General features: G+C 40.6%; 22 protein-coding genes across 22 annotated transcripts; 14 read left to right on the forward strand and 8 right to left on the reverse strand.

Moving 5' to 3' along the window:
* Positions 1-4,746: 4,746 nt before the first annotated feature.
* Positions 4,747-19,698, forward strand: LOC310941815 (uncharacterized protein; the record flags this gene model as incomplete). Its single annotated transcript, XM_083907063.1, has 12 exons — positions 4,747-4,979; positions 5,060-5,357; positions 5,507-6,313; positions 6,395-6,622; positions 6,746-6,869; positions 10,381-11,279; positions 14,414-14,631; positions 14,715-15,012; positions 15,136-15,945; positions 16,025-16,252; positions 16,365-16,488; positions 18,785-19,698. The coding sequence occupies 12 exons, from the start codon at positions 4,747-4,749 to the stop codon at positions 19,696-19,698; spliced, it is 5,181 nt and encodes a 1,726-aa protein (XP_083763189.1).
* Positions 19,699-23,748: 4,050 nt separating this feature from the next.
* LOC310941716 (extracellular calcium-sensing receptor-like) lies at positions 23,749-28,384 on the forward strand (the record flags this gene model as incomplete). The annotated part of the gene is made up of 6 exons (XM_083906928.1): positions 23,749-23,981; positions 24,065-24,362; positions 24,508-25,320; positions 25,401-25,628; positions 25,741-25,864; positions 27,477-28,384. The coding sequence occupies 6 exons, from the start codon at positions 23,749-23,751 to the stop codon at positions 28,382-28,384; spliced, it is 2,604 nt and encodes an 867-aa protein (XP_083763054.1).
* A 3,232-nt stretch (positions 28,385-31,616) lies between these two features.
* On the forward strand, positions 31,617-35,359 carry LOC310941816 (extracellular calcium-sensing receptor-like; the record flags this gene model as incomplete). Its single annotated transcript, XM_083907064.1, has 6 exons — positions 31,617-31,726; positions 31,823-32,111; positions 32,307-33,119; positions 33,825-34,052; positions 34,235-34,358; positions 34,446-35,359. The coding sequence occupies exons 2-6, from the start codon at positions 31,857-31,859 to the stop codon at positions 35,357-35,359; spliced, it is 2,334 nt and encodes a 777-aa protein (XP_083763190.1). The 5' UTR covers positions 31,617-31,726; positions 31,823-31,856.
* Positions 35,360-51,044: 15,685 nt separating this feature from the next.
* Positions 51,045-54,571, forward strand: LOC310941817 (extracellular calcium-sensing receptor-like; the record flags this gene model as incomplete). Its single annotated transcript, XM_083907065.1, has 6 exons — positions 51,045-51,163; positions 51,287-51,572; positions 51,911-52,735; positions 52,855-53,076; positions 53,173-53,296; positions 53,652-54,571. 6 exons carry the CDS (start codon positions 51,045-51,047, stop codon positions 54,569-54,571), a joined length of 2,496 nt encoding a protein of 831 aa, XP_083763191.1.
* A 6,023-nt stretch (positions 54,572-60,594) lies between these two features.
* LOC310941818 (extracellular calcium-sensing receptor-like) lies at positions 60,595-64,168 on the forward strand (the record flags this gene model as incomplete). Its single annotated transcript, XM_083907066.1, has 6 exons — positions 60,595-60,713; positions 60,837-61,122; positions 61,372-62,196; positions 62,316-62,537; positions 62,673-62,796; positions 63,240-64,168. The coding sequence occupies 6 exons, from the start codon at positions 60,595-60,597 to the stop codon at positions 64,166-64,168; spliced, it is 2,505 nt and encodes an 834-aa protein (XP_083763192.1).
* Positions 64,169-65,353: 1,185 nt separating this feature from the next.
* LOC310941819 (extracellular calcium-sensing receptor-like) lies at positions 65,354-69,541 on the reverse strand (the record flags this gene model as incomplete). Its single annotated transcript, XM_083907067.1, has 6 exons — positions 65,354-65,776; positions 65,871-66,343; positions 66,434-66,557; positions 67,418-67,639; positions 67,726-68,274; positions 69,224-69,541. The coding sequence occupies 6 exons, from the start codon at positions 69,539-69,541 to the stop codon at positions 65,354-65,356; spliced, it is 2,109 nt and encodes a 702-aa protein (XP_083763193.1).
* A 2,243-nt stretch (positions 69,542-71,784) lies between these two features.
* LOC310941820 (extracellular calcium-sensing receptor-like) lies at positions 71,785-78,445 on the forward strand (the record flags this gene model as incomplete). Its single annotated transcript, XM_083907068.1, has 9 exons — positions 71,785-71,801; positions 72,311-72,517; positions 72,908-73,202; positions 73,284-73,370; positions 73,641-73,832; positions 75,296-75,829; positions 76,406-76,630; positions 77,316-77,439; positions 77,544-78,445. 9 exons carry the CDS (start codon positions 71,785-71,787, stop codon positions 78,443-78,445), a joined length of 2,583 nt encoding a protein of 860 aa, XP_083763194.1.
* A 2,840-nt stretch (positions 78,446-81,285) lies between these two features.
* Positions 81,286-88,838, forward strand: LOC310941821 (extracellular calcium-sensing receptor-like; the record flags this gene model as incomplete). Its single annotated transcript, XM_083907069.1, has 10 exons — positions 81,286-81,430; positions 82,411-82,414; positions 82,466-82,672; positions 82,838-83,126; positions 83,198-83,284; positions 84,085-84,276; positions 85,940-86,473; positions 86,781-87,005; positions 87,709-87,832; positions 87,937-88,838. 10 exons carry the CDS (start codon positions 81,286-81,288, stop codon positions 88,836-88,838), a joined length of 2,709 nt encoding a protein of 902 aa, XP_083763195.1.
* Positions 88,839-89,116: 278 nt separating this feature from the next.
* LOC310941822 (extracellular calcium-sensing receptor-like) lies at positions 89,117-98,104 on the forward strand (the record flags this gene model as incomplete). The annotated part of the gene is made up of 9 exons (XM_083907070.1): positions 89,117-89,130; positions 91,722-91,928; positions 92,094-92,382; positions 92,464-92,550; positions 93,351-93,542; positions 95,206-95,739; positions 96,047-96,271; positions 96,975-97,098; positions 97,203-98,104. The coding sequence occupies 9 exons, from the start codon at positions 89,117-89,119 to the stop codon at positions 98,102-98,104; spliced, it is 2,574 nt and encodes an 857-aa protein (XP_083763196.1).
* A 266-nt stretch (positions 98,105-98,370) lies between these two features.
* Positions 98,371-107,045, forward strand: LOC310941823 (extracellular calcium-sensing receptor-like; the record flags this gene model as incomplete). Its single annotated transcript, XM_083907071.1, has 9 exons — positions 98,371-98,384; positions 100,975-101,181; positions 101,347-101,635; positions 101,720-101,806; positions 102,221-102,412; positions 102,878-103,411; positions 103,791-104,015; positions 105,916-106,039; positions 106,144-107,045. The coding sequence occupies 9 exons, from the start codon at positions 98,371-98,373 to the stop codon at positions 107,043-107,045; spliced, it is 2,574 nt and encodes an 857-aa protein (XP_083763197.1).
* A 1,990-nt stretch (positions 107,046-109,035) lies between these two features.
* On the forward strand, positions 109,036-114,631 carry LOC310941824 (extracellular calcium-sensing receptor-like; the record flags this gene model as incomplete). The annotated part of the gene is made up of 9 exons (XM_083907072.1): positions 109,036-109,051; positions 109,216-109,375; positions 109,529-109,817; positions 109,896-109,982; positions 110,526-110,717; positions 111,677-112,210; positions 112,557-112,781; positions 113,504-113,627; positions 113,730-114,631. The coding sequence occupies 9 exons, from the start codon at positions 109,036-109,038 to the stop codon at positions 114,629-114,631; spliced, it is 2,529 nt and encodes an 842-aa protein (XP_083763198.1).
* Positions 114,632-118,915: 4,284 nt separating this feature from the next.
* LOC310941826 (extracellular calcium-sensing receptor-like) lies at positions 118,916-135,088 on the forward strand (the record flags this gene model as incomplete). The annotated part of the gene is made up of 9 exons (XM_083907074.1): positions 118,916-118,986; positions 119,766-119,951; positions 128,909-129,203; positions 129,282-129,368; positions 129,930-130,121; positions 131,324-131,857; positions 132,727-132,951; positions 133,959-134,082; positions 134,187-135,088. The coding sequence occupies 9 exons, from the start codon at positions 118,916-118,918 to the stop codon at positions 135,086-135,088; spliced, it is 2,616 nt and encodes an 871-aa protein (XP_083763200.1).
* Positions 135,089-136,831: 1,743 nt separating this feature from the next.
* Positions 136,832-145,506, forward strand: LOC310941827 (extracellular calcium-sensing receptor-like; the record flags this gene model as incomplete). The annotated part of the gene is made up of 8 exons (XM_083907075.1): positions 136,832-136,881; positions 137,041-137,335; positions 137,414-137,500; positions 138,063-138,254; positions 139,459-139,992; positions 143,434-143,658; positions 144,377-144,500; positions 144,605-145,506. 8 exons carry the CDS (start codon positions 136,832-136,834, stop codon positions 145,504-145,506), a joined length of 2,409 nt encoding a protein of 802 aa, XP_083763201.1.
* Positions 145,507-149,893: 4,387 nt separating this feature from the next.
* Positions 149,894-155,522, forward strand: LOC310941828 (extracellular calcium-sensing receptor-like; the record flags this gene model as incomplete). The annotated part of the gene is made up of 10 exons (XM_083907076.1): positions 149,894-149,909; positions 149,975-149,978; positions 150,030-150,218; positions 150,356-150,644; positions 150,718-150,804; positions 151,358-151,549; positions 152,499-153,032; positions 153,463-153,687; positions 154,392-154,515; positions 154,621-155,522. 10 exons carry the CDS (start codon positions 149,894-149,896, stop codon positions 155,520-155,522), a joined length of 2,562 nt encoding a protein of 853 aa, XP_083763202.1.
* A 1,420-nt stretch (positions 155,523-156,942) lies between these two features.
* On the reverse strand, positions 156,943-161,042 carry LOC310941829 (extracellular calcium-sensing receptor-like; the record flags this gene model as incomplete). The annotated part of the gene is made up of 11 exons (XM_083907077.1): positions 156,943-157,299; positions 157,442-157,522; positions 157,629-158,094; positions 158,774-158,904; positions 159,009-159,105; positions 159,182-159,312; positions 159,405-159,983; positions 160,074-160,274; positions 160,347-160,499; positions 160,599-160,705; positions 160,823-161,042. 11 exons carry the CDS (start codon positions 161,040-161,042, stop codon positions 156,943-156,945), a joined length of 2,523 nt encoding a protein of 840 aa, XP_083763203.1.
* A 2,980-nt stretch (positions 161,043-164,022) lies between these two features.
* LOC310941729 (extracellular calcium-sensing receptor-like) lies at positions 164,023-168,126 on the reverse strand (the record flags this gene model as incomplete). The annotated part of the gene is made up of 11 exons (XM_083906941.1): positions 167,959-168,126; positions 167,701-167,835; positions 167,453-167,605; positions 167,180-167,380; positions 166,511-167,089; positions 166,291-166,421; positions 166,030-166,126; positions 165,740-165,863; positions 164,752-165,224; positions 164,562-164,642; positions 164,023-164,379 (listed from the first exon to the last, which is right to left on the reverse strand). Exons 1-11 carry the CDS (start codon positions 168,106-168,108, stop codon positions 164,023-164,025), a joined length of 2,481 nt encoding a protein of 826 aa, XP_083763067.1. The 5' UTR covers positions 168,109-168,126.
* A 917-nt stretch (positions 168,127-169,043) lies between these two features.
* LOC310941728 (extracellular calcium-sensing receptor-like) lies at positions 169,044-173,924 on the reverse strand (the record flags this gene model as incomplete). Its single annotated transcript, XM_083906940.1, has 8 exons — positions 173,812-173,924; positions 173,315-173,609; positions 172,928-173,217; positions 172,350-172,645; positions 171,592-171,803; positions 171,270-171,491; positions 171,070-171,193; positions 169,044-169,948 (listed from the first exon to the last, which is right to left on the reverse strand). The coding sequence occupies exons 1-8, from the start codon at positions 173,916-173,918 to the stop codon at positions 169,044-169,046; spliced, it is 2,451 nt and encodes an 816-aa protein (XP_083763066.1). The 5' UTR covers positions 173,919-173,924.
* A 4,093-nt stretch (positions 173,925-178,017) lies between these two features.
* Positions 178,018-181,436, reverse strand: LOC310941724 (extracellular calcium-sensing receptor-like; the record flags this gene model as incomplete). The annotated part of the gene is made up of 7 exons (XM_083906936.1): positions 178,018-178,922; positions 179,194-179,317; positions 179,399-179,620; positions 179,720-179,931; positions 180,320-180,627; positions 180,788-181,077; positions 181,176-181,436. The coding sequence occupies 7 exons, from the start codon at positions 181,434-181,436 to the stop codon at positions 178,018-178,020; spliced, it is 2,322 nt and encodes a 773-aa protein (XP_083763062.1).
* Positions 181,437-188,495: 7,059 nt separating this feature from the next.
* On the reverse strand, positions 188,496-192,022 carry LOC310941723 (extracellular calcium-sensing receptor-like; the record flags this gene model as incomplete). The annotated part of the gene is made up of 7 exons (XM_083906935.1): positions 188,496-189,400; positions 189,671-189,794; positions 189,870-190,091; positions 190,198-190,409; positions 190,984-191,291; positions 191,375-191,664; positions 191,762-192,022. 7 exons carry the CDS (start codon positions 192,020-192,022, stop codon positions 188,496-188,498), a joined length of 2,322 nt encoding a protein of 773 aa, XP_083763061.1.
* Positions 192,023-214,824: 22,802 nt separating this feature from the next.
* Positions 214,825-220,156, reverse strand: LOC310941830 (extracellular calcium-sensing receptor-like; the record flags this gene model as incomplete). The annotated part of the gene is made up of 8 exons (XM_083907078.1): positions 220,044-220,156; positions 219,080-219,374; positions 218,700-218,989; positions 218,147-218,442; positions 217,151-217,362; positions 216,826-217,047; positions 216,621-216,744; positions 214,825-215,738 (listed from the first exon to the last, which is right to left on the reverse strand). Exons 1-8 carry the CDS (start codon positions 220,148-220,150, stop codon positions 214,825-214,827), a joined length of 2,460 nt encoding a protein of 819 aa, XP_083763204.1. The 5' UTR covers positions 220,151-220,156.
* A 3,323-nt stretch (positions 220,157-223,479) lies between these two features.
* LOC310941831 (extracellular calcium-sensing receptor-like) lies at positions 223,480-227,179 on the reverse strand (the record flags this gene model as incomplete). Its single annotated transcript, XM_083907079.1, is given in 8 exon segments — positions 223,480-224,393; positions 224,684-224,807; positions 224,889-225,110; positions 225,214-225,425; positions 225,832-226,048; positions 226,050-226,119; positions 226,540-226,829; positions 226,919-227,179. Coding segments are annotated over 8 exon segments (2,310 nt in total).
* A 4,122-nt stretch (positions 227,180-231,301) lies between these two features.
* Positions 231,302-235,415, forward strand: LOC310941725 (extracellular calcium-sensing receptor-like; the record flags this gene model as incomplete). The annotated part of the gene is made up of 9 exons (XM_083906937.1): positions 231,302-231,444; positions 231,544-231,838; positions 232,096-232,182; positions 232,436-232,705; positions 232,876-233,082; positions 233,160-233,435; positions 233,709-233,936; positions 234,025-234,148; positions 234,508-235,415. The coding sequence occupies exons 1-9, from the start codon at positions 231,335-231,337 to the stop codon at positions 235,413-235,415; spliced, it is 2,505 nt and encodes an 834-aa protein (XP_083763063.1). The 5' UTR covers positions 231,302-231,334.
* Between the last annotated feature and the right edge of the window lie 3,888 nt (positions 235,416-239,303).

The raw sequence follows: 239,303 nt of genomic DNA on the forward strand, positions 1-239,303 counted from the left end.
ATAATATAATATATATTTTTTTAATTTTAATGTTAATTGTTTATATTTAGAGAATATTGTTTGTCATGCACCAACGACACCAGAACAAATTCCTTCTGTGTGTAAAATCACACTTAAAAATAAACGCTTTTCTGATTCTGATTGTGTGGAGCTCTGCGGGTGTCACAGTCTTCTACTGAAGGAGCTTCTCAGGGCCATAACTGTGTGGTGCAGAGGGTGGGAGTGTTGTCCAGTGGGCTGTCCAGGACAGAGTCAGCTCCGCCAACCAGTTTGTTGCACCTCTTCCTCTGTCCCTACTGCCCCCTACCCATCACACCACAACATAGTGGACCACAGAGGCCACCACATTATCTTAAAATGTCTGGAGAAGTGCTTACACTGAAGGCTCTCAGTTGGACTCATTGGACCAGTCCAGAATTAGAAAAATAGAAATAAGGTAAATAAATGAAAGCATTTAACCTCTTCTTCCCTGACCCTCTTTTTAGTCCGTGCTCGAAAATTACATTCCTGAACTAAATAGAGTAAATCTCTGCAGTTACAAGCTCTATGTGGATTATCTTGGCATTAAAATAAAGATAACACTTGTGAGATTCAAGTTTCACTGTAGATGCCACTGTGTCAGAGTAAATGCACATGGAACACAGCATAAATTAAGGATTTTTTTCAGCCTAAAAATATTTAAATATATATATTGCATTTTAAACCAAATATCACCTTTAAAATATGCAGTAGGAGCTTAAAAACACACGGAGGTCATGTAACAACACATGGACATGAGCTGTGCAAAGTCTGATGCTGCTGAAGTGAAGCAGAGTAAAATGACAGAGGTTTTAGTAAAGTGATGTCTAGGCGTTCTCTCTTTTGGCACAGTTTGGCACCATCTGTGCCATGTGATATTTCTTAGGTAACAAATTATTAAAAACCCCTTTAATTTCATTTACATTTCACTATTGATCTAAAAAAAAAGGATGATAACTCGCTGTAATTCGATGCGCCCTGTGCTGTGCGTAATAACAACTCTGTGACTCTGCAGCGTCTTCAGTTACGCAGCGCCATAGCTCTGGCTTACCTTGGTCAATTTGGGTGATTGACAGCTCATTTTAAACCTCTAAACCCATAGAATCAGACCCAGTCTCCAAATGCATGTGAATCACTTCATTAGCGAGTCAAAAGGACATAAATGCATATGGCGCATTTGCCCTTCTCTAATCAGAACGATCTAATGTCCCTGGAATGATCAATCAGACCGGGATTTGCCCCCAAAGCATGATGGAAAGTGTAGTTCTTCATTAAATGTGGTTTGGTTCTGGTGGAAGTAACTTAAAGGTAAGACAACATTTCTGCATGTATTTCTTGAAAGTCAGTTGTTTTGCTCTTATTTTGGGGCTGGATCCGTGAATCTTGGTCGTAGAGTGATAAAAAATGGTACCGCTGAAATCTGTGGTTTCTCCGCTGTCCAGTCGACACATGTTTTTTTGTTTACATAATCACGCTCATGCTCCGGTGCCACTTTTTAATTTGAGCGCTGTAGTGTGTTTTTTTTCCTGCTGGTTTGATCCATTGGTGTTTTAACTGTGTTTCGTCAACATAAGAATGGTTTATATGAGCTTTTAGCTGAGTCTCTGACCTTTATGTGGGTATGCAGCATGTCTGTGTTTGTTAAAGTTAGATATGATTTTATGATGCTTTTGTCGCTGCGTGTGATGCTTCCCCCGGTACCGTGGGCAACCGTGAAGATGAACGACTATAGCTGCACTATATACATTATATAGCCAGAATACATTTTACTAATGTTTTATTTGGCATAATGCTTTTACATGTAATCACAATGATAAGATATAATTGTTTTGACTCATAATTTATAATTTTTCTTTTCATTAATTTGTTCTCACATTTGATAGATCTTATATTTTCAAAACCATAAATAGGACTGCTTGGTTTGGACCGTGTGTAGAATTGACGTTAATAAGACAATATTGGCACACTTCACATTTGTGCCCAGCCATGGAAAAACCAGGAACAAGTAGGCTGAGGGGCATTTGGAGTGTTTACAGATTCTGAAAGTGTGATTTCTAAGCTTTCCATCAATGTCTAACACATGTAACATGAAAATGTTTGAAGAAGATATGGCCATTTGAATGTATTCACTCCACAAACTGCTTTAGGGAGAATTCTAGCCTCAAAGTTTTACTTCTGGGATCCATTTACATAGTCCAACCCCCTCCTGGTCTAGCTGTCAGTGACATCTGATATCTGTTAGCCCATAGGACAAAAACTATTGTAGTAGTTTAAACAATGATTATCAATAACACGTCTACGGACCCCAAGGGTTATGAGGAGGTCGCAGGGGGTTCCCAGAAGAAAATACAGTGAAATATGAACTCCGGTCTCTGTTCTAAGTTCTCTTACAGCAATGCAGTCCTTTTCCACACCAGAAGACACATTCGGTGCCACACAGAATAAAGCAGTGTGGCGGAGAGACCCGACATGAAACCTTGCCTGAAAGAATTTCTTTCCTCACTCTGCAAAATTGACACAAGGATTGGACCATGTGTCAAAACGGGGGATGTTATGTTGGATATGCCATAATTCAACACCAACGTTTTTATTTTTTTCATTTCAGAAGGAAGCATGGGCACTCCAAAAGGGTGGCAAGGTCCATTCCAGGTCCCTTAACCAACAGAGGGATTCAGCTGTCGATCTGAACGGCGCAAGGATGGACGACACCACGACAGACGGCAACCTTCACCTGCACTGTTTATCCCGAAGTTTGGCGATCAGGTCAAATTTGCTCATATTATGCCAAATATGACTGTCTCACCAACCCCTGAGATCACCTCAACTTGAATATCGCTGAGCTGAAAAAGCGGGCATTTGCAAAATACTCGCTGTATCTTGTTAATATGTCCCTGATGAATACAAGAACATCACCAACATCCTACTGCACGTCTGTCCGTCCAGGGAGTGGATCCCTCACCTGTGGTTCTCCCTAAGGTTTCTACCACTTTCTTTTTCCCTGTTACAAGGGTTTCTCCGTGGTAGTTTTTTCCTTATTCTGGTCGAGGGTCTAAGGACAGAGGGTGTTAACCCAGCTCAAACTATGACTCTGATGATGACATTGTATCAATAATGTTTTGTTTTGTTTTTCTCTTATTCTTTTTTCTTTTGCTTCTTCCTCTTGAAACAACTGCATGATGATATATTTTAAATCGCATGTGAATTAATGTGTCTGATAATTAAGTTATGACTATATACTTTATTCTATTTTTTTAGTTTGTTTTATTCTTGTTATGTTGTTTTTAATGTTAGTGATTAATTAATAATCAAAAGGGAGAATTGTAATGGTAAAATTCAGTTTCTCTGTCTCAGAGCTACATTTTCCCATCACCCATACCCGCTGAACACAGAATACCAGGTCCTTTGTGTATAGTGTACTGTATTTTGTAGACAAAGAGGTGTGAAAGCACCATCTGAAGGTCTTTGTCTATTGGAGGAACGTGAAAGGGAAGTTGCTCAGGTATAAATGTGGAGTGCACTGGTCTTTCTCCAGCAAAGATCACTCCTGTGAAGAATGACCTTTTCCTTGAAACAAAAATAAAACCTTGTCAGCCAGCAGAAGTTTCATTTTTCCCCAGCAGCAGATAAATTTCCGCAACACTCCCGTTACAGCTTATAATACAATCATCTGATCGAACTGATGATTTGATGTGCATATCATTTGCATTGTAAATAATACAATACTGAGCTAGCTAATAACAATATAGCCACATAACGTTCTGAAACACACAGTGGATTATTAAAAACAGTTTTTTTAATGCGACTGAATGAAAACTAACGTACCGTAGATTAACAACTTTAATGAAAACGCAAACCATAGGAAGATCGGAGGTGTTTTCTTTTCATCGCACTACGTCTGTTCGCCTCAAGGTGTCCAATTATTCTCATGTCCTGCTGCTCTCTTTTGGCTGCTAAAGAATCCATCTGTTTGTTGTATATAAGCTCTGGAGAAAGTCTGTGACTACATGTTGCAGCTGCTTCTTCCGTGAATCAATAAGTGAGATCGGCGTCGGCATGACCAGAAGCCTCTGTCTTCGTAAAGCAGTACAGCCAAAGATTTGCGCTGGAGCAGCCATGATTTACTTCTTCAGCAATGCATTTTTCCTTGTCCATCTTCTTTCAATGGTGAACACACACAGCTTCTAGAAGTTGTATTAACAGTGAGGAGCCTACAGCAGCGACTGCATATTAAGTAGCCATGTGTTTCCTCTGAGCAGATGATTGTCCACATGGCAGGTGACTTGTGTTGAATTGTACGCCTCACCTCAGCTAGATCTGAATACTTTTCTTCTATAAAACAATGAAGTTTGTGTCGTATTATGTGAAACCAGTGCTTTACGTCCACTTTTCTCTGATACTCAACGATCAAAATGAGTCTATAAGGAAGAAAGGTGGTGACACTGTCAAATATGCAAAAGCTGAAAGAAAGTACAAATATAATGATGTGGATGTGTTCAATTAACCTTACCCGCCTTGATGATTTTCATCATTCTCAAGAGATTAAGCCAGGTCATGACTATCACACCAAACTGTGTGTGTACATCCTTCCTCTCACCCCTCCTTGTAGGTGCAGGGATTTGAAACATCTTCATATTCTAATTTGCAGAAGATGTATAAATACCACAGCAGACTCAGATTTAAACTGAGGTTCATGTGATGCCTCCTTGTGGTTTAATTATCTGTGACACAATGATTTCCATACAGAGGTGGCCAGAACAAGGGTGTACACTTTTACAGTTGCTGTTGGTGGCATCTTTCTCTCAGGCTGAGGAGCTGCTGTGCAGACAGAGAGGAGATCCTGAAAACCCTCAGCTTTTGAAGGATGGGGACATCATGATGGGGGGAATATTCTCTTTCCACAGCAACTGGAAAAACCGATGGGAAAACTACACACAGAAACCATCACCACTGGAATGTACCAGGTATATTATATACTGTGGAATTCTGTTTAAATGTACCATTTTATCTCAGAACAACAACTTTTCATTAATGTTACATTAAGTTTGAATTTCAGGGGGTTCCAGTTTGCCCAAGCTATGCGTTTTGCCGTTGAGGAGATTAATAACTCCACAGAGTTACTGCCTGCCATCTCTCTGGGCTATAAAATTTACGACACCTGTGGCTCCATTGCCAGAGGTGTGAGAGCTGCACTGGCACTGGCAAATGGTAATGAAGTTACTTCTGCTCCCTCCAACACACCATGTATCAAACCTGCACAGGTGCTGGCCATTATGGGAGAACAATCCTCTTCTCCTTGTATGGCCATAGCTACTGTTATCGGGCCATTTCATATCCCAATGGTGGGTGAGTTTAAATGACTACATTAGATTTATAAAAAAAAATAAAACATCGAAAAATAATTCTTCCTGCTGCTTAGAGGAGATATGATAATGTGACTATTTTACCTTTTATATCTTTATCTTTGGAGGTAATTCGTGTTTTCTTTCAGATCAGCTACTTTGCCACCTGTGCTTGTCTCAGTGACAAAACCAAGTACCCGTCCTTTCTCAGAACAATACCCAGTGACTACTACCAGAGCAGAGGCCTGGCCCTTTTAGTCAAGCACTTTGCATGGACTTGGGTGGGAGCAATTAGAAGCAATAATGATTATGGAAATAATGGAATGGCTATATTCACAGAGACTGCAAAGCAGCTGGGAGTCTGTCTGGAATATTCGGTTTCTGTTTTTAGAACAGATCCACCAGAAAAATTACAAAAGATAATTGATATCATCAAGACTTCCACCTCCAAGGTAATAGTTGCTTTCCTCTCTCACATGGATATGGATGTGCTAATGCATGAGTTGACCCACCACAACTTAACTGGATACCAGTGGGTAGGAAGTGAAAGCTGGATCTTTGATTCACAAATTGCGAAACTAGATAAGCATCACATTCTGGATGGTGCCATAGGCCTGTCCATCCCTAAAGCACATGTCAGTGGCATGAGAGAGTTCATACTGGACGTGAAGCCACTCAATTCAACAAGTACTGACTTTTTCACTGAGTTCTGGGAGACATTATTTAGCTGCAAGTTCAAGCAGTCAAAGTCATCATCATCATCATCAACAGGGAATCAGAGAGAATGTACTGGACATGAAGATCTGACTGGAGTCCATAACAGCTTCACTGATATGTCACTCATGCCTATATTTAACAATGTCTACAAAGGAGTGTATGCTGTGGCCCACGCACTACACCGTGTTCTTGGCTGCAATGAAACATGTAACAAAAAGCTGCAGCCAGATCCATTCACAGTGAGTTTTAAACCTAAACATGTTTTTAATTTGAACAAAAAAAGGATGTCAGAAAATTAACTAAATGATCATCTATTTAAGATTTTACAGCACATAAGAAAGATTCACTTCAAAACAAAGGAAGGAGACGAGGTTTACTTCAATGAGGATGGAGACCCAGCAGCAAAGTATGAAATTATCAACTGGCAGCCAACAGAACAGGGTGCTGTGGACTTTGTCACTGTTGGTCTTTATGATGCTTCTTTACCTTCAGAGAAACAGCTGAATCTGCAAAATAAATCTCTGTTTTTTGCACAGAACTCAAAACTGGTAAGTAACCATGTGACCTGTTTTATAGTTGTTTAAATATGACAAAATAATAATTATGACTAAATCAAAAAGTTCAGCAGGAAAATAATAAGACGTGGTGACAAAGACATGTTGTTCATGCAGGTGCCTGTGTCAGTTTGCAGTGAGATGTGTCCCCCAGGAACTCGTAAGGTTCTCCATAAAGGAAAACCTGTCTGCTGCTTTGACTGTATAAGATGTGCAGAAGGAGAAATAAGCAACGTTACAGGTCCAGTAATAATCCATCAAAAGTTTTTCACTTCACTTTAAAAATACATCTGGTTATTTTTAACAATAACAATAATTATTGTTATTTCTTAATCAGAGAACTTTCAGAGAACAATTTCTGTCAGTTAGTCTTTTTTTAAAAATACAAATTTATCAAATAGCTAATATAATCAAGAATTAAATCACTTACCAATATTGTACACACACTGTCAAAATTAAGGTTACACTTCAGACTGAAAAAAAAGTGAAAAATGAAACAATCAAAGTCTGCATCTTGTATTATGTGCTGCTGTCCTAAAATCTGATAATAGTTTTGTATATTTGCTCTCCAGTTTCTTCATCCCAGTTATTTTGTTGGTATGTAGCTAATTGTAAAACAAAAGTATAATCAGTCCTCTTTAAATTCACAGTTTCTTAATTTGTCTCCCATGGGAGAAAGGGGGGCATGCTGCAGTGCAATACAAGACATACAATCATAATTCATACATACATACAGTTAGGCCCATATATATTTGGACATTGACACAGTTCTCTTTATTTTGGCTCTATACACCACTACAATGGATTTGACATGATACGAACAAGATGTGCTCTAACGGTACACTTTCAGCTTTAATTTGAGGGCATTTACATCCAAATCAAGTGAACGGTGTAGGAATTACAACACTTTCTATATGTGCCTCCCACTTTTTAGGGACCAAAAGTAATTGGACAAACTAAACAATCATAAATCAAACTTTCATTGTTTAATACATGGTTGCAAGTGCTTTGCAGTCAATTCCAGCCTGAAGTCTGGAAGGCATAGACATCACCAGACACTGGGTTTCATCCCTGGTGATGCTCTATCAGGCCTCTACTGACACGGTCTTCAGTTCCTGCTTGTTCTTGGGGCATTTTCCCTTCAGTTTGGTCTTCAACAAGTGAAATGCATGCTCAATCAGATTCAGGTCAGGTGATTGACTGATAACATTCCATATTTGCCTTAAAAAAACTCTTTGGTTGCTTTTGCAGTTTGCTTTGGGTCATTGTCCATCTGCACTGTGAAGCGCCGTCCAATGAGTTCTGAAGCATTTGGCTGAATATGAGCAGATAATATTGTTGGAAACACTTCAGAATTCATCCTGCTGCTTTTGTCAGCAGTTACATCATCAATAAACACAAGGGAACCAGTTCCATTGGCAGTCATACATATCCACACCATGACACTACCACCAACATGCTTCACTGATGAGGTGGTATGTTGTGGATCATGAGCAGTTCCTTTCCTTCTCCACACTCTTCTCTTCCCATCACTGTGGTACACGTTGATCTTGGTCTCATCTGTCCAGAGGATGTTCTTCCAGAATGATAACAGCTTTTTTAGGTGTTGTTTGGCAAATTCCAATCTTGTCTTCCTGTTTTTGATGCTCACCAATGGTTTGCATCTTGTGGTGAACCCTCTGTACTCACTCTGGTGAAGTCTTCTTTTGATTGTTGACTTTGAAACACAAACACCTACCTCCTGGAGAGTGTTTCTGAGCTGGCCGACTGTTGTGAAGAGGTTTTTATTCACCAGGGAAATAATTCTTCTGTCGTCCACCACAGTGGTTTGAAGTGGTCTTCCAGGTCCTTTGGTGTTGATGAGCTCACCGGTGAATTATTTATTTTTGTTGCTGTGAATGTTCCAAACAGTTGATTTGGCCACACCTAATGTTTTTGCTATTTCTCTGATGGGTTCGTTTTGATTTTTCAGCCTAATGATGGCTTGCTTCACTGACAGTGACAGCTCCTTGGATCTCATATTGAGAGTTAACAGCAACAGATTCCAAATGCAAATGTCACTCCTGGAATCAACTCCAGAACTTTTACCTGTGTCATTGAAGATGAAATAATGAGGGAATAGCCCACAATTGTCCATGAAATAGCTTTTCAGTCAATTGTCCAATTACTTTTGGTCCCCTAAAAAGTGGGAGGCACATATAGAAAGTGTTGTAATTCCTACACAGTTCACTTGATTTGGATGTAAATATAGTGTGTATGTATATGGTGTATAGAGCCAAAATAAAGAGAACTGTGTCGATGTCCAAATATTTATGGACCTAACTGTACATACACCCATGCATACCCATATACACAAACCCCCAACTGCATACGTACATACACAAATACTGCTGTACATACACTTCTTCATCTTCATCTTCATCTTTGAGATTTGAAGAACAAGCTTACATCCATCAATATGATGGACTGGATACTGTAGATTTCTAACAGCCCTGTTAACCTAAAAAACTAAAACAATATATAACCAATATGATAATGAGTATGTCCAGAATTAGCTTTGAACAGAATGAACATTAGAGCATTATGGAATATAATGTGAGTTTTGTATGTCAGCTCATGACATAATGGGTGGTAGGTGATTTGGGCCATGTAGTTGGAATGTTGGTTGCTCAAAATGAGCATAAAATATGTTAAGGAGGAGGTGTTTTTGTTTGTAAGTGGATGTTTGGGGCTGCTAAAATCAGTGATAATTATGTCTCTGGCCATAGAGCCAGCTACAGAACAGAAACCTTCCAGTACTGTCTGTGTCTGTACTTTGCTAGTACCTTACCTAATTCAAAGGTATTGGGGTAAGAGTGGAGCATGTGTCATCCTGTATTTTAGTTTAGATATGCACATCTGTAGAGTTGGTGGCACAGTGTTAATGCATGTATAGCCATAATCTGTTACACCTGTTGTGTCTGTTAGCTTCCATATGCAGCTTTGAACCTGCCTCACTTGGTGCTATCAAAACAATTGTGTAGTATTAGTTTAGTTTGAGAAGACCATATCATACAAATAGTGCATGTAAGCTGTGTCATGCAGGGCCCATTATTGTCTGTATGATGGTGACATGCCTCAGAGTGAGAGCTACAGCAAGTTAGCATGCAGGGGGTTGGAAACGCACAGCATGAAAACAGAGCTTAACTGACAGGCTAAATCAGGGTGTCAGCACTTCCACAACATGTCCACATCTGCTGAGCGACGCAAGGACACACACCACAAGTTATAAAATAAAGTCAAAGTCAAGTTGCAAGCAAGAGTCAGCTGCACAGTCACCCCAACTCTTTGTGAACAGCAAAGGAAAACAGGTCATGCTTTCAAATTGTTTTTGTAGTCTGACTCTTAGCTTTTCCAGCTTGTTCTCCACTGCACATGTTAGTGAGATGGAGATAGAGCAGCAGTGGTTGAGGTGGTCAGGTGATACATGGTGGAAGAGCCACGGCCTTTGTAACAACTATTGAGGAGAGAGACACCGGAGAGACATCTGTCATGGTGGTCACCATCTTGGCATCATATTATTGTGTAAAAATCTGAAACGTATCCCTTATCTCTTGTTTTATAGAGAACCAGTAAGATATACATTTCAGTGTCATCCTACTCTGTACTCAATAATTAATGAACAGATAATGAACCTTCTATTATCTTGTTATCATGTAGTGTTTTTCTTCAGTGTCTCCATCTCTTACATCTGCTTCATCACTACTTTTCAGATTCTGTCACCTGTGTGCAGTGTCGTCCTGAATTCTGGTCAAATGAGAGAAGAGATACCTGTGTGAAGAAGGAGATAGAGTTTCTATCATATGAAGAAATAATGGGAGCACTTCTCACTGCAGCGTCTCTATTTGGAACATTCATGACTGTTTTCGTGGCTCTAATTTTTTTCATGCACAGAAAATCTCCCATTGTCAGAGCCAACAACTCTGAGCTGAGCTTCCTGCTGCTCTTCTCCTTGACTCTGTGTTTCCTGTGTTCTCTGAGCTTCATTGGCCAGCCGTCAGAGTGGTCCTGCATGCTGCGACACACTGCATTCGGCATCACTTTTGTCCTCTGTATCTCTTGTATCCTGGGGAAAACTATGGTGGTCTTAATGGCCTTCAGGGCCACACTTCCAGGAAGTAATGTGATGAAATGGTTTGGGCCTACACAGCAGAGACTCAGCGTTCTGGCTTTCACTCTCATACAAATTGTCATATGCATCATTTGGTTAACAAGTTCTCCTCCTTTTCCATTCAAGAATATTCAAGAACTCAAGGACAAGATCATCCTGGAGTGTGCTCTGGGCTCAGCTGTAGGCTTTTGGGCTGTACTTGGATATATAGGAATTCTGGCCATACTGTGTTTTATTCTTGCTTTTCTGGCTCGGAAATTGCCTGATAACTTTAATGAAGCTAAATTCATCACTTTCAGCATGTTGATATTCTGTGCAGTCTGGATCACTTTTATCCCAGCCTATGTCAGCTCTCCTGGAAAGTTCAGTGTTGCTGTAGAAATATTTGCTATTCTGGCTTCAAGTTTTGGATTGTTGTTTTGCATTTTTATCCCAAAATGCTACATTATCTTATTAAAACCAGAGAAGAATACAAAGAAGAATATGATGGGGAAGATGACACCAAACTCATTCTGAATGTCATTAGGTAACAAGTGCATTTAAATGCACGTCTACATTTTATGTAAAATTTTGTCAACCAAACTTGTGCTGCACCACTCGAATATGTTATATTGTGTATACGTCATTTGGAACAGAATATGGAGGCAGCAGGATTTAATAATATTAATTACAAATAAAGTCAGAAGCCAAAAGCGCAATAATTACTTACTGAGATTGTGTTTATCACAGTTTCTAAAGAGTAATCACACTACTACACTAAGAAAATGTAGCTGGGAATGATGTCACGTTGTGCGTTTTTAATTGTCTCTTGAACTTGTCTGGAAAATATTGTAGGAGAAAACAACTTTGGGTAACAATAAAACAATAGAAATAACAATACTACAAATATTTGTCTGTGCTTTCAAACATATTTAGATGTCTTCAGGGTGGTGTCCTCATGAAACCTACGATATTTGGTCAAGATTATACATGTACTTGTATTGTATTTTTAATTATATAGCACACACATGTTCATCTCTCCATCCTTTCCTGTTTGTGTCTTTCCATTCAGTTGTGTGTGAGTCCATGTCTGTGTGTCGTGTTTTGCAGTACTAGTGCAGTGCCCGTAGGAAGTATGTATTCCTACAGTGGGAGCTGAAGAAGATTTTTCAGTTACGGTAATGCATGATAAGGAACTATCAGTAAGGACAACATCAAGCTATGCTAATCGAAAAAAGAAATCATTTGCGTAATGCCCAATTAGGTTGCACAGTCTTTGTATCTATCTTCCCGGGGTCCTATGTTCCCGGCTTTCACCCAAAAGGACCCGGGGAACATAGGACCCTACCCCTTACCATAACCCTTACCCTTAAGCCCAATTTATACTTCTGCGTAAAGTGCTCTGCGTAGGCTACGTAGAGACTCTGCGTCGACGCAGAGACTGTCGAAGAGCCTCTGCGTAGTCTCCGTCTGCACGAAATATTTTTTAAGTGTCCGTCACTCCGTCAAGGGACTACGGAGACGGCAAGAGCTGCGATTGGTCCTCAGGACAGGCCGAGCTAAGCTGCTCTGTGCCGGCTCTCAGTGCGCTCCGGGCGTCCTGACAGAGGCGGAGCTGATCCCCGCCGATAACGCCGCTGCCGAACTATAAATACGTCATATCTTAACACACACAGCACATGTTTAGACTCTAAATGGCCAATTTCTCGCCTCAAATTATCTTAAAACTGCGTTCCGTGACACAGAAAAGTGAGAAACGGCCACTTTTTCAACAACAACAGTCTTTCTCTCTCTTTCTTTCTCGGACGCCATTGCTCACTGTAGCCAGAAGCACAACAACCTTGCGCAGCGACCCCTACTGATCGGGCGGGAAATTGCAGCGAGTGTCCGTCACCACGACGCAGAAGTATAAATGCTCGAGGATAACGCATACGCAGTCGGAGAAGTATATTGTGGCCTTTACCCTGACCCCAACCCTTACCCCAACCTTTACCCCAACCCTTACCCTTACCCTTACCCTTACCCTAACCTTTTACCCTGGAGCTCCACACCCAGGCTTCCACAAAGTGGGGAACATAGGACCTTTTTTGGGAAAAACTAACCCTAACCCCCGGCAGACTTTACAGACAATCTGTCGAGGGATGAACGTACAGCATTAAAACAACTTACACATAACCCAAACATTATAATAAAACCAGCCGACAAAGGCTCCAAAATCATAATCACGGACAGACAGCAATACAAGATAGAAGCATACAGACACCTACACAACACACTCTACTACCGGAAACTGGTCACAACCATTCAACCACAGACTCAGACCACCCTCTGGACCATAATTCAGACCCTTTATAATTAAAAAATACATCTCTTCCAAGGAGAGATACTACTTTTTTGGACCAAATAACCCGCAATTTAATTTTTTACTTCCTGCAAACCGACACCCCCCTCCCCTCCAGCGGCGACCCGGCTTCAACTCCAGATCTCCATAGAACAATTTTATTGGATTTTAAATTAACTAACCTGGACCCTGGACTGGACCTCCACCACCAACCGGATCAGTAGGCCAGTGCTACTTACGTTTTATCGTTTTAACTCCTAACCCCAATCCTAACCCTTTACCCTGGAGCTCCACACCCAAGCTTACACAAAGTGGGGAACATAGGACCTTTTTTGGGAAAAACGGGGAGCATCGGACCCGGGGAACATAGGTACGACCCCCTATTATGTTAGCCCTATGCTAATGCTAATCGTAGCCTCGCTAGCTTACTTTTGGAACTGGTTTCCCAAGTGAGCCGCAAAGTAGTAGCATGCTAATGCAAAATAAATATGTGCTCGCGTATTGGTGAATGGACACCTCTTCGTTTCAGTATAACACCATGTTCTGCGGTGTACCGTGTGAAAATGTCTCACCCCACCGTGAGGACGGCCTTTTCACTCCCACCTCCCCACTCCGGACATCGCAGCTACTGCTGATGAGCCTCTGCCTGCCTGGTGTAGCGGTGCAGCTAATGTGCAGCATGAAAAATCACTGAAAATTAAAATTCCTCCAAAAAAAACAAGATTGCACACCACTGGGCCATGCTCAACCCATATCCAAAATCTTAGGTCAATCTGACTAACGGTCAGTGAGATATGCCTTTAGCCTATCTCTGATCTGCAGCCTCACAACGCTGCAGATCAAAAGACCCAGATCACATTTGAAATGTCAATCAATGTCTTGCTTGGGCTTTTTATTGTACATGGTTTTCTGAGTTGAGCTCCCAGTTGGGCTTAGTTCATAAACAGCATATAAAGAGTGAATCCTTCAGCCTCAAATACTGGACATGCCCATCCCGCAAGAAAATGCCCTTTAGAAAAGTCTTTTAACTATGTAGTTTATGAGTGTATTTATTACACTATATACTGTATATATATGTATATATATATATGGAAGGAAATTCTGAGATTAAGCAAAGTTATTGCTATTTCTCCAAATTATTCTGTGCAGGAACCTCCCTCCTCTCACCCCACCTTTCAGGTCCGGAGATATGAAACATGAATATGAATTTATAAGCTCCAAAAATGTATAAATACCAATGCAGACTCAGATTTACACTGAGGTTCATGTGATACAGCCAAGTGGTTAAATTATCTGTCACACAATGTCCATACAGAGGTGCCCAGACAAAGTGTGGACACTTTTACAGCTAATGTTGGTGGCATCTATCTCTCAGGCTGAGGAGCTGCTGTGCAGACAGAGAGGAGATCCTGAAAACCCTCAGCTGTTGAAGGATGGGGACATCATGTTGGGGGGAATATTCTCTTTCCACAGCAGCTGGAAAAACAGATGGGAAAACTATATTGACAAACCATCACCACTGGAATGTACCAGGTAAATGATATACTGTGGAAATATGTTTAAATGTAACATTTTATCTCAGAACAACTGGACTTTTCATTAATGTTTGCATGAAGTTTGAATTTCAGGGGGTTCCAGTTTGCCCAGGCTATGCGTTTTGCTGTTGAGGAGATTAATAACTCCACAGACTTACTGCCTGCCATCTCTCTGGGCTATAGAATGTATGATGCCTGTGGCTCCATTGCCAGAGGTGTGAGAGCTGCACTGGCACTGGCAAATGGTAATGAAGTTACTTCTGCTCCCTCCAACACACCATGTAGCAGACCTGCACAGGTGCTGGCCATTATGGGAGAATCATCCTCTTCTCCTTGTATGGCCATAGCTACTGTCATCGGGCCATTTCATATCCCAATGGTGGGTGAGTTTAAATTACAACATTAGATTCATGAAAAATAAAAAAAAGATCACTAGATATGATAGTGTGACTATTTTCTTTTTATATCTTTATCTTTGGAGGTAATTCATGTTTTCTTTCAGATCAGCCACTTTGCCACCTGTGCTTGTCTCAGTGACAAAACCAAGTACCCGTCCTTTCTCAGAACGATACCCAGTGACTTCTACCAGAGCAGAGGCCTGGCCCTTTTAGTCAAGCACTTTGGTTGGACTTGGGTGGGAGCAATCAGAACCAATGATGATTATGGAAATAATGGAATGGTTACATTCACAGAGACTGCACAACAGCTGGGTATCTGTCTGGAATATTCTGTTTCTGTTTTTAGAACAGATCCACCAGAAAAAATACAAAAGATAATTGATATCATCAAGACTTCCACCTCCAAGGTAATTGTTCTTTTCCTCTCTCCCATGGATATGGATGTGCTGATACCTGTGTTGACCCTTCACAACTTAACTGGATACCAGTGGGTAGGAAGTGAGGGCTGGATCTTTGATTCACAAACTGCGAAACTAGATAGGCATCACATTCTGGATGGTGCCATAGGCCTGTCCATCCCTAAAGCACATGTTAGTGGCATGAGAGAGTTCATACTCGACGTGAAGCCACTCAATTCAACAAGTACTGACTTTTTTACTGAGTTCTGGGAGACATTATTTAGCTGCAAGTTCAAGCAATCAAAGTCGTCATCATCATCATCATCATCAGAGAATCAGAGAGAATGTACTGGACATGAAGATCTGACTGGAGTCCATAACAGCTTCACTGATATGTCACTCATGCCTATATTTAACAATGTCTACAAAGGAGTGTATGCTGTGGCCCACGCACTTCACCGTGTTCTTGGCTGCAATGAAACATGTAACAAAAAGGTGCAGCCACATCCATTCACAGTGAGTTTTAAACCTAAACATGTTTTTAATTTGAACAAAAAAATGATGTCATAATTAAATAAATGATCATCTATTTAAGATTTTACAGCACATAAGAAAGATTCACTTCAAAACAAAGGAAGGAGACGAGGTTTACTTTAATGAGGATGGAGACCCAGCAGCAAAGTATGAAATTATCAACTGGCAGCCAACAGAACATGGTGCTGTGGACTTTGTCACTGTTGGTCTTTATGATGCTTCTTTACCTTCAGAGAAACAGCTGAATCTGCAAAATAAATCTCTAATTTTTACACAGAACTCAAAACTGGTAAGTAACCATGTGACCTGTATTATAGTTGCTTAATCATGACTTAATCAAACTGTTTGGTTTAAGCAGGAAAATACTAAGACATGTTGACAAAGACATGTTGTTCATGCAGGTGCCTGTGTCAGTTTGCAGTGAGATGTGTCCCCCAGGAACTCGTAAGGTTCTCCAAAAAGGAAAACCTGTCTGCTGCTTTGACTGTATAAGATGTGCAGAAGGAGAAATAAGCAACGTTACAGGTCCAGTAATAATCCATCCATCTATTTTCTACCACTGTATCCTCCACATGAGGGTCGCTGGTGCCAATCCCAGTTTGACATAGGGCAAAAGGCAGGGTACATCTTGGACAGGTAACCAGTACATCACGGGGACAGATAGACAAAACAACAACGTCCTCTCTTAGTCACCCCTTAAATACACTGATACCAGAATGGATGTGATGCGCTCTGATCCACAGCTCCACCAGTTTACACTGCTTCCGTCTCACGTACGCCCCTTTCCACATGGGTGAACAGCTGGAGTCGTGAAATGCCTTGCGTTTTTTACCGCCCAGAAATACACTGTAAATGTGTACGTAACCGTTGCGCAACCAGTGCATTTTGGGGTCACACCAATGGTTAATTTAGAGTCTCCAATTTGCCTAATCCCCAAATCAGCATATTTTTGTACTGTGGTAGGAAACCAGAGAACCTGGAGAACCCCCCCCCCCCCCCCACACACACACACACACAAGGAGAACATGCCCAGTAACAATCCATCAAAGTTCACTTTACTGTGACACTTAGCAAAAATATTTAGTTATTTACAAATCACTCCTGGGGAGTGAACTGTATATGTGCTGTGTGGTATTATATAAAAAATCTGTGTTGGGGGTAACAAGTTACAAAGTAACGGATTACAGTTACAGTATTAATTTTTCACGTAACAAAGTTAAGTAACACATTACACAAAAAAATATTGGTAACTACACTACTTGACTACTAACATGCTTTTCTGCGTTACCCATGTCGTGTTTGCCTGTGTGTAAAGTTCTGATCCGTTTAAGTGATGTGTGTGCAGGCGTGTTGCTTTTGTGTGTGCTTGCCTGGGCACTGTTTGATTTGAGTGGCGTAGCTGCTGGTGCAAACGAGGGAAATAGAGATGGATATAGAGACGTCGGGGAACAGGCTTTTAGCCAGTAGGGAGTTAGGGTCTAATAAGAAATTAGAAGCCCTACTTCTAGGCAGGACGTCCTAAAGACGCCTTAGTTTTCCCTCCCGTTTCCCCCAGTAACCACCGAAACTATGGTGTGATGACGCATGCAAAAACTGCGGGCAGCACTCGCCTGTCTATACCTGCTTAGAGTCTGTCCAAGATCAGTTTGGAACAACAATCAAACCATTCCAACCAGATGTGAGTACACTGTGGAACAGCACCTATTAAATGCTGGAAAGCCTCTTTGCGCAAAAGCGAAACTTGGCTGCAAACAGCGCAAATTATGAACTCCCCATGACATAACTCTCTTCTCTCTCTCTTTGAGCAGTTAACTAAAGAGATCAGCTCATCTGATGCATCTGTTATTCCTGTAATTACAGCGATAAAGGTCTTCTACACAAAGATTGAGACCACGGTGTAAAAACAATGAAAAGAGCCCTCTTGAGAATCTGTCACCACGCTTTACTAAGATCTACTCTGATCCCCTGTATTTCATCGCGACTGAACTCGATCCTCATCATAAAAATCATTATGTATGTGTCATATATGGATGTGGGGATAAAACGGCGCATAGAGAAATGTATCAGTCTGCGTTGGATCATATGGTTTTACATGCCATTATGTATACATTATACAATTAACACTATGTGGGCAGGCTAAATGATGTTTGTCCATTTATCTACATGGTAAATTAAGAAACGTGAAAGTAAAGTAATAAGTAGTGAAGTTAATTTTTAAATCCAGTAACTAGTAAAGTAATAAGTAGTGAAGTTACTTTTTAAATCCAGTAACTTGTAAAGTAATAAGTAGTGAAGTTACTTTTTAAATCCAGTAACTAGTAAAGTAATCTCATTACAATTACCGAACTAAATAGTAACATATTACTTTTTTGAGTAACTACCCCATCACTGTTAAAAATTACAATTTAATCAACCATTTATAAAATTTTAAAGAATTTAATGACTTACAGATATCAAGATAAGATTACTTTATCACTCAAGTAGTCCCACAACAGGAGTATTTTCATAAGACAGTCAAGGTAGTGTTACAGATGTAACGTAATGACTGCTGTTATGTATCACTACCTTTGCCTCTTTCTGGTTGTCATCATCCATCACTTCTTCTCCATTATGTCCTTGTTTCAAAACAGTATCCTTACACTTTCAGGGAAGATGTTTTGTTTTCATGAAACACTTTGACGTAACATAAACATGTTGGTTAATTGTTGAAGTGAACTCAATAATGAATGAACATATAAAGAACCTTCTATTATCTTGTTATCGTGCAGTGATTTTCTTCAGTGTCTCCATCTCTTACATCTGCTTCATCACTACTTTTCAGATTCTGTCACCTGTGTGCAGTGTCATCCTGAATTCTGGTCAAATGAGGGAAGAGATGCCTGTGTGAAGAAGGAGATAGAGTTTCTATCATATGAAGAAATAATGGGAGCACTTCTCACTGCAGCATCTCTATTTGGTACATTCATGACTGCTTTTGTGGCTCTAATTTTTTTCATGCACAGAAAATCTCCCATTGTCAGAGCCAACAACTCTGAGCTGAGCTTCCTGCTGCTCTTCTCCTTGACTCTGTGTTTCCTGTGTTCTCTGAGCTTCATTGGCCAGCCGTCAGAGTGGTCCTGCATGCTGCGACACACTGCATTCGGCATCACTTTTGTCCTCTGTATCTCTTGTATCCTGGGGAAAACTATGGTGGTCTTAATGGCCTTCAGGGCCACACTTCCAGGAAGAAATATGATGAAATGGTTTGGGCCTACACAGCAGAGACTCAGCGTTCTGGCTTTCACGCTCGTACAAATTGTCATATGCATCATTTGGTTAACAAGTTCTCCTCCTTTTCCATTCAAGAATATTCAAGAACTCAAGGACAAGATCATCCTGGAGTGTGCTCTGGGCTCAGCTGTAGGCTTTTGGGCTGTACTTGGATATATAGGAATTCTGGCCGTACTATGTTTTATTCTTGCTTTTCTGGCTCGGAAATTGCCTGATAACTTTAATGAAGCTAAATTCATCACTTTCAGCATGTTGATATTCTGTGCAGTCTGGATCACTTTTATCCCAGCCTATGTCAGCTCTCCTGGAAAGTTCAGTGTTGCTGTAGAAATATTTGCTATTCTGGCTTCAAGTTTTGGATTGTTGTTTTGCATTTTTATCCCAAAATGCTGCATTATCTTATTAAAACCAGAGAAGAATACAAAGAAGAATATGATGGGGAAGATGACACCAAATTCATTCTGAATGTCATTAGGTGACAAGTGCATTTTAATGCACGTCTACATTTTATGTAAAATTTTGTCAACCAAACTTGTGCTGTACTATTCTAATATCTTATATATATAATATATATAATTACAAATAAAGTCAGAAGCCTAATGTGCAATAATTACTTACTGAGATTGTGTTTATCACAGTTTGTAAAGAGTAATCACGCTACTACACTAAGAAAATGCAGCTGGGAATGATGTCACCCTGTTGTGCGTTTTTAGGTGTCTCTTGAACTTGTCTGGAAAACAACTGTGGGTAACAATAAAACAATAGAAATAACAATCATACAAATATTTTTTCTGTGCTTCAAAACATTTAGATGTCTTCAGGGTGGTGTCCTCATGAAACCTATGATATTTGGTCAAGATTAGCCATGTACAGCAATGTCTGTCTCAAAGGTCAAAGTTTATTTTAAATTATAGAGCACATGCATGTTCATCTCTCAATCCTTTCCTGTTTGTGTATTTCCATTCAATTGTGTGTGTGTGTGCATGTATCAGTGTGTATCTGTATGAGGGGCCGTGTAGGCCATAATTCCTTTTTCTACCTCTCACATACACAATTTTACCTTACACATTAACAATTTTCCTCTCAGATACATTTGTTTTACCTCTCACATACTCTCTTTTACCTTTCACATACAATTATTTAACCTCTCACATGTAATGTGTAAAAACATTTAATGTGTGAGGTAAAAACATTTAATGTGTGAGGTAAAAACATTTAAACTTGTGAGGTAAAACATTTAATGTGAGCGGTAAAAAACATTTAATGTTTGAGGTAAAAACATTTAATGTGAGCGGTAAAACATGTAATGTGTGAGGTAAAAACATTTAATGTGTGAGGTAAAACATTTAATGTGTTAGGTAAAAAAATTTAATGTGTGAGGTAAAAACATTTATTGTGTGAGGTAAAAACATTTAATGTGTGAGGTAAAAACATTTAATGTGAGCGGTAAAAACATTTAATGTGTGAGGTAAAAACATTTAATGTGTGAGGTAAAAACATTTAATGTGATCGGTAAAAAACATATAATGTGATAGGAAGGCCTTCCGGCCATGTGACGAAAAGCAGGAACTGTGAACAGGTAGCGCATCATGGCAGCGGAGAGAGAAGACTGGAAACTCAGAATTTGCCCAACTGTTCATTTTGGTTTTAACAAGTCAGTGGAATTTCTTCCACATCAGGAAATCAGAGGAAATTAGCATCCGGACTTGGACAATGATATTTTTCAATTTTTGACAAAAAAAACTCCACTGACTTGTTAAAACCAAAATGAACTGTAAAAATTCCGAGTTTCCAGTTGTCCTTGAACCCACCACACGTCTAACGTTATGTTGTCAGTGTCTTCCCGTACAGATTTTCAAGCGGAAGCAACCAGCTATATTTTCATTCAGAATGGGCATTCGAAAATGGCTGAAAAGGCCAGAAACTACACCATTAGTGTCAATGTAACCTGACAAAAGCAGCAGGAGAACCAGAGAAGCAGTGGGCACAAGTTTTCTTATACTATGCCTCACGTCATCATCCACGCCCCCCCCCCATGTCATGACCTCGAGCCGGGACTGCCGCTCAGAAACATAGTGCTGCCTGTCGGTGTTAAATAGCCTACTCTGATTGTCCGTGTTTGAAGATCGCACCCTGATTATTTGATACATTCTGAATGGCTTCTGGTGAAGAAAGCAGATGGTTCAAAAAAGCGGCAGCTTGGCCCAGGAGCTCTCGTTCTCTCCCAGCCACCATGATGAGCTACCTGTTCACAGTTCCTGCTTTTCGTCACATGACCGGAAGGCCTTACTCTCACATTAAAGTTTTTTGCCACTCACATAAAATCAGGGGTCTCAAACTCAATTTGACTGGGGGCCGCATGAGTTAGAGTCTGGGTGAGGCTGGGCCCCCCGCCCCCCCCCCCCCCAAAAAAAATCAAAAAATTGCTGGGTATGCAGAGCTTTTGAAAATTTGAGGTAAAAATGGGGCATTCTGAGGCTTTTTGAATGACCATCATGGTGACTCATGAAGTGAGGGTAACTCAAAATGGAAAAAAACTAAATTAATTGTTATGCTAATTCTGTAACATTGTTTTTTAATCTAATTTTGTTGTTATGGCTGGGACTGTGTGTACTGACATCACTGAAGTCAAGGCATTGCAATTATAGAAGGTGCCCTGCATCTGGTGCGGGCCTTTTTTTCCCCTCCACACCGCCCCTGCTGACTCTGCTCTTCTATCTCTCCTGCATTGTGCGCAGCTACAAGGGGGCTCTGCATATCCAACGCAGAATGGATAATTTTTCTATGCGCAGTTACATCCCCACATCCATATATGACACATACATAATGATGTTTATGATGAGGATCGAGTACAGTCGCGATGAAATACAGGAGATCAGGGTAGATCTTAGTAAAACATCACAACAACACAAGAGCGCGCTTTTCATTGTTTTCACTCCGGTCTCAATCTAGAAGACGCTTTATCGCTGTAATTAAGGAATAACAGATGCATCAGATGAGCTGATCTCTTTAGTTAACTGCTCAAAGAGAGAGAAAGAAGAGAGTTCTGTAGCGGGGAGTTCATAATCTGTCAGCCAAGTTTCGCTTTTGCGCAAAGAGACTTTCCAGCACTTAATAGGTGCTGGCCGCATTTTTTGGGTGCGTCATCACAACATCAAAAACAGGGCGTCTAATTTCTTATTATTTTATTTTAACATTTAAGTAAATTAACTAATGACCTCACTCGCTCAATGAGAGCGCAGACCTCACTCGCTCACTCTCTCTCTCGCCCGCCCCTCACGCTCTCTGCTCACACTGGTTTAAATGAACAACAAACAAATGCTGAGTGCTGATCAAAAGTTTTGTGCAAGTGATTTAAGGTCCTGACTCTTGTCCCAAATATGACAGGCTTCATTCAGTGATTGAAACAAATATATAAACATTAATGAAACTTGAAATGAAATGTTTTTACCGCTCACATTAAATGTTTTTACCTCACACATTAAATGTTTTTACCGCTCACATTAAATGTTTTTAGCTCACACATTAAATGTTTTTACCGCACGCATTAAATGTTTTTACACATTACATGTGAGAGGTAAAACAATTGTATGTGAAAGGTAAAAGAGAGTATGTGAGAGGTAAAACAATTGTATGTGAGAGGTAAAATTGTGAATGTGTGAGGTAAAATTGTGTATGTGAGAGGTAAAAAAAAGGAATTATGGCCTACACGGCCCCTCATATCTGTCTGTGTGTCTTTGTGTTTTGTCTTAACAATCTTTGAACAGGAGAACAGGTTTTGCTTCAAAATTAGCTATATCTTTTGTGTTTGTGGTGAAAGATGTGGGAGTTGAGAGAGAAAAAACCTGGAAAAGGTAAAAAGATAATGTACTTTTGGGTTAGGCCCTCTGTGTTCATTTCGTATGGGAAAAAAATCAGAATACAATCACTATTTCAAGAAGTATTAACTGATATCCTGGATGTTTTCACTTTTCAAATGACACCTTGCAATAGGTCATGCAGGAAACAGTAGTAATCTGACCCAGCTGTAATCAGCTGAGTCAGCTGACTGCAATCTTTTAGGCATGCTCAAATCACAGCCACTCTCACACAAGATGGTCAATTCATCCCTCACTCATTGCTTGCAAAACCAATGCTGGTTTTCTGAATTGTACTCCCAGTTGGGCTTAGTTCATAAACAGCATATGGAGCCTTCAGCCCCAAATGCTGGACATGCACATCCCCCAAGTCCTTTAACTTTGTGAATTTATCTGTATATTTATTACACTATATATATACACACATATATACACATATGTGTATGGAAGGCAATTCTGAGATTAAGCAAAGTTATTGCTATTCCTCCAAACTATTCTGAGCAGGAACCTCCCTCCTCTCACCCCGCCTTTCAGGTCCGGAGATATGAAACATGAATATGAATTTCTAAGCTGCAAAAATGTATAAATACCACTGCAGACTCAGATTAACACTGAGGTTCATGTCATGCCTCCAAGTGGTTTAACTATCTGTAACAAAATGATGTCCATACAGAAGTGTCCAGACCAAGCATGGACACTTTTACAGCTGCTGTTGGTGGCGTCTTTCTCTCAGGCTGAGGAGCTGCTGTGCAGACAGAGAGGAGATCCTGTAAACCCTCAGCTTTTGAAGGATGGGGACATCATGTTGGGGGGAATATTCTCTTTTCACGGCAGATGGAAAAACAGATGGGAAAAATATATTGACAAACCTTCACCACTGGAATGCACTGGGTAAATTATATACTGTGGAAATCTGTTTATATGTACCATTTTATCTGAGAACAACTGGACTTTTCTTTAATGTTTGCATGAAGTTTGAATTTCAGGGGGTTCCAGTTTGCCCAGGCTATGCGTTTTGCCGTTGAGGAGATTAATAACTCCACAGAGTTACTGCCTGCCATCTCTCTGGGCTATAGAATGTATGATGCCTGTGGCTCCATTGCCACAGGTGTGAGAGCTGCACTGGCGCTGGCAAATGGTAATGAAGTTACTTCTGCTCCCTCCAACACACCATGTATCAGACCTGCACAGGTGCTGGCCATTATGGGAGAAACATCCTCTTCTCCTTGTATGGCCATAGCTACTGTCATCGGGCCATTTCATATCCCAATGGTGGGTGAGTTTAAATGACTACATTAGATTCATAAAAATAAAGATAATACACAATAATTATACCTGCTGCTTAGAGGAGATATGATAATGTGACTATTTTCTGTTTGTATCCTTATTTTTGGAGGTAATTCATGTTTTCTTTCAGATCAGCCACTTTGCCACCTGTGCTTGTCTCAGTGACAAAACCAAGTACCCGTCCTTTCTCAGAACAATACCCAGTGACTACTACCAGAGCAGAGGCCTGGCCCTTTTAGTCAAGCACTTTGGATGGACTTGGGTGGGAGCAATTAGAACCAATGATGATTATGGTAATAATGGAATGGGTACATTCACAGAGACTGCACAGCAGCTGGGAGTCTGTCTGGAATATTCAGTTTCTGTTTTTAGAACAGATCCACCAGAAAAAATACAAAAGATAATTGACATCATCAAGGCTTCCACCTCCAAGGTAATTGTTGCTTTCCTCTCTCACATGGATATGGATGTGCTGATACCCGTGTTGACCCTTCACAATTTAACTGGATACCAGTGGGTAGGAAGTGAGGGCTGGATCTTTGATTCACAAACTGGGAAACTAGATAAGCATCACATTCTGGATGGTGCCATAGGCCTGGCCATCCCTAAAGCACATGTTAGTGGCATGAGAGAGTTCATACTGGACGTGAAGCCACTCAATTCAACAAGTACTGACTTTTTTACTGAGTTCTGGGAGACATTATTTAGCTGCAAGTTCAAGCAATCAAAGTCATCATCATCATCATCATCATCATCAGGGAATCAGAGAGAATGTACTGGACATGAAGATCTGAGTGGAGTCCATAACAGCTTCACTGATATGTCACTCATGCCTATATTTAACAATGTCTACAAAGGAGTGTATGCTGTGGCCCACGCACTTCACCGTGTTCTTGGCTGTAATGAAACATGTAACAAAAAGGTGCAGCCAGATCCATTCACAGTGAGTTTTAAACCTAAACATGTTTTTAATTTGAACAAAAAAGTCTGTCAGATAATTAACTAAATGATCATCTATTTAAGATTTTACAGCACATAAGAAAGATTCACTTCAAAACAAAGGAAGGAGACGAGGTGTACTTTAATGAGGATGGAGACCCAGCAGCAAAGTATGAAATTATCAACTGGCAGCCAACAGAACATGGTGCTGTGGACTTTGTCACTGTTGGTCTTTATGATGCTTCTTTACCTTCAGAGAAACAGCTGAATCTGCAAAATAAATCTCTAATTTTTACACAGAACTCAAAACTGGTAAGTAACCATGTGACCTGTATTATAGTTGCTTAATTATGACTTAATCACACTGTTTGGTTTAAGCAGGAAAATACTAAGACATGTTGACAAAGACATGTTGTCCGTGCAGGTGCCTGTGTCAGTTTGCAGTGAGATGTGTCCCCCAGGAACTCGCAAGGTTCTCCAAAAAGGAAAACCTGTCTGCTGCTTTGACTGTATAAGATGTGCAGAAGGAGAAATAAGCAACGTTACAGGTCCAGTAATAATCCATCTATCTATTTTCTACCACTTTATCCTCCACATGAGGGTCGTTGGGGGTCGCTGGTGCCAGTCCCAGTTGACATAGGGCTAAAGGCGGGGTACACCCTGGACAGGTCACCAGTACATCACAGGGACACATAGACAAACAACAACGCTCTCAGTCACCCCTAAATTACACAGTTACCAGAATGGATGTGCTGCGCACTGATCCACAGCTCCGCCATTTTACACTGCTTGCGTCTCACATATGCCCACTTCCCCATGCCTGAACAGCTGGAGTCACGAAACTAGGTTTTCTCCCGGTTCTTCTCGCAAAGAAATACACAGTATGCGTATCAGGTCCAACAGCGGATCAGAGATTTAACATGACCATTCCACAACCAGTGTATTTTGGGGTCACACCAATGGTCAATTTAGTTGTTCTGGAGTTGTTCGGGTCCAGCGCTGAAGAAGACAACTTCCGTGGTTTATTGTACGGCTTATATTCAGGTGGGCTCAATAGTCCGGAAATGACGGTATATATTTAATTTTTCAGTGCAGCTGCGCTGGTAGTGCTGACTCTAGACTCGTCATCTTTTAATTGGCCTAATTATGCAATGACATGGTTCCATGTGCAAGCCTTCAATAAATATAATAAAATTAACAGTTTACACTTGTAAAGGAAATGTGTTTTGTTGGCACCTAGTCTATTATGTTGCATTTCTAATTTATAAATGTAGGCTACTTGCATGGATGGGAAAATGTTGCATTTTTAGAGGGTAACTGTCTCCTGCTTTAGGCTGTAATTGTAGGCCTCATTGTGAGGCTATTTTGGTGCCAATGCAATTCCTTTTTGATGTGTAGGCCTTCATGAATAATTTCAAATCGCCTATTTATCCATTTGTTGAGTCAGTGTTTGGCCTTTTCAGTCCGAAAGTGTAATCCGGCCCCCGATGTCTCACTTGAAAACAATCTGGCCCCCTGTCCAATTTCACCCTGGCATCCCTGATTTGAGTCTCCAATTTGCCAAATCCCCAAATCTGCATGTTTTTGTACTGTGGTAGGAAACCAGAGAGACCCACACACACACGAGGAAAACATGACCAGTAATAATCCATCAACGTTTTTTCACTTCACTTTACTGACACTAAACTAAAATATTTGGTTATTTACAAATCTGAAACGGTTCTCCTGGGGAATAAACTGTATAAGTGCTGTGTGGTATTATATTAAACATTACAATTTTATCATACATTAGTATAATAATAAAGAATTGAATGACTTATACATAGACATATATTTAGATAATATTACTTTATCACTCAAGTAGTCCCACAACAGGAGTATTTTCATTGTTACAGCACCTACAGTCAAGGTAGTGTTACAGATGTAACGTAATGACTGCTGTTATGTATCACTACCTTTGCCTCTTTCTGGTTGTCATCAGCCATCACTTCTTCTCCATTATGTCCGTGTTTCAAAACATTATCCTTACACTTTCAGGAAATATGTTTTTTTTACTCAATAGTGAATGAACATATAATGAACCTTCTATTATCTTGTTATCATATAGTGTTTTTCTTCAGTGTCTCCGTCTCTTACATCTGCTTCATCACTACTTTTCAGATTCTGTCACCTGTGTGCAGTGTCGTCCTGAATTCTGGTCAAATGAGAGAAGAGATACCTGTGTGAAGAAGGAGATAGAGTTTCTATCATATGAAGAAATAATGGGAGCACTTCTCACTGCAGCGTCTCTATTTGGAACGTTTATGACTGCTTTTGTGGCTCTAATTTTTTTCGTGCACAGAAAATCTCCCATTGTCAGAGCCAACAACTCTGAGCTGAGCTTCCTGCTGCTCTTCTCCTTGACTCTGTGTTTCCTGTGTTCTCTGAGCTTCATTGGCCAGCCGTCAGAGTGGTCCTGCATGCTGCGACACACTGCATTCGGCATCACTTTTGTCCTCTGTATCTCTTGTATCCTGGGGAAAACTATGGTGGTCTTAATGGCCTTCAGGGCCACACTTCCAGGAAGTAATGTGATGAAATGGTTTGGGCCTACACAGCAGAGACTCAGCGTTCTGGCTTTCACTCTCATACAAATTGTCATATGCATCATTTGGTTAACAAGTTCTCCTCCTTTTCCATTCAAGAATATTCAAGAACTCAAGGACAAGATCATCCTGGAGTGTGCTCTGGGCTCAGCTGTAGGCTTTTGGGCTGTACTTGGATATATAGGAATTCTGGCCATACTGTGTTTTATTCTTGCTTTTCTGGCTCGGAAATTGCCTGATAACTTTAATGAAGCTAAATTCATCACTTTCAGCATGTTGATATTCTGTGCAGTCTGGATCACTTTTATCCCAGCCTATGTCAGCTCTCCTGGAAAGTTCAGTGTAGCTGTAGAAATATTTGCTATTCTGGCTTCAAGTTTTGGATTGTTGTTTTGCATTTTTATCCCAAAATGCTACATTATTTTATTAAAACCAGAGAAGAATACAAAGAAGAATATGATGGGGAAGATGACACCAAATTAATTCTGAACGTAATTTGGTGGCAACTATTTATTTTTTATTTTTTTTCAAATGTATTATTCTGTTTAACAAAAGTTGTGTTATTCTACTCCAAAATATATCTGGAAATATGAACATATTTAGATGACATCTATTGATAATATGTGAAAGAAGAGTCATATAAGCCTTTCCAAATGATGTAAATGCAAAAGCCTAATACACAATTACTTTCCGATTTCAAATTAATTACAGTTTGTATACTGCACTTAATTTATAAAACCTACAATCTCACAGACAGAAGCATTTGAGGCTTTACTTCTTGTTTTTAAATGCTCCTTGTTTTTAAATGTGTATAAACTCTGCAGAGATGTTGAGCGGGTTGACGTGGCCTGCAGCAGGGCAGAGCTATGCATTTTTTCAGGCTGCTCCTCATGGTTCTGCTCATTGTAGAGGGAGAGTGTGTGTGTGTGTGTGTGTGTGTCAACTCCAGGGCTCACCAAAACCACCTGAACTGGCTCAGGATGGCGACCTCATTATAAGAGCTGCCCTGGCACTGGTGAGTGGAATAAGGGGATACAAGGGATAAATCAGTGATTATGGCTGCACTAATGCTGAGCCCGTACTAGCTACCCTGGGACACTCAGGATCAACACTACCTATTGCATTTGAAAGGGCATTTGAATAAGTACACTGCACATTTGATGTATATCTCATTGCAGATAAGTCATTTTGCGTAGGGTTTCTAGGTTTCTACCTTTTTTGCCTGTTTTTAGGGTTTTTTCCCTGGTAGTTTTTCCTTACCCTGGTCGAAGGTCTTAGGACAGAGGATGTTACCAACCCTGTGAAGTCCTGTGAGACAAACTATGTTTTGTAAACTGTGGGCTATACAAATAAAGATTGATTGATTGATTCTACCTGGAACCAAAAAGAGTTCTCCTATGAGGACAAGCGGAAGAACCTTATGTGGTTCTACTTAGCACTTTTATTTATAAGAGTGTATGTATGTATGTATGTATGTATGTATGCATGTTGTAATAATATAATAAGTTAATAAATTGTGAAAATAGTATTTAATTCTAATCACCACATTTGCAGTTATGGCCAATACGGTCACAAATATTTAGATCAAGATTCAGATGATGAGCTTATTATTTTTCATTGACGTTAGTGACAGAATATTTTGATTTCAATGTTATGTTAACTTCAATGTTGTCCTACATTTCTTGTGTCCAGCTTTGGACCTGTCTGATTGGTCCTGCATGCTGTGACACACTACATTCGACATCACCTTCGTCCTCTGTATCGCTTGTGTTCTGGGGAAAACCATAGTTGTTTTAATGGCCTTTAAAGGGTTAGGGGATTTAATTTGTATCCTGTGGCTGAGGATCAAACCTCCATTTCCCTAAAAAAAATTAAGGGAAATGGTTGCTTTGAAAGAACAGTTGTTGTCCCATCCCCAAAAAATATATTTTTTTAAAAAGTCTACATTCAGTGTGTCCTTATTTGTGCGATTTCAGGCGTCAATTAAAAAAAAAAAAAAGTTCATGTTCAACACCAGTGTTTGTTAACCTACATTCATTTCAGGGGTTACAAGCAACAGGGAAGTGAAAGGGAAATGTACATGCAGTTTTTAATCACTCCATCACACCATCTGTGCAGGCCAGGAATAGGTTAATATGAGGTAAATTAATAAATTGAATAAAATTGTATGGAAGAGTATTAGGGCCACATGTAAATAAATAATTATATAAATTAGTGTTGTTTTTTCTTTCTTTATATATGTTATTTATATATATTAAGTCTTATGATAACACTTCATTTTGTTAAATTACAGAAGAAGCCCTCAAGGCAGACCCAGAGTTCCCCTGACATTTATACTCAAAAAAAGAAAACCTTTTTCAAAAACAAGGGTAGAATTTCAAATAGACAATGATGCAACAACATGTAAATACGTTTTAGATACACAAAAAAACAGCCCCGAGGAAGAACAAAATAATATAAATGAGTACCCATGTGTATAATACTCCTATGGGAAAACCACCACAGGACTCTACGTTCCCATGTTACATTCAGCTTTAGTGGGAACAACAGATGGCATTTGTTCATGAATAACAATAGGACCTTTACTAATTAACTACTCTGTCATAACATGCACATGTTAAACTTAAATTGATTATGGGTTTTGTTTTGATCCCTCTTGACCTTCCCTGTTATTTTGTTCCCATCAATCTCCTCCGGTAAACTGCATCATGTTACTGATTCAAGCAAAATAACATATTTGTTCTGATTATTTATGAGTTAGATCGCTTTGGAAACCACAAAGGCCATAAAACTATCCATAATAATTAAATATAATTGAATCAGGAGTGAATGAAACATTATTTATTACAAAATGTACAAATAAAATGTGATCATTATGGGCCTTTTTTCACACATTTAATCATTCACACTATGACATCTGCATCTGTGGCACATTTGATAAATGAGGGCCAATATCTTGGACTTAGTGAGAAAATAGTGAGAGTGATTGATTCTGGCCTCAGCAGTGACAAAGCGGATCTCCCAGACACTTAAATTTGAAAATAAGACCTTAGTGTCGTACATTGCAAACAAATGATTGACATTATATCACTCATGACACCATAGAAAATCAAAATGAAATGAGTTATCATGACATACATCAGACGTTGTGTTAACAACTTTTTAAAAATGGTCCTAAATTCAGATCTGTTTCCGAATCATCACCAAAATATGATAATTTCTTCCAGGAGCCATAAACTACATCCCCAGATCAATCAAATTCTAAACTTTTTGAGTTTTGCTCACAAACAAAAAGACAAACGAAACATGTCCCAAATACATATTAGAAAATAGTGGTGTAATTAGATCACAGTGAGCAGGGTTAGGGTTATTTATATACAATTAAATGTTTGGTCCTCAGATGCGGCTCATTCTCACATGTATAGAAATGAAAAAATACTACTTTAGATGACACCCTATGATAAAACACAAATCTTTTTTTTTTTCTTTTCTTTTTCCCACAGGACTTTACACTATGAAGTAGCAGATCCGAACATTGACATGAACACAAATCAATGGGCACATGCTAAGTATAAAGAGCACAGTGGAGGACAGAGCTCCAGAAACCATCCTGCAGAGGGAAGCAATGCCACTGTTTAAAGTGTTCATCATGCTTCTCGTGATCAGCGGTGTGACTCCTGTGTGCCGACTGTGGGCAACAGTGCATCCACCTGAGCTGACCAAAGACGCAGACCTCAGCTTAGGCGGCATTTTCACCTTTCGTACAGGTTACAAATTCCGTGTGCCCACATTTGAAAGCGTACCTCATCCTCCAGAATGCTTGAAGTAAGTATTATTTGTAAGTATATATTTTGTATTAGGTGAATTCTTCACGTTTTTGTGCAAATATAATAATAATTCCAAGTACTGTTTTTTTTCTAGCATAAATGCAAGAGAATTTAAATTTGCCCAGACGATGATCTTTGCAATTGAGGAAATAAACCAGAACCCCTCAATTCTTCCTAACCATACACTGGGATACAAGATATACAATCAGTGTGGAACGTCAACCATTATCAAGTCTGCTGTAGATTTAGTCAGTGGTCAGAGGATGATCATAGATGAGAGGAACTGCACAAAGCCTGACACCGTCCTGGCCATAATAGGCCACTCTGGCTCTACACCTACCATGGGATTTGCTCGGATTATGGGACGATTCCAGATACCTGTGGTGAAAATCTTGCTTTTTTTTACTCAGCGATCCTTCTTAAAAGGGTTTTCTAAATCTATATCATTTTGTAATGTTGTGGATTGGTAAATTTAGATTTCAAAGGGCACCTGCATTAGGGGTTAGGGTTAGATTAGATATTTCTTGATGATGTATGAGCAGTAACTAAATATCTATTTTGTTCCAACTTTGGCACAGGTGAGCCACTTTGCAACCTGTGCTTGTCTGAGTGACAGAGATCAGTTTCCATCCTTTTTCCGAACTATTCCCAGTGATCTCCACCAGAGCAGAGCTTTAGCAAAGCTGGTCAAGTTCTTTGGATGGACCTGGGTCGGGGCAATAAGTAATATAAATGACTACGGCATCAACGGAATCACCCAATTTATGCACGCTGCACAAGAAGAGGGAGTGTGCATTGAGTATAACATAGCGTTCGAACAAACGGATCATCTTCGTGAGTTAATGAAAGTGGTTGAAACTGTGAAGTATTCCACGTCGAAAGTCGTTGTGGCCTTCATGTCTCACAGAGAGATTAAAGTACTTGCAGATGAACTGTACAAACAGAATATCACAGGACTGCAGTGGGTTGGCAGTGATGCCTGGATCACAGATCATTCTTTAACTGAAACTGAAGGACACAGCGTTCTTTTGGGCTCGCTGGGCTTCGTTGTAAACCGAGCTCAGATCCCGGGACTGGAGGAGCATCTCAGGCGGCTCCATCCCTCACACTTCCCTCATAGTCAGTTTGTCAGAGACTTCTGGGAGGACATGTTCGACTGCTCACTGAATTTAACTGCAAACACAAGAAGAAAGCCGTGCAGTGGTTCAGAGAGCTTGCAGAATACCGAAACGTTTTTCACAGATGTTTCAGAGCTGAGATTCACTCACAATGTGTACAAGTCGGTTTATGCAGTGGCTCATTCTCTCCACAACTTGGTCACATGTGAAGAGGGGAAAGGCCATTTCTCTGACAGGAGCTGTGCTGATACTGAACACATTCAGCCATGGCAGGTGAGGACGAAAGCAAACCTGTTCTGTCTGGCAAAGCTTTTTATCTTTGTTTCTACCTGTCACTCACACGACACACAAACACTGACAGCAGACATGGCTGTACAATCAGAAAAAAATAATCTGGTGACTGTGATCTGAGAGAGAGAGAGAGAGAGAGAGAGAGAGAGATGGAGAGCTTTTAACAGAAGAAATCTCCGACAGAACCAGAGTTGAACATCTGCAGTATCTGTATCTGCCGGTTTGAAGGGATAAATTATATATATATATATATGTGTGTGTATATATATATATATGTATATATGTGTATATATATATATATGTGTGTATATATATATATGTATATGTATATATACATATATATATATATATATATATACATACATATACATATACATATACATATGTAAATATATACATATTATATAGTATAATTGTACTACTTGTACAAGCAGTAGCATGAATTATAGTACAATAATTCTTATTGATATCAATTGTAATCATAATGTTACCCTGCTGGTGACAGTACTACCATTAATATTAATATATTTGCTGCAGGTACAGAGCAAGTACAAAGCGGTTATAAATAATAATAATAATAATAATAATAACATGAATCTAAACACAGTCCACTCATGTATGGATCACTCTGCATACTAAAAAGCTCATTAATCACACAAATAATGTCCTCTTCCCTCCTCTTTACAGGTGCTTCATTATTTACAACATATCAACTTCACAACACGTCAGGGGGAGAGAGTGATGTTTGACCAAAGTGGGGATTCACCTGCAAGATATGAACTCATGAATTTGCAACATGTAGCTTCAGGGACCATGAATGTTGCCACTGTCGGTTTTTTCGATGCTACTCTGGCTCATGAGCAACAGTTCGTGATGAACGGTGTGAAAATTGTTTGGGGCGGAGGAAGTCGCACGGTACATTTTCAGATTGCTTTGTTCTCACATTTCTGGATTGTCAGTCAAAATGTCTTACTCCATCACATTTGATAATCCAGTGGAATAAATTACAGGGTAAAAATGGATGACATTTTATGTGAACTGTTGTTGAAGTGAACACACTGTAGGTGACACTACTGCTCCACTGATTTATGCACCAGGTGCCTGTGTCAGTGTGCAGTGACAGCTGCCCTCCAGGAAAACACAAAGCCCTGCAGAAAGGAAAACCTGTTTGCTGTTATGACTGCGTACCGTGTCCAGATGGAGAAATTAGCAACATAACAGGTTTGGTTGAATCAAAGATTCAGAAATGTACACATTAGCAGGCTTAGCATATCATCTAACCAACCTCATTATCTCCTTGAAAAACAGACTCTGTGGAATGCATCAAATGTCCCATTGAATTTTGGCCAAATACCAGAGGAGACGCGTGCATCCTGAAGGAAATTGAGTTCCTGTCCTACTCAGAGATCATGGGAATTGTTTTAACAATATTTTGTTTGGTGGGAGTGGTTCTGACTATTTTAATTGCATTAGTGTTCTTTCACTACAGGCATACTCCCATTGTCAGAGCCAACAACTCTGAGCTGAGCTTCCTGCTGCTCTTCTCCTTGACTCTGTGTTTCCTGTGCTCTCTGACCTTCATCGGCCGGCCGTCAGAGTGGTCCTGCATGCTGCGACACACTGCATTCGGCATCACTTTTGTCCTCTGTATCTCTTGTGTTCTGGGGAAAACCATAGTTGTTTTAATGGCCTTTAAAGCGACACTTCCAGGCAGCAATGTGATGAAATGGTTTGGACCTGCACAGCAGAGACTCAGTGTTCTGGCTTTCACTCTCATACAAGTTTTAATTTGTATTCTGTGGCTGACGATCAAACCTCCATTTCCCTTAAAAAATACAGAACACTATAAGGAGAAGATTATACTGGAGTGTGCTCTGGGTTCACCTGTCGGCTTCTGGGCTGTGCTAGGATACATAGGACTCTTAGCTTTGTTATGTTTTGTTCTCGCCTTTTTGGCTCGAAAGTTACCAGATAAATTTAACGAAGCTAAGCTCATCACGTTCAGCATGTTAATATTCTGTGCAGTCTGGATCACATTTATTCCAGCTTATGTCAGCTCACCTGGAAAATTCACTGTGGCTGTGGAGATATTTGCTATTTTAGCCTCTAGTTATGGACTCCTCTTTAGCATTTTTATTCCCAAATGTTACGTCATTTTACTGAGACCAGAGCAAAACACAAAAAAGCATATCATGGGAAAACCAAATGATTTTTACTCATGATTTTACATTGTGGTGATACTTTTATAATGTATTATGTATTAAAAATGGTCATTAATAATTGTATGTATCTGTCAAGGTTCGAAAAATCCCATTTTGTCAAAAGTCATGTAAAAAAAAAAACTACATTTCTCTTTTAGACATGATTCCATACAGTTCTGTTCAGGAATGGTCTGTGTATCATCCATTGGTTCAACTATTTATTTCAGATCATTCAGAACCAAAAAAAAACCAAGTAGAAGTTCCGTTTTTCTGTTTGAGCCAAATATCAGAAAAGGCCATTTGTTTTTCCACCTTCAGTTTGAAACGAAAAATCAAATATGCAAGGAAACAACAACAAAATAACAAAAAAATATTTACGTTGTTCTTTATTGGCTGAGAAAATTAGCGTGAGGATACTACAGAGTGGACCAACTTCTGGTTTTCAAAATAAAATGTGGGTAATTGAAAGGCAATAAAAAGCAATCTGTCAATATGATTCAATATGAGATAATTGCAATTTGTTTTCATTAACTAAAAAAGAGCAGAGTATTAAAATAGAATGACATGTTCCTTAACCAGCCACTGTACTAATATTATCCTGCCTTGATGTTCAGTCATTAGGTCTCATGACCTGGAAGCTATTGCGCTAACATTTACATTAAAACATTAATTAAAAATGTCTGCAGCATTAAAATGCAATACAAATTGCTGTATCTCACCCAGCAACTTTCTAGATAAAAGGAAAAGATGCCAGTACATACATAAATGTATATATTTGCAGGTGTTTACATTCTTTTTAATTTAAAATATAAAGCCTATTGTTAAAAAAAAAAAGGTATTATTATTATTATATAGTAAGGGATAGAGGACCATAGTACTACACTAACTGGTTGAGATACAACCATGTCTGATGCATTTTAATACTCCAGAGAATTTTTTTTAAATGAAATTATGAGTATTAGCGCAATAGCTTCCATGTCATGTGACATTGGTTACTGACTCGTCTCATTTTACAACATTCTTATAACCCACATTTTATTTTGAAAACCGGAAGTTGTGTGTTTTGTTTTTGTTTCCTGGCATATTTGGTTTTTGGAAAAACAAACAGCCTTACCTGATATGGTTCAAACAGTAAAATAAATTAACTTCCCGCTTGTTGTTTTTATTTTTTAGTTTGAGTTTTAGCTGAAATAAATGATTGTATGAACGGATGACACACAGATCTATAAACGTTTCATTGGGTGGTGGTTTAATACATTTGTTAAAGCTCCCATAGAGTGGTCTTATCGCACATACATGTGAGTCATGGAGGTTGCTGTAAATGAGCCGATAGAAATCTCTCCTCACCGAAGCTCTCGCTCTCTGATTCAGACTGAAATCAGACTGCGTTGTCATTGGCCAATACCTGGACGTGATATAATCAGCACATCCACTCTCAGAAGCACAGCTCCCCTCTCTGGAACGGTGGATGCACTGCTACTCATTATCAAAACATTGTTTTAACAATATTTAAAAATAGCTTCTTCACGAATCCCCGCCGCAGTCCCTTTTACACTGTTGACCTGGAGTCGGACACAGAGTCAGAAGACACCGTCACTCCTGAAACACCCCCACAACGGACGTTATTCTGTCTTCTGCGGTTCACATCTGGTTGTATGCAACAGATCCACTGTTCAGCAGAAATGCTGTTTTCAGAAATCTTGTTGAGCCCGAGATTACAAAACAACACAGTGTTCTCAGCAGTGGCTGAACGGTTTGCTTCTAACCTTCAGGGCTTCATAAACGAGGTAATGGCACAGACACACACCAAAAAAACAGCGTTAATTGGTACTTTCGTTCTATGGGAGCTTTAAACACTGGATATGTAAGAGAGCAACACTCCAGTTCCGTGTGGAAGAACATCTGTGCAAACATACTTAGGCCTAAACACAACCTTTTTCATGTTTGTCTTTCCTCATCTTGAGCAAATTTGAATAGTGTGTCAGAAATTTTCTGTGTTTTAACATCGACGTAAGACACATTTTAACAAAACCAAGAGAGAAGTGTAGGAGCAGTGACTCAAGTGAAGAGTAAAATTTGATAAAGCTTGTTTTAAATAAAGCTTGTTTTTATATCATTACAGTGTTTTAGGAGGAGTTGTGCTTACTTTGGCTTGAGTGTGCCACCGAGCCATATTTTTTAAACACAATTAAATAATCCTGAATAAGACTGAAGAGAGCACTACTTCCTACTACTCTAACTAGGGCTGCCCGAGACACACACATGTTCGCCCTGCGGTAACTGAAAAAAATAATTGTTAGATTAATCGTAAAATGAGTCATTAGATTAGTCGACCAATCGAAAATATAATCGCTAGATTAATCGTTTGCAAAATAATAGTTTGGGACAGCTGTACACACAACGCAGCAAATGCCAGGTCAACCAGTTATAGACAATATTTAATAAACCTGTAATATTTAATAAACCAGCACAATTAATTATAAATAGTATCTTAAATTTTCATTTTTACAACGGTGCAGGTGTGGAGCCTGACAGAGCAATTACAGAAATAAATACAGTAATAAAAGTACAGATAAAAGATAAAAGTATTACAGTCAGATGTCTACTTAAGTAAAAGTACTGAAGTACTTGTTTTTAAAAGTACTTGAATATCAAGAGTACAAGAGTACATTTTCTAAATATTGCATTACTACTGCCACAGTTCTTACATGTATGTATAGAAACGTCCTACGTGGAGTTATGAGAAATGTTCATGTTAATACTTTGAAGAATGTAAAAGGAATTGAAAGTAAAATCAAGTCATTTTCATCTATTTACCTGGAGTTTGAATGGATTTTTTTGCATCCACATTTGAACCTGACTGCGTTAAACACACAGCATATACGCAAGCACATCAAAACAAATGCTCAGGTTACATAAATGTGTAATATCACTTGAAGCAAACACTATCATTAACTTGTTCAGAAAATTTAAATAGTCTGGTGAGGTGGGGCCACGTGTTGGTACATTCCCGGGATGGACCTATTGCGTCTTCATCCATGGTTTCTTCTCTCAACTAAATCTAACCATGGAGTTGTTTTTTTGTTTTTTTTAGAAGAAGAAGAAGAAGTCACGGGTACTCATGGTCATGGATAGAAATGTAGTGGAGTAAAGAGTACAATATTTGCCTCTCAAATGTACTTGAGTAAAGTTATGAGTACTCGAGTAAAGTACTGATCCCGCAAAATTGTAATTAAGTACTGTACTCAAGTCAATGTACTCCGTTACTGTCCGGACCTGGAAATAACTTATTCATTGTGTTCATCCTTCACTCTGTCACAATGCTCACAAACTTCGGACTATTCAGCTGTCGACACTCAAGTGACTTCTGTCAAACTACACAGTGTGACTTCACTTCCTGTGTCTACCCACAGGCCATGCATGGTTCAGTCAAATAGGTTGTGATTTTATTTCGACAAGATAGTTTCCTGTTTTCTTCCACAGCGACGAAACAATTTCGCCGATGACTGTGGGTTTTAGTAAATTTGATTTAATACAGAATTATACGATGTTTGATCAAATAGTTTTCAGATTTAATGATTCTGTATGAAATAGTTGTCAAAAATTCTCAAGTGTTTCAACTGTTGTTAGGAATCAGTCCATTATAGTGTTGTGTTGTTTACGAACGAGTCGTTCTGTTCACTTCATGAACTGATTTGTTCCTTTCTCAGTTCAGTTGAGCTCAACAGTGCTCGTGCTGGCTGGGAGTGGAACTGCCGCATTCTGTCACTCACTTGTAAATCTTCGGCGAACGACGCAGCCAGCGTGCAGACGGGGATGGGAGTGGAACTGCCTATTAGCGCTCTGTCACTCACTCTGTTGCTGAGGACGTGATTCATGTTTCGCGCTGTCACTCACTCATGATTCGCGAACCTAGAATATGTGGTATTTTTCAGTATGTCTGTCTAATATCTTCAGAAAACGTACTTTCTCGCAAAAAAAATGAGGTTTTAGTCACAGACTAGGATTTTGTAAATACTGTGCGTCTTGCAAAGTCGTTACATTCAACTTGAATTGTATCTTCCTGTCAGAAAACAGTGAAAGCAGTCATTATTTGAAGTGTATCATTATATTCTGATATCACTACACAAAAAGACAAAAATAAAGGAGCGTCCCTGAGAATGGCCCAGTGAGTTCCCTCCCACAGTTCATAGGCAGGAGAGGAAGCTATAAAACTCGTCGTTCCAACAAATGCGCCAGTGCCAAAGGCGAGGCTGTGAGATGACAACAGTCGCATTCATCTTCTTAACACTGTTGACTTGGATGGTGTTGTCTGGTCAGCTCAGGCTGTACGGCCACGATGATGAGACAAAGAGCTTCAGCTCAAGTGCATCATATAAAAACGCTGTTATTCACACATTGCAACTGACAGTGACATGTGAGAGGTGAGTAGGAATTATTGGTAAATTACTTTACTGCTTGACTTGACTTGCTTTTTCCCCCCCTCTGTTTTTGTCAAGGGTGTAGATGCCCTCGTGTGGTTTCCCACAGATTTGTCAGCAATTAGCTTGTAACTTAATGATTCCTCAGTGAGGAGGCAGCGTAAATCATGGGGTCCTAAAGGCCCCGAACAAGACAATTATAAAATCTCCAGAGGAAATTTGGTGATTGCAATTCAGTCATTTTACTCTAATTATGAACAAAATGAGAGTGTCATAATTTAATGATGATAGATTTGAATGTTGTTAGTGAGCAGATGGGAAAATAATGCAGCATCATAGTAATTAGGTGTAATGGCTATGTTACATGTACACTTTACACTTTAATCATTAACTGTTTTCTGTAACTTTAGATTTCTTGGAATAAGGGACGAGATCACAGAAGGCTGCACTTCCTTTGCTTCTCTGCCCATGGACACGATGTTTTTCAGTGGCTGTGTAAACACTTGTGAACGAGTGCAGGACGCTGTGAGCGAAGAGGAGCAAAACAGAAATATCTGCAAATATGATATTCAGCAGGTGTGGGTGTGTTTCCAGTCAAAGATCAGCTGTCTTTCACATGGAACACAAGTGAGTACATGAGCTGAAGTGTGAATCTAAAGTCAAAACACAACATATCAGTATATTTTAGTGTTTTGTCTGTTATTCCTCACCACAGATAAAGACAGATACAGTTACAACAGGTTAATTTGTGTCTGAAATCTGCAGCTCCCACATCTATTAACAATTAGTAATATGTGCATGAGTCGTCACAGAGTTGAAAGAGACTCCTGTCAGGATTTGCTGTATGCAGGGTTTAACTTTAACTTTTTTACCTTTAATTTGAATTACTCTCTGAATCTGAGCAGTCTGATTTACAGCATTATTAGTGTTCACCATTGGGGCTTTTGTAAAGTCATTTCATATACAGTCACTATATAAGTATTACTTAGGCTTAGAGGTTTAACAAAATATAATATTGTCTTGAGGAGAAACATGAAAAGAGATTGATGTGTTACTGGATAAAATTAGTTGTTTTATTTTTGAACACATTTGTTTGAAAATCTATATTTGTCTATATTTGTCGAATATACTTAATTCATATACATTTTTGTACACCTACATTAAAAACACCCACCTGTATTTGCAGAAATGTGTTTTAACACATGATTATGTCAACAGATAATGTCAAAGGTCAATGCAACACGGTGTTCCATAGAGACATTTCCCACACAAGCAGGTAATGTAAAGACAAGCTCTTTATTTTCAAAAAGAGCAAATACAATATTTCTCAGTGTTTTTATAATAAGCTAAAACCTGTTTTCTGCCGATGTCATCACAGGCAGAGTGAAGCGTGTGCAGCCTTGTGCCAGCAGATGGAAGGTGGAAGCTGGTTTTCTGGCAACTGTGTTACTGTTTGGAACGTACATGAAAAGAATGATACTGTCAGTGAACAGTGTTGCTCCTGTTAGTGACAGTAACTCCACAATGATGATGGTTTTAATCATGACACTGCACCGTTTTTCACCGTCAGTCGTCATGCAGCAGCTTTGTGAGTGGCCCTACATCACTGTGGTCATCCTTTCTTCAGTGTCTCTCTCTTTTGTTTTGATTCGAGCTGCAAACGTGTCCCTGGCCTGCAAAGTTGCCTGTAAGATGATGCAAGTGCTTTGTCTGTTGCGGCAGCGGCTCTGGCCTTTTACTTTGATGTTTCTGTGGTTTACATGTAACTTGCTTTTTCTCAACAAGAACATGAAACAATGGATTGAAGACGGAGATGTTGGCTCGAGATTAAGATACTGGGCTTTGCTGGAACTGCTGGTGACTTTGTATTGTATGTTCATCTTACTTCCCAGTTTGCTGCAGTTTATCCTGATGAAACTGAATTTTTTGAGTGTCCATTTACATGTGCAACTGGTAACATGTCTTCAGAATTCAAGGGTGCCCACAAAGTATGTTCTGGTCATGAAGATTCATAGGTTAATCTGAAGTTACTTTTCTCTCTTTTTTGTGTGCACCATTTTTTATTATTTACTGTTTCTTAATAGCAGACACTGAAGTCAAGGCAGTTGAATATAATACGAATCTGTCACTGTGTGAATTTGTTCGGCAAATGCATTTGTACACATTTAATTGTATTTAAATAAATACCTCAGATGAGTTAATTGATGGAAAAAATGCAAACTAATACAAAACCTCACTTTGAGAACAATTAATTTGTTTGAAAAATCAATATAACTAGATGTTTTTGTGATTGTAAGATATTGATGAATGTACATTATATCAAATAAAAAAAGGGGGTAATATGTACTTGTCTGTCCACTGCTGTGCTGAGAATTGACCTTTAAAACAGCAGCCGGTGCCTCATGTTTTTACAAATGTCACATTTAAAGGGACACTGTGTAGTATTTATGGGTTTATATGACCCAAAATCCACTTTTGTATACATATTATGTGCTCCTGCATTGTCTAGTCGCTGTATAATATTCTTTGTTCATTTTCGTAGTGTTTCAAAAAGTCATGTAAAATAACATGGTCGCGGGCCGCTACTGCATTGCCATGACGCCATGTTTCTACTGGAGCCTGTAAGGACAAACGCGAGAGAACAAATCAAGCGTCGCTTTACTTGTAGCGGAAGTCCCGCCTCCACTCGCTCCGCTTCGTCTGCTAAGGCAGATCTGCTAAGTCTGCTAAGGCAGACGAAGCGGAGCTCACCCTCTCCCTCGCCGGCTTCTGACAGCTCTACCACGGCCACGAAGAGCTGTCCCTCGTCCTCGTCCTTGCCCTCTCCCCCTCCCTCTCGTTGTCTGAATAAATACTAGAACCTCATCATCTCATCAAGACGACGAGGACGACATTTGCCCGGCAGAGGATACCGTAGCGTGACTGTGTGCTCAGGGAAACTCTGTAGTGTTTTTCTGAGCTCAAAGGCTGCCATTTCAGTGAAAAGTTGAAACAAAATTCCTGGGATTTACCAATTGCTGTGGTTGTTATTGGCACTATTTTAGAGAGCTTACTTTTATTTCTTTATTCTTATTAACTCTCGGTTACAAAATGAGGGGGGAAGCAGGATTTGTTTAAACTCAATCAGGCTTTTGTCTGCATACAGGCCTTAGACAAAGAACAATGGATTACAGCCACATACAATTATGGTGGTGCCAAATCCTGCTGGAAAATGAAATGAGCATCTTCAGAAAGCTTGTCAGCAGAAGGAAGCATGAAGTGCTCTAATATGTCTTGGTAAATGGGTGCAGTGACATTGGTTTTCAAAAAACACAGTGGACCGACACCAGCAGACGACATTGCACCCCAAACCTTAACAGACTGTGAAAACTTAACACTGGATTTCAAGCCATTGGGTTATGAGCTTTTTCCTCCCACTCAATTTTCTGTTATCATACTTGGATACAGCACTCCGTGAACAGCCAGCTTCAGAATTTTTATGGCTTACCCTCCTTGTGAAGGGTGTCAATGATTGTCTTCCGGACAACTGTCAGATCAGCAGTCTTCCCCATGATTGTGTAGCCTTGTGAATCAAACTCAAATGCTCAGGAAACCTTTACAGGTGTTTTGAGTTGATAAGCTGATTGGTATGTGACACCATAAAGTTACAATAGTGAACCTTTTTACCATATTCAGATTTTTTGAAATACTCCCTTTTTGGTTCTTGTCAAATGTGAGCCAAAATGAGTTGAATTACTGAAATAAATTAAATTTTCCATTATATTCTAATTTATTGAGATGCACCTGTACATACAATGCAAAAGTTTGGGAACACCTGTAAATGTTCATGATTTTCCTTTATAAATCATTGTTGTTTGGATCAGTTAAATATTTGATGTAGGAGACAAACACAGTGATATTTGAGAAGTGAAATGAAGTTTATATGATTTACAGAAAGTGTGCAAGAATTAAAAAAACAAAATTAGGCATGTGCATAAGTTTTTATTGATTTAAGGAGGCCAATTGTAAGTGTTTCTCCTCTTTGCATCTTCTCTGAAGAGTGACATCATGGGAGCCTCAAAACAACTCTCAAATGACCTGAAAACAATGATTGTTCAACATCATGGTTTAGGGCAGGGATGTCAAACTCATTTTCACTAACGGCCACATCAGCATAATGGTTACCCCCAAAGGGCCAGATGTAATTGTCATACAGAATAAATGTAACTTAATGTAACCAACTGTAAACCAAATGTCAAATAAAGGTAACTACACCGTAACACATTGCATTGCACATATATTGCATACATATATATATATATTTCTGTACTGATGACTTATTCAAGTTACAAATATGCATTATAGATGTAACCTAGTCCGCGATGTTGTTTCTTGACAAACTAACAGTTTTAAAAGTCTGTATCTGGTCCAGGCAGACCTGCTCACACACCTTCAGCATGCACAGCTTCAAAAACTTTGAAGCACGGGCCATTTCTTCAGCCACAATAAAACTAGCTTTCACTGCCACATCGTTTTTGGGTGTGGCTTTTGTGAACGCATTCTGCTGTGATCACAGTCTCAATCAATTTCACTCGTCGGGTGATACATATACAATTATACACTGCGATCTTGTGGCGGGATGCTGTCACTTTGCAGGTAATGCAATCGCCATGCATTATGGGAGATGTAGTTTATGGTTAACGCACACCTTAAAGCAGCATAGACCTATTTTGAAATAGATTTTTAAGACCAATTAACCACTTACGGGCCATATAAAATGACGTGGCGGGCCACATCTGTCCCCCGGGCGTTGAGCTTAACAAATGGGGTTTAGGGGAAGGATACAGAAAGCTATCTCAGATATTTAAGCTCTCAGTTTCCACTGTGAGGAACATTGTGAGGAATTGGAAGACCACAGGCACAATTCTAGTTAAGGTCCCGAAGTGGCAGACCAAGAAAACTCTCAGATAAGCAGAGGTGAAGGATGGTGAGAACAGTCACTGTCAACCCACAGACCAACTCCAAAGACCTACAACACCATCTTGCTGCAGATGGTGTCACTCTGCATTGTTCAACTATTCAGCGCACTTTACACAAGAAGATGCTGTATGGAAGAGTAATGTGGAAAAAGCCTTTGCTCTGCACCCGCCACAAACAAAATCGCGAGGTATGCTAAAGCACATTTGGACAAGCCAGCTAAAATGTAGCTGGCTTGTCCAAATGTGCTTTAGCATACCTCGCGATATAAGTTGCTGTGGACTGATGAAAATAAAATAGAGTTATTTGGGCAAAACAAGGGGCGTTATGCATGGTGGAAAAAGAACACAGCATTCCAAGAAAAACACTTGCTACTTGGTGGTTCCATCATGCTGTGGGGCTGTGGGCCAGTGCAGTGACTGATAATCTTGTTGTTGGGCCCAGCATGACTGTGAGGCCTCACTGTCCTCTTTGGGAAAGCCTGAATGCAGCTGAGACCTAAAATGGCGGTCTGAAAGACCCCAGGAGCCACATGGGGAAGAACAAAGGAAAGGAATCCATCCACCCAAGGCGTCCAGCTGTGATGTACTCATCCTCCACAACCCAATGGGGCAGATGACGTCTACGGCAGGCCGCCGTTCACCCACTGGTGGACACCACGGGATGCCCCGCCCCCGAGGCAAAGGTATCAAAACGGAACGAACTGAAGAGTTCGGCCACTTCGGATTGACTCTTAGCGTGGGTGGACGTCGGTTCTGTTGGAGAGGATCATCACTACTACAAAGAACTCCATTCTTGCTGGCCAAGCTGTGCAGGTTCTTTCTTTGTTCACTCCTACCACATTTTTGGTTTTTCCTTTTTTTGCTTTCTTTTGTTTTTGATCAGAGACTAAACGAATAACTCCCTGCGAGTTATTCCTTACCATTCCTTCAGAAGAGGAGATTGTGGATGCTATACACGCTCCTAAATCACTGTCGACCCGCTGTCCCTATCGTGAGTCGGTTGACCACGCATTACACAGCTCTAGAGCCGCGCACCGAGGCCCTCGCTCTTCCCCCCTATCCCGGCGGAAAACGGCCGACGCATGGAGTAAAATCGCGCGACGCGATCCCAGGACCCTTCCTTACTCGTTGGAAGGCAACTCATAGTAAGCGAAGCTTGTGTCTGGGCAAGTGGCTTGTTTAAAGCTTATTATCAACACGAGAGTGCACCCCGTAGTTTCATTGTGTTTTTATTGTTTATGTGCTTTTTATTTTCTTTCATCGTCACCGTGTCTCACACATGGCTGTAACTTGTTTAGAATAATACCTGCGAGCTAAGCTAGCGGACCGTTTAGCGGAAACACCGCGGCGCCTTCCACCCAGCTGATCGATTGTTTATTATTCTTTGTGCCTTTTTACTCAGCGTTTCCGCTGGTGAAAGACGGAAGAGCGGAGTGAAGAAATCAGAGCACGAGTGCCATCTCGCGTCGTCTCACGGTAACATCGAGTGACGCCATTTTCACGTGATGTAGCGGCCACCTTTTGGTAACCTGGAAGTGGGAGGCACGTCGCCGTGACAAGAGTAACGTCAGAGACCCCTCCTTCTTTTACCCTTTGGCTTTGTTTGTTGCTTCCTGTTTTACTTTGGCTTTGTTTTGTTCACTTCCTGTTACCTGCTGCCAAAGTGACACGCCCCCCTCTTTTTACACACACACACACACACACACACACACACACACACACACACACACACACACACACACACACACACACACACACACACAAGTGACAGACTTTCTGTCATTCTCCTCTCTTTAAGAGGAGTGGTGCCCCGTTTTTTTAAGAAAATTAATAACAAAATTAATTATAAAAACAATTGCTCATTTATATTAATATTTTCTCACCAATTACTAAAGTTGAATCACAACACTTGTTAAAGTTGGGGTCGCATGGATTCCACTCAATATCAGCAGATTCTGGAGAACAATGTCCAGGAATCAGTGACAAAGCTGAAGTTGTGCCGGTGCTGGATTTTTCAACAAGACAGCGACCCTAAACACTGCTCAAAATCTACTTAGGCATTCATGCAGAGGAACCAACACAAAATTCTGGAATGGCCATCTCAGTCCCCAGACCTGAATATTATTGAAAATTTGTTATGTGATTTAAAGCTGTCCATGCTCGGAAACCATCAAACCTGACTGAACTGGAGATGTTTTGTAAAGAAGAATGGTCCAGAATAACTTCCAATAGAATCCAGTCTAATTTTAAGCTATAGGAAGCGTTTAGAGTATGGGTCTCAAACTCAATTTGCCTGGGGCAATTTTTGGTCTTAAAGTCTTAAATCCAATAATTTTTTTAGGCCTTAAAATGTCAGAGAATGCTTAACAAAAGCCTACTGGGAAGCTGAATTGCTTGTATAACATGGGTAAGTGCAAGTTCAACAATTTGTGGCTCCAATTTTCCTTCATGTCTTTTGTACTTTTTTTGCCAGTATGTATTTGAAATATGTCTTAAATTGTATTCATTATGGTCTTAAAAAAGTCTTAAAAAGTCTTTAAGACGTTTTGACTTGTTGAAACCTGCAGATACCCTGATGCAGAAAATTTGGGGTAAAAATGGGGCATTCTGAGGGTTTTAGAAATACCATTATGGTGACTCATGAAGTAAGTGTAAGTGACTCAAAATGGGAAAAAACTAAATTAATTATTATGCCAATTCTCAGAATCATCACATTTACATAGCACAACCCCCTCCTGGTGTTACGTTTCCCTTTAAGGGGAAACGACTGAGAGTGAGAATGGAGGACATTAATGCAGACAAGACAAGGTAAGTATGTAAAATACGATTTTATTAGCCCTGAGGTACAGCGAGCTAGCATGAAACGTAAGTATAGTCAGAGGGAAGTATGTAATAGCTAATGGCTGGATCAGGGGAAGTCAGCGACTCCACGGTGGCACAAAGTTCATCTGTGGTTCCAGAGGGACAAACTCACTCAGGCTGGAAACAGCGTCCAGGATGCATGAGGGGGGCAGGATGGGTCCAGACTCCTGATCTGGAGGGTCGGGCGCGTAGAGGCAGGAAAGGGCGTCTGGTTTAACGTTTCGAGTGCCTGGACGGAAGGTAAGCGTGAACTTGAAGTGACCGAGGAAAAGGGCCCTTGTCTTGAGTTCAGTCTCTTTGCATCTTGCAGGTAAGCCAGGTTCTTGTGGTCTGTCCAGACAATGAAAGGTTGGGCGGTCCCCTCCAGCCAATGCCTCCACTCTTGGAGAGCCAAGACGACAGCCAGGAGCTCCTTATTGCCAACATCGTAGATCTTCTTGGCCAGGGAAAGGCAACGACTAAAGAAGGCGCAGGGATGGAGCTTCTGGTCGTCAAGGTTCCGCTGAGAGAGGACCGCCCCGACCCCAGTGTCCGACGCGTCGACCACCACGAAGAACTGGAGTTCCGGATCAGGGTGAGAGAGGATAGGTGCAGAGGTGAACATCTCTTTTAGCTGCAGGAAGGCAGCTTCGGACTCACTTGACCAGAGGAAAACCTGTTTAGGAGAGGTGAGTTTAGTGAGGGGTTCAGAAATGCGGCTGTAATTTTTGATAAATTACAGCCACATTTTTTGCAGCCGCAAAATTACATTGATATGTAATTTTTGCTTCTGGGTGGTGGGTGGTGGCCAGTCTTTCACAGCGGAAATTTTGCTGGGATCAGGGGAAAGACTGCCTTGCTCTACAATGAATCCCAGGAATGGGATGGACTTTTCTGCTTTCACAAATAATTTATTTTACAAGAGTCGTTGTAGCACCAGGCGGACATGCTGGACATGTTCCTCTTCTCTCAGAGAATATGAGGATGTCATCCAGATAGACAAAGAGGAACCTGTCCAGCATGTCGCGCAGAATGTCATTAGCCAAATGCTGGAAGACGGCAGGGGCGTTGGTGAGGCCAAAAGGCATAACTAAATACTCGAAATGACCCATAGGAGTATTAAAAGCCGTCTTCCACTCGTCTCCCTCCTTAATGCGGACGAGGTGGTAAGTGTTCCGCAGGTCCAGCTTGGAGAAGATGCGTGCCTTGCTAAAGGGGGCTAAAGGCAGCGTCCAGGAGGGGTAGTGCGTATCGGTTTTTAACGGTAATGTCATTGAGTCCTCTGTAGTCTATGCAGGGTTGGAGAGAACCGTCTTTCTTTTCCACGAAGAAAAAACCCGCACGGACTGGAAAAGAGGAGGGGCGGATGAGACCGGCAGCCAAGGACCGATTGATGTAATCCTCCATGCTTTGGCGTTCCGTTCTAGAGAGGTTATAAAGTCTTCTCGAAGGTAAAGTGGCTCCTGGGAGTAGATCAATGCCGCAGTCGTAGCGACGATGAGGCGGCAGGGAGAGCTCACAATCCTTTGAGAAGACTTCAGCCAGATCGTGGTAAACCTCAGGGACGCCGGTGAGGTTCGGAGGTTCAGGAGCGGAGCCAGACTTGCTTGATGGGATAGGGTGAGCGGACCTGAGACAGCGCGAATGGCAGTTCACGCTCCAGCTGGATAACTGACCTGTGGACCAGTTGAATGTTGGATTATGATGTGCCAGCCATGGAAGACCCAAGACAATTGCAGCTGAAGAGGCAGGTATCAGGAACAGTTGGATTTCCTCCTGATGATTGCCGACAGGATGATGGTGAGAGGTATGGTGTGGTGAGTGACTTCAGCCAGGAGGTTGCCGTTCAGATCAGAAATGGTCTTGGGGTGACGTAGGGGAACAGACGGGATCCCAGCCTGTTCAGCCAATCTTCTGTCCATGAAATTATCGTCTGCTCCAGAGTCGACGAGGCAGGAAAGGGAAATTGTCTCTTGCCCCCATCGGACTTGACCCACCAGAGTCACTCACGTTGGTGCAGGACAGGATACAGCTAGGCTTTTGGGCGGCTCGGGCAGGAAGCGATGAGGTGACCAGGTTGTCCACAGTAGATGCAGGAGCCCGACTTAATCCGGCGTTGTCTCTCAGTGGAAGAGAGTCGGGTACGGCCCAGCTGCATGGGTTCTGTGTCGTTCGTGAGATTGATGGGAGGAGGGAATGTCGGTGGGGAGCTAAGGGGAGAACGATGATAGTCGACAGAGCGCGGAGGTGGTGTCATATTTCTCTCAGTCTACAGTCGAGTCGGATAGCGAGTTCAATCAGGGAATAAAGGTTAGGAGAAGCGTCACTAGGAGAAGCGTCACTTTTCTTCACATCTTCACGTCTCTCGATAAATTCAGTTCAAGCTTTCATACGTGTTAGCTGTTTATGGCTCGTAGCAGCGGACAGCAGTCATTTGTATCCACGTTCGTTAGCTTGTTTGCTAACATTGTCGATGTTTGTATCGCTCAGGGTTTAACTGCAGGTTAAACTTCACGCAAATCAGACAATCGGACTGTTTTGTGTAAGAGAGTATTGTAAAATGCATTTAGCAACACATCTAAAGATCCAATTCTGCACTTTCCTTTACACTGAATTGATAAGTTGACTGCACTATCTTGTAATATGTCTGTTGTATGTATCTGGTAAAGGTTGTGAAAGGTCTTGGTCAGTTAATAAATACTTGACTTAATATGCTGCCCCTGTCTTTATGTGGTTGTTGGACACATCTTGTGTCCTGTTTAGCTATTTTACATCATGCATTAGATTAATGTAAATACTATTTGTTTATCAAGTTGCCATCTAGTGGAGACCAGGAGGACTGTTAATCACCTAACAACAAATTGATACTGTCTTGCTTTTTTCACCTATTGAATGGGTCACCTAAATCATTAACAGAAAAAATTGCCCCCCCTGAAATTTTCTTCAGGAGCCGCCACTGAAATATTGCACACTTTCTGTAAATTATATAAACTTTATTTCACTTCTCAAATATCACTGTTTTTGTCTTCTATATGATATATTTAACTGAAATTTCTTATCCAACAACCAATGATTTATAAAGGAAAATCTTGAAAATGTACAGGGGTGCCCGAATTTTTGCATACCACTATATATAGACAAAATTCGATTCTCTCACTAGCTCTGAAGTGACATTTTAAAGTGCTTTAAATCCATTACTTGTGTTGGCAGCATGAGACGTGCGATTGGGAACGTGTCTATATACATCCTGTTTTCCTGCTGTACTTGTCTTACCAATCTAAAATTGCTCATTTATTCTGTGGGGAATAAAACAACTTTGTATGAAGAGAGTATGCTCCCTGCTTTCAGCACAGCTATTATAAAAGCTGGATCCAACACTCCTTAAAAAAAGGATACAGAGCAAATATGCAGAGATCCGTATTCTTGTCTTTACTGATCCTCTACCTGAACGCAGTGTCTGGCTGTGAACGGTTTGGTAGGTTTGATATGCCAAGTTTGTTCAAGAAGGGAGAAATTATGATTGGAGGAATTTTCCCTGTTTTCAACAAAGAGATTGGCAGCACTTATACATTTGAAAGTGAGCCACCAGGGGCAATGTGTGCACGGTAAGTATTACTTCTGTTTTGCATTTTTGTTCCTCTGCTATTGAAAACTCATCAATGTATTAAAATGGAAAAAAAAACAGCAGTTTAATTTGAAACATATTTCAATCCCCAAAACCTTTTTAGTTTCGACCTTCGAGCTTTTCGATGGACCCAAGTGATGATATTTGCAATAGAAGAAATCAACAAAGACCACACACTCCTGCCAAACATAACTCTTGGCTACAGGATCCTGAACTCATGTTCATCTCCCACAAATACTTTACGTGCAGCACTGACACTGGCAAGTGGGCAAGAGGAGAACAATTCAACATCCTTGTGTGCTCCAGCAATATCTGCCCTCATAGCAGAGGCAGGATCATCTCAGTCCTTAGCTGTGGCTGGAATTCTTGGACCATTTCAAGTTGCAGTTGTAAGACATTTGCTTTTTTAAGCGATCTGTGATATTTGATGCTTTTGTAGGTTGACTTGTATTTATTTTCCAAACTTATTTAAATGTAGTGTTAGTTTTCTGTTAGTAGAGGAAGAGAAAGACTGTATATGATGTTTACAACATGTTCCATATGTCATACAGAGACATCCTATAAATATACACAAATAACTTTTTCTTGCCAGTTGATTTATAAAAAATACTGTTGGGAGAATTAGAGGAAGGGAGAGGAGAAAGTACAGATAGATAGTTATTAATTAATATAACATTAACTTTCATCTGCAAAGTTAGGATGATATTATTTTGTTGATATTTTTTAGGTAAGTTACTTCTCAACATGTGCCTGCCTGAGTAACCGAGTTAAATACCCTACATTTTTTCGAACAATCCCCAGCGACTACTTTCAGGCAAAAGCTCTGGCAGCGCTGGTCAAACGTTTTGGCTGGCAGTGGATTGGCACTTTACAGTCTGACAGTGACTATGGCCGGAATGGGATCCTGGCTTTCACAGAAGAGGTTAAGAAGCTTGGGATTTGTATTGCATTTGTTGGAACAGTTCACCGTACATACACTTTAGACAAAATCCTGAATGTTGTGGAAATGATCAAGCAGTCAACAGTCAAAGTCATTCTGGCTTTTGTTCCTGAGGGTGACATTTATCCCCTGATGAAGGAGGTAGTGAAACAGAACATTACCGGAATACAATGGATTGGTAGTGAGGCATGGATAACAGCAACACAGCCCTCCACACCTGAAATCTATCAAGCTTTTGGTGGAGCTCTTGGGTTTGTGATGCAGAAGATGGCTATACCAACTCTAAAACCATTTCTTACAAGCATCAACCCCAATACAGATCCAAGTGCAGCCTTTGTCAGGACGTTCTGGGAGATTATGGTGGGATGCAAACCTGTTTTACGCAGTGAAAACACGGGTACTGATGTGACAAATGACATGTGCACAGGCAATGAGACATTATTGTATTCCCAGGATGCATTCTTTGATGTCACACAGCTCAGAGTATCATATAATGTGTACAAGGCAGTTTATGCCATTGCACATGCCTTACATCAACTGGTATTCTGCCAACCAGCTGGAGGAGAAGCAGCGAGGCAATGTTTGAATATATCAGAAATTCAATCCAAGCAGGTGAGAAATGCAAACAGTAAAATCCATGAACATTCCACTGTTGGCATATAGACAAGAAATGCATACATTTATACTAAATGACCACTATGAAATGTCTAAAAGTGTGTTAATCTTCTCAGGTCACTGCTCAGCTACAAAGGGTACGTTTCCAAAATAAATTTGGTGATACTGTGTTCTTTGATGAGAACGGCAACCCTCCTGCTTCTTATGACATTATTAACTGGCAGCTGAGAGATGGCCAGGTCCAACATGTGACACTGGGTCATTTTGCTTCTTCTGGTAATGGTGATTATAAGCTAAGCATTCGGGAGGAAGAGATTGTGTGGAGAACAGGAAAGCTGGTAAGAATGATATTTTTTATGCAAAAGCTTGTATTTGTGTCACATGCTGAATAAAACATTTGATTATACCTTATTTGTCTGCACTGTTTCCCTCAGGTTCCCTCATCAGTATGCTCTATTGTTTGTCCAGTAGGAACCAGGAAAGCTCAAATTAAAGGAAAGCCCCTTTGCTGCTTTGACTGCATTCCTTGTGCAGATGGAACTATTGCCAACTCAACGGGTAAAGGGGAAAATGAACAGATCTACACAAATTACATATTTTTAGTGTTTGCTTATATTTTACATTTAAAATAAAAGCTTTGATGTGCATGCTTCAAAATAATAATCTTTTACATCTTTTGCATACACAAATGTATTCTTTTTAATGAGGTCAGGGCCAGACATGGGCCAGAGAAGAAGGTCATTCTGGTCTTTCTTGACTAAAAAAGTTTTTACTCTTTATCATCCTGATGATGCTCCAGACATAAAGAGCTTTAGAGAAAATCCCTTTTTTTTTTTTTTTTTTAAATGTAGTTTGTAAAAAACACATCTACCTTCTTCCATGCATATGAACATTCCCTCACTTATTTTTTCAGGTGCAGCAGACTGCACACCATGTCCACAAGAGTACTGGTCCAGTGACAGAAAAGATGAGTGCATTCCCAAATCAGTTGAATACCTGACATATCACGAGCCCATGGGGATAGCTATCACAGCTGTGTCCCTGCTGGGAGCCTTCTTGTCCCTGGCCACAGTGATGGTTTTTATCCAGTACAGAAAAACCCCAGTGATAAAGGCCAGCAACTCTGAGCTCAGCTGTTTCCTGTTGTTTTCTCTTTTCCTGTGTTTTCTCTGCCCACTCACTTTCATTGGCAGACCTACAGTGTGGACATGCATCCTTCGCCACACAGCTTTTGGTGTGACATTTGCACTCTGTATTTCCTGTGTCTTGGGAAAAACTATTGTTGTTGTTACAGCTTTCAAAGCCACAATTCCGGGCAACAAAGTTGCAGGAAGGTTTGGTCCTACACAGCAAAGAATCATTGTTGGCTCCTGCACTTTAATTCAGATTGTAATATGTATCTTGTGGCTTACGTTAAACCCTCCTTTCCCAGACATGGATTTCAAATACAGCAATAGGAAGATTGTGTTAGAATGTAACACAGGGTCTGATGCTGCTTTCTATGCAGTGTTGTGTTATATAGGAATCCTCGCAATCATTTGTCTGGCCCTGGCATTTTTAGGAAGAAAGTTGCCAGATAACTTTAATGAAGCCAAATTCATCACATTCAGCATGTTGATATTCTGTGCTGTGTGGATCACCTTCATTCCAGCATACGTCAGCTCTCCTGGGAAGTTTACTGCAGCTGTGGAAACGTTTGCAATTTTGTCTTCTGCATTTGGCCTGTTAATTTGTATATTTGCCCCTAAATGCTACATAATATTGATTAAACCAGAGAAAAACACAAAGAAAAATGTCATGACAAAGAAAATACAACAAAATGTGACTTCTTAGATTGAGGTGCAAGTTAGACGGAGTATATGTCAAACCATAGTCAAGGAAAGCCATTAGTGTAATGACATTGTCATGTGATACAATCAGTTTTACTCCTTGATGAAGGTTTGAGAGTGAAACACATCAGTGTTCATAGATTCTCATTCATCCAGGTCATTTTTATCAAAACACATCGAGTCAGTAGCAACTAGACATGAAGTTTTCATGGATGTTTTTAAAAGGGTTCAATGTGACCATGCCATTACTTTCTAATCTTTCAAGAGATAATGCCTTTGAGCATGCCATTATGAACTGTAAATTGTATGCGTACAGCTAGATTTATTTCATAATGTCACGCACTACAGTTTCTGGATCTATACAAGTTTATGACTGCTCTGTACAAAATTACACTGTCAAATAAAAGTTGGAGGCAAAAACTGTCATATGAAATAACGTTTACATTTTTAATTTAAATTACCATGTCTTCTTAACACTGTTATTATGTAATTTACCTGAGACTTTTATCCAAATCAACTTACATTGATTAATATACACATCTGTGAAAGGCAAGTAGCATTAAGGGCCTTGCCAAAGGGCTCACATTGGGTATTCGCTGACCTGCCCTGACTGAGATTTGAACCCCAGCCCTCCACACCAAGGTCTGTGGACTATACCACTGGGATGCTTGAAACAATGAATGCAGAGTCAGCAACAGTGACTTTATTGAAGAAACTGAACAGGTACTATTGGCTGTAACCAAAGCAAACAAAACAATAACAACAACGAATCATTAGCTCTCCTCAGAACTTCTGCTCTCACTCCTACAACATACACACAGGCCTCTGCACCTCATACTCGCTCATCCAACCACATACCTGACTTACCCCACACACATTCACTGACACGCAGACCATTACAGAACAGGTACACTTTATAAACAGAAGATTACTGCAGGTAGCTACATTGCCCCTCTTTACAAAGTCCCTCCATCACATAAAAAGTCCCTGAGGTGGCCGGGGGGCCTTCTCCATCTCGGAGGCCAACTTTGGGTGATCAGAGGTGGCTGCGCCTGCAGTCTTGGAACATCTTGTTGATGAGCAGCGGATGAGTTAGGGGGAATGGGCAAATTTGAAGGGTTGGTAGGGTAAACCTTCATTGGCCCTATGGGCATGAGTGTCACATTTGTCTTTAAAGATTTCATGAAACCAGAGCGCTGATGTGAACGTGCATCTCCTCTGTATGGCGCCTACCTGTTGCTGTGGAGGGCCACCTGTCTGCCCCTAGGTGGCAGCTGGACCCTATATACCATCTCACTCAACTTCTCCAACACCTCACAAGGACCCACCCAATGGCAGTCCAACTTAGGGCACCAGCCCTTCTTACTTCTTGGACTACAACAGCCTTGAAGTCCTTCCCTCTGGCACTCATGTCATAATTGTGGCCAGCTATGGCAAAACCGGTCACAAGTATACCGAGGGATATTTTGAGTTATTTACAGATTCTGAAAGTGTGATTTCTAAGCTTTCCAACAATGTCCAACACATGAAAATCGGATAATATTTGATGAAGATATGGCCATTTGAATGTAGGCACTCCTCAAACTGCTTTAGGTAGAATTTTAGCCTCAAAGATTTACACCTTCTGAGAGCCAAGAGACAGAATCATCACATTTACATAAAACAACCCCCTCCTGGTCTAAGCTGTCAGTGAAACCACACCTCTCTGAGAACAGATACTGTTGTTATGAACTACACTTCTACACAGAACAATACATATACAGTACATTAAAAACTGGACATAATTATGTCCAAGAAATGTAACGTTACGTATATAAAAACTCACCCATAAAAATATAGCGCGGTGCTGGCGTCACGTCATCATCGCAGACAACTACTGTGTCTGTCCGGCTCTCTTTCAGCCGCTGAATAATCCATCTGTTTGTTGTTTTTGTGACGATGAAGTCTGCTAACACGTTAGCATAAAGATCGCTAGCTTAAAATGCTCCACACACCAGCAGTCTCTGTGCTTTCTCTGTCCTTGTGAAGAAATTCAGCCACAGACAATAATTATCCTGTTCTCCTTGCCTTCCTTTGTCAAACAAAGCTTTGATGATGACTGCTTTGATGACAATCACGCTTTAATTTCGCACTGCACTGCACACACATGTAACTGCTGGAACTTCCAGACACTCTATCTCTCCCCCTCCCCTCCCTCTCTCTCTCTCTGTACGTGCATATTAATTAGCCATGTGTATTCTCCGTGATCGTCAGCTGATTGGCTGAATGAACAACAAAAGCTCTGGAATGTGAGATCGCCACACCCAAACTAGGAGTTATTCACAGCGATAAAACAACCTTAATTCAAACACAAAGTTTATGGTAATCAATACTGTGATTTGAAGCATGTAGTGGCTTCTTCAAAACTTCAACTTGTGTAATTTTGAAAAAAACGGAAATCCCTAATTTTGAAAAAAATACATTTTTCCTGTTTTTTCTCGTTTTGAATTCATTAATAAATGAACACGATTTTAACTTACTCTGTTTAACGGAAACATGGCTTCAAGTTAAGGATTACACATCTATAAATGAAGCAAGCCCCCCCACCCGCACTATTGACTGGCTTCTATACTGGTCCTGCTGGATCTCAGTGCAGCATTTGACACTATAGACCAAGAGATCCTGCTACACAGACTAGAACAAGATGTCGGGATTAAAGGATCGGGCACTTGTCAAGTCCTATTTATTGGCCAGATTTTAATTTGTTAATATAGACGAGGAATCCTCCATACTCACTAAAGCTAATTACGGAGTTCCTCAGGGTTCCATGCTCGGTCTAATTCTTTTTACCCTGTACATGCTGCCACTAAGCAACATTATCGGGAAACACAACATAAATTTCCGTTTTTATGCACCTAGCTATATACGTATCAGTATGGACTGATGACCCAAACCCCTCAATTAAACTCCAACAGCTGTGGCCTAGTTGTTAGGGCTTCGAGCTTGCGACAGCAAGGTAGCCGGTTCGATCCCCGACCAGTCCGCGGCTGAAGTGCCCCTGAGCAAGGCACCTAACCCCCTCACTGCTCCCCGAGCGCCGCTGAATGCAGGCAGCTCACTGCTCCGGGTTAGTTTGTACTTCACCTCACTGTGTACTGTGTGCTGTGTGTGTTCACTAATTCACGGTTGCAGTAATTGGAATTTACTAATTACTAATAAGGGAATCTTAATAATAATAAACATTATAGATGAACCAGAACTCTCTAATGCTTAACACAGAAAAAAACTGCGGTCATAATGTTATGTATAAACCCACTCAAGTCCCCTGCAGTAAAGTAAGGAACCTGGGTATACAAAATGGCAAAATCCCAAGCCTGAGAACCTGGGAAGCTCCGGGGGAAGTCAGAAGCCGCTCTCTCATCTCCTTTTTTGTAGACGCCCATCAATTCAGAAAGCTGTGGCGGTGAGAGCATCCAGCCCTGTAGTCTGCAAATCCGTTCCAATTACTCTCTGCTGCGAGTGTCCGAAAAGTAATCGAGTAATCAATTACTCTCTGCTTGCCTTGGGTCAGGTTGAAAAGTCCTTGTGCAGCCTCTTGACCGGGAGTGGTGTGGTTGAACACCTTTCTTAGCACCTCAGAGAACGCCAACACTGAAGAACCTAGCATCGACTGCCTTTCCCACTCCGCCTTGCCCCAATCCCAAGCCCGTCCAGTGAGCTGAGTAATCATGAATGCTACTCGGGATCTCTCAGTCGGGTCAGTGAGAGGCTGAAGCTTGAATGTCAATGAACACAAAGTCAAGAAAGATCGGCAGGTACCTGGGGCTCCGGAGAATCGTTCCTGAGCACTGAGGCGAAGTTCGAAACCAGCACCGGAGGAAAATGGTGGGTGGGCTGGTGACGGAACCACCGGTGGTTGCTGGACCTGAAAGAGCTGTTGGAGCTTCCCACTCAGAGCCTCCAGCTGCCAACTGTGATGCTCCGATGATTGCTGGAGTGCTACAGCCATGGCGGAGAGTTTTCGCTCCTGATGTTGGATAGCAGCAGCTTGCGCTGCAGCTTCTCCGTGTCTGCTGGGTTAATTTTTGGCCAGATTGTACTGTCAGGCTTATACAAAATGGCAGGGGTGAACCCAATAGCACGACAGATCAGATGGAGACAGAGCAGTTCAGGTATAGTAGGTGGAGTTTATTCAACAAAGTTCAAACCAGGAAGTAAGTCCGCGTGGCAAACAAATCAGGCAAGGAGAAGACAGGCAGGGATCAAAACCAGGAAATCAGTCCACGAGGCAAACAAATCCGACAAGGGACAGGCAAACGGGAAGGTCAGAGAGACTATAACGCTGGACTACTAGGGTTTGAAGCTAGACAATCTGGCAGAGGACAAGGGAAAATGGGCTGGTATATAAAGGGAGCAGAGTGATTAGCAGATGGGAGACAGGTGTGTGACAGGGGCGGAGCTGATCAGGTGACTGGGAGTGGCAGGTGGAATGACTGACAGGTTCTGGAATGACATGAGAATTAGTAACCAGTATGAGACGGACAATGAAAACGCCTTTATAACTTCTTGGCTGGATTACTGTATCTCCTTAATGTCAGCATGTCCTAATAAATCCCAGAGAAGCCTTCAACTGGTCCAGAATGCAGCAGCACGCATACTGACTGAAACCAGAAGATAAATAATCAAGCCCCTTCTTATATTTGCGATTTAATCACTTTATATCAACCTAATAGACTGCTTCGCTCCCTGAACTCTGGTCTACTAGTTATTCCTAAAATTGATCAAAGTAGGTGGTAGAACATTTAGCCACCAGGCTCCTCTCCTGTGGAACCAACTCCCACTTTCAGTCAGAGAGTCTGACTCTGTCTCTGCCTTTAAGGTGAGACTGAAAACCTACCTTTTTAACATAGCCTAAAGTCGAAGCTAGATCAGGTATGTCCTGATTACAATAGTCTAACTTATGCTCCCATAGGCCTAGACTGCTGGGGGAATTTCCCATCATGCACTTAGAATGAGCACACAGACTTTGCACTAGCTGCACTTTCTCTACCCCGTCCTCGATTTCTCAACCCTCACCACTTACACGATGTAGCCCATAAATCCACATGTAGCACACCTCTAAGTGATTTTTAATCTCTTACAGTTCTGCTGACACCAGTGAACGGGATGAGGTCAGGACAGGAAAGAGGAATCAACAAACCTAGTGATCCAGATGGATCCTGGCATTTAAAGACTTTTTACTTCCTATTCTTTGTCATTGTGTATTGTATGTTTTGGGTATCTACTGCGCGTCTGTCCGTCCAGGGAGTGGATCCCTCACCTGTGGTTCTCCCTAAGGTTCCTACCATTTTTCCCTGGTAGTTTTTCCTTACCCTGGTCGAAGGTCTGACAGAGGATGTTACCAACCCTGTGAAGTCTCATGAGACGAACTATGTTTTGTAAACCGTGGGCTATACAAATACAATTTGATTGATTGATTGAGTTGAAGGCAATATTTCACCAAACAATTTTCTTATGATTGATGATTCATTTTAATATCAATAATTGGAAAAAAATATATATTAAAGCATAATTATTACAATAATAGGTGCTGCTGTCAAACCTGCTACTACGGTTATTAATAATAATTAAAAAATATTAAGTGTCATTGTCTTTAAAATATTTCCACAGACAGAACTCAATAGTGTCACAGATTTGCTTCTGGTGTCTCTTTTGGAACCAACTGTTTTATCTCATAACTTTTTAGATTCTTCAGTTGTTTCTCCAAAATGTAATTCTCATGTATATTATGTGTATATAAAAGTACAAACATCCTCTTTTCCTTATGTAACACTCTTACCAATCTAAGATTGCTAATTTATTCTGTGGGGAATAAAACAACCTTGTATGAAGAGAGTATGCTCCATGCTTTCAGCACAGCTATTATAAAAGCTGGATCCATAACTCCTTAAAAAATACAGAGCAAATATGCAGAAAAAGGTTGTCTTGTCTTTACTCATCTTCTACCTGAATGCAGTGTCTGGCTGTGAACAGTTTGGTAGGTTTGATATGCCAAGTTTGTTCAAGCAGGGAGAAATTATGATTGGAGGAATTTTCCCCGTTTTCAACAAAGAGATTGGCAGCACTTATACATTTGAAATTGAACCACCAGGGGTAAAGTGTGAAGGGTAAGTTTTACTTTTCTGTATTGAATTGTCATTTATCCACTTTTGAAAATGCATCATTGTATTAACATGGACAGCACTAGCCGTTTAATTTTAAACACATTTCAATCCCCAAAACCTTTTTAGTTTTGACCTTCGAGCTTTTCGATGGACCCAAGTGATGATATTTGCAATAGAAGAAATCAACAAAGACCACACACTCCTGCCAAACATAACTCTTGGCTACAGGATCCTGAACTCATGTGCGTCTCCCACAAATACTTTACGTGCAGCACTGACACTGGCAAGTGGGCAAGAGGAGAACAATTCAACATCCTTGTGTGCACCAGCGATATCTGCCCTCATAGCAGAGTCAGGATCATCTCAGTCCTTAGCTGTGGCTGAAATTCTTGGACCATTTCAAGTTCCAGTTGTAAGACATCAGTTTTTACAGCGATCTGTGATAGTTGATGCTTTTGTAGTTTGACTTGTATTATTTGTTTTCCAAAAATATTTAAATATATTGTTAGTTATCTGTTTGTAGAGGAAGAGAAATACTTTATATGATGTGTACAATATGTTCTATATGTGATACAAAGACATACTACAACTAATACATAATTATTTCTTGCCAGCTGATTGTACAAATTACTGTTGATATTATTTTGTTGATATTTTTTAGGTAAGTTACTTCTCAACATGTGCCTGCCTGAGTAACCGAGTTAAATACCCTACATTTTTTCGAACAATCCCCAGCGACTACTTCCAGGCCAAAGCTCTGGCAGCGCTGGTCAAACGTTTTGGCTGGCAGTGGATTGGCACTTTACAGTCTGACAATGATTATGGCCGAAATGGGATCCTGGCTTTCACAGAAGAGGTTAAGAAGCTTGGGATTTGTATTGCATTTGTTGGAACAGTTCTTCGTACATACACTGTAGACAAAATCCTGAATGTTGTGGAAATGATCAAGCAGTCAACAGTCAAAGTCATTCTGGCTTTTGTTCCTGAGGGTGACATTTATCCCCTGATGAAAGAGGTGGTGAAACAGAACATTACTGGAATTCAGTGGATTGCGAGTGAGGCATGGATAACAGCAACAAGGCCCTCCACACCTGAAATCTATCGAGCTTTTGGTGGAGCTCTTGGGTTTGTGATGCAGAAGATGGCTATACCAACTCTAAAACCATTTCTTACAAGCATCAACCCCAATACAGATCCAAGTGCAGCCTTTGTCAGGACGTTCTGGGAGATTATGGTGGGATGCAAACCTGTTTTACGCAGTGAAAACACAGGCACTGATGTGACAAATGACATGTGCACAGGCAATGAGACATTATTGTTTTCCCAGGATGCATTCTTTAATGTCACACAGCTCAGAGTATCATATAATGTGTACAAGGCAGTCTATGCCATTGCACATGCCCTACATCAACTGTTATTCTGCCAACCACCTGGAGGAGAAGTAGCGAGGCAATGTTTGAATATATCAGAAATTCAATCCAAGCAGGTGAGAAATGCAAACAGTAAAATCCATGAACATTCCACTGTTGGCATATAGACCAGAAATGCATACATTTATACTAAATGACCACTATGAAATGTCTAAAAGTGTGTTAATCTTCTCAGGTCACTGCTCAGCTACAAAGGGTACGTTTTCAAAATAAATTTGGTGATACTGTGTTCTTTGATGAGAACGGCAACCCTCCTGCTTCTTATGACATTATTAACTGGCAGCTGAGAGATGGCCAAGTCCAACATGTGACACTGGGTCATTTTGCTTCTTCTGCTAATGGTGATTATAAGCTAAGCATTCGGGAGGAAGAGATTGTGTGGAGAACAGGAAAGCTGGTAAGTATGATATTTTTTATTGATTTATTATTATTATTATTATTATTATAATCATTATTATTATATTTATTTTTTGTGTCACATGCTGAATAAAACATTTGATTATACTGTATATGTCTGCACTGTTTCCCTCAGGTTCCCTCGTCAGTATGCTCTATTGTTTGTCCAGTAGGAACCAGGAAAGCTCAAATTAAAGGAAAGCCCCTTTGCTGCTTTGACTGCATTCCTTGTGCAGATGGAACTATTGCCAACTCAACGGGTAAAGGGGAAAATGAACAGATCTACACAAATTATATATTTTTAGTGTTTGCTTATATTTTACATTTAAAATAAAAGTATTGATGTGCATGCATCACATGAATAGACTTTGTATTGCTTCAAAGGAATAATCTTTTACATCTTTTGCATACAGAAATGCATTCTTTTTAATGAGGTCAGGTGACACACAAGCACAAACAGGAGCTGAAACTTTCTCAACTTTCTTCTAGTGAATCTAGTGAACACTTGCAAAGTGTATTTTCATACATTGGCCAAAGAAGAAGGTCATTCTGGTCTTTCTTGACTCAACAAAAGTTTTCACTCTTTATCATCCTGATGATGCTCCAGACAAAAACGAGCTTTAGAGAAAATCCCTTTTTTTTAATGTAGTACAAGCATGTTCATCTTCCATGCATATGAACATTCCCTCACTTATTTTTTCAGGTGCAGCAGACTGCACACCATGTCCACAAGAGTACTGGTCCAGTGACAGAAAAGATGAGTGCATTCCCAAATCAGTTGAATACCTGACATATCACGAGCCCATGGGGATAGCTATCACTGCTGTGTCCCTGCTGGGAGCCTTCTTGTCCCTGGCCACAGTGATGGTTTTTATCCAGTACAGAAAAACCCCAGTGATAAAGGCCAGCAACTCTGAGCTCAGCTGTTTCCTGTTGTTTTCTCTTTTCCTGTGTTTTCTCTGTCCACTCACTTTCATTGGCAGACCTACAGTGTGGACATGCATCCTTCGCCACACAGCTTTTGGTGTGACATTTGCACTCTGTATTTCCTGTGTCTTGGGAAAAACTATTGTTGTTGTTACAGCTTTCAAAGCCACAATTCCAGGCAACAAAGTTGCAGCAAGGTTTGGCCCTACACAGCAAAGAATCATTGTTGGCTCCTGCACTTTAATTCAGATTGTAATATGTATCTTGTGGCTTAAGTTAAACCCTCCTTTCCCAGACATGGATTTCAAATACAGCAATAGGAAGATTGTGTTAGAATGTAACACAGGGTCTGATGCTGCTTTCTATGCAGTGTTGGGTTATATAGGAATCCTTGCAATCATTTGTCTGGCCCTGGCATTTTTAGCAAGAAAGTTGCCAGATAACTTTAATGAAGCCAAATTCATCACATTCAGCATGTTGATATTCTGTGCTGTCTGGATCACCTTCATTCCAGCATACGTCAGCTCTCCTGGGAAGTTTACAGCAGCTGTGGAAACGTTTGCAATTTTGTCTTCTGCATTTGGCCTGTTAATTTGTATATTTGCCCCTAAATGCTACATAATATTGATCAAACCAGAGAAAAACACCAAGAAAAATGTCATGACAAAGAAAATACTACAACAAAATGTGACTTCTTTGTTTTAAAAACATGATGATACTGTTAAACTGTTATACTGTTGCTGGGGAGGACCTTCCATGAGTCACATCATGTTGGTTTGAGGTGCAGTTTAGAAGGAATGTATGTCAAACTATAGTCAAGGAAAGCCATTAGTGTAATGACATTGTCATGCTCTGCTCTTTGAAATGGTGATACAATCAGTTTGACTCCTTGATGAAGGTTTGAGAGTGAAACACATCAGTGTTTATAGATTCTCATTCATCCAGGTCATTTTTATCAAAACACATCAAGTCAGTAGCAACTCGACTTGAAGTTTTCTTCACCAGTGGATCTTTTTTTAAAAGGTTCAATGTTACCATGCCATTACTTTCTAATCTTTTAAGAGATAATGCCCTTGAGCTTCTCTGACTTTGTTCCTGTAGATGATGTTGCATTCCATTGGTTAATAATGTACTGTAAATTCTATACATATAGTACAGCAACATTTATTTCATCATGTCATGCACTACAGTATCTGGATCTATACAAGTGATGACTGCTCTGTACAAAATTACACTGTCAAATAAAAGTTGGAGGCAAAAACTGTCAAGATATAGTTTATATTTATTTAAAAAATGTAACTAATCTTCATCATGTCCTGGTGTTTCCCACTTTGATTGTGTCCGCCATGCGCGTCAGCTTCATCATTGGTGTAAGTTTGGCAGGGCTTTTTTAATGCTTGTTTGCCTGGCTAACAGCAACCAAAAGTACTGCCTTTTGAGCGGTGGAGGTCGAAGGGTGTGCGTCACCGTCATGTTTTCACATCTTGTGATCAGGGCATCCCCTGGGATAGATTTATGCCCTCCTGGACTTTTTACCAATCACTAATTTCATAATAACTGTGATAAAATAGTATTACTAGTGACTTACCGTGCTAGTTGAGTTTACTACTTAATTTCAACTGCCATGTGTTTTTATATATGTATTTTACCAATCAATATATCAATTGATCAGTGATTCTGGATTGTTTTATGTAGCTGTTTTCATACACATAAATTGTAATACAAAGTGCTTTACACAATTAAGTTAACTCCCCACCTCCCATCCCAACCCCTCATAGACAGAGAGAAAGCATTTTTTTATTGCATTTCCAGCCTAAATATTTTAATTGAATCATTTACAAAAAAGTGCAATTAACATCAATTATTAGTTATTTTCAATGATGTCAGCATTCACCTTTGTATCATGTTGCGTTTGCTGTTTTTGTCTGGTTTCAGAATAATGACATAGCACTTTGGTACAAAAATACAAAACAGAAGTCCAAATGCTGAAGCTAAAATGGCAAAAATATGGACAGCGACTGTGTACTTCCCAGCTGTGCTCACATAAACTGGGATAAAAGTAATCCACACCGCAAAGAATATCAACATGCTGAAGGTGATGAGCTTTGCCTCGTTAAAATTATCCGGGAGTTTACGAGCCAGGAAAGCCATTAGGAAGCACATGCAGGCCAAGATACCGATGTATCCTAGAACACACCAGAAGCCAACGTCTGAGCCAGCAACACATTCAATGATGATTGTAGCACTATGGTAACCTGTGTTGCTGTTCGCATATGGTGGGTTAGTGAGCAGCCAGATAAGACATATTATAACCTGTGCAGAGGGGGAAAGATGGGATTATAACCAATACAGGTAAACATAAATGCATACATACCTGATGTTTAGGAAGATTTATCTTTTTACTTACCTGTACAGTTGTTCCTAAAAGCACACTGGATCTCTGCTGGCATGGTCCAAACCACTTCATGACATTACTTCCTGGCAATGTGGACCTGAAAGCCATCAGGACCACTACTGTTTTTGCAAGGAGGCATGAAATGCAGAGGGCAAAACTGATCCCAAATGCAGGGTACCTGATACGACAAAGCCAATCTGAGGGCTCACCAATAAACAACAAGGCAACAAGGAAACAGATGGCAAGAAACACCAGCAGGAGGAAGCTCAGCTCCATGTTGTTTGCTCGTACCATTGGCGTTTTTTTATATGCGAAGAAAATGGTGATGATAGAGAGGGTTATACAAGCTCCGAGGATAGACACGACACACAGCACTGTACCCATTAACTCGTGGAATGACAGAAACTCTATAGTCTTTGGGACGCAGTGGTCTCTGGCTTTGTTTGGCCATGTGTACTTTGAACAGCGGGAACATTCTAACGAATCTGGAGACAGAGAGGAGAGATTTTTTTGTGGTTAAGAGAATCCACTTTACAATAAACAGTCCAGTATATAAAATGGAAAATCAAACACACCACTATTATTACTAACTTCTCCCTCAGTACACGGGACACAGTCGAAACAGCAGACAGGTTCCCCTTTTCTCCTGGTGATGCGGGAACCTGGTGGACAGCTATCACTGCATACAGATCGGGAAGCCTGAGAGGCAAATTTAAGCAATTCAGAAACACTAATCTCAGTATCACAGTTAGTATCACGGCACACTTTTGTCTCTGATACTTCATTCAAATATGTGACCTCTATTTTAAACACATAAAAATACATTTGAAAACAACCTAAGCTGAATGGACTTCATAATAAATCATCGACAAGATAACAGAAACTTATCACTGAATATTTGTGAAATGTAGGCAGTGCTCACTTCAGTGTTTTTCTTAGTCGTTAGGTTGTTCCAAAGTGTGATAGAAACTGCAATTGAGAAGTTGTGTTGCATAGTTCCTGCTGCGTGAGTTTGAACACGGAAGAATGTTATGTTTGTTGAAAATCATCTTGGCTTTTTTTTTTTTGATACTCCAAACTCCTTGGTGGCAATATTCACAAAAGTCCAGTTGGGACATCTTCAAGTTTTGAGTAACTTAGGTGTTGGCAACATACCCACTGGTGCCCATGGCAACAGGAGTTCCAGCACTGCCCACATTTCACAGAGGTTAAATTCCTGTTTTTTAACACAAAGTTTCAGAACTGAAGAGGCCTATTGGACGAAGGTAAAATGTCAAAAGGAAGAATTAGTTGCACATGATAATAGGGTTTCCAAATTCAACTTATACCAATATACCCTCCGAAAACCTCAAAAGCTGTAATCCAATCGTCATGCATTCTTATTAAATACATTCAAATTCTAACTGCAAATATTTATTATATTATTGGTTTTATTTGTGACATACTCAAGAAAACATATTGCACACTAATAGAAACACATTGGCTGATGTTTCGATCAACAATGCATACAGTATTCTCAGAGGCGAACATGGCCTCAAGCCTGTTTGTGAAGAACACACCTGCTTCCCAAAAGGCCACTGAATCAGTGAGCCGTTTATGACCACGCTGGATCCAGCAGGTGACGCTGCATCATAAAAACCTACTTTAACCAAATGTAGTGAGCCATCTGGATTCCTCTGCCAGTTCAAAAGATCATAATAAGCAATTGGATCACCATTCTGATCAAAAGATACTTTAGTCCCCAGTACAGAAAAATTAGCACGTTTCATGTAATGGACAAGCTGAGGAGGGAAGAGAAGTATATTATCTCAATTACATGTTTGTTATTTCGTCTTCAAATTAACATTTAAGTTAGAGTTCTACTCACATGCCAAGGTTTAAAGTTTTTTGGGTCTACACAGGTGCCATTAAGGAAAGGGCCCTTTTCCACTTTGCAGCGACTCATATCTTGCAAGGCATGGGCCACCAGATACACAGCCTTGTAGACATTATAGGACACTCGTAACTGCGTCACATCAGAATAAGAAGAGTAAACATCCTCTAAATTCTCTGTTCCTTTGCATGGCAGTCTGTCATGATAGTTGACCATGTGAGAGTGGCTGTTCACTGACCCATTGAGCCGACAGTTAAACAGCTCCTCCCAAAATTCTGCCAAAAAAGCAGATGCGTGAACAGTGGACGGTTTGAGACTGAGAAGATGCTGCTTCAGGCCTGGAATCACATCAACTCTCTGGATGGCAAATCCCAGTGTTCCCTTCAGGAGATCTCCAAAGTTTTCCCAGAGCAAAGTGGCAGTAGCCCAGGCTTCACTGGCAATCCACTGCAGGTCGGTTATATTCCGACGTCGGATCTCTCGCAGAATGACCTGCATCTCTGACTCACTACAAAAGTTAATGATGACCTTTGAGGACGACATCTGAAAAGGAAGTGCGTCATTAGAGTTGAAGAGATTTATTGAAGTGATTGTGTAATAGATTTCATGAAAGGTAGAATAGGATTCATACTCATCAGTTTGAATTAAGATTTGACTAATTTACTGCACAAATGAATACAGGGAGAAAAGGGCATGTGTACTGGGGTTGCAACAAATAAAAATGAGTATCAATATATGATATTGAAATTCAAATGAAGCAATATAGCTCATCATCATTTTCCAAAGCTAAAACAATAAAGAATAGTTAGTGATAAATACATATCAGGCTATAAGAATTTGCACCTTAATCTAATTTCATTTTAGTTCAGTGAAACAATATGTCATTTCCAGGTGCAAACATTCAGAAAGTTACATCACACTTCACAGTCTGTGCTGAGTTTTGATATCAAGTTACCTGAATAACATCAAGAAGCTCATCTAGAGCCTGGCGACTGGGATTTACAGGATAGAAATGTGTGTAGGCAACACACACTCCAAACTGCACAGAGGCCTGAAGGAAGTGTTGAATGGCAAAGCGAGCGTAGTCAGATTCTACACCAATGACTCCCACCCAGGTCCAACCAAAATAGCTAACCAGACTGGCCAAGGCTCTGACCTGGAAAGCATCACTCGGCATTGTGCGCATGAAAGTAGGAAAGTCCTTTTGGTTACTGAGACAGCTGCAGGATGCAAAATAGCTCACCTAGTATTATAAAACACAACAATTGTTGTCAGAAATGCTTTTCTTTTGTTTCAACTGTATTTTAAATCAACGAATGAGCAACTTAAGGCTGATTTTAAATTTGAAATGTTGTATTAACTTTTAAAAATGTACTTATATTATAAAATGACAATTTTGCAAATGTAAGGCACACCAGAAATGTGGTAAAACAAATAAAATACAGGTTTATTATCATACTATTAACCATTACCAAACAAAACAAACTCTCACCAGTGGTATATGGAAAGATCCCAGGCTTCTTAGCAGAGCCACAGAAACCCCTGAGGCAGCCCCTCCAATGATAACTGGTGACACACTCCTGTGTACAGAAGCACAGCTTAATTTTGACTCATTAATGTTCCTTTCTACACCTTTGTCTTTCCTCTCACTGCCAGCTCTGGAGCCTCTCTCTGGCTGTCCATTCACCAAGAGCAAGGATTCTCGCAGAGCCACAGGAATGTCGTCGGAGCTGTCACGAATGTGGAAGCCCAGTTTGAGCTGTGGCAGGAAGTCACTGTGCTGGTTGATCTCTTTGATTGCAAAAATCATGGTCTGAATCCAGCGCAAGGCACGAGAGATAAAACTGTAAAGATGTGAAAAGCACAAAGCACAAATATACACATTTAAAAATATTCAAGACACACATAATTAAACTGTGTTACAAAAGTCAGTTAATCACCACTCACAACTTGTATGTAATAGGAGTTGGTTTGGTTTTGTAAGTTGGAAGAGAAGACACTGGTCTGTAGTGTAAAGGAAACAACCCCCCTATAACTACATCACCATCTTCATACAGCCTGTTCTGCTCCTCTTCCCCCAAGAAAACACAGATATCCTGGGCAGCAGGTGAGCCAGGTGTGCTCCAAAAGAAAGAAAGCAACATAAGAAGCTTTGCAGCCCACAATGTCATAATGCTATACTGAATATACAAGAGCAGCTGTCTGTCTGATCACATGCAAATGAATATCATATTTCAGGACACAGCTAATTTATATACTGCATTTGTGGGAGGGGGCAGTTAGGTCTCAGCTGGAGTGACAATTGCATAGATAATGGTAATGATATTAAGGTTCGAGGCTCATCATAATTTCATTCAAAATGTGAAAAACATGGAATGGGAATTGTGACTTTTATTCATAGCAAATTATAAATGTGAACCTCTAAACTAGTCAATCTGCACATTAACGTGCAATACTGGGTTTACAAATGAAGTTGTTGATCACATCTCATCCAGCAAATTCTGTGTGAAGTTTTAACCAGTGTTGCCAACTCCTCAGTAAGGAAAGTCGCTATTGGCTGTGCTAAAAGACGCTGGAAGTCGCTCAATGACATCATCACCTAAATTGCATGATTGACAATTTGCCTGACATAACGGCATGTGCGCTGTGACACGGTACAGATATCAAAACTGACACATATCAGACATAACATATATATGTGTTATGTCTGATATGTATCAAATGCAGTGATTTATTTTTGTGTGAGACTGAGTGAAGAAACATTTACATTTACACCCAGCTCTGTAAGCCAGAGGGTCTCCTCTCAGCCCTGACTGCAGGTTGGGACTGCTACAGAGGCTAGTGTGAGACTGAAGCCCAATGTATACTCCTGCGTCGACGCAAAGCCTGTCACAGAGCCTCTGCGTCGTCTCTGACTGCACAAAATATTTTTTAAGCGTCCGTCACTCCGTCAAGGGACAACGGAGACGGCAAGATCTGCGATTGGTTCTCAAGACAGGCCGAGATAACGCCGCACTGTGCCGGCTAAGCTGCTTAGTGCCCACGGAGCGTCCACAGAGGCGGAGCTGATCACCGCCGACAACGTCGCTGCCAAACTATGAATACGAAAACTATGAGAAATGGCCACTGTTTCAACAACAACAGTGTTTCTCTCTCGGACGCCATTGCTCACTCTGGCCAAAAGCACAACAACCTTGCTAAGCGACCCCTACTGATCAGGCGGGAAATTGCAGTGCATATCCGTCACCACAACGCAGAAGTATGGAGGCTCGAGGGGTCTCCGTGGTTATGCAGTCGGATAGCGCATTACGCAGTCGGAGAAGTATAATGTGGCCTTAACTGACTGCCTGTGAGTGCTTTGGGAGGGGGCAAGGATCCCTGCAGCACCCGCGTGATAAGTGTGATACATGCTTTCACATGAGAGTTTCCAAACACAAAAGTCTCCAATGACACCAGAAAAAGTTGCTAGATTTGTCGCTAGTTGCTTTTGACAAAAAAAAAGTCGCTAGGAGGAGTTGGAAAGTCGCTAAGTTGGCAACACTGGTTTTAACAGTTCTTTGTTTTTATCAAATGTATCAACACAGACAAACGCACACAAAATAGTAATTAAAGAGGGACATAATCAGATAAAATGGTGTTTGTTTGTCTGTTGGAAATGAGTCAGCATATCCCAACTTAACATTGTTTTCCAGTTGCATTTGGAAGTCGGAATTTCCGAGCTGAGTCAAGTCAGATTTTCAACTTTAAAAGTCAAGGCAAGTTAACCAACCCCGATATAGGCTATTAAGATGGCCGCTGCTCGTACAAACACAGCTACATTTACTCTCAATAACACTTGTGTCTTAATTGTTTCACACTAAATCAGTCATACACATAGAACTGCTAAAATGTTGATCTGTTTCCGACTTCTGAGTGATAATGGGATGCAGCGATTGTTTTTTCTGTTTTCTTTATTAGTCGCTATTGTTTTCCTGCATTTTATCTTGAGTTACAGATGCGTCAAGATGTCTTGACAGCTGTCTCTTCCTCAATTTTCCAGGCAATTCTGTCAACATGTTCAAGTTGGTGAGGTTGGTGCAAGCAAACAATTTGATTTGTTTCTGATAAATCTACTCTTTACTCTCTAATCAAGACCTACATGAAGCCAACCAAGAAGCATGGTTGCAGCACTGGCACAACAAGATATGATGATACTCTTTATAATATTTAATGTTTTTTTGTATGTTACTTTTGCTAAGTGGCAGAAAAAAATGTATACAGTAAGTTCAGGTAGATTTCTCAGTAGCTACACAATTACAAACTCCAGAAATGGAAACAGCAAGATCACAGCATTTCCAACTTGGTTTTGATTGACAGTTGGTTCAGGGCTTTAGCTTTTCCCCAGTTTGCATTAAACCACTTCAATTCCTGATGGACAACTGTCCAATCCAAAGCCACCCTGTCATTAATAAGATGCAAGACTCAAAAGGTGTGATTCTGTAGCCTTTATAAAGTGCCTTATTGTTTGCCTCATTCTCTCCTCAGCCCAGTGAAACATTATGACTTCACTTGCTTTATTGTATTTGCTTTTCTCTGTCAGTGTCCTCACTTTACCTGATAGCTCACTTTCCAGCATCACCACTGCAGCTCCACCAGCGGCGTCAAAGTGCACTCTTCTAAACAGCTTCCAGCCAGGCTTTGTGGTCCATGGGAACTATGTCATTGGTGGGATTTTCCCACTTCATTATAACCAGGAGATGCCAGACCTAAACAGCACCTATAGACCACCACCAGTAAATTGCAATGGGTGAGTTGAAAAGAAAAAAATATTTTGCGCTGTTTTTCTAACAAGGATAACAGTAGACTGACTATTTTACTGTTCATCAGCTTTTGTATCAAGGGAAAAGCAAAAAAGTGGAATTCAAAGGACAGAGACATTTGTTTCAGACAGGAGTATTTTTTTCACAATAATGGAAAACTCTCAAATGAATGGCACACATTTGTGTAAAATGCTTTTCCCATGAAGCTGGTTCTTAACTGAGCCAACTTATTATTTATTTTTAATTGTCATCATGAAGATTTTCATGAGATTTCTGTCTTTTAAGCAATTTCAGGTCCATTAATATAGCATGTAGAACTTTCTGAATGATACACTATTTTTGAATGAACAGACTACATTCATCTGTGTCGGCCACAGATTTGATCCCAGGGCTTTCCGGTGGGCTCAGACTATGAGACTGGCAGTGGAGGAGATAAACCAGAATCCTGTGCTGTTGATGAATCACACGCTGGGCTACAAAATCTTTGATTCATGTGCATATCCACTGACAGGACAGAGAGCTGTTTTATCGATGCTGAATGGGGCTGGTGAGGAAAACTCATTCACCCACCAATGTACCAATGCCTCACCGCTCCTCGCTGTTATTGGGGAATCCGGATCTGCTCAGTCTATTGTTGTGTCAAGAATTCTGCAGCCATTCAGGATCCCCATGGTAACAGTGACTTTTAATTATGACAATCATCATATAAAGTTATTCTATGTTCAGTAACACTGCACTCTGTTTTTTACATAGATCAGCTACTTTTCTTCGTGTGCATGTTTGTCAGACAGACAAAAATTTCCAACCTTCTTCAGAGTAATTCCTAGTGATGACTACCAGGTAAAATGCTGAATGTGGATAGTCGTAGTTTTCAGTGAAAGTGTTACACGTTTATTACTCTGCCATCTCTATTATTAGAAGTACCCCTTTCTGTTACTCGCGTCAGTGATAAACTTTATTGCCGATGTCTGTTCTTTTGTTAGTCTCTGCCAGTTCTGGATTTAACTATATGTTTAGTCTTTGAAATCCTGTTTTGTTTTCTCAAGACAGTCATTTTTTAAAGTTTTTCGATGTCTTTAATATGATTTTTTTTTTTTCTGTTGAGCCCAGGTCAAAGCCATTGCACAGCTGCTGGTGCACTTTAACTGGACTTGGGTGGGGCTGCTGCGAGGAGATCATGAATATGGCCGCTTTGCTGTACAAGGTTTACTAAGAGAATTGCAGGAAACCAAAGTATGTGTAGCGTACCAAGAAATGATTCCCCTACTCTACAATCGCCAGGTGGCACTGAAAATCATGAAGGTATGGCTCCATATTATTATTAATATTATTATTATTTTTTTTGTTCACATCCATATCCACATTACTGCTAATATTGCACATCCTTTGACAAAATGTAGCAGAGTAAACCTTGTACAATGTTGTGTGTGTGTGTGTGTGTGTGCATATATATACTTATATATAGATATAGTTAAGGTGACTGTATGTGATCAGGTAGTGGCAAAATTGTCTCAACAATATTGACACAAAAATGACTATCCCATATACAGTATTAGATTTGTACATCTGTGGATACTCAAAGGGTTCCTTTGGATGTGTTACTTTGTAATTGTACCACTGCTGAAGAGACACAAATAAATACAGACTGCCCAGGCCTCAAGTTCAGAAATGTATGGAAGACCTGTTATATACAAGTACAGTCTAGTTAATATCAATCATCAGACAACTTGAACATACTGAGAGCAAGCATGTGTTTAGTTTTACAGTCAGAATATTGAGCTATTAGTAATAGTATTAATATTGTCATGCATCTTTCAGGACTGTCAGGCAAATCCACATTCACTTTTATTAAATATTGAAATGTATTATTAATGATACAGAAGAGCCTTTTGTATTCATAATGGTATGACCACACCTAAGGGGTAGAGGAAGTAACGTAAAAACCAGATGGTGTGTGGTTAAAACAAAGGTATTTATTAAATAAAAGTTTAAATTGTTTCCACAAACAGAAGGAGGTGAGGTTATTGTGCGTCTGACCCAATTCTGAAGCAGGGAGCAACAATTACCTAGCAGTGGGAAACTAATCATACTAGTTTAACCCCTACTGGGTTAATAAGGGGATTGAGGAGGTCTTTGAGGACAGCATCACAGTTGTCCACATCGTATCTCCTCAGGTGAGTTTTCTTCAGGGTGAGGCTAACCACTAAGTTCATCCTCATGCTCATACTGTGTGTTAGGGTTCAATCTCTGGGAAATAAAATAGATGAACTGGATGTTGCATATCTGAATCTATATTCAGGATTGCTCTATGCTGTGAAACAGTGTTTGTTGAGCCCATAGCACCAGAGGCCTTTATGATCTTCAGGGCCAATCTCAATGCTGTGGAAGGAGGAGCAGTTATCTTCATCACACAGTCCCAAGGAATTATTTAACTTAAACCATAAACCATTTAATTTCACCAGAGAACTGAACAGCATTGCTGTGTATATACCTCCTTCTACCAGAGAAAGTTGCACAAACAGAACTTTACATTATGAGCAATGAAGAGGAACGCCGCAGGGTTGATGCCTCAGCCTCAAACTCTACACCCAGGACAACATCATAATTTAGTACACAGTTGGCACAAACATCCTTTTCAGGGAACAGGGAGCTGGTTAACAATATTTTTATTTATGGAGCAGTGACCTCATCCTAAAAACATAATGTTTGCATGTATGCAATGTATTTGTTAACGATACCAGGCAATTATCTGATCCTCTGTAAAGGTGATGCGTAGCTCTACTGCAAAAGTGGTGGTGGTGTTTTCAGCCGAGGGGGAGATGACACCTTTCTTAAGAGACTACATGACTCAGAACATCACTGGAATCCAGTGGGTAGCGAGTGAGGCTTGGGTCACAGCATCAGTCTTTTCAGGGAGAGAGTATTACCCTTACTTGGGAGGAACCATTGGGTTTGGCATCAGAAAAGGTCATATCTCCAGATTGGGTGACTTCCTACAGACAGTAAACCCTAAGAGATATCCTGACAATGTCTTGGTGCATGAGCTGTGGGAGTCTCTGTATGGTTGCAGTCCTTTTCCATCCTCTGTCACCCAGATGCCGCCCTGCTCAGGGCAGGAGTCTCTGCTGGAACAGCACTCAGCCTACATGAATACATCCAGCCCTAGAGTCGCATATAATGTATATAAGGCTGTATATGCCATTGCTCATTCCCTGCACAACCTCCTTCTCTGTCAGCCAGGGAGGGGGCCATTCCAGAACAACTCATGTGCTCAGAGCAACAACATACACCCTTGGCAGGTACTGTATAATCCACTATTTCTTTACCATTACAAACTGTGGATCACAGCCCAATGGTGGGCCTTGTAAGTATTATAGGTGGATCTCAGACGACGATACTGATCTCCCTTTTACCAAAGTAATGTAACCTACTGTACATATTGTCTGTATTCTAAAAAATCGAAACATATTTAAACTTAATGAAATATGTGTACGAATATTGTAAATTGTTTGTAAGCACAGCACTGGACTTCTCATTTATGGCCAAACAGATAACTACAATTATTTCTGATCAGTATTGACATTGATTTACTTGTGTGTAAATCAGTGTTGTTGGACAAGATGTTTTAATTTCTCTCTTGTAAGTCGTTTCGGATAAAAGTGTCTGCTAAATGCTTTAATGTTAATGTAATGTAAATGTAATGTGATGTGTTGACTTTAAATGTATGTTACATTTCTACTACTGTACAAATTTAGGCCATGGGTTATTAGGGGCCTTAAAACTTCAAAACTCTGAAGCTCTGCAAGACAACATTTAACTGAAAACCTTGTTTAATGCAATTTAGTGTTTCACATTGTGCATTTCTGATTTTCTAGCTGCAACACTACCTCCAGGAAGTGAAATTTCAGATTACTGGGGAGGAGGTGGACTTTGATGCCAAGGGTGACTCTGTACCCTATTATGATATTATCAACTGGCAGAGAGGCCCGGAAGGAAATATTGAATTTGTCAATGTGGGTTTGTTTGATGGAACCAAGGCTGTTGGAGAGGAGCTGTTGATCCAGGAGGACGGGATAATGTGGGCAGGACATCAGAGTGAGGCAAGCTGCTCACACTGTGTTTTTACCTTCATCAGATGCCAACTGTTGAAGTTCTGTAGGTTGAGATTGAGGTAAGTCAGGTGGACAGAACAGACTGGATCTGATACAGGGTCAATTGTTAGATACACAATGAAGATTCATAGCCCACCTGGACTATGATGTGTTTGGTGACCTACTATCCACTGCTGTTTTCCTCATGGAGATTTCTTAATGGAATGTAAGAGTGAATAGTTTTTTGTCTCTGTATGCTGGACTGACGACCCGTATTAGGTGTGACCCCGCCTTTTGTCCAATGTCAGCTGGGATTGGCTCCAGCAACTCTCATCCAGTATGAAGTGGTAGACAATGAATGAATCTTTCTTTATGACATTAAATGCTTCAGAAAGAGCTCTCATATATCTGCAAATAATACCAGAACCACAGGTTAAGGAACAACTTATGGGCAAGAACCCAGTCCTCAATGTACACCTTGTAACCAGGTGACCATCAAAAAGTTGTTTGATGACTATTGGCATACCTAGACTGTAGACTGACATACCCAACATAAAACTTAAAACACTATTAAACACACCTGAGAAACTAGAATTAACACATTTATTGACAAATGGTTTTGAGGAATTTCCCATCGGTCAATCGATTAACATATAGAATTTACCAATATCAGCACATGGTCTTTCCTCTCTAGGTGCCAGTGTCTGTGTGCAGTGCCAGTTGTCTTCCAGGCTCCCGGAAGGCTGTCCGTCGTGGGGAGCCTATCTGCTGCTTTGACTGTGTACCATGTGACGGTGGCAAAATTAGCAATCAGATAAGTGAGTTTGAGCTAAACAATAAAAAGTCAAACCAAATCCATTGTTACAACTGTAGTACAGAAGTAATGCAATTCTGAAAAGTGTTTATACTTTCTTCCCCTCAGACTCAGTAGATTGTACAATTTGTCCTGAGGACTTCTGGTCAAACCAAGACAGAACAGCCTGCATCTCCAAGAAAGTGGAGTACTTGACCTTCGATTCATTGGGAATAGCCCTGACAGTGATGTCTGTGGTGGGCGCCTGCTTCACTCTGGCTGTCTGTGGAGTTTTCTTCTGTCACAGACACACAGCCATCGTCCGTATGAATAACTCTGAGCTCAGTTTCTTCATACTGTTTGCACTGACTCTGTGTTTCCTGTGTTCTCTGCTTTTCATTGGAAAGCCAACATATTGGTCCTGCATGCTGCGCCACACTGCCTTTAGCATCACATTTTCAATGTGTATTTCCTGCATCCTGGGGAAGACCCTGGTGGTACTGGCTGCATTCACTGCCACCAGACCAGGGCACAACATCATGAAGTGGCTGGGGCCAAAGCAGCAGAGGACCATTATCTCCAGCTGCACTCTGATTCAGGTGGTTATCTGTGCTGCTTGGCTCATTGATGTTCCCCCGTTTCCATCCAGAAATACACAGTATGAACATTCAAAGATCATACTGGAGTGCAGTGTGGGCTCTAGCCTGGCATTCTGGTGCGTTCTTGGATATATTGGTCTACAGGCCTGTCTGTGCTTTGTATTGGCTTTTCTAGCTCGAAAGTTGCCAGGAAACTTCAACGAGGCCAAGTTCATCACATTCAGCATGCTAATTTTCTGTGCTGTGTGGCTAGCATTCATCCCTGCTTATATCAGCTCCCCTGGAAAGTATGCAGATGCAGTTGAGTCATTTGCCATCTTGGCCTCCAGCTTTGGCTTATTGTTCTGCCTGTTTGCTCCAAAGATTTACATTATTTTACTGAAGCCTGAAAAGAATACAAAACAGCACCTGATGGGGAAAGAAAATAAATGATAAAAACCTCTCTAGCACCAATCTTGTCACCCATTTTTAACTGAATGATGATGAATATGTTTTTGTGGGTATATGTATAACTGCATAAAGTGGTTAGCAGTGTGTGTGTTGAGACCTAGATATCAATGTTATCATTTAGTTTACATTTTAATATATTTTAATAATTCAGAGGCCAGTGAGCTAAAGAACTTGGTGGATAGTGAATGGTCGCTGTTTGAGCTATATTTTCATTTAGCTTGTATTTAATATTTTTTTAACCCTGGTCGTTTTTTGTGTGAGGTATTGTTTTTGTTTGATGCATGTATGCCATGAAACTGTGTATGGCTTGTTAGAGAACAAAATGGATTCAGAACCGGGAAAAATAAACTGTGAGACGGAGTCATGTCTACTTGAGAGTGCAACATAAACTGGTCATAAGTTGGCCTTCTCGTCCGAGTTTTTTCGTCAGCGCGAAGTAAGACTAATGACGAGCAACCAAAACAGACATTGTAGGCGCTTATGCTAGCTGCTAACCAAGCCTGCAGACATCAACAGCCACATAAGGTCAAGGTAAACATTTTTTATCAGGTCGGAATTGCAACTTTTGTCACCTGATTGGGAAAGTATTGTGGCAGAGATAGAAGAAAAGTTAATGACACTGAAAGCACCAGATTTGAATAATCTGTGTGCAGCACTTAGTCTTACAGTGGAGGAACGTGACAAAGGCTTACCTCACAAGTTGAGAAGACATATTCTTCAGTATATAGAAGGAAAATAGATTAACTCAAGGGAGAATAAAGGTATTTCTGTTTTGCTGGAATTAAATGACAACATTTATGAATTAGAAGAGACATTTGAGGATAACGACATACTGCTGCCTCAAAACTCAGTCCAAGAGGACCACCCTGTGGACAAAAATTAAATGGCATCCAGTAATACAGAAGGACAAAGAAAAAGGTTTTCAACCCTGAATAAAACAACTGCTGTAGTTAGTCAAAATGTGCCTTTTGTCCATCCACTGTACAGGAGAGAGTTAAAATTAACTGGATAAATTGGAGAACCGAGTCAAAAGGACAATTAACCTACTCAAGTTTGGAGAGAGAGATTCAAAGGGAACTTCAGAAAGTATATGAGGAGGAAAGTTGTTGAGGCTGTTATTCAAGCAAATTCTACAGACTAATTACATTGAGAAAAGATGCTACAGAGCTGTATCACTCCCTCACACGTGGAGTTCAGGAGCCCAAGGAGACGTGTCACGGGGTTCTACTGCAACTCTTTAATTTGACCAGAAAAAATTATGGCGTAGTCGCTGGACTGATGTGATGTTGCCCTTTTATTTAGCCGGCCAAGGTGCACACAGTGAGAAAATATTTACAAGTGGAAAAAAAAAATGGAAAATGTCCAAAAATGCTGTTAACCAAAAATATATATAATAGTAACTCAACACAGGGTTTCAAAACAAGTCCAAGTCCAAATCAAGACAGTTAAGAATGCAATGTAAGCAAACCAGTGTTACCTCCTCTGTAACCTAACAAAGCTGCCCCGGTGGGAGTTAGACCTCACTTTATATAGGTTCTGTGCCCCTCCCATCCAAACACAAATTATCCCCAAAATCCCATTAAACTAACCCTAACCCTAACACAAGCATGATTATTTCATCAAACAACCAAAATTAACATAAAACCAAAATTTTTCCTAAATTAACAATCCCATAACAATTGTTGTCCCCACCTTTAATAACCTATATTAACAGATAATTAACAAAACTACAAACAAATGTGACGTCACGCAAAGCGTCCCACCAACAGCGTCATATAAGTGATGTTTGAAATGCTGTTCGACCATAACTGAGGATAAAAAGTAGGTAAGTTTTGAACCCAATCCATGTTAACAGGCGTGTGTGGTATCTGCAGAAGCGTGTGTGTCTCTGTGCGCTCTATCAGCGGGTGTGTGTTGGAATCGGTGGATGCGTGTGTGTAATGAAGTGACGAGTCGCCGTCACAAGACGTCTGTACAGTTTTTGATGAGAGCTATGGACCTGAGACAACAAATTGTCTTTGCTTCAGATAGATTGAAGTCTGGTTTGAAGAACAGTGCTGAACTTATTCATAATCAATTCCTTCAAACAGTAATTACTGGTCCTCAGGATGACAATATTCAAACATACATAAAGCCATATTTACAAAATCCCAACGTTACAGACGAAGTCCTTCTGGAGAAAATGACAGCTGCATAGTTTGGAAATGGAAATTAAGAACAAGCTGTCAACTACATCAAACGCAAAACTGATCAGAGTGGTAGCAATTGGTGAAGAAAATGAACAAACTGAACATGTGCCAAAGTAGAACAAGAATAAAGAATACAGGTGGTGAAACAAACAAACGTGACACACCCATGGAAAAGGTTGATCAAGGTAACAAAGCCATATATGAAGCTATTCAGAGCTTCACCACACACATCGGAAGCATCCAAAGGAGAGTCAGTGAAGAACCAAGTCGAAAACACAGGACACCGCCCAGGACTGTTAATAGCAGACAATGCGGGAAATGTCAACAGTCCAATCCTGATGGAAAGTGTGATCATTGTTACAAGTTCGGCAGTGCAGAACACTGGGCATTAGGATCCCGAATTAGAAATGTCACAGAGAGCACAAGCATTATTGAAATCTGCATTGTCCTGCTGAGAACACAGCATTTTTCAGTCTAAGAGCACCTCTCACTGGTAAACAGCTGCAAAGCTAAGCTAGTTGGAAAGAAATGTCTAATTCGAGCTTCTTTAGGAGGTAGTTGACACCACAGTGCTTTTTGACTGAGCTGCTTGAAGACAGATCGTTAGAGGTTTCGGCTGTGAATGGAACTGGAATGGATGGAATTCAAGTCACCTTATCCAAAGATGGAATCAGTGACAAAACTGTTCTGGTACCCATCCTTGTGGCTAACGATGTCATGGTACGCCCCATCATCGGCTATAATGTAATTGAAGAACTGGCTCTGACCAATGACACAAGTGAAGACTGTATTCCATCAGGTCATATGGATAAGAGACTATGCACAACCCTGGAGGTAGGCCACAGAACTGCAAGAGCTGTTTTATCTGTTTTGAAAAAGCAAAAGCCTGAAAACCATCCCCACTTAGCCAGAGTAGGCAGAAAACCAGTGACCATCCCAAGGAACAAAGTGATGTCGGCTAAACAAGAGTGTGGTGAGTGCATCACATGTAATGGTAGAGCCAAACCTTGAGGCACCATGGCCATCCGGCCTAGTGATGAGAGAACAGGTGATTAAGCTTCCTCCAGAAGATAATTGCAAAAGTGAAGCGACTGTGGAAAATATGACTGATAATGATATATATGATATTCTTTGGGGTGAGACGTGGGGCCCCTGCTCCGTGGTGAATATTCGATGCTTCATCTGCAATCAGCGGAAGTGAGGGAGATGTGATGTCATCAGCCAGCGTCAAATAGGTATTGTTTTTGTTTGTGTGCCACAAATTGTTGTAAAACTAAACGGATTCAGAACTGGGAAAAATAAAGGTAACAAACATTATGCTGGCACTGGACCAGCCTTTTGTTTTTGACTTCAAATAAATCAATGTCAGCGTTTACCTGCCTCCTGTTGACTACTTGTGAGTAACACTGGGGTCCTCAAGAAGAGTAGATAACTAACTGGACACGAGTCAGAATCAAAACTGCTACAAATTAAGTGGCCAGTCGTAGATACTTGGACTTTTATATAAAAGACCACTACGATGGTTATCATACAAGATTGTATGTATTTGTATTTGTTTGTGTATTTGTCTTTGTTTTTTTATTCTTTGTTTAGGGCCTTAGCTTTTTCCCCACAGTTTGCATTAACCCACTTTAGTTCCGGACGACTGTCCAGTCCAAAGCCACTCTGTCATTAATAAGAGTCAAGACTGAAGGTGTGATACTGTAGCCTTTATAAAGTGCCTTATTATTTGTTCTGTCCCTCTCATTCTCTCCTCAGCCCAGTGAAACATTATGACTTCACTTGCTTTATTTTCTCTGCTTTTCTCTTTCAGTGTCCTCACTTTAACTGATAGTTCACTTTCCAGCATCACCACTGCAGCTCCACCAGCAGCCTCAAAGTGCACTCTTCTAAACAGCTTCCAGCCAGGATTTGTGGTCCAGGGTGACTATGTCATTGGTGGGATTTTCCCCCTTCATTATAATCTGAAAATGCCAGACCTTAATGGCACCTACAGACCACCACCAATAAACTGCAATGGGTGAGTTTCATAGATGATAGTGGGAGGATTATACTTATTTTTTCCTGTAAATATGTCTTTTCTTTGTCAATTGTTCACTCTTAATATAAAATGGAGTAGAGGGAATGTGTTATAATCATTAGAGTTTCTAAATGAACATACTACATTCATCTGTATCAGCCGCAGACTTTTTCCCAGGGCTTTCCGGTGGGCTCAGACTATGAGACTGGCAGTGGAGGAGATAAACCAGAATCCTGTGCTTTTGCCGAATCACACTTTGGGCTACAAAATCTTTGATTCATGTGGATATGCACTGACAGGACAGAGAGCTGTTTTATCTATGCTGAATGGGATGAGTGAGGAAAACTCTACTATGTGCACAAATGCCTCATCACTCCTCGCAGTGATTGGGGCTTCTGGATCTGCTCAGTCTATTGTTGTATCAAGAATCCTGCAGCCATTCAGGATCCCTATGGTAAGAAAAAACTTTTATTTATGCCAATCACAATTTTTTTTTCAGTAACACTGCACTCTGTTTTTACACAGATCAGCTACTTTTCTTCATGTGCATGTTTGTCAGACAGACAGAAATATCCAACCTTCTTCAGAGTAATTCCGAGTGATGACTACCAGGTAAAATGTAAAACAAGTGACTAGTTATGGTTTTCCATCAAAGCTGTGCACATTTACTACATCAGAAATAATTATTACAACCTTTTCAGGTTTGATCGTAATCACAGTGGATAATCATCAGTATATTTAAATTTTTGTGTTTTGTTATAATCTTTGGGATAGGATTAGGGTTTGTAAACAGCACTGTTTACATGTCATTCAGATGGAGCAACACTTATTCAAGATTCAAAGATTCAAAGTGTTTATTGTCATATGCACAGTAAACACGTTTCCCTTTACAAGGAAATTCTTACTTTGCTGTCCACTCAAAAATACCAGCATAAAGTAGAAAGAAATGTTTTAAAAAGTATAATATACATAATAAAAATAATAAATAAAAATAATAAATATTACCAAAAAACTAAAATAATATATATGCTTGAAATAAGTATAAACATATGCATATATACAAGCAAGAGAACTGTACATAAAGTGCACACTGGTTGTGCAAGATGCTGTGCAAACAGATTTAAAGTGACATGTATCAGGTTTAAAGTGGCGATTGTAGTCCTGCTCAGCTGTTCAGGATTCTTATGGCAGTGGGGTAGAAAGAGTATGTGTAGTCCCTATCAAATAATACTTCAATATTTCTTTGTTCTGCCAAACTTCCATGCTTCATCGTTAACAGAATACAGCCATGTTATACCAGGGCACAAAACCTAATTGCTTTATATTATAAGATATTGCTTTTTATTTTTTCAAGTTTTTTCATGTCTGTGATATGAAACAGAGAGTTGATTGTCTTTTTCTGTTGAGCCCAGGTCAAAGCCATTGCACAGCTGCTGGTGCACTTTAACTGGACTTGGGTGGGGCTGCTGCAAGGAGACCATGATTATGGCCGTTTTGCTGCAAAAGGTTTACTGAGAGAATTACAGGAAACCAAAGTATGTGTGGCGTACCAAGAAATGATTCCTCTGATCTACAATCGCCAAACTGGACTGAGGATAATGAAGGTATGAAAACACTGTGGGCACTGTTGACTTCTACCTTTTAATTGGTAAGTGGTCTGTATTTATATAAAGAATTTCTGCTTTACAGAACAGTTTTTTCTCGTTCACCCATTCACATAAATCACTCATTTATACATTGCATCTATTTGGAGCAAATTTTTGGTGTCACACATCTTTCATTCCCATTCACACATTGCCGGCACAGTAATGTGAAGTTAAGTGTCTTGCCCAAAGAAACATCAGTATGTAAACTAGTCTAACCAGGAATCAAACCCTCAGCCTTTCAGTTGAAATACGACTCACTCTACCACTGATCCGCCATATAGTTAATGTGTTATACCACAAGATAAAACCCAGCCCCTGGAACTCTAGGCTAGGTAGACTGGCGTTTTGATGCTATAAAAATGTAACTACGTAAATTGTGTATAGCATGAATGAGTTTGTTTCAGTTAAAGAGTTATGTGCTGTCATTAAGTTCAGACACTCCAGGAGAAAACTGTATCTTTCTCTCACTTGTATCCATTTATCTCATCAGGTCCATATTAGATATTAGGAGAAGAGAGTCGTGACGTGAATTGTGACTCTCTGACCATATATCAATACAAATCTTTCCTTACAACATCACTTAAATATGTCCACAATTGGTCAGTACGTGTACTTTCAATCAAACATAACAAAAGACAACGTCCAGAAAATTAAGAGGGTCATAACACAAAGAAGATGAATAATGTCACAGGACAAATTATTGGGGCATAGCATACAATCTGAGTGGGACAACTCTCACCAAAATACCACAGGAAATTATTCTTGACTCTGGCAAAAAAAAGTATTTTCTTCAAAATGAAGACCTCGACCAATCAGCTGTGGAGGAGTTAGGGAGGCCGATTACTATCGCTGAACTTCATACAGCTGCATCTTCTCTCCAAAGTGGGAAAAGCCCTGGCCCAGATGGCTTTCCCTCCGAATATTTTAAAATGTTTTGGCACATGTTTGCCCCTTTGTTATTGGATATGTTCAATGAGTCTTTTGAATCTGGCCACCTTCCTCAAACTCTCAATCGAGCCTCCATTTGCCTTCTCCTTAAAAAAAAGCAAGGACCCGTTCTGGCTGCTCCAGTAAATTTGGGAAATTATGGGGCCCATTCCATCAACTCGTTAAGAGGACAGATCTTCCACTCACTCCTGATTGAAGCAGCTAAGAGCGGTATAAATATTATCTCTGTTGTGATGAGGGTTACATGCCACTACTCTGGCTTGGCATGTATATTTCACTATTAATTGACTGATGTGCCTGTGTTTTCTTTTCTCCCCCTTTTTGGTTTGTTTTTGATTTGTCCAAATCCCTTTTAAATTGTCCATTGTAATGTTCTATTTCTTCTATTATTATTCTTATTATTATTAATAATAATGTGCAACAATACTTCAATGACCACTTCGTTTTGTTGTATGTATACTTAACTCTGTAAATGTTTTAATACAATTGTATACATCCTCAAAACCTAATAAACAATAAGTTTAAGGAAGAAAAAAAATGAACACCTAATATGTTGCCTTATACTAAGGTCTGTACTGGAAATGTTAATTATTCTTCACTGTGTATATATATGAGATTTTCTTATTGTCACTCGTTTTTGTCTCCTTTTAAAACCCTGTGAACCTCTGTAAAGGTGATGCGTAGCTCTACTGCAAAAGTGGTGGTGGTATTTGCAGGCCAAAGGGATCTGACAGCTTTCTTGAGAGACTACATAACTCAGAACATCATTGGAATCCAGTGGGTGGCGAGTGAAGCCTTGGTCACAGCATCAGTCTTTTCAGGGAGAGAGTATTACCCTTACTTGGGAGGAACCATTGGGTTTGGCATCAAAACAGGTCATATCTCCAGACTGGGTGACTTCCTGCAGACTGTAAACCCTAAGAGATATCCTGACAATGTCCTGGTACATGAGCTGTGGGAGTCTCTGTATGGTTGCAGTCCTTTTCCATCCTCTGTCACTCAGATGCCACCCTGCTCAGGGCAGGAGTCTCTGCTGGAACAGCACTCAGCCTACATGAATACATCCAGCCCTAGAGTCGCCTATAATGTCTATAAGGCTGTATATGCCATTGCTCATTCCCTGCACAACCTCCTTCTCTGTCAGCCAGGGAGGGGGCCATTCCAGAACAACTCATGTGCTCAGAGCAACAACGTACACCCCTGGCAGGTAATGTATAATCCATTATTTCTTTACCATTACAAACTGTGGGTCACAGCCCCAATGGTGGCATTGTAAGAATTGTAGGTCGACCTAAGACCACAATAATCATCTCCCAAATCCATGCAACATACTGTACATATGACAAACATATTTTCTGTATTCTAAAAAAATCCAAATTGTTTAAATCTTAATGAAATAAATGTATGATTAATTGTTTATTGTTAGAATTCCACAAACTTAGGCAGTGGATGTTTAGCTAAACCTTGTTTAAGGCAATTCAGAGTTTCATTTTGTGCATTTCCTAATTTTCAAGCTGCAACACTACCTCCAGGAAGTGAAATTTCAGATTACTGGGGAGGAGGTGGACTTCGATTACAAGGGTGACTCTGTACCCTATTATGATATTATCAACTGGCAGAGAGGCCCAGAAGGAAACATTGAATTTGTCAGCGTGGGTTTGTTTGATGGAACCAAGCCTGTTGAAGAGGAGCTGTTGATCCAGGAGGACGAGATAATGTGGGCAGGACATCAGAGTGAGGCAAGCTGCTCACACTGTGTTTTTACCTTCATCAGATGCCAACTGTTGAAGTTCTGTAGGTTGAGATTGAGGTAAGTCAGGGGTAGAGTACAGACTGGATGTGTCACAGGGTCATTTGTTTTCATACACAACAGAGATTAAAATTCCAGTTGGACTTGGATATGTTTGGTGACCAACTATCCACTGTTGTTTTCCTTATGGATCTTTCTTTATTGAATGTAAGAATGAAAGGCTGTTTGCCTCTTTAAGCTTCTGTCTTATGTCAGCTGGGATTGGCTCCAGCTCCCCGCAACTCTCATGTGCAGGATAAAGCGGTAAACAATGAATGCATTCTTCTTCACAACATTAAATGCTTCAGGAAGAGCTCTCATAGATCTATAGCTAAATATATTTAACAGAACCAGAGGTAATGGAATAGCTTATGGACAGCAACCCAGTCTTCAGTGTACACCATGTGACCATCAAAAAGTTATTTGATGACTACCGGCATACCTGTAGTCTAGACTGACATCTTCAGACCAAATATAGACAACCAACATACAACTCAAAACACTGTGTTAAACACACTTGAGAAAGTAGAAGTAACAAAATTAGTTACTTCTACTTAATATGTTATTTACAAGTGGTTTTGAGGAATGTTCCATCCGTCAATAGATTAATCAATAACTTTTCTGAATATCAGCACATGGTCTTTCCTCTCTAGGTGCCAGTGTCTGTGTGCAGTGCCAGTTGTCTTCCAGGCTCCCGGAAGGCTGTCCGTCGTGGGGAGCCTATCTGCTGCTTTGACTGTGTACCATGTGACAGTGGCAAAATTACCAATCAGACAAGTGAGTTTGAGCTGAACAGGCAAAATTCAAAGCAAATCCATTCTTACAATTGTAGTACAGAAGTAAAGCAATTCTGAAAAGTGTCCATTCTTTCTTTCCTTTAGACTCAGTAGATTGCACAATTTGTCCTGAGGATTTCTGGTCAAACAACGACAGAACAGCCTGCATCTCCAAGAAAGTGGAGTACTTGACCTTCGATTCATTGGGAATAGCCCTGACAGTGATGTCTGTGGTGGGCGCCTGCTTCACTCTGGCTGTCTGTGGAGTCTTCTTCTGTCACAGACACACAGCCATCGTCCGTGTGAATAACTCTGAGCTCAGTTTCTTTATACTGTTTGCACTGACTCTGTGTTTCCTGTGTTCTCTACTTTTCATTGGAAAGCCAACATATTGGTCCTGCATGCTGCGCCACACTGCCTTTAGTATCACATTTTCACTGTGTATTTCCTGCATCCTGGGGAAGACCCTGGTGGTACTGGCTGCATTCACTGCCACCAGGCCAGGGCACAACATCATGAAGTGGCTGGGGCCAAAGCAGCAGAGGACCATTATCTCCAGCTGCACTCTGGTTCAGGTGGTTATCTGTGCTGCCTGGCTCATTGATGTTCCCCCGTTTCCATCCAGAAATACACAATATGAACATTCAAAGATCATACTGGAGTGTAATGTGGGCTCTAGCCTGGCATTCTGGTGCGTTCTTGGATATATTGGTCTACAGGCTTGTCTGTGCTTTGTATTGGCTTTTCTGGCTCGAAAGCTGCCTGGAAATTTCAACGAGGCCAAGTTCATCACATTCAGCATGCTGATCTTCTGTGCTGTGTGGCTAGCATTCATCCCTGCTTATATCAGCTCCCCTGGAAATTATGCAGATGCAGTTGAGTCATTTGCCATCTTGGCCTCCAGCTTTGGCTTATTGTTCTGCCTGTTTGCTCCAAAGAGTTACATTATTTTACTGAAGCCTGAAAAGAATACAAAACAGCACCTGATGGGGAAAGAAAAGAAATGATGAAACAAATGAACCCAACGTTATTGAGTCAGCAGCAAATGTACTTGTAGATTTATTTCAGTGACTTGTGGATAACTAATCATTTAAGGAAAAAAAAATAAAAATACACATGTTTATTAATCAATATTGTTTTCCTCTTGATATTTCTTTCCAGTTACTGATGGATGTCAAGAAGATTTAGATTACATGACAGAAACTTCACAGGTTGCTTGCAGAAAAGCAGTGATTAAAATATGTGCTACAAAACAACATAGAAATATTGGTTCTTGGTCATTACCATGGTGAACTTTTGGTATACTACAACAAAATGAACAATGCAGTGATATTTCCACCTTTGGCAAAGTCTCCATCATAGATGTTGAATATTTATATCCGCGAGAAACGCACGCAGATATTATGGAATCGGTCTCGCGCGTCCGCGTCGTTGTCCGAGTCTGCAGATTTTAGCCGTTAACGCGATAACTGGAAAGGCGTTTGAGATTAAATTTTCTTATTTTTTTTATGGGTCACATACCCCCTGTAGATGATCCCTATTGATTTTGAGCTGTCTACCATTATTATTAATTAGTTAATTCATTCATTCATTCATTCATTCATTAATGATATAAAAAACATATTTTTGCCTATCTTCCAAAGTATTGCAGGTATTGGCTTCAAATTTTGCATGGGCATCACATACCACCTGAGAAGTATCCCTATCTTTGTAGCTTTATTATTAAATAGCAAATTAATTAATTTATTATGCTAAAAACACATTTTCGGCTTTATCTTCCAGACTGATGGAGATATTGCCTTCAAATGTTGTACAATGATTCATGTAACAACTATCTACAAGTACAATCATTATTACTTTGGCTATGATTGGTAATAGTTACATAATAAGTTAACTGGTTAACTTATTAGTGAACACAGAAAAAATAGTTAAGGCATTTTTTTCTTTATTATTAAGCTCATTTGGACACATTGAGGATATCATTATTTAGCACTTATTCATAATATTTATTACATTATAATATAAATGTATTAATTATCATATAAAAAATAGTTAAGCCTCCATTTCTTTATTAATGCATTGAATGGAAAGTTTGAGCATATTGTATGCTTTTTCATGAAATTTGGACACTTTGAAGATATGGCAGGTGTGGTTAGCATTTTAATATTCATAATATTTAACAAAGTATAATAGATAAACTAGTTTTGTTAAAAACTAGAGAGAAATTTATGAGTTCAGGTATTCTGTGTTCTATATCGAGTTTATATTGATGCTTTGAACATGTATAAAGTGTAGTCAGCATTATATCATAATATTTAACAGTTATTTTGTTGAATTTATTAAAGGGGAAGTAAGTAGTTTATAGTGACATCTAGAGGAGAGGCTGAAATTTACAACAAAGACCTGCTGCCCTGCTGACCCCCTCCCTTCCCTGAGCGCTACGGTATCCGCAGCTGGTCAAATGTCGTCCTCGTCGTCTTTCTCCGTGTCAGCAGATGAGGTTCGTGAGGCGAGGGAGAGGGCGAGCTACCGCGGCCGTAGCAGACGAAGCGGAGAGAGTGGAGGCGGGACTTCCGCTACAAGTAAAGAGACGCTTGATTTGTTCTCTCGCGTTTGTCCTTACAGGCTCCGGCAGAAACATGGCGTCTCGCTGCCAACAGTGGCTATGCGACCGCGGCCCGCGACCATGTTATTTTAAATGACTTTTTGAAACACTACGAAAATGAAACAAAGAATATTATACAGCGACTAGACAATGCAGGAGCACATAATATGTATACAAAAGTGGATTTTGGGTAATATAAACCCATAAATACTACATATTGTCCCTTTAATAATTAATTAAAACAGTAAGTGGCAGGTGCGAGTGCGTATACTTTGAGTATATTGGAAAGTTGAGGATTGGACAAGTTCGCGGATATACCCCTTGCTGTCGGCCCCCGACAGCGTAGGCTAGTTGTATCAGCTCTCACCAGTTAAATGAAAGCCTCTTTTACACAGAGCAAATAAAGATCAGCTTATGTGGAAATACTTTGAATCACAGAGTTAACAGAAATAGTGCAACAATAGATAGATGGTCTGTATTTACTGTATATAGAACTATGTTCATGCAACAGTGAAACAATAGTATTATTGGCAGTTTATGGTTATTTTAAGACTGATTTGTGTTTGGATGGTAAAAGCAGTAAAGCCTGCTGTAGCTTTACACCAGTTAGTGGAGCTTTAAGGCAGCTTGTCATGTGTGCAGTAGGACAACCATGTGTTATGTTATGGACGAATCTGCAAGTGCGGATGGATATAAGATTTTGATCATTTATGTACTATTATGTGCATAAGTGCATAAACTGGTGAGCAATGTGTGCACCAAGAAAGCAAGGACAATGTTTTTTGGATAGTTTTATGCTGGTACTGGACCAGACTTTTATTTTTGATTTCAAATACATCGATGTCAACATTTATCTGCCTCCTGTGGACTACTTGTGAGTAACGCTGGGATCGTCAAGAAGAGTAGATAACTAATTGTACACGAGTCAGAACCAAAACTGCTACAGATTAGGTGGCCAGTCGTAAATACTTGGACTTTTGTTTGAATGGCCACGACAATGGTTATAATATGAGACTGTATTTGTTTGTGTTTTTGTCTTTGTATTTTTTTATTTGTTTCGAGCCTTAGCTTTTTCCCCAGTTTGCATTAACCCAATTCAGTTCCTGATTGTGGACGACTGTCCAATCCAAAGCCAGTCTGACATTAATAAGATGCAAGACTGAAGGTGTGATACTGTAGCCTTTATAAAGTGCCTTATTATTTGTTCTGTCCCTCTCATTCTCTCCTCAGCCCAGTGAAACATTATGACTTCACTTGCTTTATTTTCTCTGCTTTTCTCTTTCAGTGTCCTCACTTTAACTGATAGTTCACTTTCCAGCATCACCACTGCAGCTCCACCAGCAGCCTCAAAGTGCACTCTTCTAAACAGCTTCCAGCCAGGATTTGTGGTCCAGGGTGACTATGTCATTGGTGGGATTTTCCCCCTTCATTATAATCTGAAAATGCCAGACCTTAATGGCACCTACAGACCACCACCAATAAACTGCAATGGGTGAGTTTCATAGATGATAGTGGGAGGATTATACTTATTTTTTCCTGTAAATATGTCTTTTCTTTGTCAATTGTTCACTCTTAATATAAAATGGAGTAGAGGGAATGTGTTATAATCATTAGAGTTTCTAAATGAACATACTACATTCATCTGTATCAGCCGCAGACTTTTTCCCAGGGCTTTCCGGTGGGCTCAGACTATGAGACTGGCAGTGGAGGAGATAAACCAGAATCCTGTGCTTTTGCCGAATCACACTTTGGGCTACAAAATCTTTGATTCATGTGGATATGCACTGACAGGACAGAGAGCTGTTTTATCTATGCTGAATGGGATGAGTGAGGAAAACTCTACTATGTGCACAAATGCCTCATCACTCCTCGCAGTGATTGGGGCTTCTGGATCTGCTCAGTCTATTGTTGTATCAAGAATCCTGCAGCCATTCAGGATCCCTATGGTAAGAAAAAACTTTTATTTATGCCAATCACAATTTTTTTTTTATATTTTCTCAGTAACACTGCACTCTGTTTTTACACAGATCAGCTACTTTTCTTCATGTGCATGTTTGTCAGACAGACAGAAATATCCAACCTTCTTCAGAGTAATTCCGAGTGATGACTACCAGGTAAAATGTAAAACAAGTGACTAGTTATGGTTTTCCATCAAAGCTGTGCACATTTACTACATCAGAAATAATTATTACAACCTTTTCAGGTTTGATCGTAATCACAGTGGATAATCATCAGTATATTTACATTTTTGTGTTTTGTTATAATCTTTGGGATAGGATTAGGGTTTGTAAACAGCACTGTTTACATGTCATTCAGATGGAGCAACACTTATTCAAGATTCAAAGATTCAAAGTGTTTATTGTCATATGCACAGTAAACACGTTTCCCTTTACAAGGAAATTCTTACTTTGCTGTCCACTCAAAAATACCAGCATAAAGTAGAAAGAAATGTTTTAAAAAGTATAATATACATAATAAAAATAATAAATAAAAATAATAAATATTACCAAAAAACTAAAATAATATATATGCTTGAAATAAGTATAAACATATGCATATATACAAGCAAGAGAACTGTACATAAAGTGCACACTGGTTGTGCAAGATGCTGTGCAAACAGATTTAAAGTGACATGTATCAGGTTTAAAGTGGCGATTGTAGTCCTGCTCAGCTGTTCAGGATTCTTATGGCAGTGGGGTAGAAAGAGTATGTGTAGTCCCTATCAAATAATACTTCAATATTTCTTTGTTCTGCCAAACTTCCATGCTTCATCGTTAACAGAATGCAGCCATGTTATACCAGGGCACAAAACCTAATTGCTTTATATTATAAGATATTGCTTTTTATTTTTTCAAGTTTTTTCATGTCTGTGATATGAAACAGAGAGTTGATTGTCTTTTTCTGTTGAGCCCAGGTCAAAGCCATTGCACAGCTGCTGGTGCACTTTAACTGGACTTGGGTGGGGCTGCTGCAAGGAGACCATGATTATGGCCGTTTTGCTGCAAAAGGTTTACTGAGAGAATTACAGGAAACCAAAGTATGTGTGGCGTACCAAGAAATGATTCCTCTGATCTACAATCGCCAAACTGGACTGAGGATAATGAAGGTATGAAAACACTGTGGGCACTGTTGACTTCTACCTTTTAATTGGTAAGTGGTCTGTATTTATATAAAGAATTTCTGCTTTACAGAACAGTTTTTTCTCGTTCACCCATTCACATAAATCACTCATTTATACATTGCATCTATTTGGAGCAAATTTTTGGTGTCACACATCTTTCATTCCCATTCACACATTGCCGGCACAGTAATGTGAAGTTAAGTGTCTTGCCCAAAGAAACATCAGTATGTAAACTAGTCTAACCAGGAATCAAACCCTCAGCCTTTCAGTTGAAATACGACTCACTCTACCACTGATCCGCCATATAGTTAATGTGTTATACCACAAGATAAAACCCAGCCCCTGGAACTCTAGGCTAGGTAGACTGGCGTTTTGATGCTATAAAAATGTAACTACGTAAATTGTGTATAGCATGAATGAGTTTGTTTCAGTTAAAGAGTTATGTGCTGTCATTAAGTTCAGACACTCCAGGAGAAAACTGTATCTTTCTCTCACTTGTATCCATTTATCTCATCAGGTCCATATTAGATATTAGGAGAAGAGAGTCGTGACGTGAATTGTGACTCTCTGACCATATATCAATACAAATCTTTCCTTACAACATCACTTAAATATGTCCACAATTGGTCAGTACGTGTACTTTCAATCAAACATAACAAAAGACAACGTCCAGAAAATTAAGAGGGTCATAACACAAAGAAGATGAATAATGTCACAGGACAAATTATTGGGGCATAGCATACAATCTGAGTGGGACAACTCTCACCAAAATACCACAGGAAATTATTCTTGACTCTGGCAAAAAAAAGTATTTTCTTCAAAATGAAGACCTCGACCAATCAGCTGTGGAGGAGTTAGGGAGGCCGATTACTATCGCTGAACTTCATACAGCTGCATCTTCTCTCCAAAGTGGGAAAAGCCCTGGCCCAGATGGCTTTCCCTCCGAATATTTTAAAATGTTTTGGCACATGTTTGCCCCTTTGTTATTGGATATGTTCAATGAGTCTTTTGAATCTGGCCACCTTCCTCAAACTCTCAATCGAGCCTCCATTTGCCTTCTCCTTAAAAAAAAGCAAGGACCCGTTCTGGCTGCTCCAGTAAATTTGGGAAATTATGGGGCCCATTCCATCAACTCGTTAAGAGGACAGATCTTCCACTCACTCCTGATTGAAGCAGCTAAGAGCGGTATAAATATTATCTCTGTTGTGATGAGGGTTACATGCCACTACTCTGGCTTGGCATGTATATTTCACTATTAATTGACTGATGTGCCTGTGTTTTCTTTTCTCCCCCTTTTTGGTTTGTTTTTGATTTGTCCAAATCCCTTTTAAATTGTCCATTGTAATGTTCTATTTCTTCTATTATTATTCTTATTATTATTAATAATAATGTGCAACAATACTTCAATGACCACTTCGTTTTGTTGTATGTATACTTAACTCTGTAAATGTTTTAATACAATTGTATACATCCTCAAAACCTAATAAACAATAAGTTTAAGGAAGAAAAAAAATGAACACCTAATATGTTGCCTTATACTAAGGTCTGTACTGGAAATGTTAATTATTCTTCACTGTGTATATATATGAGATTTTCTTATTGTCACTCGTTTTTGTCTCCTTTTAAAACCCTGTGAACCTCTGTAAAGGTGATGCGTAGCTCTACTGCAAAAGTGGTGGTGGTATTTGCAGGCCAAAGGGATCTGACAGCTTTCTTGAGAGACTACATAACTCAGAACATCATTGGAATCCAGTGGGTGGCGAGTGAAGCCTTGGTCACAGCATCAGTCTTTTCAGGGAGAGAGTATTACCCTTACTTGGGAGGAACCATTGGGTTTGGCATCAAAACAGGTCATATCTCCAGACTGGGTGACTTCCTGCAGACTGTAAACCCTAAGAGATATCCTGACAATGTCCTGGTACATGAGCTGTGGGAGTCTCTGTATGGTTGCAGTCCTTTTCCATCCTCTGTCACTCAGATGCCACCCTGCTCAGGGCAGGAGTCTCTGCTGGAACAGCACTCAGCCTACATGAATACATCCAGCCCTAGAGTCGCCTATAATGTCTATAAGGCTGTATATGCCATTGCTCATTCCCTGCACAACCTCCTTCTCTGTCAGCCAGGGAGGGGGCCATTCCAGAACAACTCATGTGCTCAGAGCAACAACGTACACCCCTGGCAGGTAATGTATAATCCATTATTTCTTTACCATTACAAACTGTGGGTCACAGCCCCAATGGTGGCATTGTAAGAATTGTAGGTCGACCTAAGACCACAATAATCATCTCCCAAATCCATGCAACATACTGTACATATGACAAACATATTTTCTGTATTCTAAAAAAATCCAAATTGTTTAAATCTTAATGAAATAAATGTATGATTAATTGTTTATTGTTAGAATTCCACAAACTTAGGCAGTGGATGTTTAGCTAAACCTTGTTTAAGGCAATTCAGAGTTTCATTTTGTGCATTTCCTAATTTTCAAGCTGCAACACTACCTCCAGGAAGTGAAATTTCAGATTACTGGGGAGGAGGTGGACTTCGATTACAAGGGTGCCTCTGTACCCTATTATGATATTATCAACTGGCAGAGAGGCCCAGAAGGAAACATTGAATTTGTCAGCGTGGGTTTGTTTGATGGAACCAAGCCTGTTGAAGAGGAGCTGTTGATCCAGGAGGACGAGATAATGTGGGCAGGACATCAGAGTGAGGCAAGCTGCTCACACTGTGTTTTTACCTTCATCAGATGCCAACTGTTGAAGTTCTGTAGGTTGAGATTGAGGTAAGTCAGGGGTAGAGTACAGACTGGATGTGTCACAGGGTCATTTGTTTTCATACACAACAGAGATTAAAATTCCAGTTGGACTTGGATATGTTTGGTGACCAACTATCCACTGTTGTTTTCCTTATGGATCTTTCTTTATTGAATGTAAGAATGAAAGGCTGTTTGCCTCTTTAAGCTTCTGTCTTATGTCAGCTGGGATTGGCTCCAGCTCCCCGCAACTCTCATGTGCAGGATAAAGCGGTAAACAATGAATGCATTCTTCTTCACAACATTAAATGCTTCAGGAAGAGCTCTCATAGATCTATAGCTAAATATATTTAACAGAACCAGAGGTAATGGAATAGCTTATGGACAGCAACCCAGTCTTCAGTGTACACCATGTGACCATCAAAAAGTTATTTGATGACTACCGGCATACCTGTAGTCTAGACTGACATCTTCAGACCAAATATAGACAACCAACATAAAACTCAAAACACTGTGTTAAACACACTTGAGAAAGTAGAAGTAACAAAATTAGTTACTTCTACTTAATATGTTATTTACAAGTGGTTTTGAGGAATGTTCCATCCGTCAATAGATTAATCAATAACTTTTCTGAATATCAGCACATGGTCTTTCCTCTCTAGGTGCCAGTGTCTGTGTGCAGTGCCAGTTGTCTTCCAGGCTCCCGGAAGGCTGTCCGTCGTGGGGAGCCTATCTGCTGCTTTGACTGTGTACCATGTGACAGTGGCAAAATTACCAATCAGACAAGTGAGTTTGAGCTGAACAGGCAAAATTCAAAGCAAATCCATTCTTACAATTGTAGTACAGAAGTAAAGCAATTCTGAAAAGTGTCCATTCTTTCTTTCCTTTAGACTCAGTAGATTGCACAATTTGTCCTGAGGATTTCTGGTCAAACAACGACAGAACAGCCTGCATCTCCAAGAAAGTGGAGTACTTGACCTTCGATTCATTGGGAATAGCCCTGACAGTGATGTCTGTGGTGGGCGCCTGCTTCACTCTGGCTGTCTGTGGAGTTTTCTTCTGTCACAGACACACAGCCATCGTCCGTGTGAATAACTCTGAGCTCAGTTTCTGTATACTGTTTGCACTGACTCTGTGTTTCCTGTGTTCTCTGCTTTTCATTGGAAAGCCAACATATTGGTCCTGCATGCTGCGCCACACTGCCTTTAGTATCACATTTTCACTGTGTATTTCCTGCATCCTGGGGAAGACCCTGGTGGTACTGGCTGCATTCACTGCCACCAGGCCAGGGCACAACATCATGAAGTGGCTGGGGCCAAAGCAGCAGAGGACCATTATCTCCAGCTGCACTCTGGTTCAGGTGGTTATCTGTGCTGCCTGGCTCATTGATGTTCCCCCGTTTCCATCCAGAAATACACAATATGAACATTCAAAGATCATACTGGAGTGTAATGTGGGCTCTAGCCTGGCATTCTGGTGCGTTCTTGGATATATTGGTCTACAGGCCTGTCTGTGCTTTGTATTGGCTTTTCTGGCTCGAAAGCTGCCTGGAAATTTCAACGAGGCCAAGTTCATCACATTCAGCATGCTAATCTTCTGTGCTGTGTGGGTCGCATTCATCCCTGCTTATATCAGCTCCCCTGGAAATTATGCAGATGCAGTTGAGTCATTTGCCATCTTGGCCTCCAGCTTTGGCTTATTATTCTGCCTGTTTGCTCCAAAGAGTTACATTATTTTACTGAAGCCTGAAAAGAATACAAAACAGCACCTGATGGGGAAAGAAAAGAAATGATGAAACACATTAACCCAAAGTTATTGAGTCAGCAGCAAATGTACTTGTAGATTTATTTCAGTGACTTGTGGATAACTAATCATTTAAGGAAAAAATAAATAAAAAAACACATGTTTATTAATCAATATTGTTTTCCTATTGATATTTCTTTATTTAGAAAGAAGATTAGATAACATGACAGAAACTTCACAGGTTGCTTGCAGAAAAGCAGTGATTAAAATATGTGCCACAAAACAACATAGAAATATTGGTTCTTGGTCATTACCATGGTGAACTTTTGGTAGACTACAACAAAATGAACAATGCAGTGATATTTCCACCTTTGGCAAAGTCTCCATCATAGATGTTGAATATTTATATCCGCGAGAAACGCACGCAGATATTATGGAATCGGTCTCGCGCGTCCGCGTCGTTGTCCGAGTCTGCAGATTTTAGCCGTTAACGCGATAACTGGAAAGGCGTTTGAGATTAAATTTTCTTATTTTTTTTATGGGTCACATACCCCCTGTAGATGATCCCTATTGATTTTGAGCTGTCTACCATTATTATTAATTAGTTAATTCATTCATTCATTCATTCATTCATTAATGATATAAAAAACATATTTTTGCCTATCTTCCAAAGTATTGCAGGTATTGGCTTCAAATTTTGCATGGGCATCACATACCACCTGAGAAGTATCCCTATCTTTGTAGCTTTATTATTAAATAGCAAATTAATTAATTTATTATGCTAAAAACACATTTTCGGCTTTATCTTCCAGACTGATGGAGATATTGCCTTCAAATGTTGTACAATGATTCATGTAACAACTATCTACAAGTACAATCATTATTACTTTGGCTATGATTGGTAATAGTTACATAATAAGTTAACTGGTTAACTTATTAGTGAACACAGAAAAAATAGTTAGGCATTTTTTTCTTTATTATTAAGCTCATTTGGACACATTGAGGATATCATTATTTAGCACTTATTCATAATATTTATTACATTATAATATAAATGTATTAATTATCATATAAAAAATAGTTAAGCCTCCATTTCTTTATTAATGCATTGAATGGAAAGTTTGAACATATTGTATGCTTTTTCATGAAATTTGGACACTTTGAAGATATGGCAGGTGTGGTTAGCATTTTAATATTCATAATATTTAACAAGGTATAATAGATAAACTAGTTTTGTTAAAAACTAGAGAGAAATTTATGAGTTCAGGTATTCTGTGTTCTATATCGAGTTTATATTGATGCTTTGAACATGTATAAAGTGTAGTCAGCATTATATCATAATATTTAACAGTTATTTTGTTGAATTTATTAAAGGGGAAGTAAGTAGTTTATAGTGACATCTAGAGGAGAGGCTGAAATTTACAACAAAGACCTGCTGCCCTGCTGACCCCCTCCCTTCCCTGAGCGCTACGGTATCCGCAGCTGGTCAAATGTCGTCCTCGTCGTCTTTCTCCGTGTCAGCAGATGAGGTTCGTGAGGCGAGGGAGAGGGCGAGCTACCGCGGCCGTAGCAGACGAAGCGGAGAGAGTGGAGGCGGGACTTCCGCTACAAGTAAAGAGACGCTTGATTTGTTCTCTCGCGTTTGTCCTTACAGGCTCCGGCAGAAACATGGCGTCTCGCTGCCAACAGTGGCTATGCGACCGCGGCCCGCGACCATGTTATTTTAAATGACTTTTTGAAACACTACGAAAATGAAACAAAGAATATTATACAGCGACTAGACAATGCAGGATTACATAATATGTATACAAAAGTGGATTTTGGGTAATATAAACCCATAAATACTACATATTGTCCCTTTAATAATTAATTAAAACAGTAAGTGGCAGGTGCGAGTGCGTATACTTTGAGTATATTGGAAAGTTGAGGATTGGACAAGTTCGCGGATATACCCCTTGCTGTCGGCCCCCGACAGCGTAGGCTAGTTGTATCAGCTCTCACCAGTTAAATGAAAGCCTCTTTTACACAGAGCAAATAAAGATCAGCTTATGTGGAAATACTTTGAATCACAGAGTTAACAGAAATAGTGCAACAATAGATAGATGGTCTGTATTTACTGTATATAGAACTATGTTCATGCAACAGTGAAACAATAGTATTATTGGCAGTTTATGGTTATTTTAAGACTGATTTGTGTTTGGATGGTAAAAGCAGTAAAGCCTGCTGTAGCTTTACACCAGTTAGTGGAGCTTTAAGGCAGCTTGTCATGTGTGCAGTAGGACAACCATGTGTTATGTTATGGACGAATCTGCAAGTGCGGATGGATATAAGATTTTGATCATTTATGTACTATTATGTGCATAAGTGCATAAACTGGTGAGCAATGTGTGCACCAAGAAAGCAAGGACAATGTTTTTTGGATAGTTTTATGCTGGTACTGGACCAGACTTTTATTTTTGATTTCAAATACATCGATGTCAACATTTATCTGCCTCCTGTGGACTACTTGTGAGTAACGCTGGGATCCTCAAGAAGAGTAGATAACTAATTGTACACGAGTCAGAACCAAAACTGCTACAGATTAGGTGGCCAGTCGTAAATACTTGGACTTTTGTTTGAATGGCCACGACAATGGTTATAATATGAGACTGTATTTGTTTGTGTTTTTGTCTTTGTATTTTTTTATTTGTTTCGGGCCTTAGCTTTTTCCCCAGTTTGCATTAACCCAATTCAGTTCCTGATTGTGGACGACTGTCCAATCCAAAGCCAGTCTGACATTAATAAGATGCAAGACTGAAGGTGTGATACTGTAGCCTTTATAAAGTGCCTTATTATTTGTTCTGTCCCTCTCATTCTCTCCTCAGCCCAGTGAAACATTATGACTTCACTTGCTTTATTTTCTCTGCTTTTCTCTGTCAGTGTCCTCACTTTAACTGATAGTTCACTTTCCAGCATCACCACTGCAGCTCCACCAGCAGCCTCAAAGTGCACTCTTCTAAACAGCTTCCAGCCAGGATTTGTGGTCCAGGGTGACTATGTCATTGGTGGGATTTTCCCCCTTCATTATAATCTGAAAATGCCAGACCTTAATGGCACCTACAGACCACCACCAATAAACTGCAATGGGTGAGTTTCATAGATGATAGTGGGAGGATTATACTTATTTTTTCCTGTAAATATGTCTTTTCTTTGTCAATTGTTCACTCTTAATATAAAATGGAGTAGAGGGAATGTGTTATAATCATTAGAGTTTCTAAATGAACATACTACATTCATCTGTATCAGCCGCAGACTTTTTCCCAGGGCTTTCCGGTGGGCTCAGACTATGAGACTGGCAGTGGAGGAGATAAACCAGAATCCTGTGCTTTTGCCGAATCACACTTTGGGCTACAAAATCTTTGATTCATGTGGATATGCACTGACAGGACAGAGAGCTGTTTTATCTATGCTGAATGGGATGAGTGAGGAAAACTCTACTATGTGCACAAATGCCTCATCACTCCTCGCTGTGATTGGGGCTTCTGGATCTGCTCAGTCTATTGTTGTGTCAAGAATCCTGCAGCCATTCAGGATCCCCATGGTAACAATTTCCTTTATTTATGTCAATCATCACAATAAAAAAGATGTATTTTCTCAGTAACACTGCACTCTTTTTTTTACATAGATCAGCTACTTTTCTTCATGTGCATGTTTGTCAGACAGACAGAAATTTCCAACCTTCTTCAGAGTAATTCCGAGTGATGACTACCAGGTAAAACGTCAAAACTTTACTCTAAACATATACTACTAGTGTTATTTTCCGGTTTGGTCATTATAGAAACCACAGTTGATAATAATTAGTTTATTTCTATATTTGTTTAGTGTTATCATCTTTATTATTGATGTTTGTCAATGTCTTTTTCATTGTTAGTCTTTCTGGTTGTTTTAGAGTCTTAGATACACAACACTGTTTACATGTTATTAAGATGGAACAATGCTTATATGTGTCGTCCCTATTAAATAAAAGATCAATATTTCCATGCCAAACTTCCATGTTTGATCGTTAACAGAATACAGCCATGGGGGGCTCAAAACCAAATAAGTTATGAAGATATTGCTTTTCATTTCTTAAATTTTTGTTAATGTATGTGACATTAAACTGAGTGAGTTTTTCCGTTGAGCCCAGGTAAAAGCCATTGCACAGCTGCTGGTGCACTTTAACTGGACTTGGGTGGGGCTGCTGCAAGTAGACCATGATTATGGCCGCTTTGCAGCAAAAGGTTTACTGAGAGAATTACAGGAAACCAAAGTATGTGTGGCATACCAAGAAATTATTCCTCTTCCCTACAATCATCAGGCAGGACTAAGGATAATGAAGGTATGAACACTCTGTGTCCACTGTTGACTTCTACCTTTTAATTGGTAAGTGGTCTGTATTTATATACAGCATTTCAAGTGCTGATGACCACTCAAAGCTGCTTTACACTACAGTTTTTTTGTCATTCACCCAAAAAACCTTTCCTAAGAACATCACTTAACTAAGTCCACAATGGATCACTACATGCGTCTTCAATCAAAAATGACAAAAGACAGGGGTCATGGGTGGGAAACGACAGGCTGTGAAGTCAAAAGACAACTCTCACTAAAATACAACAGGAAATTATTAATAATGTAAACAAAAACATGACTTTGGAAAAAAAAAGTATTTTCTTCTAAATTAATACCTGAAATATATCCTTGTACAAAGTTATTTTTCACTGTGTACATCTGAGTTTTTCTTATTGTCACTTTTTTTGTCTCCTTGTAAAACCCTGTCATCTACATTATCTGACCCTCTGTAAAGGTGATGCGTAGCTCTACTGCAAAAGTGGTGGTGGTATTTGCAGGCCAAGGGGTGATGACACCTTTCTTGAGAGACTACATGTCTCAGAACATCACCGGAATCCAGTGGGTGGCAAGTGAAGCCTTGGTCACAGCATCCTTCTTTTCAGGTAGAGAGTATTACCCTTACTTGGGAGGAACCATTGGGTTTGGCATCAAAACAGGTCATATCTCCAGACTGGGTGACTTCCTGCACACTGTAAACCCTAAGAGATATCCTGACAATGTCCTGGTGCATGAGCTGTGGGAGTCTCTGTATGGTTGCAGTCCTTTTCCATCCTCTGTCACCCAGATGCCGCCCTGCTCAGGGCAGGAGTCTCTGCTGGAACAGCACTCAGCCTACATGAATACATCCAGCCTTAGAGTTGCTTATAATGTCTATAAGGCTGTATATGCCATTGCTCATTCCCTGCACAACCTCCTTCTCTGTCAGCCAGGGAGGGGGCCTTTCCAGAACAACTCATGTGCTAAGAGCAACAATGTACACCCTTGGCAGGTACTGTATAATCCACTATTCTTTACCATTACAAACTGTGGGTCACAATGGTGGGCCTTTTATTATTGTATTTTTGTATTGAAGGTGGCCCTCAGACCATAATAATTATCTCCCTTTTACCAAAGTCATGCAACATACTGTACATATGACAAACATATTTTATGTATTCTAAAAAAAATCCAAATATATTTAAATCTTAATTAAATATGTTTATGAGTATTTTAAAATGTTTATTTTCACAATGTAAGCACAGTACTGGACTTTTCACTTATGGCCAAAAACATTGGGAAGACTGGGAAGCTCTGCAATACAACATTTAACTGAAAACCTTGTTTAATGCAATTCGGTGTGTCATTTTGTGCATTTCCTAATTTTCAAGCTGCAACACTACCTCCAGGAAGTGAAATTTCAGATTACTGGGGAGGAGGTGGACTTTGATACCATGGGTGACTCTGTACCCTATTATGATATTATCAACTGGCAGAGAGGCCCAGGAGGAAACATTGAATTTGTCAATGTGGGTTTGTTTGATGGAACCAAGGCTGTTGGAGAGGAGCTGTTGATCCAGGGGGACGAGATAATGTGGGCAGGACATCAGAGTGAGGCAAGCTGCTCACACTGTGTTTTTACCTTCATCAGATGCCAACTGTTGAAGTTCTGTAGGTTGAGATTGAGGTAAGTCAGGGGGACAGTACAGACTGGATGTGACACAGGATCATTTGTTTTCATACGCAATGGAAATTCAAAGCCCACCTGGACTATGATGTGTTTGGTGACCGACTATCAACTATTGTTTTTCTCATGGATCATTCTTTATGGAATGTAAGAGTGAATGGTTATTTGCCTCTTTATGCTTTTGTCTTATGTCAGCTGGGATTGGCTCCAGCTCCCTGTAACCCTTATGTGCAGTATACCATAAGTGGTAGAATGAATCTTTCTTCATGACATTACATGCTTCAGAAAGAGCTCTCATGGATCATTGGCTAAATATATTTAACAGAACCACAGGTTATGGAATAGCTTATGGGCAGGAAACCAGTCCCCAGTGTACACCTTGTAACCATGTGACTATCAGAAAGTTTTTTGATGACTACTGGCATACCTGTAGTCTACACTGAGATCTTCAGACCAAATATGTGGCCTGCCACGGCGAAAGGGTGCACAATTTGGCCCAGCTCAAAAGGAGTTAAACATGATTTTTTTTTTTTTTCAAAATGAGGCATTTTCATTTTCTTCAAAATTTTGCAAGTTGAAGCCACTACATGCTTCAAATCAGTGTTGTGGGTCTTAAAACCACAAACTTTGTAGTTGAATTAAGGTTGTTTGATTGCTGTGAATCGATTCCTAGTCAGGGTGTCTGGATTTCACACACACACAGTGGTTGTCTGAGATGATGACGTGACGCCAGCACCCCAAACCTCTTATTAACCTTCTATCTTCATATGGGGTGAGTTTCCAATAACGTCGTAACGTTAGTGTTCATTCAAAGTCACACAGAGAGGTTAAAACACATTTTGTCTTTTAATAATCCACTGTGCGTTTCAGAATGTTATGTGGCTGCATTGTTATTCACTAGCTTCAGGGCCAGCACAAACATGTGCTGATGTGCTTGAATCATATGTGAATGACACAGCTTTGTGTATGAAGTATTGATTGTGATGCTAATGATTTAGCAACTAGCTGAGAGTTAGCACATCATCAGCTCATTCAGTAACATACTGATCCATCCCCACTACACCACCGAGCCACTTCAATGTATTTCATTCGTGCCTGCGGCGGCAAGGCATACTAGTGAGAACCGAGAGTTCTCACATCACCGAGAGTTTTCACTAGTTTGATTTGATATAAGAAATATGTATGGATCTTTGATACTTCTAACTGTATATATAGTATATTTATTATATTTATTTATTCATGAAACAACAAAAACAGATGATGGACACATGACTAGACAAGAGTATGGACAAGAAATGATAAGAGAATAAGACACCCCCCCCCTCCATATATATATTTTTGTATATGTTTTGTTCTGTGTAGCTCACAACATAGTACCTGGGTTAGGGTTAGTGTTGTGAGAAGTAGCTCATACAGAGAGGTGTGGTTTCAGTGAAAGCTTGACCAGGAGCGGGTTGTGCTATGCAAATATGATGGTTCCATCTCTTGGCTCCCAGAAAGTGTAAATCTTTGAAGCAAAAAGGGAGTGCCTACATTCAAATGATCACATCTTCTTTTAATATTATCAGATTTACATGTGTTAGCTTAGAAATCACACTTTCAGAATCTGTAAATAACTAAAAATGTCCCTCGGCAGAGTTGTTCCCAGTTTTGCCATGGCTGGCCACATGTATCTAACTAACATAAAACTCAAAACACTGTGTTAAACACACTTGAAAAACGAGAAGTAAGAAATACTTTAATGGCAAGTGATTTTGAGGAATGTTCAATCCGTCAATAGATTGACCAATCACTTTTACGACTATCAGCACATGGTCTTTCCTTTCTAGGTGCCAGTGTCTGTGTGCAGTGCCAGTTGTCTTCCAGGCTCCCGGAAGGCTGTCCGTCGTGGGGAGCCTATCTGCTGCTTTGACTGTGTACCATGTGACAGTGGCAAAATTAGCAATCAGATAAGTGAGTTTGAGCTGAACAATAAAAATTCAAAGCAAATCCATTCTTACAATTGTAGTACAGAAGTAATGCAATACTGAACATTGTTCATACTTTCTTACCTTCAGACTCAGTAGATTGTACAATTTGTCCTGAGGACTTCTGGTCAAACAACGACAGAACAGCCTGCATCTCCAAGAAAGTGGAGTACTTGACCTTCAATTCATTGGGAATAGCCCTGACAGTGATGTCTGTGGTGGGCGCCTGCTTCACTCTGGCTGTCTGTGGAGTCTTCTTCTGTCACAGACACACAGCCATCGTCCGTGTGAATAACTCTGAGCTCAGTTTTTTCATACTGTTTGCACTGACTCTGTGTTTCCTGTGTTCTCTACTTTTCATTGGAAAGCCAACATATTGGTCCTGCATGCTGCGCCACACTGCCTTTAGCATCACATTTTCACTGTGTATTTCCTGCATCCTGGGGAAGACCCTGGTGGTACTGGCTGCATTCACTGCCACCAGGCCAGGGCACAACATCATGAAGTGGCTGGGGCCTAAGCAGCAGAGGACCATTATCTCCAGCTGCACTCTAATTCAGGTGGTTATCTGTGCTGCCTGGCTCATTGATGTTCCCCCGTTTCCATCCAGAAATACACAATATGAACATTCAAAGATCATACTGGAGTGTAGTGTGGGCTCTAGCCTTGCATTCTGGTGCGTTCTTGGATATATTGGTCTACAGGCCTGTCTGTCCTTTGTATTGGCTTTTCTGGCTCGAAAGTTGCCGGGAAATTTCAACGAGGCGAAGTTCATCACATTCAGCATGCTGATCTTCTGTGCTGTGTGGCTAGCATTCATCCCTGCTTATATCAGCTCCCCTGGAAATTATGCAGATGCAGTTGAGTCTTTTGCCATCTTGGCCTCCAGCTTTGGCTTATTGTTCTGCCTGTTTTCTCCAAAGACTTACATTATTTTACTGAAGCCTGAAAAGAATACAAAACAACACCTGATGGGGAAAGAAAAGAAATGAAGAAACACAAATTAACCCAAAGTTATTGAGTCAGTAGCAAATTGACTTCTATATTTAGTTTAGTGACTCATGGATAACTAACCATTTAAAATAAATCAATGTTGTTTTGATATTGATATTTCTTGACAGATATGATTCTGTAGTGACAAGTGTACAAACGATCCAAATCGCAAAGGTACATTATCTCAAGACACTTAGTAAGTAGTTAGTATAAGTAGTTTGCAATAATTATATTGCATCATAAGAGAATGCCACATTGCACTCATAATTCACAATTAATTGAATAATTATATGTAACTATCAATTTATTGTAGATTTTCAAGAAATAATTGTAGAAAAATTCTTACATTTTAAAGCTTTTGGGTTTTTTTCAATATCAATGTCAAGAAGATTTAAACATGAAACCTTCATAGGATACTTGCAGAAAAGCAGTTATAACAATATGTGTAACAAAACGACATTTAAATACTGGTTCTTGCTCTTGTCCATGGTAGATCATAAACTTTGGTAGAGTACAACAAAATAAAAAAAAAAAACAGTGACATTTCCACCATTGGCAAAGTCTCAATCATATAATAGTTCAACAAGACTCCAACTGACATACATTATGAAATGAAACTTACTTGAATTGCCTGTTAAACAGTTTCTAGTGTTGATGTTTCTAGTGTTGATGTTTCTAGTGTTGATGAATTCTAGCTAATTTACACTACAGTTCTTCTATTCACCCATTCACTCACTCTTTCATACTTCACATATTTGATACCCATACAGATACTGCTGGCACAGCTCTCTGGGCAACGTGGGGTTAAATTTATTGCCCATGTAGATCACCGCTCACAGCTTGTTCAGGAAGGACGTGTGGAGACTGTGTTATGTGGGAAATAGTAAATTTATTGTGAGGGAGTTGGGGACCGCTGCTCTAACGCACCCACGGTTAGCCCGGAGCTGCAGGGTTCCATTCATGGACCTCTCCTCTTTTCATTGTACCAACCTCCTTTGGGTTCTATTTTGAGTAAAAATGGCATTTGTTTCCACTACCATGCAGATGACTCTCAAATTTGCATACCTCTAACAGCAAGCTCAGAGGCGATCAGGCTTTTGCAGTTGCAGCCCCTAAGTTGTGGTATGGACTGCCATTACACATTAGGCAGATCATTGTCTGCTTGCATGTTCTGTCTTTTATGTTATGTTTTTTTTCTTTTTGTTGTTTTATACATGTTTATTAGTTAATTAGGACTGCACAGCACTTTGGTCAACTTGTATTTCTTTTGAATGTGCTTCATAAATAAATTGGATTGGATGACACCAAGAGGTTTTTTTTGATAGGAAAATTTTGCGTTTCATAGTGATCATGCAAATTCACTGCTGTGCCACAGCCATATACTGTAGCATGGACACTTTGGTAAGATCACACAGATTCTGTACAAGTATTTAGAAGGAGTTCAACTCAGGAGGTCACTTAATCTTTGTCGAGCTCTTGGTCTGATCACACTGCCAAGTTGCATGCATGTACTGTAAAATAAACATTGTACCATTTGCCATTGTGGTGACACTACAGTTTGTATGGAGAACAACGGAATCATTTTAGCACAAAATTACTAACAGATATGAAGTACTTGAAACTATGACATAAATACTAAACAGAGACCGAAACACCTTAATATGAAATGGAAAAACTTGCAATGTTGAATGTCTTTTAATACCAGGAGAAAACTTTCTGTGGTCTTGGCAAAATCAGCTCCAAGCAAAAGTACGTTAGTCAAGTCTTTACTTTGATCTTTTTGACGGTGACCAAATAGAAATCATGGGAGAAACAAATCTCTGTTGCCTCTTAACATCGGAAAATAAATAATAACAGGTTCTTCATATGAGACTCTATTTGTTTGTGTATTTGTCTTTTTGTTTTATTGTTTATCCCCTAAGCTTTTTGCCCACAGTTTGCATTAACCCACTTTAGTTCCTGATTGTGGACTACTGTCCAATCCTTTAGATGCAAGACTCAGAAGGTGTGATACTACAGGCTTTATAAAGTGCCTTGTTGTGCCTTGCCCTCTCATTCTCTCCTCAGCCCAGAGAAACATTATGACTTCATTTGCTTCATTGTATTTGGTTTTCTCTGTCAGTCTCCTCACTTTAACTGAAAGTTCACTTTCCAGCATCACCACTGCAGCTCCACCAGCAGCCTCAAAGTGCTTTCTTCTCAACAACTTCCAGCCAGGATTTGTGGTCCAGGGTGACTATGTCATTGGTGGGATTTTCCCCCTTCATTTTAATCTGAAAATGCCGGACCTTAATGGCACCTACAGACCACCACCAATAAATTGCAATGGGTGAGTTTCATAGATGGTGCAAGGATTATACTTATTTTTTCCTTTAAATGATGTCTAATGTCGCACTCTTAATATAAAATGGAGTAGACTGAATGTGTTTTAATCATTAGAGCTTTTAAATGAACACACTACATTCATCTGTATCAGCCGCAGACTTTTTCCCAGGGCTTTCCGGTGGGCTCAGACTATGAGACTGGCAGTGGAGGAGATAAACCAGAATCCAGTGCTGTTGCCGAATCACACTTTGGGCTACAAAATCTTTGATTCATGTGGATATCCACTGACAGGACAGAGAGCTGTTTTATCTATGCTGAATGGGATGAGTGAGGAAAACTCTACTATGTGCACAAATGCCTCGTCATTCCTCGCTGTGATTGGAGCTTCTGGATCTGCTCAGTCTATTGTTGTGTCAAGAATCCTGCAGCCATTCAGAATCCCCATGGTAACAATTACTTTTATTTATTTATCATCAAAAAAATGTAATCTTTTCTCAGTAACGCTGTGCTCTGTTTTTACATAGATCAGCTACTCTTCTTCATGTGCATGTTTGTCAGACAGACAGAAATATCCAACCTTCTTCAGAGTAATTCCTAGTGATGACTACCAGGTAAAATGTAAAACATGATCAGTTATTGTCAAAGCTTGACACATGTACTACTCTGTCATCAGAAATAATTATAACAAATATCTTTAAAGCTTTAAACTGTAAAATTAAAACTATGAATAAAAAAGAGGTAAATCTTTAAAGACTGAGAAATAAATGTACATATATAAATATTCCTCTTATATTCTGTTAGTGTCCTTTTCAGGTTTGGTCATTATAATAATCACTGATGATAACAATCAGTTTATTTATATTTTTGTTGTTAGTCTTTTTGCTTTTTTGAGTTAGAAACCACAGCACTGCTTACATTTTATTAAGATGGAACAATGCCTTTATGTGTTGTCCCTATCAAATAACACATCAATATTTCTTTGTTCTGCCAAACTTTCATGATTTATCGTTCACAGAATACAGCTTATATTCTGTGCTTATATGTTATAACAGGGCACAAAACCAAATAATTTATGAAGATATTGCTTTTCACTTGTTTTTGATGTCTGTGATATGAAACTGAGTGACTTTATTGTCTTTTTCTGTTGAGCCCAGGTGAAAGCCATTGCACAGCTGCTGGTGCACTTTAACTGGACTTGGGTGGGGCTGTTGCGAGAAGACAATGATTATGGCCGTTTTGCTGCACAAGGTTTACTGAGAGAATTACAGGAAACCAAAGTTTGTGTGGCCTACCAAGAAAGGATTCCTCTGCTCTACACTCGCCAAGGGGGACTACGGATAATGAAGGTATGAAAACACTGTGACCACTTTTAACTTCTACTCTGCTTTCCAGTACATTTTCTGTCATTAACCCATTCACATACATTCACACATTTAGACATTGTATCTATGTGGAGCACATTTTTTTGTGTCACATATCTTTCATACCATTCACACATTGCAAGTGTCTTTCCCAAAGAATCAAAGACGACTCACTCTGTCACTGACACACTATGTCCTCTTTAATGTGTTCTTACCACAAGATAAAACAATAACACCCTCTGAATCTCTAGGGGCTGGGTAGACTGGCGATTTGATGCATAAACAAAATTCTAAAGTTTTAATAACATTAATGAGTTTCTGTTTCAGTTAAAGACACTTTTGTGCTGCTAACAAATATTAACACATATATACATTAAATCTCCTATTTGTGGACCTACTGTCGTGACATTTAGAGACTCCTTGTCTCACTTTCATTATTTTATCTCATTCGGTCCATATTAGATCCAGAGAGGACAAGAAGGGAGTCATGATGTGAATTGAAACTCTCTGACCATGTATCAAATAACACTTTTCCTAAAAACATCACTTAAGTAAGTCCACAATAGGTCAGTGCATGTGCTTTCAATCAATTCACAATGACAAAATTATCATAATAGCAAAAAGCGAGACAATGTCCAGAAAATGAAGAGGGTCATAACACAAGGAAGATGAATAATGTCACAGGTGAAACTATTTTGGCAGAGCACAGAATCTCAATTGTGGGAAAATACAGGGTGAGAGGTCAAGACACAATAGTACCATCAGTAAATGATGAACCATGTAAACAAAAACATGACTTGACTTCTTTTCTTCACAATGAACACCTGAAATATTGCCTGAAATTTTATTGGTATTTTTATGGGTTTTTTTTCTTATTCTCTCTTTGTTTTGTTTTTGTCTCCTTGTAAAACCCTATCATCTACATTATCTGACCCTCTGTAAAGGTGATGCGTAGCTCTACTGCAAAAGTGGTGGTGGTATTTGCAGGCGGGGTGGAGATGATACCTTTCTTGAGAGACTACATGACTCAGAACATCACTGGAATCCAGTGGGTGGCAAGTGAAGCCTTAGTCACAGCATCAGTCTTTTCAGCGAGAGAGTTTTACCCTTACTTGGGAGGAACCATTGGGTTTGGCATCAAAACAGGTCATATCTCCAGACTGGGTGACTTCCTGTGGACAGTAAACCCTAAGAGATATCCTGACAATGTCCTGGTGCATGAGCTGTGGGAGTCTCTGTATGGTTGCAGTCCTTTTCCATCCTCTGTCAAACAGATGCCGCCCTGCTCAGGGCAGGAGTCTCTGCTGGAACAGCACTCAGCCTACATGAATACATCCAGCCCTAGAGTCACCTATAATGTATATAAGGCTGTATATGCCATTGCTCATTCCCTGCACAACCTCCTTCTCTGTCAGCCAGGGAGGGGGCCATTCCAGAACAACTCATGTGCTCAGAGCAACAACATACACCCCTGGCAGGTACTGTATAATCCACTATTTATTTACCATTACAAACTGTGGGTAACAGCCCAATGTCGGGCGTTGTAAGTATTGTCGGTGGACCTCCGACCACAATAACGACCTCCCATTGAATATTTTTGAATTCTTTAATGTGCTGTGTTCACTTCAACATTTTGTTACATTTCTACTCCTGTACTACTGTACAAATAAAATTACAATTACAAATACATTTAGACCATGGAATTTTAGGGGCCTTAAAATCTCAAAACTCTGAAGACTGGGAAGCTCTGCAAGACAGCATTTTACTGAAAACCTTGTTTGAGATAATTCAGTTTTTAATTTTGCGCATTTCTTAATGTTAAAGCTGCAACACTACCTCCAGGAAGTGAACTTTCAGATTGCTGGTGAGGAGGTGGACTTTGATGCCAAGGGTGACTCTGTACCCTATTATGATATTATCAGCTGGCAGAGAGGCCCAGGGGGAAACATTGAATTTGTCAATGTGGGTTTGTTTGATGGAACCAAGACTGTTGGAGAGGAGCTGTTGATCCAGGAGGACGGGATAATGTGGGCAGGACATCAGAGTGAGGCAAGCTGCTCACACTGTGTTTTTACCTTCATCAGATGCCAACTGTTGAAGTTCTGTAGGTTGAGAAGGAGGTAAGTCAGGGGGAGAGTACAGACTGGATCTGGTCCTTTGTTTTCATACTGTACGCAACACATCAGCCCAGCTGGACTATGATTTATTTGGTGACCTACTATCTACTGTTGTTTTCCCCATGGATCCTTCTTTTTGGAATGTAAAAGTGACTAGTTTTTTTACTCTAAATGCTGGACAGGTGACCATCTTGGGTCTGACCCCGCCTTTTGTCCTATGTCAGCTATGGGATTGGCTCCAGCTCCCCGCAACCCTCATGTGCAGGATAAAGCGGTAGACAATGAATGAATCTTTCTTCGTGACATTAATTGCTTCTGAAAGAGCTCTCATAGATCTACAGCAAAATCTATTTAACATAACCACAGGTTATGGAAAAGCTTATGGGTAGGAACACAGTCCTTAGTGTACACCTTGTAACCATGTAACCATCCAAAAGTTGTTTAATGACAACCGGCATACCTGTAGTTGAGACTGACATCTGCAGACCAAATATACCTAGCCAACCTAGGGCTCAAAACATTGTGTCAAACACACTTGAGAAAGATGAAGTAACAAATGTATTTAAGTTTAGCTTTTTTTTGAGTAATCTTCCATCAGTCAATAGATTAACCAATACAATTTACCAATATCACCACATGGTCTTTCCTCTCTAGGTGCCAGTGTCTGTGTGTAGTGCCAGTTGTCTTCCAGGCTCCCGGAAGGCTGTCCGTCGTGGGGAGCCTATCTGCTGCTTTGACTGTGTACCATGTGACAGTGGCAAAATTAGCAATCAGACAAGTGAGTTTGAGCTGAACAAGAAAAAGTCAAAGCAAATCTGTTCTTTTCAATTGTATTACAGCATTAATGCAATACTGAAAATAGTTTATTTATTCCCTTTAGACTCAGTAGATTGTACAATTTGTCCTGAGGACTTCTGGTCAAACAACGACAGAACAGCCTGCATCTCCAAGAAAGTGGAGTACTTGACCTTTGATTCATTGGGAATAGCCCTGACGGTGATGTCTGTGGTGGGCGCCTGCTTCACTCTGGCTGTCTGTGGAGTCTTCTTCTGTCACAGACACACAGCCATCGTCCGTGTGAATAACTCTGAGCTCAGTTTCTTCATACTGTTTGCACTGACTCTGTGTTTCCTGTGTTCTCTCCTTTTCATTGGAAAGCCAACATATTGGTCCTGCATGCTGCGCCACACCGCCTTTAGCATCACATTCTCACTGTGTATTTCCTGCATCCTGGGGAAGACCCTGGTGGTACTGGCTGCATTCACTGCCACCAGGCCAGGGCACAACATCATGAAGTGGCTGGGGCCTAAGCAGCAGAGGACCATTATCTCCAGCTGCACTCTAATTCAGGTGGTTATCTGTGCTGCCTGGCTCAGTGATGTTCCCCCGTTTCCATCCAGGAATACACAATATGAACATTCAAAGATCATACTGGAGTGTAGTGTGGGCTCTAGCCTGGCATTCTGGTGCGTTCTTGGATATATTGGTCTACAGGCCTGTCTGTGCTTTGTATTGGCTTTTCTGGCCAGAAAGTTGCCGGGAAACTTCAACGAGGCCAAGTTCATCACATTCAGCATGCTGATCTTCTGTGCTGTGTGGCTAGCATTCATCCCTGCTTATATCAGCTCCCCTGGAAATTATGCAGATGCAGTTGAGTCATTTGCCATCTTGGCCTCCAGCTTTGGCTTGTTGTTCTGCCTGTTTGCTCCAAAGAGTTACATTATTTTACTGAAACCTGAAAAGAATACAAAACAGCACCTGATGGGGAAAGAAAAGAAATGATGAAACAAATTAACCCAACGTTATTGAATTAGCAGCAAATGTACTGGTAGATTTATTTCAGTTACTTATGCATAACTAACCATGTAAAATCAATCAATGTTATTTTGATATTGATATTTATTTACACATATGACCACATCACAAGGTACATCATTTCAAGAAACGTTATATAGGAAGACATAATCCTCACAATATTATAGAAAGAGAATGCCACAATGAATTGAATAATTATCTGTAACTATCACTTTATTGTAAATTATCAAGTCATATAATTGTAGAAAAATCCTGACATTTTGAAGCTATTTGTTTTATCAATAAATAACAATAAATGCACTAAAGAAGCATGTAAATGATTCTTAAAAAGACTGTAGTAACAGGATGCGTATATAATGTGAAAATGATTTGCCAATAAATCTGAAATGCAATGGGGGATTGATTGATTGATTGATTGATTGATTGATTGGTCATGTGAGATTGTTGTGATTCATAAAACTATTGTTCTGCAAGGGTCGTACTTGAGCAAAGCATTTTGTTTTTCACACATGGCTTGAGATTCCCAAAATTTGTTCCAACAGCCCTAAACTCAACTGCCCCTGTTGCCCTATAGTTGTTTTAATGGTCCCTTCATCTCCTGAGCCAAAGCCAGGACCTAACAATGACACTAAACAAAATCTATTAAGGATAAAAAATATATTGAGACTGCACTTACAAGACCCCGACATTCTATGAGATTGTTTTTACAAAACATTCAAGTTTGAGTTGATCACAGAGGAGCTTGCTGCAGACATTTAAGGACTACAGCCTCCTCTGGAAGTACAGCCTGCTCTGCCCTTTTTTGTAGAGTGCTTCTGTTTTGGCTGACCAGTTCAGATTTGTCCAGGTGTATCCCTGGATACTTGTAAGTGTTCGCTACCTCCACATTTACCACCTCAATGGAGACTGGCAGCAGAGCGGGCTTCGACCTACGGAAACCAACCACCATCTCCTTGGTTTTAGCAATGTTGAGTTGTAGGTGGTTGAGTTTGCACCACTGCACAAAGTCATCCACCAGGCATCTGTACTCTCCCTCCTGCCCATCCCTGATACACCCTCACAATTGCAGTATCGTCTGAAAATGCTCCATTTGATGTTAGAGCAACTGGCCTGTAGTCATTAAGCTCACTTGGGTGATGAGTATGACATGATGGCTTCCACAGTGTTGGGACTCTTCCTAGACAGAGACTCAGGTTGAAGATGTACTTCAGTGGCTCCCCCAGTTCAGCAACACAGACCCTGAGCAGCCTTGGACACAGTCTTTCAGGTCCATCTGCCTTCCTGGGGTGGAGTTTCCTCAGCTATCCCTCAACCTGATCAGTCGTGATGATAGGGACGAGGGGAGGGGGAGAGGTGAGTGTTGAAGTGAGAGTGAGGGGGAATGGGGGAGATGTGGGTGAGATGTGGGTTAGGCAGGCAGGCTAGTAAAAGCATTGTCTGAGTCAGTGGAGGGTGGACCAGACACTGCCTCGGGAGCTGGGCAGTTGAACCTGCTGTAGAAGTGGTTCAAATGGTTTGCCCTGTCCAGCTGTCTCAGCTTGGGTTTAAGTTCCCCCGGTATGCGCCTCAGTTCTACCTGGTCCCCATCTCTAAACGCCATCTTTTTCCTATTGAGAACGGTCTTGACATTGCTGGTTATCCAAGGCATGTTATTTGGAAAGCAGCGCACAGTCTTTGTAGGAACTACAACATCCATGCAAAAGTTCAGGTAGTCAGTTAGGGTTAGGCATTGTGTGACCTCCTCTAAATGCTCTCCATTCTAAAACACACTCCAGTCAGTGGACTCAAACTGAAACCGGGTAGCTCAATATTAGCAGTGGTTATGCAGCTAGTTAGCCATGTCTCCATAAGGCATATCAGACTACATTCCCTGTACAACTTCTGATTCCTTACCAGGGCAGCCAGTTAGTCAGTCTTGTCAGCCAATATCAGCCAGTTCGATGGAGTTGAGGGCTTGTATCTCCACTTCTCCCGTCACTTTAACTGCTCTGCAGCCCTGAAAACACCACAATTCCTCTGGGATGTTAATTCCTCGTATAAACAAGTTTGCTGCCGTTAGAGCATTTCAATAACAGTTCCATAGCCAAAGGATAGAATAAAGAACACCCTGAGAGAGTGTAATACAAAGTCGTGAAATGAAGAAAGTAAACAAAAAGACTAAGAAAACACACAAGATACGGAGGTACATGGACATGCGGCCACTCTCGTCGGCGCAGAGACGATTGTCACTGATCATGCAGGAGGGTGACCACTGGAGAGATGGTTGACAGCCCGGAATGACAGAACCCAGGACAGTATAGGCTAGCAGACCATCCTCTGCATTTCATGAGGAAGAACCCAATAAAGTTACAGAAAGCCCTAAGGCTAATGACCCCATGCAGAGGAACTGATGACAAGAACATGCATTTGTGGAAAGCTGTGTAAGAAGCTACATGGCCTAAGGATCCATCATGCCAAATTGAAATGTCTGGGGCAGGGAAGTGAGGTGCAACACACAGGTCTACCCGGTGAAACGCAGGAGGAGCCCAGCCAGGAGGCAACTCACGGAGCCCAGTCCCTCCACGGACCACAGCCTCCCAATGCTGGCAGAGTAATATCACAGCAGTGTTAAGTTGCCCCCAGCCAGCAGATGGTGCGAGTGGCTGCATTTCGATCAGGATGTGTCCAACATCATCCGTCAAACTGCCAAGGGAGAGGTTGACAGCTGATTTCGGACACTAACCACCATCAGGATCATCTATGCCTCAGAAAGATTCGGTCAGTTTGAGAATGGAAACACCACGACTACCACATACTCCAGGAACTGCAGGGCCAACGAAATATACAAACTGCGTCAGGGGCTTCCCACCCTCAAAAAACAGTATAAGAATGTTGACTGATGAGGAGAAGCAGTGACTGGCAGTCACTGCAAAGCATCCTGAGGAAGGAGTTGATGACCCTTCGCAGAGCAGAGCAGAGAGAGCCAGGAAGAGAGCAGCCTTCATTGCCAATCCCTTTGGGTTTATAAAACAACTGTTTGGGGACAGGCGCAGTGGATGGTTGGTGAGTTCAACAGAGGAAGTGAACTGCTTCCTCCAGGGCAACTTGAGTGATCATATTAGTGAGCAAGACCTTCGAAGAAGGCAAGTTGCTGACCAGTGGAAGAAGGCTGGGAGTTTGGGGCCTCAACGAGGAGAACTCAAAAAACATTGACCAGTTCCAGACAATTTGACTGCTGATTGTGGAAAGAAAGGTGTTTTTTCATCATTGTCACTCAGAGGCTGACAGAGTTTCTCCTCAGGAACAGTTACATTGACCCCTCGGTCTAGAAGGGTGGGATTCCTGGAGCTCCTAGTATTCACGTAGCTCATAAGAGAGGCTGAGAACAGAGGTGACATTGCTGTGTTGTGGTTGAACCTGGGCAACGCTCATGGTTATATACCACACAAGCTGGTCGAGCTCACACTGCACTGCCACCATGCTCCCAGAAAGATCAATGATGGGGTGTGGCGCTCACTGGTGGCTTCCCCCTCCGGGGAGCGGACCTGACCCTGCCGCGCCGGTGAGTACCCGTGGAGAGCCGGGGCACTGGCGGCTGCGGGTGGTGGTTGGGTTGGCTGTAGGTCTGTCGGGGGGGGCCCCGGAGGGACGGTGGGTCCCTGTGCCGGGTGAGCGCGGGGTCCACCGTGACAGATCTTTTGACCTCTGAGGGCTGAGGGTCACTTCTGGGTCAGAAACATATGACTGGCATCGGTTTATGAAAGGAATAATAACAGGTTGCACCATCTCTGTTATACTTTTCACCCTTGCCATGAATATGGTGGTCAAGTCACCCGAGATGGAATGTAGAGGGCCCTTGAGCAAGTCAGGTGTACGACAACCACCGATAAAAGCCTGAATGGATGACCTCACCATCACTACAACATCAGTCCCAGGGTGCAGGTGGATCTTGAAAAGCTCATCAACTGGGCAAAGATTTTTAAGTTTTAAGGCCTTAAGGCCTCTAAGTCAAGGTCCATGGTGTTGAAGAGAGGGATGGTGATGGAATTATGATTTTCCATCTCAGGAACAGTCATCCCATCATATCACTTAGCAGCCAGTCAAGAGCTTGTGGAAGATCTTCAATGCAAGCCTGAAAGACACCACTGCCATCCAGAAGTCCTCGGCTCACCAAGGTTGACAAGTCAGATCTCCTTGGTAGATTCAAAGCCCGGATCTACCAGCATTCCATCATGCCCAGTCTTATGGCCTCTGCTGGCCTATGCAGTCCCAATGACGACAGTCAAGTCCCTGGAGAGGAAAACAAGCGGCTTCCTGTGGAAAGGCTGGGCCTTCCACGTAGCGTAAGGAGGACAGATCTATATTGAACGAGCAACACCTTGCAGTTGGTATCCAGGTGAATAAAATAGAAAGTGAAAAGTGGCAGTGGCAGAGTCGCACCTGTGACAGAATGTGCTGGTGGGCACTGTTGCAACCAGCAGAGCAGGTTTTAGGCTACTTCCAGGTCGGCAAGACACCATCTTTTCTAGGATGAGGTCCGAGCAGCGGTGGGGGGAGAGACCTGCCTCAGGCAAAACTAACAACAGACCTTCTCCACACATCCTCCTGTCCAGTGAGGTGAAGCCCAATGTAAAGGCTCCAAGCTGGGAGCTAAGTATGGCCACAACTCATTTACATTCAAGCTTTTAGCAGAGGATTTTATCCAAAGAAACTCTCTGGAAAAGTACAGTCATTGAGGCTTTATGAAAGTAACCAAACAGAAATCATGAGAGACACAAATGTCTGTTGCCTCTTTACATCAAACAAAAAAAATCAGGTACATTATCATATGAGACTGTATTTGTTTGTGTTTTTGTCTTAGTTTTTTCTTTGATTATGGCCTTAGCTTTTTCTCCAAAGCTTGCATTAACCCAATTTAGTTCCTGATGGACGACTGTCCAATCCAAAGCCACTCTGTCATTAATAAGATGCAAGACTGAGAAGGTGTGATACTGTAGCCTTTATAAAGTGCCTTATTGTTTGCTCTGTCTCTCTCATTCTCCTCATCCCAGTGAAACATTATGACTTCACTTGCTTTATTTTCTTTGCTTTACTCTGTCAGTGTTCTCACTTTAACTGATAGTTCACTTTCCAGCATCACCACTGCAGCTCCACCAGCAGCCTCAAAGTGCACTCTTCTAAACAGCTTCCAGCCAGGATTTGTGGTCCAAGGTGACTATGTCATTGGTGGAATTTTCCCCCTTCACTTTAATCTGAAAATGCCAGACCTTAATGGCACCTACAGACCACCACCAATAAATTGCAATGGGTGAGTTTCATAGATGCTGGGAGGATTATACTTGTTTTTTCCGTTGAATGATGTCTAATGTTGCACTCTTAATATAAAATGGAGTAGACTGAATGTGTTTTTAATCATTAGAGCTTTTAAATTAACACACTACATTCATCTGTATCAGCCACAGACTTTATCCCAGGGCTTTCCGGTGGGCTCAGACTATGATACTGGCAGTGGAGGAGATAAACCAGAATCATGTGCTGTTGCCGAATCACACTTTGGGCTACAAAATCTTTGATTCATGTGGATATCCACTGACAGGACAGAGAGCTGTTTTATCTATGCTCAATGGGGTGAGTGAGGAAAACTCTTCTTCGTGTGCAAATGCCTCTTCACTTGTCGCTGTGATTGGGGCCTCTGGATCTGCTCAGTCTATTGTTTTGTCAAGAATCCTGCAGCCATTCAGGATCCCCATGGTAGCAATGACTTTTATTTATGTCAATCATCAAAAAATGTTTAATCTTTTCTCAGTAACACTGCGCTCTGTTTTTACACAGATCAGCTACTCTTCTTCATGTGCATGTTTGTCAGATAGACAAAAATATCCAAACTTCTTCAGAGTAATTCCTAGTGATGACTACCAGGTAAAATGTAAAACATGATCAGTTATTGTCAAAGCTCGACACATGTACTACTCTGTCATCAGAAATAATTATTACAACTATATTTAAGCTTTAAACTGTACATTTTTAACTATGAATAAAAAAAGGAGACACGTCTTTAAACACTGAGAAATAGATTTAAACATTTATATTTTATATTTCATATTTCTCGAATATTCTATTACTATTCTTTTCAGGTTTGGTCATTAAAATAATCACTGATAATAATCATTAGTATATTTATAGTTTTGTTGTCAGTCTTTCTGCTTGTTTTAGAGTCTTAGAAACCACAGCACTGCTTACATTTTATTAAGATGGAACAATGCCTTTAGGTGTTGTCCCTATCGAATAATACATCAATATTTCTTTGTTCTGCCAAACTTTCATGATTTATCGTTCACAGAATACAGTTTATATTCTGTGCATATATGTTATAACAGGGCACAAAACCAAAATAATTTATGAAGATATTGCTTTTCACTTGTTTTTGATGTCTGTGAAATTAAACTGAGTGACTTCATTGTCTTTTTTTCTGTTGAGCCCAGGTAAAAGCCATTGCACAGCTGCTGGTGCACTTTAACTGGACTTGGGTGGGGCTGCTGCGAGGAGACAATGATTATGGCCGTTTTGCTGCAAAAGGTTTACTGAGAGAATTACAGGAAACCAAAGTATGTGTAGCCTACCAAGAAATGATTCCTCTGCTCTACACTCGCCAAGGGGGACTACGGATAATGAAGGTATGAAAACACTGTGGGCACTGTTGACTTCTTCTCTGCTTTCCAGTACATTTTCTGTCATTCACCCATCCACATACATTCACACATTTAGACATTGCATCTATGTGGAGCACATTTTATTGTGTCACACATCTTTCATACCATTCACACTCTGCAAGTGTCTTTCCCAAAGAATCAAAGACGACTCACTCTTTAACTGACACACTATGTCCTCTTTGTGTTCTTACCACAAGATAAAATAACAACACCCTCTGAAACTCTAGGGGCTGGGTAGACTGGCGATTTGATGATTAAAAAAATAATTAAAGTTTTAATAACATTAATGAGATTCTGTTTGAGTTCAAGACACCTTTTTGCTGCTAACACATATTAACACACATTAAAGCTCCTATTTGTGGACCTACTGTCATGACACTTAGAGACTCCTTGTCTCACTTAAATCCATTTATCTCATCAGGCCCATATTAGATCCAGAGAGGGCAAGAAGGGAGTCATGATGTGATTCGAAACTCTCTGACCATGTGTGAATAAAAACTTTTCCCCCAAAAAAATCACCTAACTAAGTCCAAAATAGGTCAGTGCATGTGCATTCAATCAAAAATGACCAAAGGATCATAATTGCACAATGTCCAGAAAATGAAGACGGTCATACGAGGAAGATGAATAACGTCACAGGTGAATCTTTTTTGGCAGAGCATAAAATCTCAATTGTGGGACAATACAGGGTGAGAGGTCAAGACACAATGTTGGTGCCAAAATATATCAGGAAATGATGAACCATGTAAACAAAAACATGACTTGACTTCTTTTCTTCACAATGAACACCTGAAATATTGCCTGAAATAACAGTTATTTTCCTGTGTGTACGTCTGTTTTTTTTCTTATTGTCACTCAGTTTTGTTTTTGTCTCTGTGTAAATCCATGTCATTTACATTATCTGACCTTCTGCGAAGGTGATGCATAGCGCAACTGCAAAAGTGGTGGTGGTATTTGCAGGCGAGGGGGAGATGACACCTTTCTTGAGAGACTACATGACCCAAAACATCACTGGAATCCAGTGGGTGGGGAGTGAAGCCTTGGTCACAGCATCAGTCTTTTCAGGTAGAGAGTATTACCCTTACTTGGGAGGAACCATTGGGTTTGGCATCAAAAAAGGTCATATCTCCAGACTGGGTGACTTCCTGCAGACTGTAAACCCTAAGAGATATCCTGACAATGTCCTGGTTCATGAGCTGTGGGAGTCTTTGTATGGTTGTAGTCCTGTTCCATCCTCTGTCACCCAGATGCCGCCCTGCTCAGGGCAGGAGTCTCTGCTAGAACAGCACTCAGCCTACATGAATACATCCAGCCCCAGAGTCACCTATAATGTATATAAGGCTGTATATGCCATTGCTCATTCCCTGCACAACCTCCTTGTCTGCCAGGCAGGGAGGGGGCCTTTCCAGAACAACTTATGTGCCCAGAGCAACAACATACACCCCTGGCAGGTACTGTACAATCCACTATTTCTTTACCATTACAAACTGTGGGTCACATCCCAATGGTGGACCTTGTAAGTATTGTAGTTGGACCTCAGTCCACGATAACTACCTCCCATTTACCAAAGTCATGTAACATACTGTACATATGACAAACATATTTTCTCTTCTAAAAAATATCAAATAACATTAATTTAAATCTTAATGTTTGAAATGTTTCTTGTTCCACTGTAAATACAACAATATATTTTAATTACCATGTGATGTGTTCACTTTGACGTTATGTTATAGATACTACAGTAATACTGTACAATTACAAATACATTTAGGCCATGGATTTGTAGGGGCCTTAAAATCTCAAAACTCTGAAGACTGGGAAGCTCTGCAAGACAGCATTTTACTGAAAACCTTGTTTGAGGTAATTCAGTTTTTCCTTTTGTGCATTTCTTCATTTTCAAGCTGCAACACTACCTCCAGGAAGTGAAATTTCAGATTGCTGATGAGGAGGTGGACTTTGATGTCAAGGGCAACTCTGTACCCTATTATGATATTATCAACTGGCAGAGAGGCCCAGGAGGAAACATTGAATTTGTCAATGTGGGTTTGTTTGATGGAACCAAGGCTGTTGGAGAGGAGCTGGTGATCCAGGAGGACAGGATAATGTGGGCAGGACATCGGAGTGAGGCAAGCTGCTCACAGTGTGTTTTTACCTTCATCAGATGCCAAATACTGAAGTTCTGTAGGTTGAGATGGAGGTAAGTCAGGTAGAGAGAACAGATTGGATCTGACATAGGGTCATTTGTTTTCATACATAAGACATATTCAAAGTCCAGCTGGACTATGATGTGTTTGGGGACTGACTATCAACTGTTTTTTTTCTCATGGATGTTTCTTTATGGAATGTAAGAGTTGTTTGCCTCTGTATGCTTTTGTCTCATGTCAGCTGGGATTGGCTCCAGGTCCCCGCGACTCTCATGCAGGATATCAAACAGAACCACAGGTTATGGAATAGCTTATGGACAGGAACCCAGTCCTCAGTGTACAACTTGTAACCATCAAAAAATTGTTTGATGACTACCGCCATACCTGTAGTGTAGACTTAGATCTTTATCCTCTAACCAACATAGAAACACTGTGTTAAACGCAGTTGAGAAACTATGAATACAAATTATTTATTGAAAAGTGGTTTTGAGGAATCTTCCATCTGTTATATAACATATATATATATATATATATATATATATATATATATATATATATATATATATATATATATATATATATATATATATATATATATATATATACATAACGGATGTATATACAGTGGAGGAAATAAGTATTTAACCCCCATATCCAAACATTACTTAATACTTGGTGGAGAAACCCTTGTTGGCAAGTACAGAGGTCAGACATTTCTTGTAGTTCATCACCAGGTTTGTACACATCTCAGGAGGAATTTTGGACCACTCCTCTTTGCAGATCTCTCCATCATGGGAAAGACCAAATAACTTTCTAAGGACATTAGGGACAAGATTTTAGAACTGCACAAGGCCGGAATGGGCTACAAGAACATTGGCAAGAAGCTTGGTGAGAAGGAGACAACTGTTGGTGGTACATTAGAATATGGAAGAAACATAAAATGACTGTCAATCTCCGCCGGTCTGGGGTTCCATGTAATATTTCACCTTGTGGGGTATCAACGATCATGAGAAAGGTGAGGGCTCATCCCAGAAATACACGGGAGAAGCTTCTTGATGATCTCAAGGCAGCTGGAACCACAGTCACAAAGAAAACCATTGGTTACACACTACGCCCTAATGGCTTAAAATCCAGCAGCACCTGTAAGGTCCCCCTGCTCAACAAGGCACATGTACATGCCCCTTTGAAGTTTGCCATTGAACACCTGAATGATTGGGAGAAGGTGCTGTGATCACATGAGACCAAAATCGATCTCTTATGAATCAATTCAACTCGCCGTGTTTGGAGGAAGAGGAATTCAGACTATGATCCAGGAACACCATCCCCACCGTCAAGCATGGAGGTGGAAGCATTATGCTTTGGGGGTGTCACTCTGCTAAGGGGACAGGTCAATTTTACCACATTGAGGGAAAGATGGATGGGACATTGTACCATGAAATTCTGGGTGACCAACGCTTTCTCTCAGCCAGGTGTTATGATTCTTGATAAAGAATCGACAGCTTGTTATTAGAACCAGAATGCAGACAGACAACGAGAGAGTGTAAAACGATCAGAATATATATTTATTGCAGATATAGAACAATAATGCGAGGTGAATGTGTCTGTGAAGTTGCAGCTGAGCGAGTGTCAGAGTTCGTTGGCGTGTGGTTTTGATAGGCGGTCAAATACTTATTTCACTCAATGAATTGCAAAATTATTAATAATTTATATTTTGTTTTATGTGATTTTTTGGATTTTCTTTTTGACATTCTGTCGCTCCCTGTTAAAATAAACCTACCATTAAAATTATAGACCAATCATTTCTTTGTTAGTGGATGATCTTACAAAATCAGTGAGGGATCAAATACTTTATTTCCTCCACTGTATATTATATTATGTTATATAAGAGATTAACTAACCCAATACTATTAACCAATATCAGCACATGGTCTTTCCTCTCTAGGTGCCAGTATCTGTGTGCAGTGCCAGTTGTCTTCCAGGCTCCCGGAAGGCTGTCCGTCGTGGGGAGCCTATCTGCTGCTTTGACTGTGTACCATGTGACCGTGGCAAAATTAGCAATCAGACAAGTGAGTTTGAGCTGAACAATAAAAACTCAAAGCAAATCCATTCTTGCAATTTTAGTAAGTAATGCAATACTGAACATTGTCCATACTTTCTTCCCTTCAGACTTAGTAGATTGTACAATTTGTCCTGACGACTTCTGGTCAAACAACGACAGAACAGCCTGCATCTCCAAGAAAGTGGAATACTTGACCTTCGATTCATTGGGAATAGCCCTGACAGTGATGTCTGTGGTGGGCGCCTGCTTCACTCTGGCTGTCTGTGGAGTCTTCTTCTGTCACAGACACACAGCCATCGTCCGTGTGAATAACTCTGAGCTCAGTTTCTTCATACTGTTTGCACTGACTCTGTGTTTCCTGTGTTCTCTACTTTTCATTGGAAAGCCAACATATTGGTCCTGCATGCTTCGCCACACTGCCTTTAGCATCACATTTTCACTGTGTATTTCCTGCATCCTGGGGAAGACCCTGGTGGTACTGGCTGCATTCACTGCTACCAGGCCAGGGCACAACATCATGAAGTGGCTGGGGCCAAAGCAGCAGAGGACCATTATCTCCAGCTGCACTCTGGTTCAGGTGGTAATCTGTGCTGCCTGGCTTATTGATGTTCCCCCATTTCCATCCAGAAATACACAATATGAACATTCAAAGATCATACTGGAGTGTAGTGTGGGCTCTAGCCTGGCATTCTGGTGCGTTCTTGGATATATTGGTCTACAGGCCTGTCTGTGCTTTGTATTGGCTTTTCTAGCTCGAAAGTTGCCAGGAAACTTCAACGAGGCCAAGTTCATCACATTCAGCATGCTAATCTTCTGTGCTGTGTGGCTAGCATTCATCCCTGCTTATATCAGCTCCCCTGGAAATTATGCAGATGCGGTTGAGTCATTTGCCATCTTGGCCTCCAGCTTTGGCTTATTGTTCTGCCTGTTTGCGCCAACGAGTTACATTATTTTACTGAAGCCTGAAAAGAATACAAAGCAGCACCTGATGGGGAAAGAAAATAAATAATGAAACACAAATAAATCCAAAGCTATTGTATCAGTCATAAGTGGAATTGTAGATTTCTTTCAGGGAGTTATGGATAACTAACCATTTCAAAAAACGTTTGTTAATCAATTTTCTTTTGAATTTCTTGACAGATATTAATGGATGTCAAGAAAATTTAGATAACATGGACCCTTCACAGGATGCTTGAGGAAAAGTAGTGATAACAATATATGTGACAAAACTACAGAATTAGTGTTTCTTGGTCATTTCCATGGTAGATCATAAACTTTGGTAGACTACAACAAACTAAACAATGCAGTGATTTTTCCACCTTTGGCAAAGTCTCCATCATAGCTGTTGAATATTTGTATCAGCTCTTACCAGTTAAAGGAAAGTCTCTTTACACAGAAGAAATAAAGATCAACTTATGCGGAAATACTTTGTATGTACTCAGAGTTTCAACTGCAACGTCCATCAGAGTAAATACAGCTCAGCTAAGTGAACAGAAGCGCTGCCAGGTATCTGGCAAGAAATAAATGAACTCAGTTGCAATTTGTCTGTTGAGATGATGAAATGTTGAAATGTTGTAAATTGATTGAAATTAAATAAGTTATTTCAGCTAAAAATTGTACTAACTGTTAAAATGTGCATACAAAGCTAGAGTGTTTTTTTGTGTTTTGAACAGAAGTGCTGTCAGTTCATGAAAGGCTTTGATTAGTTATTTAAGAATGAGGCCAAAAACATTTGCACTTACTGCAAATTTAATAGTTTTGTATTATTATCACACAATATTTGAAAGTAAACCTCATTTTCAGAAATATTTGTGATGTTTTTTTGATACTCGTCTCAAACACTGAAGTGGCCCCTTACTGAGATGACAGTGCCAGCAGTTGCCCCCAGCTCATTTGAGTTTGAGACCCCTCAACTCAGTAGGCCACTTGATCTTTGTCTAGTTCTTGGTCTGATCACCTTGTTTCATGCATTGTAAATGAAACCCTGTACCCTTTGCCATTTTGGTGACACTTTATATGGAGGACCGTGGAATAATTTTTGCACAAAATTACTGACAAATATGAAGTAAATTTGTGACCATAGACTTAATGACTATACTAAATAGAGACCCAAACATCTTAGTATGAAATGGAAAAACTTTTTAACAATGACCAAATCGAAATCATGAGAGAGACAAAATGTCTGTTGCCCCTTCATATCAAAAATAAATAACAGGTACATTATCATATGAGACTGTATTTGTTTTTGTATTTGTCTTTGTTTTTTCTTTGTTAAGGGCCTTAGCTTTTTCTCCACAGTTTGTATTATCCGTTTTCGAGCATTTTGACCCATCTTTCGAGACCCACAGAATATTGTGTTCTATGACTATGTAAACTGTGAAATATTTGAAATGTTAGACTTTCTTCTTTTGTCTGGAAAAAAAGTTTGTTTCTACCTTTTTCAGTTCTTTAGTAATCAGCATTAGAAAATAGGCTGATTTCACCAAAAACTGAAAAAACAAGCTTTTTGTGAAAAGAAGCATTTCAAGCAGATCAGTGACTTTGAGGCTAATATTTATTGCTTTAGTGATACCTCAAACATCTGAACAGTGTTTTCTTTCTGTAAAACAACAAATACAACACTCATAAAGGGCTTTTGATGGAAAAACAATAATTTATGTAAGAATCGTCAGTTGAGCTTGGCCATTGGTGACGTGCGACGCAAGAAATGTGGCGTCTTAATGCTTCACCCCGGTTTTGGAGACCGCATGGCTCTGTAACTTCCTCATTTCAGATAAATATCCAGGTTTGTAATTGAGTCCATGATTGTGGACTACTGTCCAATCCAAAGCCACTCTGTCATTAATAAGATGTTGGAGGTGTGACACTGTAGCCTTTATAGTGCCTTTAAGTGCCTTATCTTGTGCTCTGTCCCTCTCAATCTCTCCTCAGCCCAGTGAAACATTATGACTTCACTTGCTTTATTTTCTTTGCTTTACTCTGTCAGTGTTCTCACTTTAACTGATAGTTCACTTTCCAGCATCACCACTGCAGCTCCACCAGCAGCCTCAAAGTGCACTCTTCTAAACAGCTTCCAGCCAGGATTTGTGGTCCAGGGTGACTATGTCATTGGTGGGATTTTCCCCTTTCATTATAATGTGAAAATGCCAGACCTTAAAAACACCTATAGACCACCACCAATAACTTGCAATGGGTGAGTTTCATAGATGATAGTGTGGGAGGATTTTACTTACTTTTTCCGTTAAATGATGTCTAATTTTGCACTCTTAATATAAAATGAAGTAGACTTAATGTATTCATAATCATTAGAGCTTTTACATGAATTGACTACATTCATCTGGTTGGACCACAGATTTGATCCCAGGGCTTTCCGGTGGGCTCAGACTATGAGACTGGCAGTGGAGGAGATAAACCAGAATTCAGTGCTGTTGCCGAATCACAGTCTGGGCTACAAAATCTTTGATTCATGTGCATATTCATATCCACTGACAGGACAGAGAGCTGTTTTATCGATGCTGAATGGGGTGAGTGAGGAAAACTCTTTTATGTGCACTAATGCCTCGTCATTCATTGCTGTGATTGGGCCTTCTGGATCTGCTCAGTCTATTGTTGTGTCAAGAATCCTGCAGCCATTCAGGATCCCCATGGTAAGAATGACTTTTAATGTAAATCATCACAAAAATGTTATTCTTTTCTCAGTAACACTGCACTCTGTTTTTACACAGATCAGCTACTTTTCTTCGTGTGCATGTTTGTCAGACAGACAGAAATATCCAACCTTCTTCAGAGTAATTCCGAGTGATGACTACCAGGTAAAATGTAAAATATGTGGTCAGTTGTTGGTTTCAGTCAACCCTAACCCTACTCTATCATCAGAAATAATTATTACAACTACTTTTAAAGCTTTAAACTGTAAAATTAAAAAAAGAGGCAAATCTTTAAACACTGAGAAATGGATTATATGTTTTTCTCTTTCTTATATTATTGTTGTCTTCTTATCAGGTTTGACCATTATAATAATCACTTATGATAATCACCAGTATAGTTTTATTATTGTTTATTGTTACAATCTTTATTATGGATGTTTGTTGATGTATTTTAGATTTGTCTGCTTGTTTAAGCATCTTAGATGTACAACACTGCTTACATTGTATTAAGATGGAACAATGCTTATGTGTCGTCCCTATCAAATAATACATCACTATTTATTTGTTCTGCCAAACTTCCATGCTTTATCTTTTACAGAATACAGGCATGTTATAACAGGGCACAAAACCAAATGATCTATGAAGATATTGCTTTTCATTTGTTGACGTTTTTTCATGTCTGTGATATAAAACAGAGAGTTGATTGTCTTTTTCTGTTGAGCCCAGGTCAAAGCCTTTGCACAGCTGCTGGTGCACTTTAGCTGGACTTGGGTGGGTCTGCTGCGAGGAGACAATGATTATGGCCGCTTTGCTGTAAAAGGTTTACTGAGAGAATTACAGGAAACTAAAGTATGTGTGGCGTACCAAGAAATGATTCCTCTGCCGTACAATCGCCAGGCAGGACTAAGGATAATGAAGGTATGAAAATACTCAGTGCACTGTTGACTTCCACCTTTAAATTGTAAGTTTTCCCTATTTATATAGAGCATTTCTCATGTTGATGACAATTCAAAGCTCCTTTACATAGCATATATAGTTTTTGTCATTCACCCATTCACATACATCCACACATTTATACAGTGAATCTACTAGTGCAGTGCTGGTAGGAAGTATGCATTCCTATAGTGGGAGCTGAAGAAGATTTTCAGTTATGCGTCTCACTGCTTCACCCCTCACTCTACCACTGAGTCACCAGCGCTCCTTTAATGTGTTCTTACCACAAGATACAATAATATCCTCTGGAAAATAACGTTTTTATTGCATTAATGAGTTTCTGTTTCAGTTAAAGACACTTTTGTGCTGCTAACACATACATAATATTATAGATGTATAGATATTAAAGCTCCTATTTGTGGACCTACTGTCATCATTAAATTTAGACACTCCAGGACTGTATCGAATGAAAGCTGTATCTTTGTGTCACTTACATCCATTTATGTCATCAGGTCCAGAGAGGAGAAGGGAGTCATGAATTGTAACTCTATGTCCATCAAAAAAAAATTCCTAAGAAAATCACTTAACTACGTCCACAATAGGTCAATATATGTGCTTTCAATCAAAAATTACATAAGAATCAGAATCACAAAATGAAGATAGTTTCACCTTCCTTGTGTTATGACACACACAAGGAAGATCAATAATGTCACAGGTGAAACTATTTGGGCATAAAATCTCAATATGGACACATGTACGGACATACATGTAGTCTGTTTGACTGTTTAGAGCGAGACTGCAGCTCTGATTGCTACCTGCTGCTGAAACATGTTATGTTAAACTGTCATAAGAAAAATCAGTTTGATGATAATAATGTATTCTGTGGGTAAAGGGGGCGAGACTAGATAAGCTTTTGCTTCGCCCGTTTTCCCTTTCTGCCATGTGTATGAATTAAACTAAGATGATGTGTGATGATGATTGATCTAAGTGACATGCCTGAAATAAACAAATAAATAAATAAAACGGGACTTGACTTAGACAAAACAAAGTATTTTCTTCAAAATTAACACCTGAAATATAACGTCTATACTAGTTATATTTAACTGTGTACATCTGAGTTGTTCTTTGTCACTCAGTATTGATTTTTCCATGTAAATCCCTGTCACATTATCTGACCTTCTGTAAAGGTGATGCGTAGCTCTACTGCAAAAGTGGTGGTGGTATTTGCAGGCGAGGGGGAGATGACACCTTTCTTGAGAGACTACATGACTCAGAACATCACTGGAATCCAGTGGGTGGCAAGTGAAGCCTTGGTCACAGCATCAGTCTTTTCAGGGAGAGAGTATTACCCTTACTTGGGAGGAACCATTGGCTTTGGCATCAAAACAGGTCATATCTCGAGACTGGGTGACTTCCTGCAGACTGTAAACCCTAAGAGATATCCTGACAATGTACTGGTGCATGAGCTGTGGGAGTCTCTATATGGTTGCAGCCCTTCTCCATCCTCTGTCACCCAGATGCCGCCCTGCTCAGGGCAGGAGTCTCTGCTAGAACAGCACTCAGCCTACATGAATACATCCAGCCCTAGAGTCGCCTATAATGTATATAAGGCTGTATATGCCATTGCTCATTCCCTGCACAACCTCATTCACTGTCAGCCAGGGAGGGGGCCATTCCAGAACAACTCATGTGCTCAGAGCAACAGCATACACCCCTGGCAGGTAATGTATAATCTGTTATTTCTTAACCAATACAAACTGTGGGTCAACACCCAATGGTGGGCTCCCATTTACCAAAGTCATGTAGCATGCTGAACGTAATATGTGTCCAGCCATGGCAAAAACGTTCACAAGTCTACTTCGGGACGTTATTTACAGATTCCGAAAGTGTGATTTCTAAGCTTTCGGACAATGTCAAACACATCAGTAAATCTGATCATTTTTGAAGAAGATGTGGCCATTTGAATGTAGGCACTCCTCAAACTGCTTTAGGGAGAAATTCAGCCTGAAAGATTTTGACCTACTTGAGGAGCCATGCCAATAGCTGCTCATTAGCATCACATTTACATGGTCACAACCCCCCACCCAGTCTAGCTGTCAGTGACATTTGATATCTGTTAGCCCACAGGACAGAAACAGTGTAGCAGTGTAGTAACATTTTGAGTTATTTAAAGCTCATGAAAGTCTGATTTCTAAGCTTCCCAACAGTCTAAACCATGAAAATATGAATTATATAATAATTCATAAATAAGATATGTCCATTTGAATGTAGGCAGGTCACATATGACAAACATATTTTCTGTGTTATAAAATATCTAAATTAAAATATATTAAAATCTTAATTAAATATGTTTACTAATATGTTTAAATTGATTGTTGTTCCATTGTAGACACAAGATATTAAAATTTCCATGTGATATGTTCACTTTAACGTTATGTCACAGTTCTGCTGCTGTACAAATTTAGGCCGTGGATTTTAAGGGGTCTTACAACCTCAAACTCTGAAGACTGGAACGTTCTGCAAGACATCATTTTACTGAAAACCTTCTTTAAGTTAATCAGTGTTTCATTTTGTGCATTTCCATTTCAAGCTGCAACACTACCTCCAGGAAGTGAACTTTCAGATTGCTGGTGAGGAGGTGGACTTTGATGCCAAGGGCGACTCTGTACCCTATTATGATATTATCAACTGGCAGAGAGGCCCAGGAGGAAACATTGAATTTGTCAGTGTGGGTTTGTTTGATGGAACCAAGGCTGTTGGGGAGGAGCTGTTGATCCAGGAGGACGGGATAATGTGGGCAGGACATCGGAGTGAGGCAAGCTGCTCACACCGTGTTTTTACCTTCATCAGATGCCAAATACTGAAGTTCTGTAGGTTGAGATGGAGGTAAGTCAGGTGGAGAGAACAGATTGGATCTGACATAGGGTCATTTGTTTTCATACACAAGACATATTCAAAGTCCAGCTGGACTATGATGTGTTTGGGGACTGACTATCAACTGTTTTTTTTCTCATGGATGTTTCTTTATGGAATGTAAGAGTTGTTTGCCTCTGTATGCTTTTGTCTCATGTCAGCTGGGATTGGCTCCAGCTCCCCGCGACTCTCATGCAGGATATCAAACAGAATTATAGAATTATGGAATAGCTTATGGACAGGAACCCAGTCCTCAGTGTACAACTTGTAACCATCAAAAAATTGTTTGATGACTACCGCCATACCTGTAGTGTAGACTTAGATCTTTATCTTCTAACCAACATAGAAACACTGTGTTAAACGCAGTTGAGAAACTATGAATACAAATGATTTATTGAAAAGTGGTTTTGAGGAATCTTCCATCTGTTATATAATATATATATATATATATATATATTGTCCTATCTCAGCTGGGATTGGCTCCAGCTCCCCGCGACCCTCATGTGCAGGATAAAGTGGTAGACAATGAATGAATCTTTCTTCATGACATTAAATGCTTCTGAAAGAGCTCTCATAGAACTACAGCTAAATCTATTTAGACAGAACCACAGGTTATGTAATAGCTTATGCGCAGCAACCTAGTCCTCATTGTACACCTTGTAACCATGTAACCATCAAAGAAAATGTTTCATGACTACCAGCATACCTCTATTCTAATCTGATCTAATCTAATCTGCAGAACAAATGTATCTAACCCACATAAAACACTGTGTTAAACACAGTGTTTTGAGTGTTGTTAAGTAGAAGTAACAAATTCTTTATTGAAAAGTGGTTTTGAGGATTTTCCCATCAGTCAATAGATGAACCAATACAATTTACCAATATCAGCACATGGTCTTTCCTTTCTAGGTGCCAGTGTCTATGTGCAGTGCCAGTTGTCTTCCAGGCTCCCGGAAGGCTGTCCGTCGTGGGGAGCCTATCTGCTGCTTTGACTGTGTACCATGTGACAGTGGCAAAATTACCAATCAGACAAGTGAGTTTGAGCTGAACAATTAAATGTCAAAGCAAATCCATTCTTACAGTTGTAGTACAGAAGTAATGCAATACTGAACATTGTTCATACTTTCTTCCCTTTAGACTCAGTAGATTGCACAATTTGTCCTGAGGACTTCTGGTCAAACAAAGACAGAACAGCCTGCATCTCCAAGAAAGTGGAGTACTTGACCTTCAATTCATTGGGAATAGCCCTGACAGTGATGTCTGTGGTGGGCGCCTGCTTCACTCTGGCTGTCTGTGGAGTCTTCTTCTGTCACAGACACACAGCCATCGTCCGTGTGAATAACTCTGAGCTCAGTTTCTTCATACTGTTTGCACTGACTCTGTGTTTCCTGTGTTCTCTACTTTTCATTGGAAAGCCAACATATTGGTCCTGCATGCTTCGCCACACTGCCTTTAGCATCACATTTTCATTGTGTATTTCCTGCATCCTGGGGAAGACCCTGGTGGTACTGGCTGCATTCACTGCTACCAGGCCAGGGCACAACATCATGAAGTGGCTGGGGCCTAAGCAGCAGAGGACCATTATCTCCAGCTGCACTCTGGTTCAGGTGGTTATCTGTGCTGCCTGGCTTATTGATGTTCCCCCATTTCCATCCAGAAATACACAATATGAACATTCAAAGATCATACTGGAGTGTAGTGTGGGCTCTAGCCTGGCATTCTGGTGCGTTCTTGGATATATTGGTCTACAGGCCTGTCTGTGCTTTGTATTGGCTTTTCTAGCTCGAAAGTTGCCAGGAAACTTCAACGAGGCCAAGTTCATCACATTCAGCATGCTAATCTTCTGTGCTGTGTGGCTAGCATTCATCCCTGCTTATATCAGCTCCCCTGGAAATTATGCAGATGCGGTTGAGTCATTTGCCATCTTGGCCTCCAGCTTTGGCTTATTGTTCTGCCTGTTTGCGCCAACGAGTTACATTATTTTACTGAAGCCTGAAAAGAATACAAAACAGCACCTGATGGGGAAAGAAAATAAATAATGAAACACAAATAAATCCAAAGCTATTGTATCAGTCATAAGTGGAATTGTAGATTTCTTTCAGGGAGTTATGGATAACTAACCATTTCAAAAAACGTTTGTTAATCAATTTTCTTTTGAATTTCTTGACAGATATTAATGGATGTCAAGAAGATTTAGATAACATGGACCCTTCACAGGATGCTTGAGGAAAAGTAGTGATAACAATATATGTGACAAAACTACAGAATTAGTGTTTCTTGGTCATTTCCATGGTAGATCATAAACTTTGGTAGACTACAACAAACTAAACAATGGAGTGATATTTCCACCTTTGGCAAAGTCCCCATCATAGCTGTTGAATATTTGTATCAGCTCTTACCAGTTAAAGGAAAGTCTCTTTACACAGAAGAAATAAAGATCAACTTATGCGGAAATACTTTGTATGTACTCAGAGTTTCAACTGAAGTGGCCCCTTACTGAGATGACAGTGCCAGCAGTTGCCCCCGGCTCATTTGAGTTTGAGACCCCTCAACTCAGTAGGCCACTTGATCTTTGTCTAGTTCTTGGTCTGATCACCTTGTTTCATGCATTGTAAATGAAACCCTGTACCATTTGCCATTTTGGTGACACTTTATATTGAGGACCGTGGAATAATTTTTGCACAAAATTACTGACAAATATGAAGTAAATTTGTGACTATATACTTAATGACTATACTAAACAGAGACCCAGAGATCTTAGTATGAAATGGAAAAACTTTTTAACAATGACCAAACCGAAATCATGAGAGAGACAAAATGTCTGTTGCCCCTTCACATCAAAAATAAATAACAGGTACACTATCATATGAGACTGTATTTGTTTTTGTATTTGTCTTTGTTTTTTCTTTGTTAAGGGCCTTAGCTTTTTCCCCACAGTTTGTATTATCCGTTTTCGAGCATTTTGACCCATCTTTCGAGACCCACAGAATATTGTGTTCTATGACTATGTAAACTGTGAAATATTTGAAATGTTAGACTTTCTTCTTTTGTCTGGAAAAAAAGTTTGTTTCTACCTTTTTCAGTTCTTTAGTAATCAGCATTAGAAAATAGGCTGATTTCACCAAAAACTGAAAAAACAAGCTTTTTGTGAAAAGAAGCATTTCAAGCAGATCAGTGACTTTGAGGCTAATATTTATTGCTTTAGTGATACCTCAAACATCTGAACAGTGTTTTCTTTCTGTAAAACAACAAATACAACACTCATAAAGGGCTTTTGATGGAAAAACAATAATTTATGTAAGATTCGTCAGTTGAGCTTGGCCATTGGTGACGTGCGACGCAAGAAATGTGGCGTCTTAATGCTTCACCCCGGTTTTGGAGACCGCATGGCTCTGTAACTCCCTCATTTCAGATAAATATCCAGGTTTGTAATTGTGTCCATGATTGTGGACTACTGTCCAATCCAAAGCCACTCTGTCATTAATAAGATGTTGGAGGTGTGACACTGTAGCCTTTATAGTGCCTTTAAGTGCCTTATCTTGTGCTCTGTCCCTCTCAATCTCTCCTCAGCCCAGTGAAACATTATGACTTCACTTGCTTTATTTTCTTTGCTTTACTCTGTCAGTGTTCTCACTTTAATTGATAGTTCACTTTCCAGCATCACCACTGCAGCTCCACCAGCAGCCTCAAAGTGCACTCTTCTAAACAGCTTCCAGCCAGGATTTGTGGTCCAGGGTGATTATGTCATTGGTGGGATTTTCCCCTTTCATTATAATGTGAAAATGCCAGACCTTAAAAGCACCTATAGACCACCACCAATAACTTGCAATGGGTGAGTTTCATAGATGATAGTGTGGGAGGATTTTACTTACTTTTTCCTGTAAATGATGTCTAATTTTGCACTCTTAATATAAAATGAAGTAGACTTAATGTGTTTATAATCATTAGAGCTTTTACATGAATTGACTACATTCATCTGGTTGGACCACAGATTTGATCCCAGGGCTTTCCGGTGGGCTCAGACTATGAGACTGGCAGTGGATGAGATAAACCAGAATTCAGTGCTGTTGCCGAATCACAGTCTGGGCTACAAAATCTTTGATTCATGTGCATATTCATATCCACTGACAGGACAGAGAGCTGTTTTATCGATGCTGAATGGGGTGAGTGAGGAAAACTCTTTTATGTGCACTAATGCCTCGTCATTCATTGCTGTGATTGGGCCTTCTGGATCTGCTCAGTCTATTGTTGTGTCAAGAATCCTGCAGCCATTCAGGATCCCCATGGTAAGAATGACTTTTAATGTAAATCATCACAAAAATGTTATTCTTTTCTCAGTAACACTGCACTCTGTTTTTACACAGATCAGCTACTTTTCTTCGTGTGCATGTTTGTCAGACAGACAGAAATATCCAACCTTCTTCAGAGTAATTCCGAGTGATGACTACCAGGTAAAATGTAAAATATGTGGTCAGTTGTTGGTTTCAGTCAACCCTAACCCTACTCTATCATCAGAAATAATTATTACAACTACCTTTAAAGCTTTAAACTGTAAAATTAAAAATAGAGGCAAATCTTTAAACACTGAGAAATGGATTATTTGTTTTTCTCTTTCTTATATTATTGTTGTCTTCTTATCAGGTTTGGCCATTATAATAATCACTTATGATAATCACCAGTATAGTTATATTATTGTTTATTGTTACAATCTTTATTATGGATGTTTGTTGATGTATTATTGATTTTTCTGCTTGTTTAAGCGTCTTAGATGTACAACACTGCTTACATTGTATTAAGATGGAACAATGCTTATGTGTCGTCCCTATCAAATAATACATCACTATTTATTTGTTCTGCCAAACTTCCATGCTTTATCATTTACAGAATACAGGCATGTTATAACAGGGCACAAAACCAAATGATCTATGAAGATATTGCTTTTCATATGTTCAAGTTTTTTTCATGTCTGTGATATGAAACAGTGAGTTGATTGTCTTTTTCTGTTGAGCCCAGGTCAAAGCCTTTGCACAGCTGCTGGTGCACTTTAACTGGACTTGGGTGGGGCTGCTGCGAGGAGACGATGATTATGGCCGCTTTGCTGTAAAAGGTTTACTGAGAGAATTACAGGAAACCAAAGTATGTGTGGCGTACCAAGAAATGATTCCTATGCCCTACAATCGCCAGGCAGGACTAAGGATAATGAAGGTATGAAAATACTCAGTGCACTGTTGACTTCCACCTTTAAATAGTAAGTGGTCCGTATTTATATAGAGCATTTCTCATGTTGATGACAATTCAAAGCTCCTTTACATAGCATATATAGTTTTTGTCATTCACCCATTCACATACATCCACACATTTATACAGTGAATCTACTAGTGCAGTGCTGGTAGGAAGTATGCATTCCTATAGTGGGAGCTGAAGAAGATTTTCAGTTATGCGTCTCACTGCTTCACCCCTCACTCTACCACTGAGTCACCAGCGCTCCTTTAATGTGTTCTTACCACAAGATACAATAATATCCTCTGGAAAATAACGTTTTTATTGCATTAATGAGTTTCTGTTTCAGTTAAAGACACTTTTGTGCTGCTAACACATACATAATATTATAGATGTATAGATATTAAAGCTCCTATTTGTGGACCTACTGTCATCATTAAATTTAGACACTCCAGGACTGTATCGAATGAAAGCTGTATCTTTGTGTCACTTACATCCATTTATGTCATCAGGTCCAGAGAGGAGAAGGGAGTCATGAATTGTAACTCTATGACCATCAAAAAAATTTTTTTCTGAGAAAATCACTTAACTATGTCCACAATAGGTCAATATATGTGCTTTCAATCAAAAATTACATAAGAATCAGAATCACAAAATGAAGATAGTTTCACCTTCCTTGTGTTATGACACACACAAGGAAGATCAATAATGTCACAGGTGAAACTATTTAGGCATAAAATCTCAATATGGACACATGTACGGACATACGCGTAGTCTGTTTGACTGTTTAGAGCGAGACTGCAGCTCTGATTGCTACCTGCTGCTGAAACATGTTATGTCAAACTGTCATAAGAAAAATCAGTTTGATGATAATAATGTATTCTGTGGGTAAAGGGGGCGAGACTAGATAAGCTTTTGCTTCGCCCGTTTTCCCTTTTTGCCATGTGTATGAATTAAACTAAGATGATGTGTGATGATGATTGATCTAAGTGACATGCCTGAAATAAACAAATAAATAAATAAAACGGGACTTGACTTAGACAAAACAAAGTATTTTCTTCAAAATTAACACCTGAAATATAACGTCTATACTAGTTATATTTAACTGTGTACATCTGAGTTGTTCTTTGTCACTCAGTTTTGATTTTTCCATGTAAATCCCTGTCACATTATCTGACCTTCTGTAAAGGTGATGCGTAGCTCTACTGCAAAAGTGGTGGTGGTATTTGCAGGCGAGGGGGAGATGACACCTTTCTTGAGAGACTACATGACTCAGAACATCACTGGAATCCAGTGGGTGGCAAGTGAAGCCTTGGTCGCAGCATCAGTCTTTTCAGGGAGAGAGTATTACCCTTACTTGGGAGGAACCATTGGCTTTGGCATCAAAACAGGTCATATCTCGAGACTGGGTGACTTCCTGCAGACTGTAAACCCTAAGAGATATCCTGACAATGTACTGGTGCATGAGCTGTGGGAGTCTCTATATGGTTGCAGCCCTTCTCCATCCTCTATCACCCAGATGCCGCCCTGCTCAGGGCAGGAGTCTCTGCTAGAACAGCACTCAGCCTACATGAATACATCCAGCCCGAGAGTCGCCTATAATGTATATAAGGCTGTATATGCCATTGCTCATTCCCTGCACAACCTCCTTCACTGTCAGCCAGGGAGGGGGCCATTCCAGAACAACTCATGTGCTCAGAGCAACATCATACACCCCTGGCAGGTAATGTATAACCGTTATTTCTTAACCAATACAAACTGTGGGTCAACACCCAATGGTGGGCTCCCATTTACCAAAGTCATGTAGCATGCTGAACGTAATATGTGTCCAGCCATGGCAAAAGCGTTCACAAGTCTACTTCGGGACATTTGGAGTTATTTACAGATTCCGAAAGTGTGATTTCTAAGCTTTCGGACAATGTCAAACACATCAGTAAATCTGATCATTTTTGAAGAAGATGTGGCCATTTGAATGTAGGCACTCCTCAAACTGCTTTAGGGAGAAATTCAGCCTGAAAGAGTTTGACCTATTTGAGGAGCCATGCCAATAGCTGCTCATTAGCATCACATTTACATGGTCACAACCCCCCACCCAGTCTAGCTGTCAGTGACATTTGATATCTGTTAGCCCACAGGACAGAAACATTGTAGCAGTTTGAAAAAAAAAAGGAATGAATGATTTTCATGTCAATGTAGTGTTATTTGCCTTAAAGGTGAAGTAAGTAGTTTATAGTGACATCTAAAGGAGAGGCTGACATTTACAACAAAGAACTGCTCCTCTGCTCACCCCCTCCCTTTCCTGAGCGCTACGGTATCCTCAGCTGGTCAAATGTCGTCCTCGTCGTCTTTCTCGGTGGTGCGGGCGTACGGTCAGGGACAAGGTGTTCCTTTATCCGCTGTAAAATATGTGTCGTCCTCCATTCTAAACGCGTAAAAAGATACGCTCTCAGCCTTGTCTCGACGCTCGTTTTGTTCTCTCCGGTTTGTCTATACAGGCAATTTTAGGTTATTTTACATGACTTTTTGAAACACTACGAAAATGAAACAAAAACTATTATACAGCGACTAGACAATGCAGGAGCACATAATACGTATAAAAAAGTGGATTTTGGGTGATATAAACCCATAAATACTACGCAGTGTCCCTTTAAGTACTTCAGTGCACTGATAAGAATCAGAATTTACTTTATTGATCCCCAGAGGGAAATTCTTCTGTTAAAAAGCACTTGAATAAAAATGAGAAACAAGAAAGGTGAAAGATAGATACATACTTCAAATATCAAATCACATATGAATATATAAGTGTGTGAAGGAGAGTTCAATATTTTCCAGACCATGGACTATATTATCATCTCAATACCAGTTCATCCCCCACAATGTGGCTGTACCCACTCTGTCCATCACAGTTGATATGCAGGCTAAATGGTGACATCACAAGCACACTCTCTTCTGCTTACTCTTCTGTGCTGTAACCTTTGGTGCTGGGCATGTGAAGTCTTTTGCCTCATCAGAACAGAAAGGCCTGATTTTTTCAAAAAGATACGTCTGCCTGTCCATGGTCAGTCCAGGTCAAAGTGTTTGATTATGTCAGTCAGAGTGCCTTTGCCAATTCTGAAAGAAAAAAAAAATAGTCATTTCAGATCATGGTTCATGTTAACAGGCACTTTATCACTGAATCAGTAAAGATTGATCAGTAGTATTGCTTGAATTATGTGTGAATGCCACACATTTACGTGCATGAATCGCACGTGTAATTAACACGTTCATCACACATTGTGTTAATCACATGTGTGATTCATGCATGCAAAGGTGTGGCATCCACGCATCATTCAATGCAATGTTAGGTTTAGAACACGGGAGTTTCGTCTCAAAGCATATGAATTATCAAACTGAACCTGCGGGTGTACAAAATCTCAAAGAGGGCCGTGACATGCTCCTCTTACGACTTATAATACGCTCATCTGACCGAACAAAAGTTTCGAAGTGCGTATTGTTTTTAACATGCCAATAGTGAGCTAGCCAATCTCTAGTATAGCTAATAACCGTTATGGCAACATAACGTTCTGAAACGCACCAGAAGTGTGTTATACACACGTTATTCCTGCACAGCAGAGGTCATATGCCCCGTACATATCGATCAGATGATCGTAGCTTATACTACGATCATCTGACTGAACACAAGTTTCGATGTGCGCATCATTCTCATTGTAATAATACAGTACCGAGCTAGCAAGCTTAGCAAGCACAGCTAATAACAATGTAGCCAAACGGCGTTATGAAACGCGCAGTGGATTATTAAAAGACAGCGTCCCTATGTTCGTCTGTATGTGACTTTGAATGAACACTAACATAACATAGATTAACAACGTTAATGAAAACTCACCCCATACAATAACAAGAAAAAACATCCCTGTATGTGACTGAACACTAAGGTTACGTATATGAAAACTCACCCATGATAAGATAGAGCGGTACTGGGGTCACGTCGTCATCTCAGACAACTACTGTGTCTGTCCTGCTCTCTTCAGCCACTGAATAATCCATCTGTTTGTTGTTTTTGGGACTATGAAGTCTGCTAACACGTTAGCATAAAGATCGCTAGCTTAAAATGCTAACAGTCCACACACCAGCAGTCTCTGTGCTTTCTCTGTCCTTGTGAAGACGTTCAGCCACAGACAATTATTGTCCTGTTCTCCTTGCCTTCCTGTGTTCAACAAAGCTTTGATGACAATCACGCTTTAATTTCACACTGCACACACACACAGACACAGAACTGCTGGAAAGTTCCAGACACTCTCTCTCTCCCCCTTCCTCTCTCTCTCTCTCTCTCTGTACATGCATATTAATTAGCCATGTGTATTCTCCGTGATCATCAGCTGATTGGCTGAATAAACAACAAAAGCTCTGGAATGTGAGATCACCACACCCAAACTAGGAGTGATTCACAGCGATAAAACAACCTTAATTCAAACACATTTATGGTTTTAAGACCCACAATACAGTGATTTGAAGCATGTAGTGGCTTCTTCAAAACTTCAACTTGTGTAATTTTGAAAAAAACGGAAATCCCTAATTTAAAAAAAAAACAAAAAAAAACCTCATCCTGTTTTTTCTCGTTTTTGCGCTCGGCCGACTTGTTCCCGCTTGATCCGTGGCGGGTCACATATGTACAGCACATATTATGTGTGCAGCCATAGCAACAAGTAGGCTGAGGGACATTTTAAGTTATTTAAAGCTCATGAAAGTGTGATTTCTAAGCTTCCCAACAGTCTAAACCATGAAAATATTAATTATATAATAATTCATAAATAAGATATGTCCATTTGAATGTAGGCAGGTCACATATGACAAACATATTTTCTGTGTTAAAAAATATCTAAATTAAAATATATTAAATCTTAATTAACTATGTTTACTAATATGTTTAAATTGTTTGTTGTTCCATTGTAGACACAAGATATTATATATATATATATATATTTCCATGTGATATGTTCACTTTAACGTTATGTCACAGTTCTGCTGCTGTACAAATTTAGGCCGTGGATTTTAAGGGGCCCTACAACCTCAAACTCTGAAGACTAGAACGTTCTGCAAGACAGCATTTTACTGAAAACCTTCTTTAAGTTAATCAGTGTTTCATTTTGTGCATTTCCATTTCAAGCTGCAACACTACCTCCAGGAAGTGAACTTTCAGATTGCTGGTGAGGAGGTGGACTTTGATGCCAAGGGCGACTCTGTACCATATTATGATATTATCAACTGGCAGAGAGGCCCAGGAGGAAACATTGAATTTGTCAGCGTGGGTTTGTTTGATGGAACCAAGGCTGTTGGGGAGGAACTGTTGATCCAGGAGGACGGGATAATGTGGGCCGGACATCAGAGTGAGGCAAGCTGCTCACACTGTGTTTTTACCTTAATTAGATGCCAACTGTTGATGGAGGTAAGTCAGGTGGACAGAACAGACTGGATGTGTCACAGGGTCAATTGTTAGATACACAATGAAGATTCTAAGCCCACCTGGACTATGATGTGTTTGGTGACCGACTATCCACTATTTTTCTCATAGCTCTTTCTTTATGGAATGTAAGTGTGAATGGTTGTTTTTCTCTGTATACTGGAATGGTGACCCATCCTTGGTCTGAACCCGCCTTTTGTCCTATCTCAGCTGGGATTGGCTCCAGCTCCCCGCGACCCTCATGTGCAGGATAAAGTGGTAGACAATGAATGAATCTTTCTTTATGACATTAAATGCTTCTGAAAGAGCTCTCATAGAACTACAGCTAAATCTATTTAAACAGAACCACAGGTTATGTAATAGCTTATGCGCAGCAACCTAGTCCTCATTGTACACCTTGTAACCATGTAACCATCAAAAAAAATGTTTCATGACTACCAGCATACCTCTATTCTAATCTGATCTAATCTAATCTGCAGACCAAATGTATCTAACCCACATAAAACACTGTGTTAAACACAGTGTTTTGAGTGTTGTTAAGTAGAAGTAACAAATACTTTATTGAAAAGTGGTTTTGAGGATTTTCCCATCAGTCAATAGATGAACCAATACAATTTGCCAATATCAGCACATGGTCTTTCCTTTCTAGGTGCCAGTGTCTATGTGCAGTGCCAGTTGTCTTCCAGGCTCCCGGAAGGCTGTCCGTCGTGGGGAGCCTATCTGCTGCTTTGATTGTGTACCATGTGACAGTGGCAAAATTAGCGATCAGACAAGTGAGTTTGAGCTGAACAATTAAATGTCAAAGCAAATCCATTCTTACAATTGTAGTACAGAAGTAATGCAATACTGAACATTGTTCATACTTTCTTCCCTTTAGACTCAGTAGATTGCACAATTTGTCCTGATGACTTCTGGTCAAACAAAGACAGAACAGCCTGCATCTCCAAGAAAGTGGAGTACTTGACCTTCAATTCATTGGGAATAGCCCTGACAGTGATGTCTGTGGTGGGTGCCTGCTTCACTCTGGCTGTCTGTGGAGTCTTCTTCTGTCAAAGACACACAGCCATCGTCCGTGTGAATAACTCTGAGCTCAGTTTCTTCATACTATTTGCACTGACTTTGTGTTTCTTGTGTTCTCTGCTTTTCATTGGAAAGCCAACATATTGGTCCTGCATGCTGCGCCACACTGCCTTTAGTATCACATTTTCACTGTGTATTTCCTGCATCCTGGGGAAGACCCTGGTGGTACTGGCTGCATTCACTGCCACCAGGCCAGGGCACAACATCATGAAGTGGCTGGGGCCTAAGCAGCAGAGGACCATTATCTCCAGCTGCACTCTGGTTCAGGTGGTTATCTGTGCTGCCTGGCTCATTGATGTTCCCCCATTTCCATCCAGAAATACACAATATGAACATTCAAAGATCATACTGGAGTGTAGTGTGGGCTCTAGCCTGGCATTCTGGTGCGTTCTTGGATATATTGGTCTACAGGCCTGTCTGTGCTTTGTATTGGCTTTTCTGGCCCGCAAGTTGCCAGGAAATTTCAACGAGGCCAAGTTCATCACATTCAGCATGCTAATCTTCTGTGCTGTGTGGCTAGCCTTCATCCCTGCTTATATCAGCTCCCCTGGAAATTATGCAGATGCAGTTGAGTCATTTGCCATCTTGGCCTCCAGCTTTGGCTTATTGTTCTGCCTGTTTGCTCCAAAGAGTTACATTATTTTACTGAAGCCTAACAAGAATACAAAACAGCACCTGATGGGGAAAGAAAATAAATGATGAAACACAAATTAACCCAAGTTATTGAATCATTAGCAAATGGACTTGTCAATGTCTTTCACTGACTTAATAACCAACTAATCAATTAAAATCAAGAAATGTTGTTTTGATACATCTTTGAATATATTGATGGATGTCAAGATGATTAAGATAGCATGGAACCTTCACAGGATGCCTGCAGAAAAGTAGTGATTACAATATATGTGACAAAACATAGAAATATTGGTTCTTTGTCATCATCATGGTAGATCATAAACTGTGGTAGACTTCAACAAAATAAACAATGCAGTGATATTTCCACATTTGGAGTTTTTTACAGATTCTGAAAGTGTGATTTCTAAGCTTTCCAACAATGTCAAACGCATGTAAATTAGGGCTGTCAAAATTAACGCGTTAACGCAGGATGATTATTTGTGCAATTAACGCAAATTAACAGACGTATCTTTTTGAAAAAATCAGGCCTTTCTGTTCTAAAGAGGCAAAAGACTTCACATGCCCAGCACCACAGGTTACAGCACAGAAGAGTAAGCAGAAGAGGGTGCGCTTGTGATGTCACCATTTAGCCCGCATATCAACTGTGATGGACAGAGTGGGTACAGTCACATTGTGGGGGAGGAACTGGTATTGAAGATGATAATATAGTCCATGGTCTGGAAAATATTGAACTCTCCTTCACACACTTATATACTCATATTTGATTTGATATTTGAAGTATGTATCTATCTTTCACCTTTCTTGTTTCAAGTGCTTTTTGTAACAGAAGAATTTCCCTCTGGGGATCAATAAAGTAAATTCTGATTCTTATCAGTCCACTGAGGTATTTAAGGCAAATATCACTACATTGACATGAACTACATTCATTCCATTTTTTTTTTATACTGCTACACTGTTTCTGTCCTGTGGGCTAACAGATATCAGATGTCACTGACAGCTAGACTGGGTGGGGGGTTGTGACCAATGTGATGCAAATGAGCAGCTATTGGCCTGGCTCCTCAAGTAGGTCAACATCTTTCAGGCTGAATTTCTCCCTAAAGCAATTTGAGAAGTGCCTACATTCAAATGGACACATCTTCTTCAAAAAGTGAAATCACACTTTCAGAATCTGTCAATAACTCCAAATGTCCCGAAGTAGACTTGTGAACGCTTTTGCCATGGCTGGACACACATATACATATATATATATACATATCTATTTATACATATATACACACTTATGAATGAAAAGATAGATCAAAGGATGCTCTGGGACATCTCCTGTTACGGAAATTTTGTATTGATATTGTATAAATGTAAAAGTATGAACTGTAGTGACCTAAGATCAAGGGACCATTTGCCATTTTGTTTTACAACAGTTGGAGACAGGGGTTTGAGTCATAACACCCTATCTTCCTCTTTCCCTATGGGGGGTCTACCTGATTCCCTCTCTTCCCGTGGGAGGGAGGAAACCTTTTGGCAGTCTTCGCGGGGTGACTAAATCTGCAAGTTGCTTCGTGATTGCTCTTTCTGTACAGAAATAAACTCTTGTTTGATTCCTGAGCTGGCTCCAACATCCATCTTCTACCAAATTATCCTGACATTTTGGCGCCCAACGTGGGGCACCAATACCTGTCCCTCTCTTCACAACGGTGGACCTGAAGACCTTGCAAGGCAGAGAAAAGAAACATTTATAACCCTCGTCTGGTACCAAGATAAGAAATATCTCACGAGGACCAAATCATTGGAAACTTAATTTCGGGGGGGTGTTCGAAACAAGAACCCTTGTTTGGCTCCAAGATTGAATATATACGTGAGAAGCCAAATCATTGGAAACTTAATTTGAGGGGGTTTGAAAAAACCTCGTTTGGCTTCAAGAACGGGTGGTCTGTTTTTGGAAGGACAGCATGGTCTTAAACTAATCCTGAAGTCGACTGCGTCAAAATAAAAAGAGAAGGAAAGAGTCAGGGACTGACGGATGATGTTGATGTGATGTGAAAATGACTGAAGTGGTTACCAACTAACATCTGAAATATACAATACAGTCACTATAGGGTTAAAATAATTAATTAAGAATAAAAATGAATAATAATTAAAGTAATCTACAATTACCTCCACCTTCCCGCCCCTCCTACCTCTGTAACTGTCTACAAGAAATCAAAACCTGGTTCTCTTCCAATTTCCTGAAACTCAACAGTGACAAAACCGAGGTTCTCCTCATAGGTTCCAAATCCGCTCTCACCAACACTCCAAGTTTCACCATCCCCATCGATAACTCCTCTGTTTGCCCCTCCCTACAGGTTAAGAGTCTGGGTGTTGACAGCACTCTCTCATTCCAAACCCACATCAATAACACCACTTGGTCAGCCTATTACCATCTCCGCAGCATCAACCGTCTCCACCCATCTCTTACTCCCAACTCCACTGCTATCCTTTCCACTCCCTGGTCACATCCCGCCTTGACTATTGTAACTCCCTTCTTATTGGTCTTCCCCACAATTCCATTCATAAACTCCAATTGGTTCAGAACTCTGCCACCCGCATCATCACCAGGATCCCATCTATCAATCACATCACACCTGTTCTGCAACAGCTTCACTGGCTTCCAGTTGAATTCTGCATCGATTTCAAAATTCTGCTTCTCACCTTCAAGGCCATCCATAACCTCTCTCCCCCATACCTCTCTGACCTCCTTCACATCAACACCCCTTCCCAGACACTAGTATCTGGCTTATCTATCAGCCTCATTGCGCCTCCTGCCCGTCTGACCATCATAGGGGCCAGAGCCTTCAGCCGCTCTGCCCCCGCCTCTGGAACTCCCTCCCCCTGGCATCAGGAACATTGTCTCATTCCCCATCTTCAAATCCCATCTGAAAACCCACATTTTAAAACAGGCCTACTCCCTCTAACTTTCTTTTAGCAGCCTCCATGATGTTCTTAAAGCTCACATAGAGTGGTCCTGTTGCACATATGTTAGTTATGGAGGTCTACTTACACACATTAACTTGTTTTTATGGTCAAAAACCTCCTAGTTGCTGTAAACGAGCCGATAGTTCCGATGTTTCTCAGCAATGGCTGAACTGTTTGTTTCGAATCTTCAGGGCTACTTAAACAAGGTAATGACGCAGATACACACTAAAACAGCGTTAATTGGAACTTCCGGTCTAGTTCTAGTGATATCACTGGTACTCGTACTGCATTTGAATGTACATGTGATTGATAATTTATTATTTGTATGTTCTGATTTTTAATCGGACCCCAGGAAGACTAGGTTACAGCTTCTGCGTGTATTGTCCTTACACTAGTGTAGTCTTATTTCCATCATTTGTTGTTTTTGAAATAACAGTTTGCAGTGCAGTTGCAGTAAATACAGTTTCATTGTTGCATAGTCCATTTTAGTCAGGGGGCTACTTTTAGTTTTAATATTTCATTTTTAGATTTTATTTCCAGGACATGCATACACTAATTGTTGTATTTGTTTAAAAGATGTCAGCTCCCTACCCCCATCCTGCAGGCCTCAAAATCACCAACGCCTACAACATACAATCATAACCCCCCGCCACCGACACCCCTCACCGACCCCTGCCCTTCCCAACAAAATCTCACTCTGAACTGACTTCAAAACTTGAGAGCCTTGATAAACTATTGCAGAATTTTGGACAACATTTATCAATAAAAGTTCTAGAGACACCAAAGGTTGGGAACAACAAAATGAAATAGGAATATACCAAAAATCAAAAACAAGAAAGGTAATATACTTAAGAATTAGAAGGATCAAAGATAGATACATATTACTAATATGAAATAAAATACATCTAAGTGGCTCTGTGGTGTAGTGTGGATGGATCGGTCTGTTGCGAATGAGCTGATGATTTGCTAACTCTCAGCTAGTTGCTAAATCATTAGCATCACAGTCACCACTCTATACACAAAGCTGTCATTCACACATTATTCAAGCATCAGGCTGGTTTGTTATTCAAATTAATACCAGATGTTCACATGCTCCTTTTACAGCTTATAATACGATCATGTGATTGAACACAAGTTTCGATGTGTGTAACATTTGCATTTTAAAACAACAATACTGTTTTTTTACTCTGTGACGAGCAGCTGATTGCCTGAAAAAAAAAAAAACAACTCTGGAATGTGATATCACCACACCCTAACTAGGAATCATTCACAGTGATCAAACAACCCAAATTCAAATACAAAGTTTATGGTTTTAAGACCCACAATACTGGGATTTGAAGAATGTAGTGGCTTCTTACATATTTGTATATATATTATATATTTATATTATATATTTTATATAAATATATATATATATACATACACACCAACAATTTGCATTAACCCACATTAGTTCCTGATTGTGGACGACTGTCCAATCCAAAGCTGGACTGTCATTAATAAGATGCAAGACGAAGAAGGTTTGATATTATAGCCTTTATAAAGTGCCTCATCTTGTGCTCTGTCCCTCTCATTCTCTCCTCAGCCAAGTGAAACATTATGACTTCACTTGCTTTATTTTCTCTGCTTTTCTCTTTCAGTGTCCTCACTTTAACTGATAGTTCACTTTCCAGCATCACCACCTCAAAGTGCACTCTTCTAAACAGCTTCCAGCCAGGATTTGTGGTCCAGGGTGACTATGTCATTGGTGGGATTTTCCCCCTTCATTATAATCTGAAAATGCCGGACCTTAACAGCACCTACAGACCACCACCAATAACTTGCAATGGGTGAGTTTCATAGATGGTGGGAAGATTTTACTTACTTTTTCTAACTGTGCACTCTTAATATAAAATGGAGTAGACTGAATGTGTTTAGAATCATTAGAGTTTTTTAAATGAACACACTACATCTGTATCAACCACAGATTTGATCCCAGGGCTTTCCGGTGGGCTCAGACTATGAGACTGGCAGTGGAGGAGATAAACCAAAATCCTGTGCTGTTGCCAAATCACAGTCTGGGCTACAAAATCTTGGATTCATGTGCATATCCACTGACAGGACAGAGAGCTGTTTTATCAATGCTGAATGGGATGAGTGAGGAAAACTCTTCTTTATGCACAAATGCCTCGTCACTCCTCGCTGTGATTGGAGCTTCTGGATCTGCTCAATCTATTGTTGTGTCAAGAATCCTTCAGCCATTCAGAATCCCCATGGTAACAGTGACTTTTATTTAGGTGAATCATAAAAAAAATAATCTTAGTAACACTGTGCTCTATTTTTACACAGATCAGCTACTTTTCTTCGTGTGCATGTTTGTCAGACAGACAGAAATATCCAACCTTCTTCAGAGTAATTCCTAGTGATGACTACCAGGTACAATGTAAAACATGTGGTCAGTTATTGGTTTCAGTGAAAACTCGAAACATTTACTACATCAGAAATAATTATTAAAACTACCTTTAAAGCTTTAAATTGTAAAATTAAAACTATGTATAAAAAAGAGGCAAATATTTATACACTGACAAATGGATTTAAATATATAAGTTTTCTTCTTTACTATATTCTGTTAGTGTTCTTCTCAGGATTGGTCATAATGATTAATCACAGGTGATAATCAAAAGAATATTGATGTTTTGTTTGTTGTATGTTTGTAAATTTATTTTTCATGGTTCATCTTTCTGCTTGTTTCAGAGTCTTAGATATACAGCACTGCTTACATTTTATTAAGATGGAACAATGCTCATATGTGTCGTCCCAAATAATACATTAATATTTATTTGTGCTGCCAAACTTTCTTGCTTAAATGTTTACAGTATACAGGCATGTAACAGGGCACAAAGCCAAATAATTTATGAAGATATTGTTTTCAGTTTTTAATGTCTGTGAGTTTTAAACTGAGTTGGTTGTCTATTTCTGTTGAGCCCAGGTCAAAGCCTTTGCACAGCTGCTGGTGCACTTTGACTGGACTTGGGTGGGGCTGCTGCGAGAAGACAATGATTATGGCCGCTTTGCTGCAAAAGGTTTACTGAGAGAATTACAGGAAACCAAAGTATGTGTGGCGTACCAAGAAATGATTCCTCTGCACTACACTCGCCACACAGGACTAAGGATAATGAAGGTATGAACACGCGGTGTGCACTGTTGACTTCTACCTTTAAATTGTAAGTGGTCTGTATTTGTATTGAGCTTTTCTTGTATTGATGACCACTCAAACCTGCTTTACACACAGTTTTTTTCTCATTCACCCATTCACATACATTCACACATTTATACATTGCATCTATGTGGAGCACGTTTTTTTGTGTCACATATCTTTCATACCCTTTCACACACTGTAATGTAAGGTGTAAGGTGAAACATCGGCATTTAGAAAAGTGGAACCAAACCCTCAACCTTTCAGTTGAAAGACTCACTTTACCACTGACCGACCGTTTCCCCTTTAATGTGTTCTTAACACTAGATAAAATAATAATAAAACCCTCTGGAACTCTAGGGGCTGGGTAGAGTGGCAATTTGATGGTATAAAAAATTAACTTTTACAGCGATAATGACTTTCTGTTTCAGTTAAAGTCACTTTTGTGCTACTAACACATTAACTCATAGAGCCATTAAATTTCCTATCTGTGGACCTAATGTTGTCATTACATTTAGAGAAAACTGTATCTTTGTCTCACTTTAATCCATTTATCTCATCAGGCCCACATTAGATACAGAGAGGAGAGTCAAGGCATGAATTGTAACTCTATGACCATGTATTAATAAAAATCTTTCCTAAGAACATCACGTAATTAAGTCCACAATAAGTCAACATATGTGCTTTCAATCAAAAAGGACAAAGGAATCATAATCACAAAACGCAAGACAATGTCCAGAAAATGAAGAGGTCATACCAAGAGGAAGATGAATAATGTCACAGGTGAAACTATTATGGCAGAGTACTTTGGATAAAAGTACATAATTGTGCATCAGCTCAGTGTTTTTTTCAAAATATTTTTTTCACTGTGCCAATCTGGGTTTTTCTTATTGTCACTCAGTTTTGTTTTTGTCTTTTATTTGATCCTGTAAAGGTGATGCTTAGCTCTACTGCAAAAGTGGTGGTGGTATTTGCAGGCGAGGGGGTGATGACACCTTTCTTGAGAGACTACATGGCTCAGAACATCACTGGAATCCAGTGGGTGGCAAGTGAAGCTTTGGTCACAGCATCAGTCTTTTCAGGGAGAGAGTATTACCCTTACATGGGAGGAACCGTTGGGTTTGGCATCAGAAAAGGTCATATCCCCAGACTGGGTGACTTCCTGCAGACTGTAAACCCTAAGAGATATCCTGACAATGTCCTGGTGCATGAGCTGTGGGAGTCTCTGTATGGTTGCAGTCCTTTTCCATCCTCTGTCACTCAGATGCCGCCCTGCTCAGGGCAGGAGTCTCTGCTGGAACAGCACTCAGCCTACATGAATACATCCAGCCCTAGAGTCGCATATAATGTATATAAGGCTGTATATGCCATTGCTCATTCCCTGCACAACCTCCTTCTCTGTCAGCCAGGGAGGGGGCCTTTCCAGAACAACTCATGTGCTCAGAGTAACAACATACACCCTTGGCAGGTACTGTATAATCCACTATTACTTTACCATTACAAACCGTGGGTCACAGCCCAATGGTGGACCTTAGACCACGATTACTATCTCCCATTTACCAAAGTCATGCAACATATGACAAACATATTTTCTGTATTTTAAAAAAAATCTAAATTAAAATATATTAAAATGTATTTAAATCTTAATGAAATATGTTTATTGTTCCATTGTTGATGCAACACTGGACTTCTAATTTATGGCCAAAGAGATAATTGCAATTATTTCTGATCAATGTTGACATTGATTTACTTGGGACGAGATATGTTAATTTCAATGTGATGTGTTCACTTAAAACCTCAAACTCTGAAGACTGGAAAGCATTCCATGACAGCATTTTTCTGAAAAACCTTGTTTAATGCAATTCAGTGTTTCATTCTGTGCATTTCTAATTTTCAAGCTGCAACACTACCTCCAGGAAGTGACATTTCATATTGCTGGTAAAGAGGTGGACTTTGATGCCAAGGGTGACTCTGTACCCTATTATGATATTATCAACTGGCAGAGAGGCCCAGAAGGAAACATTGAATTTGTCAACGTGGGTTTGTTTGATGGAACCAAGGCTGTTGGAGAGGAGCTGTTGATCCAGGAGGATGGAATAATGTGGGCAGGATATCAGAGTGAGGCAAGCTGCTCACACTGTGTTTTTACCTTCATCAGATGCCAACTGTTGAAGTTCTGTAGGTTGAGATGGAGGTAAGTCAGGTGGACAGAACCGACTGGATCTGATACAGGGTCATTTGTTTTCATACACAACGGAGATTCAAAGCCCAGCTGGACTATGATGTGTTTGGTGACCGACTATCCACTGTTGTTTTCCTCATGAATCTTTCTTTATGGAATGTAAGAGTGAATGGTTGTATGCTGGACTGGTGACCCGTCCTTGGTCTGAACCCGCCTTTTGTCTTATTTCAGCTGGGATTGGCTCCAGCTCCCCGCGACCCTCATGTGCAGGATAAAGACAATGAATTAATCTTTCTTCATGACACTGAAAGCTTCTTAAAGAGCTCTCATGGATCTACAGATAAATATATTCGACAGAACCACAGGTTATGGAATAGATTAAGGGCAGGAACCCAGTCCTTAGTGTACACCTTGTAACCATGTGACCATCAAAAATTTGTATGATGGCTACCAGCATACCTGTAGTCTAGACTGACATCTGCAGACCAAATATATCTAACCAACATAAAATTCAAAACACTGTGTTAAACACACTCCAAGTAGTAACAAATACTGTATTGACAAGTGGTTTTGCGGAATTTCCCATCAGTCAATAGATGAACCAATACAATTTACCAATATCAGCACATGGTCTTTCCTATCTAGGTGCCAGTATCTGTGTGCAGTGCCAGCTGTCTTCCAGGCTCCCGGAAGGCTGTCCGTCGTGGGGAGCCTATCTGCTGCTTTGACTGTGTACCATGTGACAGTGGCAAAATTAGCAATCAGACAAGTGAGTATAAGCTGAACAATTAAAACTAAAAGCAAATCCATTACTTTCAATTGTTGTACAGAAGTAATGCAATACTGACAAGTGTTCATTCATTCTTCCCTTTAGACTCAGTAGATTGTACAATTTGTCCTGAGGACTTCTGGTCAAACAACGACAGAACAGCCTGCATCTCCAAGAAAGTGGAGTACTTGACCTTCGATTCATTGGGAATAGCCCTGACAGTGATGTCTGTGGTGGGCGCCTGCTTCACTCTGGCTGTCTGTGGAGTCTTCTTCTGTCACAGACACACAGCCATCGTCCGTGTGAATAACTCTGAGCTCAGTTTCTTTATACTGTTTGCACTGACTCTGTGTTTCCTGTGTTCTCTACTTTTCATTGGAAAGCCAACATATTGGTCCTGCATGCTGCGCCACACGGCCTTTAGCATCACATTTTCACTGTGTATTTCCTGCATCCTGGGGAAGACCCTGGTGGTACTGGCTGCATTCACTGCCACCAGGCCAGGGCACAACATCATGAAGTGGCTGGGGCCAAAGCAGCAGAGGACCATTATCTCCAGCTGCACTCTAGTTCAGGTGGTTATCTGTGCTGCCTGGCTCATTGATGTTCCCCCATTTCCTTCCAGAAATACCCAATATGAACATTCAAAGATCATACTGGAGTGTAATGTGGGCTCTAGCCTGGCATTCTGGTGCGTTCTTGGATATATTGGTCTACAGGCCTGCCTGTGCTTTGTATTGGCTTTTCTGGCTCGAAAGTTGCCGGGAAACTTCAACGAGGCCAAGTCCATCACATTCAGCATGCTGATCTTCTGTGCTGTGTGGCTAGCATTCATCCCTGCTTATATCAGCTCCCCTGGAAATTATGCAGATGCAGTTGAGTCATTTGCCATCTTGGCCTCCAGCTTTGGCTTATTGTTCTGCCTGTTTGCTCCAAAGAGTTACATTATTTTACTGAAACCTGAAAAGAATACAAAACAGCACCTGATGGGGAAAGAAAAGAAATAATGAAACATAAATTAACCGCAAAATAAAATGTTTATTGTTAAATGTTGTTTTACCCTGTAGTCACAGGTGTTTTATGACATTGCACATGTAGTGTATAATAAATGTAATTAAATTGATCTCACCACTTCATTGTATTATACTTTCTTGAAGAAAGAAATCGTATAAAAATATAAACAATTCATCTAAGATAAAGATGTGAGTTTGAATTCTGGTTTGGTCAAGGGCATTTCTGTGTGTAGTTTCCGTCTCTCTGCCTGCGAGTGGGTTTTCTCTAGTTTCCTCCAACAGTCCTGCAGATCAGGTTAAATGGATACTACTGACTGTGCGTATGAATGTTAGTTTACATCAAAGACAATACCATTGTCTTAGTTTTTCACATTGTTTGCTGTTACTTACTTCCTTGCATTGTATTAAAATGTGCAGAAATGTCTGACTGTTCAGGTGTGTCTGATGTCAGTGTGACCTGCAGACGGAAATAAAAAGAGTTTGGAGGAGCTGTGTGAATCAAAGCACTACTCAGACTGGTGTAACATGAAATCTTTTTTTTTTTTTACCATCTTGGGAAACTCGGGATGTGGCATCTGTCACTAGCCTAGGTTCAGACCTGAACTTCACACTGAACACTTCAGTGAATCCTTCTGGACAGATGTTCACACCAGGTCTCGGGTTTTTGTTTATGCATAAACATCTTTGTCATGCACTGTTGATCAAAACTGTTAATGTATTGGTTAAAACATCATGCAATAGAGCATCTGTGACTGAAGCGCCTACTTCAGTATCGTGGACCTTTGAAGTTATCTTTGAGGCCACCATTGACCTTGGACCTTGGACCTTTGATATTTATCATAGTTGTGATAGATATATTGTTTGACAGATATATGCTACAACAGGATAGAGTGATCATTTAATTGCTTGTGTAACATTCCTGAATAAACACTGCCAGATACTGGAAAGTGTCTCTTCTTTTGTGGAAGTTACATTTCTCTTTCTAAATTTTGAAACAAAATAATAATCAACAGCTTATTCATTATGTATAGCAGTGAAGAGCAATGAAGCTCCCATTTCAAATATTTTTTACTGACAGGTAAATAGGTGATTCCCCCCACTCATGTTTTCAGGATTTTTCCCTTAGAATGAATTTCAACCATTTTAGTTCTCATTTGTTCTAGAACTTAATATTTTCTGAATAGTTTTTTGGTGCCTATTCAACAAACCATATGTCTGCTTAATAATACAACATATACTGTAGATCAGTATCCTATTTATGCAAGGCTTCAAAAAGTTTTTTCTTCTTCCCAACAACCATGGATATTGCGAATAAATAAAATGAGATCAGTCCAATAATATGAAGTGATATGAAGTGCCACTTTCAGTCTGGTCTGGTAAAGCATATAATACAAAAGTACCAACAATAGTTAGTTCATCTGGTATATTTTCCAGTCACAACTTTCTTATTATTTCTGTCAGGTTGTAGTAAAATAATATAACATTTGGGGACAAAAATACACAGTAATAGTCCAAAACTGGAAGCTAATATAGCAAATATCTCTACAGCCACAGTAAATTTCCCAGGAGAGCTAACATATGCTGGTATGAAAGTAATCCACACAGCCCAGAAAATCAGCATGCTAAATGTGATTAGCTTAGCCTCATTGAATGCATCAGGTAACTTGCGCCCGAGGAATGCCAGGAGGAGGCAGAGGAAAGCCAGGAGTCCAATGTAGCTCAGGACCAGGTAAAATCCAGGAGGCCATGTCTCTTTACACTCTATAACAATCTGGTTATGTAAAAAAAAAAGAGCATCAATAGTAATACAAGACAATTTCAATGGACTATGAAAAATGCTCTATGATTTACAATGTTGGTATAGTACAAAAAGAAAAGAATCTGAAGGAGCTATCAGAGAACATCATTCTTACTTTTCCAGTTGAGGCTTGATAGTTTGTGTTCCTAAAAGGGAAAGGAGGTTCCCCCAACAACCAACCAGCACAGAGACAAATCTAGTAAGATAGGAAATAATAATAATAATAATAAAACAAATATATATATAAAAAGTTCTAAAATCTTCCAAACTTGAGGATTAACTTAGTTTTCAAACTTTCTCACCTGAGGAGCTGTAGTGCAGAGGATTAGTGCTCTCTGTTGAGAGGGCCCAAACAGCTTAATAACCCTGGAACCAGGTACTGTTGCCTGGAAGGCCAAGAGAACAACAATGGTCTTTACAAGGAGGCAAGACAGGCAGAGGACAAAGCTGAGCCCAAACGCTGCCTGCCGGAGCCTGCATGACCACACAGATGGCTGACCAATGAACACCAGGGAACACAAGAAGCACAACTGCAGTGAGACAAGGAGCAAGAAACTTATCTCTGAGTTGTTGGCCTTGACAATTGGTGTGGAGCGGAACCGGTGAAAGATGGTGGTGATGATGGTTGTCAGGACTACACCCAGCAGAATGAGTAAGAGCAGGATGACGCCCATGGTGTCGGAAAAGGACAGGAACTCTTCAACCCCGGCAATGCATTTCACCTTGTCTTTGTCTGACCAGTGAAACTCTGGACATTTGGTGCACTCACTGGAACCTTCAAGGGACATTTAGAAACACACACACACACTGCTGTGTTTGCAGACACGACAACCACACATCTCATGATTCAGCTTCTACTGACATAAGGGTTTGCTCCATCAGTTTCACAAATATTTAAACACATTTCTGAAGCGTGGCTCAATTATCATCAAAGCTGTTGACACAACATATGTTGTGATGTGACTCTATACAAATACATTTTGTTTTAATTCCTTCCACCAAAACAATACAAACAGCTTGTATATGTTTATGTCTTTCAGAGAATCAAATAAAAACTTGTGTGGTCAATTAAAAGACGTTTTATTTTTCTCCTTTTGCTGAAGTAATAGATAAAGAAATAAATTGCATTTACAGTACTACATTTATTAGAACGTAATTGTTCCCCCTTTAACATGTTATGGAGAACAACAGACATGACTAATATGTTTACACTCCATAACAACAGTGGCAACATCATTGGTATTGCATTTTGAAGGTCAGTGTTTAATGATACAATTTGCAAAAGTGTGGTTGAGAATGTTATTTGAGTGAAAACAGTGGGATTGTACTGGGAGTTCAGCAGTTTGAAGTCATGCTGATACACATGCTTCTTGTTTACAGAGTACATAGTTTTTGTGTGAAATTCATGAAGGTCAACAGCTTCACAGTGTATATGGATGAAGAACACTCAGCACCTGTCTTGTTACTGATCTCTCCATCAGCACAGGGAAGACAATCAAAGCAGCAGTGAGGCTCTCTTTGTCGTCTGGCCTTTCGACTGCCAGCAGGACATGGAGCACTGCACTGAGACACTGGCACCTGTGGAATGACAAGACTTTCAAAGCAATTTTTATTTCTGATGAGATGCTTATTCAAACTATTAACATAACATGTTTAAAACAGACATGTAAGAGATGTATGACCTGTGACTGCCCTCTTGTCCATACAATGGCACTCTGCTCCAACTGCAACTGTTGTCCAAGTGGAGCTGAACCATCAAAGCTCCCCACTTTGACAAACCTGGATATATGTTTGTAAAAAAAAAACATGGTTACACATACAAACAGTTGTTTTCCCTTTCAGTGTAATATTTTACCTAATGTCACCATTGCTGTCCTTCTGCCAGTTAATGATGTCATACAGAGGGACTGGCTCTCCACTGGAGTCAAAATATACTTTCTCCTCAAACTGGTCAGTAAATGTTACTGTTTTCAAATGATTCAGCAGCTGAATGTAAGAAGGAAGAAAAACAATACTGAATGACAAACATAAAAAATCACATAGAAAACACATGATGTTTTTTTTAATGTTTAAGTTACCTCTGTGGAAGTAAATGGTATGTCTTTATCACACTCCCCTGTAAGCCCTGTAGAATCACAGTTGAGCAAAGTGTGCAGAGCGTGGGCTATAGCATACACAGCTTTGTACACATTGTAGGATATTCTGACCTGAGATACATCAGTGTAACTGCTGCTTGTTTTGCGCAGATCCTCTGCACCTGTGCACACAGGCTTCTCATCAGCCAACATTTTTAATGTGAGCTTTTGTTCAACAGTTCGCACAACCAAGTTATGTAAAGAGTCTGATTTGTCATCAAAAGCATCTGATCCCATCTCATTATTTACAGCACCTGCTGCATCAGTTTCAGATCTGTTTCTGAACTGTAATCTACAGCCAAACAGGTCTTCCCAAAACATGTTCACAAATTCCATCCCTGGTTCAGGGGATGGCCGGACATTCAGCAGGAATTCTTTCAAGGTGGGGATTCTGACACCAGGAAAGGAGAAGCCCAATGTGCCCTCTAGGAGAGGGTGGAAGCTGAGTGAGGTCAACACACTAGCAGTCACCCAGGATTCACTAGCTACCCACTGGATCCCTGTCACATTTCTTTTAGCCAGCTGTGAGGGCATGTGTAGAAATATGATTATCATACCTTACTGCATGAAAGATTCTTGACATGAGTGACCACACAATGCATGATGGTTCACCTCTGAAAACAGTTCCAGTAGCTGACCCTCTGGGGCGAACACCACGACAACCTGTGCATTTGAACTCTGCAGCCTGCCTGCCATTATTTGTATCTCAGCCTCTGTGGGTGACTTGCTGATCGTTAGATGAAATGCCACACATCCACCTCGCTGCCTAAACTGGTTAGAGAAAGCTTGGATTCCATAGTGACTGTAGTCATCCTTGTAAATAAACATAAATACTTTGTAACACATTGGTACATTTTACTTACAAAAGCAAAGTCATTTTCTCACCGTGGTCCCTATTGTTCCCACCCAGAGCCATTCTAAGGATGTTACCAGTTGTACAAGGCCTCTAACTTGAAAGAGATCACTTGGAACAGTCCGCAAGAAGGATGGGTACAGTTTCTTGTCAGTAAGGCAAGTACAAGTGGCAAAGTAACTCACCTAAATGTAAGAAACAAAACATTACTGTTCTTTTAATAAAAAAAAAAATCAGTTTTGTGATCTGAAAAACTGTGATTTGCCTTTTAATACTTTTCTCACCAGTGGGATGTTGAATGGGCCGAGAGTGTGAGCAACAGCTCTTGTAGGGGAAGAGGATGCAAGGCCGATCACTGCAGACACAGGAGACCCAGATAAACACAAAGTCTCTGATTGTTTACTGTAATCCATTTTCTCCTCTGTCATGTTCTTTCCTTTATGTTCGTGCAGCACTGTGTTTTCATTCCGTTTACTACCAATGTCCTTTGACATATTAAATCTGTTACCAGTTTTTGCAGTTTGTTTCTCTTTTGTTGTCACAACTTTGACATGGCTGATTAAAGGGAACAGAGCTTCCATGCTGGTGTGGACATTGTCACAGCTGTCCATGATCCTGAAACCAAGTGTGACACCTGGTAACAGACTTGAATCGCGATTAATTTCCTCCACTGCAAACACCATGGTCATCAACCAGCGAAAGGCTCTGTGGTCAAAACTGCAGAACATTGAACACAGCTGAATTCATTCTTGGTATTTCATGAGACAGAAAACAGTACAATAGAATATGTAAGCACAGGCAACGTAAGAGAAAGTATTCACTGTAAAAGTTTATGATTTTCACGATGATCAAACTCACCCACTGCAGTGTGTGAGGTGTGGTTTGGTAGAGTAGCTGTGTTGTGGCTCAGATGCCACATAATGCAGAGGAAAAAAACCACCAATCACAATGTCTCCTTTTGACTGCATGGCCAAAGACTCTGTTTCTACAAGATTTACACACTGATGTGAAATAGAATCCCAACCACCTTGTCTTTGTTTCCTCCAAACATTTAATCTGTCACTTGTAGCCTCCTGTTCCTTTATTGCATCTCCCTCCAAACGATCAGGAAGACTGGAAGAAACAGGAAGGTGAAATGAGGTCCAAAAAAGCAGCCACAGAGCAGCCGCCATCAGGGCTGAATGCTGAGTCCATATTGATGCCATAAAGACTGTCAGTGAATGTGCATGGGTGTTTGTGTGTGGGTGTAATGGGGACAGTGATTCTCCACCACAGTCTCTGAAAGTGTAATGGTGTGGATTATATAAAACTGTATTCCTTAGGACTTAATTTCATTGGTGATTTAAATTGTGATGTCACAAATACAGTAAACGGCAGATGTGGCATGTTTTTGTTGGTCTGTTTACCTTTGATGGTCACTTGTTTGTTTTTGTATGTCAGTTGATGTTTATCTTTGCTGGTCTGTTCATCTGGACAGATAAACCACATATACAAAGTAAGAGTACAAACTGATGTCTCCAGATGTTTTTTAATTGTAATATGGTACAACCCTCATATTTGTGTTCTATTTTATACATATGAAAAACAAATATCACATTTCATGCTGTTTATTTCCACCAATACATCTTCGCTCGGCTTTATTTGTCCATCCAGCCATCCATTACCTCCTGCTTTATCCTCCAACAGAGGGTCATGGGTAGTGCTTTGCCTATCTCAGCTGACATGGGGCAATAGGCGGGGTACACCCTGGACAGTTCGCCAGTCCATCACAGGGCCGGCGAAGGAAGCCGTTCGTGGCAGCTCTTGAAGGTTGAAATCAAGAAGAACCCATTATTAATTAATTTGTCCCTTCAATTGAACAGCAGCGTAACTTCCTTGTTGTACTGTTTGAATGGTGGGTGGCACCAAGTGCTCAGCCTCGCTAAGGGTCATGGCGGTGGTTGGCCAATGTCAGCTGACATTCAGTTAAAATAAATAAAACATTCATACTATACATACTTTCAAACTCTCAGGTCAAAACGTTTACATTAGAAAAGAAAGAAAGATGTCAACAACAAATCTATCAATCACACCAAATATCTAATCACAGCGCTATCTGAGCCAGCGGATAATTTCAACAGGACAGGCCGAGGCCGCTGCTCTGTGGCGGAGCGTCCGCTGAGGCGGAGCTGATCATTTCCTACAAAGTCGCTGCCAAACTATAAATACATCACATCTTAATACACAAACCACATTTTTGAATTCCAAATGACTAATTTCTCACCTCAAATGTTCTTAAAACCACGTTCTTGGACACAGCAAAATATTTATTTCAAGTTTGCTGCTATGTTCTGGCGAAAATGCATTCTGGGATACATGACTTTCTCCACCCAAACTCGTGCTACTTCGGGCAAACCCTAACCCTAACCAAAACGATTGTCCTGTATCCTGTATCCACGCTCAATTGTTCTTCCGTCATTGTTGAACTACCCGGATGTCATGAATGAACTGAATGCAAGCAGTGTCAATGGATGAGGTGGGAAGGCCTGGAGAGGCGAAAACTCAGCTGTTGGCAGCTCTAGGAAATGGAGGCAAGCAACTTCAGCTTCATCATCAGAGCTACCAATGATGTGCTCCCATCTACAAAAAACCTCCACGTATGGTATGATGAGGACCAACATGTGCCCTCTGCCCAACTTCAGCGACTCTCAAACACATCTTGACCAGTTGTAAGATCAGCCTCACACAAGGCCGCTACACCTGGAGGCACAACCAGGTCCTCAGGAGTCTGGCAGCACCTCTTGAGAGCAAGAGGAATACCACCAATTCCTTCACAGCACCAACATTCACCTGAGAGGTACAGAGAAAGCCCAACCATCCTCCTACCAACAAGAAGCTGGACAGCCAGACACCTAATATTTCCACCTCAGATTGCAGGCACCATCCTTAGGCCAGACATGGTACTCTGGTTCCCTTCACTGAAAGAAGAAACTGCACTACACAGAACTGGCAGCAGACGCGCAACAACGAGGATGGAAGGTGAAAGTCTATGTGGTTTAAGTGGGATACAGAGGTTTTGTGGCTTCTTCAACCATCAGGCTGCTAAAAGACCTCAATATCCATGGACAAACTCTGTGGCCGAAGAAGCAGCCAGTGAATATGGGTCAAGCAGAAGGATCCTTGCTGGGTCCAAAGAACAGTAGGACCTGGTCACTGGAGAGTGTCTCTTTTTTGTGGAACCAAGTTACATTTCTCTTTTCAAATTTTGGATCAAAATAATAATCAACAAGGAAGGAGAACCTCTGCACCTTAATAAAGCTCCCATTTCAAATATTTTTTACTGACAACAGAGCCATTTAATTTACAACACATCAGATAAATGATGTGGTTCCTTGACAGCACATGATTTCAATGAATCCCTCAGCCATGTTTTCAGGTCTTTTCCCATAGAATTGATTCCAACCATTTAAGTTCTCATGTATTGTAGAACTCAATATTTTCTGAAGTTTTTTGGTGCCTATTCAACAAAGCATGCGTCTACTTTTTAATGCAAAAACATAAAGATTAGTGTCCTATTTATGCAAGGCTTCAAAAAGGTTTTTTTCCCAAATAACCATGGATATTGCGAATAAATAAAATGATATGAGTCCAATAATATGAAGACATGAAGTGCAACTTGCAGTCTGGTCTGGTAAAGCATTAAATACAAAAATACCAAAAATACTTAGTTCATCTGGTATATTTTCCAGTCACAACTTTCTTATTATTTCTGTCAGGTCGTAGTAAAATAATATAACATTTGGGGACAAAAATACACAGTAATAGTCCAAAACTGGAAGCTAATATAGCAAATATTTCTACAGCCACAGTAAATTTCCCAGGAGAGCTAACATATGCTGGTATGAAAGTAATCCACACAGTCCAGAAAATCAGCATGCTAAATGTGATTAGCTTAGCCTCATTGAATGCATCAGGTAACTTGCGACCGAGGAATGCCAGGAGGAGGCAGAGGAAAGCCAGGAGTCCAATGTAGCTCAGGACCAGGTAAAATCCAGGAGGCCATGTCTCTTTACACTCTATAACAATCTGGTTGTGTAAAAAAAAAAGAAAAAGAAAAATAGCATCAATAGTAATGCAACAGAATTTTAATGAGAGTTTTAATATAATAGTTTTCTTTGATGATAATACACGATAAAGAACCAATTTGTGATTTACATTTTTCATAGTACAAAAAAAAATATTATGAAGTAATAGCACATCATTCTTACTTTTCCAGTTGAGGCCTGATAGTTTGTGTTCCTGAAAGGGAAAGGAGGTTCCCCCAACAACCAACCAGCACAGAGACAAATCTGAGAGAAAACAGTAAGATAGGAAATAATAATCATAAAAAATATATATATATAAAAGTTCTAAAATCTTCCAAACTTGAGGATGAACTTAGTTTACAAACTTTCTCACCTGAGGAGCTGTAGTGCAGAGGATTAGTGCTCTCTGTTGAGAGGGCCCAAACAGCTTAATAACCCTGGAACCAGGTACTCTTGCCTGGAAGGCCAAGAGAACAACAATGGTCTTTACAAGGAGGCAAGACAGGCAGACGACAAAGCTGAGCCCAAACGCTGCCTGCCGGAGCCTGCATGACCACACAGATGGCTGACCAATGAACACCAGGGAACACAAGAAGCACAACTGCAGTGAGACAAGGAGCAAGAAACTTATCTCTGAATTGTTGGCCTTGACAATGGGTGTGGAGCGGAACCGGTGAAAGACGGTGGTGATGATGGTTGTCAGGACTACACCCAGCAGAATGAGTAAGAGCAGGATGACGCCCATGGTGTCGGAAAAGGACAGGAACTCTTCAACCCCGGCAATGCATTTCACCTTGTCTTTGTCTGACCAGTGAAACTCTGGACATTTGGTGCACTCACTGGAACCTTCAAGGGACATTTAGAAACACACACACATACTGCTGTGTTTGCAGACACAACTACCACACAATAATTGTTTGAATCCACACAAAATCTCATGATTCAGCTTCAACTGAAATAATGCTTTGTAAACATTGTAACAAAGCTGTTGATACAACGTATGTTGTGATGTGACTCTATACAAGTACATTTTGTTTTAATCCCTTCCACCAAAACAATACAAACAGCTTGTATACGTTTGGAGAAAAAACTGAGACATCATTGATAGGTTTCCACTCCGTAACAACAGTGGTAACATCATTGGCATTGCATTTTGAAGGTCAGTGTTTAATGATACAATTTGCAAAAGTGTGGTTTAGAATGTTATTTGAGTGAAAACAGTGGGATTATACTAAATTCAGCAGTTTGAAGTCATGCTGATCCACATACTTCGTGTTTTGTTTTTTTTAGAGCAGAGTCCATTTCAGTTTTTGTGTAAAATTCATATTTCACAGTGTATATGGATGAAGAACATTCAGCACCTGTCTTGTTACTGATCTCTCCATCAGCACAGGGAAGACAATCAAAGCAGCAGTGAGGCTCTCTTTGTCGTCTGGCCTTTCGACTGCCAGCAGGACATGGAGCACTACACTGAGACACTGGCACCTGTGGAATAACAAGAATTTCAAATCAAGTTTTATTTCTGATGAGATGCTTATTCAAACTATTGACATAAAACAAATATTACCATGCTAATTATGTAGCTCAGAAACAAAGAATTTTGCAATGTTTAAAGCAGACATTTGGGAAATGTATGTATATGTTTGTGTACCTGTGACTGCCCTCTTGTCCATACAATGGCACTCTGCTCCATGTGCAACTCTTGTCCAAGTGGAGCTGATCCATCAAAGCTCCCAACTTTGACAAACCTGGATAGAAAAGTTTGTAAAAAAAATAAAATAATCACTGAAACCGAATAGTAGCTGTGATACAAAAACACTGAAGGGCCTACAACAGACATAAAGACAGGTTCATAATCATGGTTACATGTACACACAGTTGTTTTTCTGTTTCTTTCAGTGTAATATTTTACCTAATGTCACCGTTGCTGTCCTTCTGCCAGTTAATGATGTCATACAGAGGGACTGGCTCTCCACTGGAGTCAAAATATACTTTCTCCTCAAACTGGTCGGTAAAATTTACAGTTTTCAAATGATGCAGCAGCTGAATGTAAGAAGGAAGACAAAAAATACTGAATGACAAGCATAAAAAGTCACATAGACACACATGATGTTGGTTAATGTTTAAGTTACCTCTGTGGAAGTAAATGGTATGTCTTTATCACACTCCCCTGTAAGCCCTGTAGAATCACAGTTGAGCAAAGTGTGCAGAGCGTGGGCTATAGCATACACAGCTTTGTACACATTGTAGGATATTCTGACCTGAGATACATCAGTGTAACTGCTGTTTGTTTTGCGCAGATCCTCTGCACCTGTGCATACAGGCTTCTTATCAGCCAGCATTTTTAATGTGAGCTTTTGTTCAACAGTTCGCACAACCAAGTTGTGTAAAGAGTCTGATTCGTCACCAAAAGCATCTGATCCCATCTCATTATTTACAGCACCTGCTGCATCAGTTTCAGATCTGTTTCTGAACTGTAATCTACAGCCAAACAGGTCTTCCCAAAACATGTTCACAAATTCCATCCCTGGTTCAGGGGATGGCTGGACATTCAGCAGGAATTCTTTCAAGGTGGGGATTCTGACACCAGGAAAGGAGAAGCCCAATGTGCCCTCTAGGAGAGGGTGGAAGCTGAGTGAGGTCAGCACACTAGCAGTCACCCAGGCTTCACTAGCTACCCACTGGATACCTGTCACATTTCTTTTAGCCAGCTGTGAGGGCATGTGTAGAAATATGATTATCATACCTTACTGCATGAAAGATTCTTGACATGAGTGACCACACAATGCATGATAGTTCACCTCTGAAAACAGTTCCAGTAGCTGACCCTCTGTGGCGAAGACCACGACAACCTGTGCATTTGAACTCTGCAGCCTGCCTGCCATTATTTGTATCTCAGCCTCTGTGGGTGACTTGCTGATCGTTAGATGAAATGCCACACATCCACCTCGCTGCCTAAACTGGTTAGAGAAAGCTTGGATTCCATAGTGACTGTAGTCATCCTTGTAAACAAACATAAATACTTTGTAACTCATTGGTACATTTTACTTACAAACGCAAAGTCATTTTCTCACCGTGGTCCCTATTGTTCCCACCCAGAGCCATTCTAAGGATGTTACCAGTTGTACAAGGCCTCTTACTTGGAAGAGATCACTTGGAACAGTCCGCAAGAAGGATGGGTACAGTTTCTTGTCAGTAAGGCAAGTACAAGTGGCAAAGTAACTCACCTATATGTAAGAAACAAAACATTACTGTGCTTTTTAAAAAAAAATCAGTTTTGTGATCTGAAAAACTGTGATTTGCCTTTTTATACTTTTCTCACCAGTGGGATGTTGAATGGGCCGAGAGTGTGAGCAACAGCTCTTGTAGGGGAAGAGGATGCAAGGCCGATCACTGCAGACACAGGAGACCCAGATAAACACAAAGTCTCTGATTGTTTACTGTAATCCATTTTCTCCTCTGTCATGTTCTTTTCTTTATTGTCGTGCAGCACTGTGTTTTCATCCCGTTTACCACCAATGTCCTTTGACATATTAAATCTGTTTCCAGTTTTTGCAGTTTGTTTCACTTTTGTTGTCACAACTTTGACATGGCTGATTAAAGGGAACAGAGCTTGCATGCTGGTGTGGACATGGTCACAGCTGTCCATGATCCTGAAACCAAGTGTGACACCTGGTAACAGACTTGAATCGCGATTAATTTCTTCCACTGCAAACACCATGGTCATCATCCAGCGAAAGGCTCTGTGGTCAAAACTGCAGAACATTGAACACAGCTGAATTCATTCTTGGTATTTCATGAGACAGAAAACAGTACAATATAATGTGTAAGCACAGGCAACGTAAGAGAAAATATTAACTGTAAAAGTTTATGATTTTCACGATGATCAAACTCACCCACTGCAGTGTGTGAGGTGTGGTTTGGTAGAGTAGCTGTGTTGTGGCTTAGGTGCCACATAATGCAGAGGAAAAAAACCACCAATCACAATGTCTCCTTTTGACTGCATGGCCAAAGACTCTGTTTCTACAAGATTTACACACTGATGTGAAATAGAATCCCAACCACCTTGTCTTTGTTTCCTCCAAACATTTAATCTGTCACTTGTAGCCTCCTGTTCCTTTATTGCATCCCGCTCCAAATGTTCAGGAAGACTGGAAGAAACAGGAAGGTGAAATGAGATCCAAAAAAGCAGCCACAGAGCAGCCGTAATCAGGACTGAATGCTGAGTCCATATTGATGCCATAAAGACTGTCAGTGAATGTGCGTGGGTGTTTGTGTGTGGGTGTAATGGGGACAGTGATCCTCCACCACAGTCTCTGAAAGTGTAATGGTGTGGATTATATAAAACGTTATTCCTCTAGACTTAATTTCATTGGTGATTTGAATTGTGATGTCACAAATACGGTAAACGGCAGATGTGGCATGTTTTTGTTGGTCTGCCTTTGATGGTCACTTGTTTGTTTGCCATTGTGAGTCTATTCATTTGGACAGATAAACTAAAGTGACAATAAAAACAGATGTTATCAGATGTTTTTTTTAATTGTAATATGGTACGACCCTCATATTTGTGTGGTGTTTTATACAATTAAAAGGAAATCTCACATTTTGTGTTTATTTCCACCAACACGTCTGGCTTTATTTGTAAATTTTGTACAAATTAGGACACTAGGATTGGTTTTTGTTCATTAATTGTTTCTTGGTATTCTTCTCTGGCCGAAACAATATAATGAAACACTTTGGAGCAAAAATACACAGAAATAGTCCAAAACTGGAGGCCAGGATGGCAAAAATCTCCACAGCCACAGTAAATTTACCAGGTGAGCTGACGTAAGCTGGGATAAATGTGATCCAGACTGCACAGAATATCAACATGCTGAAGGTGATAAGCTTGGCTTCATTAAAATTGTCAGGTAGTTTTCGAGCCAGGACAGCTAACACAAAACAAAAGACGGCCAAAAGACCAATGTACCCAAGAACTGCCCAGAACCCAAGAGCTGAACCTAAAGCACACTCCAGGATAATCTTCTCTTTGTATGTGGTTAGGTTTTTTAGTGGAAAGGGGGGGCTAAGAGCCAACCAGATAGTACATATTAAAACTTGAATAAATGTGAAGGACACTACTGTCATTCTTTGCTGTAGAGGACCAAACCACTTCATGACATTACTACCAGGAAGTGTAGCTTTGAAGGCCATTAACACCACCATAGTTTTCCCAAGAACACAGGAGATACACAGGACAAAGGTGATTCCAAATGCTGTGTGACGCAGCATACAGGACCACTCAGAGGGTGTTCCCATAAATGTTAATGAACATAAGAAACACAGAGCCAGTGAGAAGAGCAGTAGGAAGCTCAGTTCAGAGTTATTAGCCCTGACAATGGGGGAAGTCCTGTGGCGAAAGAACACTGCCGCTGTAATAATGGCCAGACAGGCACCACCAACTGAGAATGTCGCCAGGATGATTCCAAGGACCTCGTTGAAGGAAAGAAACTCTACTGGTTTTGGGAAACATGTGCTTCTTTCTGCATTAGACCAGAACTCTCCCGGGCAAGAGAAGCAGTCTGATGAATCTGGTAAATGGAAATGGAAGTTCAGATGGCTAATCAGAATTCTTCAGAAAGTCAGATATGTTAAAGGTGCATTATGTAATAAATTTAAAGCAACTGGCCATAAAATCCTCCTAATATGTCACAGAGGACCAGGAATAATGTTCATATAACAAACTGAACTCACCAACAAAACTAGTAAAAAAAAACATTTGCATTAAAAAAAATATTATCCGAAAGTTTGTTTATGCTTTGGCATGATGCGCCATCTACCGCTGTCTACCAGTCATAGCAGTCAGAGTCTCAGCGGTTGAGCAGCCATGTGTTGCCAGTTACATAGCTACAATTGAAATAAATTGAAAGGAAACCTAAAAGACCTCGGAAGAATTTCAAAAACGCCAAGAAAGCCGTTCCCGGTGGGTGGTTGCCATACCCACTTCGGTACGGCGGGGGTTGTGGCTCCGGGCAGAACCTGTCCGCGGCAGCCAAATAATGGCAGGCAGGCTGCAGAGTTCAAATGCACAGGTTGTCGTGGTCTTCGCCACAGAGGGTCAGCTACTGGAACTGTTTTCAGAGGTGAACCATCATGCATAGTGTGGTCACTCATGTCAAGAATCTTTCATGCAGTAAGAGGCAAAAATTAAGGACAGTTCTGTCAAATATCATGCATAAAGTTATTCCATCCCTAGTCAACAGCTAATGTTACCATAATTTATTATACATCTAGATCTTTACTGAGAGAACAGAATTGTGTGTCTTAAAGCCACTCATTTATGGTAAAACGCTCGTTCCTCACTCGTTGCTGACGGAGTTACATGTCAACCGCTCTGGCAACCTTGACTCTGGAAGGGAGGGGTGGAGTGGGAAGCGGATACGACTCGCTGCAGTGTTTTGATTTTGAGTGTAGTAACCGTTTTTGGCCACATTGTTACATATAGCACCTTTAAGGTAGACTGTCCACACTGCTAATTGTCGGGGGGATCAAATCTGATTTGTCTGTCCAAACATGATTAATGTCTGCACAAGTCGCATTGGTAAGGTGTAGCCGTATCCACATTTGTGATCCAACTTTCAAACACAACTCGACATGCATTCAGAATTGTCTGAACAAGGCCAAAGACTTAAAGCACATCTCATCTCTGTACCTGTAGAATTGCTGACCTCTCCCTCAGGACATGGAACACAATCATAACAGCAGATGGGTTTCCCTTTCTGTAGGACTTTACGAGTTCCTGGAGGACAACTGTCAGTACACACTGATGATGGCACCTGCCACAGAGATACAAACAAACTCACACACAGATCTGCCCTCACTGCATAGGTGATAGATGTTATTGCTCCTCACTTGTGTGGTTCCCCCCACCCAGGTGAGGTTTCTGTTGATGCTGAATTCCTGACCAACTGGCAGTGATGCATTGTAATGCCCCACTGTCACCAACTCAACACTGCCACTCTGACTCTTTTGCCAGTTGACCAAGTCATATGTGGCCACAGGATCCCCATTGGCATCAAATGATACTTCATAACCATTTTGAGAAAAATTTACTTTTTTCAGCTGAGTCAAAACCTGCGAGATTACAGTTGGATAAAGGAGGTAAAATGTGTAAAATTAAACTAATGTGTTCATCTTATAAAAGAAAAGCATCATTTGCAACATTATCACTGACCTGTGTGGAGCCTATTTTGGTAAATCTGTCGCACTGAGCTGTAGAATTTGTTTTCTGACACACTGAGTTGTTAATGGCATGTGCTATCGCATAGACGGCCTTGTACACCATGTTAGTGATTCGAAGCTGAGACGTGTCAGTGTACGGGCTCTGGAGAGTCTGAATGTTTTCAGTTCCATCACACTGACTCTTCTCACTGCTGACACTTGACTCTAAAAACACAGCAACATGAAACATGTTTTTTTAAGCCATGATGACAACATTGCTTTATCATTAAGACTGTATTTCTATTTAACCTAGTGTTCTAAAAATATCCTGAATTCTGAAGACTTTTCTGTGATGACATGCTACTTTATTTGGTTCTTTTTCATATATTTTAAACCTTATTTCCCAAATCAGTACCAAATTGCACTTGTTATTCTTTCACTAAACATGAGCTGATATGACCCAGTTAATTGTGTTCTGAATACACGTCTGTCATTGTTTCCCTTCATATAAGTACATGCATTTTTTTTTTTTTATTAAAATTGGTGGCCAAAGTTTTTTGGACTACTTTGGTGAAATTAAGTTTCTTTTGTCAAGACAGTGGTGATACATTTCTTAGATTGAGTAGAGAGAAATAATTTGCAGTCTTCACTCCCATTCCAATAACTTGACATGTATATTAAAAATAATCTGGAGTTTGATATAAAAGAAGTATAATTACTAAAATACATCATAACCAGGAGGATCCGACTGTTAGTCACCTCTGTATTTACTTCTGCCCAGCCTGCAATTGAACTCATTCTCCCAGAATTCTGTCAGCACTGGAGAAGCAGCCACTTTATTGGGCGGCAGATCCATCAGGAAGTCTCTCAGACCAGGGATGACAGATTTCTTGATGCCGACCCCAATGGCTCCGGCAAAGAAAGTGAACCTCAGCATGTCTGGGTCAGTTACCCAGGCCTCACTGCCTACCCACTGACGAGGAGGCAAATGTTCCTGCGACATCTCTTCAAACAGGATCCTCATGTCTCCAGGGGCTGCAAAGGCCACAATAACCATAGCTGTTGACCTGGAAAGACAATAATGACAATTTATTAATGTACATATCATAATAAAAGTTATGTCAGTTTTATGTGATTTATTATTATTTAATGGATGTGTTTTGGTGTGATGAACATGGAGCATTTATTAAACATTAGCGAAAAAGCAAAAACAAATGAAAGCAACCATCATATATCTACATTTATAATATAGATATAGATTTAGATATAGAAACATTTATATGCATGTTAATGTTTGGTTTTCTTTGTGGTTTTGTGCAGACAGCTTCAGTACAAGAAATAGAAGAAACCTGCGAATAACATCAGCCACTTTCTGGATCTTGCTAAGTGGGTGGGTCCGATAGAATGATTCAGAATATTCAACACAGATTCCCTCTTTGTGCGCTGCTTCCAAGAAAGACGCCATGCCATTATTGCCATAGTCAGAATCTGAGTGGACAGCACCTATCCACGTCCAGCCAAAGTGTTTCACCATCTTAGCCAGTGCTTTTGCCTGATATTGGTCACTGGGAATTGTTCTGAAGAAGCTTGGGTACTGCTGCTTATTGGACAAGCAGGCGCAAGTAGCAAAGTGGCTCACCTACAGCAAAACAAAATTGTGCAATTATTTAAAATTAATAAAATAAATACATTAATATTTTTTAACAAAGATTTTACCACACAATCCATGTATTTACTTGAGGAATATTAAAGGGCCCAAAGACGCGCGACATGCTGATGGATGGTGTGGAACCAGACTCACCAACGATGGCTATAACTTTACCAGATTGTGAGCAGTGGTCACTGGTGTTAACCTCCAGGTCCACACCGTTAGAAAGCTGGAATGCCAAATGCACTGCCATGGGCACAGCAGCACATGAGTCATATATCTGGTAACCAAGCCTGATGCCTGGCAGGAGATCTGTGTTGTTGTTGATCTCATCGATAGCAAAGACCATTGAGCGAGAGAATCGCAATTCACGGGAGTCCATACTGCACAAAAACATTTGTCACTGGTTGAAATTATTGTTATATCACAGTTTACACAGAAAACATACCATTAATAAAAGCAATTATTTGTCATTCAGAATTCATAGAAGTTTTCTCCAAGATTATAATCAGTCAAATACAACTTAAGTATTCTTTTTCAAGCACATGAAACAAACATTTCTCCCCCCCACTCCCTCTTACTGACCTCCCTGTGCACCTCAGTGGCTCAGGTGTAGAGGTGTAGTTATGCTTCACTGTGTGCAGGGAGTAGTGTATGGAGAAAACGCCACCAATAATATAGTCACCGTCCATAGAGAAAGCAGGTAGATGAGGTTTGCCCAGCAGTTTACATTTCACAGTACTGATCCCGGCACCAGACCTGGGCTTTGTGAGCCCAGACCTTTGTTTCAGACCAACCTGAGAACCATTGAAGACAAGAGCTGAATTCAGTTCAAACAAACCCAGAGCTAATCTCAGGCCAATAAAGAGAGCGGAGATCTCCATCACCCAAGTGTCTGCATGGAGAAGTGTGTTATCACTGCTTTATATAGCTTTTCAAACATGAGATTCCCTCCCACTCTCCATCAGCTATTTGTTCATCTGAGAGACAAGGTCTTTACTCAGTGGTCGTTGATGACTTCTTTTAATATTTTTCTTCTTTAGTATTTTGTACACGTAGAAGCACAAACCTCAACGATTGATTTGTAACCAAATAGGGAAAGTAAAGAGCCAAAATAAAGATTTGTATTTTTTATTCAATGAAAAGTGAATTCCATCGAGTAGACAAGCTTATGGCCACTTCACATCTGTGAATAACTAGAAGTAAGGTTGTGGGTTAAATTTCTCACACTGCTAGTCTATATGTGTCCTTGAGCTTTAACCCCATATTTAGGCGTGTGGATGGCAAAATTGTGCCAGGAAACCAGGAACAAGTCTACCGCGGGGCATTTTGAGTAATTTACAGATTCTGAAAGTGTGATTTATAAGCTTTCCAATAATGTCTAACACATGGAAATCTATTATATTTTAATAAGATATGGCCATTGCACTCCTCAAACTGGTTTAGGGAGAATTTTAGCCTCAAAGATGTACAGCTTCTGGGAGTCAAGTGACAGAATCATCATATTTACCATAGTCCAACCCCCTTCCAGTGTAGCTGTCAGTGACATCTGATATATGTTAGCCCACAGGACATGTCGTCATCTCAGAATTAACTACTGTACGTATGTTTGCCTCAAGGTGTTGAATTATTCTCATGACCTGTCGCTCTCTTTTGGACCCGAAAAAAATCCATCCTTTTGTTGTACATAAGCTTGGGAAAAAATTTGCGGCTGCATGTTGCAACTTCTTCTTCCATAGCATTTCCATAGCATAGCAGATGTGAGATTCGTGTCAGCATTATCAGAAGCATCTGTAATCGTTAAGATGTACAGACAAAGATGTTCACTGTAACAGCCTGGATTTAGTTCTTCTGTTTTTCCTTGTCTTTCTTCATTTAATGGAGAAAACGCATCCATCTTCTTGAAGTAGAAGCAGCTGTAACAGTAACGAGCCTCCACATGAGTGGCTGCATATAAAGTAGCCATGTGTTTCCTCAGTGACACTTAGGTGATTGACCGAAAAAACAACAAAAGCACTGGAATGTGCTATCACCACACCCAACTTGGAATTGGTTCACAGCGATCAAACAGCCCAAATTCAAACATACAGTTTATGGTTTTAAGACCCCCAATACTCTGATTTGAAGCACGCAGTTGCTTTTTTTCTAATTTCAACTTGCATATTCTGTAAAAAAAAAAAAAATATATATATTTTTTAGAAAAATCGTTTTTTCATTGTTTCCTCGACTTGTGCTGGACCGACTTGTTGCTAGTTCTCTTGTGGCTGGTTTCTTGTGGTGTAAAGCAGCTCATCAAGACTAGAAAAGGTCTATATAAATACAGACGATTACCAACTCTTCTTTTTCTCAACTTCAACTCAACTCAACTTTATTTATAGAGCACTTTAGGCAGCTATAGCTGGGACCAAGTGCTTAACAATACAATAAATAAAAACATAGGAGACAAAATAAAAACAAAAAAACAATTAAAAAATATATATATTAAAACAATAAAACTACAAAACAATAACAATGTTTAAACAATAAAGAACAATACAACTATAAAACAATAAAAATGTTTAAACAATGAAAACAATAAAACACTAAAACAAGAGCAGTGTCTCGTGCTGAGTTAAACAAAGAAGAATAAAAATAGGTTTTAAGATTAGTTTTAAAAATGGACAGTGAGGGGGCCTGTCTAATATGGAGCGGGAGGGCGTTCCAAAGTTTGGGACTGGTTATGGAGAAAGCTCTTTCCCCTCTGAGCTTCCGTTTAGACCGCGGTACCTCCAGGAGCAGCTGGTCAGCTGACCTGAGGCACCGAGCAGGAGCGTAGGGATGGAGAAGCTCAGAGAGGTAAGGCTGGGGAAGACCATTTAAAGATTTAAAAACAAATAAAATAATCTTAAAATGGACTCTAAAATGCACAGGCAGCCAGTGAAGGGAGGCCAAAATTGGAGTAATGTGTTCCCTCTTACGTGCTCCAGTTAAGAGGCGAGCAGCAACTGGGCCAACTGGACCAACTGGAGACGTGAGAGGGGGGACTGGCTGACTCCAAGATAAAGAGTATTACAGTAATCCAGCCGAGAACAAAGGCATGGATTACTGTTTCAAAGTGCTTATGTGAAAGAAAGGGCCTCACCTTTGCCAGCTGCCTGAGGTGGAAGAAGCTGGACTTTACTGTTGCCCCAATTTGCTGGTCCAATTTAAAATCACTGTCCATAATAAAACCTAAGTTTGTGACTGACGGCTTCGCATACGGTGCCAAAGGGCCCAAAACAGCGGGGGGCCCATATGACAGCGGAGCAGAGCGAGACTCAGAGCCACAGAGGCGTACACACATAGATCTTCCCTGAAGATACGATCTAAACCAATTTAGGGCGCTACCACTAATTCCCACAAGGTGCTGCAAGTTTGACACTAAAATATTGTGGTCCACAGTATCAAATGCTGCAGTTAGGTCAAGCAGGACAAGGATCACAGAGTCTCCAGAGTCAACCGTCAGGAGGATGTCATTGAACACTCTCAGTAAAGCTGACTCCGTACTATGCCATGTTTTAAAGCCAGACTGGAAAATCTCCAGGATATCATGCTCATCCAGGAACGAATGTAACTGAGCGTGGACAACTTTTTCGAGGATTTTTGAAATAAAAGCTTGGAGATATTGTCTATAATTGGCTAGCATACCACGATCAAGGAGTGGGTTACAGAATACCACAGGGTATAGTAGTATGACCAGTACTTGTACCAACTTTTCAAACAACAGATAGATTCACAATATATTTCATTGTATACAACTGTGTTTGTATCTAGAGTTTTTAATATTTGTTAATCAAGCACTTGGTTCATTATCCCAGTGTTTTTCAATTTGATTTGCCTGTGTCACCAAAAAGTGTAGATCTGCAGTGTGTGTGTGTGTGTGGCAAGTGATGTCACTTTACATGCCAACTGTAGTGTTGTGTCCGTCATGAACTATTCGTTCGAAAGAACTGATCTTTTGAGTGAACGAACTGACTGGCATCACTTCATGAAGTGATTTGTTCCTTTCTTAGTTCAGTTGAGCTCAGCAGCGAGCGTGGCGGCCGGGAGTGGAACTGCCGCGTTCTGTGAATCACTTGTGAATTTAAACTGTACTTTTATATTAAAACTCGGGAGGGAGGAGGAGTCTGTCAGGGCAGACACGTGTAGTCACTCACTCACTGACCCGCGAATGTACTGACACAGAGAATTGGAGAACTGTGGCTGAGGGCGTGAATCGAGTTCGCGGACGTACTGACACACAGAACTGTGGCTCAGGGCGTGAATCCCGTTCGTGTAGTCACTCACTCACTGACCCACGAACGTACTGCACTCAGGGAGGATGTAGCAGGGCACTGGGCTCCTGCTAAGCACTGAACGATTCAGTGTACGAATCTTTTTAACAAATCATTTTAATGAAAGGATTCTAGGGATTCAGTACACTCAAATGAACTGCCGATCCCATCACTAGCCAACTGGCAATGCACTCAAACCCTTCCAACCGGATCACATGTGATTCAGCTGAAAAACCAAATAACATCATCAGGTCCAACATTCCCTAAAGAGTGTGCATAGCCTTAAGTGTGGTGTTTTATTTAAATTATTAAAACTGAACAGGATGTTGTTGTTCATTTCATTTATTTTTCATTTACAGTACCATGTTCCTTTTTTTTTATTATTTCAGAAAAAAAAATAAAAAGACATTTTGCAAAATGATCATGTGGAAAAGCTTTTAATATCAATATGCCAATGCTTTTGACTTTTATCGTTCACTATATCCTAACCTTAGATGTACTAGAGTTGGTTTTTGTTCATTAATTGTTTCTTGGTGTTCTTCTCTGGCTGGAACAATATGATGAAACACTTTGGAGCAAAAATACACAGAAACAGTCCAAAACTGGAGGCCAGGATGGCAAAAATCTCCACAGCCACAGTAAATTTACCAGGTGAACTGACATAAGCTGGGATAAATGTGATCCAGACAGCACAGAATATCAACATGCTGAAGGTGATGAGCTTGGCTTCATTAAAATTGTCAGGTAGTTTTCGAGCCAGGACAGCTAACACAAAACAAAAGATGGCCAATAGGCCAATGTACCCAAGAACTGCCCAGAACCCAAGAGCTGAACCTAAAGCACACTCCAGGATAATCTTCTCTTTGTATGTGGTCAGGTTTTTTAGTGGAAAGGGGGGGCTAAGAGCCAACCAGATAGTACATATTAAAACTTGAATAAATGTGAAGGACACTACTGTCATTCTTTGCTGTAGAGGACCAAACCATTTCATGACATTACTACCAGGAAGTGTAGCTTTGAAGGCCATTAACACCACCATAGTTTTCCCAAGAACACAGGAGATGCACAGGACAAAGGTGATTCCAAATGCTGTGTGACGCAGCATACAGGACCACTCAGAGGGTGTTCCCATAAATGTTAATGAACATAAGAAACACAGAGCCAGTGAGAAGAGCAGTAGGAAGCTCAGTTCAGAGTTATTAGCCCTGACAATGGGGGAAGTCCTGTGACGAAAGAACACGGCTGCTGTAATAATGGCCAGACAGGCACCACCAACTGAGAATGCAGCCAGGATGATTCCTAGGACCTCGTCGAAGGAAAGAAACTCTACTGGTTTTGGGAAACATGTGCTTCTTTCTGCATTAGACCAGAACTCCCTCGGGCAAGGGAAGCAGTCTGATGAATCTAGAAAAAAAGGCAGATCAGTATTCTTTCAAAATCAGATCTTTTAGTTTCCACTGTCCACACTGTTAATAGTAAGATCACATTTGTTTCATCTGTCCAGACATAATTAACTTGTCTGCACAGGTTATATTGGTAATGTTGTAGTGTACCTGCATTTGTGGTTCAATCACAACTCGACATGCATTCAGAATTGTCCTGTCCATCTGAACAAGGCCAAAGACTTAAAGCACAGTCATATTTTTGATGCTGCCTGTGAAATATCTCATTGTACCTGTAGAATTGCTGATCTCTCCCTCAGGACATGGAACACAATCATAGCAGCAGATGGGTTTCCCTTTCTGTAGGACTTTACGAGTTCCTGGAGGACAACTGTCAGTACACACTGATGATGGCACCTGTCACAGAGATACAGACAAACTCACATACAGATCTGCCCTCACTGCACAGCTGATAGACGTTAAATTATTGCTCCTCACTTGTGTGGTACCCCCCACCCAGGTGAGGATTCTGTTGATGCTGAATTCCTGGCCAACTGGCAGTGATGCATTGTAATGCCCCACTGTCACCAACTCAACACTGCCACTCTCACTCTTTTGCCAGTTGACCAGGTCATATGTGGCCACAGGATCCCCATTGGCATCAAATGACACTTCATAACCATTTTGAGAAAAACTGACTTTTTTCAGCTGAGTCAGAATCTGTGATATTACAGTGAGATGAGGGAAATAAAAAACAAAAATGTGAAGTTAAACAAATTACCCTCTTTTATAATTAAGCATCATAAGCAGCAGTATCACCTGTTTGGAGCCTATGTTGGTGAATCTGTCGCACTGAGCTGTAGAATTTGTTTTCTGACACACTGAGTTGTGAATGGCATGTGCTATTGCATAGACGGCCTTGTACACCATGTTAGTGATTCGAAGCTGAGACGTGTCAGTGTACGGGCTCTGGAGAGTCTGAATGTTTTCAGTTCCATCACACTGACTCTTCTCACTGCTGACACTTGACTCTAAAAACACAGCAACAAGCAACATGCTTTTTGTTAGCCATGACAACAGCATTATTATCACTTTTTTGTCCTTATTAATTATTTTTAATTAAATACTTTTAATTTTGTCTTTTAAGCCTTCAGTTAATTTATCTATATCAATATTGTCAACAATAAACATGAGCTGATATGACCTAGTTTATTGTGTTCAGAATACACACGTCTGTCATTGTTTCCCTTCATACAAGTACATGCACTTTTTTTTAAATTTAGCTTGGTGGCCAGAAGTCTGTCCATGTTTTTAGGACTGCAATCATGAAATTGTGCTTTTTTCCAAGACAATGGTGTTTAAAAATGTCTTTGATCGTCTACATATGTGTTGTTTTCGTACAAATAACTAGAGATTTACCTTTATACTTACTGCTGCCCAGCTTGCAGTTGAATTCTTTCTCCCAGAATTCAGTCAGCACTGGAGACACAGCCACTTTATCGGGCAGCAGATCCATCAGGAAGTCTCTCAGACCAGGGATGACAGATTTCTCAATTGCAAATCCCATGGTTCCTGCACAGAAAGTGAACCTTCGCATGTCTGTGTCAGTTACCCAGGCCTCACTGCCTATCCACTGACGAGGAGGCAAAGGTTTCTGTGACAATTCCTCAAACAGGATCCTCATATCTCCAGGGGATGCAAAAGCCACAATAACCATAGCTGTTGACCTGGAAATACAATGACAATTTATTAATGTACATATTATTCAAAAAATTAATTAGATATCAATTATGTGTGATTTACTATTACACACATGGATTTTAACAATTCATTATTGTTTTATGTTTTTGTGCAGACAGGAAAAAAAAACAACAATGATGTAAGAACCTGCGAATAACATCAGCCACTCTCTGGATCTTGCTATGTGGGTGGGTCCGATAGAATGATTCAGAATATTCAACACAGATTCCCTCTTTGTGCGCTGCTTCCAAGAAAGACGCCATGCCATTATTGCCATAGTCAGAATCTGAGTGGACAGCACCTATCCACGTCCAGCCAAAGTGTTTCACCATCTTAGCCAATGCTTTTGCCTGATATTGGTCACTGGGAATTGTTCTGAAGAAGCTTGGGTACTGCTGCTTATTGGACAAGCAGGCGCAAGTAGCAAAGTGGCTCACCTACAGCAAAACAAAATTGTGCAATTATTTAAAATTAATAAAATAAATACATTAATATTTTTTTATCAAAGATTTTACCACACAATCCATGTATTTACTTGAGGAATATTAAAGGGCCCAAAGACGCGCGACATGCTGATGGATGGTGTGGAACCAGACTCACCAACGATGGCTATAACTTTACCATATTGTGAGCAGTGGTCACTGGTGTTAACCTCCAGGTCCACACCGTTAGAAAGCTGGAATGCCAAATGCACTGCCATGGGCACAGCAGCACATGCGTCATATATCTGGTAACCGAGCCTGATGCCTGGCAGGAGATCTGTGCTGTTGTTGATCTCATCGATAGCAAAGACCATTGATCGAGAGAATTGCAATTCACGAGAGTTGATACTGCATTATCACAGTTTACACAGAAAACACACCATTAACAACAGCAATTTATTGTCATTCAGAAATCCCATTCTATATAAAAAGCATCATGACATAACATCATCACAAATTGCAATATATGAGTAATTTAGAAAAGAAAAAGAAATGAAAAAAGATTCAATAGGCTGTGTTAAATAATGTTTGTTACTGTAGAGCTACACTTCTCTCTCTGGGAATGTGTTCCAAATTATGTGCAGATCAATAATTTGATGCTGCTTTCAGTAATGTTTTGAGTATAATTTAGTTACATGATTTCAAGCACATGAAATAAACATTTCTCTCCCCACACAGCCTGTCCTGCTTTAACCCCCCGCTTCTCCCTCTTACTGACCTCCCAGTGCAACTCAGTGGCTCAGGTGTAGAGGTGTAGTTATGCTTCACTGTTTGCATGGAGTAGTGTATGGAAAAAACACCACCAATAATATAGTCACCGTCCATAGAGAAAGCAGGTAGATGAGGTTTGCCCAGCAGTTTACATTTCACAGTACTGATCCCGACACCAGATTGGGACTCTGTGATCCCAGACCTTTCTTTCAGAACAACCTGAGAACCATTGAAAACAAGAGCTGAGTTCAGTTCAAAAAAACCCAGAGCTAATCTCAGGCCAATACAGAGAGCGGAGATCGCCATCACCCAAGTGATGTGTCAAGTGTCTGCATGTAGAAATGTCTTATCACTGTTCTATATAACTTTAAACTATAGATTCCCTCCCACTCTACGTCAGCTATTTGTTCATCAGACAGACAAGACTTTTACTCAGTGGTCTTTTAATTATTTTTCTTTTTAGTTCTTTGTACACGTAAAAGCACAAACCTCAACAATTGATTTTCAACCAATAGGAAAAATAAACCAAAATAGACATGCATTTTTTATATTAACAGCATTAATTGTTTGAAGAGTTATGAGTTTGTATTTCTATTGCTTCAATTTGTTTTTGTAGTATTTTCATGTCTTAATTCAAACATTTGACTTCTTTACGCTGTTGTTTTTCGTGTGTGTGTATTTGAAGTAATTGGTGGGGAACATGCCTTATGGTGCAACCTTGTGAGGAGCAAGCAGTTATAGTGGTGTAGTAAGAAGTCCATTGCATAGCAAATTCATTTAATTGTATAAAAAACTTTATTAGTGGGATCATATTTTGCATGAAGTTATTTATTCAGCATTTTAGGCCACTTGTATGGCGCTTAACAATTACTCCATAGTCTCAAATTGTGATCCAGATTCTCATGTTTTTATTCAGTAAGATTTTAAAGTGACTATTTTTTAATATAAACTAAAATCATAAAAAAAATGTATGTAAAAGATTCCTCACGTACAAAGCTTAATGATCAGGCCCCATTATACCTGAAAGACCTAGTTTTACCGTATCATTCCAACAGATCACTTAAGTTAAACTTAAAAACTTCCTTTCAAACCATCCATCATTTACCTTGTTCTTTCTGTTCCTAGTGTTGGGCCCAGCATAAGTGGACTGTGAGGCCTTACTGTAATCTGGAAGCCTGACTGCGGCCTGGTCAAAAAGTTTGGGGTCGTAAAAGCCTGGCCTCATGGTTCAAAAAACAAAGGAATCTCCCCCCCCCTTACTTTCGTGGGGGACCTGTCCGTTCACACAGACAGGTCCCTTCCAACCTGACCTGTCTGTGTAAACGAAGTTAAGCCCTTCTGAACTCGTCTGCGTTAAAGGAGGTGACCACCGTCCCTGAAGATTGACAGTCTCGCTGGCCGAGTTGAAGACTTTTCTTTTGTCCATCCTGTGAATAACTCCCCCTTTTTTACTAATACCTGCAGAAGAGGAAGTGGCGATTTGCGCATACTCAGTCGACCACTGTCCCTGTCGTGAGCTGCACCCCACGTATCACACAGCTACAGAGCCTCGCAACGAAGTGCCTGCTCGATCTCTCCTTTATCTCCATTGATCACCATCTACGGATCTGACCTTCGCCATGGACCGGTAGCCCCACGTCTCGCCCAGAAGACAACTCAGAGTAAGAAGAATTGTGTCTGGGCAGATACAGTGGTATGCAAAAGTTTGGGCACTCCTGTACATTTTCATGATTTTCCTATAAATCATTGGTTGTTTGAATAAGACGTTTCAGTTAAATATATCATATAGGAGACACAGTGATATTTGAGAAGTGAAATAAAGTTTATATGATTTACAGAAAGTGTGCAATAATTATTTAAACAAGATTAGGCATGTGTATAAGTTTAGGCACCACAAAAGAAAAATGTTGTGCATCCTCCTATAGCTTCCAATTAGAGTCTGGATTCTGGCGGAAGGTATTTTGGACCATTCTTCTTTACAAAACATCTCCAGTTCAGTCAGGTTTGATGGTTTCTGGGCATGGACAGTCCGCTTTAAATCCATCCATCCATCCATTATCTACCGCTTTATCCTCAACCAGAGGGTCGCGGGGGGTGCTGTGCCTATCTCAGCAGACATTGGGCGATAGGCGGAGTACACCCTGGACAGTTCACCAGTACATCGCAGGCCCACATATAGAGACAAACAACCATTCACTCACATATTCACACCTACGGTCAATTTTGATATCGCATGTTTTTGGACTGTGGGAGGAAGCCGGAGAACCCGGAGAAAACACACGCACACACGGGGAGAACATGCAAACTCTTTGCAGAAAGGCCCTTGTTCCGAAGTTGTTTCAAACGGGGTTCGAACCAGGGAACCCGGGTCTTGCTGCAAAGGCAAGAGTGCTAACCACTACACCAAACGTGGGCCCCCGCTTTAAATCACACCACAAATTTTCAATAATATTCAGGTCTGGAGACCGAGATGGCCATTCAAAAACGTTGTATTTGTTCCTCTGCATGAATGCCTTAGTAGATTTTGAGCAGTGTTTAGGGTTGTTGTCTTGTTGAAAGATCAAGCCCCGGCACAACTTCAGCTTTGTCCATGATTCCTGGACATTGTTCTCCAGAATCTACTGATATTGAGTGGAATCCATGGGACCCCAACTTTACCAAAGATGGAACCGCCACCACATTTTACTGTAGGTAGCAAGTGTTTTTCTTGGAATGCTCTGTTCTTTTTCCACCATACATAACACCCCTTGTTTTGCCCAAATAACTATTTTAGTTTCACCAGTCAACAGCACCTTATTCCAAAATGAAGCTGGCTTGTCCAAATGTGCTTTAGCATATCTCAAGTGACTCTGTTTGTGGCGGGTGCAGAGAAAAATATTTTTCTGCATTACTCTTCCATACAGCATCTCCTTGTGTAAAGTGTGCTCAATAGTTTAAAGATGCATAGTGACACCATTTGCAGCAAGATGATGTTGTAGGTTTTTGGTGCTGGTCTGTGGGTTGACTGTGACTGTTCTCACCATCCTTCGTCTCTGCTTATCTGAGATTTTTCTTGGTCTGCCACTTCAGGCCTTAACTAGAACTGTGCCTGTTGTCTTCCAATTCCTCACAATGTTCGTCCCAGATCATTGAGGCATGTTCCACACACCCAGGTAAACCTTCTGGCAGATGGTATCAATGTAGCCATTCTCCATCAAGTAGGAAGTCATTCTTCTGGCCATTACTGAGAAGAAAATCTTCCTCTCAACATTCAGTAAGGCTTTGCTTCGGAACTGCTCAATGGTCTTGGAGTTCTACTCTTTCGGGATGAAAACTGCCACTGCCCTCTGCCACTGTGAGGGGACGGTCTGCTTGGTCCAAGTTGTTCTCATCAGGGTTCATAGAAGCTGCAGCACCCTTGGGCAGTTCTTACAGCTTGCATGGTATCCCATTTGGCCCTGGAGCAAATGCTGATCTTGCCCGCCGCACTACCCACTTGATCTCAGAGAGCTTGGGAGGTGAAGCATCAAAGAGCACTGAAGGTTCTTCTGGCTTTGGCACATAACCTGGTGGGCCCAAAGGCTCATCCCTTGCAGGATCACTCTATTGACCATGGATGTGGTCCTCCAGATCTTCCTTAGAGATTTCAAGCGATCCACTGGCACACCTCGAGGAGCCCATGTGCAAATCAGAAGGGGTTCTTAAAGAAGTTTGCCCTCTCCTTTTCTTTCCTCTTCCTTCGCCGCCTGATGTGCTCTGCCCTCCTCAGGTTGGCCAGCCTCCTTCTGATGTCATCCCACAGGACTTTCAGGCCCTCTCTTTCTGCTTCCTATGCTTTACTCCAGCATATACAAAGCTGCCTTCTGTCTGCTGTCTCTCGTTTTCCCTTCTTCCCTTACCTTCTTTTGCCTGCCTTCTTGGCCGTCACTTCGCCATACCTGCTGCTACACTCTTCATAAAGAATCTCTCCAACCAGGTTAAGCTTGGCCTCCACTGTGCCACACAACGCCTTCTGCAGCAGCTCACTGAGTGTGTCATCCATTCTCCTCCATTCTGCCCTTCCGTTGGTCTTTGGCCACTTGATGCTACCCTTCCGCCTCAGCTCACTCAGGCCTTTGGCCTTTTGGCTTGTCTCAGCTCTTGGGTTGCTCGGGGGTGCTTCAGGGGTCACCTCCTGGGTGTCATCCACATCCCTCGTCTCCTTCTCCTCTGCAACGTTGGGCCCGGTGTCAATGTGGTTTTTGACCCGGCCTTGGATCCGCTTGTCTGACCTGCCTGAGAGCAAAGCTGTTGCTTCTGGCTCCTGCCTCCACACTTGATCTTCCCCATGTGGATGTGCAGCCCATGTGTTTTTGTTATTATTAATCAACTTTAATACTCTAATACATTTTAACCTTTTCCATAAAGTACTGTTTCAGCCTTTTGTGCTTGCGTGTGTGTAACAAGGGTAATTGAAAGAAGCCAGTGTACGACCTCACACCTTCCCTTCCTAAATGTAATCTTAATTCATATTAATGTGCTTATTATTAATTAATGCTAAACTGATAGTCGAGAGCCATCTTAAGGTCGTTAAGTGACAGTCCTTACTGGACCTGTCATTCTCCTCGGTTTGAGAGGAGTGGTGCCCCTTTTGATATTTTTAAGAAAATTAATACCATAATTAATTATTAAAATTAATTAATCATTTATATCCATATTTTCTCACCAATTGCAACGTTAGATCCTAACACTAGTTTGTGTCTCTCCTTCATGTCCTCTCTCTCTCTCTCTCTCTCTCTCTGTGTGTTGAAAGTGGTATGTTTGGGCAAGTGAATGACAAAACTAAGGGCAAAAAAGTAGGTATGAGTCAGGAATCGAAATAGTATCAACAAATGTTTTGATCTTTAAAAAAAAATCACCACAAGAAAATCCATTATGTCCTGGTAAAGACTGGTGAGGAGAACCGGGTATTTATGGCAGGTGTTTGATCAGTGGCTATCAGGATGATGAGCAGCCATTGTGTGAGAAGGTTGGCAGAAGCAAGACAATGGGAAAGTCACACCAGGCTTGACACTTACAAAATTAAAACAGACGAGGGAGACAAACAACAAATAAACCAAATACTAGGATGGGAAAAAGGGAAAACAAAACAGATACTGCTAATCCTAATTGTGAAAACACACCACATGTACCTAGAGTTAAATTAGATGGTCGATAAGCATTATTGTATTGTCTAAACTAGGGTTTTATTTTTTTTAATTATTATTATATTTCACATTTATTTTTAACAAAGAACATATAACATTTACAATATGGGGGAATGGGAAGTCTGGATTATTTCAATTTGTCTACCTCATTTAATTGGGAGTTCTGTTCCATCCTCATAGCTTCAATTAATCACATATTAAAAGGTGATTAACCACAGCATTTTCATCCTCAAAAATAAATCAATTAAAACCTACAACATATTGTTTAAGTCAAATACTAAATGCAACAAGTGGCACCAGAAATGTGAAATAAAAACAATTAAGGACCAGGATTGAGGATGATTTATAGAATACATATTACAATACATTACAATGCTACTAAAAAAAATCCAATACATAAAAACAAGTCTACCTATATTAAAATCACTTGTGAATCTTATTTTATGTCTAGTTGACAATACATGTATTGTGTTTTAACCAGAGCTTTGCACTTTGTTCAACTGTGAACCAGGAGTCAATGTGAGCCAAATATGATAAAGTGATAAGATGACCCAAACTGTTTTCAGTTATTTTGTGAGAGTGAGTAACCAAACACTCTTCACTAAAAACTCTGACCACTTTTATGTCACGCTCCAGGAAAAACTATACCAAAGATCAGATCCTGAGCTGAACTGTCAATATTTTTTTCAGATTTCCTGATGTCACCACTAAACAGTCAATAAATCCACCTTTTTCTTTTTCCTATTTTGCCTTTTTCCACATTTTTCTTCATAATGTTTCCAGTTTGTTTTGACAAGTGTTATTGTTCTATTTTAAATTATAGCAAAAGTTGCAGTTAAATAAATGTCTGGGAGCACACAATTCTGCACTATAAACTGAGAGATAAGTCGTGGGTTACAGAATATAACAGCATATAGTAGTACAACCAGTACTTCTATCAACTTTTCAAACAATCCATTCAGATCAATTCACACTATATTTCATTGTATACAACTTGATTTGTATCCATAGTTTTTAACATTTATCAATCAGGCACTTGATTAATTATCTCAGTGTTTTTCTGTTTTAATTGCCTGTGTCACCAAAGAGTGTATCAGGTGTGACACTCCCTCAAGATCGTCAGTGTGTGTGTGTGCGCGTGCATGTGTGTGTGTGTGTGTGTGTGTGTGTGTGTGTTACATCATCCAATCAGATCACATGGGATTCAGCCTAATTACCAGATAATATCATCAGGTCCAACATTCCCTAAAGAGTGTAGCCTTCAGTGTGGAATATTCTGTTAATGAAAAGGTTGTTGGTTCATTCAATGTATTTGTCAATACCAGCAAACATGTTTCTTTTATTTTAATTTGTGAAATAAAATAGGACATTCACACAATTATCATGTGAAAAAGCTGATAATATAGATTAAGTCTATGAGTCTAATTAAGGGACTATTGTCTCTCTTTAAAAAAATAAAATAAAATAAAACAAATCACTATTTCCTAACCTTATGTGCTAGAGTTGGTTTTTGTTCATTAATTGTTTCTTGGTGTTCTTCTCTGGCTGAAACAATATGATGAAACACTTTGGAGCAAAAATACACAGAAATAGTCCAAAACTGGAGGCCAGGATGGCAAAAATCTCCACAGCCACAGTAAATTTACCAGGTGAGCTGACATAAGCTGGGATAAATGTGATCCAGACAGCACAAAATATCAACATGCTGAAGGTGATGAGCTTGGCTTCATTAAAATTGTCAGGTAGTTTTCGAGCCAGGACAGCTAACACAAAACAAAAGACAGCCAAAAGACCAATGTACCCAAGAACTGCCCAAAACCCAAGAGCTGAACCTAAAGCACATTCCAGGATAATCTTCTCTTTGTATGTGGTCAGGTTTTTTAGTGGAAAAGGGGGACTAAGAGCCAACCAGATAGTACATATTAAAACTTGAATAAATGTGAAGGACACTACTGTCATTCTTTGCTGTAGAGGACCAAACCACTTCATGACATTACTACCAGGAAGTGTAGCTTTGAAGGCCATTAACACCACCATAGTTTTCCCAAGAACACAGGAGATGCACAGGACAAAGGTGATTCCAAATGCTGTGTGACGCAGCATACAGGACCACTCAGAGGGTGTTCCCATAAATGTTAATGAACATAAGAAACACAGAGCCAGTGAGAAGAGCAGTAGGAAGCTCAGTTCAGAGTTATTAGCCCTGACAATGGGGGACGTCCTGTGACGAAAGAACACTGCCGCTGTAATAATGGCCAGACAGGCACCACCAACTGAGAATGCAGCCAGGATGATTCCGAGGACCTCGTTGAAGGAAAGAAACTCTACTGGTTTTGGGAAACATGTGCTTCTTTTTGCATTAGACCAGAACTCTCCCGGGCAAGAGAAGCAGTCTGATGAATCTGGGGAAAAAAAGTTAGAACGGCAAATCAGAATTTTTTCAAAATCAGATCTTTTAAAGTAGACTGTCCACCCTGTTAATTGTAGCGGATCAAATATGTTTGTTGCATCTGTCCAGACATGATTAACTTGTCTGCACAGGTTGCATTGGTAATGGTGTAGCTGTACCACAACTTGACATGCATTCACAATTTTTCTGTCAGTCTGAACAAGGCCAAAGACTTAAAGCACAGTCATATGTTTGATGCTGCCTCTGAAACATCTAATTTTACCTGTAGAATTGCTGATCTCTCCCTCAGGACATGGAACACAATCATAACAGCAGATGGGTTTCCCTTTCTGTAGGACTTTACGAGTTCCTGGAGGACAGCTGTCAGTACACACTGATGATGGCACCTGTCACAGAGATACAGACAAACTCACACACTGCCCTCACTCACAGCTGATAGACTTTAAATTATTGCTCCTCACTTGTGTGGTACCCCCCACCCAGGTGAGGTTTCTGTTGATGCTGAATTCCTGGCCAACTGGCAGTGATGCATTGTAATGCCCCACTGTCACCAACTCCACACTGCCACTCTCACTCTTTTGCCAGTTGACCAGATCATATGTGGCCACAGGATCCCCATTGATATCAAATGATACTTCATAACCATTTTGAGAAAAACTGACTTTTTTCAGCTCAGTCAGAACCTGCGAGATTTCAGTGAAATAGAGGAAGTCAAACATGTGTACAAGTTTAACAAATATTTTCATTTTATAAAAGAATATAAGCATCATAAGCAGCAGTATCACTGACCTGTGTGGAGCCTATTTTGGTGAAACTGTCGCACTGAGCTGTAGAATTTGTTCTCTGACACACTGAGTTGTGAATGGCATGTGCTATTGCATAGACGGCCTTGTACACCATGTTAGTGATTCGAAGCTGAGACGTGTCAGTGTACGGGCTCTGGAGAGTCTGAATGTTTTCAGTTCCATCACACTGACTCTTCTCACTGCTGACACTTGACTCTAAAAACACAGCAACAAGAACATGTTTTTTTTTTAGCCATGACAACACCATTACTTTACTATTATTACTACTGTGTTCCTACAGTGTTTTCTTGTAAAATGTGTTTTACATTTTACTTCAAGCCATTACCTCAACTATTTTCTTCTGAATAGTTGCTGTTGTTTTTTTATGTGGTTAATTTTATTTTTTTTAGCCTTTTTTGATTTTATCTATACCACGCCATTATTGTTATTCAAATGTTTGCTTTAAACATGAACTTATATGACCAAATATATGTATTAATTTATGTATTGTGTTCAGAATACACGGTAGCCTGTAAGTTTACTTTCAGTTTATTTAGCTTTGAGTCTGTCCATGTTTTACAACAATGGTGAAACTGTGCCTTACTGTCCAAGACAGCTGTGTCTCAACAACATTTAAGAGAATTTGTTGTTTTTATTATTAGTTTCCCCTTAGAAAATAGTCTGGGGATTTATCTTAAAACAGCATGATGACTTTTAAACATGCAGCTCGAAAATTCTAGCAGGACAAAACAACACATCACAACTAGCAGGATTCAACTGTTAGTGTCACCTCTGTATTTAATTCTGCCCAGCCTGCAGTTGAATTCATTCTCCCAGAATTCTGTCAGCACTGGAGACGAAGTAACTTTACTGGGCGGCAGATCCATCAGGAAGTCTCTCAGACCAGGGATGACAGATTTCTCAATTGCAAATCCGATGGCTCCGGCACAGAAAGTGAACCTCAGCATGTCTGGGTCAGTTACCCAGGCCTCACTGCCTATCCACTGACGAGGAGGCAAATCTTTCTGCGACAGCTCCTCAAACAGGATCCTCATGTCTCCAGAGGCTGCAAAAGCTACAACAACTACAGCTGTTGATCTGGAAAGACAATAACGACAATTTATTTATACACATATCATATGTAGTGCATGGATATCACCAAACAACAGTGATCTAAAAACCTGCGAATAACATCAGCCACTTTCTGGATCTTGCTATGTGGGTGGGTCCGATAGAATGATTCAGAATATTCGACACAGATTCCCTCTTTGTGCGCTGCTTCCAAGAAAGACGCCATGCCATTATTGCCATAGTCAGAATCTGAGTGGACAGCACCTATCCACGTCCAGCCAAAGTGTTTCACCATCTTAGCCAGTGCTGTTGCCTGGTATTGGTCACTGGGAATTGTTCTGAAGAAGCTTGGGTACTGCTGCTTATTGGACAAGCAGGCACAAGTAGCAAAGTGGCTCACCTACAGCAAAATAACATTTTGTAATTATTTAAAATTAATAAAATAAAAGCAGAAATATTTTTAAACAAAGATTTTACCACACAATCCATGTATTTACTTGAGGAATATTAAAGGGCCCAAAGACACGCGACATGCTGATGGATGGTGTGGAACCAGACTCACCAACAATGGCTATCACTTTACCAGATTGTGAGCAGTGGTCACTGGTGTTAACCTCCAGGTCCACACCGTTAGAAAACTGGAATGCCAAATGCACTGCCATGGGCACAGCAGCACACGAGTCGTATATCTGGTAACCAAGCCTGATGCCTGGCAGGAGATCTGTGCTGTTGTTGATCTCATCGATAGCAAAGACCATTGAGCGAGAGAATTGCATTTCACGAGAGTTGATACTGCACGAAGACATTTATGTATGTGATTCAATTCATAGTAAGATCACAGTTTACACAGAAAACATTAATAACAGCAATTCATTGTCATTCAGATTTCTCAGAAGTTCTTTCCAAGATTATAATCAGTCAAATAAAATGTAAGTATTAATTTGTCCCTTTCTTGTTTATATATATATATATATATAAATATATATATATAATTAAGAAGCACATTTTAGAAGCAAGACATTTTTTAGTGCTACAATACAAATAATTACCATGATGACTTATTGCAAAAGTGAAATATGACAATGCAAAATAAGAGAACATAAAAACATATAAAAGGCTATGGGAAAAGTTTAAAAATAACTGTAAGATACTGCAGGTTGAACAGCTCCAAATATGCAGCATAATAATTTAAAGCTGCTTTCAGTAATGTTTTCAGTATAATTTAGTAACATGATTTCAAGCACATGAAATAAACATTTCTCTCCCCACACAGCCTGTCCTGCTTTAACCCCCCACTTTTCCCTCTTACTGACCTCCCTGTGCACCTCAGTGGCTCAGGTGTAGAGGTGTAGTTGTGCTTCACTGTGTGCAGGGAGTAGTGTATGGAGAAAACACCACCAATAATATAGTCACCGTCCATAGAGAATGCAGGTAGATGAGGTTTCCCCAGCAGCTTACATTTCACAGTACTGATCCCGGCACCAGATTGGGACTCTGTGAGCCCAGACCTTTGTTTCAGACCAACCTGAGAACCATTGAAGACAAGAGCTGAGTTCAGTTCAAACAAACCCAGAGCTAATCTCAGGCCAACAAAGAGAGCTGAGATCTCCATCACCCAAGTGTCTGCATGTATAAGTGTGTTATCACTACTTTATATAACATTTCAAAGATTCCCTCCCACTCTACGTCAGATATTTGTTCATCCGAGAGACAAGGCCTGTACGCAGTGGTCTAGTTCTTTGGGCTACACACGTGTATAAGCACAAATGTCAACAACTGATTTTGATCCAACAGTGGATGGAAAGTAAACAGCCAAAAGAAAAAAAATCACCTTTTGTTTGACCAATTATTTCCACAATATATACTATTTTTTTTCAACTGTTTTTCACTCATCCTGAAATGAAAGGCCCCACAAAAAGGTTTGATGTAATGCTACCATCTAGTGGACATGCTCATAGCCACTTCACATTATTTGCATTTGTTTGAGTTGTTTCACAGCTGTATACTTATTATCCATTAAATTATTTTTATACAATGTGCTTTTCAATTTGAACATGAATAATAACTAATAATGTATTAGTTTAACATATTGTAGTTTACCATTCTGCCTGGTGTCCAGTTTAGTCTGTTGATGTTACTCTTTTGGCACAGATGTTACTGGTAGAGCTGCTATGGTTGTAAACCATCACTGCAATGGCTCCTTAGTCTTGTAGAATTACTGTATGTTTGACCTAAAGCATGTGGCTGTAATACATTGTTCTTTGAAGCAGGCCTGTATTCAGGATTCGAATACAGGCCTGGTTTCACACCCAGCAACCCCCATTTTGTAAGATTGCTTAAGTTTATGACTGGAGGACTCTCCGGGGGGGGGGGGGGGGGGGATCCTGTAAGTCTCATTCACCGTCTCTGTTTTATGGTCTCCTCTACTGAAATCATATAAATTGAAAGACAGACACTTGTTCACTCTCTTTGGTTCCTCTTGCTCTTCTCCTTGCTGCTCCTGCTCCTCTCTTGCTGGTTCTATGGTCTCGGGCCGGGGCCCCGGGCCACGTGGCTCCGGCCATGCCATCTGGCATGCGGCTCTCCCGTGCTGCACGAACGATGCCCTTTTTGAAGAAGCTGCCAGCTTCCATTCCTCTGCCCGATCGCACCTCCGCCGGCGCATTCTTCCATACCTGATGCCCGCACTGCTTCCACTCAGAGACAAAGAGGATCAACAGTTGACTGCTGTGAGCCAAATAATGGCCCGTCCACACTCCGCGGCTCCGACAAACTAGACCGGACCCACGGACGGAAACACAACTTGATATCGGCTTACAGTAAGAGGCAACGTGTTCTGGGCAGAGTTAGATTATGTTTCTGAGTCGAACACGCGCTCCTACAGCTATGCTGTCGCATGTTCGGTCTAAGATCTGCAGCCTGATGTTAATGTGTTTTGGCGCCAACTTCAGTGGAGGCGTGCATTTACAGTCACAGCTACTGTGCATGCTGCACCATCTTGGTCCGAAAAGGGGAGTGACCGTCAACCACGTCACTCCCTTCTCTTATCTTTTCCTGTTCACTAACAAACACACACACACACACAGACACTGGTGTTTGTGTTGTATATAGTTTAGTTTTAGCAAGTGTGATTTTAGCTTTAGCAAGTAAGATTTATTGATTCAAATTACTAAATTATCATTATGCTTTAATGTTCATTGACTTAGATCATTCAATTAACCTTAGATATTTAATGTTGGTGAATCAAATTGTTTAATTAGGGTTCGAGCACGACTGTGCAAGAACCCTATTGTAATTGAAGGAGTTATTATTATTATTATTATTATTCTTATTATTATTCTTCACACGAAGAAAGTGCCTTTTTGAAGGCCTAAACGGATCTCAAACCTCGCGAATTTTTGGGACAACATCAGACCTAACTTAAATCGCCGAACCAAAGTGGTTCGGTGAATGTGCGTCAAAAAATGGAAGTGGGCGGGGCTTCAGACTGACGCAAAAAAGTGCTACTAGGTCAACTCCTGTCGGGAATAACGTACATGAACGAAACTTGGTACACACGTTCATTAGGTTGTGCCATGGGCAAAAGTCAATCACAAGTTTTCTGTGAAACCTACAGGAAGGCCGCCATTTTGGATTGAAGGCGAAAACGGAGGCGTTTTTGGCGAATTTACAGCATAACTTGCCGTAGATGCCAAAATCTACAGTTTTTGAGCAATCACCTTCAAACTTGGCGAGGTCGATGTGGACCAGTTGAGGTACGATCTAATCTGAAAAGTCTTTTGAAATATTGCATGGCGCACGAGATAGGTGGCGCCAAAGTTGCCGAAAATTCCAAATTTTCCCAACACGCAACGAAACGCTTATAACTTTGCGATGGAAGGTCAAGTCGGAGCCAAACTTGCCATGATTGATGATGGGTAGTTGCTGAAGACACCTATGCAAAAATGATCACGTTTGAAACCATCGCCTCCTGGTGGTGGAAGAGAATATACAAAAAAAAAGTTAATTTACGATTTCAGTCATAACTTTTACAGAGATTGTCGTATCCGACTCAAAATGACACTGAAACATTGAAAACACATGGTAGATGATGCGTGTTGAATATGACAGCGCATTGTTTAACGATGTAGCGAGGTGCGGGGTGCAAAGTCGGATTATTGCGACAAAAAAACAAACTCTTATAACTTTGCGAGTCCTGGTCCAAACTGAACCAAACTTCCTTGGATTGATGTTCCTCCAGCCCTGACAATGTCTATATGAAAATATTCAATTTCGAAAACAGCGCCCCCTGGTGGAAACAGAAAGAATTTTATTTGCTATAAAATCTATCTTGTCCTAGAGCTTTTGTGCTATCACCTTCAAACTTGGCGAGGTCAATGTGGACAGGTAGAGGATCAAAAGTTGGTGAAAGCTTTCTAAAATGTCGCACGGCGTACGAGATAGGGGGCGCTAAAGTTGGCGATCATTCTGATGTTGACCAAATCTCTTATAACTTTGCATTGGAAGGTCAGATATGAACCAAACTTGCCGTGGTTCATGATCGATAGGTCTTAAAGACGAATATGAAAAAACGGTCACGTTCGGAAACAGCGCCTCTAGTGGTGAGAGTATTATTACCCAAAAAAAGTACATTTATGATGATAACTTTGTGGAACATGTTCCGATTTGAACCAAACTTCCTTGGATCGATGACAGTCCGACCCTGAACAAGTCTACATGAAAATATTCAATTTCGAAAACAGCGCCCCCTGGTGGAAACAGAAAGAATATTATTTGCTATAAAATCTATCTTGTCCTAGAGCTTTTGTGCTATCACCTTCAAACTTGGCGAGGTCAATGTGGACAGGTAGAGGATCAAAAGTTGGTGAAAGCTTTCTAAAATGTCGCAAGGCGTACGAGATAGGGGGCGCTAAAGTTGGCGATCATTCTGATGTTGACCAAATCTCTTATAACTTTGCATTGGAAGGTCAGATATGAACCAAACTTGCCGTGGTTCATGATCGATAGGTCTTAAAGACGAATATGAAAAAACGGTCACGTTCAGAAACAGCGCCTCTAGTGGTGAGAGTATTATTACCCAAAAAAAGTACATTTATGATGATAACTTTGTGGAACATGTTCCGATTTGAACCAAACCTCCTTGGATCGATGACAGTATGGCCCTGAAAAAGTCCGTATGAAAATCTTCAATTTAAAAAACAGCGCCCCCTGGTTGCTGGATATAACATTACATATCAAACTTTTTTATGCTGCTATAACAAGTATTGTTGTATCCTCCTCATACCTGATATGTGGGACCACAAAACCGCTCCGACCATGTCAGCAACAGACGACTTCCTGACAGGAAGTGGATCTGCCGCAACAGGAAGTAGAATGTAACTTTGCCATACATTGCCCGATCGCCACGAAACATGATATGTGAGTCAATAAAACTTCCCTGAACATGTTAATGGACACACCTTTGACCCAACAGGAAGTCAGCCATTTTAAACAGGAAGTCCCCTGTAACTTTACCGTACATTGATCAATCTGCACGGAACTTGACACGTGAGACCAGGAACCTATCCTGGACATGTCTGCAAAAGCTAAACTCCAAACAGGAAGTGGAACGCCAAAACAGGAAGTAGAATGTAACTTTGCCGTACGTTGCCCTATCTCCACGAAACATTATATGTGAGTCAAGGGAACTTCCCTGAACATGTTAATGGACACGCTTTGACCCAACAGGAAGTCAGCCATTTTAACAGGAAGTGCCCTCTAACTTTACCGTACATTGACCGCTCTGCACGGAACTTGGTATGTGAGGCCAGGGACCTATCCTGAACACGCAAACAATGTCCTCCCGTCAGAAAGTGTAACGCACTTAACAGGAAATAATATATGACTTTACTCCACAGCCCAACATCCGCACGGACGGCGCCAATTAGAACTACGACAGCAAGCAGCGAATGAACGAAAGACGAGATCAGGGCGCAAGCGACGAGGTGGGCGCGGGTCGCGACGTAGCGTCAAGCTCGAACCCGTTACCACCGCTTGCGGTGCTAGTTGATTCTTGTTATTTGATTTAATAAATTGTTACTTTTGTTCACTTAAAGGAACGCTCTGTGTCTTTTGTACATGAATGTTGTGACAAACGGGGGTTGAGAGAGTCAGTGCTCGGATTCATACCTTCATTACTGTTCAGTTGGGATATCTTTGATATAGTCAATTACAGTGATTATTTAGACTGATTTTGAAAGGCATAGATTGATTTTCTTTTCCCTGATTTCAGGGTGGTGCTCCGATCTAAAGTTAATTAATTGTGTCCAGCCATGGCAAAAGCGTTCACAAGTCTACTTCGGGACATTTGGAGTTATTTACAGATTCCGAAAGTGTGATTTCTAAGCTTTCCAACAATGTCAAACACAAATAAATGTAAATACATGTAAATCTGATAATTTTTGAAGATGTGAAGATTTGAATGTAGGCACTCCTCAAACTGCTTTAGGGAGAAATTCAGTCTGAAAGATTTTGACCTACTTGAGGACCCAGGCCAATAGCTGCTCATTTGCATCACATTTACATGGTCACAACCCCCCACCCAGTCTAGCTGTCAGTGACATCTGATATCTGTTAGCCCACAGGACAGAAACAGTGTAGCAGTTGAAAAAAAAGAAGGAATGAATGTAGTTCATGTCAATGTAGTGTTATTTGCCTTAAGTACTTCAGTGGACTGATAAGAATCAGAATTTACTTTATTGATCCCCAGAGGTAAATTCTTCTGTTACAAAAAGCACTTGAATAAAAATGAGAAACAAGAAAGGTAAAAGATAGATACATACTTCAAATATCAAATCAAATATGAGTATATAAGTGTGTGAAGGAGAGTTCAATATTTTCCAGACCATGGACTATATTATCATCTTCAATACCAGTTCCTCCCCCACAATGTGGCTGTACCCACTCTGTCCATCACAGTTGATATGCGGGCTAAATGGTGACATCACAAGCGCACTCTCTTCTGCTTACTCTTCTGTGCTGTAACCTTTGGTGCTGGGCATGTGTAGTCTTTTGCCTCATCAGAACAGAAAGGCCTGATTTTTTCAAAAAGATACGTCTGCCTGCCCATGGTCAGTCCAGGTGGGGCCAGGACGGTCATCAAAGTGTTTGATTATGTCAGTCAGAGTGCCTTTGCCAATTCTGAAAGAAAAAAAAAAATACTTGTTTTAGATCATGCATGTTAACAGGCACTTCATCACTGAATCAGTATAGATTGATCAGTAGTATTGCTTGAATTATGTGTGAATGGCACACCTTTATGTGCATGAATCGCACATGTAATTAACACGTTCATCACACATTGTGTTAATCACATGTCTGTTAATCACATGTGTGATTCATGCATGCAAAGGTGTGGCATCCACGCATCATTCAATGCAATGTTAGGTTTAGAACACGGGAGTTTCGTCTCAAAGCATATGAATTATCAAACTGAACCTGTGGGTGTACAAAATCTCAAAGAGGGCCGTGACATGCTCCTCTTACGACTTATAATACGCTCATCTGACCGAACACAAGTTTCGAAGTGCGTATTATTTTTAACACACAAATAGTGAGCTAGCCAATCTCTAGTATAGCTAATAACCGTTATGGCAACATAACGTTCTGAAATGCACCAGAAGTGTGCTATCCACACGTTATTCTTGCACAGCAGAGGTCATATGCCCCGTACATATCGATCAGATGATCGTAGCTTATAATACGATCATCTGACTGAACACAAGTTACGATGTGCGCATCATTCTCATTGTAATAATACAGTATCGAGCTAGCGAGCTTAACAAGCACAGCTAATAACAATGTAGCCAAACGACGTTATGAAACGCACAGTGGATTATTAAAAGACAGCGTCCCTATGTGCGTCTGTATGTGACTTTGAATGAACACTAACATAACATAGATAAACAACGTTAATGAAAACTCACCCCATACAATAACAAGAAAAAACGTCCCTGTATGTGACTGAACACTAAGGTTGCGTATATGAAAACTCACCCATGATGAGATAGAGCGGTGCTGGCGTCACGTCTGTTACGGAAATTTTGTATTGATATTGTATAAATGTAAAAGTATGACCTAAGATCAAGGGACCATTTGCTATTTTGTTTTACAACAGTTGGAGACACAGGGGTTTGAGTCATAACACCCTATCTTCCTCTTGCCCTATAGGGGGTCTACCTGATTCCCTCTCTTCCCGTGGGAGGGAGGAAACCTTTTGTTCTACTCTGTCTGTGTGGGGCGGGTCGTTGACACACCCACCAGGCAGGTTAACTAGAGAGATTTTCTATTGTCCCAGCAGTCTTCGCGGGGTGACTGAATCTGCAAGTTGCTTCGTGATTGCTCTTTCTGTACAGAAATAAACTCTTGTTTCATTCCTGAGCTGGCTCCAACATCCATCTTTTACCAAATTATCTTGACATTTTGGCGCCCAACGTGGGGCTCCAATACCTGTCCCTCTCTTCACAACGGTGGACCTCTTAAAGCTTCGTTTGGTCAGGGAGGCCAGGTCCCCTGAAGAGTGGGACAGTGACGGTGACCAACCAGAGAGGGGTGACAGACCAGCCAGGGAATCAAACAATCAAAAAAGGTAAGACACGTGTCGTGTATGTCTTGTGAGGAGCCAAATCGTTGGAAATTTAATTTTGGATTGGTTGAAACAGAAACCGGTTCATTTGGCTTCAAGATCAAACATAGTGAGGGCCAGATCATTGGAGAATTAGTCTCGGGGGGGTTTGAAAAATAACCCCCGTCTGGTACCAAGATTAGAAATATCTCATGAGGACCAAATCATTGGAAACTTAATTTGAGGGGGTTTGAAAAAAACGGGTGGTCTGTTTTTGGAAGGACGGCATAGTCTTAAACTAATCCCGAAGTCGACTGCGTCAAAATAAAAAGAGAAGGAAAGAGTCAGGGACTCTATACAATGGATGAGGTTAAGAAGAAGATAAAACTTTGTGGTAACGAGAATAAAACTTTGTGGTGACTAGAGCTGAAACGATTAATCGATGAATCGATTATTAAATTAATCGTCAACTATTTTGATAATCGATAATCGGTTTGAAGCTTTTTTCATGATTAAAACAAGATTTCTGATTGTTTTAGCTTCTTAAATGTGAATATTTTCTTTGCTTCTTTGCTCCACATAAACAAATACATTTTTAAAACTGAATCATTTTGGTTTGTGGACAAAACAAGACATTCGAGAAACATCATCATTTTCAGGTTTGACAGACATTGATCAACGTTTTTTTCTGACATTTCACTCCAACTGAGATAAACAGGAGAATGAGGCCTCTGGGTCTCCATCCCCCGTGCATCAGCACTCAACACCTCCAGCCAAGGCCTCTGCTCCAATCTCTCCCCTCCTTCTCACTCTGCACCTCCTCTCTTCGTTCCTGCACATACCGGAAGTGTCACAGGAAGTCCGAAAGCGACAAGGTCAGATAAGTGGTATGAAAAGTTGAAAAGTATGCAAATGCATTTTCTGATGTGTATTTCCGAGACAACATCAATCGTGGAGGCAGGAGAGGAGGAGGACGAGGAGGATGGAGAATTGATGGAGATGAGAGCTGCTACAATTGTGGCAAATTTGGACATTGGGCTCGACAATGTAAGGCTCAAAAGGGCAGAGGACAAGGAGGCTGGAGGGGGGAAGGAGAAAGGAGACCCAGACGAGTTGGGGATTCATCAGAATTACTTGACAATAAACAGGTTTTGCACCTACACACACACGTACACACCAGAACCTAGAAGATGAGGAAGTTTTTTAGTGTTTTATTGTGCATGGTAATCATGTGCTTTTGGAGGTTTTTGGATGTTGAATAGACTGTTATAAAATGACGAAGTTGATTGAGAAGCAAGGAAAAGTAAGTTGATTGGAAAAGACTGTGGAAAGTAGTGAGAGTGGAAAGAATAAGTTAAAATTGAAGTTGAGATTTGATTAAAATATTGAATAAAATACATACAAATAAAAAAAATAGTAAAAACAACAGTAACAATAAATTAACACATTAATTAATTAAATAAATAAATAATAGGAACTGTGTATTTTGTTATAAGAACTATATATTTCTTGTCACTATGGAGGTGATGATGTGTGGCTGGGGCTGAGTTAGCTCAGCTTAATTTGTTCCTGTGTTTTATATGATGCATGAGATGGTTAATGAGAGGATGATTGTCTAGGATGAATTGTCCCTGATCAAGACAATAAGTCCTTAACGGCTCCTGATAAGTGTGGTTTATGTAGAACACGTGTTAAACTCAAGGAAAACAACAAATGGTCAAATTGTGGCTAAAGAATCACCCGTGCTTCAAAGTCTTTTTCTGAGGTTGCGTTTGCATTTTTAGTTATATTTATTCTGTCTTACAGTTACATCTGGCCCTATGAGGGCAACCAGTATGCTGATGTGGCCTACAGTGAAAATAAGTTTGACACCTCTGATGTAGAGCATGAATGTGAATGAATGGGAGAATTCAAGCTGTGCAAGAGTGCTTTGAAAGGCCCAGTGGACAAATGGAAATAGTTTTTAAGTTGAAGGTGTGACAAGAATTTGTTTGATTTGCAAATGGCTTTGTCTCATTGTAGACAAGGGATGTGTGTTGGTGGATGTTGTTGATGTGATGTGAAAATGACTAGTGGTAACCAACTAACATCTGAAATATACAATACAGTCACTATAAGGTTAAAATAATAATTAATTAATAATAAAAATGAATAATAAGTAAAGTAATCTACAATTAGGCTAGGAGATAATAAAAAGGTCATGAGGAACGACATAGGACGCTATGTTGTTTTCAGATTAACTGCCAAGAGAGGAGAAATCGGGGACGCTCTTTTTCTTCTCAAAGCCTTGGGTGAACTCATATTGACCAAATAAATATCTTTTGATAATTTTGGACATTATTAAAGAAAAATTGCATACATTTGATGTAGGTATAGTGGATGACTACCTGATTCAATCCGTGAATCCACTAACAGATATGACTGACTTATAGGAAACTGACTCTGCAGAAATAACTTTGAGTGTATGGGTGAATGTGTCTCTGTAAATAATGTGAGGAGTGTCTTGGAGAGTTTGAAGGTTGTCTGAAGTGTGTTGTTATTTAAACTTAGTACAAGGTCAAATGTGCTAAGTTGGAAATGGTTTTCTGCTTCGAGGTGGTGACATATTGGTTTGATTGAATTTGATTAGGTTAGAATCAAAGGAAAGATTAACAGTATATCAATTGTTGGTGATGCAAGTTTTTGTAAATGTTGTTATTTTAGTGATGTATAATGATGTAAGTGGCAATTGGGAAATCAATGTGCAGTGAGAATGATTTTTGTTGTGATTTGGAGCAGTATACTTTTCACTGGCTTAGTGAGAAAATAAACTTGAAGACTCTCTGTGAAGTAGGAGTGGTTATCCATATGTTACTCTTTTTTTTTTTTTCTTTTTTTTTTTAACCTGTCCTGTCCAGTACCTTGGGCATGCACTATGGTTGACTGCATGTCTGTTGGTGTTGAACAGATTTTGCTGTTTGCAGGGCGAGTGATTACAACGCTGTAATGCCCGTCCTGCTATTTATGTATTTATTTTTATTGATTTTATTTATTAGGTTGTGTGGGAGGACTGGGCCGGACAGGGGGGTGGGGGTGAGGGTGGGTAGACAGATAAGGGAGGTGTGAGAGAGATGGGGAGAAAGAGGGAGAGAAAAGAGAGGGGGAGGGAGGGAGGGAGGGAGGGAGAGAGGGGGAGCGAGAGAGAGAGGGAAAGAGAGACACTTGATAGAAATTAGTAGCATAACACACTAAGGCAGTAATGACAACATTACAACATTAATAACACTGATATGCATTTGTATTACAGTACCATTAGAATTTGTTAACAACCACATATAGATAAGGTGATCTTGTTTATAACGGTTGTATCAGTTTATATTGGTTCTATCATGAACCAGAGTTTGTCTGTGTGTGTATCTGTATGTCTGTGTATTCGTGCATCCATATATATGTATGTGCGGAGGTTGTCACTTGGTGTGGTCGGGAATCCGTGGTGAAACCGTGTCGCCGCCCCCCAGCCCCCCGGAAGGAGACCGGCGGTAACCCAGGTACACGGGGCGTCCACCAGCCCCCTGGGCCCGGAGATACCCGCCGCCGCCCGACCCAGGGGCAGCCGCGAGTCCACCCCGCACAGGACCAGGGCAGGGCGCCGCAGAGCCGGCGCCCCCCACGCGCAGAGCACGCCCCGAGGGGGCAGGAGACGACGGCACCACAAGCACAGACCAGCCCACCACACGCCGAGGCAGGTCCTGAGGCCCCAGGTCCCCACACCCAGGCCCCCAGGGCAGCCCAGCCCATCACCAGGGACAGTAGAGGCTCCCCCAGAACGCCCCCCCAGGAGGCAGGCCGGAGCCTGCCACAGCTATCCCCGACGCCTACCCCGGAGCCAACCACACGACTTCCCCCCCTGAGGGGAGCCGGCAGAGGCTCATGTAGGGATCCCAGCCGGGGGCCCCCAAGGAACAGGAGGCAGCAGGGTCCCGGATCCGCCCCGGGCAAGACCCCACACAGGTATGGGTCAGAGGCCGTAAGACCTGTCACAGCGGACCCCACGCCCACCCGGCACAGGGACCCACCGTCCACCCAGGGCAGGGCGCCCAAAGTCAGCCCCCGCCGAGCGACCAGCTCGCCGCCCACCATCACCCTTCCCAGGAGTCATGGAGAGCCGCGGCCAGTCCCCCGGGGCTCCCCCCGACAGACCGACAGCCGACCCAACTACCTGCCGCAGCCGCCAGCGCCCCGGAGCTCCACAACCGCCCCCCAGCCCAAACCACCGACCCCAGCCCAGCCGGGAGGCGGGCGGGACACAGGTACCCGGGAGGTCCCCCCGCCCATCCCCCACCCCACCCCCACCAGGATGTGGTGTGGTGTGTATGTATGTGTGCTGTGGGATGTGTGTATGGGGGATGTTGGTATCTAGTATGCATTAAAAATGTGGGGGGGAGGATGAGGTGACAACACCCCGCTGCTTGCTGACAGCGGGGTAGTCGATATGCCCCACCCCACCCCCAGGCCCTAGTGTCTAATATGCCATAAAATATTGGGGGAGAGCGGAGACCCCTGGAGGGGAAGATGGAGGATAGGCCCACTACTTGGTGGGCCCGCCCCCCAACCCCCCCAATGGTCTTCCTGTATCTCCCCCAATGCCCTAGTTGTGTGTGTGAGAGTGATATACCAGATCTGGTGGGGGAGCACGGAGGGCAGGCAAGGTTGGCCACCCGGGCCGGCTGCTAGCTTCCTGACTAGCAGACCGTGTATCCCCGCCCACCCAGCCCCCCAGCCCAGCAGAGGCCAGTCCGCTCAGACCGGGGCAACGCCGCAGCTCTCCACAGGCACCACCGGTGCGGCAGGGACAGGTCCGCACCCGCTCCCCCGGGGGGGGAAGCCAACAGTGAGCGCCGCACCCCGGACGCCAGCAGGACCCGTAGCCAGGTCATCCATATGTTACTCTGTTATCATGTTTCTCTGACATTTGCTCACTCCCCCTGAGTGGTGTGAAACTTCACACTCTCAAAAAACTTTGTAAAGTAAAACAACAGGATTAAAGTAAATTTAAACATTTTTAGCAGATTAACTAATGCCTGGTTTGAACAAAATTAGGTATTTAATTTAAACGTTTAAAGAAATAAATCTTAAGAATTTTTTTTAAGGTCTTTAAGGAACATGCTGACTTCATGAAGGACCTCATAAAGATTACAAAGCACAGTATAAAAGTAAAGGTAAAAATAACGAAAGTAGGGGACTTAGAATTTGTAATAATGTGCACAGAGTAAATCTGTGCAAGGGGGGAGAACAATAATGGAAATACATATTGTAACAATAAAATTCAAATTGAACATTTTTGGAAAAATGAAATAAATGTAATAGAAGATACAATAAATTATACATTTGTAATGAGGAAATAATTTAAATGTGTGTATGAAATAATATAATACATTTGTAATCTTTGTTGGTAGTTTAATACTCCACTGAGAATTCCATTACCAGATCGAGAGTTTAAATATTTAGTTATGAATAGTGTAGTCATTAGGAAAAATAAAGTAATAACTGATACTCTGTCATTGGATTGAAATAGCACCATTGGATAACCTAGAGAGAGAGCAGTTGGTAAAACAAATTGAGAAAGATGTTTTTGGAATTTGGAAAGAGGGGAAGTTTAAACTCCTAGCCAGGGAATTATGTATATTGAATGTTGGAAATTGAGGTGTGAATATGGAAGTGGGTGGTTGGTTGTCATTACCGTTGATAATTTTAAAGTTAAGGTTTGGTTGATATAATTAATGCAACAGTGATTTAATAACAAAATTAAATGAAAAGTGTACTACCAAAACACTAACCTGATTATGTTTTGGATAACTGCATGTTTAAATCACAGTACTTACACTGCATGGAATGCTAACAGGTGAACTTATGCTAACACAGCTGCAGAAAGGACTCACTGTTTGAAAGATTGCAATGTACTAAATATCAAATAACCCATATAAGATGACTGCCCTCCATAGGCTAGTCCATAGGTTTGCTTTACTTTCAGAAAAGATGGTGGAAGCTCAGCTTGAGACAAGGAAGTTGAGTGGCTGCGGCTGCTGTGAACCAGTGTACCCAAGGGGGGTGCAAAGGAAGTGGAAGAGCCAATGAGAGGAGGAGCTTGAACTGTGATGATAACAACATCATCAGCAGTTTAGTCTGAAGGCATGGCATTGTGTCAACTGAGCAAGTACAAGGAAGTGTACGACAAGCTCAAGAGCAGAATTTGGTCTGAAAGTGATGCCAATATAGGGAAAATGTTGACTGTATGAAAGCAACAGCTCATACAGCAGAAAATGGACTGTGGGCCCTGAACGTCAGTAACAGGATTCACTGATTCAACATGGTCTGGACATTTCAGGAGACAACACGACTGAAGTTTTAACATTCAAATTTACCGGATGACATGAATGAATGAATGAATGAATCGTTTATTTCGGGCATGACAAGTAATCAACATCTGCATACATCATCATTTATATTCATACACATGACCGAAAGGGACAGCGGGAGAAGCAAAGCTTATCTAGTCCCGCCCCCATTACCCATACAATTTTATTACTTTTTTTTTTTTTTTTTTTTTTTTTTCATGTTAACTTTCGACATTTTGGACGTCGCAGCAACAATAGCATAAGGCTGCAGTTCATCTCAAGGCAGTCAATAGGCTACATGCACGGCCGTACATGTGTCCCTGTCGAACCATCACGAGCGATCACAGTCTCAAGTTGTTGCCTCGGTTCCGCCGATTTATTCATCCCTCTCTCGCATAGCTCTCACCACGCTTAGTTTCACCAGCTCATCTCGTTTGGCTGCATCCACTCCCATCTGTACCACGCAGTCTCGAATTGCGGAGTTGTCGGTGCGCAACCCCATCACGGCATTCTTAATCGTGGCGATGTCCACCCTCGTCTCAAGCTGCTCCATGGAGGCCTTCCTCTGCCTCCGAATCTGGATGTACATTCCACATGCCAAGGATAACATTCCAATTATCATGAATGTGAATATGTACACATCTTCGACATCCTCTATGTCTAGTGCAGCCAGGCATGAGATTTGCCATTTCCCCCATGCATCTCTAGTGTAACCAGCCGGGAATGTCCCTCCAGGACATTCAGGTTCATCAGAGCCCGCTTTTCGCGTAGAAAAAATCCGGTCTATTGCGTTCAGTGACCAGCTCAGCAGTTCCATTGCAAGTTAGGGCAGCGTTGTAATGTTTGAACGGTTCGGTTTTGGAACACAGCTTTATACTTCACAAGTTACATAAGGCATTCATCATAACATCTCAGTATAGTGTCAACAGACATTTGACCATGACTTCATCCACAGTCTGGTTGGGACGCCCTGTACCCAGCCACAATCATGTTTACATACTTTTTTTTAAACATTCTCAGTGTAGCTGAGGTCTTGACCTCATCATCAAGATTGTTCCACAGCTTAACCCCAGAGACCGACATTGTGAAAGACCTTAGCGTTGTCCGCACTTTTTTCTGTCTGAAAACTAAGTTCCCCCTTAGGTGGAGTCCCCTCTCCCTGGTTTGGAGAAGCATTTGAAGGTTGTGAGGGAGGCCATGGTTAGCCGCCCTGTACATAAACTGAGCATCACGATAGCGTATTATATCATCGAGCTTCAGTATTTTCGATTCGATAAATAGTTGATTTGTATGTTCTCTGTATCCGGCATAATGTATAATTCTTAGAGCTCTTTTCTGTAGTATCAGCAGTGGGTGCGTACTCGTTTTATATGTGTGACCCCAAATTTCAGCACAGTAGTGTAGGTGAGGAGAGATCAGTGTACAGTATAATAAGTAGAGAGCATCACGGTTTAGGAGCTTCTGCACCCTCCATAATATGGACACACTCCTAGCTAGTTTAGTTTTCAACTGTCTGATATACGGTTTCCAACTTAACATTTCATCAATAATCACGCCCAATACTTTGTGTTCCTTAACTCGTTCAATTCCCACCCCGTTAACATGAATATTGATACTCTTCTTATGACCTTTCTTCCCATATAACATGTATTTAGTCTTCTCTAAGTTCAGTGATAATTTATTTATGTTGAACCATTCTTGAAGTTTGGCCATTTCATTATTGACTGTTTCCACTAGTTGATTCAGATCATCCCCAGAGCAGAAGATATTTGTGTCATCAGCGAACAATATTAATTTCAGAATATTAGACACTCTGCATATGTCATTTATATATAGTATAAACAGTTTTGGGCCCAGAACTGATCCCTGTGGAACCCCACAGACTATGTCCAAGCAGTCCGACACTTCATCACCTATCTTGACGTATTGGGATCTATTGCTTAAGTAGCTCTTAACCCACTCTAGTGCTATACCTCTAATACCATATCTCTCTAGTTTTGCCATCAGGATCTCATGGTTAATCGTATCAAATGCTTTTTTCAGGTCAATAAATATCCCTATGGTATGCAATTTATGGTCAATCGCATCAGTAACTGTTTCCATTGATTCGGTCAAGGCCAGAGCAGTCGAGTGGTTGCTTCTGAATCCATATTGGCTGTCATCCAACAGACCGTGTTTGTTGATGAATTTGTCCAACCTATTGTTATAAAGTTTCTCTAGAATTTTAGAAAGTTGTGGTAATATTGAGACTGGTCGGTAATTTGTGAACTCATGAACGTCACCTTTTTTGAACAGGGGCAAAACTTTTGCAGTTTTCATATTGTCAGGAAATCTCCCTGTTTGAAAGGAGAGATTACAAACATACGTTAGAGGAGCCACTATTCCATCTAATACTCTCTTGATAAGCTTCATATCGAAGTTGTTCACATCAGTGGATGTTTTGTCTTTGCACCCAGCGACCAGGTGTCGTATCTCCGTCTCGTCCACCGGCGAAAGGAACAGGGAGTTAACGTTCCTGTTAGCTTCTTTATCTAAATGATTCCAGGGTAGCTGAGAATTTGGTATGGCCTTGGCTAACTCTGCACCCACATTTACAAAGAACTTATTAAATTCTTGACTTATGATTCCCATATTGCTTTCTTGTTTACCATTATCATTAAAATACATAGGATAGCCCTGTTTAACATTCTTATTCTTAGTTACATTGTTCAGAATCTCCCACAGTTTCTTAGTGCAATTTCTGTTTTCTGCCAGTACTTTTCCATAATACTCCTTCTTGCAGTCCCGAAGGACGGCATTCAGTTTGTTTTTATACAGTTTGTATCGCCTCTCAGTGGTATCAGTCCTTTGCTGAATGAATTGCTTGTAAAGATTGTTTTTTTTCTTGCAAGCGTTTATCAGAGATTTTGTCATCCATGGATTCTTTCCCCGTGTTTGATTTGTGTGCCTTTTCAGCACTGGGCAAAATTTGTCATACAGCATTGCAAATGTTCTCACAAAACAGTCATATGCACCATTTATCTCTTTCTCCTTATAGACATTGTCCCAGTTTTGGTTAAGTAGTTCATTGTTTAATTCATTAATTTTGTCCTCAGTCCTGACCCTTACATAAGTGTCTTTGAGCTGAGGCCGCCCCACTGCTTGTTTCCAGTCGTAATTTGCAAATATTGGCAAATGGTCACTTATGTCATTGACCAAGATTCCCTTAGTTATGTTGTTCTCTATGGCATTCGTGAAGATGTTGTCGATTAAGGTAGCACTGTGTGTGGTTATCCTGCTTGGCCTCGTAATCAAAGGTTGAAAGCCCAGCGCATACATAGTATTAGTGAAGTCATCAATTACCATATTCTGTTTTGGATTGAGTAGGTCAATATTTACATCACCACAGATAAACACCCTCTTATGGTTAAGGTCTGAGAACTTTCTCCCCATGTACTCACTGAAATCTTCTATTCTAGAGTCTGGTGCTCTGTAAACACAGCTTACCACAACATTTTTGCCCTTAGGCACACAAATTTCAACTGTCACACATTCCAATACTTGATCAATGCCCTCGGATAAATTTTGTACAATGTCAAATTCGATGTTGTTATCGATGAACAAGGCCACTCCTCCACCACCTTTGTTTGTCCTGTTTACACAGACCAGCTCGTATCCCTCCAGGCAAAAAACGTCGCCTTTTTCCTCATTAATCCATGTTTCTGACACCGCGATGATGTTAAAGGGATTTTTTAAGCGTTGTAGATATTCCTTAATGTGGTAAAAGTTGGCGTATAAACTCCTGCTGTTAAAGTGAATTATTGACAGTGATCCTTTCATCTTGACGTTTTCATTGAACTGCTCCTCAGTGTAGTAGTGACATTTCTCCGATGTATCGACATAGAAGTGTTCATCCGGGTCAATTCCTTCATTATGCTCTGTTAATGCGTGATCTCTCTGTTGATTCGTAGTCGGTTCCTCATTTCCATGCTCAGCAATCCTCCTTAATAATTCCGTCATCTTGTTCATCTGTATAGGGACCTTTAACCTTAGTTGTGGTGTGTCCATGGATAGGTTGTGGGCCATCTTTAGTTGTTGAATTTCTCGAAGTCCTCCTCGCTCCTGATCTGGAGTACTTTGCTTCCCTCTGGTGAGGATTCCTTCGTTCTGATGTAGATTTTGCAGTTTGCCGTCCAGGTCTTGTCGATCTTGCCCTCCTTCTTCAGCTGGCGAGCCCCTTTGGCGATGTTCGCATTCCGTTTGGTGAGATTTTCGTTGATGTAGACTTTTGTGCCTTTGAGCTTTATGCCTTGCTTCAGCAGTGCTGTCTTATCTCTCAGGTTTACGAATCTCATCAAGATTGCCCGTGTTGCATGCCCTTTCCATTGTGGTAAGAGGCGACATACTTCCAACTTATCAACATCCATTTCTATTCCCTTGTCGTTCAGGAACTCTGCCACCTGCTGCCCCACAGACTTGATTGCCGATTCATCCGGTGGAAGGTTACCATCAGTTGCAGCCGCCTTGGCATAGGACTGATGCTTAATTTTGATGTTGAGGCCTGCCACAATCACCTCATTGATCTTACTCTGTTGATCCATCCACTCCATCTGCTGACCCATCGTATCCACTTTAATCTCCAAGTCCTTCAGCCGATGGGCTTGCTGTATATTCTCTTCCTTGAGCTGTCTGATTTCAGCCATCATCCCTTCCAAGGGTTCCAACTTCTTCATCACCGCCGTCATGTCCACACGCATGATCCTCATGTCATTTTCATGTCGTCCATGCTTGCAGCAAGGCTTGCAGCAAGTAGTTCCATTTTCTTTGTCGTCATTTTTTTCTCCCACTCCAAGTGTGCGTATAATCTCTTACAGCGGCTCCCAGTAGCTGGCAGCCAGTAAGTGTTATCTCACGGAGCTCCGTCTGCTGCGTCCGTCCTCGTCCGAGGTCAGTCACAGTATATGACTGACCTCATATACTGTGTGAATGTTTGAAATTTTGTGTTGAATGTTAGATTAAGTAAGGATGTTTTATGTTCTGTTTTGATGGAAAAAATGTTTGATTTTTTAAATGATGCTTATTTTGTGTATGATTACTGTTTCTTGTAACATGGAATACCTGTGTGTGGTTGCCGGGGCAGCGGGACCATGAGAGAGTTTCCCTTTCTGAAAGGATAATGGATAAATAGAATGTTTTGAACTGCTCGAAAGGGTTTTCGCTCTCACACTCTACAAAATTAAGTCATAATTATGCTTAAAATCAGCATAAACAGGAGGGATATGTTACGGAAATTTTGTATTGATATTGTATAGATGTAAAAGTATGACCTAAGATCAAGGGACCATTTTCTATTTTGTTTTACAACAGTTGGAGACACAGGGGTTTGAGTCATAACACCCTATCTTCCTCTTTCCCTATGGGGGTCTACCTGATTCCCTCTCTTCCCGTGGGAGGGAGGAAACCTTTTGTTCTACTCTGTCTGTGTGGGGCGGGTCGTTGACACACCCACCAGACAGGTTAACTAGAGAGATTTTCTATTGTCCCAGCAGTCTTCGCGGGGTGACTGAATCTGCAAGTTGCTTCGTGATTGCTCTTTCTGTACAGAAATAAACTCTTGTTTCATTCCTGAGCTGGCTCCAACATCCATCTTTTACCAAATTATCTCGACATTTTGGCGCCCAACGTGGGGCCCCAATACCTGTCCCTCTCTTCACAACGGTGGACCTGAAGACCTTGACAACTACTGTGTCTGTCCTGCTATTTTTTCAGCCACTGAATAATCCATCCGTTTGTTGTTTTTGGGACGATGAAGTCTGCTAACACGTTAGCATAAAGATCGCTAGCTTAAAATGCTACAGCCCACACGACAGCAGTCTCTGTGCTTTCTCTGTCCTTGTGAAGATGTTCAGCCACAGACAATTATTGTCCTGTTCTCCTTGCCTTCCTTTGTCAAACAAAGCTTTGATGACGATTGCTTTGATGACAATCACGCTTTAATTTCGCACTGCACTCACACACGCATAAATGCTGGAAAGTTCCAGACACTGTCTCTCTCCCCCCCTCCCTCTCTCTCTCTCTCTGTACGTGCATATTAATTAGCCATGTGTATTCTCCGTGATCGTCAGCTGATTGGCTGAAAAAGCAACAAAAGCTCTGGAATGTGAGATGGCCACACCCAAACTAGGAGTGATTCACAGCGATAAAACAACCTTAATTCAAACACAAGGTTTATGGTTTTAAGACCCACAATACTGTGATTTGTAATTTTTTGTAATTTGTCCTGTTTTTTCTCGTTTTGCGATTTGCCGACTTGTTCCTGCTTGGTCCGTGGCGGGTCACAATTATTAAAACGAATTAATTTATGTTTATTACTTTTATTTTAACAATCAAATTATTGTCACTTTTGTTGAACCACCAACATAATGGTGCCCCACGCAAGGGTTTTAAGAACATTAATAACAAAACGAATTATTTAAAATAATTGATCATTTGTATTAATATTTTCTCAACAATTACAAAGTTGAATCACCACATGTATAACAAAACTCCATCAACAAGTTGTCACTGCACTTCAGATCCGGCAAACTGCTCACTGATCTGTTCACTTATCTCGGTGTTTCTCCATTTTCATTGCCCATGTCAACAACAAAGTGACTCAGGTTGCACACTCTCTACGGTGTGGCAGGTGAAGTCACTTTATGTAGCATTTCATCAGCAAATTCCCTCACACTCCAAAGGCAATGCCCTCAAACCCAGATATTATTAGGTCCAACTTTGATTAAAGTGTGTCTTAACTCAAAGTATCCCCCAAAAAATCTTTTGTTGAGATGGTGAGAGATTATATAAAAACCTGAGACAAGAATTGTCCATGTTATATTTTATTCTTCACAAAGAGCTCATTGACAAACAAGCGTGTGAAAGGCTTGTGGAGATGTGACAAAGGTAGGCAGGAAGTACTCATGGTTTTTATTCTGTTTGCACATGTGACAAAACTGTTTCAAGGAAAAGACATGTGCAGTCAAATTCTGTGTTTTCTGGGGTTATGTCTTAAACATCTAAACCTTGTCGTAAGTGTTAAACAGTCAGCAGAACAATTTTGACACCATGCCAATACCCTCATGTGGAGGATAAAGTGGCAGAAGATAATGAGTGAGCATTTCAACTTATATTTGATACAAAAGCTGAAAACCAACAATATTGCTTTTGGCCCCAGAAAAGCATACATATGCATGTGTGTGTTCTGCCCTTTGAGTGGACTATCAGGGGCATTTTATGCCAGTACACTATACTAAAAATGTGTGTACAGCGCCTATGCAATGATACAAACCTCTAACGTGCCTGTGTAAATTTCATCCACTTTCAATGGACAGACGGGCGTCACATATGTGTCATGCAGACGCTGCACACACGTTGTTGCTCATACGCCTAAGTGACGGGTGCATGACGGGTGAACTACGCCTCAAATACGTGACGTGTAGACCTGTTCAATTCTACATGAGCGTACAGACACATACTGTGTAGTGTTTGTGGAAATCAAATAGCGAGGGGTCATTCATGCCATGCCACCTGCACACGCTCGTCTTGAGTTTAAAAGCTGCAAGTATTACCAAAAGAGTCCGATGTGACAGTTTAGGCTATTTCAGTCACACATGCACACGTTAAGGCGTCTGAAGCGCTGGCTTCAGTACAATAGTGGCACACGCGTTAACGCCTTTAGCGTGTGCACGCCTACAGTATCACTCATAACTAGAACATTTCACCAAAAAAGGTATGTGAGTGGATCGGGGCAGCCGGGTGGAGGGATTTCCTGGGAGCACATGACGCCGTCTCGTTTAATTTTTTAATTTTTTGAAACCACGATCATGAGAATCACGTTATATGAAAAAAGAGGAGAGAAAAAAAAAACACATTTTATGCGGTTAAGGCATTTTAGTACACACACACACCCACACACAACCACCACCACCACCACCACTCCAAAATATTTTTACATCGAACACATGATCAAGATGATTTGTAAATTATGATAAAAAGCCTTCCTAAACTTACATTTACTTGGATTTACTTTTGTTATTTTTTTTAATCTGGTGTGAAATATATTATGAAACACTCTGGCACACTCCCTAAAGATTGTGTGTGTGTGTGTTTGTGTGCGTGTGTGTGTGTGTGTGTGTGTTGTGATGACACTTCGTGTAGTGTGTCATCAGCACTCTAACACCCACTCTTTTACCTGACAACTGGCAATGCCCTAAAACCCTTACATCACCCAACCAGATCACACGGGAGTTGGCCTCATGATTAGAGATTAGATACCGCCAGGGCCAAAGTTCTCTAAAGACTGGATACACCTTACAATGTAACAATTATAATAAATTACAATTTCACCAACTTTTTTGAAAATTGTGATATGTTGTGACCCAAACTTTATAAGTGAACACATTGTTGTTTATTTCACACTTCAAGCACTACAGCTTCAACATTGCAGTAATCTGGGGAACAACTTTTAAATGTTCACACAATCATCATCTGAATAAGTTGTTAATATGAATACACCAATAGTCTATTAGAGGGAACTTTTCTTTTTTTTCCTGAGTATTTCCTAACCTTAGATGCACTCGGATTGGTTTTTGTTCATTAATTGTTTCTTGGTGTTCTTCTCTGGCCGAAACAATATGATGAAACACTTTGGGGCAAAAATACACAGAAATAGTCCAAAGCTGGAGGCCAGGATGGCAAAAATCTCCACAGCCACAGTAAATTTACCAGGTGAGCTGACGTAAGCTGGGATAAAAGTGATCCAGACTGCACAGAATATCAACATGCTGAAGGTGATAAGCTTGGCTTCATTAAAATTGTCAGGTAGTTTTCTCGCCACAACAGCTAACACAAAACAAAAGACGGCCAATAGGCCAATGTACCCAAGAACTGCCCAAAACCCAAGAGCTGAACCTAAAGCACACTCCAGGATAATCTTCTCTTTGTATGTGGTCAGGTTTTTTAGTGGAAAAGGGGGACTAAGAGCCAACCAGATAGTACATATTAAAACTTGAATAAATGTGAAGGACACTACTGTCAATCTTTGCTGTAGAGGACCAAACCACTTCATGACATTACTACCAGGAAGTGTAGCTTTGAAGGCCATTAAGACCACCATAGTTTTCCCAAGAACACAGGAGATGCACAGGACAAAGGTGATTCCAAATGCTGTGTGACGCAGCATACAGGACCACTCAGAGGGTGTTCCCATAAATGTTAATGAACATAAGAAACACAGAGCCAGTGAGAAGAGCAGTAGGAAGCTCAGTTCAGAGTTATTAGCCCTGACAATGGGCGAAGTCCTGTGACGAAAGAACACTGCCGCTGTAATAATGGCCAGACAGGCACCACCAACTGAGAATGCAGCCAGGATGACTCCAAGGACCTCGTTGAAGGAAAGAAACTCTACTGGTTTTGGGAAACATGTGCTTCTTTCTTCATTAGACCAGAACTCCCTTGGGCAAGGGAAGCAGTCTGATGAATCTAGAAAAAAAAAGTTCCAACGGCAAATCAGATCTTTTAAAGTAGACTGTCCACACTGTTAATTGATTAACAAATCTGTTTCATCTGTCTAGACATTATTAACTTGTCTACCCAGATTGCTTTGGCAGGGGTGTCAAACTCATTTATACTGAGGGCCACATCAGCATAACGGTTACCCTCAAAGGGCCAGATGCAACTGTCATACAGAATAAATTTAACCAAATATAATGTTAAATAAAGGTAAATACTCCGTAACATATTGCTAAATAACTTTCTGTATTTAGTACTTATTCAAGTTTCAAATATGATGCATTATAGATGTAACCCAGTCCACGATAGTGTTTCTTGACAAACTAACATTTTTAAAAGTCTGTATCTGGTCGGGGCAGACCTGCTCACATACCTTCGTCATGCACTGCTTAAAAACGCACCTCAGAAAAAGACTTTGAAACACGGGTGATTTCTTCAGCCACAATAAAGCTCGCCTTCACTGCCACATCGTTTTTGGTTGTGGCTTTTGTGAACACATTCTGCTGCGATCACAGTCTCAATCTCAATTTCACTCGTCCCATGATGCATATACAATGATACACTGCGATGTTTATCATTGTGGCAGGATGCGGTCACTTTGCAGGTAACGCAATCAACATGCACTGCGGGAAATGTAGTTTATGTTCAACACGCCTTAAAGCAGCATAGACCTATTTTAACACCGATTTTTAAGACCAATTAATAAATCCTGGGCCACATAAATTGACGTGGCGAGCCACATCTGGCCACTGGGCCTTGAGTTTGACACATGCGGTGTAGCCAATCCACATTTGTGGTGCAACTTCCAGACACAACTCGACATTCAGAATTTTTAAGTCCATCTCATTGTACCTGTAGAATTGCTGATCTCTCCCTCAGGACATGGAACACAATCATAACAGCAGATGGGTTTCCCTTTCTGTAGGACTTTACGAGTTCCTGGAGGACAACTGTCAGTACACACTGATGATGGCACCTGTCACAGAGATACAGACAAACTCACATACAGATCTGCCCTCACTGCACAGCTGATAGACGTTAAATTATTGCTCCTCACTTGTGTGGTACCACCCACCCAGGTGAGGTTTCTGTTGATGCTGAATTCCTGGCCAACTGGCAGTGATGCATTGTAATGCCCCACTGTCACCAACTCAACACTGCCACGCTCACTCTTTTGCCAGTTGACCAAGTCATATGTGGCCACAGGATCCCCATTTACATCAAATGACACTTCATAACCATTTTGAGAAAAACTGACTTTTTTCAGCTCAGTCAGAACCTGCGAGATTTCAGTGAAATAAAGGAAGTAAAACATGTGAACCAGTTAAACAAATGCGTTAATCCTATAAAAGAAAAGCATCATAGGCAACATTGTCACTGACCTGTGTGGAGCCTATTTTGGTGAATCTGTCGCATTGAGCTGTAGAATTTGTTTTCTGACACACTGAGTTGTGAATGGCATGTGCTATTGCATAGACGGCCTTGTACACCATGTTAGTGATTCGAAGCTGAGACGTGTCAGTGTACGGGCTCTGGAGAGTCTGAATGTTTTCAGTTCCATCACACTGACTCTTCTCACTGCTGACACTTGACTCTAAAAACACAGCAACAAGAAACATGTTTTTTCTATGACAACAGCATTGCTTTATTATTACTATAGTGTTTTTATATTTAGTGTTACAAAATATGTTGAATTCACCATTTAAATGACATGACAGATAGATAGGTATATATATTAGTGCTGGGCGTGTTAACGGAAAAAGATTCTGAACTCCGAATTGTTAAAATGAGTCTCTATAGTAACGCTGAACTTTAAAAACAGCGGCACACATGCAGTACACAGGTACGCTGGTTATTTTTAGCGATGCTCTTTTCCTTTAATAGACAGACCACTCCAGTTCGACTGTAGGCAAGCTAACGGCGCTAAACAAGCTAATGTAGCTAACAGAGCTAACTGTTAAACGGTGCCTGGACCCCGGTGTCGCTGCACGTAAACATGACGTCACATGGTTTTCTGGTCAGTCGTCATGAAAACGCGTTGTGCGTTAATCTAGTGCCCAGCACTAATACATATATGTATAAACCTTATTTACCAAATCTGTACCAAGTTGCACTTGTTATTTACTTCCCTTTATACTATTAAATGCTATTTTTTTTTATCTTAGTGGCCAGAAGTCTGTTGATGTTTTTAGGACTACTTTGGTGAAATTTTGATCAAGACAGTGGTGGTAATTTTTTTAGATCGACTCGAGAGAAAACATTTTCAGTCTTCATTCCAATAAATAAAATTGTCCCTTAAAAATAATCTGGAGTTTGATATTAAAGAATTATAATTACTTAAACACATCATAACCAGGATCATCCAACTCTGTATTTACTTTTGCTCAGCATGCAGTTGAATTCATTCTCCCAGAATTCAGTCAGCACTGGAGACGCAGCCACTTTATTTAGTGGCAGATCGATCAGGAAGTCTCTCAGACCAGGGATGACAGATTTCTCAATTGCAAATCCGATGGCTCCGGCACAGAAAGTGAACCTCAGCATGTCTGGGTCAGTTACCCAGGACTCACTGCCTATCCACTGACGAGGAGGCAAAGGTTTCTGCGACATCTCTTCAAACAGGATCCTCATGTCTCCAGAGGATGCAAAAGCCACAACAACCATAGCTGTTGACCTGGAAAGACAAAAAGAAAATATAATTTATACAAATATATCATTTAAAATAAAAAAAAAATAATAATAATAATAATAATTTCATATCAGTTAAGTATGAATTGTTATTAAATAATGTATGTATTCCGGTATGATAAACATGTTGTGTTCATTTAATTTAGGACTCTATTATTATTTTATTTGATCAGTTTTATTTAGTGTTTCTGTGACCAAACTCAGTGTCAATACCAGGATCACAAACAACAATGATGTAGAAACCTGTGAATAACATCAGCCACTCTCTGGATCTTGCTAAGTGGGTGGGTCCGATAAAATGATTCAGAATATTCAACACAGATTCCCTCTTTGTGCGCTGCTTCCAAGAAAGACGCCATGCCATTATTGCCATAGTCAGAATCTGAGTGGACAGCACCTATCCACGTCCAGCCAAAGTGTTTCACCATCTTAGCCAGTGCTTTTGCTTGGTATTGGTCACTGGGAATTGTTCTGAAGAAGCTTGGGTACTGCTGCTTATTGGACAAGCAGGCACAAGTAGCAAAGTGGCTCACCTACAGCAAAACAAAACTATTATTTCAAATGATTAAAATAAAAGCGGATATAAAGTACATTTTTGAACAAAACACAATCCATGTATTTACTTGAGGAATATTAAAGGGCCCAAAGACGCGCGACATGCTGATGGATGGTGTGGAACCAGACTCACCAACGATGGCTATCACTTTACCAGATTGTGAGCAGTGGTCACTGGTGTTAACCTCCAGGTCCACACCGTTAGAAAGCTGGAATGCCAAATGCACTGCCATGGGCACAGCAGCACACGAGTCATATATCTGGTAACCGAGCCTGATGCCTGGCAGGAGATCTGTGCTGTTGTTGATCTCATCGATAGCAAAGACCATTGATTGAGTCATCTGTAGTTCACGAGAGTCCATACTGCACAAAGACATTTTTGTCACTGATTTAATTCATAGTTAGATCACAGTTTACACAGAAAACATTAATAACAGCAATGCATTGTCACGCAGAGTTCACAGACATTTTCTCCAAGATTACAATCAGTCAAATAAAAATAAAGAAATAATTTGTTCCTGACCAGTTAAATATTAAACACACAAAGAAGGAAACTAAAACACCTTAGTCTATCATCTGCATCTAATACCTGTAAGTTATAGGACTAACACTACTATGGTCCGGTACATAAATTATGTTCAGCATATTTTAACAGTGAAACAGTTGTACATTACATATAAATGGCTTCTTGATAAATGGCAAGAAACACAAGACAATAGATACAAGAGGAATTAAGAGAGAACATTAAAATAATTTAAACAAAGAAATAAATAATAAAAATGACAGCACAATGTAAAAGGAAGAGGATTAATTTGATTTGTGGAAAAAAATGCAACATTTGCAACAACTTCGAATTACTGCAGACCTGCACTTCTCTCTCTGGTAGTTTGTTCAAAATATGTGCAGCATAATAATTAAAAGCTGCTTCTCAGTAATGTCTTCAGTATTATTTAGTAACATTTTAGGCATTTTAAGCACCTGAAAAACATTCCTCTCCCCCCTTTTCATCCCCCACTTCTCCCTCTTACTGACCTCCCTGTGCACCTCAGTGGCTCAGGTGTAGAGGTGTAGTTATGTTTCACGTTGTGCATGTAGTGGTGTATTGAGAAAACACCACCAATAATATAGTCACCGTCCATAGAGAAAGCAGGTAGATGAGGTTTCCCCAGCAGCTTACATTTCACAGTACTGATCCCGGCATTAGACCTTTGTTTCAGACCAACCTGAGAACCATTGAAGACAAGAGCTGAGTTCAGCTCAAACAAACCCAGAGCTAATCTCAGACCAAAGAGAGCTGAAATCTCCATCACCCAAGTGTCTGCATGTATAAGTGTGTTATCACTGGTTATATAACTTTTTAAACTGTAGATTCCCTCCCATTTCTACGTCAGCGATCTGTTCATCTGAGAGACAAGGCTTACTTGGTGATTGTTTTAAGGCTTCAGGTGTTTTATTATGTCCTTAGAGTTTTTCAGTAATATAGTAGAAAATAATAGATATTTATTGTGCCTTTCTGCATGGAGTTTGCATGTTCACCCTGTGTGTGGGTGGGTTTTCTTCAGTTTCTCCAGTTTTCTCCCATATTCCAAAAATATATAGATTTAGGGATTAGGCAAATAGGACACTCGAAATTGACCATAGTTGTGAGTGTGAATCGGACAGTTGATCAACTGTCCTCCACAGTACAGCAGCTGAACCACATAGCTTCCTGAGTATGTACAGTTTTTGTTTTGCCTCCACCACCTGATGAGAGATGAATGTGGACCAGATGAAGTCGGCTGAGATGTGGACCCCAAGAAAATTGACACTCTCAACCTCTCTCCCTCCTCTCTGTCAATTTAGAGGGCTAGAAGTCTATAGTCATAGAGATGTTACAGCATTTATAATGCATATGGTCAAATTGACTGCTATGGTAATTAAAGATAGACTTTTTTAGACTGAGCTTTTTTGTCTTTTTCATTTTAATAATCTAACATTGTTACAACAATACATACACATATCTATATCTATAAAGCAAGTTGCGTCTGTGTGTCTGTATGTCTGTGATGGGCATATCTCACTCACCGTTAGTCAGATCGCCCTAAGACTTTAGATATGGGTTGAGCATGGCCCGATGGTGTGCATCCTTGACTTTCAAAAATTTTGGAGGAATTTTAATTGTCATTGATTTATCACCCTACACCAGGCAGGCAGTGGCTCATCAGCAGTAGCTGCGCTGTCTGAGAGGGGAGGTGGGAGTGAAGAGGCTGCCCTCACGGTGGGTGAGACATTTTTACAAGGTTCACCGCAGAATATGGTTTTATACTGAAACAATGAGGTGTCCATTCACCAATACGCGAGCACACATTTATTTTGCATGAGCATGCTACTACTTTGCGGCTAAGTTGGCGAACCTGTTTCCAAAGGTAAGTTAGCGAGGCTACAATTAGCATTAACATAATACAAACACTGTGCAACCTCATTAAACATAACGTTGTGCATTAGCATAGCTAACTGATATGGCTGTGTGCCTAATAAACATTTGTGTTGTGCCTAATGAGGTTGCACAGTGTTTGTATTATGTTAGCCTTTACGTTCCTTATCATGCATTACCGTAACTGAAAAATATTTTTCAGTTCCCACTATAGGAATACATACTTCCTACAGGCACTGCACTAGTTTAGGAAAAGTTATGGTCTCATTTGTTTAATTAAAACAAAGTTATCACCCTGTAGCTGTTGAATAATAAAGCACTGTAGCATCTCCAAGGCTAACTTAGCGCTCGTCTTTTAGAATTATAAGAAAACTCCATTAACAAGTTGTCACTGCACTTCAGATAAGGCAACACTTCTCATTTATCTCAATGTTTCTCCATTTTCCTTGCCTATGTCAACAACAAAGTGACCCAGGTTGCGCACTCTCCCAGGTTGTTATTGTCAAACCATCGCCTCAGATGCCAGACCTCCTCCGTGTAGGCATATTCATTGTTGTCCTTAATCAGTCCGATGATGGTGGTGTGGTCAGCAAATTTGATGATCGTGTTGCTGGTGTGAATGGGAGAACATTCATGCTTTGAAACCTATTTTTTAAACACTTAAGAACATTTTCAAATTTGGCAATGTACCTAGTAACTAATTTTCCTGTGGGGCTTTACATACACTTTTATTATGGGCATCTAAGATGTATGGATGGAAACACCTGGTTATGTAATTTATAAAAGGATATAAGCCTTATGGTAGAGAACATTGTAACTCTAAAACGCATGTTTTAGGGCAAGGGGGACAATTGGTCTTAAAAATCTGTGTTATAATAAGTCTATGCTGCTTTAAGGCGTGCGTTGACCATAAACTACATTTTCCGCCACTAGATCGCAGTGTATCATTGTATATGCATCATGCGACGAGTGAAATTGTGATTGAGACTGTGATCGCAGCAGAATGTGTTCACAAAAGCCACAACCAAAAACGATGTGGCAGTGAAAGCTAGCTTTATTGTGGCCCGTGCTTCAATTTCAAAGTCTTCTGAGGGTGCATTTTTGAAGCAGTGTATGCTGAAGGTCTGTGAGCTGGTCTGCCCCAACCAGATACACACTTTTAAAACGGTTAGTTTGTCGAGAAACACCATCGCAGACCGAGCTACATCTATAATGCATCATATTTGTAACTAATAAGTAATAATACAGAAAGTTATTTAGCAATATGTTACGGCGTAGTTACCTTTATTTTACATTTGGTCACATTTAGTTACATTTATTCTGTATGACAGTTACATCTGGCCCTTTGCGGTTAACCATAATGCTGATGTGGCCCTCAGTGAAAATGAGTTCGACACCCCTCCTCTAAAAGGCCCAATTTCCTGGGACCACATGATCAACATGATTAGTAAATTATGATACAAAAAACAAACAAGAAAACATGAACAAAATGATCTTTATAATTGTTTTGTCATTCCGAAACTTACATGTACTTGGATTGAGCTTTATTAATTGTTGTTCTCTGGTGTGAACTATATGATGAAACACTCCCTAAAGATCTTCTCTCTGTGTGTGTGTACATGTGTGTGCGAGCGCGTGTGTGTGTCAGATGATGTCACTGTAGTGTGTCATCAGCACTCTAACACCCACTCTTTTACCTGACAACTGGCAATGCCCTAAAACCCTTACATCACCCAACCAGATCACACGGGAGTTGGCCTCATGATGAGAGATTCAATACCACCAGGGCCAAAGCTCTCTAAAGACTGGATACACCTTACAATGTAACAATTATAATTACTTTTTTCAATATTGTGATACGTTGTGACCCAAACTTTATAAGTGAACACGTTGTTTATTTTACACTTCAAGCACAACAGATTAAGAACAATAGTAATTTGGGGGAAAAAAACATATAAAGAACCGAACAATCATCAAGTGAAAATGTTTATATATAAATATGCCAATAGACTATTTAAGGGCCTTTTGTCTTTTTTCTTTAAGTATTTTCTGACCTTAGATGCACGCGGATTGGTTTTTGTTCATTAATTGTTTCTTGGTGTTCTTCTCTGGCTGAAACAATATGATGAAACACTTTGGAGCAAAAATACACAGAAATAGTCCAAAACTGGAGGCCAGGATGGCAAAAATCTCCACAGCCACAGTAAATTTACCAGGTGAGCTGACGTAAGCTGGGATAAATGTGATCCAGACTGCACAGAATATCAACATGCTGAAGGTGATGAGCTTGGCTTCATTAAAATTGTCAGGTAGTTTTCGAGCCAGGACAGCTAACACAAAACAAAATGCGGCCAATATGCCAATGTACCCAAGAACTGCCCAAAATCCAAGAGCTGAACCTAAAGCACACTCCAGGATAATCTTCTCTTTGTATGTGGTCAGGTTTTTTAGTGGAAAGGGGGGGCTAAGAGCCAACCAGATAGTACATATTAAAACTTGAATAAATGTGAAGGACACTACTGTCAATCTTTGCTGTAGAGGACCAAACCACTTCATGACATTACTACCAGGAAGTGTAGCTTTGAAGGCCATTAACACCACCATAGTTTTCCCAAGAACACAAGAGATGCACAGGACAAAGGTGATTCCAAATGCTGTGTGACGCAGCATACAGGACCACTCAGAGGGTGTTCCCATAAATGTCAATGAACATAGGAAACACAGAGCCAGTGAGAAGAGCAGTAGGAAGCTCAGTTCAGAGTTATTAGCCCTGACAATGGGCGAAGTCCTGTGACGAAAGAACACTGCCGCTGTAATAATGGCCAGACAGGCACCACCAACTGAGAATGCAGCCAGGATGACTCCAAGGACCTCGTCGAAAGATAGAAACTCTACTGGTTTTGGGAAACATGTGCTTCTTTCTCCATTAGACCAGAACTCCCTTGGGCAAGGGAAGCAGTCTGATGAATCTGGAAAAAAAAGTTCCAACGGCAAATCAGAATTCTTTCAAAATCAGATCTTTTAAGGTAGACTGTCCACACTGTTAATTGTAAGGGATCAAATCTTATTTTTCTTTCCAGACATGATTAACGTGTCTGCACAGGTTGCATTGGTAATGCTGTAGTGTACCTGCATTTGTGGTGCAACTTTCAAACACGACTCGACATGCATTCAGAATTTTTTTCGTCCATCTGAACAAGGCCAAAGACTTGAAGGACAGTCATATTTTTGATGCTGCCTCTGAAACATCTAATTGTACCTGTAGAATTGCTGATCTCTCCCTCAGGACATGGAACACAATCATAACAGCAGATGGGTTTCCCTTTCTGTAGGACTTTACGAGTTCCTGGAGGACAACTGTCAGTACACACTGATGATGGCACCTGTCACAGAGATACAGACAAACTCACATACAGATCTGCCCTCACTGCATAGCTGATAGACGTTAAATTATTGCTCCTCACTTGTGTGGTACCCCCCACCCAGGTGAGGTTTCTGTTGATGCTGAATTCCTGGCCAACTGGCAGTGATGCATTGTAATGCCCCACTGTCACCAAATCAACACTGCCACTCTCAATCTTTTGCCAGTTGACCAAGTCATATGTGGCCACAGGATCCCCATTGACATCAAATGATACTTCATAACCATTTTGTGAAAAACTGACTTTTTTCAGCTGAGTCAGAACCTGCGAGATTTCAGTGAGATAAAGGAAGTAAAACATGTAAACAAGATTAACAAATATGTTCATCTCATAAAAGAAAAGCATCATAAGCAGCAGTATCACTGACCTGTGTGGAGCCTATTTTGGTAAATCTGTCGCACTGAGCTGTAGAATTTGTTTTCTGACACACTGAGTTGTGAATGGCATGTCCTATTGCATAGACGGCCTTGTACACCATATTAGTGATTCGAAGCTGAGACGTGTCAGTGTACGGGCTCTGGAGAGTCTGAATGTTTTCAGTTCCATCACACTGACTCTTCTCACTGCTGACACTTGACTCTAAAAACACAGCAACAAGAACATGTTTTTTTTAGCCATGACAACAGCAATATTATTACTACTGTGTTTCTAGTATTGTAAAATATCCTGAATTCACCTTTTTTGTAACATGACCTCAGTCATGTTTTTCTTTTAATTTTGTCTTTCAAACCTTCTGTAAATGTATCGATACCAAGTCATCTTTAAACATGAGCTGATATGACCCAGTCTATTTTGTTCAGAATACACGTTGTTTCCCTTCATACTAGTTAATGTACTTTTACATTTAGCTTGGTGGCGGGAAGATGTTTTAGGACTACAATGATGAAATTGTGCTTTTTTCCCCCAAAACAGTGGTGTTTAAAAATGTCTTTGATTGTGTACATATTTGTAGTTTTCATAACAATAACTGTATCTCTATATTTACTTCTTCCCAGCCTGCAGTTGAATTCATTCTCCCAGAATTCAGTCAGCACTGGAGATGCAGCCACTTTATTGGATGGCAAATCCATCAGGAACTCTCTCAGACCAGGGATAACAGATTTCTCAATTGCAAACCCGATGGCTCCGGCACAGAAAGTGAACCTCAGCATGTCTGGGTCAGTTACCCAGGCCTCACTGCCTATCCACTGACGAATCTTTCTGCGACAGCTCCTCAAACAGGATCCTCATGTCGCCAGAGGATGCAAAAGCCACAACAACCATAGCTGTTGACCTGGAAAGACAAACTGCAATTTATTTACACACAGGGCTCTCAAGTTAGAGAGTTAGTAAGAACTTTGCGTGGAGTGAGATGGGGATGGAGTTTGATCACTTCTCAGCTTGAGAAATGTGTCGAGTGTAAATGTGAACTTATTCAAATGCATGTGCATTAGACAGGCATTTCAATTAGTTGACTTGAGAGCTCTGTTTATACACATATCTCATGTAAAAAAATTAATAAATATCAGTTATGTGTGATTTATTATTAAATAAGTAATTTATTATTAATACTAATGCATCCTGGTGTGATTATCATGTAGCGTTCATTTAAGTTAGGACTCTGCAGTCATTTTATTTGATCGGTTTTGTGTTTTTTATGTGAACAAAGACAGTGCCAATACCAGGACCACAAACAACAATGATAAAAAAAAACCTGAAAATAACATCAGCCACTCTCTGGATCTTGCTAAGTGGGTGGGTCCGATAGAATGATTCAGAATATTCAACACAGATTCCCTCTTTGTGTGCTGCTTCCAAGAAAGACGCCATGCCATTATTGCCATAGTCAGTATCTGCGTGGACAGCACCTATCCACGTCCAGCCAAAGTGCTTCACCATCTTAGCCAGTGCTGTTGCCTGGTATTGGTCACTGGGAATTGTTCTGAAGAAGCTTGGGTACTGCTGCTTATTGGACAAGCAGGCACAAGTAGCAAAGTGGCTCACCTACAGCAAAAGAAAACTATTATTTCAAATGATTAAAATAAAGTGTAGACAAAGTACATTTTTGAACAAAACACAATCCATGTATTTACTTGAGGAATATTAAAGGGCCCAAAGACGCGCGACATGCTGATGGATGGTGTGGAACCAGACTCACCAACAATGGCTATAACTTTACCAGATTGTGAGCAGTGGTCACTGGTGTTAACCTCCAGGTCCACACCGTTAGAAAGCTGGAATGCCAAATGCACTGCCATGGGCACCGCAGCACACGAGTCATATATCTGGTAACCAAGCCTGATGCCTGGCAGGAGATCTGTGCTGTTGTTGATCTCATTAATGGCAAAGACCATTGATTGAGACATCTGTAGTTCACGAGAGTCAATACTGCACAAGGACATTTTTGTCACTGATTCAATTCATAGTTAAATTACAGTGTACACACAAAACAAAACAGAAATTCATTATAATCAGTCAAATAAAAATATAAAGAAATAATTAGTTCCTGACCAGTTGAATATTAAACACACAAAGAAGGAAACTAAAACACCTTAGTCCATCACCTGCATCTAATACCTGTAAGTTATAGGACTAACGCTGATATTGTCCTGTACATAAACGTGTTCAGCATATTTCAACAAAACCGCTGTACATTGCATTGTATACATATTACGTATACATGGCCTCTTGGTAAATGGCAAGAAACACAAGACAATATATTAAGAGAGACACTGAAAATAATTTAAACAAGTAAATAAATAATACAATAACAGCACAATGTAAAAGGCTGTGAGGAAAAAGCATCAATTTAAAATAACTTTGAGTTACTGCAGACCTGTACTTGTCTCTCTGGGAGTTTGTTCCAAATATATGTAGCATAATGATTTAAAGCTGCTTCTCAGTAATGTCTTCAGTATAATTTAGTAACAAGATTTTAAGCTCATGAACAAATATTCCTCTTCACACAGCCTGTGCCCTTTTCATCCCCCAATTCTCCCTCTTACTGACCTCCCTGTGCACCTCAGTGGTTCAGGTGTAGAGGTGTAGTTATGCTTCACTCTGTGCATGTAGTGGTGTATGGAGAAAACACCACCAATAATATAGTCACCGTCCATAGAGAATGCAGGTAGATGAGGTTTCCCTAGCAGCTTACATTTCACAGTACTTATCCCGGCACCAGACCTGGGATTTGTGAGCCCAGACCTTTGTTTCAGACCAACCTGAGAACCATTGAAGACAAGAGCTGAGTTCAGCTCAAACAAACCCAGAGCTAATCTCAGGCCAACAAAGAGAGCTGAGATCTCCATCACCCAAGTGTCTGCATGTATAAGTGTGTTAGCACTGCTTTATATAACTTCAAAATATAGATTCCCTCCCACTGTTCGTCATATATTTGTTCATCTGAGATACAAGGCCTTTATTCGGTGGTCTTTTAATTATTTTTCTTTTTAGTTATTTAGGCTGCACCCATGTATAAGCACAAACCTCAACAACTGATATTGATAAAACAGTGGAGGGTATTTGATTATGTCTTTAGAGTTTATCAATAATATGATGGAAAAGAATAGATATTTATTATACCTTTTGCATGGAGTTTGCATGTTCTCCCAGTGTGTGCGTGGGTTTTCCACATGTTGTCTAGTTTTCTCCCACAGTCCAAAATGGGGATTAGGCAAATTGGACACCCTAAATTGACCGTAGGTGTGAACGTGTGTGAGAGTGAATGGTTGTTTGTCTCCATGTGTCCCTGTGATGGACTGGCAACCTGTCCAGGGTGTAGCCTGCCTTTTGCCCTATATCATCAGGAATTGGCACCAGCACCGTGACCCTCATGTGGAGGATAAAGTGGTAGAAGATGAGTGAGTGAGATATTTATTGTCACTGTTGCAGGAACAATGAAAAACAGTTTATCAGCTACCATTAGCAGCATTAAATATGTGCAGCACACCGGAATATAAACAGATTATATAATACTTAGTGTGGCAAGCAGTCAGCCTGTATACCATAGGTCACTATATACCAAAGTTTGGGGTCCGAACCCAGAGCCGGAACCGACTGATGAGTTTAAGTCAGTTTTGGCAGAGATTTCTACTGTTTCTACACACTACTCAGTGAAAGGGAGATCCTGCCTGTCTCTGATTGGCCAGTACTTCTCTGTCAGCCAATCAGAGACAGAGTAAGATGGGCCTTCATTGAATAGATGCACGGAAAAACCGCTGGAAAAAAGAGTGACAGCGGCAGTGTTATGGAGAGAGAAATGCAAAGGATTAAGAAGACAATACAGAGAGATCAGCTGCAAAAATCTAACTTTTAATCCAGAATGTACCAAGGTGTTCATGTACATCCTTGGTGAGGGAGTAGGGGGGGGGGGGGCTGAGAACACACTGTGAACTGTTATTATGGCATCCTCCTCTGTTGACATGTTTGCTCTATATGCAAACTAGTGTGGATCAAGGTCTACAGTAATGGTGGCCTTAATGTGAGACAGGATGAGTCTCCCAAAACTCCCATCATTCGGTGATGATGGGAGTTAAAGCAAATGGGCGATAGTCGTTCACGCAGCTCACTGTGTTCTTGGGCACTGGCCTGATGGTGGCTGACATAAGGCAGGTGGAAAATGCCCACTGCAGTAGTGAGAGGTTGAAAGAGGTGGTTAAAACCTCTGCTAAATGACCTCAAGTACCAGCTGACTCTGTTAGGTGGTTAGGTGCTGTCCAAGGGGTCAGCCAGTGTGTGGGTGACTTTGTAGTCTGTGAGTGTCTTGATCCCATCACAGATACCTGGAGTTGTTGCTGTTGAAATGCTCCTTGATGCGCTGCTTGTATTTGTGTTTGGTCTTTTTGAAGCCTCTCAGCAAGGACTGACGTAAAGCAGATGTGTGCCCGTCCAGGTCAGTTTCCTCTGCAAATGTTAGCCATCTCAAGTCAAAACAGTATTGTAGGGCTGTAGTGGCTTCCTTAGTCCACACCTGAACTGTTTTCACTGTTGGACTTTGTAGAGATTAGATGTTTAGAGATCTGGGGCAGAGAAAGATCATCTGAAAGTCCAAGATGAGGCAGGGGGGTGGCTTTGTAGGCATCCCGAATGTTGGTGTAGACTTGGTTCAGAGTGTTATTATCCCTCGTCAGAAAGCATGACAGTCTTCAGTTTTGTTTCCTGCTGCATTTAAAACACAGCCTGGTACCCTTAGCTTATTATTAATAGAGCGATGTAGCGTCTCCATGGCTAACTTACTGTTAGCTTGCAGCAGCACGTAAACCACGGATATAACAACCAAGGTAGGCACTCTTGGCAAGTAGAAATGTTTACATTGTACCATCAGATACTCTGTCTTATACATACAGTCATCCTCCGAGTCATCCTCCGAGTTTCTTACTGGACCCTGTGGTCCTGTCTGCTCTGAAGATCACCACCTGCGCCACTTCACTGGGGGGATGGTGAAAGTGGAGTCCGCGGGTGTCTGAATCTCTGAGGAAATGGAGTCTCTGTTAAGGTCAGCCTTCGCTATACCTCACCCTGACGTTGCTCCTGCAAGAGCTCATCAGAACAACAACAAAGTGAGATTTACACAGAAATGTATACAATGTGGATGACCTCCTTCTACTGTCATTCTAACAGTGGTAATCAATATTAATCAAGACTAGACTGGAAGTAAGCAACGAAACAGGACAAGAAGGAAATGTGTCAGCAATTAGATAAAGAAACAACCATCATCGTGTGAGTTCATCAGGCAAAGGTTGAGACTATGGCCGTTTTTACATGAAAAAACGTGTGGTGGTTATCACAGTCCAGAACTCTTTCACTTAAAACTAGGTGAGATTTCTATTTCCAAATTGGGCATAAAGCCAGTGAGAGCAGTGATGAAATTAAAAGACAGACACACAACAGCCGTCAATGGCCATACACGCATCCAGTCTAATCTAGGCAAAGGCTGCAGCCAAACTGAGTTATCACACATCTGTGTTTTTAAGGTTTCCCTTTGAAAAACCAATATAAAAAAATATTAAATCATCACAATAAGTAACTTTCTTTGGCTAAATGCCTGGGGTCTTAAGTACGAAGCTGTGCATTCATTGGTCCTACAAATATTTCTCATCGAGGGCTAGATCATACTTACCAAGTTCCATGTCTGCAGTATCCCTTCACATTTTCATAATGGTGTTTTGCCTGTCCTTGTTTTTTTAATTTTCTTTGCATAACACATATGATGTAATCATCACAATCTCTGAGTACAAATTATGTTTATGTTTTTGATAGTTTGCCCTCCCATATGGCTGCCCATGTCCTCATTGGTGGTATGAACATCACCCTGCACATAACAGTTCATACTAATAATAAAATGGTTACATGAAAACAGGCAGCAGGGCTGAAGGATGGGGACATTCTTAGACAACTATTTTTCCTATGGCTTCTCAACATTGATCATTTTCTCTTCCTCCATTTACTTGTCTTCCTCTTCCGAAGGTTTTTCATCTTGTAAATTAAGGAGACAGTTTCATCTGAATGGGATGCATAAGTCTGGTGATGTGATTCTGGGTGGATTGTTTGAGGTTCACTACACCTCTGTCTTCCCTCAGCTGACTTTCACCTCAAAGCCAAACCCACTCAGCTGTCAAGGGTAAGTTTCACACTTGATACAGCTTACATCTGTGTTGATAATTCAATGTAAATATGTGTTTTACTTTTCAGTGCTTAATCATGACATGTTATGTGCTAGTTTTGACCTTCCAGGTTTCAGACATGCCATGACCATGGCCTTTGCTATTGATGAGATCAACAAAAACACCAATCTGCTGCCTAATGTGACTCTGGGATACAGTCTGTATGATAACTGTGCCACACTTGTAATTGGATTCAGTGCTGCATTGACACTGGCCAGTGGTCGAAAGAAGGACTTCCTTCAAAAGGAAACCTGTTTGGGGACCCTTCCGGTCCTGGGGATTGTGGGTGATTCCTTCTCAACATTTTCTATTGCCACCTCTGATGTGATAGGTTTATTCAAATTGCCCATAGTAAGTTTCCCTTTAAGCCTCGCTGAGCTATTATATTTAATATACTGTATATGTCAGAATTTCACACATTTAAAAAATATGTGCATTGCTTCCTGAAGCTACTACAACAAGCTTATAATTAGTAAGAAGCAATATTTCTATTTTAGATTCTAAAAGGATGCAATGTTAAAACAGTTGAATCATTTGAATGCTTCTGTGGTCATAAAAGAGGGGGGAAAAAAACATTGTTCTTAATGTGCCTTTCTGTTTCGTTGTAGGTGAGTTACTTTGCCACATGTTCCTGCCTCAGCAATCGTCAAAGGTTCCCGTCATTTTTTAGAACAATACCAAGTGACGCATTCCAGGTGAAACTCTCGACCTGAAACAAATATTATACAAATACAGCCCAAATTCAATTTATATAGCCTAGAAAACTAAACCATCCCAACAAATGTTCTTGGATACAGAAATAGTATACATGCTGTATGTATAAATAGGTTGAGAAAAAGGGATGATGAGACAATTTAACTGTGGTTTTATGATGACAAGTGAAAAGTTAAATTCTCACCCACATATTGTTCAGGTATTTACACCAATCTGAACTATTTGTTCATTTAGGTGCGTGCTATGATTCAGATACTGAAACACTTTGGTTGGACTTGGGCAGGTCTGCTCATCAGTGATGATGATTATGGAGTCCACGCTGCCAGATCCTTTCACGCCGATCTGGGTCCAGCTGGTGGAGGTTGTCTGGCTTACACAGAGCTTTTGCCCTGGGGTGACAACCCTGCTGAACTAAGGAGAATAGTGGATGTGATGAGGAAATCGACAGCTCGAGTGGTGATTGTATTTGCACATCAGATCCACATGATCTATCTAATGGAAGAGGTATCTATTGTGATGATTTGCTGTTTTGACTATTCATAGTCAAGCAATACAGTTCTATTTTTGAAATTCTCCTTCAAGCAACTTCTGTTGTTTTCAACATGCTGTATAAATAAATATGATATGATTTGACTTGACACATTAAAGAGACATTAAGAAACTGTGATCCATAGGTGGTGAGGCAGAATATTACGGGCCTGCAGTGGATGGCCAGTGAAGCCTGGTCATCAGCTGCTGTGCTCCAGACTCCTCACCTCATGCCATACCTGGGTGGAACAATGGGCATCGCCATCCGTCGAGGAGAAATACCAGGACTCAGGGACTTCCTGTTACAAATACGTCCTGACCTACATCACAACAACACAGATGGAAACAGCATGGTGAGAACTGAACATCTCAGTTAGATCTGATTCTGCAAGAATAGAAATGTAAATAACAAATCTTAAATGTCTTTTAGGTGAATCAGTTTTGGGAACACACATTTCAGTGTAGATTTGCACCTCCTCCATCAGGTTGGGTGGAAGCTGGAGGAGAATTGTGCACTGGACAGGAAGTTCTAGAGAATGTGGAGACTGAGTTTCCAGATGTTTCTAACTTGAGGCCTGAGTACAATATTTACAAGGCTGTGTATGCTCTGGCATATGCCCTTGATGACATGCTGCGCTGTGAGCCAGGGACTGGACCTTTTACTGGACATGGCTGTGCTACTTTGCGAAGAGTGGAGCAATGGCAGGTGTGATATGAATTTAGCATGTTTTTTTTTTTGTTTGATTTTTTTAACTACTCTACTGGATATGTGTGTATTGTGTGTCATATATATGGGGAAAGCATACCATCATAAACAGTGGTATTGCTTGATCTTATAGGATTAAATCACACCCTTTGCCCCAAATACAAGACGACATCTTTAAAAATTACAATAACAGCAATTGTTCAATCTTGATTATGATTGATCATGATTACATTCAGCAAACATTTTACTCTAAATTATTTAATTCCATTGTAGCTCATGTATTACTTGGAAAAAGTCAACTTCACCACAACATTTGGTGATCAAGTGTCATTTGATGAGAATGGTGATGCCTTACCAATTTATGACATCATGAACTGGGTGTGGCTCCCTGATGGAAAAACTAAAGTTCAGACAGTGGGTGAGGTTAAGAGGTCAGCCTTAAAAGGTGAAGAACTCACACTAGATGAAGACAAAATCTTCTGGAACTTTGAATCCAAACAGGTGACTTCCTATATGTATTGCTACTGATACCTATCAGCATTAAACATTTGTAGAATAATGGTTTTATAACACTTGATAAATCCTACAGCCTCCACGGTCAGTGTGCAGTGAGAGCTGTCCTCCAGGCTCCCGCATGGCCAGAAAGAAGGGGGAACCTCCGTGTTGTTTTGACTGCATCCTTTGCTCTGGGGGAAAGATCAGCAATCAGACAGGTCAATATACCATGGTATAGCCAATCATAGATTATAGATTTACATTCAAAGATCTTCCTGGTCTTGTTTTGGTGTGAAAGAAAGTTATAGAATCTATCTAATGTAAAACCATTGACTACATTCATATTACAAGGCTCAAGTGACTAATAAAAAAAAAAAGAAATTCTCCTAACTATATAAATGCTGAAATCCGATTTATAATTTTAGAAATAAGAATTTGAAAAATGGAGCAATAGGCTACATGAAGGGGATATGTATAGAAAAAAAAACAAGTCTACCTTACAATTACTATTAATGGATAAAATATGAAAATCAATTAATTTTCGAAGAAAACAAAGCCATTTTTCTCTCTTTCTCAGACTCCATGGAGTGCACCAGTTGTCCAGAAGATTTCTGGTCCAGCTCCCAGCGTGACCACTGTGTTCCCAAGAAAACAGAGTTCCTCTCCTACCATGAGCCTCTGGGTATCTGCTTGACAACCACATCACTGTTGGGCACATTTATCTGTGTTGTTGTTCTGGGCATCTTCATCCATCATCGCAGCACACCTATAGTTCGTGCCAACAATTCAGAACTCAGTTTTCTTCTCTTGGTTTCACTCAAACTGTGTTTCTTGTGTTCGTTGCTCTTCATTGGACGACCCAAATTATGGACTTGTCAACTCAGACATGCAGCATTTGGCATCAGCTTTGTGCTTTGTGTTTCATGTATCCTGGTGAAAACCATGGTGGTTCTGGCTGTGTTCAGGGCCTCCAAACCAGGAGGTGAGTCCAGTCTGAAGTGGTTTGGTGCTGTGCAGCAGAGAGGGACAGTTCTGGTTCTGACCTCTATTCAAGCAGCAATCTGCACTGTCTGGCTCGTCTCTGCTTCACCAGCGCCTCATAAAAACACCCAGTATCACAGTGACAAGATAGTTTATGAATGTGCAGTTGGGTCCACTGTTGGTTTTGCAGTTTTACTAGGTTATATTGGTTTACTGGCTGTCCTAAGTTTCTTGTTAGCTTTTCTAGCAAGGAATCTTCCAGACAGTTTCAATGAGGCCAAACTCATCACTTTCAGCATGTTGATCTTCTGTGCAGTGTGGGTGGCCTTTGTTCCTGCTTACATCAACTCTCCAGGCAAATATGCAGATGCAGTGGAGGTATTTGCCATCCTGGCCTCTAGTTTTGGCCTCTTGGTGGCGCTGTTTGGACCCAAATGTTATATAATCCTGTTGAAACCAGAGAGAAACACAAAGAAAGCCATAATGGGCCGAGGAACTACATAGTGACAAAGGTTATACTGCCGTCACTGCCAGATGACAACAACAACAATCGCAATAAAGATGATGATTGATCAAATAAAATCTACTTATCCTTTTTTTGGTATGAACAGTTGGAAAAAGTAACACGTTATAAACAAAAAAGAAATAGGTGAACCAGCCCAAGGATTCTAGAAGCCTCATTTGCAAAAAAATCCAGTATAACTTTTAACAACTGTGTTGATCTGTCCATTTGCAAAGCACTTTCAATGAAGACACAACAATTTTTCATGGAGGGGCAACGAAAAGAGGTGAAAGAGCCAAAGACAGTGGATCACTGTTACCCAGGTTCAAAAATATAAATGAATAGTGCCAAAGGTGTTATAAGGTACAATGTAATTATACTAGGGCTGTCAAAAGATTAACATTTTTAATCAGATTAATCACACGGTAGCTGTGGATTAATCACGATTAATCACGATTAATTACCATTCGTAAATATGCCAGAAAAATTCTAATAAGACAATATAAATAAATAGAAAAAATAAAATACTGTAAATAACTTTAAAAAAACTACACATTGCACTGTAAATAACTCACATTATAAACAAAATATAAAGTATAGAAGTTAAATAGTTTTCTTGGGGTTACTAAACTCACAGCAGGAAATTCCTCATCAGCACCTTTGAAGCACTGCTTCTACTAGTTAGCGTTAGCTAGCATTCTGACACTAATGTTAGCTGCTGTCTGTGTCCCCGTTAGTTAGACAATGACTGTTAATGTTACGATTATATCATTATCTGCGCCAGCAGCGCCACTTACAACTGTGTCTCTCTTTCTTTTTTCTTCATCCTCTTTTTTTCTTCCTCTTCTAACGACCTGATTGATAACTCCTCTTCATTTTCCTTCAGCTTCGTTTACAACTTGCAGAACGATAACTTCACACAGGTTAACGTGAGGTGACGTGGGGCCCCGTTAGGGGGGTTTCCGACTGCGATGTCATTGTTCTTTCAGGGGGACGGGGATGCGGCTGCTCACTGGGGAATTTAGGCTCCGAGTGTCGGGTGCCCCCCTATCTGCTCGGGGCCCCATGCAGTTGCCCGCCGCCTTGCCTGTTCATAAACTGCACGTCTACCCGTAGCGCGATGAAAGTGAGAAAGTGCGTTAATGCGTTAAAAAAAATGAACGCGTTAATTCCACAAATTAATCATCCTGCGTTAATGCCCAAACTGGCAAGTTGTTCCGTTGACCAGTTGAACGTCGGGTTGTGGTGAGCCAACCACAGGAGGTCGATGGCGGCAGATGACGACGGGAACAGGAATAACTGGAGCTCCTCCTGGTTGTTACCAGACAGGATGACGGTGAGAGGAATGGTGCGATGAGTCACCTCTGCCAGAGGGTTGCCGTTGAGGTCGCAGATTGTCTTAGGTTGTGGAAGTGGTACCACAGGGACCCCTGCTTGATCAGCGAGATGTTGGTCCATGAAACACTCATCGGCTCCAGAGTCCACGAGAAAAGTGAGAGACATGGTTTCCAAAGTCACACAAGTTGGAGAAGGACAGGATATGGCTCTGCTCACCACATAAACCAATCACTTGCTGCTGGTCTCATTTGTCCCTCTTCCTCCCCAGTCAGCGCCGGATTTTTCTTCGTTCAAAAGAAGGACGGCTCTCTGCGACCCTGCATTGATTACAGAGGACTTAATGACATCACCGTTAAAAATTGATACGCCTTACCTCTGCTAGATGCCGCCTTCAGCCCTCTCAGCAAGGCACGGATATTCTCGAAACTGAACCTAAGGAATGCCTACTGTATCGTCCGTATCCGCAAAGGAGATGAATGGAAGACAGCGTTCAACACTCCAGTGGGCCACTTCGAGTATCTGGTAATGCCCTTCGGCCTCACGAATGCCCCCGCCGTCTTCCAGCACCTTGTTAATGACATTTTGCGCGATATGCTGGACAAGTTCCGAAGAGGAACACGTCCAGCATGTCCGCCTGGTGCTTCAGTGACTGCTAGAAAACAGACTCTTTGTTAAGGCCGAGAAGTGTGCCTTCCACGCCTAATCAGTCCCATTTCTGGGCTTCATTGTGGAGCAAGGTAGCCTCTCTCCCGACTCGTCGTAGATCGATGCCGTAAAGGAATGGCCAACTCCCACAACCCGGAAGCAACTGCAACGCTTCCTCGGTTTTGCTAACTTCTACCGTCATTTCATTAAGAATTACAGTCGCATTGCTGAGCCATTAACCAAACTAACCTCTCCCAAACAGACTCAGCTTCACCCTGACCTTCCGTCCTGGTACCCGCAACATCAAACCCAATGCTCTCTCTGGGCTCTACTCACCCGATCCTCTGAGCCAAGAACCTGGGTTCATCCTGCCCCCCTCCTGCCTCTGGCCTCCTGGCCAGTGGAGACCAGAGTTCGCAGGGCCCAGCAGACCAAACCCGATCCTGGAGGTGGACCTCCAAATCGGTTGTTTGTCCCCGAAGCGATGCGCTCGGAGGTCCTGCAGTGGGATCATTCATCTAAACTCGCCTGCCATCCGGGAGCCACTCGAACACTCAAGTTCATCAGGCAGCGGTTCTGGTGGCCCACCATGATCTAGGATTCAGCAACCTTCGTCTCTGCATGCCCCATCTGCGCTCGAGGGAAGTCGTCAAACCGCCCACCTGCTGGAATCCCTCACCGCCCTTGGTCCCACATCGCCGTTGACTTCGTCACTGGTCTCCCTCCATCCAATGGCAACACCACAGTCCTCACAGTCGTCAACCGATTCTCTAAAGCGGTCCATTATATTCCACTCCCCAAACTGCCCTCCGCCACGGAGACTGGTGACCTACTGGTCCAACATGTTTTTAGCCTCCATGGTTTCCCGGCAGACATCATCTCCGTCCGTGGACCCCAATTCTCATTCCAAGTGTGGAGGGCTTTCTGCTCAGCTCTGGGGGCGTCGACAAGTCTCCTCGGGTTACCACCCACCATCTGCCTGGAGCCCCACCCAGATTCATCGGTCCCTTCCCTATTGACAATCATCAACCCCACCTCTGTTCGCCTGAAACTGCCACGATCCCTGAACGTCCAACCGACGTTCCATGTCTCCCTCCTCTCGTCTTCTCCTGCTGAGACGCTGTCTCCTCCTGCTCTCCAACTACTTCATCTGAGACAGTGCCTTCGCTACACGTCAACACCGCCTCGTCTTCTCCAACCGAGACGCTGTCTCTTCCTGAAGTCTCCAACAATCTGAGTGAGTCCGTTCCTCTGGGAACCACTGCACAAACTTTTGCCACTGTGGAGCAGCTGCTCCTTCGTCGCCCAGCTGCAGTCCGTGATTCACTCGCACTTTCCCAGCTACACTCGTATTAGCCTCTGTACCTTAGGCTAATAAATACTGTTTCTTAACTCTCATGTCTGCATTCGAGCCATCCATTCTCTACTTAGTCGTTTCTTCCATAGGGAAGACACGTAACAGTAATATGGTATTGCATATCTGAAGCTACATGGTACAAGTTTGTGCTTATTCATTGGCAAAGGGATGGTATCTACATCTTAATTTACCATAATTAACCATACATTTTACAGGGAAATAGTTACCTGCTTATAACCAGTGGTCATTTTCCAATAACACAATATAATTTACCAGATTAATACCTAGTATATCCACTGTAGATTCACTGTATTTACCTACTTATCACCAGTAGTTATTACCAATAATGCTTTATAGTTTACTGGGTAATTACCCAGTATTTTGGCCATGGTATCATTGTTCTTACCTTCTTAATACAGGTGAAACACATTTTTGTTACCATATATTTACTGGGTAAATAGCTAGTAATTAGGGCACTGTAGCTACCTTCTTATTACCAGTTTATAATCCAAAAATACACTAACATTTACCATATGTTACCAGGTAATAC

Source organism: Microchirus variegatus (assembly GCF_963457635.1).
Source record: "Microchirus variegatus genome assembly, chromosome: 20".
Classification (NCBI taxonomy): Eukaryota; Metazoa; Chordata; class Actinopteri; order Pleuronectiformes; family Soleidae; genus Microchirus; species Microchirus variegatus.